The sequence below is a fragment of the Geotrypetes seraphini genome, chromosome 1 (genome assembly GCF_902459505.1).
Source record: "Geotrypetes seraphini chromosome 1, aGeoSer1.1, whole genome shotgun sequence".
Taxonomy (NCBI): domain Eukaryota; kingdom Metazoa; phylum Chordata; class Amphibia; order Gymnophiona; family Dermophiidae; genus Geotrypetes; species Geotrypetes seraphini.
Window position 1 is genome coordinate 224,986,148 of NC_047084.1, and position 288,358 is coordinate 225,274,505.

Genomic DNA, 288,358 nt, shown 5'->3' on the forward strand with positions numbered 1-288,358 from the left:
CAAAGATTCAATGCCCGACAACATGATGCACGACCTACTCCTACTGGAGTGCTGGTGTAGGACCTGGCAACTTAGCTTCAATGCCAAAAAATGCAAAGTCATGCACCTAGGCAACCATAATCCATACAAGACTTATACCCTTAATGGTGATATCCTAACAAGAACGGTAGCAGAACGAGACTTGGGGGTGATCGTCAGTGAGGACATGAAGGCTGCCAGTCAGGTAGAGCAGGCCTCATCCAAGGCAAGACAGATCCTGGGTTGCATACGCAGGGGTTTCGCCAGCCGTAAGCCGGAAGTCATTATGCCATTGTATAGATCCATGGTGAGGCCCCACCTGGAATACTGTGTGCAATTCTGGAGACCACATTATCGCAAAGATGTGTTGAGACTGGAGTCGGTTCAGAGAATGGCCACCCGGATGGTCTCGGGACTCAAAGATCTCCCGTACGAAGAACGGTTAGACAAACTGCAGCTATACTCGCTCGAGGAGCGCAGAGAGAGGGGAGACATGACGTTCAAGTATCTCACGGGCCGCATCGAAGTGGGGGAAGATATCTTCTTTTTCAAGGGACTCATGGCTACAAGAGGGCATCCGTGGAAAATCAGAGGCGGGAAACTACGAGGTGACACCAGGAAATTCTTTTTCACTGAAAGGGTGGTTGATCGTTGGAATAGTCTTCCACTGCAGGTGATTGAGGCCAGCAGCGTGCCTGATTTTAAGGCCAAATGGGATCGACACGTGGGATCTATTCGCTAGGCAAAGGAAGGGGAGGGTCATTAGGGTGGGCAGACTAGATGGGCCGTGGCCCTTATCTGCCGTCTATTTCTATGTTTCTATGCCCCTAATGTCACTCCTCCTTCTCTTCCATAGTAGCTCACCTGGTAGTGTTGCCGAACTATGAGCTTATTGTGGGAGGTGACTTCAATGTCACTAGTGATCCTTCCATAGATTGTAAGTCTCCTTGGGCAGTGCAGAAAGATAATGAACGTCGGGGAGTGAACTTTTTGCTGGGAGAACTGGACCTCCAGGATGTGTGGAGGGTCTACCACCCTGGTTAGGTGGATTTCACCTTCTTTTCTGGAGTGCATCATCGCTATTCCCACCTGGACTATATTTTGGTCCCTTCCTATGCCATTGGTCGGATGGTGCGCACTCACATTCTGGATGTTCCTTTCAGTAACCATGTTGCTGTCTCCCTGACTTTGAAGTGGGGGGGGCGCCGCCGCTGATCGCATTTGGCGGTTTAACACATCCTTGTACTTAGATGAAGCTTTCCACCTACATCTCATAGAGGCATGGACCACGTATAAGCGAAGGCTTACCTCAGGGGTTGTATCATAGCCTATACAATTCGCAAGCATAAACAACGGGATGCTGAACTCACTTCACTCGTGAAACAACTGCGGGAAAGTAAATTTTATCACTTACAGCATCTCTCCGATGAGGCCCGTCAGATATATCTCCCCTTGTGCAAACAGATTGATACTGTTCTCACTGATAGGGCTTTAACTCATATTGATGTCTACAAGTTTAAGCTTTATAAATGGGGAAACTGGGCAGGGAAGCTTTTGGCAAACCTGGTTAGACCCTTTCGAAGAGCCATGCGGGTTTCCCGCATTCAAGAAAACCTTACTACTCTACACACTGAGGATGTGGCTATTCAGACCCAGTTTGTGCGTTTTTATAGTGAACTGTATAGTCCGGGCATGTATGACGTTGTGGCCTGGGATCTCTTTTTTCAAGACTTGGCTCTTCCTCAGCTTACCAAGGCGCATCGGGATTTGTTAAAACGCACCTATTACCCGTCAGGAGATTTCCACGGCCATCAGTACCTTGAAACTCGCTAAGGCTGCGAGTCCTGACGGTATGGGACCTGAGTTTTACAAGATTTTGCGTCCTCATGTTGAGCCTGCTTTGTGTGCTATGTACATGAACATGCAGTCCGCTGACCGGCTTCTTCCGTAACAAAACCATGCCCATGTAGTGGTGCTCCCTAAGCTGGGCAAGGACACCGAGCTCGTCAGCTCTTACAGGCCTATTTCGTTACTCAATCAGGACATGAAACTTCTTACTGCAATCCTAGCGCGCCGAATGGCACAGGTGTTTCCCGCTCTTATCCGTTCCAATCAGGTGGGCTTCGTACCTGGCCGCGTCTCCTCCACTAACATCCTCAAAGCCCTGGTGGCACTACGTGAGGGTCAGAGCCGAGCAGGGGATGACTTGCTGGCCAGTCTAGATGCCGAAAAGGCTTTTGACAAAGTAGAGTGGCCATATCTTTTTTGGGTTCTAGGGTGTTTCGGTATTACAGGCTCGTTTCACGACTGGGTTGTTCGCTTGTACACTGCCCCGACTGCCCAGTTGCTCATTAACAGATGTCGCACGGTATCCTTTCCTCTGCATAGGGGGACACGGCAGGGTTGCCCTCTCTCTCCTCTGTTGTTCATTCTCTCGCTAGAACCTCTGGCAGCTAAGATCCGGGCCTCCCCCGATATTTTAGGAATTTGCGTGGGGTGGGAGGAATGCAAGATTACCATGTTTGCGGACGATATGTTGCTCTTCGTTGGCAACGTGCGGATGTACCTCCCTCTTATCACTCAATTTATTTCCTCCTACGGGTTCTTCTCGGGACTCTCTATTAATTTTGGTAAATCTGAAGCAATGCCGGTGTCTTCGCCATGTGCCTCTAGTCTTTTACCTGCCTTCCCCTTTCGGTGGGCTGCGGGAAAGCTTAAATATCTCGAGATCTTTCTTAGCGCAGATTGGCCCGTGTTTATCAGCGTAATATTGTGCATAAGCTTACCCGGCTTCGTGACGCCTGTCTCCGTTGGGGGGACATCCCCCTATCTCTCTCTGGGAGGATAGCTCTGGTCAAAATGGTCCTATTGCCTAAGATACTGTACCCCTTGCGGATGATCCCGCTCCAGCTCAAGGGAATGGAGGAGCAGGCTTATAAGTCTTTTATCGGTTCCTTTATTTGGCGCCAACGACGGGCGAGTATAAGTTACTGGAGGCTCACTCAGAGCCAGACCTGGGGGGGTCTGGCGCTACCAGATCTCAGGTTATATAACGTGGCTGATCTGATGCACGAGCTCTCCACCTCCAGTTCGAGGTTTGCCCCTGCGGGTCTCTTTGACTTGTGGGTGGCTCCTCATCGTGCCCTGGTGTGCCTGGATATTCCCCGGTGGAGAAGACCTCAGGTGGGTTGTAATTTGTTGTGGCTAGACCCACTGCGGCATGCACTGTTATAGTGGAGACGGCAGATTGGGGGTGGGGGCAGAATAATTGGGCCCTCCAATATAGCTGTGGTAACCCTGAATTCCCTCCGGGGATTGGAGGGGCTCAAGGCGTGGCCATGCGTATTGGCTCTGTTCTCTGTTTGGGCCATATCTCTCTCCCTTCTTCCACCGAGGCCCCGATATTCCTTTCGTATGATGATCTCGGTCGCCAATGGTCTTTACCTGCTATGCCTTTTTTTGCCTATCTACAATTACTCCATTTCTTTGAAGCGCACCGCGTGCGGAACCCATTAGGAGCTAGCTTCTTAAAAGTAGATCAATTTTTTCTATCCCTCCCTGCTTCTTTGAATTCTCTGTCCACTTGGTATGGGTTGGCCAGGGAGGAGTGGGCAGATTCTCAGCTACAAACTTTGGCATCCCAGTGGACCGCAGAGCTAGGGGAGCCCATTAGTGTTGAGGCCCTGACTGTTTGCTTCTCCAGTATAGCTAAAGGGGCCCGGAATGCTCAACTGCAGGAGTTGCAGTTTAAGCTGTTACACCATACCTATTTCACCTGGGACTCTGGGACTCAGACGAGTGTGTTAAGTGCAAGCGCATGAAAGGGACCCTAGTGCATATGATGTTTGAGTGTCCGATGCGGAGTGCTAACTGGAATGGGGTGCTGGACTTTCTGGTTCAGATACTAGGAGTGTCTTTCCAGTGGTCCTATCTGCTCCTTGTACTGGGCTCTGAGGAGGAGGTACTGGATCAAGGCTTGGGGACGGAGCATTGGCGATTTCTATATACTGCCCTGTTGGTTGCCAAGCGAGGAGTGCTCCGGCTGTGGATGGACGACCCCGCCCCTGAGATGCTGGGATGGAAGCGGTCCCTTGCAGAAGTGGCCCGCTGGGAACTTCGTAGTACTAGGGGGGATGTCCTCTTCTCACCACCTGTACCAGTCTCTCTGGGCGGCGACCTTGTTGGAGGTCAGTTCCTTGTGATAACTACATCCTTGTGCCCAATCACTCGGGGGAGGGGGGGAGGATGGGATTGTATGTTGTGACCAGGCAGACACGATGCCTGCCAGGGTCCCTGTTAGTTCAGGAAAAAAAGTAAAAATGAAAACCCGAGGTGGAATCAGGAAGGTGCATGTAAATCCTGAGACTGATAATTTATCCTGTGACCACCAGAGGGAGCCTGATTTATTTAATGAAGAATTGGGTGATTCATCCCCGAGCCACCACCGGGGGAGCCCAAGAGGTCCCAGCAACTCTGCTGACTCAACTAGAGTAGGGCGTTGTCCCAAAGTATTTAAACCTGCAGTTGAGAATAGACAGGGAGGTCAGCTAGGGAGAAGGTTTAAACCTTTTCTCCCTAGGGAGTCCCTTGGGCCAAGCAGGAGCAACCAGCCTATTCCCATGGAGCTGTTAGAGGCTGGACAAGCTGAGGAGCTGCTATTTCCAGAAGAACAGCCCATGGAGTGTGAGGAAAGTCTGTCAGAGTACGCTCCTGATTTTTCTGAAGCCATGCAGGTAGACTGGGTCTCTACCAGCAAGTAGTGAGTTGTGATTTTTTTTGCTCTGGACTGTTTGGGACTATTTTTGTTTTGGTAAGCTGGGAGTGTGTATTGTTTGGGAGAGGTTTTGCTATCATCCTTGGCGGGAATTTTGAAAGCCTGTATTGAGGCCTTTCTTTTGCAAAACCTGACACTCTCCTATCCTGGCAGTGAGCTGAACTGGCCAGAGGCTTTAATGGAACTTTGGACACTAGAGCTATTGAACAAATGCCTTGAACTGTGTTTGTGTTTTCTTTGAAACTGCCTGCTTGGGCACAGGCAGTATTACCTCTAGGGAGAGCTAAATCCTCACCTGCAGCGAGGATTGAGTTAAGGCTGGGAACAAGCCAAGAACTTTATTTTGTACTGTTTTCACTTGTTTCTTTTGATATTTTGGTTTCTTGCTGCTGTGGGAGAATTCTGACAAGTTTACAAGTTGTAATGATGAACTACTTACTTTCAAGAGAGGAATGAGTAAAGTTGAATCATTTTTCCATGAACTTTGATTGTGGTGCTTTGTGATTTTTTGTTCCTGTTTAAAGTCCAGTCCTGCAGGGTGACTCCATTTTGGGTCACACGTCAGTGTGCTATTTTGTGGTAACCACTGGGAGTGCTATTGAGCCCTGTCCTGGGCTACACAGTGGGCTACAATGTGTGGGTGTGGATGTGTGTGGATGGGGTGAATGACTTCTGTTTTGGAGGGGTTTCTCTTTTGGTTTCTTTTTCCCCCTTAAAAAATGGAAGGTACTGAACACTTCGTTTTCAGTCTGTTCTTTGCCACCTGTTTTCTATTTTGGCAGTTGTGTGGGACTGGTCCTGGACGGGGTATGCAGGGGCCTCGGCCTCTGCCTCCCTCTCTCAGTTGGTACGCTGTGTACTCTGTACTTGGTTTTTTCATGTCTCCATATACTGCCTGCACATTGTAGCTTATTTTATATGTTCACTACTTTCTGCTTAATAAAAATTATTTCAAACAACAACAAAAAAAATTATTTCAAACAACAACAAAAACAACAAAAAAAAGAATAGGTAGATGTGCAGTTTGAGGATGTAATGGGAGAATTGCCAGAAAGAAAAAACACTTTCCTGGTTCTCAGATTTCAGTAGATGGCCAGAAGGCACCCCCTCTCCCCCCAAACATGCTCCATGGAACACTGTGCATGGACACTCCTCATGTGCCCATTGGGCACAAATTTGACATAATATCATGGTCAGATTATCAGAGGAGTCCATATCTTCTTGCAACAAAACAAGAAGTTTGAGGCCCGATGAATCCAAGATGGCACCACAGCTGTGCATGGACGCCAAAAAATGACTCCAAATGACCAAATCCAAAGACAAAAAATTCAGGGAAGGGGTTTTTAGATGTGGGCAACCTGATTTCTGGCCCCAAAACCTCAAAAATCAACTTTTAGAGACACCCCCCCTCCCCCAACGAGCCCCATAGAGATCAAGTTTCAAGTTTATTAAAAATTTTTATACCCCTTAATCAAATTTCTAGGCAGTGTACAATGTAAAAAATTTCTTAAAAACAAATTAAAATTAGAAGTACTAAACAAGACCAGGGTAGGTTAGTAAAACACATAACAAAACATATAAACTAACTTCACACAGATGGGGAAGAAGAGCTAGAACTACAATCTTTGAGGAAAAGAGCACAGTAAAAGGGGAAAAACAATAGGTAAGGGTAAAAAGCTATAAAGCTTGTTTTGGTCCTTAAAAGGACATTTATTGTCCAAAAGCATCCTGGAACAAGAATATTTTTAATTTTGATTTAATACGGATTCGATGCGTAAATGATTAGGCAGCGAATTCCAAAGAGAAGGTGCAGTGACAGCAAAATTATTGGATCTCAATGTGTTGATTAATTTTAGTGATGATACGACAAGGAGATTCTGTGACATTGAACGAAGCGATTTAGAAGGACTGTAAGGAATTAAGAGTCTATCAATGAACTCTGGTTGATTGTTTGAACATGTAAAAGGTAAAACTAAAATTTTGTATCTAATTCTATGTTCAACGGGTAGTCAGTATGTGTTGAACAGGTGAAACGTGATCATATTTCTTAGCACCATAGATAATCTTGATAGCTGTATTCTGCACTATCTGAAGGCGTCTTATTTCCTTTTTAGTAATGCCCTTATAAAGAGCATTACAATAATCCTCTATAATAAAAGCTTAAGCGTGCATGTGCACTTACAATTTTGTGATCCCTGCCACCGTGGTTTCTGACTCCATTGCTGTGTTCGATGTGCGGTGTGCATTGGCGTGCGTGTGCACACGTTTGCAGCATGTGCGCACGTTCAGAGCTAACACTGGGGAGAGAAGGAGGCGATGGCGACCGAGCTACAGAGCTAGGGGAGGGAAGGCCACAACCACTGCTGCTCCCTGGTCGCCTGGCCTTCTCCTCTGCCTCCACTCTCCCCTCTGGGTCAGAGCACCGTTGCAGCTCACAGGAGCCGTGCTTTCTGCCTGCCCGGCAGCGAACCAACACCCCTTACCTCATAATTTGAGTTCGTTGGGCGGGTCGAGGATGAGGATTTGTTTATTTGCTGCCACGGCGCCGGAGGCTGGTGGCGCTACCGCAGAAGAGGGATGGGGAAGGGGAGCGGAGCGCAGGCGGGGAACGGGAGGGAGGGAAAGAGACAGAAAGACAGCGGCCAAGGAGAGAGAGAGAGAGCGAAAGAGATAGAAAGAAAGACACACAGACAGCGGCCAAGGAGAAAGAGAGAGACAGAAAGACACACAGACTGAAGAAAGCATTTTCTGAAATCTAGTCACCAACGGAGGAGTGAAAGATGCCAACTTCTGAAGAATAGAGATGAGGACTACCAGGGTGTTAAAAGGGTGGTGGGGAAACTTGTGGGAAGTAAGAGGAGAGAACCTCTGAAAATCTTCCAGTTTTGCAGGTGAATAGACATTCAAGTTCATGAAAGAGCTGACATTATCTAAAATGTGCTTACAACTATATGAGTGTTTAGCCTGAGTTATGTTCGTTTTATAGTGGTATTTTATTTATCTATTCAGTTAATCTATACCATTCTCCCAGGGGAGTTTAAAATGGTTTATATTAATTTATTCAGGTACTCGAGCATTGTTCCCTGTCTGTCTTGGTGGGCTCACAATCTATATTTGCAAATTTAGGAGCTGCTCACAATCTAAGAGGGAGTCCAACTTCCTCCATTTGCGTTTGGCTTTACACAAAACTTATTTGCAAGATCTCAGCTCCGCTGTAAACCAAGATTGATGTACATGGGTGGGCTGAAAAAGAGGGTGCAGGGGAGTCATAGCATCTAAATTTGGGTAAGAGACTGTGAAAAGATGGCAGCTTTATCAGCTAAAGAAAAAGAAGTGGTAGGAGCCAAAGCACCTAAACACTTCTGTGAAAAAATATTCTTAAGGTTTTAAAATTATGAACATGGAATACAGAAGCATCAAAAGAAGACATAATAGTAGAATTATTTTAAATTACATTAAATTGAAAACAACAATGATCAGACTAAAATACTGGGAGTTATAGGAAAATCCATAACAACATGTGAAAATCTTAACAATGACCAGCAGAATGGATTGGAAGGAACAAGAGGAATGTAAAAGCAGCATCAGAAAACAGGCATAAATTCCTGTTCTAATTGTGAAAAGACTATCATTCTGAATATTGATATCTCCCATCATTAAAAGGATTTGGACACTATATAAAATCAGCAATCATGCAACTAAGATCATTAAAAGAGGATAGGAATAGGTTTTGACAAAATCGAAGTAAGCCAAAGAAGCTTTTAAGTGGAGCAAGAGGCAAGTGGAAAAAAAAATGCCACTCTGTTATACAATTTGGGATGTTAGGTACTTGGGACCTGGGTTGGCCACTTTTGGAAACAGGATGCTTGGCTTGATAGACCTTTGTTCTGTCCCAGTATATTCTTATCTCCCCCTCATTTACAGAGGGCATAACTGCAAGGTCTCAGTAACAGCAAAGATAATAGGATGAGTCTGCTCAAACAAGTCAGCTAACAATGTTATCTTAATTTTAAGAGAATGTGCATTATATGTAATCTGAACAAAATACTAACTTTTCTGTGAGGGTATTGCCACCCAACTGTATAATAAAGTTTATCTGTATAGTATCATTTTAGAATCAGCAACCAACACATGTGAAACCTTTTCACAATTTCTACAATTCAGTTTTCCCAAAACATACTATGAAGTACAAAATCACCCTAGTACAAATTAGTTTAATTCAGAGGACTGTGTAACCTTTTCTTGCATCTTTCATTTCCTGTGAAAGAGCTCGCTTCATCCTAGTAGGTCTATAAGATCATCTCAGAATTGGCCTTATGCACTGGTGGGAATGTTTTTGGCATTCACCTTACTCTAATCAGAAGCTCTATTGCCACTCCTGCTAGAGAGGTTGGTATAGGCACATAGAGCACCTATCTACAGTAAATCACCAGCGCCCCATGTGTTACCTACCAGCATTTCTATAACTTCCTGTCCCCAGCCTAATAGACCCCCCCACACACACTTTCTAGCTCAGAATCTCCTGCAAAGAGAAGATGGAGGTGGGCTACTGCTAAGAGCAATCTTCTCCCTTGAAAAGAGGAGACTGAGAGAGGACATGATTGAAACATTCAAGATAATGAAGGGAATAGACTTAGTAGATAAAGACAGGTTGTTCACCCTCTCCAAGGTAGAGAGAATGAGAGGGCACTCTCTCTAAAGTTAAAAGAGGATAGATTCTGTACAAACTTAAGGAAGTTCTTCACTCAGAAAGTGGTAGAAAACTGGAACACTCTTCCGGAGACTGTTATAGGGGAAAACACCTTCCATGGATTCAAGACAAAGTTAGACAAGTTACTGCTGAACCAGAACATACACAGGTGAGGCTAGTCTCAGTTAGGTCACTGGTCTTTGACCTAGGGGCTGCCGCATGAGCGGACTGCTGGGCACGATGGACCACTGGTCTGACCCAGCAGCGGCAATTCTTATGTTATTTTACCCCAAATTCTGTCCCTTGCACCCAAGCCTCAGTCTAGTAGGGAGGATCAGCAAGTAACATAACTTCCTGCCTCCTCTCCTGATTTACTTCTGAAATCAAAACTGCACAGTCAGCAAGTCCATGCATGAAAATAGATCTTATGCATATCCTTAGATCTTAGATCACCAAGCCATGGAAACCATTATATATCCCTTTGTCATCTCCCATCTAGACTATTATAATATGGTCTATGCAGTACTTTCTTAGTTAGAATTAAAGTGCCTACATACTTTACAAAATACAGCTGCAAAGTTTCTTTACAATGCTAATCATTTCAACCACTTCACACCATTTAAGGATTATAATCTGAAATAAGTGGGGTACAGTGGTCGAAAAGATTTAGGCTCTCCAGTTTAGAAAATGGACTTTTGAGGAGGAATATGATTGAGGTCTACAAAATCCTGGGTGTGTAGAACAGGTATGAGTAAATTTATTTTTCATCCTTTCAAAAAGTACAAAAACTAAGGGATACTCAATGAAATTACATGAGAATACTTTTTAAACCAATAAAAGGAAATCGTTTTTTTTTTTACTCAAAGAATAGTTAAGTTCTGGAACTCATTGCCAGAGGATGTGGTTTCTCAGTTAACATATCTGGGTTTAAGAAAATTTTGGATAAGTTCCTAGAGGAGCATGCTATTGAGACAGATCTGGATAAAGCCATTGCTTGCCCTGGATCGGTAGCATGGAATGTTGCTACTCTCTGGGTTTCTGCCAGGTACAGTGACCTGGATTGACCACTGCTGGAAACAGGAAATTGGGCTAGATGGACCATTGGTCTGACCCGGTATGGCTGTTCATACTCATATGTTCTTAATGTGGGTGCGGTACCAAAGCAAAAAAATGACTCAATGCACCACAGTCTCTTTAGCCAGCCCTGGAGAGAACTTCATCTATTATCTTACTTTGCCTATGAACAAAACATATGACGGTTGATTGAAAAGTAATGAGACTGGGGTTGTGTTTTGTGGGGTTTTTTTCAGAATCAGATGACTCCACTGGATCTGATTATTTTTCTTTTTCAAAGTACTTGGGATCTAGGGTTGGCCATTGTTGGAAACTAGGCTTGATGGACCTTCGGTCTGTCCTAGTATAGCAGTTCTTATGTTCTTACAGGGTAGCATCCTTCACATTCAATAAATTTTTTGTAGCGTTTCAAAAACAATTCAAAGACGTGCAGTAGACTTTTTTTTGTAACATCACTTTTAGAGCTGCAGCTGTGACATTTTTCACTTCATCATCTGTAGAGAACTTCTTTCCACACAGTTGTTTTTTTCAGGATTGGGGACATTTCAAGAGTTTCATTACTGTTCTTTCCAAGTTTAACACAAAATTAATTTACAAACTCTGGTGTACTCTCACAGACACGTCTTTCTCATCTGCCTTGACAAAATGTACAATATTCTTCCTCTTACTGTGACCCAAAAATAAAGATTACGGTAGTCCAACTACACATTCAGAAACATTGATGTATGAGCTTCACAAGAACCAACACATTACCATGTCTACTTCTTAGAATGAAAAACAGTCTGTCTCATTATCCCATGCAGTTTAAAGTCACACTTTCATAAATTCATTTTTCTTTTTTGAATAGATAACTCTCATCACAATGCTTATAAATCCAAACACAAATCCACATAATATCTCATCTTCATATAGTTGCCAAACAGCTGGGAGGAGGATTTTAACAGCTTTACATAAAGTATCAGCATACAATCCCCCCAAAGCCCTAAAGTGATCTGGTTTTCAGGCTATCCCTAATGAATATGCATTCAACAGTTGCACATTTTCTGCCTCATATGCAGACCTCACTCTTGCATATTTATTATGGATATCCTAAAAATCTGACTAGTTTTCAGCCCTGAGAAATAGAGTTTTCCCATGTCTGTATTACAGGAACATTTAATTACATCAGTATCAAAATAACAGGCAGTCCTGTCCTTCCAGAAGTGACCTCATATCCAAACCCAGGAAACCATAATTTTGGTGTTTTCTAATTACGTTATGCTGTCCCAGGGGATTTCTACTCATGATTGATACATTTTTTTCAGGGGTGTGTTTAATTTATTCATAATACTAGAATGGTGTTAAGGTTTGGACTTCTGCTCAAAGAAATTAGAGATAACTGCTAACAGATGTTCTGAAGTTAATATGCTAACTCTCAGTTAATCAGTATAAAAAAGCATGTGTTGTTTTTTCCTCTTAGTTTAATTCCTTTTATAGAACAGCGTATGTCTAGAAAATGTTAACTACAATTTCCTATCTATGCTATTTTTTTTAAGTTTGTTAACCAGGGAAAGGGAAATAACATCATAAAATTACCAAATGATATGGTTTCTAAGAAACAGTAGGGCAGCTGGGTCTTTTCTTGGCATATAGCAGGATCTTAACAAATACATAAGACAGGGAAAATTAGGTTTTTACCTCAATAATCTTCTTTCTTGTATAAGGGTACAGGAGTCCTGACAAACGGGTCTATTCCCCCAAACTGCAAGTTTCTTGCAGAAGAATGTCATCTACATCTTTCAGCTTCGCCTCCTTCCTCAGTGGGCTGTACTGTGCCTCCTCAGTATATACAAAAGCAGTCAATAACCACTATAATAGGAGAAATAAAGAGGGGTAAGGGGAACCTCCCCAACAACACTTCTGCTCTGTAACAAGTTAATAAGAAAAAAAAAAAACAACAGAAAAACAAGGAGGAACGAACACACCACCTACTTGAGCGCAACCAGCAATAACACATATGGAGTTCTTATACATTTAATTTCCCCTCCTTTCTTTTTTTTTTTTTTTTACAGTCCTAACGGTATTTTGCTCTTCATATCTGACTGGCATTAGAAGATCCCAGACTCTGGATATTTATAGCTGTCTGAGGCAGTAAACAGGGAAACTCAAAATGATAGGGCGTGTCATTAGAACTCCTGTACCTTTATACCAGAAAGAAGATTATTGAGGTAAGAACCTAAATCTTCCCTTCTGATAGAGAGGGTACAGGAGTCTTAACAAATGGAATGAACTAAGCAGTCCCTTGAGTTTAGGATGGGACTCATGATCCTGCCCTCAACACTGAGGACCCCCAAAACAGCATTCTTTTGCACTACCACATCCACTCTAAAACCTTGTAAAGGTATGGAGTGTGGACCAAGTAGCTGCACTGCAAATTTCCCTGGGCAGAATTGCCTGAGTCTCTACCCATGAGGAAGCCACATGTCTAGTAGAATGTGCTCTCCAAAGATATTGGCAGCTGTATACCACAGCCAAAGTAGGCAGACAAAATTGCCATTTGAATCCATAAAGAAACAGATGCCTTGGAAGCTGGCCTGCCACACCTATCCTAACCAATCAAGCTGAGAGCCAAAAATCATTGGTCACCTCAAGGTAAGGGAGAAGAACTCTCCGCACATCCAGCATCTTCAACACTTTGTCCTTGTTCTTCAAACCCTAAGGTTGGAATGCAGGTAAGCAGACCTCCTGGTTTATATGAAAGACTGAAACCACCTTCGGTATAAAGGAAGGAACCGTGTACAGCAAAATTCCTGCTTCTGTGATTTTTAGGAATGGTTCCCTACACAAGAGTGCCTGAAACTCCAAAACTTCTCGTAGAGGAGACAGCCACCAGGAAAACTGTCTTAACAGTAAGATCCGAAAAAGATGCTTCTTACAAATGCTCATACGAAGCCTGAGACCCTATAAAACCAGGTTAAGGTCTAACTGGAGGATGCAACCTGAGCGCCCCTTTAAAAAAATCTAGTCCCATCCAGATGAAAAGCTAGGGAACATCTTTCCACACAAGCTCTGAAGTGCAAGAGACCTGCCATCTGCATCTTCAGGAATCCAATTGCCAAACCCTTCTCAAGTCCAGCCTGTAGAAATGTCAAGGCCACCAAAACCGGGGCTCTGCAGGGCTCTACATTGTCTTTAGTATACCAGTGCTGAAACATCTTCCAGGCCTTAGCAGAGGCCGCAACCATTGTTAGCTTCTTAGCTCTAAGAAGGGTAAAGATGACTACCTCTGAGTACCTTTTCTGCATTATGTCAGTTCTCAAGAGCCATGCTATATGCCCAAAGCAATCCAGATTCTCCATAGGAACTGGAACCTGACATAGAAGCTCCAGATGAACTAGTAACTTAAGACCCTTTTCTCTTTTGAGGCATACCAGATCTGCGTACCATGACCGACGTGGCCAATCCATATCCACCAGGATTACCAACCCTGGGTGGCTTGCAATTCTGTGAATGACTCATCCTATCATGGGCTATGGAGGAAACATGTACAGCAGTCCTTTCACTGACCAAGATTGGACTAGAGCATCGAATCTGGTGCTTCTGGGTTTGAATCTTCGGCTGAAAAAGTGATCTACTTTCTTATTTACTGCCAAAGCTATCGGGTCAAATATTGGATTCTCCTAGCAATGCACAATGCAGTCGAAGGCTTCCTGGGACAACGTCTACTCCTCTGGGTCCAGTGTCTGCTCGCTGTGATAGTTGGTTTGCACATTCTCCACTCCCACTACATGTGCTGCTAAAATTGCCTGCAGATGGGCCTCTTCCACTGGAACAACAACTGGGCCTTTAGGTACAATGAAGCACTCCTGGTGCTACCCTGTCTGTTGACATAAGCCACCATTGTAGCATTGTCCAAGAAAACCTTGACTGCCTTGTCATGCAGGGATTTTTCCAGCACCCTTAACACTAAACAAATAGCTTGCAGTTTCATTTGGTTTATAGACCATTTCCTCTGAGAAGCTGTCCATTGTCCCTGCACTGGATGACCCTGGCAATGAGCCTACCAGCCATAAAGGCTGTCATCTGTCATCTGGATCTCCCAAGAGGATATGTGGAGTGGCATCTTCTTTAACAGGGACTCTGGGTGGAGCCACCACCTCAAGTTCTGCCATACTATCTCCATCCAGGACAGCGGCATCTGGAGAGAATACAACAGTGGGGACCAGTGAGATAACAATGTGTCCTGGAGGGGACGCATGTGAGCCTTCACTTAAGGGACAATCACTCAAGGGACAATCTCTATGGTTGCTGTCATCAATCCCAGCACTTGGAGATAGTGCCAAGCCCTAAGGACTGGCATCATCGACAGGTCTGCAGTTTGTCTTATTAGCTTCTGTCTGTGTGGCTCAGGAAGAAAGACATGGCCCTCTGCTGTGCTGAAACAGATTCCCAGGTACTCCAGGGATTGGGATAGCTCTAAGTGGATTTTCTGGAAATTGACAATCCAAACCAGGTCCTGCAATAGCCAAACCACTTGTGTCACTGTTTGCTCTCCCTCCACCTTGGATGGGACTCTGATTAGCCAATCGTCCAAGTATGGGTGCACCTGTATCCCTGCCTCGTGGAGATGCGCAGCCACCATAACCATCACCTTGGTGAAGGTGCACGGCGCTAATGCCAGACTGAAGGGAAGTGCGGAGAACTGAAAATATCTCCCCAGTACATGGAATCTTAAATACTTCCTATGCATGTAAGCCTCTGTTAGATCCAAAAAGACTAGAAATTCCCTGGGCATTGCCACCGCAATGACTGACCAAACAGTCTCCATGCAGAAATTAGATACTTTCAGGACTGCATTGACGGACTTCAGATACAGTATTAGCCTGAGTTTTTCTTGGGCACTATGAATTATATAGAGTAGCTGTCCAAGCACAATTGGGATACACGCTTTATGGTCTGAATGCTTAAGAGTCTTTGGACCATCGTTTGGACCCTGACAGCTTTCTCTGGCCATCCGGACATAGAATCAACAAACAGCTCTGTCAGAGGGTGGTAAAATTTGAGCTTGAATTCCTCTTGAATGATATCCAGTATCCAGCAGTCCCAGCAGATCTTAGTCCACACCTCTTAATAGTCTGACAGCCATCCTCCTATCTGCAGAGGTGTGGCTACCAACCTGGCATTATTGTGATTTCTTGGAGGCTGTTGAGGCGTGAGAACCAGAGCATTAAGGTCACCTGTTGCTGCCAAATCTCTGTCTATATCCCTGATACTGTCTGTGGATACCTGAATACAGTACTGATAAAATAATTGAGAGCCTTGAAAATTACCTTGACCAAAGTCTCTAGGGTCTTGTGGTTTGGTAATGCTTTTGGGCGACAATCTGCCACACTGGCGATAAGATTGTATAGAGAGATCCTTACCAAAAAGTGTTTGTCCTTTAAATGGTAGCCTTCTTAAAGTGGCTTTAGAAGTGGAATTCCCGCCTATTGCCTGATCCAGAGTATTCTGCGGGCGGAGATGGAATAAGCAGAAACTTTGCTCATGACTCTGATAATGTCATAAAGAGCATCTGTTATATAATCAATCCCCACCTTTACTAACTGGGGGGTAGATGTCATCATCCATGGCTGGAATGTGATGTACACTAGTATGGCAAGTGCATACCAAGAACGAGGACACTGCGCATCCTTCAAAATGACTTGCCCTTCACTAGGCAGGGAAGTACCCTTGGTAACCTGAGCTACCAATGAATCCACTTTAGGATGAACAAACAGTTGATAAAATACCAGAGCCATGGGGTACAGCTTTGACATTGTCTTAGCAACCCGTAAGGAGCCCTCCAGGGCCTCCCAGTGCTCCATGATTAATGCAGTAATATCCAGATGGGATGGAGAAAAGGTGGTCTGAATCTGAGAAGTGCTCATAACAAAGCACAGGGTATCCAAAGTCTGCAGAGATTCAAGATTCAACTCGCAGTGAATCTATAAGTTCTATCAGCGCTGTCAATTTAAACAGACAGCTTACTGTCGGGTCTTCCCCCTGATCAAATGCTACCATTGCCTCTTGACTACCGGCTTCTCCTCGAGACCCCAAATCTCCTAGAAGCAAAGCTTCACTCTGGGATAGCAAAGGCATAGATTCTGATCTCCAGTCCCCCCGTCTTTGTCCGACTGGTCCTCTGGTTCCAGATTGGAGGCTTCTTCAGGAGGGTGAGCGCTTTCAGCGGGAAAATCCCCTTGCACAGTTATCAGCGCTACCTCTGATAGAGCTGGAGAACCTCAACAAGTTATGTTTAAATGATTTTTATTATTCCAGCAGTAAGAAGAAAATACAAACAGTAGTACCATTTAGGAAATAACATTTTCAACAATATAATCAGTTCCCCTCCCCTCCCCCCTCCCCTCCCCTCCCCAAGAATCCATGGCCAGTCCAACAGCTGAGAGTGGGAATAAAATCTTAAAGATTCAAAAGTCTACTGCGAGCACGCGGTGTGAGGTCCTGCCAGAAGTGCTCCCACACCTGACAAAATTTGCGACCCGGGCCAAGAGTCAAGTCTCCCACCATGTGTCTCTCCAGTGTTGGGTGCACTATCATTAGGGATCTCCATTGTGCATATGACGGGGGATCACGGGAGAGCCAGTTGGTGAGGATGGAAACCTCAACAAGTTAAATAGACTTTACACATCAGACTCACAAAATCTGGGGTAAAGGCCTGACCAGAGGATCCCAAGGGCCCCTTCAGGGACTCACATTGTCTCCTCTTGGACTCCTTGGCATCCATGCATCTGCGCTTCAGCAGTTTGCTATCCAATGGCTCTGAAGGGGGTTTCTTCCCTGAAAAATAAGCATTTGTGACCCCTCCCAGCCTTAGAGGTACTAGGAGAAGCTAAGTCCAAAGCTTCTGCCCCTTTCATGTGCCCTGCAGCACATGGATACTCTTCAGCCTGCCATCTAATGCAAATCTGGCATGATATAGGGGTATCACAGTCTAAGGAGTCCATCCTAATCAACTTTGAGGAAAATTGAGGGGTGCTGAGGCAGATAGAGGCTTTTTTATTCAAATCAGGAAATCCAAGATGGCCACGGTGGCAGCAATTTTGTGCCACAATAAACACTAAAAAAGTTGAAATTTTTGGAGGTGGGGACCCTGTATCTAGCCCCAGAAATGCTCAAAACAAGCAAACTCTGACCCTTCTCCCAATTCTCTCATAGGCTTTAATAGCCTGTACTCACTGTTTGTAATGGTGTTGTGCCTGCCTCATCTCTTCCCAGTAGCTGGAATCTGGAGAAGACCACTGCTTCAGCTAGCCAACACATATCTACTTGCTGCAATCTTCTGGCTGCCAGCCAGACCAAAGTCAGACTGAGATCTCAACCCCCACAGATCCACACAACAACAAGGGGAGGAAAACACAGTCCGACTGAACTGCAACAGGGAGCCAGCACAGCCTGCACTCAGGCACCTAATAAATCAATGGCAAGCTAGCTTCCAAGGGAACTGACCCCCAAGCTGCACAAGAATTAATGAGGCTGGTTAAACAGGTTCCTCAAAGGGATTGCCCTATTAGCTGCCGACTTCACTTACAGAGTCTGCATCCTCTCCTAGGCAAAGCTGCCCCAGGGCTACTGGGGACCACTTGAACACTGAAAAAGCCTTAGGATTTGGATAAAAGCCCCAAAATAAGAAAGAATATTCAGAGCAGATCAGAAAGAGACCTCAACTCACTTTCTGCAAGTAAAAAATAAGGAAGCACAATACAGCCCACTGAGGAAACATAGAAACATAGAAGATGACGGCAGAAAAGGGCTACAGCCCATCAAGTCTGCCCACTCTGCTTACCCACCCCCTTTCTATGCCCTAATGACCCAATTTCCTTATCTTGACCCTCGTAGGGATCCCACATGGGTATCCCATTTATTCTTAAAGTCTGGCACGCTGTCTGCCTCGATCACCTGCACTGGAAGCTTGTTCCAATGATCAACCACTCTCTCTGTGAAGAAATACTTTCTGGTGTCGCCATGAAATTTTCCGCCCCTGAGTTTGAGCGGGTGCCCTCTTGTGGCCGAGGGTCCCTTGAGAAAGAAAATATCATCTTCCACTTCGACACGTCCCGTGAGGTACTTAAATGTTTCGATCATGTCTCCCCTCTCCCTACGTTCCTCAAGAGTGTAGGAAGGAGGTAGAGCTTAAAGATGAAGATGATATCCTTCTGCAAAAAAAAAAAAAATTAAAATCATGGTTTGGGGGAATAGCCCCATTTGCCAGGACTCCTGTATCCTTATACCAGAAAGAAGATTATCAAGATAAGAACCTATCTTCCCTTTGTATATGTTTGTTAAGATCCTGCTATATGCCAAGATTTAGAACTAGTTGCCCTACTATTGCTTAAAAAAATAAATTTGGTAATTTTATGATGATGGTATTTCCCTGTACCCTTTGCAACATCATCTATAGTTTCTTGTAGTTTTTATTATAATTTGAACATTTAGTACATATTACATACCTTTATGTATAAATTAGGTTATACTGTATATTTAAAAACAACAACTTTAGTATGTGTTCTATGCTATGTGGTTCACCAGTTTGTTTGAAAGATGTTGGTTTACCAAAATATGAAATGGTTGAATGTGCTATATTTTAGTTATAAATAGAGAATAACATGGGGACAAATTTGTCCCTGTTGGATCTTAATATCTTTGTCCTGCCCCGCTAGTTCTATCCCTGTCCCTGTCCTTATCCCATTCCCATTCCCGCAAGCTCTGCCTTAACTGCACAAATCCCAAACACTTATGATTTTAGTGTTTGAGGCTTGTGCAGATGAGGACAGAGCTTGCAGGAATGGAGAAGGGACTGTGATACAGCTCGTGGGGACAGGACAGGGATAGAGAAATCCACTGGGGATGGGGAAAACGTGTCCCCTTGTCATTCTCTAGAAGCAAGTGGCGGTACATGGAGTGTCACACCACACTGATATGATGCCTATCTTTCACTTTATGTAATGTCTGCTATGGTGACATGAGAATTCATTTTTATCTCATATACAGTAAATAGCAATTGTACACCACTGTTTGATTTCAAAAGACAGAAAAAAATCTAGAGCTGTGGAATTTTAAAAAACACACTTATTTAAAGGTATACAAAGGCTATATGACATTGAATAGATCTCTACAATTGTTGGGTAAATACTGTGACATTTCCATCCCTAGTGATGAATCTGTCAGGGTTAAGTCTGTGCTAAACCAGTCCCCAGAAGCAGGAAGCCAGTGGAATGTAGAGCCTGAGAGGCTGCAGAAGTCAGGGCTGCCTATACTGAAGGGAATGAGCTTGACTCTAATCCAGAACCTATCCTTGAGCTGCTAGAGCCTGTCAGGAGAGCAAGCTCCCAGAGAAAGTTCAGTTTCCAAACTGCTATACACCTACTGAACTGAGAGGGAGCAAGAGAGCAGACAAACCTGTGCCCCAGCCACATAAGCTAGGGAGTGGCTTTAACAGTTTAAAACAGCTCTCAAAGAGTGTGATGCAGGCAGCTCAGGAAGACCTGGTAGATAGGACTCTTCTGGCCAGGCAAGGGCAAAGCACCAAGCAGGAGCCCATGGAATGGGAAGGCCCTGTACACCACGATACTCCAGAGCTGGAAGCCCCAGAAGAAATATGGAGATAATAGCCTTTGAAATGCCTGGGGACAAAGCAGAGCAAATGGATGCGAGTTTGGCAGTTTCTTGCCAGTAATTTATTTTTGCCTGTGGTTTTTTGTTTGTTTTTCTGAGATATTTTGCTGGGACAATGTGCTGAATGAAATGGTTACCAAAAAACTGCAAAGGAGAAGTTTGTATTTCACAGCAGTGGGGGCTGGGCTTGGATAGTACACAGCTCTAATTGAGTTGCTGGACACCAGCTGGGACTGAGCACTAAGGAAGCTGGTGTGTTTTTTGTTTGCTGCATTGCAACAGGGTGTCCTCCAGAATTATGGGGAGGGTTCACAGAATACCTGGGTTGGGAATTTTGTGGGTACTTGTTGAAAGCAATTGTTGAAGTGAACCCAGCAATTCTGTCCCAGTTCCTTGGGACTGGAGAGTTGCTATGGCCTAGAGAGGCAATAGTTGTGAACTGTGATTCTATAAGGTTTTTTTTTTTCCATTTTGAAACTGCAAGAGCCTGGTGAAGAGCAGGACTGAGTTAGTTGAAGCCCAGGTCTCTAGAGGAGTAAAAGTGTGTTGTTTTTTTTTCTTTTTCCTTGTTTGGAGCTATTTTATCATTCCCTCTGTAATTCCCCCACCTGAACACTGTGTATTGATATATCTTTTTGTCCAGTTTGTCTTGACTAGATTGTAAGCTATTTTGAGCAGGGACTGTCTCTTCTATGTTTTGATGTACAGTGCTGCCTATGTTTAATAGCGCTATAGAAATGATTAGTAGTAGTAAAAATAAAATTACAAACTATTATATATTTTGCTGAATATTGATACTATCACCTAATTTTTTAAGTATTAATATATTTTGTAATTTGATCACAGAACCAGGGGAATGAGCCGCCAGCTCCACCCGTGGACTAGATCCCATTACACTAGACGTGTTCAACTGCAAAGATGCTGAGGATCAGAGGCACCATTGACTGGACTACTTTTCAACATGTTGGAACTGTTTGCATTTACATTTGTAGTATGGTTTAGTTAGATTTATTTTGCTTTCTAGTATTTGTAATTCAGTGCTGATAGTTAATAATGCAAATAAATAATCACATTCAAGCTAGAATTATTTAATTGTTACTGTGACTTACATTCCACTAATGTTTATGTCATTCATTCCCTTATGATGGTTTCTCACAGCTGTAGTTTTTGCTCATTTCCCACTTTCTTGCTTTCTGTTTATCAACTTTTAAATTGTATTATACTTTGGAAGTTATTTATAACGACCCTTAAAAATAATCAGATGAAATTTCATAGCATATGCCTTTTTAACTTTATTCCAAGAGCATCTGTGTCTGCTCTTCTGGCTTATTTGCAGCAAGCATCATACATTTCAGTTCAGTGTGCAGAATCTTGTACATCAATGTCTCGCTTTAATTTTTAAAAAAGTAATCAATATTTCCACTTTTGTTTTATTAGTGATGTTTTCGAATCTTAGTGCCCTTAAAAAAATGAGACCAAGGAGCCCTAGTGTCAAATGCCTCAAATAGGCACATAACATTTTTTCAATAAAATAGACTTCTGTACTAACATAGAAACAATACACTGGTTCACTTGAAAGGTGGTTACCAGTAATCAAATGCAATAAACAAAAGTAGAATTAACTTGGCTAATACAAACAGAATTTAAGATTTATATAAACATGCAAATTAGAAATCCAACAGTTCAGTTTTCCTTCCTTTCTCATTGCACTTAATTCCTAAAGTTAGGAAATAGAATGAAAGATCATGAAGTGTGATTTATAGGTTTGATGTAGAATTGAAGTAACACATCATTTCATGTGATCAAGTTCATTAGACTTAGAGAGATAATTAAAAATAAATTAGATATTTATTATACTTTGGAAAATTCATCCAGTCTGCCCATCCACAGCATCTTCTCCCTAAAAGATCCTGTGTGCTTTTCCCACGCTATCTTGAACTCAAGTTTCAAGTTTAATACAGATTTGATTAATCGCTTTATCTAAATTCAAAGCGATGTACATAAAGATAAAATTACAATATAAAAACAGTATCATAGTAGATAAAACAAACAAGGTTAATGACAGTCTTTGTCTCTACCACACATTTACCACCCTTTCTGTAAAAAAATATTTCCTTAGATTACCCCTGAGCTTATCACCTCTTAACTTCATCTTATGCCCTCTCATTCCAGAGCTTGAAAGAGATATGCCTCATGCATATTTATGTCATGTTGGGTATTTAAATGGACGGAATAAGAGGGAATTCCCTGAAGTATCCATTCATTGGTGAAACAAGTGCCTTGTTGGATCTGGACATCAGTTCCTTGTCTTCATTTCAATGCCGGAAATGTTACTGCAGTAAGATCGTTGCGTCTTTGGATCGTGATCCTGGCTTATATCAACAGCTGTGAAGATAAGTGTTACCTTCCTGACGGTTCTTTTTCCTGTTCCCTGTGCACAGTGGTGAAATATTTTCCTATTTTGAAAGATTTCATTTAGAGAAGTAGTGGAGTTTTTTTGCCTATGATACAGAGTAAGAACGGCTAAAAAACTCATTGGGTTGCCGTCTGCATATAAAATTAGTTGAGGCTTTTTTCTCCACTTTACTTAAATAGTTTTTCAAAGGATAGTTCCACCACTTGGCTTATAACATTTTTGCAACAATTTTTTTGCTGCAGTAATTTATTTAAATGTCTATTGTATCTCCCTTCTCCCACCTTTCTTCCAGAGTATACATATTGAGATCTTTGTCTGTCTCCATGTCTTATGATGAAGACCACTGACCATTTTAGTAGCCTTCCTCTACACCAGTGGTCGCAAACTCAAACCCTTTGCAGGGCCACATTTTGGATTTGTAGGTACTTGGAGGGCCTCAGAATAAAAAGAGTTAATTTCTTATTAAAGAAATGACAATTTTGCATGAGGTAAAACTCTTTTTATAGTTTCTAAATCTTTCCTTTTGGCTAAGTCATAATAATAATATTGTCATTTATAGCTAAAGAGACATCTGATCAAGAAACTGTTTCATTTTAATTTTGTGATTATGATAAACATATTGATGGCCTCAAAATCATACCTGGCGGGCCGCATGTGGCCCCCGGGCCGCGAGTTTGAGACCAATGCTCTACACCAACTCCATCCTGATTATATATTTTTGAAGGTGCAATCTCCAGAATTGTACACAGTATGCTAAATGAGGTCTCACCAGAATCTTATACAGGGGCATCAAAGCACCCTTTTTCTACTGGCCATACCTCTCCCTATCTACTCTAGCATCCTTCTAACTTACGCCTTCACATTTTCAACCTATTTGACCACCTTATGATCATCAACCAAACTAGACTATTGTAATGTAGTATATGCAGGAATTTCTTATGCAAGCTTCAGACTCTTCAAATTGTGCAATTAGAATCCTATATCATGTCAATAGATATACAAATATCACTCCCCTACTTAAAGCACACCATTGGTTTCTGATTGAATATACAGTAGAATTAAATATAAAATATTTTTTATTACCTTTAAAGCACTCAGTACAGGATTTCTTACCTATCTCAATTCTTTGACCATACTGCACATGCCATCTCAGTCGCTTCATTCTTTGAATGACCATCAACTAGTTCTCCCCCATCCCCACCCCGACAGCCATCTATAATCTACAAGACAACACTTTTTTTTTTTTTTTATAGCACCCTGTACTATGGAACTCATTACCTCAAACCACATGTTGTGAACCTCAACTTAAAAAACTTTAAAATAGCAATTAAAACATGCCTTTTTTTTTTTTTTTTACTAGATATTTCAAAATTGAGACAGAGGATTCTCAGGAAGAATGGTCAGTCTGTACCTTATCCTTTCCCCTCCCCACCTGTTTCATTGTTTTTGTGAATAAAGAATGAATGTTTTTTTTCTATATAAAAATGTAGTTCTTTTCCTTTTAATTTCGGTTATTTTTAGATTGTAAACTTCTTTGCTGTGTTCTTCTACAGGTAATGGTGGTATAGTAAGTATAAAAATTAAATTAAATAAATTGTATGTCTTCCTTGGAGGATTATTCTTGCAAGATTAAAAGAGATGCAGAATGAAAAAGGATCATTCAATTAAACTGATTTAATTTCACCTTAAAATGCTTTTATTTTCTTCTTTGTACAGTAATATTGTGGGCTCCTTTTATGAAGCCGCGTTAGCAGCTTAATCGCACACAACTTTTTAGCGTGTGCTGACTCCTGCGCTAGCCGAAAAACTACCGCCTGCTCAAGAGGAGGTGGTAGCGGCTAGCGCAGCAAGCAAATTAGTGCACGCTATTACACGCGTTAAACCACTAACGTGGCTTCGTAAAAGGAGCCCTGTATCTTCTCCTTGCTTAATGACATAAGTATTAAGCATGAAGCGTTAGGCCAAACCAACCTGTTCTTGAGTACATAGATATAAATGTAAACTATTGAACAGTTCAATGCCAAGAGCCTTTATTTACATATATATTAAAATCTGGACATTTCTCTGATGTACTTCTAAAATGCAAAGTAAAATATTTCTTAAGAAGATACCCTATAATGGCAAATATTCAATTATAGTCCCCTGAGCATTAATTCTGGAAAGGGCTCACAGAGTAGGGGGAGTCAAACTTGGAAGACCTGAGAATAGCTGCAGGTGGTCCCATTGTTCTTTGGAGTGTTCTGCACTGCAGAAGCCATTTGGGCAGAATTTATACCACCACTACTCCATTTTATCACTACACTAAAAATCTAAAATAATTTTTGAGGCATTATCACCAGACAATACCATATTGTATCTTAACATACTGTCAAATAATATATTGTGGCAATATATCTTCTAATATTACCAATTTATCTTGCCAAGAAGAGGCATTGGTATCAAATTCTCAAACTGCCATATGTAGCTAGACCACCATTTCTTTTCTGTCTTTTTCTACTCCTTTAATCTTCTAATAAACCTGTTTATGCAAAGTAATTTAGATTTATTACTTCAAGCTTGTTAAAAATGTTGTGTGTCTTTGGTTCTGTATAGGATAATGGGGAGTTTAAATATTTTATTCTTTTTAAAACATTTACCAGCATAATTATTCATGAACAATAGTGACATGAAGGATGTTTACAAAAGTACAGATTTCTGGAAATCTGTAACACTATGGTTGCATTCTTACAAAAAAAAGTGGAACACATCTGTGTAGTGGCTGGAAAGCACTTACCTCTTCCAGTTCATTATGTAAATACATAGTGATAATGTTACTCACAATATGCCAAGTAAGTATGACTGTGCCATCCAAAGTTTTCTGATTAATGTTTTGCTGAAATTTGGATTGTGGTAAACGTCTTGTACTATGCACTTTCATATTGATATAAATAAATAAATAGCAAATGTCAGTGCTGAATTAATGATTGCTGTGCACTTGGTGAAGAACACTTTAGCCCTCTCACTTTAGCCCTCTGTTAATAAGTAATAATTTTCTCTTGACCATTTACAAACACACTTTGTAAAATATTAGAACTAACAAAAAAGCCATTTTGAAGAAGGCCCACGAACATAGCAAAAATGATGGCGGCCCTGTAAGTGCGTGGCAATAGTTTGCTTCAGTTCCGCGGGTTCAGGAATGTCTCCGATTTCAGATACATCTTCGATCTTACTTACACAGTTGTCTAGCAGGGGAAAGTTTGCGAAGTTATCGTTTTCTGTTCGTTGTTTCCATAATGGTAGCTTTTTTTGAAAAGCTTTCAGGTTTTCTTCCGCTTCGATGATGTTGACTCCACCACCCTGCATCTGCTTATTGAGATGATTGAGAGCTGCAAAGATATCAGCATGGCAGCTGGGCTTCAACGCAAAGAAGTGTAAGGTGATGCATCTCGGCAGCAGAAATCCATGCAGAACATACACCTTGAATGGAGAAGCACTAGCTATGACCTCAGAAGAACGGGACTTGGGAGTAATCATCAGTGCAGACATGAAGGCTGCGAAACAAGTAGAGAAGGCCTCATCCAAGGCAAGGCGGATGATGGGATGTATCAATAGAAGCCTCGTCAGCCGTAAACCTGAAGTCATAATGCCACTGTACAGAACCATGGTGAGACCTCATCTGGAGTACTGTGTGCAATTCTGGAGGCCACATTACCGTAAAGATGTACTTCGAGCTGAGTCAGTCCAGCGAATGGCCACTAGGATGGTCTCCGGACTCAAGGGTCTCTCATACGAGGAAAGACTGGGCAAGTTGCAGCTTTACTCTCTAGAGGAGCGCAGGGAGAGGGGTGACATGATTGAGACATTTAAGTACGTCACAGGTCGTGTCGAGGTGGAAAACGACATTCTTTCCTAAGGGACCTTCAGTCACAAGGGGGCACCCGCTCAACCTCAGAGGAGGGAGATTTGGTGGTGACACCAGGAAGTATTTCTTTACAGAAAGGGTGGTGGATCACTGGAACAAACTACCGATGCAGGTGATCAAGGCCACTAGCATGCTCGACTGTAAGAATAAACGGGACATCCAGTGGGATCTCTACGTGGGTCGAGCAGCACTCTGACTTAATGGGGTGGGACAGTAGAGTGGGCAGACTTGATGGGCTATAGCCCTTTTCTGCCGTCATCTTTCTATGTTTCTATGATTGATTTCCAATTTGATTCTTTTCTTTATGAAACTTAAAATTTATTTTGAAATCTTACATACTGCTAGTCCTTTAAGATGGTTTATACATACTGTACAATTTGAAATGCTTCCCAAAATAAGAATTAAATACATTATTTTTATTGACATAACAACAAATCCTTCTAAGTCCAACAATTTCATCCTGCTCTCCAGGGCTTCCAGCTCAGACTTACTCAGCCTCTGTTGAGTTGTGACATCAAGAGCCTTTATTTACAACTGCCAAGGAAATTTTCCCCCAATTTTGACCGTCTCTGGGAAAACATGACTAAAGGTACCAGAAACAAAACATGAGGTTTTAATGAATTCTAATAAAACAACCAATTTGTAACACAAAAGTCTAAACCAGTGGTTCTTAACTTGGGTTTGACCGAACCCCAGGGGTTCGGTGAGTCAGTCTCACGGGTTCGGCGGAGGTCAAAACACACCTCCGACTCACGTTCAATCATCTATCAGTTATTCAGTGATTTTGATCAAGGCTGATCATGTACTCGGTTTCTTGATCTATCAATCTGTAACTAACGCCTTATATACATCAATCAATTCCTGATCAAAATTTGTGATTTAACTGATAGATGATTGAACGTGACCGAAGCGCTTATGATTCGTGATGATATGCCCCGCTTGTCCATAATTGGCTGCAGGTGATCACGCTTGGCCTATCTGTGCTGCAGGAGATTTGATGCGCACAGTAGTCGAATTGTAACTGTTGTGATGGTACGTCGTGTGATACCTATCTTAATATTTTAATCCCTTACTAACTATGTCGAGCAAAATACGAAAGTGGTCGGACGAATATGTACAATATGAATTCACATGTATAACGGAACGTGATGGGAGTCAGCATCCTAATTGCATGATTTGCAATGCCTAGTTGAGTAATTCTAGTCTAGCTCCGGCAAAACTAAGGGAACACTTCCTTAAGCTGCATGGAGATGGAAAATACAAGAACACAACGCTCGCTGAATTCAAGGTGAAGAGAGCAAGATTCGATGAAAAGGCTACTCTGCCTGTTCTCGGCTTTGTACCCATCAACAAACCGATCCTCAAAGCATCGTACGAAGTTGCTTCCTGATCGCAAAGCAGGGCAAACCACACACCATTGGTGAAACACTCATAAAACCAGCTGTGTTGAAGATGGCGAATATCATGCTGGGAAAAGCGGCTGAAGTTCAGTTATCTGAAATTCCTCTTTCAAATGACATCATCAGCAACAGAATAGAGGACATGAGCAAAGACATCTTAGCTCAAGTAGTTGCAGATCTGATTTCAAGCCCGGCAAAATTCAGCCTTCAACTCGACAAGACCACAGACGTTTCCAATCTAAGCCAGCTTGCAGTATTCGTGCGCTATGTGAAAGACGACGTGATAAAGGAAGATTTTTTATTTTGTAACCCTCTTACAACAACAACTAAGGCAACTGATGTGAAGAAACTTGTGGATGACTTCTTCAAAGACAACAATCTTTCGTGGGATATGGTTTCTGCAATTTGTTCGGACGGAGCTCCAGCCATGCTCGGAAGAAAGTCCGGTTTTGGTGCGCTAGTGAATGCCGATGCACCACACATCATTGTTACACATTGCATTCTGCACAGGCATGCGTTGGCAACAAAAACCTTGCCTCCAAAACTGGCAGAAGTTTTAAAAATTGTTGTGGAATGCGTGAACTATGTGCGAAATAATGCTCTGAAGCACCGCATCTTCAAGGAGCTGTGTAAAGAAATGGGATCTGAATTCGAGGTACTTCTGTACCATTCTAACGTTCGGTGGTTATCCCGGGAACAGGTGCTGAATCGTGTTTTTGCCATGCGTGTGGAATTAGCTCTGTTTTTGCAAGATCAGCAACATTGTCATGCAGATTGCTTCAAAAATTCTGAGTTCATTCTCATTTTAGCGTACATGGCTGATATCTTTGCAGCTCTCAATCATCTCAATAAACAGATGCAGGGTGGTGGAGTCAACATCATCGAAGCGGAAGAAAACCTGAAAGCTTTTCAAAAAAAGCTACCATTATGGAAACGACGAACAGAAAACGATAACTTCGCAAACTTTCCCCTGCTAGACAACTGTGTAAGTAAGATCGAAGATGTATCTGGAATTGGAGACATTTCTGAACCCGTGGAACTGAAGCAAACTATTGCCACGCACTTATAGGGCCGTCATCAGGGCAGTATTACCAGTCCTGCATTCAGGGGCCCGGAGCTGACAGGGGGCCCGGGCTCACCCAGGGTCACAAGCATAGTCTCCTCTCCTTCTCTGCCCTGCCGCAGCACACAGCCGACCGGAAGTCTTCCCGATGTCAGCGCTGACTTCGGAGGGAGGGCTTAAGCAAAGCCCTCCCTTCCTCCGACGTCAGCGCTGACATCGGGAAGACATCCGGTCGGCTGCTTGCAGCAAGGCAGGTAGGGAAAAGGCAGTCGTGTACCGAAGGGGGGGGGGCGGTCCACCCCGGGTGCAGCCAAGGGGCCCGGGGGGGAGTATGCACAGCCGGTCAGGTCCCCTTAGCCTTGTGGCGCTTCCCCCAACCGACCGACAACAGGCCTCCCTGCCCTGTAGCCGCAAATCTAAATTACCTTCTTACAGCAGCTTCAATACTCCAGCTGCTGTAAGAAGGTAATTTAGATTCGTGGCTACAGGGCAGGGAAGTTTGTCCGACCGGGCCTGTTCTGTTGTCGGTCGGGTGGGGAAGCGCCACAAAGGTAAGGGGCAGGGAGGGAGAAAGGGAGGAAAGGTGGAGTAGACAAGAAAAGACGCTTAAGGGAAATGGGTAAAACTGAGGGGGGAGAAGGCCGCTGAAAGCACTGGGGAAGACAGAGGGGGGAGAAGGACCCTGAAAGGGCATGGGGAAGACAGGGGGGGGAGAAGGACGCTGAAAGGGCATGGGGAAGACAGGGGGGGAGAAGGACGCTGAAAGCACATGGGGAAGACAGAGGGGGGAGAAGGATCCTGAAAGGATATGGGGAAGACAAAGGGGTGGAGAAGGACGCTGAAAGCACATGGAGAAGACAGAGGGGGGAGAAGGACGCTGAAAGGACATGGGGAAGACAGAGGGGGAGAAGGACGCCGAAAGGACATGGGGAAGACAGGGGGGAGAAGGACGCTGACAGGACATGGGGAAGAGAAAGTGGGGAGAAGACACTGGCAGGGAAGAAGACAGAGATGCCAGACTATGGGGGGGAGTGGAGGGAAGAAGATGGGTGCCAGACCAATTTGGGAGGGGGGAGAAAGGGAGAGGCACAGTAACAGAGCAAATGGAAGACGCAGAAAGAAGAGAGACAGTGGATGGAAGGAATTAAATGAGAACATGAGGAAAGCAGAAACCAGGCAACAAAGGTAGGAAAAAAATTCTATTTCTTTTTTTTTTTTTTTTTTTTTCTTCAGGATAAATTTATATGCACTATCATTGATCACCTAAAAATATTTTATAAGTCTCAAAATATGTTCAATTCATGAATATGACTTATACAAAGTGAACATTCAGACCCACAACTTTATCCCAGTGAACAAAGATCACGGAGTAGCTGTGCAGAGAGACCATCATAATGTTCACAGTCTCACCCACCAGAACCAGTACAGAGCATACAATAAACCAAATCTGTGTAGAAAAAAACTGTAATGACTTATCTTGGTTTATGGTGGGAAACAATCAACAGCTGCTCCGGGCACCTCTTTAAAGTTACAACAACATGCAAACAGATTCACCAACCCCCGGCGCCCGGAGCAGCTGTTGATTGTTTCCCACCATAAACCAAGATAAGTCATTACAGTTTTTTTTCTCTCATTTTACCCTCATTTTTTTTTTAGATAAAAATTTAAAAACATTAGAGGCTCTGGTAGAAACCCGTTTACAAAGTATGTATTCTTCCCAATTAATATTTCCAAATTAATAAAGTCTTTTTGCTTATTTTTAAATGGGTTTCTAACAGAACCTTTAATTCAGTAGCATAATTAAATGAAATAACTATTTCTGTAGTTTATAGGGACGGGCGGGGACGGAGGGATTCCTCGCGGGGATGGGTGGGGGCGGGTGGGAGTCCTCACAGGGACGGGTGGGGACAGGTGGGACTTTGGCGGGGACGGGTGGAATTTCTGTCCCCACGACGACATTCAATTACTCCATCCTCTAGATCCCGAAAATAATACAGACATCGCTTCCATAAACCTCAAATTAAAACAAATACATAACTGGTTGAATTCAAATAAATTATCATTAAATATCAATAAGACCAAATCCATTCTATTCAACTGGAAAAAAGATATACGTCTCGCACAACCATTTCTTCTTAATAATCTCCCTATCAGTTCCGAAACATCAATTAAAATTCTCGGGGTTACACTTGATGATAATCTATCTTACCACGATCACATTTCCTCTGTTGTTAAAAACTGTTTCTTCAAATTACGTCAGATAAGAGCCATTTCCAAATTTTTAAACCCCTCTTCCATAAATATCTTAATACATTCATTTATCATTGCAAGAATCGATTACTGTAACGCACTATTCTTAAATATCACACAGAAGGAACGAAGGCGACTCCAAATAATTCAGAACACGGCAATTAAACTTATCTACAACGCAAAAAAATTTGATCATGTATCCCCACTGATGATTGACGCACATTGGCTACCAATTAACCACAGGATATTGTATAAAATTCTATTTCTAATCTTTAAGACCCTATCATCTAGCGAGCCACAATTTATTTCAAAATCTTTAATCCCTTACAAACCACAACGCTCTTTACGCTCATCAGAATCAAATTTACTAACTATCCCCTCCTTAAAAATCATCGGCACAAGAAGAGCTGATATTTTCACTGTAGCAGGCCCTCAGTATCTTAGAATTGAACATGATACTTTAGCTTTTAAAAAACTTTTAAAATCTTATTTGTTTAGGGACGCTTACGATCTCTAATATTTTAACGTATCTATTTGATCTATATTAATAATCATAAAGAGTGCCTTGTAACAATTTACCCAACCTTTTGTTTTTTCCCTTTTTTTCCTATGCCCTTATTGTAACTTTGTTCCCTCTTTCCCCGCTTTATTGTTAGTCATTTTTGAATTTTGTTGTTTTTAAAGTATATTAATGTTTCTATGTTTTATTATACTATGTACATCGCCTAGAATGTTTATATAGGCGATATATCAAGAATGAAATAAACTTGAACTTGAATTTAAGCATGCATCTTTCTTCCTCCATCCCATGCACCTTTCTTCCTCCATCCCATAACACATACAGCCTGGTGGTGGTGATTATCAGATTGATTCATGAATATATAATGATGTTATGAGTGTGCACCTCTTCCTTCCCATCCTTCTTAGCATGTCACATACAGCATGTTACATTACACAAAGTCTGTGTAATGTAACATGCTGTATGTGACATGCTGAGGAGGATGGGAAGGAAGAGGTGCACACTCATAACATCATTATATATTCATCCATAGCTGCATGTTAATGATGTGCTCATATGCACTTATTTATCATTATAACATATACATCATCATTAACATGCAGCTGTGGATGTGTAAGGACAGGCTGAGGAGGATGGATGGGAAGGAAGGAAGGTGCACATATCAACATATCATACATTTTTAACATGCATGATGCAGCTATAGGCAAGCTGAGGAGGATGGGATCATATAGATGTGTATGTTCAGATATGCGCTCAGATGTGTATGTTTAGATATGCGCTCACATATACAGTCAGATGTGTATGTTCAGATATGCGCTCAGATGTGTATGTTTAGATATGCGCTCACATATACAGTCAGATGTGTATGTTCAGATATGCGCTCAGATGTGTATGTTTAGATATGCGCTCACATATACAGTCAGATGTGTATGTTCAGATATGCGCTCAGATGTGTATGTTTAGATATGCGCTCAGATGTGTAGTTTTTTCTGATATATTTATTAAGCTTACAGTATTTATAAAAACACATTTAATACTTGTTACAAAAAATAGTGTGCAATTGTGATCTACTTCTGGCCTACAAAGGTCAAAAAAAATCCTTAACTGAGATTTTACATTCAAAAGTGAATTATAGCTACTAGCACTATTATTTATTAGTTATTTATTATGCAGATGTTTGTTAGTTTGTTATTAGTTCAGTATTAGACATATGTTAGTTTAGAATAGATAGGTATAGATTAGTTTAGGTTAGGTTAGGGCTCTGCTGAAAGAGTCTACCTTGACGTGATTGCAGGCTTACAAATCTTTTGGTCAAAGAGTGCGGCGACAGAGAAAAGTATGTGTGTATTCGGCCCATGGAAGAAGGGGGGGTCGGGGGTGGGAAGGGGTGCCTGGGGGGCCCAATAGGATTGCTCAGTAAGGGGCCCAGAAATTTCTGATGGCGGCCCTGTGCCCTCCAACCCAGCCATCTGATTAACCGTTCCCCTTAACTGTATCCATGACATACTGTTTGTCTGTCTTGACTGTTTAGATTGTAAGCTCTTTTGAGCAGGAACTGTTTTTTCCTTTGTGACTCCGTGCAGCGCTGCATGCGTCTGGTAGCACTATAGAAATAATTAATAGTAGTAGTCATAATCAGGGAGTTTGTATGTCTGGTTTTCAGTCTACTGGTTCAAAGACACAGGATCGTGTTTTGAGGAACCCTGATATGCACAGAGTGCTTCTTTGCTATCTGGAGGTCACAAATGAGTTTGTCTTTCTGACCATTTGTTTGTGTTGACTTATTCTGTCAAACAGGGCATTCCTGCTTCTAAGGCCTCAATTTCCAGGTGGATCCATGAGGCCCTTTCGTCAGCCTACATGCTTTATGGGAAACAGTCTCATGTTTCTGTCAGGTGCATTCTTCTAGATATGTGGCTTCTTCGTGGGCCAAAGTTAGTGCTTTCTCCCCTGAGATTTGCACGGCACCAGCATTGTCCTCTGTACACAGTGCATGTGGTAGTGAGACAGGACTCTGCCTTTGGGTTCTCAGTTTTGAGGGTCAGCGCAGTGAGCCCACCCTAGCTTTTTGGGGACTGCTTTTGTACATCCTACTTGTCTAGAATGTCTCACTTATTGCACTGGAAAAAGATTACCGTATGTACTTACCCTGGTAAGCTCTTTTACAGTAGATAGGTGAGACATTCTAGACTCCTGCCCTGTTCTTTCTGTGCCTGACTACTTCTCAGTTTATTTCATGCATCTCCAAGTTGTAACTTGGATGCCAGTCAGCCTTGGGGGCTGTATTTATGTTTCTCTTTTCAGCTGGAGTAGTTTCTAAGCTCCTTTGAGGTTTTTGCCAGCTGTTTGCAGCCAATATTCTCATGAGCAGAACAATTATTTATAACCTTGATTGTTATAGGTGCCTTTACTTCATACTTGCTTGGGTACTAACTAAGGAGCTCAGTGAAGTACAGAGGAGGCACAGATAAATATCCATACTAGATTCCTTCTGCAGATGGCACGCAGATATAGGGACACTGCCCACTTGTCTAGAATGTCTGACCTATCTACTGGAAAATAGCTTACCAGGGAAAGTACATAATCTCTTTTTAATTAAATATGAATTTCAAACAAAGCAAAAGGTAGACAGGATGTGCTGGAAGTACTGGATAAAGTGAAGTACCGGCCAGATGTTTTAGTCTCTAGATAACATTTTTGGCTTAATCCTGTTAGTATTCATATCTGATTGCATCACCAGCATTCCTCTTAAAAGTAATTGAAATTCAGTCTAAGAACAATCTTGTTAGCATTGGACGCATTAGTTTTTCTTAGTCAAGTCGATGTAGTATAAGTTCTGTATAATCAGGATCTTGAAATCTACCCAAAAGTATCTCTGACAGAGTCCAGATCTGAATGTCTAATGGTTTACTGTATGTATGACTCCTCCCTATGTAATTGAGAAACAATGTACCCAAGACTGCATTTCTATCTGATGTGTCTAGTAGTTTCTACTAACGCTGGTTCATCAGAGCCTCTCCCCATTCCCACCCGTCTCTAGGGTTGGATTTGCCAGAAGGCAGAGTAGTAACCTGCCAGAGGCAGAGAGAAGGTGTGGTATAAGAATAATGCTCAGATTATATAGCAATGCAGTAGGGAAATCTTACTGAAGCCGTAGAGCACTGTTCATTATGAATACTAAACATACATGGATCAGTACAAATAATTGCCACAAAATATAAATTGTAAAGAGAAATCTGTGTGTCACAGAATGAGCTATATGGGTTAAATGGCTGAAAGGTCCTTTTCCTAAACTATGTGAAAAAGTAGCCTTAGCACACTCTTAGATGGGTCTTTCCCACGTGTTAAGGCCATTTTTCTATTTTTCCCATTGATGGCCATTTGTTAATGTTGCAAAGTCAGCTTGCAACACCGATGGAATAAAGATAAGTGATTTGGATAAATTACTGATCAAGAGTGGACTGGTAGATGTTTGTCTGCCAAGGAAAACAAAAAAAAACTTGTCAAAATGTGAAAATATATGATAACAGAAAGATATGCTAATAGAACAATCAAGTTTAATCAAGTTTTTTTTTTTCTTTTTGAAGTATCTATTAATTTTAAAACAATACAGGAGTCACCCCTTTCCACCCCCTCTCACCACCTCCCACACAAAAGTAAAATACAGCTTTATCTGACAAGTTAGGAGTCCAGAACAAATATTATACAACAACCAATGAACAAGAGTCACCCAAAGGAGCCCAAACCCTGTTAAACTGCTGAACCAAACAACGCTTAACAGCAGCCACCTCCTCATATTTCTGGATAATACATATACCAGCCCACCATGCATTAAACGACAGAGCAGCATTATCTTTCTACTCTGACAAAAGGATGTCAAATAACTTAGCTTTTCTCTCTAGCATCAAATGAGGCAAGGCTGTCAAATGTAAAATAACTTTTCTATAGGTTAGTTCAACATGAAATATGCCAAACATCATGAATATGCCAAACTAAACCCCAAACTCCTTTACATTAACACACCCAAACAATATCTGGAAAAAGGTCCCCACTTCTGTCTTACAGGTCCAACACAAACTAGACCCATGAACAGACAATTTAGAAATCTTATGAGGAGTCCATAATGCCTTATGTGCAATATAAAAAAAAGTGACTGAGTCACAGAAACTGATAGAGTAGGTCTATATACTTCATCCCAAAACACTTTCCACAACTCCCCGTCAATACCCTCCCAAAATCATGCACCCACACTTTTTGCAGAGTAACACGCACATTCTCACTCTTAAATTTAATCTTACATTTAAGAGAACTTGATCTTAATATTCTAAACTTTAACAGATAGGAAGGTTTCTACATTGATAATTAAAAGTGTGAAGTTGGCCTGAGATTTAATTGGCCATTGTTCTGAGGCTTTTCCTACCCCAAGGAAAGTAGACCATCAAATCAGTCCAATATAAATGTGTGTAGAGGGGAGGTTTTAAGGTATACAGTTATCAGTGTATAAGTTAGCTTAGCAGGGTTTAAAAAAGATTTTGACAATTTCCTAAAAGAGAAGTCCATAGTTGATTATTGAGATAGTGTGAGGGGGGTCAGGGATCCTCCCTCACCAGTGCTGCACACAGGGCCACCATCAGAAATTTCTGGGCCCCTTACTGAGCAATCCTATTGGGCCCCCCACGCACCCCTTTCCCCCCCCCCCGACCCCCCCCCCCTTCTTCCATGGGCCGAATACACACATACTTTTCTGCTAATGCTCCACCTAAGCCAGTCCCTTAAAATCTTCTCACGTCCATTGGGTGATTTGGCATAGAGGAGATATTCATAAAAAGAACTTCCGTCAAGATCTTTACTCATAGACTGTGCCATTTGCTTTAAATCATCTTCCATCATTAATCCAAATTGCACAATTCTTTCTCTGTCTTTGTCCTGAATGGCATCTGGCCACATTGCTGGATCCTTCCAGTCAACAAATTTATGAGCAGGCGCGGAGAACGCATTTTTAAACAAATATAGTTTATCCTTGTACTCATGTAATTTTAATCATCTATGGATATGTTTGTATGTTTATTGTTCAAATGGTTTTATTTATTCCCCAAATTTATTTTTGTTATACGCATTGAAAATATTTGATATTGCGTTTAAATCAAAATCTCAATAAACTTGAAACGAGTGCCCATGAGATTGTGGGAAGGTTAAATACTCAAAACTTAGAAGAATAACAATTTACTTAAAGTTTTTGCTACGACAGCTTTCTGGTATCTTTACATACAGTGGCGTACGTAGCATATGTAACACCCGGGGCCCATCAATTTTTGGGCACCCCCCCCCCCCATCTGTAAGAAAAACATGATTTTTAGTAACAAGCCACACGTCACACATGAGTACCTAGGAAAAGGCAGCATCTTACATATTGCAGTGAGCAGTACATCAATACACCCATTGTAAAACTAAACCAGCCAGACCAGCACAGATCAATCCTACGCCATCAATCCTAACAGAAAACCATGTCTTTCGAACACAAAGAACACAGAAAACACCTTCGCCTAGTATGGAATATGTCATCACAAACTAACCTCTCACTCTTTTACAAAACTGTAGTGTGGATTTTAGCCACAGTGGTAACAGCCCTGACGCTCATAGAATTCTGAGCATCAGAGCTGCTACCACCACGGCTGGTGCTAAAAAATGCTCCATAGTTTTGTAAAAGGGGGGATAAAATAGAAATACACAGTTTCAACGCTCTAGCTCAGAGGTGCCCAAACTTTTTGAGCTTGTGAACTACTTTAAAATGACCAAGTCAAAATGATCTACCAACAATAAAATTAAAAAACACAAAGCACGCTATACGCTGAGAAAATGTTAATTATCATTCCTATTCTGGGCTTTTTTCAAAGAGGTCAAGGCAGATGACTCTATGCATTGTCACCTCAGTAACAACCATACAAAAATAGACAAATATACCCTCCATCCTTTTTATTAAACCACAATAGCAGTTTTTAGCGCAGGGAGCTGCGCTGAATGCCCAGCGCTGCTCTTGACGCTCATAGGCTCCCTGCGCTAAAAACCACTATTGCGGTTTAGTAAAAGGGGACCATATTGTAAAATATAAACAGCAGATATAAATTCAGAACTGTGCATAGTAAGTGAAGGGAAGTTTTCATCTCTGGGAATTTACCCAGTTAACTATTAAGTTATTTGGGCAAATTCCTTTGAAAACTGTGGTAATACTGCCTCCACTTTGCTAAATTTAAAATAAAATCATTTTATCCCAGGACAAGCAGGCAGCATATTCTCATATGTGGGTGACGTCATCTACGGAGCCCCGACGCGGACAGCTTTTCAAGCAAACTTGATTGAAGATTTCAAGTTTGCTGGTGCTGCACCACGCATGTGTGTGCCTTCCTGATCCACTAGAGGGCGCATCCCATCCTCATGGTCTTCAGTTCTTAGTTTTCCGCGGAGCCAGAAAGCCCTGTCTCTCTTCTCTGCGTTCTTCTAAGTGCCTTTCTAGCACCGCGGCTTCTTTATTTTGTTAGGGAGTCGCTGTGCGTTTGTTGATTGATCGTGTATTTCTTTGTTTAAAAAAAAAAAAAAGACTTTTTATTGTGTTTCTTCTGGTTCCACCGGCATGGCCCTTCTTGGGCCTCAGCCATGCGGCTAGGCCTCATTTGGCTGCAGCTGTATTTTCTTCTTCCCTGGCCTCTCTCTGGGCTCACCTCATGTGAGCATAATGGCCGGGACCCTTTTTCCTTTGTTGGAATCGGATCGATCCCCGGTAAGTCTTCTTTCTTTCTTTCTGTTCTTCTAGGTGCGTTACCTCGGTGACGCCACTGGCTGAGTCTCAGGCATTCCAGGCATCGTGTGCAGTTGTGCCCGCCTCTACTAGACCTTCGAAGCGTGCCTCCTTTCATGGGAATACTCATCTCGAGGTTGCTCTTTATGGAGCGCACTGCTGCACCTTTATTACCAGTTTCATTGGTACAGTGCCGACTTTTGAACCTCGACGGACTTCGGTGCGTCGACTGGGGCTTTGTGCCTCGACGTTGACTGGGGCTTCGTGCCTCGACGTCGACTGAGGCGTCCTGCCTCGACGTCGACTGAGGCGTCCTGCCTCGACGTCGACTGAGGCGTCCTGCCTCGACGTCGACTGAGGCTTCGTGCCTCGACGTCGACTGGGGCTTCGTGCCTCGACGTCGACTGAGGTGTCCTGCCTCGACGTCGACTGAGGTGTCCTGCCTCGACGTCGACTGAGGCTTTGTGCCTCGACGTCGTTTGATGCTTTGTGCCTCGACTGGGGCTTGGTGCCCCGACGTCGACTGGGGCTTGGTGCCCCGAAGTCGCCTGGGGCTTGGTGCCTCGACGTCGACTCCGGCTTTGTGTCTCGATGTCATTTGATGCTTTGTGCCTCGACTGAGGCTTTGTGCCTCGACGTCGACTGCGCTTTGTGCCTCATCGTCGACTGTGGCTTGGTGCCTCGACGTCGACTGTGGCTGGGTTCCTCACCCCCTCCTGAGGCCTTGTGCCTCGACGTTGAATGCGGCTTTGTGCCTCGACGTCGTCTAAGGCTTTGTGCTTTGACTTTCTGCCTCGACGTCGACTGGGGCTTGGTGTCTCAACGTCGACGGATGCTTTGTACCTTCGACGTCGGCTGCGGCCGTGTGCTCCGCGTCACTTGATGCTTGTTCTTTGACGTCGCCTGAAGCTTGTGCCTTGACGTCGACTGAGGCTGGGGGCCTCATTGTCGGCTGGAGCTCTGTGCCTCGTCGTTGACCGAGGCTTCGTGCCTCACCGTCGACTGGAGCTTTGTTACTTGACGTCGCTTGGGGCTTTGTGCCCTTTGGTTGGCTGTGGCCTTGTGTCTCGAAGTCGACGGGGGCTGGGTGCCGCAACGTCGCTGGGGGCTTTATACCTCGGCGTCGGCTGAGGCTTTGGGCCTCGGCGTCGACTGCGGGTTTGCACCCCGTTATCGACGGGGACTTAGTGCCTCGACGTCGTCTGGGGCTCTGTGCCTCGGCGTCTCGGGCTCCTGTTCGAGAAGGTTCCCCGCTTTCTCTTCGGTTCATTCCGGGCAGCCGTGACTGAATCTTGTAGTTTGGTTTCCTGGAGGAGACTCTCTCCCTGCTCTGGATCTGTTGCTCCCGCCGTGCGTCATCTCGCTTGGTGCAGAGTGTGGCTGAGGATCCGAACCTCCAGGATCGTCTCGCCACTTTTACTTGCGTGAGTGCTGCGCTTCTTGGGGCCTCTCTTGCGGAGGCCACTAACCACCTCTCAGAACACGACCGGTCTTTCGCCTATCGGGACGCCTTATGCTGAATCCCTTCTGCCTTGGTGGTTTGGACTCCTTCTCCGGAGGGGCCCTCCGGATACCTTTCTTGTGTTATCTCGGCCTCCTTCGCAGCAGCCGCGATAGCTTCGGCGACTCCTGGCCGTCTTTTTGACTATTCTCGCATAGCCTCCAGGCTGCTCTCCTTATGGGGATTCCTCCCCTCCCTTCGGGAGGGGTGTCTCCATGTCTGCGCACCGGGAGTATAGCCTCGCTTCTGTTGGTGGGGCATTCCCATCCTCCCATCTGCGTCTGGTCCTGGCCCTTCGTAACCTGCACTGGTTTCTAGTCCGGGAGTGGTTCAGACTCTGTCCGCCCCTGTCTCGGGAGTCCGTCGGGGCGGACCTGGACCCAGTTTGTCTGCGCTCCTTCTTGTCTTGGCCTCAGGGGGAGGCCCTTGTTTGTTTATGCCGGAGGGTGGCCCCTCTGTCCTCGGTCCGCCTCCGGTCTTTTCTGCCTCTGCCTCGGCAGGCCGCCTGTCTGCGCCTGAGTCAGCTGGTGTCTCAGCGGTCTTCGGCCTCGGCCGAGCTGATGCTGATCCTTTTGAGATCATGGGTCTCCACGGTTCATGTCCCGATGTTCGCCTGGTTTCATCTTCGTGTTCCCCGCTGGACCTGAGCATCTCAGTGATGACAGGATCGGGATCCTGCTTCCCAGCACATTGTGGTGCCTCCCTCCTTGACACGCTTGTTTCGTTGGTGAGCCACCTCTTCGTATCCCCGCATCAGAAGGTTCTGCCGATGGACTCCTTGGCATAGGCTTAGGGGTGCACCTTGACGGCCCTCGGACTCAGGGTCTTTGGTCAGGTGCGGACCGTCGCAGCCGCATCAATCTGCTGGAGCTCCGGGCCATTTACAATGCCGGGGTGGATTTTCGTTATTGGTTGCAAGATTGCGGTGTCCTGGTGCGTCCCGACATCCCGGTGGCGATGTATTCTGTGACCAAGCCAGGGTGTACAGGTTCCCTGTTACTTTGCAGGGAAGCCCTTAGTCATTGGCAGGGGGCGTTACACCACTACTTCTTTCTTCGGGCGGTGTATTTTCGGGGCGAGCTGCATTGTCTGGTGGACACGTTGAGTCGCCTTTTCGGCTGCATGAATGGTCGTTCCATTCTCAGACTCTGTGGCATGTGGTTGTTCGGTGGGGAACCCCACAGGTGTTCTGTTCGCTTCGCCCCTCACTTCCTGGTTGCCTCGATATTGCTCGAGGATGTTCTCCTGAGTTCGCATCGAGGTGGATGCTTTCCTTCTCGATTGGATGGGCAGGTTCCTCTATGCGTTCCCTCCCTTTACTCTGATTCTCAGGTCTTTGATACACCTCCTGTCGGTCTGAGCCACCATGATCTTGATGGCTCCTCTGTGGCCCTGGCAGCCGTGGTTCTCCCTGCTCCTTCAGTGTGTCAGGGAGCCTCTGCTTCTACCTATGTTCCCTTCTTTGCTGTCAGTGTTGAGGTTTCTGTTGCATTCCAATCTGCAGTCTCTTCACTTATCAGCTTGGTCCTCGCAACGTGTCTCCCTCCTTCTGTTTCTCTCAGTCGGTGGGGGTGTTCTCGAGGCCTCTCGGAAGATCTCCACATCGGCAATGCTATTCCCAGAAATGGTCCTGATTTGCTGCGTGGTGTGCTCAGCACCGCGTGGATCCGCTCTCTGCCTCCTTGCCTTCAGTGCTGGATTATCTGTTTCACTTGTCTCGGTCTGGTCTCAAATCGACATCTATTCGAGTCCACCTCTGTGCATTTGCTGCCTTTCATCGGCCGCTTGATGGGACGCTGCTCCTCCGTCCATCCGACGGTTTCCCGCTTTATGAGGGATCTCTTCAATGTACATCATCCGCTCAAAGCCCCTCCGGTGGTTTGGGATCTTTGTGTGGTCCTGGCTCAATTGGTGATACCACCGTTTGATTCCATTGATCTTAAAGCTCTTTTGAATTACTTCACCTGGCAGGTGGTATTCCTGGTTGCTCTCACGTTTGCTCCCAGAGTCGGTGAGCTGCAAGCTCTGGTTGCGGACCCGTTTTTTCCTGTATTTCATCATGATACGGTGGTCCTGCGTACTCAACCCCAGTTTTTGTCCAAGGTGGTTTCGGACTTTCCTCTCAATCATTCCATTGTTCTTCCGGTCTTTTTTCCGAAGCCCCACTCGCCTCCTGGCGAGGTGGCGCTTCACACGCATGACTGTAAGAGGGCGTTGGCTTTTTATCTTCAACGCTTTCAGTCTCCTTGGATGGTTCCTCGATTCTTTTTATCCGACCCTAATCGGTTGGGACGCCCAGTTTCCATGCGCACCTTGTCCAACTGGTTGGCTGCTTGTATTTCCTTTTGCTACGCTCAGGTTGGTCTCGCACTGCATGGTCGAGCCACGGGACATAAAGTCCGAGCGATGGCGGCTTCTGTAGCTTTCCTCAGGTCGATGCCTATCGAGGAGATTTGCCAGGCTGCCACTTGGTCTTCGGTTCATACTTTCACCTCCCACTACTGCCTGGATACTCTGTCCAGGAGCGACGGCCGGTTTGGGCAGTCGGTTTTGCGTAATCTGTTTTCTTGAATTGCCAACTTCCCCCCGTCCCTTTTTGTTTAGCTTGGCAGTCACCCACATGTGAGAATATGCTGCCTGCTTGTCCTGGGATAAAGCACAGTTACTTACCGTAACAGGTGTTATCCAGGGACAGCAGGCAGATATTCTCACAACCCGCCCGCCTCCCCGAGGTTGGCTTCTTTGCTAGCTATCTGAACTGAAGATCATGAGGAGGGGATGCGCCCTCTAGTGGATCAGGAAGGCACACACATGCGTGGTGCAGCACCAGCAAACTTGAAATCTTCAATCAAGTTTGCTTGAAAAGCTGTCCGCGTCGTGGCTCCGTAGATGACGTCACCCACATGTGAGAATATCTGCCTGCTGTCCCTGGATAACACCTGTTACAGTAAGTAACTGTGCTTTTCCTATCTTTGGTGATTTCATGAGTCTCTGGTTGCACTTTCTTCTTCTGACTGTGCATCCAATCTTTCTTCCCTTCTTTCAGCCTGTATGCTTCCTCTCCTCCACACCTCATTCCCTCCCCCAACTTTTTCTTCCTCTCTTCATGCCCCCTTTCTTTTTTTCTGTTTCTCTTCTTTCCTTCTGTCTCCCTGCTGCCCCCTTTCTTTCTTTCTCCCTGCCGTTCCTCAAGCCACTGCCACTGCCGCTGCCATCGGGGAACAGGACCCACCAATGGATAAGAGGCCCCAAAGCCGACGCCGACGCATGCTCTCCCCGACGCCAATTCTGCCGTCGGAGAGGAAGTTCCGCCCAGCCAGGCAGCGATTGGCTGGCCCGAACTTCCTCTCCGACTGCAGAATTGACGTCAGGGAGAGGAAGACTGATCGGCCTGATAGATTAGATCGCCAAGACAAAGTGAGTCCTGGGTGATCGACTCACTTTGCCTTGGTGAGCTACTGGCGCCCCTGCCTTAGAACACTGCCTAGGACCCTGGGGGAGCCTAGCCCCCTGTCAGCTCCGGGCCCCTGAATGCAGGACTGGTAGTACTGCCCTGATGGCGGCCCTGGGAGGGCAGAGGAGTAGGGTTAAGGATTGAAGGCTATATAAAAAAGGTGGGTTTTCAGTCTGCTTTTAAACAAGGGAAGGGGGAAGGGGCTTGACGGACAAACTCGGGTAATTTATTCCAAGCATAGGGGGCAACTAGATGAAAGGAACAAAGTCTGGAATTGGCAGTGGAGGAGAAGGGTACAGCTAAGAGCAGTTTATCTGTGGAGCAGAGTTCTTTGGGAGGTGTATAAGATTAACATGGAAAGCCAAAATCACCTTCGTCAGGAAGAAAGGACCCATGTGCAAGGAAATCCCGAGTTTTAGAGGATCATTTCACTGTAAGAAAGAGCCTGAAGTCCAGACACACCTTGCTGAGAAACTGGGCCTCTTCTCCCTTGAAAAGAGGAGACAGAGGGGACATGATCAAAACATTCAAGATATTGAAGGGAATTGACTTAGTAGAGAAAGAGAGATTGTTCACCCTCTCCGAAGTGAAGAGAATGAGAGGGCACTCTCTAAAGTTAAAAGGGGATAGATTCCATACAAATGTAAGGAAGGTCTTCACCCAGAGAGTGGTAGAAATCTGGAACACTCTTCCAGAGGCTGTTATAGGAGAAAGCACCCTCCAGGGATTCAAGAAAGGGTTAGATAAGTTCCTGCTGAACCAGAACGTATGCAGGTAGGGCTATACTCAAATAGGGCACTGGTCTTTGACCTAAGGGCCGCCGTGTGAGTGGACTGCTGGGCATGATGGACCACTTGTCTGACCCAGCAGCAGCAATTCTTATGTTCTTATCTTGAGCATCAAGGCCAAGAGGGAAGCATCCCAAAAGGGTTCAAAGGAAGTATTGGAACGACTAGAGAGCACCAGGGTGAGCTCCCAGAAAGGGAACAGTAGATAAATTGGTGGTCTAAGGTGAAGAGCTTCTTTCAGAAATCTGGCAACATCAGGGCGAGACTCCAAAGACTGACAACCCCAGGCTTGAAGACAAGAGAGCCCAGCCACTTGAACCTGAAGGGAAGTTGCAGAGAGGCCTTGAGCAAGACCAGCCTGGAAAAAAAGCCAGCACCACCTAAAGTGGATCAGAATTTGGCTCCGCTTGGTCCCAAGTGCATCAATGCTGTAAAGTCTTCCACGCCACAGTGTAAGTAGATACAGCAGACAACTACTTAGACATGAGAAGAGTGCCAAGGACCACAGCAGAAGAGCCCTTGCAGTTTAGGCTGCATGTTCAAGAGCCATGCTGGAAGAGCAAAGTGACCCATTTCCTCCTCGCAGACTGGACCCTGATGAAGTAGGCCAGGATGGAAGCTCAACCGAAGGTTGCTACTCTAGTGAAAATGCAACAGAGCTGCATACCATGGCCTGCGAGGCAATTCTGGAGCCACCAGAATGACATGGGCTGGATGGTCCATGATCCACTGAATGACTCGGTCTAGGAGGGGCTAGGGAGGAAAGACAAACAGGAGGATTTCCTGAGGCCACGGCTGCACCAGTGCATCAAAACTCACAAATCTGAACTCAGACCTTTGAAGAATTGAGCTGCTTGCATGTTCTTTGCCATGGCCATGAGGTCGAAGCAGAGCCAACCCCAGCCCCGCACAATAGCTAGGAACACCACTGAGGCCAGTGCCCACTCACCCTGATCCAAGGGCTGTCTGCTGAGGAAGTCGGCCTGAACAATGTTGACTCCTGCCACATGCACTGCTGAGAGCACCTGAAGGTGGCATTCCACCCACAGAAAGAGAAGGCTGGCCTCCTGATCCAGAGAATCCTGGCACCTTCCTGGCAGTTGACATAGGCCACTGCCTTTGCATTGTCGGAGAAGACTCTGACCAATTGGCCCACCAGAGTCTTCTGCAAGTGCAGTACAGCCAGCCAAAGGGCTCTGAGCTCCAACCAGTTGATCATCCATTTCCACTGAGAAGGTGTCCAATACCCCTGAATGGGATGCTGAGTGCAGCGGGCTCCCCAGCCCTGAAGGCTGGCATCTGTCAGCACTGCAACCCAGCAGGCAATCCGCAGTGGTATGCCCTTGCATAGTGATTGCGGGAGAAGCCACCAAGGCTAGCCCAAGCCTCCAGAGTTCAGAGAAGACTGGTCTGTAATGCATCCCCGTGCAGAGCCCAGTGAGAGAGTAAGATATGCTAGAAAGGATGCATGTGCACTCTCGTCCAAGGAGTCATATCCAACATGGCAGTCACGGATCCCAGGACATGAAGATAGTCCCATGCCAAAGGAGCTGGAGAAGGGAAGAAATGTAGAATCAATCTGCATGTCCCTGGAAGACGGACATAATCTGCAGCCATGTCGAAGAAGAACACCTAGGTATTCCAAGACTGCTTGGATGGAGTTTGCCCCATCTGTAATGCACAATCCAACAAAGGTCCTTTAGCATCTGGATCACCTGATCCACCATGTGTCGACCCTTGGCCAGCAAGGGAGCTCTGACTAGCCAGTTGCAAGACAGGGTGTACTTGCAGACCCATGTTACTTAAGTAAGCCACTATGACTGCCATCACCTTGGCGAAGGTACGAGGAGTTGTTGCTAGTCCAAAAGGCAGAGCCAAAAACTGTCAGTTTGTGTATGATGTGAAACTACAAGTATATGTGGTGGGCTGGAAAGATCAGAATGTGTATGTATGCCCCCATGAATCCAGAGAGGCAAAGGACTCTCCCAGGACCACCACTGCTATGACAGATCACACTGTTTCCATGTGAGAGCGTGGAATCTTGAGCACCTCATGTAAGAGGGCTGTTAAAAAAGTATCAGACTGGAGAAAAAGCAAGATGGTGATCGAGCAACGCGCTTGTTGAGACCTCCTGCTGTGTTGGGGAATTTTTTCCTGCTTAAGTAATTTTGAATTACCTTTGCTGATGCCTAAACGATGGGGTAGGCCGAGGGGCAATCCTCCAACTGCTCCGGAAACCTCAACGCCATGGCAGACTGTGATAATACCCTTCACAGTCCATCATTCCTCAGCGGATGTTTCTGTTGCTATGTTAAGGGAAGGACATAGCTTGGACAGCGACTTGTCGCTGAGCCTGCATGAATGACATACTCCTCCAATGCCCGGAGAAGCTGAGATGGGACAGATGAGTTTGGAGGTCTCCCAGAGCGGACCTGGAGAGGAGCGTCCTGAACGCGCAGCTAACTCAGATGTCAACATGTGATGCTGACTCCTGTGGTGGAGCCGGTGCAAGTTGGGAGTCTTTCCCCTATGGAAACGAGCTGTGAGAATGTGGGAACCCCGGGGCAGATCCCTGTGGAAGAAGCCCAAGTAAATCCAGCAGTGATATCTCCCCTCAAGCCGCTCTTGAGTCCACAAGCGGTGACGCTGGATTTGATCTGGACCGCAATAAAAAAAGCATCCATGCGATATGTTCTAACTTTGTTTCTATTACATTAAATACTTCAACCAAAATATCTCATTTGGAAACCAAAATATCTCATTTGGAAACAACAAAAATCAGAGCTTGCTAATTTAGAAAAATCAATGACAGACACTAAGAACTTGGTTTTTATTGCAAAACTGTTTATTGGTCAAAAGCACAAACGAAAACCAGAAATAAGAATACAGCATAGACCAAATTTTCAAAACCATAAAAACCTCCCCCTCCCCCAACCCAAAAGAAATAAAAATAAATAAATAAATATAAAGAAAGAAAGAAGAAAAAATAAAAATAATAAGGCATGGAGAAGCAGAAGAGCAAATATCACAGCCAATACCAGAAAATAACTACCCAGTCAAATATTCAATACATGGCTACGAACATACCTGGTCAAAGAGGCCCAAAAAGGCTCCCAAGTAAGTTGTAATTGATGGCCCTTAACGGAGTCCATCTCAGGAATGTCACAAAGTTCCATCTTCAATTGATAAATCATCAAGGATCGCCATTGTGACAAGGTAGGAGGATGCGTATCTAGCCAATGTACCAAAATAGATTTCTTTCCAAACAATAAGGCATGCTTCAAAAAAGTATGTAAGAACTTGGTTTCTAAACAAGTAGCAGACAAAATGTTATAAATGAGAAAAATTGAAAACTTAGAAACCCAACAAAAAAGTTTGAATTTAAGAATCTTAAATTTTCCAATTGTAAAATGTATGACTCCTCATGAACTTTTTAAGAATTTTCTAACAGTCTTGGAAAGTTCCTGACTATAACCTACCCCCACAATTCAAAGAATATATTACCTAAAAAAGATTTTCAAAGAAACAGTTGGAGGGGAGAAGGCAGAGTTGGATGTATCAGCACTGTTAGAATCTTCTGAAATAGAAGTATCAGGTCATGCTACTTTGTTAGTTACTCTTGTTTTCTTACAAGACAAAGAAATGCTGTTGAAATTATACTTTAAAAAGAAACATGTTTCCTATTTAGGAGAGAAGATATATACTGTATATATTTCCAGACTTTTCCAGATGGACACAATCTTGGAGAAAAGAGTTTTTGACATACCGTTCAAAACTGATTTCTTTGGGGGCAGTTTTTCAATTGAGGTAAGTGTTTTGTTTCCTATCTAGGAAACAAGTATATATTTTTTTTTAACCTGCCCAGTTGGGGTTTTTCTTGGAAAGACAAGGGGTATCTATGGCAGATCAGAATGAACCAGTATAATGTGGATTGCATATATAGGAATGATTGTTGCTCATTTTGGTTTTGATATTACGTTGTAATTTCCCCTGTATTTCCCAAAGGGGATTTTCCTTATACAGTGGAACCTTGGTTTACGAGCATAATTTGTTCCAGAAGTATGCTCGTAAACCAAAATACTCGTATATCAAAGCGAGTTTCCCCATAGGAAATAATGAAAACTCGCTTTGACACATTTCCCCCCCCCCACTCGCAAAGGGCCCCCCCCTCAAACTGGCACCCACCCAAACAACTTGAACTTACCCCCCCCCCCCGTCTGGCACCGGCACGCAACCCACAGGACGTGCCGGTGCCGCTAGAAGATCTTCCTGCCTCTGCTGGGCCTTGAGCATACACAAGGCCTTCTAATTCTCTCTCTCGCCGAGAATTAGAAAGCCTTGAGCATGCGCAGATGCATGCTCAAGGCCCGGCAGAGGTAGGAAGATCTTCTAGCGGCACGGGCACGTCCTGTGGGCTGCGTGCTGGTGCCAGATGGGGGGGGGGGTAAGTTCAAGTTGTTCGCGCAGGGGGAGTGATGCCGGTTATTGGGGCGGTGCTCGCAAATTGAGTCAACACTCTGTTTGCAAGACAAATTTTGCGAGAATGTTTTGCTCGTCTTGCAAAACACTCGAAAACCGGGTTATTCGCAAACCGAGGTTTGACTGTACTTTTTCTCCTCCACAGGTGGACTATGTTAGAATAATTTTTTCTTTCTTAAATTGTTCAATTTGTATTGAATTGATTAATGTATGATTTCAGTTTTTCTTGCACAGTGTTGTATGTTTAAATGAAAATTATAAATAAAATGTTAAAGTATCAGTATTAATTTTTTTCTTGCGTAAACAAATAAAGCTAGGGAGACGTGGTTTGATGCACATATGTAGGCGACTCTAATGCACATGCTTGAAATTTTTCCTGCCTATAGAAGCTGTCAGTCGCTGGAAGACTACCAATGAGTGAGGAAGTATAGGTGAGTGCTGTCCGATTTTCATTTTTGACAAAATGACAGAAAAAGTTGAACAACGCTACTGCATTAAATTGTGTAAAGCTTGGCGATTCCCAAGTGGAAATGATCTGCAAGATTCAACAGGCCTTCGATAATGAAGCAATGGGCACCACACAGATAAAGGAGTGATACAACCACTTCAGAGATGGCCACAAATCAGTGGAGAGTGAAGCACATTTTAGTTAAATAAAATCCAGACCAATAGCCCAGCCCCCAGCCCCGCCCCCTCAACCTGTTCTCATTGGTTGGGAGGGCATCTGCACATGAGCGGATGCCCTCCCGATGTGATCCCAGAGAAGAAGCTTTTCAAACCCTGGACAAAATGCTGGGACGTCTGGTAACCCTATCATAGAGTCCACCTCCAAAGCTCCCATAGGAAATAATGGAGGTGTACCTATTCTGTGCAGTACCTGCTTGTCAGCTCTGTTTAAACTGTAGCTGAATGGAGGAAATGATTTTCTGCCTCAGAAACTGTTCCAAATGACCAAACTTGAAGATCTTTGGACTGCCAGTAGAACTGACTCTAACTCTAACCTCTGCCCCCACGAAACCACTCCACATGACTGGGGGCAGGAAACACAGTCTGCATCCTGAAACCCGAATGGTCTATTACTCAGGACACATACGGCCTGCGCTTAAACCCCTGACAAGGTCATAGGGCAAGCGAACTCCCAGGGGAATGGACCCTGAGTCTAAGATAGGTGGAACACAGCAGGCTGGCTCCACAAATCCACCAAAGTTTCTCTGTGAAGCAGCAGTCCAGCTCCGCAGGACTGCGCCCTTTCCTCTGACAGAGGATCACCGGAAAGAGGTCTCAAAGAACTCAAGCTTCTAAAAGATGAACTTGAGCAAAAAAAGAAAAAGAAACATAAGCAAAGCAGAGCAGAAGACTTCTACATTGACTGCTTGCAGAAATTGAAATTGCAGAGGGTTCTAACTCTCTCTCTAAAGTGGGAGGAGCATGTGCTCAGAAAAGTGTTAGGATTTCTGCAATTCCCGGATTGTGGGAAGGGATTGAACACCTAGCGTACTGAATCCAGAAGGGATGTAACAGAAAAGCAGTTTCATGAAGAAATTTAAAAGGTAGTGGTCTGAACAGATAACACTGCACAACAATTTTTTGGTTAAGTCTTGATTCCTGAAAAGTTTTTGGTGATTATGACAGGTACCAACTTGGTATGCTCAAATATGGTTTTGGTTTTACTGCATCACGTAAGAACTATGAGAAATAGACATTTTTATGTTTACTGACAATAAAATATATAGTCAAGTTTACGTTTCGCACAAGCGACTAAATGAAACAGAATTAAAAGTGTTTTGCTCCCGAGTTTCTTTTATATTCAGTGTCTGGTTCATCACGTTGTAGCATCCAACAATAGTCGGCAAGCATTGACGGATTCCAATTGCCCTGGTATCGTTTCTCTATCGTAGCTATGTCTTGATGAAACCTTTCACCGTGCTCGTCACTCACAGCACCGAGATTTGCGGGGAAGAAGTCCAAGTGTGAATGGAGGAAATGAATCTTGAGTGACATATTGCACTTCATTCTCTTGTATGCTTTGAGAAGTTTGTCTACCAGCTGAATGTAGTTTGGGGCTCTGTAATTGCCCAGAAAATTGTCAACAACGTCTTTCAAGGCTTTCCAGCCAATTTTTTCCGGCCCAACTAACAGATCTTCAAATCGCTTGTCACTCATAACATGTCTGATCTGGGGGCCAACAAAAATACCCTCTTTGATCTTGGCATCAGTTATTCTTGGGAACATCTGTCTTAAATAACGAAAACCTTCCCCTTCCTTGTTCATTGCTTTCACAAAATTCTTCATGAGTCCCAGTTTAATGTGAAGAGGAGGCAAAAATATCTTTGTCGGGTCAACAAGCGATTCATGTGCTACATTTTTCTGTCCTGGAACTAACTTTTTACGGAGTGGCCAGTTCTTTCTAGAATAGTGCGACTCTCTGTCTCGGCTGTCCCATTCGCAGATGAAACAGCAGTACTTTGTATAGCCAAGCTGCAGTCCTAGTAACAGAGCAACGACTTTGAGGTCTCCACAGATATTCCAGTTATACCTGGTATACTGGACATACTTTAGTAACATTTCCATATTCTCATATGTTTCTTTCATATGTGCTGCATAGCCAACAGGTACTGAAGGATAAACGTTGCCATTGTGCAACAGAACAGCTTTCAGGCTTAACATTGACGAATCAATGAAAAGACGCCACTCTTCCGGGTTGTGATCACAACCAAAGACCGAGAACAATCCTTCAATGTCACAACAGAAACAGAGACTGTCGACTTGTGCAAAAAATTTGGTTATATCATGATGCCGGTCTCGAAACACAGAAATTTTCGTACCTGGTGATAGCAAACACCATTCCTGCAGTCTCGAACCTAGCAGCTCAGCTTTTGCTTTTGACAGACCCAAATCTCTGACCAAATCGTTCAATTCGGACTGTGTTATCAGATGTGGATCGCCTGATGAGGATGGTTCAAAATCCGGGTCAATGTCACTGTTAGAACCCTGCACTGCAGTTTCTTCATCTGGTTCGTCTAAGGTCCAATCCTCTGGTGGTTTCGGAACTGGAAGACTGTCATCATGTGGCATGGGTCTCATTGCTGAAGGCAGATTAGGATATTCAATTGACTTCTTGTTTTTGGCAGAGAAACCAGACACATTAGTCAAACAGAAATAACAGTCCGTCACATGGTCTTTCTGTTCTCGCCATATCATCGGAACAGCAAATGGCATCGTCTTTCGAGTACCTCTGAGCCAGGCTCTCAGACTAACAGCACATGTCGCACAGCAAATGTGAGGCGCCCATTGCTTGTCTTGATCACCTATTTTGCAGCCAAAATACAGATGATAGGCTTTCTTTACAAGGGCAGTCATCGAACGTCTCTGAGGCGTAAGTGTATATTCCCCACAGATATAGCAGAATGTGTCGCGGCTGTTACGACACCGACGAGACATATTGCCCGACACCAAAACGTCTATAGCATCAAGCTTACTTACTGTTATATTGCTACAGCTACTATACTACTATACTTTACTATACTGATACTATATACACACACGGACTATCTATATTAACCAAATGAGCAGGATCGGTGTATGGAAGCCACCATTATAGCATGGTGAGACAGCGCAAGCTCGTTCAGACCTGCCCAGACATGCCCAGGATGTCATCTTCCATAAAACAGCTTCCAACCTGGCTAGATTTTATGCATGGACATACCCAGGCGGCACAAACCGTTGTTGATAAGACACTTATGGGAGAAAAAATTGTTTGCATCCAAATATAAGAAAAAATCACGACAAAATTGAAGATTTCTCTGAAATGGTATGTGATGGGTAATTTTTGATGTAATATTCATGATCAGCACCCAAAATTCTATAAGAAACACCCAGCAGTGTTCAGGAAGCAAAAACTTTGTTGTGCAGTGTAATTTGTTCCTGTGTAACATGGTCTATCAAGGGGAAATTAAAAATTTTTAGTTATACCAGATATGAAACCATTATGAGTAGGATCTTATAGAAAAGAAGTAAAGTTGAGTTGCTCCAGTAGGTTTTTAAAAGTACAGGTTTTGGAGTCATCATGTATTTTTAAATGTAAGTTTAAGTTTCCTAAAACTTATCAAATGACTAAAAGTTGTGGCATATTGAGAGATCAGATTGAACAGCCTATCTTCTACCTTGTTCCAAAGTAAGTCTGTACATTAATAGTATTCCTAAATCTTTTTCCCCTTCTGGACTCTTTATACTGCAGATCATATATTCTAAACCCTGTTCATTATTGCTTTCTAATAATGGTAAGGAAAGAAATTATTTATAGGAGTAGACCCCCCATCTTTCTGGGATAATGAATCACTTTGTATCCTGGCAGGCAGAGGTTAACTAAGACTGGAGAGTTATCATCAGGAATTCATGTTTCTGTTAGGCATGCTATACCAACTAGTTATCAGGTCATTCAAAATCAAGGTCTTATTACAGACTGATCGTGCATTCATATATATGTATTCTTCCTCTGAGGGTAATTTTGCATTATATGTGACCTGTTTAAATTTTTATAAGTCCTTATTTTTCATTGGTAGGGAAGGGGGTTTAGTATTTCTATTACCCATAATCACTTTTGGAACTTATGTTATAATGGTATCTTGTTCTAAGTGATGTTCATTGCTAGAACTAAAGCCTTCTTGAAACTTGAGTCTACATGCTCTACTGGAAAACATCAGGTTATTGACAAAGGCCAAATTACTTTGAATAAAGTTATTATTGTATACCCCATCAATTAAATTTGCTTTAAATAAGAGTAGTCCTATTAAGGTTTGGCAGTGGATCTGCAGCCAATTCATTCTTCTGGCTTATCAAGTGGTCTACTTCTGATGAACAGTGTAGTTAGCTTTTATAGCAACTGTCTAACATGAGCGATCCCCCTCACAATGATATTACCCCAAGGGGTAAAATTTGACTGGGAGCAGTTGAAATTGGACCGATGATCAATTCTAGGTTGATTGCTAAAGACTGTTTAGGACAATTCTCATTCAGATGTTGCATATGAATGGTGGGGAATTCACCCTGTATTACTTATTTGATCTTGCAGTTTTCCTATGGATTCTGATGGTGCAAATTACTGGTAATGGAAGGGATAGTAACCCTTTTGGGAGGATTAGGCAGAGTTCTAGACTCAGGTCCTCCTTGGTTTGCATGAATGGCCACACAAAGGGCCCTTTGGCACAGCCCACTGGCAGGAGAAGCTCGCTTGGTCATCGGCCCTTTTATAAGGGCTGAGGAGGGAGTGGTGCGATGTTTGGCAGGGCTTCCATTGGCGATAGGGCAAGAAGGGACAAAATGGTGGACTTCTTTCTCCTTACCCTGCTAGTAGCTGAAAGTTGGAGGGTCTTTTGTTGAGGTCCTTTTACAAGGGCTGAAGAGGGTCCAATGCAATGTATGAGCAGGGCTTCTTTTGGCGATGTGGCAAGGATCCAGTGGGGTGCCAACAGCTTCAGGGCAGCTCCACTGCTATAGGAGCTTTTCCAAGAAGCGACTGTCTATAAATGTCAAAATGTACAACACTGCATACGCCTTTTAGTGCTATATAAATGATTAGTAGTAGTAGGGATTGGCATGACAGTTGCAGACCTTAGTCTGCTTCTCCTTCATGCAGGCAGAGCCGAATCCTTGATGAGGGGAGCTCTGAGCACTGAAAGTCAAACATTAAGAAGGACATGGCGTTACTCGAGAGGGTTTAGAGGAGAGCGACACGTCTGATAAAAGGGATGAAAAACCTTTCATATGCTGAGAGACTGGAGAAACTGGGTCTCTTTTCCCTGGAGCAGAGGAGACTTAGAGGGGATATGATAGAGACTTACAAGATCATGAAGGGCATGAAGAGAGTAGAGAGGGACAGATTCTTCAAACTTTCAAATAATAAAAGAAAAAGAGGGCATTCGGAAAAGTTGAAAGAGGACAGATTCAAACAAATGCTAGGAAGTTCTTCTTTACCCAATGTGTGATAGACACCTGGAATGCGCTTCCAGAGGGCGTAATAGGGCAGAGTACGGTACTGGGGTTCAAGAAAGGATTGGACAATTTCCTGCTGGAAAAGGGGATAGAGGGGTATAGATAGAGGATTACTGGACCTGTTGGGCCACCGCGTGAGCGGACTGCTGGGTACGATGGACCTCAGGTCTGACCCAGTGGAGGCATTGCTTATGTTCTTATTTGCAAAAAGAACAGAAAAAGGCCGAAATAAGAAATAAACAGAACAGATCAGAAAGACTCCTTCCAGTTTGCATGCAGAAGGAAAAACTGAAGGGGGCAGCAGATCCCTCTAGTGAAGGAGGAGGGTTTTAAAAGCTGGAGTGGATTCCTTTTGTAGGGCACGTGAGCATGTGGCTATTACCCGTTTGTCCAGAATGACACACCTATTGCACTAGAAAGGACGCCTCATCGTGGATGATAGAAAACTCTGTAATAGAGTAGACACCCCTGATAGTGTAAATAGCATGAGGAGGGTTTTAGCTAAGCTAGGAGAATGGTCCAGAAATTGGCAACTAAGATTTAATGCTATAAAATTCAGGGTTATGTAACAGGGCTACAGAAATCAGAAGGAATAGTACAGTTTAGAAGGAGAAGTACTTCTGTGCTTGAAAAAAGAATGAGACTTGGGGGTGATCATTACTGAAGATTTTAAAGTGGCTAAACAGGTAGAAAGAGCGACGGCCAAAGCAGGAAGGATTCTTGGGTGTATAGGGAGAGTAATGGCCAGTAGGAAAAGGAGGTGATGCTGCTTCTATATAAGTCTCTGGTGATACCACATTTAGAGTACTGTGTGCAGTTCTTGAGACCGTACCTTCACAAAGACATAACCAGGACAGAGTTGGTCCAGAGGGCGTCTACTAAAACAATCTGTGTTCTTCATTGTAAAGCATATAGAGACAGACTTATAGACCTCAATAAATATACTTTGGAAGAAAGGCAAGAGAGGGGATATGATTGAAACATTTAAATATCTCCATGGCACAGAAAGCAGGTCTCTTGCAACTGAAAGGAAGCTCTGGTACGAGAAGGTATAATATAGAAACATAGAACGTGATGGTTGATAAAGGCCAAATGATCCATCCAATCTGCCCATTGACAGCATCCACTATCTCCTCCTCTCTCTAAGAGATCCCACGTGCCTGTCCCACACTTTCTTGAATATAGAAACAGAAACATGTAAAAGGGGATAGAGTCAAAAGTAATCTAAGAAAATACTTCTTTACAGAAAGGAAGTTAGAAGAGTGCAACAAACTCCCAGAGGCGGTGGTAGAGAAAAGAACTGTGTCTGAATTCAAGAAAGCATGGGACAAGCATGCTAGATCTCTTAGGGTGAGGAGGAAATAGCAGATGATATTTGTCAGCCTAGCATTGCTAGCAGTCAGCATTTTCGGTTGGCTTAACCAATGTCAGCAGAGGCCTATGGGACATTATATCAATCTGACTCTGTAATGTTGAAGCAGACAGATCCTAAATGCTCCTGCACAGAATTCACATATATTAAGCATTCAGCCAGACTGGATTGTTTATCAAGAAGATAGGCTACTTGAATGGGACAAAAAAGCCAGAGACTAATCCCATCTAACCATTGTTTCAAACAGTTTACAAATTATAAACAGAAATACAATAGTTTCTATTTTTAGAATAAGATTCCAACCTATAAAAGCCTCCTCTCTGCAACACCCCCTTTCTCTCACTGTGTCTCAAGTTTCACCAGTATTTTAGAACAGAATATAGAACCTGTTCTGAAATACAAGATAAATGAACATTTATGGGTTGGTTGCATGGAGCATAAACACCTATTTTAGAAAAATAAAAGTGTATAATATCAATACGTTTAAAGCCAGCATATAACTGGTTATATTGTACAATGACAGCTTAACCATTACTGGTTATCTTTGTGACCTTAGAAACATAACTGGGTATTAATGTGATAGGTCTAAAAACAATAAAATGACTTAAAAAAAAAAGCAAAATTGAACCAAAGCTTCCAGAAAAATAATCCCCCCTCAAAAAAAATTTGACTGCATTTATGTAGGTGCAAACTAACTCCCTCAGACTTTAACAGTATGGGATAAAACTTGGCATGTAGAAAAAACTAGTAAATATTATGAGTTAAAAAATGGCAAACTTGAACCAAAGTTCCATTTAAATAAGCCACTCCAAAATCTGCCCAGGTTTTGTAGCATAAAAACTTAAATTCAATGATACATAGCAGTTAGGTAATCCCTCCTTTAAAATGCCTCTTTTCTTCTCTCCTAACCTCCAAAACATTTCCATGCAAAACTGCCCTCACAATTGCCCCACAAACCACTGCCACAATAAAAACTACCACCCTAGCTACCCCTCCATACCCTTCTGCAACTAGCCAACCCCCCTCCCCTCAACTAACCCAACTATCCACTGCTAAATGTCCCCAAGTCTCCAAAATACTCCCACACAACTGCCCCTCCCCTAGCTACCCTAACCTCTAAAAATACCCAATGCAAACTGCACCCCCCAGCCACAACTCGTGTAGAGAATAAGCAATTTACATGCACACAGAGAAGTGGTGGAAAGGATATCATGAACCACTTTCTGACGGTATTTAGGCATGAAAAAAACAAAACAGTCTTTCAGCTAGAGCAGTACTAAATTGCATATTTTACTATTCGTCCAAATAAGAACAAGTACACATATTATTCAGCCAAACCAACTATGAACAATGGGCATTGAGCTTTAACATAAATAATAAAAGGAGCAACGTGAAATCAGATATGTGTTTATTTCAGTAGGATTTAGTAAAGTAGAGCCGTAGATTATTCAACATTGGAATTTAAATCACTATTTGGCCAAAACAAGAATAATGCACTTGGGGCTGAATCGAATGGTAACGCCCTACTTTCAGCCTTTCTTTTGCCCAAAGCTAGTATTTCAGAGTTAGGCATCATAGGACCTAATTTGTCTTTGCTCACAATCAGGAATAATGGTACTTTCAGGTGCGGCTGAGAAAAGAATTCTCTCGTCTCTTTCTTTTACACCGCGCTACTGGGCTACTATGAGCCGGCCGCTGAAGCAAGCGCCTGGCTGGCACTGTACAGCCCCCCCCCCCCCCCCAAACCCGGCGCTTTTCCGCCTGACTGGAAATGATTTCCGCCTGGGTTCAGCCACCACTCGGGCTTTCGACCAAAATCCTAGACAGGAAACGCTGATCGCCACGAGAGGGGCTCATTGTGATGTTATTTCAGTCCCGCTTGTAGAAAAGGCCTTATTTTATCCACCGCTCCGACGCTATGGAGAGGCCTCAGCCAGCAGCTTGTCCCCGGGCGGTTCGGGATGCGGCCGGCGTACATGCGGACAGACCCCTTGACTCCGTGTCAGCAAGCCAAGCTCTCCCTCTCCCCCCCTCCCCCCGCACCTTCCTTCTCGGGGTGGAGTCGACATTCCCCGTGCTGTACCGAGGAGTGAAACCCGCCCCAGACGGCGAAGGAGGAGAGGGAAGGGGGCGGGGAGGGTGTCGGCGCCGGCCTTTAAATGAGAGGCCCTGGAACCGTTGTACGGAAGGAGCGGGAGTCGCCGGTAGAGCGCAGGTGAGGTGGGGGAGGGTTGCTGCGCCGGTGTAGGTTACATAGGGGAGTTTCGGTGCGCTGAGGGTCGGGCCAGGCCACCGCATTCGGATGCTCTGAGCCTGCCTTGTTCTAGGCTGAAACGAGGCGAGAATCCTTTCCCCCCCCCCTCCTCCTCCTCTAAGGAGCTCTAGGGTTACCACATAGCTGGGTTTCCTCGGACGTGTCCTGTTTTTTTTTTTTTAGGGCTCTGTATGTCGGGCGGCTGGGCAGCTATTTTATTTTACTACGTTTATCTGGGTAACCCTCCTTCTGGCCTGCCCCTCACCAGATTCCTGCATAGGGTTACCACATAGCTCCAGAAAAAGTAGGACAGGTTGAGACATCTGGGTTTTCCTTCCGTTACTTTCAATGGAAGTAAAACCCGGATCTCTTAATCCGTCCCTTTTTTTTTCTGGAGCCATATGCTGTACTCCTGCTCTTCTTGGCTGTAGCAGGAGGGAGCGGGCATTCCTCCTGATGATTTTTTTTAAGTGCATTGAGAGTGGGGCGAGGCAATGTTGGCTGGGGGAGGATTGGAGGCATGGAGAAGGGAGGAAAGGGATTGGGACATGTATGGGGAGGCCAGGGTCTTTTTTTTTTTTTTACTTTGTGGGGTTCTGAACTGTCATGTCTTACTTTCAGGCACTGACGAGAAAGTAAGGCTATGATGGCCCAGACCCTGCCAGAAAACTTTGCCTGTTAAAATGGGCAAAAAGTTTAGAGCATTACAAGGCGTTCTCATTATAATACTACTGAGTGTAATATATTTGTATAGGATTCTCAGTGGATGCTACTGACAATCATTTGTAGTCATGGAGAACCCTTTAGAGCATTGGCAGGAGAGTTTCCTTACAAGTATGACTAATTAAAACCAGTTTACTTGCACCTTTTATGTATATCTGCTATTCCTAGCCTCCTCATAATCTTCATCGTGCACGTCTCCCTTTCCCTGGTGGCTAGATTCTCTAAGACTCCAACATGGGTAAAAAATGTAGTGGGAGTGATTTTTCTTTTACTAGCAATTCTCAGCACAATAGCATGCAAATTATATGCACACTATTTGTGCAAAGAATTACTTCTAAAGTGGGGGGGGAGGGGGGAACTTGCCTTGTGCTTGCTCAGAAGAGTAATTGCTAGGTACATCTCCTCCCTTGTCAGGAGGACTACTCTCCCTGCCCTGGTCAACTGAGCTGCAGGCCTCCTTGAGTCCTGTTGACTCAGCTAATTGAGCAGCAGAAGGAAAAGTTCTCCCTCCAGCAAATACCCCCCTTGCCTGCCTGCAGACACCTTGTATAAAACTGGCAAGAGGGATGTCTATTCCCTCATGCGTTAATTGCTGCTGCCCAGACACACCTGAAACCCCCACACACCCCTGTGCCTTGGCAGGAAGAAAGCCCACTCCCTCCTGCTGCTAGGATCCCTCCCCCCTGTACCTTTAAGTTGAAGGATGGCAGGAGGGATTCCCATTCCCTCCTGCCACCAGGATTGTCTCTTCAAAATGGTGGGCCTTCCCAGTGTATCCTGAGATGCATAGGAGGGGCCTAAGGCCCTGATTGGTTCCCAGAGGAGGGTCCTTAGGCCCCCTTCCAGTGCATCCCAGGATGCAAGGGGAAGGCCCACCATTTTGAAGAGGCAGCTCTTCTGGCAGGAGGGAATGGACGTGGGCATTCCTCTTGCAGCCCTTCAATTTAAAGGGCTTCCTTCACATTAAAAATTTTTTTTAAAGTACGCGGGACAGGGGGTTTGGTGGGAGAAATTGGGGGGGGGGAAGTTGTTTGTTTGGTTTTTTTTTTTTTAATTTGTGGGCAGGAGGGGATTTTTTTGTGTGGGGGTCTTAGCTGTCAAGTCTTTCCTGCCTGGTGCTGCATTGTAAACTTAATTGTAACTACTATTGTAATACTAGTAGTAGTATGTTTGCAAGCTGTAGATGCCTGGATGACTCCAGGCATCTACAGTCAATTCTGGCCCGGAACTTCCTCTCTGACGTCAGAATTGACGTCAGGGGTGGGGGGGAAGGGTTGTGGGCCCGGCACTTTGCAGTGGCTGCAAACGCCTGGCATGTTGCTGCCACGAGTATTGAGGAGCCTGGTATGGGCTCCACAATCGACTCAGATTGCCTTTGTGATCTATTGGCAGATCAGTCGACCTTTTGGGCACCTCTGCCCCAAGATATAAAAGTTAATAACATGAGACTTGCAATTCACAGGCAGTTAAAGATTTTGGGTGTCTTGTTAGTTACAAATTTAAGTATGAAAGATCAGGTATTGGCAGTGGTAAAGTTTTCGGTTTGTTTTTTTTTAAATGCGATTGAGTAAAGTAAAGCCTATGGGCTCATAATAAAATTTATTTTAAAGTCCAAAAACTGGCCTAAGTCAGTACTTGGACGATAAAGAAGAAAGGTCGTCCAAATACTGATAATCAAAACTGGTTTTAGACGTATCTAAAACCATCTTAGACCTTTTTAGTACTGTTGTACACCCAGAGTGAAAAGGGGCATTTTTGGAGGAGTGGATAGGGCGGGAGGTGGGTGGGATGTGGGCCGACTTAGACTTAGTTGTCTGGCAGCCATAACCAAAAAAGTTTGACAAGTTGTCAGATGGAACTTATACGTTTTAACTTAGATGAAGTCAAAACAGGCATAAGTTCTGGATCAGCTCAGCAGCCCAGGCAACCCGCCCGCCCCCCTGCACCCATAACAATTGCGGCACGAGAGATGCCTAATCTCTCCTGCTGGAGCCCCCCCCACCCCCGAATTGGCGTGCTCTTCACTGGCAGGAGGGATGCCCAGTTCCTCCTGCCGGACACACCTCACCCCCACTAGGACTCATCCTAACCTCCCCCTCCAAACATTTCCGGGCCCCCCTCTAACCTTTTTGTTGATGCACTGGGAAGGGGCAGGCCTGCCATTCAGATGAAGACAGGCTGGACGGGAGGACCCATCTGTCCATCAAAAAAAGGTTAGAGGGGGTCCGAAGGGGGGTTCAGGTGGGGTATGGGGGGTCCTGGTGGGGGGGTCTGGCAAGAGGGACTGGGCTTCCCTCCTGCCAGTGAAGAGTGTGCCGGTTTGGGGGGAGGGGAGATTGTGTGTGTGGAGGGGGTCACGTTGGGTGGTGGAAGGAGGGGTATCTATCCTAACGCAATTGGGGGTGGGGGGGACGGTTCTACAAGAATTGTGCTTTTAGGCAAAGGACTTGTTTTGGGCGTTTGGGACTTGGGCAATTTTTTTTTTTTTTGGTCGGGAATGTGTTGTAAGCATACATGTAGTGGCGGTCTGGGCAATTTAGACTGCTGAACATACAGGTAGGACCTTCTTGAAAAAAATCCCACGCATTTTGGATGTTTTTTGAGAATGCACTTTTCCCTGCTGCTTACTTTGTGCGCCCAGGGCAGGGGTAGACAATTCTGGTCCTCGAGAGCCAGGTCAGGTTTTCAGGATATCTACAATAAATATGCATGAGATAGATTTGCATCTCAAGGAGGCAGTGTATGCAAATCCATCTTGTACATATTCATTGTGGATATCCTGGAAACCTGACCTGGCTCCGGCTCTTGAGGACTGGAATTGCCTACCCCTGGCCGAGGGCCTTAGGCCAAAAGGGGACTTAGACATTGTTTTTGATTATGCCCCTCCATGCTTTCAGGTTATGATTTCTGTATAGTGGTTCAAACTATAGTAATTCAAAAATTGGATTATTGTAATGCTCTTTAATTAGGCATTTTGTCATCAGGGAGCAGGGCCTTGCAAATAGTTCAAAATGTGGCTGCATGTTTGATATGTAGTGGAAGTAGATTTGAACATGTTACACCAAGTTTGAGAACTCCACTGGTTACATGTCAAATTTTATATTGTTTTTAAGGTTCTGGTATTAACTTTTAAAATCATTCATGATAAGATCTCTTATCTAACACAATTGATGAGGGTTTTTCAGCTGTCTAGATCGGTGGTTCTCAACCCTGTCCTGGAGGACCACCAGGCCAATCAAGTTTTCAGGATAGCCCTAATGAATATGCATGAGAGAGATTTTCATATAATGGAACTGCCAGGCATGCAAATCTGCTCCATGCATATTCATTAGGGCTATCCTGAAAACCCGATTGGCCTGGTGGTCCTCCAGGACAGGGTTGGGAACCACTGATCTAGATCATTAAGATCAGAGGGAAAGCTACGACCATCAACAGATAGATTGGTGAATGTACATTATGCTAATTTGAGAACATCTATAATATCAATTGAAGGTGCTTTATATGGAATAATCTAATAGGACAGCTGAGGTAAATGTAAGAAACTATTGAAAACAACTTTGTTTGTGGAGGTATTCTTGTGATGACCTAGGATCTTGATTGAAGATGTTTTAGATATGCATGTTTCTTTATTTGTATGTTGGTTATATGATTGTTTGTAGTTTTGTAAACTGCTTAGATTTAGGTGGGTTAGAAATTTTTTTAAATAAAATAGTAAACCTACAAAAAAAGGGGACTATTGATAACAAATGATATACCGGGGTCCTTTAATACATTGCATGGTATCAAATTTCCCCTTCCTTCCCAAGTCCCATCCCATTAAAACCTCCCTAAACACCCCTCCATTCACTTCTGTAATTTTTGTTTTTGATTGGCATATTCTTCTTTGCAGATCATAGAAAAGCCACATAAATTCTTCTGGCAGGAAGCTCATTAACTTGTGAGTATTTTTCTGTCCTGATTGGCACTTATCTTGTACATTATGCTATGCTGTGCTAAAGATGCAAAATATCTATCTAATCTTAACTAATAGTACTTTCTCCATATGGCCTATTACTATGTCATTCTATTTTTTAATGAACTGTAAACTGAATTGAGCTCCTTCAGGAAATGATCCGGTATATAAAATGAAGATTAGATTAGATGTTTTATATTCTGCTTTATTTCCTTGTGGATTACAGTGAGAATTAAGCACATAGTTGCTAGTTCATTTTTCAAAGTTAGGGTTTAGCTACTAGTTCAGTTTTTCAAAGTTAGGGATTGGGGTGCTTGAAAGAACATTGGAAAAAGTGGCTGTGTAAATGGAATTCTCTCTTCCAGAAATGGACAGATCATTGACTACTCTTATGAAAATTGCTATACATTTGGAAAAATTTAAGCAAAATCAAAGCCTATAATGTTTGCATCAAAGTCAAATAGACAAGAAATTGCTTCTCATCTACCTTCCCATTCAAAAAGATTATCAAAGTGTGAGCTGTCCACACCAGAAAAAATGGTGTCAGGTAAACAGTTCCAGAACTTCAATGACAGCTTTAATGGATGAGATTTAAACATTATGGGAGCTTATTTTGAAGCCATGCTATCAAAACAGATCTTGCAGTCCTCAGTTCCTGAATTTCAAGCAAGGTTAGAAATTGTAGAGACAAAATCAGAACAAGTTGCAAAAGATCTCATACAATTTCAGTGGATAAAATATAATTCCTGGAGACCCAGATTGAAGATCTAACTAATAGAAGCTGTTGAAATAATATAAGAACCTTTAGTCTCAAAGTTCAGAAGGCTCAGATTTGTGCAGATTCCTCAGTTTCTGGCTTCCGTCTAGATTAAAAGCATATCATTAGAACAGCTGTTGGAATTTGAACTGGTTCATCACTCACCAAATAAGAAAAAAATCTGGCTCTACATTCCCTCGCCCAATAGTAGTGAAACTTTTGCATTTCCCTCAAGCACTTAAGACTAACTATGGCTTGAATTATTCCATCCATCATTCATTAAGGTTGTAAGATCTTTATTGTACTTGATTTGTCTAAATTGGCGGTGCTCAGGAGGAGTGCATGCTGAGCATCAATGGAGATGGCAGCTTCACTGCACAGCTCCCAATATAATTGTATTTGAGTCTTTCAGTCTGCATAAAACTTCATCTGTCATAGTTTTTATGAGCCCCTGTTACTACTAAGGATGTCGGCTAAACAGTCGGTACAAAAAGCTGAGTCAAATGGTCTTCAACCAGCTAGCAAGCGCTGGTCATCCTCCATGCACAGATAGGAAAAACTCAGGAGGAAATATCAGTGTTACAGTAACGGTGGGTCATCAATAATGAAACCTTGTTTCGGCTGCAAAAGTAAGTAAAGCAGGTTGAAGTGTTGCAAAATGAGATGGGGCTTCAGTCTAATCATAGAAACATGATGGTAGATAAAAGCCAAATGGCTCATCTAGTCTGTCCATCCGCAGTAACCATTATCTCTTTCTCTGAGATCCCATTTGCCCATCCCACACTTTCTTGAATTCAGACAGTCGTCTCCACCACTTCTTCCGGGAGACTGTTCCATGCATCTATCACTTACCACCCTGTCTGTTAAAAAAAAAAAAAAAAAAAAAAAAGCATTTCCTTAGATTACTCCTGAGCCTATCACCTCTTAACTTCATCCTATGCCCTCTCATTCCAGAGCTTCCTTTCAAATGAAAGAGACTCGACTCATGCCCATTTACATCACGTAGGTAATTATTTATCATCTCCCCTCTTCTGTCTTTCCTCTAAGTATACATATTGAGATCTTTGAGTCTGTCCCTGTTTGCCTATCTACCTATTTTAGTAGCCTTTCTCTGGTCTGACTCCAATATATATTTCTTTTTTCTTTTTGAAGGTCTCCAAATTGTACACAATATTCTAAATGAGACCATAAGAATTGCCGCTGCTGGGTCAGACCAGTGGTCCATCGTGCCCAGCAGTCCGCTCCCACGGCGGCTCCTAGGTCAAAGACCAGTGCCCTAACTGAGACCAGCCCTACCTGCATATGTTCCAGTTCAGCTGGAACTTGTCTAACTTTGTCTCACTAGTCTTATAGAGGGGAATCAATACCTCCTTTTTCTACTGGTCATACCTCTCCCTATGTACATTAGCATCCTTCTAGCTTTGTCACCTTTTTTATTAATCTTTATTCATTTTTAAAGCTCACAATAAGTGTAATATATAATACAATCATTTATACTTTAACATCACTTAACATATCATCAAATTCTAACTCGCATCAAATATATCCACTCCCTTATACCCAACAGTTGTTCATAAGCAAAAGGAATCACCTTTTCAACCTGTTTGACCATCTTAAGATCATCACATACTAGCATACCCAAGTCTCGCTCTTTTGTGGACAGAAATTCACCTCTTATACTCCCCAAATGCATGACGTCTTGAGTTGCCAAATTTCAGACCATTCTTCATGCTTAGATCCTCATGCTATTCACACCATCAGGGGTGTCTATTGCAGATTTTGGTATCATCCACAAAGAGGCCCTTCAGCAATATTACTTACAAAAATGTTGAACAGGCCCAAGAACAAACCTTGAGGCGCACATCACAGATTAACATTAGAGAACGACATGGGAACAGGAACTCAATTTCCCTGTCCCGCCCCTGTGAGTTTTGTCCCTGTCCCATTCTGCCTTAACTGCACAAACCTCTGACATTTTCTTTGTTTAAAACAAATTTGAGACATAGGATCTTTGTTCTCCAGACATAACTAGTTATACATATTGTACATTTAAAACTGTACATCTCTGCTATATAGCTTTCTAAGTTGTACAGTGTCTCAGATGTATATTTTTTAGCAAGTAGAAAAGTGGACGGCATTGTACAGCAGCTATGAAGTCTTTTTTTTTTTTTTTTTTTGCAGTAACATCGCTTATTAATAAATGACTTGTGTAAAAGCATTTTAAAGCTTTCGATCCAGAAACTACTTTCAAAAGCTACTTTGTTTGGGTTCCCCCCCCTAAAAGGGTGGAAAGCAGTGAGTCTTATATTCATGAATGATGAAAGCTGCAACTTGATGTGAGTTTCAAAAATGTGGGACGTCCATTTTGTGGGGATGGGGGAGGAGGTAGAGAGCAGGACTGGAATATGACTTACCGGGTATTTGTTGTAAACTGCCTTTATGTGAGGAAGTAGTATATCGACATTAAAAAAAAAAAAAGTGTAGCAAGATGCTGTTTCTTCTGTGTTCTTTAGCGCCATTACTTTTTGTGAACACCAACCTGTGCTTGTATACTTTAGTTTCTAGGCTCTTTCTGTTTAGAAAGCTGAAAAAGTATTTTCTTACCTCCCCTTAGTTGATATCCCTCAAGCTTCTTATTACTTGTTTATGCAATACAAGCTATGTCTAGATTAGGGGTGTCAAACTCAAATCACATAAGGGGCCGAAATCTAAAACACAGGCAAAGTCACGGGCTGAATTTTTTTATTAAGATACTTAGGGCTAGATTCACTAAGCAAACTGATCAGTTTGTGACCCGATTTTTCCTCCAACCCGATTCACTAATTTCTGTGCCAATCCGATTCTGATCTGTGCATGCAAATGAGGTGCATGCAAAGTAGGCAGGGACAGGATTCACTAAGAAAATCTGGGACACCAACTGGGCTGGCCGATCAACAGAAGAAGTAACTGCTGGGGACCAGTTGCACAAGTCCCTGCCGACTCTCCTGCTCCATTGCCACCCTGCTTTCCTGCCCTGATTGCCAGCCCCTGCTCTCCTGCCCCAGTCTTCCAGCCCTGGCTCAAGCCTGTGGTTTTAACCCACTTTAAACCCACGGGTTAAAACCACAGGCTCGCGAGTAAAAAGTGAAAAAATAAAAGCATGGACATCAAATGCATGCGCATACCATCTACAGGCGAAATAGATGGTCTTCGCATGCGTCTGGATCGCGGAGAGTGATCTGTGAGGTTGGTGGGGGGAGTTCCTCCGATCGTCCCCATTTTAATACAGGCCCGTTGGGAATCAGTCAGCCTGTGTTGGATTGGACACAGAGAGGACTGACTCAGCCAGGTTAGTGAATCAAGGCCATAGTCTTAGTAGAAGTATAGATCCTTCCTCACCCTGAGTGTAATTTGTGCAGGCTGCTGGAGCCTGCCTGAAGTCCCGTGCATATGCGGACAGAAGCTTCTCCTCTGACGCAACTGGAAGTTGCGTCAAAGGAGAAGCTGCTTCTTGCAGACGCACACAACTTCAGGCAGGCTCCAGCAGCCTGCACAAATTACACTAACGCACCACGAAGGTAAGTGAGAGGGAAGGAGATGCTTGACAGCGCGAGGGATGCTGAAGGGCAGTGGAAAGGAACAGACGCTGAAAGAAAATGGGGAACAGAGTTGGGGAGAAGATGCTGGAGGGAAATGGGGAGCAGAGAGTGGGCAGAAGACACTGGAAGGGAAGAAGACGGATGCCAGACCAATTGTGGAGGGAGGGGGGGGGGGTGAAGGGAGAGGCACAGTAACGGAGCAAATGGAAGGAATTGAATGAGAAGATGAGGAAAGCAGAAACCAGACAACAAAGGTAGAAGAAAAATTTTTATTTTATTTTATTTTTTTTTGCTTAAGATAAAATAATATATTAGTTGTGGTGTTAAAGATTATAAACAAACCCCTACCAGCTGAACATCTCTTTCTCTAGTTCAGCAGACAGAACTTTGATTTATAAGGAAGGAATAAGCTAAATATTGCAATACTGAGGCTTGTATGGATGCTGTGGGGACAGTTTTTTTTTTCCTTCCCCATGTCATTTTCTATTGCCCACAATGTGCTTCAGGCAGTCTCTGCTAGCTCTTCTTATCAGCACCTTCCCCACACTCAGTCAGTGAAATGGGAGTGCTCAAGGCTTTTAGCCACAGTTCTTAATTGGCAGACAAAAGCACGTAGTATATTTCTTAGGAGTGTTATGATATCCTTAAGCATCTTTATACAGAGAATGGTGGGAAAACGTTAGCAGCAAACGGGACAGCATTCAGCTCCCAGCCTGCAGACCTTAATCTGCTACTGGTCTCCATAGCAACCATTCTGAGCGACACAGCTGAATGGAGCACAATAATCAGCACAGACGGAAAAGTACCCTGCTACCAGCATGAAACAAATTAAAATACTTTTGCTTCTGTACGTGCTTTTCCAAAACAGTGTGCTTTCTTATGTCACAAAACACAAATCCTTTCTTAGCAAGCAAGTTAGTAGATTGAGAGAAGAACATACCTTACAGGCTCAATCAATCTACAAAACCTCTACAGTTTTCAGGCATTGAGTTAAATTCAATAGCTGGATTAGGAGGAATTTCACCCACCTCCTACTTACCCCAGTCTGCTGGTTCAGCTTTAGTAGGCAGCTCCTGCTGTTGCTTAGCTAGGCTCTTGGTCTGCCTGGTCTCAGACACTCTCCTTCTGAAGCCCTGTGTTCTCGATGGCTCTCCTCTGCAACCTGAGCCTGACTTTAAGCAGCTCTAGGCCATGCACCTAAGCCAGGGTGGGAAAATAGTATCAGGCACTTCATACTGAGAAGCAAGCAAAACATCCCTGCCTCTAGAATCTGAGTGCCTTAAAGGGACAGAACCTCAAACATAACCTTGTGCAAATCCTGGCTATTCAAGGAAGGAAACCCTGGATTTGCCACAAGAGATATTACCATACTTAATCCCAACTTTATTTAAATAGTCATTCTAGGCGTAGGCAGCAGAGCACTTTGTTGTTTTGGGGGGAAGCAAAGGTCCGCTCCAGACTCCGCCCCCATAATAGTACTAATTGTAATACCATTTTTTCCATTCATTTTTCATATATACACCCAATATAATCTTAACAACACATAATGGTTAACCACAAAATTTAAACTACACAAAGCACAGTTTATTTTCTCAACATTCATTCCTACCAGAACATAGATGATCTCCATGCAAATACGGGACCACAAACTAAAAGTAGTAATATATATACAAACAAAACCCTAAGATGCAAGACTCTGCAGCAGTACAACCCCAGAGAAATAGAAACAAATGCATTGCTTCTTTAACAGTGCAAAATATAGACAGCAGAAATTCTCAAAATTGACACAATGCCATCACTAAAGGTAGGGGGAAATTTTATTTTATTTTTCTAACCATCTTTTCCCAGTCTCTGGCTGCACTTACTTCTGTCTGTGCTCTTAACTGTGTAATCCAGGGGTGTCAAAGTCCCTCCTCGAGGGCCGTAATCCAGTCGGGTTTTCAGGATTTCCCCAATGAATATGCATTGAAAGCAGTGCATGCACATAGATCTCATGCATATTCATTGGGGAAATCCTGAAAACCCGACTGGATTCCGGCCCTCGAGGACCGACTTTGACACCTGTGGTGTAATCAGAGCCTTCTTATCCATTTGCTGGTTTTCTCTCCTTCACTTTCTGCCCTACATCCATCTTTGAACAAAACACAAAAAAAACCCCTCATCAGTACTGGGCAGGTTCTCAAATAGTACCTTCATATAACATTTAAAGGCTTCTAAATATTTAAATGTGCTCCTAAGCTCTTCAGCAAGGCGCCACAGCAGCGGTACAATGTAGCTGGAAAGGTGCTTGAATTTTAATCATAACACATTGGACGGAGCAAGGATACTTGCTTCTACTGGAGTGGCAAATGTTATGGCTCTACAAAAATTGTTTTAACAGTAGACCACTTATCTGAAAAGGTCAGTTCATGGCTCCAACACAGTCTGTGTTTCGCTATGCTACATCAGGAAGCCAGAAGAATGAGCTTTTTATATTGATTTTATTTGCAGTGTTCAGTGCCCGAGTCCTTTGGTCTAAACACTTGATGTTGAAAAAAGACGCCTTCAACAGTATTTAAAACAAATGGCTTAATTTACACGAGACGAGTAAAACTTAACTAACATGAAACAAAAGGTAAGTGGGAAGGAAATACAATTGGTATAGTAAAGGAGAACATTTAAGGAAAGCACAAAAGGTACGGGGTTGCTGAAAGTTGTTTCTTATGGAAATTAAAGGTTCATGAAAGGTCTATTTCATTTCAAACCTCCAATGGCTTGGGACCTTAATGTTGTACTGTCCACTTTGAAGCCTCCATTTGAACCACTTTCGACTTAATCTCTCAAGCACTTTACTTGGAAAGTAGTTTTCTTAATTGGTATCACTTCTGCACGCCAAGTCGGTGAACTTCAAGCATTTCTCTCAGGTCCACCTTATACAGCGTTCTGTCATGATAGAGATGTCCTTCCCACACATCCCAAATTCCTACCTAAAGTAGTTTTGAACTTGCATCTCAATCAGTCTGTAGTTCTGTCTGTCTTCTTCCCAAGACCACATTCACATCTGATGAAGCTGCATTCCACACAATACTGAACTGATGGTTCTGCGAGGTGACATGATACGGGCAGTCTCAGGACTTTTGAATTTTAACTGACAGTACAGTTTTGCACGGTCCATGATATCACCCATCTGTAAGAACATCTGCCTGCTGTCCCTGGCTAACACCTATTACAAGTAATTAATTGTGCTTTAGAGGCTCAGCATTTAAGATTTTCCATTTTGAAGGTGGATCTTTAGCAGCAGCAACTACCGTATTTTCACGCATATAACGCGCGCGTTATACACGATTTTACAAACCGAGCATAACCATGCGCGTTATATGCATGAGCGTGTTTTACAATTTGTTTTTTACATTGCTGGTTCCCCCCCCCCCCGACGTCTGATTCATCCCCCAGCCCTGAAAGCCTGTTGCCCCCCCCCAAGGACCACTCGCACCCCCACCCTGAAGGACCGCTTGCACCCCCCCCCCCCAACGTCCGATTCATCCCCCAGCCCCCCCTGCTCCGTTTGCGGTGGAGAAGCAGCCTACCGTGGGTTTGCGATTCCAGTGAGCCCAGCTGCTTCCTCTGCCGGCGGTCCCGCCCCTTCTCTGAGCCCTGCGCTACTTCCTCTGCCGTGGTCCCGCCCCTTCTCTGACATCAGAGAAAGGGCGGGACCGCGGCAGAGGAAGCAGCGCAGGGCTTGGAGAAGGGGGCGGGACCGCCAGCAGAGGAAGCAGCAGGGTTCACTGGCATCGCGAACCCACGGTTGGCTGCTCCTCCACCGCAAACGGTGCGGGGGGGCTGGGGGATGAATCAGACGTCGGGGGGGGGGGGGGGCAGCAGTCCTTCAGGGTGGAGCATCAGGCTTTCAGGGTGGGGATAGGACTTCAAGGAGGGACAGGCAGGAGTAGGGCGGTGATTCGGGACAGAGCGGCAAGAGGAGAGTCGGGACGGCAAGGCAGGAGGAGGTTTTAATTCAATGAGCAGCATGTGCGGTATACGCGTGTGCGCGCTCTCTGTTAATTTATTTACATACATTTCGGTTTCCCGCATGCTATACCTGTGTGCGCGTTTTACTGGGTGCGCGTTATATGCGTGAAAATACGGTATTGCAGATTGATAGGTCACAAGTTGAGCCTCCATCTTCACCATATCCTTAACTATACCACATATCTTTGAGTCATTTTTTAAATTTAGTGATAATACCAAGGAGGCTTATGTTGAGAGGTGGGTGTATGAAGAAAGTGTGTGAATAGTGAATGAATTTTATAAACAAAAAAAGGTAACATACCTAGCAGATAACATTCTTGTAACATCAAAAACACAGCTATATAGACAATAATAAGGTTTTGCAATATGCTCAAGAAAGGGGAAAAAAATAAAAAATCAGACAACAAGAAATGGAAGGGAGGGGGGTAGCGTCACATCACCTATTGCACTGTCGCCCCCTCCCTTCCATTTCTTTTTGACTGGTTTTTATTTTTTTCCCATTTCTTGAGCATATTGCAAAACCTTATTATTGTCTATATAGCTGTGTTTTTGATGTTACAAGAATGTCATCTGCTAGGTATGTTACCTTTTTTTTGTTTATAAAATTCATTCACTATTCACACACTTTCTTCATACACCCACCTCTCAACATAAACCTCCTTGGTATTATCACATTTAAACTTCTCCTTGAGCCCTATACATTTTTGGTAGCACTTTTTGGTTTTTCATCCTGTTGACATTTCGCATGAACATTAAACATTGCCACATTTCTGGTGCCATTTTCATTTCATAAGGTATTTACCTAGTTCATTATTCTTAAATTTTTAATTGATTTATTCTTTAGATGTTGATTATACCCCTGAAGTAGGTTTTTTGAGCCGAAACAGACCATGTCGGGTCCACGATATGCAGTGAATACATACAAGAGACTTATTTAAATATTTTAATAAAGACTTGTTTGTTATATTCCTGGTTGATACGTATACAACAGATTGATACGTATACAGTTTTCATTTATTTTGTTGCTGATTAAAAATATTGTTTAACAATAGATACAGATATACTTTATGCATAAAGAATAGGCATAGGGTGTTTTCTGTGCATGTTAAGGAGTTACCGTTTTCCATATTATCTGACTTTTCACTTTGAAAATGAATCTCTCATTTACGTTGGATAATTGAGACTGTACTGTACTAAGTTCTTTCCTTGTCTCAGCTCTGTTCTGAAGCATAGCTAACCAGTTTGATTTTCAGGACAGCCACTGTATCAGTGCAAGCAAATTTCTCATGCTTTATTTGTAATGGAAATCCTGAAAACAAGACTACTTAGGGGTGCCCCCAGTAACATAACTGAGCATCAAACAAATGTCTCCTGTCTTTTTGAAATAAAACAATAGTTTCCTCTTCATACTATGTATTGTGACTTATGAGCCTTTTCTTCTCCAGAAAATCATGTTTGAAATTAAGAAGATCTGTTGTATTGGAGCTGGATATGTTGGTGGGCCAACCTGTAGTGTTATTGCACAGATGTGCCCTCATATTAGAGTGACGGTGGTCGATGTGAATGAAGCTAGAATTAAAGCATGGAATTCTGATGCACTTCCTATTTATGAGGTAAGATTTTGTGTGTGTATGTGTGTTTGTAAGGTGCTTCCCCCCCCTTAGAATAAAAAGGTGCCAATACTCGAGCAGTATCATCTTTTTAAGGGGGTGGGATGATCATCTAAATACTTAACCCTACAAACTAACCCTCCCTGCCTCTCAACTAGTTGGAGCCTAAGAAAAGGCAACGTTGCAAAATTGCACTAGTCCTTAGAATGCTGGCCTTGATTTAAAAAAAAAAAGGAACAGGATAAAAATTCTACACACAAACCTTTGGAAGAAGTAACTATCTGCATTTATTGCAGCAGTACTTGCGGCACACTCCTTTTTATTACTCCACATGTAATTTTTCATTTATTGGTCACCCTTATCTTCTATCTTATCAGTCTGTATGTTCCACCATTTACCTCCTGTGTTTATATTAGTGTGTACTATTTAAATGAATTTGTACTTGTCTATTATTCAGATTATTCTTTGTATATCACCTTGGGTGAATTTATTAAACAGGCAGTAAATTGAAATGTTTGCAAAATACTTCACCTTGGTCTTACATGCAGAATGTAGATAGAGCTTTATCAAATATAGACTACATAATCACAAGTTAGAGAAATATGTAAACAAAAACGGAACTGGAAACTCTAAGCCAGCCTCTGCCTGCTGAGTATCAATAGAACAAAAACAGAAATGCATTTTCTCCTGATTATGTGCAAATTACACATTTATCAGGGATGCTACATATTCACTCTCAAAGCTGGCATATTCAGATAACCTAAACAATTCGTGTTAGGTTTCATTAGATCTTTTTGTTGTCTGGACAGCTGAACTGTAGCCTGTGACTCCCACATTTTGCAGGTGCTGGTTTATTATATGTTGGCAGAACATGCTTATGTGAGCAGGTATAGATCCTGAGACTGCTTCTTCCATAGGAGACATGATTTGATTGTTTGGGGTGTACAGGACTTGGGCTCTTCATTAATACTTGAGGATCTTGGTTCAGTTGTAGTAGGCAGTTAAGAAAGGTGTCAAAATGGTTAAAAACTTGACTGCTACAATTCACTCACTTTACCATATTTGTCTAGAATACATAGGATCCAGATTTACTTAATAATCCAAGTTCTTGATATCCTCTTGGACAGTAATCCTCTTTCTGTTTATATCTCAATGCTAGTCAAAAAGTCTCTTCACACTGTACTGCTTAAATCCTGACAATGTTCCTCCTTGCTTACTGATCCATGCCCTTGAGATATCATATCTAGTGTTCTCCCCAGAAATTTTTTCCAGCTGGGTGGCATGAAAAAGTAGCCGGGTGGGACGGAGAAATTTGGTGGTGGGGAAAATTTTAAAATGTGCACTATACTTATTAGTTAGTTATTATTTATTTTCCAATGCTCAATATGACTTTCTTTTTTATGTTTAAATCATTTTTATTAAACACCACAAGCAACAATAAACAGCATTTCCAGAGACAAATTTACAGGCATAAACCACAGCCAATCCCCCCTTCCCCGACCACCCACCCCGGGCAGCAGCAGCGGCAACCAATAGAAAAAAAATAAAATTTCAATAAACAAAAACAAATAATGAACAAATTAAGAATCCCAAATTTTCTTCTGAACATAAGGAGTGAAGGTAAGACTAAACAACTGCCAACATTGACAAAACTTGACTTTCTTTTTTAAGGTTTGACACTTAGTCAGTGTTCAAGTAGCATTTAAGCCACCCTTGAAAAAACGTAATTCATATCTTCTTATTCCGAATAACTACTGGCCAGTATCAAACCTTCCATTTCTTTCAAAACTACCATACTTGAGAGGGTGGTATTTTACCAACTTCAAACTTATATTGAATCGGTTAATGCTTTGCATCCCCGGCAATCTGTTTTTTGTTTAAGACATAGTACAGAGACAATAGTTCCTGACTTAGGGCTCCTTATACAAAGCTGTGATAGCAATTCTGCCACAGCAAATTCAATGAAGCCCATAGGAATTGAATGGACTTTGGTGCATTTGCCATGGGAGAATCGCTTTGTAAAAGGGGCCCTTACTGAGTGAACTCCATAGTCACTTAGACCCAACTTCTTAAAGCCAAGTACCCCCTAAGTCTTAACAAATACTAACCGAGTACCCCACCCCCATTATAATAGTACTAATTGTAATGAAGTTTCTTCCATTCATTTTTTCTGTACACACAATATAATCTTATTAATTCATAATGGTAACCACAAAATAAAAAAAAATAAAGCACACTGTATTCAGAGAAAATGTTATTTTATATTCAAGGCAGATGACTTTAAAATATGCAATGTCACCTCAGTAACAACTACAGAAAAATAGACAAATAATGCAAAATATAGACAGTAGATTATAAATGCTCAAAACTGACACATTTGATCACTAAATTGAAAATAAAATCATTTTTCCTATCTTTGTTGTCTGGTGATTTAATTAGTTTCTGGTTGGACTTCCTTCTGACTGTGCATCCAACATTTTTTTCTTTCTGCCTCATGCATGCTTCCTATCTTCCGGACCTCATTTCCTTCCCCAACCAACATCTCTCTCCATCCCTCCATGAATCCAACTTTTCTTCCTCTCTCCTCCACTTCTATTAGCAACATGTCTCCCTCTCTCCCTCCTATTATGATCTTGCATCTCTGTTCTTTCTCAGGGTCTCCCACCCTCTCTTCTGTCTGTGAAACAGTTTTCATTTTGCCAAGAAACCACAAGGTCTTTTCTTTTTGTGTTCTGAGCTCTGTGTCCCCATTTTGTTCTGTAGTTGACTTGTTTTGATAAGAAACATTTGTTAAAAAAGAAACATTGCTAGATCTTAGACAAGACAGTATTATATACTATCATGGAAACTTCCCACTATTCCCCCCCTTATGTTTGCTACCTCTTTCTAGTTGCTTTTATGTATCCTGTTACCAAATATGGTCTTTCCTACAGTCATTTGCTGAAAAAACTGAAATATATGAAATATATGAAATGCTATAAATATGTATGTAGTACTCTGAATAAAGGGGGGACATTTCTTTGGCCATGCAACTGCATGTGTGTTCTTTTCTTTCTATTGAGATGCCCCCCGATGCATCGGTATCAGAGATTTGAACCTTTTCAGTCTGCACTTCCCATAGTCCAGCATGTGCCTCCTGACTTTCCCCTTTGGTCCAGGTCTCTGTGTGTCTCAGAGTCCAACTTTTCACTCTGCCCTCTCACCCTTCCCCTGAGTGACATTTCTCCTTCCCATCTCCCTAGTCATCTCTTCCCTAACCCCGCTCTTTTCGCATGCACCATTTCTGCATCCCCTGTAGTCCATGTCCATTTCTCCCTCTTGTCACTCATCCCTCCTGCAACAAAATCCTTCCTTCCCTCCAATCCTGCTCTCGCCCCATTCACCATCTCACCTTCCCCCTACATACAGCACCTCTCCCTTCCCTCCCCTTCTTCTTCAAGTCCAGCAGCACCTTTTCTCTTCCCTTTCCCTCCTCCCTGTTCCAACAGCACCTCTTTACCCTTCCCTTTATTTTTCCAATTTTATCCCATCTTCCTCTTTTTGCAATCTTTTGTAGTTTATGAAAGCTAATTTCCTTAACTCTTCTCAGCTACTACTTTTGAGAACAAAAGCGGCCTTCTTTTCCTCTTACTTTTACTTACTGTATTTTTTGTGCCATAAGACACACCTGACCATAAGACGCACCCTAGATTTAGAGGAGGAAAACAAGAAAAAAAACATTCTGAACCAAATTGTGCACCCTGTCCTCCCCTTCCCTGCCAGGCTCTGTACCCTGTCCCACTACCCTGAAATGTAACCTGCCCCCCCCCCTCACCTCTGATCTAGTGGTAGGCTGGGACAGGAGGGATCTGTCCCAGCTGCCTAACAACTTTTTTCCTCCTCTCCCCCCTCCGGTACTTTTTTTTTTAAACCCACGCCCGCTTACCCTTCCTTTTAAAACACACCCTGCCCCGCAGTACTTTTTTATTTTTTGAAATGCAAGATATCAGAGATGTTTATTTCCAAAAGCTAACATTTTAAATTAATAAATGCAAAATAAATGTTTTTCTATCTTTTGAACATGTTTTGTTTTTTTGGGGGGTAATTTACTTTGACTCCATGTGTCTCTTTTCTGATTTTATCTGTTTCTTCTGTTTCTGCAGGGTCTCCTGTCCCTCTGACATTTTTTCTATTTCCAGGTCCACCATCCTTGTTCCTTCTGCACCCCTATTTTCCCTATCGAGCATCTTCCTTCTCTGTCCCTATCCTACCTCCATGACCCAATCTGCCCTTTTTCCGGCATTGTCCCTCAGTGTCCCAATCTCCATTTTCCAGCATTGCCTCTATGTTCCACTGTTCCTACCCTCTCCCTGTATACCATTGACAGTCTGCATCCCTGACCCTGCGATCCCTTCTCACCTAGAATCTTTCTTCTATGTTCTTATCTCTCCCCATGTTCAACTTCTCCCCTGTCTCTTCCCGTCTTCTAAAGATCCCCTCCCCCACCACATCTCACCTCACCTTAAGGCCATATATCTTCCCAGCCTCCCCCCCCCTGATGCTGGCATCTTTTCCCCTCCTTCCCTCCTCCAATGCATTCCCTTTCTTTCCTCTCCACCTGCTCTTCCCCATTCCCGTGTTCCTCCTTACTATTCAGGTAGCAGCGATTGCATGCAATCTTCCCCACAGTACCTTTTTAAATGCCCCTTAAGCCTCCAGTGGTGTATGGGCCGTCCCCCGCCCCACAGTAACTTTTTAAACAACCCTTAAGCCTGGTGGTCCAGCGGTATATGGGCCAGCAGGAGCATGCTTTCTGCGCTGCTGCCTGGGCCCGCCCTGCTTTCTGAATGGCTGCAGTCAGTTCTTGCGAGTCAAAAAGCGGGGTGGGCCCAGGAAGCAGCACAGAAAGCATGCTCCTGCTGGCCCCTATACCACTGGACCACCAGGCTTAAGGGTTGGTCAAAAAGTTACTGTGGGGCGGGGGTGTTTTTAAAAGGAAGGGCCAGCGGGTAGGCTGTGTTTGTTTTGTTTTTGTTTTTTTTGTTTTTAAAGGGTGGGTGGGCGGCATGTTAAAAAGGTACCGGGAGGAGGGGGGTTGTTGTCTTCACTCCATAAGACGCACCCACTTTTCCACCCCCTTTTTGGTGGTGGAAAAAGTGTGTCTTATGGAGCGAAAAATAAGGTACTTTCCTTACAAAATAATTTTTTTTCCCTTACAATAGTTCATTTCAGTTTTGCTCACTGCTTTCCTACTTCATCCAGATGTTCCCATCCAGACAAGCAGTTCCTTGATGTAATCATCCATCTGAACAAACTTTTTTTTTTTTAAAGTCTAGAACCTTTTGCAGTGAATGAGCCCTCTCTTTACCTATCTTAATATTAAACCACACCATATGGTGATCATTGTATGCCAGATCACCCTCTGTAACATCAAACACTTTCCCTATTTGTAAGTACTAAGTCCAGTAGGACCCCATCCTGTATGGGTTCTTATTACCAACTGCTGGAACAGCTTTCCTTGTAGAGAACCAGGATCTCTCTACTTCTAGAAGACCCTGCACTAGGGATACCCCAATCAACATCTGGCATTTTAAAATCATCTATTAGTAATACTTCCCTTTTTACAGGATCAAGAGTCAGTCCAGATGAAAGGAAGTCAAGAAAGCGATGGAGGACAGCACACTCGAGTAGCTTGGATAAGAACAGAAGAGACAGGGTGATAGTTGGAGGGATGAGTGGAGTCTAGCGAGGGTTTTTTTTTTTTTTGAGAAGCAGCTTAACCAACACATGTTCGAAGGCCCTGGGAATAGTTGCAGAGTGGAGACCGAACAATTAACAGAGCGCACTTGAAGACTTTGTTGCAGATCCCTAAGTAAAGCCTACTTTCTGCTTTCTTCTGCCCACCTCCCTAATCATCATCACATTCCCCCTCCCCAAGTTCCCAGACCCCAACCCAGTGCAACTTCTTTTTCCCCTTTCCTACCCAAAGACAGATGCGTTGCCAAGCAAGGTGGTGGGCTGGCTACTGTTGGGTCCAGGAGGGAGTGAGGTGAATACTTGAGCACTCAGGGTTGGGTCCAGGGGAAGCTGAAGACTTTGAGCACCCGCGATTTGGGGTGGTGGAGCAGAAGAAAGCAGCCACAGGTCTGGGTAAAAGCTGGATCCCATGCTCAATCTCTAGTCTCTAAACTGAGCATGGGATCCAGCTTTTACCCAGACCTGTAGCTGCTTTCTCTCTCAACCCAACTGCAGTTGCTAGAGTCTTCAGCCCCCCTCCTCCCCCCCCGACCCAACTGCCACTAGGAAGAATGTTGCAAGATCAAGAGCAAAAATAAGGCAACATAGGATTAGGGAGGCAATCCACTAAAGCTGTTACAGGATAGTCACAATGATGAATTCTTGTACTTATCTAATGTACACACATAATTTCGTGCATAGTCAGTTTGAATATCCTAAAAATCCAATTGGCTAAGGGATTGCAATGACAAATTCAGGAAGCCTTGCCTGGGACTATTTCTCACAATTGTGTGTGTGGGGTACACGTGATGGGTCCTTAATTTTTCTCTTTCTCAGTTCAGCTTTCAGGTGTATGTGCTGTATTCCTGCTTTATATGTAATACTATGCCTTCTTTAGGCTCTAAAAAGCTGCTTTTCAGCTTTCTGTGCTGTATTCCTGCCTACATTGACCTGGTGATTAGCAGTCAGTGTTGTATTCCTGCTTCATATATATCAGTAAGATGCATGGATTGGGCTGTGCTTTATACAGTATACTGAAAATTACTATGCAACATGACTGTTTTGACCACTGGGTAATTCTCCTACCCAACCTGTGAGGATCTGCAAGAACCCAAATTTGCATCTCTGCTCCTCACCCTTACTCTCTGGGCTATGCCTGAACGTCAGTCTATTTTCCTACAGTGAGGATGTAGGAGCCCTTTCTCGTCTGCTCAAGTTTTGTTTTCCATTCCCCCCCCCCCCACCTTGGATGGGGCTTGCAGAAGATCTTGGTCTGTCCGAGGCATCTTGGGCTGCAAGAATACACAGACTTCAGGCAGAAGTCTGTAGCCTGCAGGTACAAGCTTTGCTTGTTTCCTGTATGGCCAACCTGCTTTGTCAGCAAGTAAGCTCGGGGAATATCCCTTGGGAGCTCTTTTGCCCCAGGTTCATTTGCAGTGGGTTTGAGCGGCTAACCCCAGGTTTTGTCTGCAGTGGGTGAGTGCAGGCTGCGCAACTCTATGGCAGTTTTTCCAGGATCAGGTCTGATTGCGCTTCTCCTCTCACGCCGTGTGTGGGCTTTGGTGAGGGTCAAGGGTCCAATCCGGAGGGGACTGGACAGCAGTCAGAAGATAAAAACTGTATGTGTTGCCTCTGTGGCCGATGATAGGTAGAGTCCTTAGCAGGATTGCTGCTCACACAGGGCAGGTGATTCTAGTTGCCCTGGATTGGCTGCAAAGGCAGTGGTATGCAGATCTAGTGCATCTGCAAGTGGACAGGGCTTACTGACTGCCCTTTTATCTTGGGGGCTGGTGCTTATGGAGAATCTGGACCAGTTTGGTCTTATGGCATAGATATTGAGCGATTGGCTCTAGAACGCAAAGAATATTCTGTTCTTGTAATCACTATCCTTATGAGTTCCATGCAGCCAATGACAAGCTGAGACTTCAGAGGTGCCCATTCCCATTGTGCTTGCATTTCTGCAAGAGGGCCTGGATAAGGGCCTGGTGGTGGCCTTGCTCAAGGTCCAGATTGCTGGCTTGTGCTTTCAACAACAGTCGGTCGGATCACTGGCCTCTAGCCTCTCATCCAGATGTGTCCAGATTCTGGAAGGGAGTTTTGCAACTCCATTCACCTGTACATCAGCCTTTCCCGTCTAGGAGTCTTAATGCTGTCCTCGGAGCACTTGCTCGAGCCCTCTATGAGCCTTTGGAAGAGGCCACACTCTCAAATCATATGGTTAAGACTATGTTTTTGGTGGCTATTGCCTCGGCTGGAAGAGTATCAGAGTTGCATGCCTGGGAACCTTTCTTCTAACTATCAGACTGGCATATCCTTGAGCATTGTTCCTTACTTCCTGATTGATATGGAATGTAGAAACCACCTTTGACAGAAAGGATGCCTCATAGATTTTTCTCAAATGGGAGTCAAGGATGACAGACTTCTGAAGTGTCTGGATATTCATAGAGTCCTCATTTGGTACTTGGAAGTGATGAGTTATGCCTGTCTTGATCATTTGTTTGTCCTCGTAGGGGCAGCATGCTGAGGGAAACTAGTCTCAAAGGCTTCTATCGCCAGCCGGATCTGGTCTGCAGTTTCTTCTGCCTGTATCATCTGTTGTAAGCTCCCTCTGGCAGTTCTTAAGGCTTATTCCACCAGAAGTGTGGTGGCTTCCTGGACGCAAGCTAAGGCAGTCTCACCTGAAGAGTTATGTAGAGTGGTGACGTGGTTCTGCCTGCAGACTTTTACCAATTTCTATCGGGTGGACATAGTGGCCAGAGCTGATGCCACTGCTGGCTGCAGGCTCACAGTTCCACCCTTTTCAGGGACTTCTTTTGACTGTGTTTTGACCAGTGAGACATACATGTTGCACAGAAATGAAAGATTAGGTCTTACCTTTTGCTAATCTTCCTTCCTGTAGACATGACTGTCAGTCTTGACACCTGCCCCAGTCAGTTGGTAAGTCCTTCTGCCTTAGTCCGGCCTGGGTGCTTGGACAACCTGTATTTTCCTCTGTCCTTGGGGGTTCAGCAGTTGAAGATTTCTAGAAGTGCTTTGTTTCAAGTGGGGTTTTTTTATATGCTAAATTTTCAGTGCTATTGGTTCACTGGTTCATGCAAAGTTTGTGCATTCTGTGTTGCTTGCTCATTGTTTGGTGGCTAACTTTCTTCTTTTTCTTATCAAGCAGGACAGAAATGTATTGCAGGGGCTACTCCCCGTGTTACATGTTTCCAGGTCGACACTCCTGGGCTGTTCACCTGCTTTGGAATGGACTGAGAGTTCAGGCACAGCTCTGAGTGTAAAAGGGAGAATCTGAGAGATGCAAATTTGGGTTCCTACAGATCCTCATGGGTTGGAGAATTACCCACTGGTCAAGACTGACTGTGGGAGAATTACCTACTGGTGAAGACTGACTGACAGTCATGTCTACAGAAAAAAAAGATTAGCAAAGGTGTAAGAACCTAATCTTTCAAATGATCTGTGATAACTGTTTAAACCTCTTAAAATTCCTGGACATATTGCTGTATGCAATTCAGCTCTTATTTGGTAAAGGTGAGTAAAGACATTTAAAATAATGGTTAATATATCAGCCTCTGATGCTGCTGTTCTTACTTGAATGTTTTCAATGCACATCTCTAGAAATTAGGAAATGGATCATATAGGCTGGATCTGGAATCTGGACCAGAGTGAGGACAACTTTTATACTGATATCATTGAAAGCGATATTGTATATTTTAATAGGATTGGATCTAATACAAATTCGATCTAATATTTGCTGCAATGTGTATGTCAAAATTCTGAGATTGTTGAGATTGCAAGGCAGAGGTGGTAGGGAGTTATTTCAGTCATTGGAATTGGATCATTTTGGGCTTCTGTGATTGTACTAGGAACTGGGAAGGGTTATAACAGGTCAAGCCCCCTTTCTGGTGTCTTTATAAATAGGGTAGGTAGGGAGTATAGGGGATGGTGGCGTAGTAAGGGAGGGTGTGGGGGGTTGTGGTCTGCCCCAAGCGCGGTCTTTGTAAAGGGTGTAGGCACTAGTTATCCTCTCCACGCCCTTTCCCTTCCCTCATACCTCTGTAATTTTCCTTGTGCAAACAACATTACGAACTTGCTGCTTGCTTCGGTGTTGCCTCTTTGATATCACTTTGGGCCACAGGCCTAGGAAGTGACGTCAGAGGGATAGCCAACACAACACGGGCAGCAAGTTTGTGCTGTTGCTTGGGCCTGGAAAATTAAGAGGTATGGGGGAAGGGGGGGCCCACGCATGGTAGGGAGACAGAGAAGAGGGTGGGGGAGGAGCATCACCACCACAGACGCCACTCACCCTTGCTACGCCACTGATAGGGGAGTGGATATTTGTAAAGGGGGAGGAGGGAGGCGGTTGATCTTTGATTTTTGTATTGTTATATTTGCGATTTCTAAAAGATAGTTGTACAATTACTGTTTTTTTTATACTTTAAAAAGACTTCAATATAAAATAACTGTTCAAGGCTTGTGGGGATGGGACAAATTTTTCCCCATTTCATTTTTTCCACAAATTGAGCCCTCATCCTTCTCTTCCATCCAGGTCAGACACACACAGACAGCACAGATTCAAAATAATTGCATGAGTATTTTCCTCACTGATTTTTCTCATTTTTTTCCTTTCCTTTCCTTTCATTTGGTTTTTGTTCTTCCTTTTCCTTTCCTTCTGCTTCCACAGTAACAGCTTTGACCCTGCCATGATAATGAAGATGTTTTTGTGTGTTTGCAGCCTGGGTTAAAAGAAGTTGTAGAGTCCTGTCGAGAGAAGAACCTTTTCTACTCTTCTAACATTGATGAGGCCATCCGAGAGGCAGATCTGGTCTTTATCTCTGTAAGTATTATTTTTCATAGTGGGGTAGTTCATTCATTTGTAGGAAGATCTCAAAGGGTAGTGCTAAATATATCTAAGAATAAAATTCAAATTGAGACCATAAGTCCCATTCAAATCTATATTTTGGTTAAATATTGGATTTTTACTCCTAGTGCTTTCAGAAATAGAGGAATGCTATAAAAAAATCTGAGTGTCAAGGAAATACACATTAAGTAGGTCTGTAGCCTGTATCCCATTCATTTCAGCCATGCTTTTCTTCCCACATCATGGAGTTTTGAGTTCTGGTGTAGCTAAACTGTGATGAGAGAAACCTAAAGAGAAATGGGATTGAACAGATTTGATTTGCTTAGATGAAGAAAACATGTCAAAACAAGAATGCTCTCTAGGAGTGAGGGAAAAATAACACATGCAGAAAGGTACTGCACTGCTGCTTTCGAGTCTGTGATATGAACTTCTGATGAGTATTGTGATGAGGAGGTCCCAATCTTGGTTAAAAGGGAGGAGGGTTAGCTCCTGTAATACCTGAAAGGTTCTCCAAAAAGTCCCTTTTCCCCACAACAATCCTCCTGGGGTCCCAAGAGGAGATAAAAACCCCTTCTGAGATTTCTTACTTCTTACTCCTCTATTATGCACCCAAGATAGAAGAGATGCCTGATGGGGGTGAACCCTGCAAATTGCCTAAGGATTAGGAAGAAAGGTTATGGGAAGCCTAGGAGGGAGGGGGAAGAGATTCCCATGGAGTTATCTAAGGGAAAGGGCTAGAAGAGGATATGGAGGTGGAGGGTTAAGGAGGGAAGAGGAAAGTCCTGGAAGAGAACTATACTAGCATTTCAAATAGATGGTGGTTTCCTCTTTTTCCCTAGTGACAAAGCTCATAACCCCTACCCAGTGAGGGAGGCGTGTTGCTCAAACATCAGCAGGCTCGCAAACTGGACATGTTTGAGGACTCAACTAGCTGTTAAGGCTGCTGCGGCGGCTTCCTTTGTCACTTGAGCTTACCACTTTAAATTGCATAGCCCAGGAGGGGTGACTTCAGAACCACCATTCCAACTGTTGCTGGTGGGAGTGGACTGTGTGGCTAATGCTCTGTAAGACCTCAGGGTAGTAGGGAAGGTCTCTGCTTAATCTTTGTCTGCCCGCCGGATTTTGTGGATCGGACATTGGGCATTGGACATCCAAAACCACTCTCAGCAGGCTTCCTTTCAGGCTAGGGGTTGGATGATCTCATGACTAGTGTATAAGACTGATCACTCTAGTTTGTGATAACACAACTGCGCGTAGGCTCCAGTTCTGAGGCCTGTGTAGTGAAATGTACTTTTCTGGTTGAAGTAGTGTGTGTTATATTATTTCTAGTGTATAAGATTGCCATCCAGAATCACTTCCGGACAGTAGGCCTCAGGCCAGAAAAGACAAATGGGTCTTTTAATGGCTCATGCCATTTGCGCCTGTTCTCTTCTGGCTCCTCATCTCAGAGATCCTTTTAGAGCCTGCGACAGAGGTTCTTCAAGAATAGAAAGTTCCAGGATTCCACCTGTCACCCAGGTGGACAGCTCAAAAAATTACAATGGTTCCCAGCTTACAGCTGCTCTGCTCTGTTTCAGAGGCTGGCTGCGGGACTTTTGGAAGCATAGGAAGCCATCTCAACCGACCAATGGGTGCTAGAAAGTTGGAGTTTGCCTGTCCTCTCTCAGCCTAAAGCTCAGATTGGCTTAGGTGCTTATAACCCTGCCCAGGATGCACCAAAAAGGGAAGGCCAGCCATTTTGAAGAGGCAGGCCTGCTGGCTCCTGGGAATGGACATCCCTCCTGCTATACCTACTCAACTGAGCCGGCAGAAGAAGCCCCAGACAGTTGAGCAGCAGGGAAGCCCTGAAGCCATGGCAGCTTTGGGGAGTTCTGTCAGCACTGATCGGCGGGCAGGGAGAGCAGCAAAAAATGTTGACAGTTTCCCCCCTCCTTTTTTTACAAGCACTGCTCTACAAAAATAGCATGCATGCTATTTGTTCTGAACATCAGTCGTTCAGGGGAAAAATCACTCCTGCCATGGTAATTTTTACTATGATGTTGGAGCGTTGTGCATCTGGGCCATAGATCCTCTTTCTGGGTAGCGACTATCTTGGAACACTGCATCACATAGCTATAATTTGGGTTCCTCTTTCCCATATGCATTACTTTATAATTGCTCACATTAAATGTCATCTGCTATTTGGATGCCTGGTCTCTGTTTCATTAGGTCCTCTTGCGATTTAACTTCTTTGAAACAACTTTGTCATGAGCCAATTTAATTCTCACTAGTTATTCCCATCTCTAGATCATTTATAAATATATTAAAAAAGCAGTGTCCCAGCATAGATCCATGGGACCCCCCCCCAATTACCCTTTGTTTTCTGTCTTTTAACCATAATAGGACATTACCTTCTACCCTATGACTTTCTAATTTTCTTCAGAAGTGTTTCATGAGGTACTTTGTTCTTTATAATAGGTCTCTACCATTTTGCCCGGCACCAATGTTAGACTTGCCGATCTTTAATTTCCCGGATTGTCTCATGAATCCTTTTCAAAAATTGGCATTACATTGGCCACCAGTACCATGTTGGATTTTAAAGATAAACTACAAATTGCTAACAACTCTGCAAATTCAATTTTCATTCTGTTACGTCCCTTCCGGATTCCATACTCTAGGTGTTCAATCCCAACCCGCAGTCTGGGAGTTATAGAAATACACAACTTTTCTGAGCACATACTCCACCCCCTTTATCTGAGAGCTAGTAAACATATCCAGTTAGTTTTTACAGTGGCTCTGCTTCTATTTCTTTTTTTTTCACTTAAAGTTAATTTCTCAGTGGCTTCAGTGCTTTGAGACCCCTTCCCGGTGGTCCCCTGTTGAAGGAAAGGATATAGTCCAGTGCCGGACAGAGAAGCTCTGGTAGATTTGTGGAGCCAGCCTGCTGTGTGCCACCATTTATAGACTTGCGGCCCCTTCCCCTGGGAGTCTGCTTGCCGGTGATCTTGTCACTGGTTTCAAGCCCAGGCTATATGCGTCTGGAGCAAAATTCACCCAAGTTTCAAGGCACGGGCTCCCTTTCTTGCCCCTGACCACATGGACGATGATCCATGGGAGCGGAGGTTGTAGTCGGTGTCTGGCCGGCTGGCAGTTTGAAGATTTTAAGTCTGGAACCATTTGAAGCTGAGGTAGAATATCCTTTTCCTCCACTCTAATGCTGTTTAAAATATAAAGTATGTATAAAGATTTTATATCCACATACATTTTTTTATATCATTTTTAATATTTTACATGATATCTTCATCATGTTTTATTTATTTATATATCTGCTATAATAATTCTCTTAGCGTGCATGCGCACTTCAAACCTGGTGGCTTCGTGCGTCCGTAGCTCTGTGGCCGGCAGAATGTTAAGAGTGCGGTGCGTGGACGTTCGGAGCTGACATTGGGGAGAGAAGGAGGCGGCGGCGACTGAGCTACGGAGCTAGGAGAGGGAAGGCCACAACCACTGCTGTTCCCTGGTCGCACGGCCTTCTCCTCTGCCTCCACTCTCCCCTCTGGGTCGCAGGAGCTGCACTCTCTGCCCGCCTGGCTGCAAACCAACACTCCTTACCTCAAAATTTGAGTTCGTTGGGCGGATCGAGGATGAGGATTTGTTTATTCGCTGCCATGGTGCTGCTGCAGAGAGGGGGGTGGGGTGGGGGCAGTCAAAGGAAGGGGAGCGGGGAACGGGAGGGAGGGAAAAAGATAGACGATGGCCAAGGAGAGAGAAAGAGACAAAAAGACACAAAGTAGCCAAGGAGAGAGAGAGGCAGAAAGACAGACAGACACACAGATTGATTTCTAAGGCGAGCGTCAAAGGCACTCGCCTTAGCGAGAGCGCCTTTGTGAAGGGCCTTAAGAAGGGCAGCTGCACCAGCAGCCAGAGCAGAGGGAGACGCCAGCAGCCAGAGCAGAGGGAGAAGCCAGCAGTCGCACCAGCTAGCAGGGAGAAGCCAGCAATGGAAGCAGCAGATGGAAGCAGGATGTTGAGCTACCCAGTTTTCTGCACCGTTTGCCATATGTATGACTACCTCCCCCTCTAGGAGGTGGTCTTATATATGCAATCAATGCGGGGAACTGGAGCGCCTGAAGAAACAAGTTAGACTCCTGGAAGGCAGAATACTTGAACTAGAGGCACTTCATTCAGCAGAGGACGAGGACAAAGAGGCAGACAACTTCATGACAAGGGAAACCATTGAAGAAGAAGTCCGGGAGTTAGAGAAGTTCATCGAGGAGGCATACAGAGAGGCCGTGGAAACTCACCAGCAACAGTGGAACTACCGAGACACACCCACAGTGAGTGAGGACCACCTAGAGGACAACCACAAGGAAGAAATGGGTGACACAGCAGTGACATTTGTAAACAGTGAAGGGAACCCACAGGAAGACGAGACCAGAGCAAGCCAGCACCAGGATGAGGGAAGATGGAAGTACACGGAGGACACAGACCTACAGCTGGAGAGATGGACATTTTCAGGGACACGGACCTGAGGCTGGAGAGGCAAGAGAAGACAGAGAGGACAGCGATCATCGTGGGGGACTCCATCATCAGGCAAGTTGACAGCCACATATCAGGAGGAAGACAAGATCGCTTGGTGACCTGCCTACCAGGAGCCAAGATAGAAGACATAGTGAGCCGCATCGACAGGATCATCGACAGTGTGAAAGAGGAAGAAATGGCAGTGGTGATCCATTTGGGGACTAACAACGTGAGCAACAGGAATTACAGCAGAGAAGTACTGAAGGATCAGTTCTGGATGCTAGGAAGGAAGCTGAAGACCAGAACACCAAGGGTAGCATTCTCGGAAATCCTGCCTGTACCCAGGGCTGATGAGAAAAGGCAGATGGAGCTGCAAGCAGTCAACGCGTGGATGAGGCACTGGTGTGAGGAAGAAGGATTCCACTTCGTGCGCAACTGGACGACGTTCTGGGGGAAGACCAAGCAATACAGGAAGGACGGACTCCACCTCAGCAGAGATGGAATGAGGCTACTTGCAAGCAACATCAAGAGAGAAATTGATAAGTTTTTAAACTAGGAAGAAGATGAAAGCCGACAGTCGACCAAGAGAAAGTGTCGATGATTCGGGAACCGATATACCCAGAGGATACCGTGCAGGAAGATAGTGGGGAAGACTCACCGGATCTGAGGCAAGACAGATCTAAAGAGACACAAGGGGAAAGGAAATGCAATAAAGGAACAGGCCACAAACTCAAGTGTATGTACACGAACGCAAGAAACAAGTTGGGTGAATTAGAAGCTGTGGCACAAAATGATAACATTGACATCGGCATCACGGAAACATGGTGGACCGAAGAAAACGTCTGGGACACTGTGCTACCGGGATACAAACTATACCGCAGTGGGTCAAAAAGGTGGGGGTGTTGCCCTATAAGTCAAAGAAGGAATCAAATCTACCGGAGAGAACACGCCTGAAATGACGAGTAAGTTAGAGTCTCTATGGGTCAAAATTCCGGGAGCCAATGGATTGGAAATGAAGATTGGCATCTACTATTGACCCCCAGGGCAGTCTGAAGAAATTGATGGAGAAATGATAGATGAGATCAAACGCAACTGCAGGGGAGGCAACGCAGTTATCATGGGTGATTTCAACTATCCGGGAATAGACTGGAACCTAGGTACCTCCGGCTGTGGTAGGGAGACCAAGTTCTGGATGCTGTAGGCGATTGTTTCCTGGAACAACTTGTCAAGGAAAATACAAGAGGCAATGCAATTCTGGACTTGATTTATATTCCGCTTGTGCCTTGCGGTTCTAAGCGGATTCCAGACCTCTAATCTGTAATCCGCTTAGAACCGCAAGGCACAAGCGGAATATAAATCACTAATGTAATGTAATGTAATTCTAAATGGACTACGAGGACAGGCGCAAGATGTAGAAGTAGAGGGGATGCTGGGAACCAGTGATCACAATATGATCCGCTTCAACATGGATGCAGGGACAAAACATCGATCCAGAACAACGGCCACGGCACTTAACTTCCGAAAAGGGAATTACGAAGGGATGAGATTCATGGTAGGGAAGAAGATCAAGAAGAGGATAAGCGCTGTTAAAACGCTAGAGCAGGCATGGTCCCTTTTTAAAGGCACAATCACCGAGGCACAAAATCAATATATACCGCGTATCAATAAGGGATCCAAGAGGAAAAGGAACAAAGAACCGGTGTGGCTCACTGTTGTGGTGAAGGAAGCGATCAGAGAAAATAAGACTTCATTTAATGAATGGGAAAGGTCAAAAACGGACGAAAACTGGAAAAAGCACAAACAGCATCAACGCAGGTGCCATAAAGCGGTAAAAGGGGCCAAAAAAGACTACGAGGCAAAACTTCAAGCCATTCTTTCGATATATTAAGGGGAAACGACCCGTAAAGGAAGCGGTGGGACCATTGGATGATGATGGAATAAACGGAGTGCTAAAGGAGGACAAAGCCATCGCCGATAAACTGAACACATTTTTTGCATCTATGTTTACCAAAGAGGATATACACAACATACCGGAACCCAACAGACTATATTCTGGAGCTGAATACGGGAAACTGACAAAGTTGACGGTCAGTCTAGAAGAAGTATGCAGGCAGATTGATAGGCTTAAGAGTGACAAATCCCCGGGACCGGATGGCATCAATCCGAGGGTCATTAAGGAACTGAAAGGGACAATAGCTGAACTACTTCAATTAATAGCCAATCTGTCGATCAAATCGGGAAAGATTCCATAAGACTGGAAGGTGGCGAATGTTACGCCAATCTTCAAAAAAGGTTCAAGGGGAGATCCGGGAAACTACAGACTGGTGAGTCTGACCTTGGTACCAGGAAAGATGGTAGAGGTGCTGATAAAAGACCGCATCATTGATCACCTAGATGGACACAATCTGATGAGGACCAGTCAGCACGGCTTCAGCAAAGGACGATCTTGCTTGACGAACCTGCTGCACTTCTTTGAGGGAGTCAACAGGCAGATAGACAAGAGTGACCCAGTCGACATTATATATCTGGATTTTCAGAAGGCGTTCGACAAGGTTCTGCATGAACGACTTCTTCGGAAAATTGAAAGCCATGCAATAGAGGGTGAACTACTCACATGGATTAGAAACTGGCTAACAGATAGGAAACAGAGAGTGGGGGTAAATGGACAATACTCGGACTGGAAGAACGTCACCAGTGGGGTGCCTCAGGGCTCGGTGTTTGGACCCATGCTCTTCAACATATTCATAAATGATCTGGAAATAGGTACGATGAGTGAGGTGGTTAAATTTGCGGACAATACGAAGTTATTCAGAGTAGTGAAGACGCAGGGGGACTGTGAAGATCTGCAACACGACATACATGCTCAAGAAATAGGCAACAACATGGCAAATGAGGTTCAAAGTGGATAAGTGTAAAGTAATGCATGTTGGTATCAAAAATCCCATGCATGAATACAGAATGTCCGGGGCGGTACTTGGGGAGACCCCCCAGGAAAGGGAGTTGGGAGTACTGGTTGACAAGTCGATGAAGCCATCTGCACAATGTGCGGTGGCGGCAAAAAGGGCGAACAGAATGCTAGGAATGATTAAGAAGGGAATCACAAACAGATCAGAGAAGGTTATCATACCGCTGTACCAGGCCATGGTACGCCCTCACCTGGAATACTTCGTCCAGCACTGGTCACCGTACATGAAGGACATGGCACTACTCGAAAGGGTCCAGAGAAGAGCAACTAAAATGGTTAAGGGGTTGGAGGAGCTGCCTTACAGTAAGAAATTAGAGAAGCTGGGCCTATTCTCCCTTGAAAAGAGGAGATTGAGAGGGGACATGATCGAAACATTCAAGATAATGAAGGGATTAGATTCAGTAGATAAAGATAGGTTGTTCACCCTCTCCAAGGTAGAGAGGAAGAGAGGGCACTTTCTAAAGTTAAAAGGGGATAGATTCCGTACAAACGTAAGGAAGTTCTTCTTCACCCAAAGAGTGGTGGAGAGCTGGAATGCTCTTCCGGAGTCTGTTATAGGGGAAAACACCCTCCAGGGATTCAAGACAAGGTTGGACAAGTTCTTGCTGAACCAGAACGAACGCAGGTAGGGCTGGTCTCGGTTAGGGCACAGGTCTTTGACCTGGGGGCCGCTGCGTGAGCGGACTGCTGGGCACGATGGACCGCTGGTCTGACCCAGCAGCGGCAATTCTTATGTTCTTATGTTTAGACAGCGGCCAAGGAGAGAGAGAAAGAGAGGCAGAAAGACAGACAGTGGCCAACGAGAGACGGAAAGACAGACAGACAGCGGCCAGAGAGAGACAGAAAGACAGACAGCAGCCAAAGAGAGAGACAGACACAGACACATCTGTTCTAGCACCCGTTAATGTAACGGGCTTAAAGACTTGTGTGTGTGGCTTTTCAAGTTGAAACGTGGACCTTGTTGGGGTCCAGTACAAAAAGGATTAAAAACTATCTGTAAAGCTTGCCTTATGTTTTAGCTATTTGTTTTTACAATTTATATGTTCTTAATAAATTGATTGTCCTTGAGTCTGATGGTTGGTGTCCCTTCCTCAACGGAGCCCTGCCATGATTGTGGAGTGGACCTTGATGCTGGATTTTATTCGGCTCCTCTGAAAGGAGTATTCCTCAGATGCCGCTCATTTGACACAGCCAGTGGGCGCATCGGGGCTTTTCCAGTCTGTTGTACCTGTGGTGAAGCTTCCTGTTTGGGAGCCCTCTCATCCGGCTATGCCAGACCTCAATTGCAGTAGTTGCCATGAGGATATTATGATTCCTCTGTCTCCTGCCACTATTTTTATTTTGGATACAGCTGATGCCTTGCTGAGACTGGTCTCTTCAACTGCCCTGAGCATCTGGATTTGGGTACTGACCCTTTTTCACAGATTTTTAAGCAGGCCTCTGTCTGCCTCTTGATGTTCTGAAAGAGCTCCATTTGGATTCTCCACCTTACATTTCTCAGGCTTCAGTCCCTGATCATTGTCCTATGCCCTTTTTTTGTCCATTTAGTCCACAGCTCCTTGGTCTGGTTTCAGAACAATGTAATACCTGGAAAGCTCTTTCCAACCTTCTAAAGCTATGTCTACGCTTTATCACCTGGATCCTGATTTTTTGGCAGGTTTGAACAGCCTGAGGTAGATCCCGCTGTAGCACTGGTTATCTAGCGCACAGCCCTCCCTAGTGATGGGGGAGTGTGGTTTAAGGATTCTCAGGATCGCAGGGTGGATTTTGTTACAAAACATTCTTTTCTAGTGGCATCTTCAGGTAGCCAAGTGATGGTGGCTGCTTCCTTTATGGCTCATGCCTGTCATTCTGGCCTGCACAATGCATCCTCTATGGAGGTGCATGCCTGTCCTCTGCTGGTGATGGTTGATGTGGATTAAGGGCCAGGCACCCTTTATGTTTTCATTCGAGTTCTTGGTGTACATTTTCTACTGGTACATTGTCTGTGCACCAGACTCTTTGGATCCATCTTTGGACTGGGGACGCTGCCTCAAGGATCATCTTAAGCGGACATCTTTTTTCAAGGGCCAGCTTCTTGTTGGTATAGGTCTGGATGACCTCTACACAGATGTTGCCAAGCGCCACCTTCAGTCGCTCCCTGTGAACATGTTTCACTGGATGTCGAGATGGGATCATGGTACTCTTCATTCCTCCCACAGGTATTGTCAGGGATATACAGGTTTTTTCTCCTAGAGACATTCCCAGGGCTACGCCCACTTTCCATGCTTTGGTGTAGCCTTGGCTAGTTCATGAGCTCCTGTATGTGTTCCCTCCGTGGCCTCTAGTTGGTCGGGTGTTCTGGCCTGGTGTTCTAGTTGGTCGGGTGTTCTGGCATTCTGGCCTGGTGATTCAAGTGGCTCCGGATTGGCCTCGTTGCTCGTGGAATGCTGATCTCATACATCTTCAGTGGAAGAAGAAGATCGAAGATCCCGGCTCCCTCTTCATCGATATCATCTCAATCAGGGATCAGTGCCCATGGAGAACCCTCTGTGCTTTGGTGTTAACGGCATGGATATTGAGTGCTCAACCTTGCTGAATGTGGTTATTTGGAAATAATTATCTCAACTCATTTGTGCTTGAAGAAACCTTCTACTATGTCTTCTTATGCCAAAGCCTGGTAGGCTTTCCAACAATGGTGTGCTAGGGATCAGGTGGAGCATGAGAAGGCTCCCATTTTGGTAGTCCTGGCTTTCCTTCTTGAGAGTTTAGATAAAGGTCTGGCAGTGGCCTCCCTGAAAGTTCAAGTTGAAAGCCTTTCGTGTTTTCGAGTGCGCAAAAGTGCTAGTTTGCTTACTGCTTATCCTGAGGTGACTAGGCTTATGAGAAGGGGTGCTTAGTTTGTGTGCTCACTTGCATCTTCCTTTCCCTTTGTAGAATCCTTGGAGAGGCCCCTTTTGAACCACTGAAGGATGCTTCTCTTCTGTTCCTAACAATAAAAGACTTTTTTCTGATCACCGTTGTCTCAGCATGGTGTAGTTCGGAGCTTAAGGCTCTTTTGTGCAGGGAACCCTTTCTCCATATTATGGATGCGGGTGTTTTCTTCCATACTGTACCTTCCTTCTTGCCAACAGTGGTCTTGGCTTTTCATGTCAACCCGAAGAAACATAGAAACATGATGGCAGATAAAGGCCAAATGGCCCATCTAGTCTGCCCATCCGCATTAACCATTCTCTTTCTCTGAGAGATCCCACGTGCCTATCCCAAGCCCTCTTGAATTCAGACACAGTCTCTTGTCTCCACCACCTCTTCCGGGAGACTGTTCCACGCATCTACCACCCTTTCTGCAAAAAAGTATTTCCTTAGATTACTCTGGAGGTTAGGTTGCCTGCATTTCATTCAACAGGTTCGGAGAACAAAGGTTATATCTTATGCAAATTGGATGTCCAGAAGGTCTTGCTTCATTATTTGGAGAGGAATAATGCGTTCAGGCTGTCTGATCACATTTTTGTTCTAACTGCTGTGTCTCGCTGTGGTAGGCCGGTATCTAATTCCAAAACGCTCCTGGACCATGGGATGATTTTCCAAGAGCTGCTGAGCAGGGATATGGTGTGCATCTATCAAAGAAGGGAAGAAGTGTCTTTGCTGGCAGGCTGGCTAATCTATTGAAGAGGGTTTTAAACTAGAAGTGATGGGGCAGGGTGATCAAATCTCCTGGGTGAGTATAAGCCCTCGGTAAGTAAATCACTGAATACACAGATGGGAAAAGAGGGCAATGCTTGAAGTATGGGAAACAAGATTCTGGATCTAGAAGCTGTGATGGAAGAAGAGTAGTTGGATATAGTATTGGGAGAGGGGGAAGAGTATGTTTAAAAACCACAAAACTAGCTCATTATCTTTTTTTTTTTTTTTTTCTTCACCAGGTGAATACCCCAACGAAAACATATGGAATGGGGAAAGGCCGTGCTGCAGATCTCAAATACATCGAAGCCTGCGCCAGAAGGATTGTACAAAACTCAAATGGGTACAAGATTGTCACAGAAAAGAGCACTGTGCCAGTCCGGGCAGCAGAAAGCATTCGCCGTATATTTGATGCCAACACTAAACCCAACTTAAACCTCCAGGTAACCTGATGGACACTAGGGAGTGAGGGTAGGGGATGTAGCAACATTCTGTGGTACAGATTAGAGAATGACACGGTGGCGGTTTACCCGCGGCCACCGCATTTTAGCCGCGGGTCACCGCCGAAAACGGGGAAGAAAACTAGCAGTCGCTGCGGCGACGGGGACAAGGCCATTCACCGCGGTGAATGGGTCTTGTCCCCACAGTGAGGCATGAAGGATCGCACGGTCCCCGCAGCTCACACCCGCCTGCCCAATCGATTCTAGTGTTTAGCCAGCTCTCTCCCTTCTCCTCACCTTAGTTTGTAGATTTTCTTTTTCGGCGACCCGCACGCTATCAGAGAGCCGCGCACCCGCTGCTGCTCAGTTTCGATCTTCTGCTCTGACGCAACCGGAAACAGGAAGTTGCAGCAGAGCAGAAGATTGAACACTGAGCAGCCGCGCGTGTGCGGCTCTTTGGGAAAGCGTGCAGGTCGCTGAAAAAGAAAGCCTGCAAATTAAGGTGAGGAGAAGGGAGAGAGCTGGCTAAACACTAGGATCGATTGGGCAGGCGGGTGGGGGCTGCGAGGACTGTGTGATCGCTAGTGTTCCCGGCTCAGACTGTAAGGAGGGAGTGAAAGGGAAAAGGATTCTGGGCCAAGGTGATGAAAACGGAAAGAAAAACCCACAGCAGGAAAGAAAGGGAAGGACAGGCAGGTGAGCCAGATGCTAGAAGCAGGGGGGGGGGAAGAAAGAGGGAAAAAAGCTAGATGGGGTTGAAAAGAAGAGACACACTGGTATGGAAGAGGAAGATAGGGGAAATCTGGACACAGGAAGGTAACAGAAAGAGGGGAAATTATGTGCATTGGGGCATAGGGACAGAGACAAAAAGGGGACATGCCATGTGGATGGAATATGGACACAGGGGGGGGCAATGGCAGATACATAGGGGAGATATTAGAAAAGTATATAAAATCGTACCCGTTTGAGGCTTTTATGTATGCAGCAGTGACGGTGACGGGGCGGTGAATGGGATGGCAGTGGCGGTGACGGGGCGGTGAAGAGGATGGTGAGACGGGGACGGGGCGGTAACGGGGATGGTGAGACGGGGACGGGGCGGTGACGGGGATGGTGAGACGGGGACGGGGCGGTGACGGGGATGGTGAGACGGGGACGGGGCGGTGACGGGGACCAATTTTTTCACCGTGTCATTCTCTAGTACAGATCCCAGAGCAAGCGTTGGCTTCCACCATATCTTTCTCTATAGCAGATTATGGACTTTCCTCCCAGGAACTTGTCCAAACCTTTTTAAAACCTAGCTATGTTAACTGCTGTTGCCACATCCTCTGGCAATGTGTTCCAGAGCTTAACTATTTTCTGAGTGAAAACATTTTTTCTTATTGGCTTTAAAAGTATTTTCCTGTAACTTTATCAAGTGTCCCTTAATCTTTGTAATTTTAGATGGAGTAAAAAATTGATTATCCCAGGACAAGCAGGCAGCATATTCTTAACACATGGGTGACGTCACCGACGGAGCCCTCGGTACGGACCTTTTTAACTAGAAGTTTCTAGTTGGCCGCACCGCGCGTGCGCGAGTGCCTTCCCGCCCGACGGAGGAGTGCGTGGTCCCCAGTTTCTTCGTTTCCGCGGAGCGAAGAAGACGCGTGTATTTTTTCAACGGCCGTTGAAATCACTTTTTCGCCTTCCCGCTCGCGTTTTTTTCCTAATTTTTTCTCTCTTTACCTTCGGGTTTATTTTTCTTTGATTTGCAAAAAAAAAAAAAAAAAACTTTCATTTTTTCCTTTTCCTTTCGTTTTTGCCCCGGCGGGGCCTGTTGCCATTATACAGGCCTCGGACTTCGATTTTGCGGAGGCTATCTTCCCCTTCATGCCCCCGCAGGTCGGTTTTAAGAAGTGCCAGCGGTGTGCACGCCCGATCTCCGTATCTGACCCACACAATTGGTGTTTGCAGTGTCTGGGTCCGGAGCATCGGGCGGACTCCTGCACCCGCTGTGCCACTCTGCAAAAACGAACACTTAAAAACCGAAGAATCCAACAAACTCTTCTCTTCGGCACCGAGTCGGCGATGGACTCCTCACCTTCAACGGCGGTACCTCAAAAATCGGCACCGTCGACCTCGACACCGACCGACCCCGCATCGGCGCCGCTGGCGCCAGGTAAGCCGGCTAAGAAGCCTTCCTCTTCCCTCGAGCGCCCTCCAGCTACGGTGGCGACACCGTCCCTACCGGCATCGCACCGGTCCCGCAAACGCTCCGCCCCGATATCGGTGAGTGCCTCGTCATCGGCCTCCTCATCGCCGGGGCGTGGAGCGGCATCCAAGGAACCGAAGAAAAAGAAAGCGGTTCCGATGCCACCCCTAGATGACCGTATCTCGGTCATTCTACAAGCTCAGCTTCAGGAACAGTTGAAGAAACAACTTGAACAACTGTTACCCTCTATCCTGGCACCGCTCCTTCCGGTACCAGACCGGCCCGAGCCCCGCACCGAGCCCCCGGTGTCCACTCCTTCGGTACCGGTAAACACCTCTATGCCGATCCTTTCGGCCCAACAACTTCACGCCGATCCGGTGGTTCATTCTCAGACCACTGTGGATCCTCCTCAGCACCAGGCGGTACGGCATTCTTCTCGGGACCGAGAACGATGCCGATCGTCCTCCCCTGGTACCGTTTCAGTGCGCTCTGGTAAGTCTTTGTCCAAGACTCGCCACACCGCGCCCTCCACCCCGGTGTCTCGACATGCACCAGAGGTCAGAGACCCTGATTTGTGGGAGGAGACTCCCCTCGGTACCGAGGAGGATCCCTCCTCATCTGATGAGGAACCATCGGCACCCGATGCCACCTCTAAACCAGAGCAGTCCTCATTCACTAAATTTCTGAGAGAAATGTCTGCTGCCCTGTCCCTTCCACTAGAATCTGACTCGAAAAAGTCTCAAGCCTTTCTAGAGGCTTTAGACTTTGAGCAACCTCCTAAGGAGTTCCTCAAGCTTCCCGTACATGACATCCTACGGGAAACGTTCTACAAGAACTTGGAAACTCCCCTCACGGTACCGGGAGCCCCCCGTAAGCTGGACAACCTTTACCGGGTCATCCCTATACCTGGATTTGACAAATCTCAATTGCCCCATGAGTCCCTTTTAGTGGAATCCACTTTGAAAAAGACTCAGGGCTCCAGTGTCTATGCCTCTACCCCTCCTGGCAGAGAAGGTAAGACCATGGACAAATTTGGCAAGAGGCTTTACCAAAATGCCATGCTGGCCAACAGGGCAAACAACTATTCCTTCCATTTTTCTTTCTACCTAAAACACTTGGTCCAACAACTGTCTACCCTTCAGAAGTACCTTCCTGAGCGCAAGGTCCCGCTATTCCAACAACACATCTCTGGTCTTCTCCAGATGCGAAAATACATGGTCCGCTCAATATACGACTCCTTCGAGCTCACCTCTCGGGCCTCTGCCATGGCCGTAGCCATGCGTCGACTAGCCTGGCTCAGAGTCTCCGACCTGGACATCAACCACCAGGATCGTTTGGCCAACGCCCCCTGTCTCGGGGATGAACTCTTTGGAGAGTCCCTGGATTCCACCACCCAGAAACTCTCGGCCCATGAGACCAGGTGGGACACCTTGATCAAGCCAAAAAAGAAGGCTCCGCCTGCTCGACCCTATCGGCCTCAATCATCTTACCAGCGGAGGTTCTCAGCCAGGCCACTCAATCCGCCCCCCCAACAATCTCGGCGACCTCGTCAACAGCAGCACCATGCCCAGGCTCGATCTCAGGCCACTCAACCCTCTAAGCCGCCTCAGCCTGCTAAACAGTCTCAGCCCTTTTGACTCTTCTCTCCAGGGCATAGCCAGTCATCCTCCCTCACTGCCTCTTCCACAGCCTATCGGGGGTCGTCTCACCATTTTCTCCAGCCGTTGGGAAGTCATCACGTCGGACCAGTGGGTCCTCAACATCATCCGCCACGGCTACTCTCTCAACTTCCAGACTCTTCCACCAGACAACCTTCCCGTTGAGTCTGCTTCACACTCATCTCAAACCCCCCTCCTCCTGAGGGAGGTTCAATCCCTCCTCCTCCTCAATGCCATCGAAGAAGTACCTCCAGATCAAAGGGGTCAGGGATTCTACTCCCGCTACTTCCTGGTTCCCAAAAAGACGGGAGACCTCCGTCCCATTCTCGATCTCAGGGACCTCAACAAGTGTCTGGTCAAGGAGAAGTTCAGAATGCTCTCCCTTGCCACGCTTTACCCTCTTCTCTCTCAACACGACTGGCTATGTTCCCTGGACCTCAAAGAGGCCTACACTCACATCTCCATCAATCAGAGTTCTCGCCGCTACCTGCGGTTCCAGGTACTGCACCACCACTATCAGTACAAGGTGCTACCGTTCGGCCTCGCCTCCTCACCCAGGGTCTTCACCAAGTGCCTTATAGTGGTAGCGGCCTTCCTCAGGTCTCACAACCTCCAGGTGTTCCCCTACTTGGACGATTGGTTGGTGAAAGCACCTTCTTCTCAACTCGCGCTACAAGCTACTCATCACACCATCTCTCTCCTCCACCTCCTGGGGTTCGAGATCAACTACCCCAAGTCGCATCTGCTTCCCACCCAGCGACTTCAATTCATTGGAGCAGTTCTGGACACCACGCTCATGAGGGCTTTTCTCCCCTCCGATCGCCAGCGGACCCTCCTCCATCTCTGCCGTCAGGTGCTCATGCATCCCTCCATTCCTGCCCGACAGATGATGGTCCTCCTGGGTCACATGGCCTCGACGGTGCATGTCCTTCCTCTGGCACGTCTCCACCTTCGTACGCCTCAGTGGACTCTCGCCACCCAATGGTCACAGACTACGGATCTTCTTTCTCATCCCATCTCTGTGACATCATCTCTTCAGCAATCTCTCAAATGGTGGTTGAACTCCTCAAATCTTTCCAGGGGTCTACTTTTTCATCTGCCCCCCCACTCTATGATCATCACCACAGATGCGTCCCCCTACGCGTGGGGAGCTCACCTGGGAGATCTACGCACCCAGGGACTTTGGACCCCACAGGAGCGTCGTCATCACATCAATTTCCTGGAACTCAGAGCCATGTTCTACGCCCTCAAGGCTTTCCAACATCTTCTCTGCCCTCAAGTCCTCCTCCTGTGCACAGACAATCAAGTCGCCATGTACTACATAAACAAGCAAGGCGGCACCGGATCTCGCCCCCTTTGTTTGGAGGCTCTGCGCATCTGGACCTGGGCCACGGACCGCAATCTCTTTCTCAGGGCGGTCTATATCCAGGGCGAACGGAACTCTCTGGCCGACAATCTCAGCCGCATCCTTCAACCTCACGAGTGGACGTTGGACCCTCCGACTCTGCTATCCATCTTTGCTCGATGGGGCACTCCGCAGGTGGACCTCTTTGCAGCACCTCACAATCATCAGCTGCCCCAATTCTGTTCCAGACTCTTCTCTCCTCACCGTCTGGCTCCGGATGCATTCCTGCTCGATTGGAGGGATCGGTTCCTGTATGCCTTCCCTCCACTTCCTCTGATGTTGCGGACCTTGTCCAAACTCCGCAAGGATCACGCCACCATGATTCTTATCGCACCTCGGTGGCCTCGCCAACACTGGTTCTCACTCCTGCTCCAACTCAGCTCCAGGGAACCCATTCTACTTCCTGTGTTTCCTACTCTACTTACGCAGCAGCATCAGTCTCTACTGCATCCCAATCTGTCTTCGCTCCACCTGACAGCTTGGTTTCTCTCGGGCTGACCTCTCCGGAGAATCTATCTCAACCGGTCCGCCTCATTTTGGACGCCTCCAGGAAACCGGCCACTCTCCAATGTTACCATCAGAAGTGGACCAGATTCTCCTCGTGGTGTCTCCGGCATCATCAGGAACCCACCTCCTTAGCGGTGGAAACTGTCTTGGAATATTTGCTCTCACTGTCCAATGCTGGCCTCAAAACTACCTCCATCAGAGTCCACCTCAGTGCCATCACTGCGTTTCATGAGCCTATTCTCGGAAAACCCCTCACGGCTCATCCTCTGGTTTCCAGATTTATGAGAGGGCTCTTCAATATCAAACCGCCTCTCAAGCCTCCTCCTGTCGTCTGGGACCTGAATGTGGTTCTCTCAGCCCTCATGAAACCTCCGTTTGAGCCTCTTGCCACAACTTCGCTCAGGCTTCTTACCTGGAAGGTGCTTTTCCTAATTGCCATCACCTCTGCCAGGAGGGTTAGCGAACTGCATGCACTGGTTGCCGACCCACCTTTCACTGTTTTTCACCATGACAAGGTTGTTCTGCGTACCCACCCTAAATTCCTTCCCAAGGTGGTCTCGGCTTTTCACCTTAACCAGTCCATTGTGCTGCCCGTCTTCTTCCCTAAGCCTCACTCGCATCCTGGGGAACAGGCGTTGCACACGCTGGATTGTAAGCGTGCCCTTGCTTACTATCTTGATCGTACCAGAGCTCACCGGACATCCCCTCAGCTATTTTTGTCTTTCGATCCCAACCGTTTGGGTCGTCCTGTCTCCAAACGGACACTTTCCAATTGGCTTGCTGCCTGTATTGCTTTCTGCTACGCTCGGGCCGGTCTCTCACTGGAAGGAACTGTCACGGCCCACAGGGTCCGAGCTATGGCTGCTTCTGTAGCTTTCCTCCGCTCCACGCCCATCGAGGAAATCTGCAAGGCGGCCACTTGGTCCTCAGTTCACACATTCACTACTCACTACTGTCTGGATGCATTCTCCAGACGGGATGGACACTTCGGCCAATCTGTGTTACAAAATTTATTTTCCTAATGGCCAACCATCCCACCTCCCTCTTTGTTAGCTTGGAGGTCACCCATGTGTTAAGAATATGCTGCCTGCTTGTCCTGGGATAAAGCACAGTTACTTACCGTAACAGGTGTTATCCAGGGACAGCAGGCAGATATTCTTACGTCCCACCCACCTCCCCGGGTTGGCTTCTTAGCTGGCTTATACTAACTGGGGACCACGCACTCCTCCGTCGGGCGGGAAGGCACTCGCGCACGCGCGGTGCGGCCAACTAGAAACTTCTAGTTAAAAAGGTCCGTACCGAGGGCTCCGTCGGTGACGTCACCCATGTGTTAAGAATATCTGCCTGCTGTCCCTGGATAACACCTGTTACGGTAAGTAACTGTGCTTTCCCTTGTACCAGTTCTACATCACTCAGGATTTTGTAGACTTGAATCATTTCTCCCCTCAGTGGTCTCTCTTCCAAGCTGAAGAGTCCTGACCTCTTTAGCCTTTCCTCATATGAGAGGAGTTGATCCCCTTTATCATCCTGGTCACTCTTCTTTGAACCTTTTTTAATAACTTACACTAAAAGGCTTTGCACCTAAGATGTGAAAACAACCAAAGTTTTTTTTAAGGCACTTTAAATGTGAAACCTCTGCATTAACTCTTTGAAGGGAGCATTCCCTGCACTTTAAAATGGCAGCTGTGTCTTAACATAAGGTAGCAAATACTGCTATGTTAATACAACCAATAACATAAAGTAAGCCAGGGGTGCCCACACTTTTTTTTGGGCTTGCGAGCTATTTTTAAAATGACCAAGTCAAAATGATCTAGCAACAATAAAATTTTTTTAAAAACCCCACAAAGCACACTGTTCGCAGAGAAAATGTTAATTATCATTTATATTTCGGGGTTTTTTCAAAGAGATCAAAGCAGATGACTCTATGCACTGTCACCTCAGTAACAACCATACAAAAATAGACAAATATACCCCCCCTTCTTTTTACTAAACCACAATAGCAGTTTTTAGCGCTGGGAGCTGCGCTAAATGCCCCGCACTACTCGCAATGCTCATAGGCTCCCTACGCTAAAAACCGCTATTGTGGTTTAGTAAAAGGGGGCCATAGTGCAACATATAGACAGCAGATATAAATTCTCAAAACGGACACATTTTGATCACTAAATTGAAAATAAAATCATTTTTCCTACCTTTGTTGTTTGGTGATTTCATGAGTCTCTGGTTGCACTTTCTTCTTCTGACTGTGCATCCAATATTTCTTCCCTTCTTTCAGCCTGTATATTTCCTCTCCTCCAGACCTCATTCCCTCCCCCAACTTTTTCTCCCTGCCTCCCTTTCTTTTTTTCTCTCTTCATGCCTCCTTTCCTTCCTACTCAATCCCATGGCCTGGCATCTCTCTCCTTTCCTTCTCTTCTATCTCTTCCTCCCCCACCCTGCTCTGGCATCTCCTCTCCTTCCTTTCTCTCTGGTCTGGCATCTGTCTCCTTAATTTTCCTTCCCTCCCCTCATGCCCTGGCATCTTTCTGCTCTCCTTCTCTTCTATCTTTCCCTCTCTCCCCCTCCATTATCTGACATTTTCTCTCCTTCCTTACCCCTGTTCTGACATCTGTCTCCTTCCCTTCTCTCTCCCTTCCATGGTTTGGTTTCTCTTTTCCTTCCCTTCTCTCAGAAGCCCATGATATTTCTGCTGCTGCCTCCGTGTTTGGTAGCCAGGCTGGAGGTAAAGGGCGACATCACCCCACACATTACAAAGTCCGGTTTGGACCTCTCAGACTTGCCTGCTAGTGGCCAAGTTGACACTTGCCCTGTCTTCTGGAGAAGCCCCAGTGAAGAAACGGGACGCAGCCACTTGCCTTCTCTGGCTCTGGGGATGCTGGAGTGGGAGAGGGTGACAGAAAAGTTGGTGGGGAGAGTGGCACTCGCCCATTTATGTTCGGCAGTGCACTCCTCGGGTGCGGGCACGAACGGAAACTTTCCATAGGGAGAGAAGGCAACGCTCAGAGCAGGGCTGCCGCATCCTGCCCCTGCTCCTTTGGCAGTCCAGATACATGCCGCTGTGGCCGCACAGTACGCGTCTGCAGCCAGCTACCAAGAGTCGTGCTCCGAAACCGGAGCTTGCAAAGTGCATCATTACTGTTTCCTAGTACGCAGTGTTAGAGGAACTGAACCCAGGCCGAGGTGCTCTAAAACTGCGCACACTGGCTTCCCTTCTCTTCTGAAACAGGAATGACATAACTTCCTGTTTCGGAGAAGGGAAGCCAGCGCACGCAGTGCTAGAGCCCCACAGCCTGAGTTCAGTTCACTTGTGGGCAAGAAGGCAGTGAGGGAGGGAAGCTGTCTTCACCAGGCAGTTGGGGAGAGGAAGGCTGATCGGCTGGTAGATTATGAAGGTAACGCGAGTCTATCATGGAACCCGGGATGGGCTCTGCAATCGACTCACTTTGCCTTAGCGATCTACCGGTTGATCGCGATCGACCTATTGGGCACCCCTGAAGTAAGCTATGCATCCAGAGGTGTAGCTAATTGTATTCCATGTTAACAGGGAGGTGCTACTATACGTTAACCACAAAGGGCAGTCTCGGCTTATATCACAACTCCTAAATTTCTGAGCTTTTAATGTAGGAAGTAGCTGTGCTCACTAAAAGCCACATTTTTAATCTACTAATACAGCTTAGTAAAACAGCCCTTGGTTTTCTAATACAAAAATTTACATTCATTTTTTAAAGAATATAATTTCACCTGTGTGAAGAACATCCATGATCCAAGGACAAGTAGGCAGCATATTCTCACATGTGGGTGATGTCATCCTGGTACAGACAGTGCAAATGTGTACTGTCGCTATTTTTAAAAAACTTAAGTCTCACAGCTGTCTGTATCGTGCATGCACGGGTGTCTTCCTGTCTGCCTTTGGCTCGTAGGGCTATTAGTTCTTTGTTTTCCGTGGAGCAGAGAAGGTACTCTTGGAGTTTTAAGTGTGTCTTTGTTTTTTTCTATGTATATATATGTATATCTTATGTGTTTTTTTGTGCCTTCCCAAATTTTAGTCATGTTTCTTTTTTTTCTCTATTTCCCTTTCATCTGATATAAACATTTTCAATTTTTGATTTGATTTTTAACTTTGGGCCTATGGGCCTTTTTCAGCCAGCCTCAAGTGGGGGGGTTATCAACTCTTTAGTAAATTTTTCAATTGATCCCTCTGGACCATTGAGTCCTTTGACCTCTTATTGGCAGTTTTCCTTTCTGTCCAAGGTTTTAAGTAGGTTTAAGTGCTGTGTTCAATGTCAGAGAACCATTTCTGGCACAGACCCACACAGCTGGTGTATCCAGTGCCTAGGTCCTAAACACTGGGACATTTTTTGCATGCTCTGTGCTAAATTGCAGAAGAGGTTGCTTAAAGCCTGAAAGTTATAGTACAAAATAAAGGGTGAGAACAGTGACCCAACGCCACCTCCACGACCAGCTGGGTGAGGGGTAAGGGAGAACAGGTAGCATCTGACTCAGGGCAGCAGCCAAAGTAGAATCATCCAGGCAGATTCAGATCTCAGTCAGTGTGAGCATATGGCAAGATCAAAAGATGAAAGTAATGGATGTAGGCAAGCTTATTGAAGACAGTGGGCATTCCACAGGGCACATGAGGAGGGCAGGGAAGAGGGGGACAAATAAGATTGGTGACATTGCGGTATGTTCTGCATGAATAGGGTGGGAGTTGGTTGGGAAGACCAGGGTTGAGGTTGATATCCCAGCAGAGAGCACAGGAAGGAGCAAGAAGATATGGGTAAGGGAGGGCCTGCTACATCACAGGCAAAATACTCCCAGGGAGAATGGAGATGGCTGAATTAGAGGGAGCAAGTGTTGAAGTTTTAGGGCAGAGAAGAGGGTGGTAGACAAAAGAGAGGGTGGGGTAATGGTTTTAAAAAGTAAATGATGTTGTGTTGAGGAGCCCATTGGTTTGGGGTGAAGGGAGAGTTTGGGGAAAGTCAGTATCAAGAGGAAGAAGAGTGCAAAAGCCATTGTGGTAGAAAGGGAAAGAGTAACAATGGGAAGAAACAGACTAAACTAATCTCAGACAGACAATAAAGTTGAGAAGACATATAGGGCTAGATTCACTAAGCAAACAGATTGTGTACTGATTAGTTTGCGAGCCCTTTGCGAACCGATTTCCCTCTGACCCGATTCACTAACCCTTGTAGCGATCCAATCCCGATCCACCCATGCAAATTAGTAAAACCCCATGCAAAAATAGCCAAGCAATTGATTCACTAACAATTGCTTGGCTATTTTGAATCAGGTTTTACTATTGTCAAACAAGTCTGCAGGTTTTTTTTGACAGGCCTACCTGTCTTTTTCTTTTTTTTTTCCCTGGCACAGATTTTGTGTGTTACACATAAAAAAAAAAGAAAAGACAGGCAGACCTGTCAAAACGGCCGAGGGCCCCCCCCCCCCCCGACAAATGCGATCCCCCCGGTGACCCACAAATAGCAGGAGGGATGCCCACTCCCTCCTGCCACCACCCGACACTGCCCTCCCTGCCCGCACCAACCAACTCACCCACTGAGCGGCCCGGCCCGACACCACCCATACCTCCAAGTTGGCTCAGGTGCCTCATGCCCCTCCCAAGGGGGGGAGGATCCCGAGGCGCCTGAGCCAATTAGGGTCTTGGGCTCCTCCCTGTGCATCACATGATGCACCGGGGTGGAGCCTAAGGCCCAGGCAGACACACAGCTGGAGTCGGGAGGAGCAGGAGGGGCTGAACACCCCTCCTACTCTCAACTTGGAGGTACGGGCCGGGGGTGGGCCAGGCTGGGCTGGTCAGGGGGGGAATGCCTATGGAGCAAGAAGGACTGAGTACCCCTCCTGCTCCCAACTTGGAGGTACGAATGGAGTCTGGCCAGTCAGGGGATGGGCTGTGCCGGTCGCAGGAGGGAGGCCTATGGAGCAGGAGGGACTGAGTACGCCTCCTGCTCCTAACTTTTAAGTACGGGGGTGTTGGGTCGGGGGGTGGGCTGTGCCGGTCAGGAGGCTTTTTTTTTTTTTTTTTTTTTTAATAGGCCTGATATTTTGCAGCCTATTAAAAAAAATGAAGAAAAAAGAAAAGCCAGCAAAAGCCCTGACAGCAGACAGGAGGCTGCTTCTCCTGTCACTACTGTCAGGGTCTGCACATGCTTGAGGATCGCTCTCTAGCGATCTGTGCTGTGGGTGGAGGGCGTGTCAATGATCGTCCCCATTTGCATACAGGTCTTTTGTGAATTTGTCGGCCTGCATGCAATCGGGAACGGATCGGACACGGAATTCGGGATTAGTGAATCTAGCCCATGTGGAGGTAACTTACCAGGAGGGTCACACGTGAAAGACATGATTATGTCCATGTCATAGGGAAAGCTGCAGGGTTTAGATATAGGTCAAAATAAATCTGCACATGCCCAGGAATGCATTAGGGTAGTGATATATTTCTTTTTATTGTTAAAACATTTTTATTGAACTTTCCAACAAATTATTGGATCATATTACACAACCACAATCACAATAATGAAACATTAAGAAATCCTCATTTCAAATAACAATTATAAACCCCATCTCCCTTCCCCCCAACCCCAGCATGCCAACAACAGTAATGAATTAAGCTCAAAAGACTGACTCCTGTTATAGTTTTCCAAGATAGATGCATTCCAACTACGGAAAGAGGGTACAGAACTGGAAACCTAGAGGGTACAGAGAAGAAAAAAATACCCCCCACACTGCTTCCTGCACACCCACCATCCCAGCTTGTCCTCACCTGCATTATGCTATGTTTAGAGACTGAATTTAAAACATCACTCTGGGGGATAATGATTGGATACAAGCATCCCAAATTTGAAGAAATTGTCTCATATTTACAGCTTGTATATGTTGCTCTCTGCTCCAAAAGCATAAAAGTATGGAGTCAGTTCCTTCATGCCCAAAAAGAGGGGGCAGCATTGGTAGTCCATACCGAAAAAATCACTTTTTTTCCCCAACATGCCGACCTTCCTCAAAAATGATATTGGCCCTGCAAGGGGAGCCGGAAGGCCTCATACTTATCAAGCAGGATAAGTATGAGGTCTTCCGGCTCACTTTGCAGCATTGTCCAATTCAGGTTGAAACTATAATCCCAACACCATCAGATCCACTCAAAAATTCAAACTATCCTTCCCCTCTTTAAAAGGCATATCCCATGCAGGAAAATTAGGGACTTTCCTCTTCTTCAGGATCACCGAACTCTGGAACAGCTTTACTACCCCGCTTCGGAGCCTGACCTCCCTCCAACTCTTCCGAAAACATTTGAAAACTTAGCTTTTCTCTAAAATGCAATGACCCCTCCCTCATCGATATACTAAGTCCCTCTAAACTTCTCTTTCTAAGTCCTTCTACTTTTCATTGTAGTTCCTTTCTATACCAATTCCTGTAAACCATGCCGAGCTCTACTTCTGTGGAGATGATGCGGTATACAAACTTAAGGTTTAGTTTAGTTTAGTTTAGATATCTAGTAATCTGGAGATTTCCACGCATGCACCCAGAAGAAAAGACCAAATCGCCCGTAGTGAACAGAGAAGCAAACTGCACTTTAGATAGATAGGAAGTTGAACCTGTGGTACCTGGATCAGAGATAAGATATTCCAAGGAGTAAACAGGTGCCCCTTCCAATTTCTTAGGGGTATAATCCTGTCTATCAGAGAACTAGTCCCCCAGAAATCTCATTAAGCATGAAAATTATAAACTTGAATCAGATTATCGGCCTATTGCAAATCTCCCATTTCTTGCAAAGATAACAAAGTATTTTTTAACCAAATCACAGACTTGAAAAAACTCAAGTATTACATCCTAACCAAACAGGCTTCAGAACCGACCATTCAACAGAACACTCAATGATAGGCCTAACATTGAACATACTGTACTTTCTGGAACATCATAAATCTGTCATGCTTATCTTTAGATCATTGATATGATAGATTATTCACTATTACTTGATAGGCTTGCCTCAATCGGAATTTCAGATCAGGTTTTGAGTTGGATTCAATCTTACTTTACAGATCATCAGTCCAAAGTGATCTTCAATAGTTCAAACTATCTCCCACATACTTTCGGCATTCCACAAGGATCAATACTTTCACCACTCCTTTTTCAATATTTTTCTTTCACCCCTGATAACATTTGGTCAATCAATTGGTCTGTCACTGTACGCATATACTGACAACATACAAATCCTCTACTCCAGTGGTTCCCACCCTGTCCTGGAGGACTACTAGGCCAATCGGGTTTTCAGGCTAGCCCTAATGAATATGCATGAGAGAGATTTGCATATAATGGAAGTGAGAGGCATGTAAATCTGCTCCATGCATATTCATTAGGGCTATACTGAAAACCTGATTGGCCTGGTGGTCCTCCAGGACAGGATTGGAAACCACTGCTCTACTCAATAGACACTGAGAACCCCAATGATATTTCAAATTTAAACTCAAAACTAGAACAAATTAGCCGCTGGTTAGGTGACAATATGTTAGCACTTAACATCAACAAAACAAAAACGATGCTGATCCCATGGAAGGAAGGTCTTGGAAAATCACCAATTCAGATAAATAACAAACATTCTACAATCAGTCACCTCAGTTAAAATCCTAGGCGTGGTACTTGATCAGAAACTAACTTACCACGACCAGATCAGTTCAGTCATAAGCTTTTTCAAACTTAGAATGATTAACTCCCTAACAAAGGTACTAGACCAGGGGTGGGCAACTCTGGTCCTCGAGTACCGGAATCCAGGTTTTCCCCAATGAATATGCATTGAAAGCAGTGCATGCAAATAGATCTCCTGCATATTCTTTGGGGAAATCCTGAAAACCCGACTGGATTCTGGCCCTCGAGGACTGGAGTTGCCTACCCCTGTACTAGACCCAACGGCTTTAAATATACTAATTCATTCCCTGATTATCACAAAATTGGATTACTGCAATTCGCTTTATAAAAATCTACCTCAAAAGAAATAAGGCGTTTGCAAATAATACAAAATACAGCAATAAAAATTATAACGAACTCAAAAAAATTAGATTGTGTTTCCCCCTTTCTGAAAAGTGCACACAGGTTACCAATCCCGCATAGAATTACTTTCAAACTGGCACTTTTAACATTCAAAATCTGTCAGTCAAAACAACCAATTTTTCTTGATAAACTACTCATCCCTTATGCTCCCTTAAGGATGCTAAGATCTGCTGATCAAAATCTCTTAGAAAATCATTAATACAAGAAGAGCTGAAATTTTCTTCGTAACCGCAATGCAAACATGGAAATACGATTAGATAAATTCAAAAGTTCTCTCAAAAGTTTCCTTTTTAATGACAGTTGAGAGCTGAAGTTAGAGACTAACATTAGATTTGTAAAATAATATTTCCACAGTTATAACCAGCCTTTTTAGGCTACCATTCAACCCTCCCTTACGTGTTTACCTATTTAATGTTACTTTCCTTTTTGTTCCTGTCTTGTTTTGGTTTGATATGATTTAAGTGTTTTTTTACCCTGGTTCTTTTAATTGTAAATCACTTAGAAATATTTATAAGCATTTTATCAAATTTTAAATAAAACTTGGTCCCAAGCCTCCCCAGTTTCAGGATCCTACCATATATTTAAGTGCCACCTTCAGTTTCTTCTCTTTCCAACAAAAATGGGATATCTTAGCTGATTGATTTTTTTTTTTTTTTTCAACAGTCATATTGGTAAAAGCTGTAAAACGTAAAGCCATTTAGCAAAGGATGTACACTGGTGGGGCTAGTTTCGGTTAGGGCGGTGGTCTTTGACCAAGGGGATTGCCGCGTGGGCGAACTGCTGGGCATGATGGACCGCTGGTCTGACCCAGCAGCGGCAACTCTTATGTTCTGCTGAACAGCTGTACTCTACTATATAATGATATGGGTAATGGGGACCAGCAGGCCAATTGGTCTTCCATATAACGAAGCAGAAGATCTATATTGCTGCGGTATAAAGTGGACATTGTTCTGGTAAGAACAATGCCAAGGTAATGGAATGAACTGGAGGTCCATTGTAGTGGGAAGGGATCAGGCCAGGAGTCCCTCATCTGCGGGGAAGTGGGAAGAGCCAAGGACTTGTTTTAAGTTTAACTCAAAATAACTGAATAATCCCTGTACTCCTGAAAGGTGGTCATCGGGCCAGATAAAGATTGAACCGGATCTGAAAGGTGTACTAAGAGGTTGTCTGCGACTGCCAAGATTTTAAATTCAGCTACTCCAATCCAGATTCCTCGGATGGATTCATTATTTTGGATATCCTGGATCAAGGAGTCCAAGGATAAGGTGAACAACAGGGGAAAGGTGGTTAAAATTTATCTAACACGAATGTAAGGTCCTCCAAATGTCTATGACTTCCAAAGCAGAACAGAGTAATGAGATGCCTCTAAGCTGAACCTGATCGTTGAATTGAGGGTGGTATTTGTCTATAGAAGGATCGTGTACATAATTAAAATAGGAGTATCAGGATGTTGACTTAACATTGAAATCAGAGAGGTGTAAAATTTTCTTTTCATATGTGTTAGGCGCAAATACATTACACAGCTCCTGATTCAGAACCACGTGCGTTATAATGTAGCATCCTCCCGGGTCAACCCATTGGCGCTGCACTGTGAAGGAAATCCCCTTGTGAATCAAAATCGGGACATCTGCCTTATGTTGTGTCGTGGAGGCTCCCAAAAGGTGTCCCACCCACCACCTTTGAAATTTGGCTTGCTCAGATGTTGACAGGTGTGTCCCCTGCAATAAAGCGATGTCTGCTTTCTGTCGATTCAGGGCTTGTATTTTTTGCCATTTGACCGTCGAGGTTACCCCATCAACATTCCAATAAATATATCTGAAAGGCATTAGGTAATGGGTAATGGATAAATTTGAAAAAACATAGATGTGGGGCCCTCCCAACCTATGATCCTCCTTCCCTCCCAGAGCAAGGATACCCCTGGCTGCTCAAAAGTGTACCCGAAGGTGCAGGCAGGCCAGACGAGTGCGTGAGAGAAAAACTAAATCCCCAGAAAGAAAAAAGGAACCACCTAAACCATTCCCTCAATACCCCTCCTAACACTGTCAAGATTTTTGTCCCAACCAACCCCTTCCCCTTCCAATCCCACCCCCTTCCCTCCAGCTTCCAGAACCCATCTAACAAGACCTCCTTTTGGTCTGGAGGAGCTCCTCTCGCTTCCCCCCTCAAATTTTAACATAATAGCAGAACCCCTGTAAATTAGAACATAATATAGTCAGTGTCATTTCAGAGTTTCACCTTAGCCAGTCTATAGTTCTGCCTGTCTTCTTTTCAAGACCATATTCCCATCCGGGTGAAGCTGCACTTCATATTTTAGATTGTAAACGTGCTTTGGCTTATTACCTAGTTTGAACAAAGCCTCGTAGAACCTCTACTCGGCTATTCCTCTCGTTTGATACTGACAGGCTTGGAACTCTGGTTACCAAGAGAACTATTTCTACATGATTATCAGATTGCATCTCCTGCTATGCTCGGGCTGGGCTACCGTTGGAAGGTCGTGTCACAGCTCACAAATGTAGAGCAATGGCAACCTCAGTTGCTTTTCTCTGTTCTCCTCCTATTGAGGACATCTGTAAGGCTGCAACCTAGTCCTCAATGCATACTTTCATGTCCCATTACTGTCTGGAGACTTGTTCCAAATGGGACAATCGGTTTGGCCAAGCAGTTCTCCAAAATGTATTTTATACGTAAGTGCCAACTTCCTCCATCCCTTTAGAAGTATCTAGGGAATCCTATCTGTGAGAATATGCTTCCTGCTTGTCCTGAGATAAAACAGTAACAGATGCTATCCAGGGACAGCAGGCAGATATTCTCTTAACCCTCCCACCTCCCCTAGTTGGCTTCTGAGCTTTTTTACTGAACTAATGGTCCCTTGAGCCAACATCGGGCAGGTAGGCACTCGCATATGTGCGGTTCGGGTAGTCTTGAGACTTCTGAAGGAAGTTGATGATGGTATACTTTTGCACTGTCCATTCTAGGCTCTGTGGATGACATCACCCATCTGTGAGAATATCTGTCTACTGTCCCTGGATAACACCTGTTACAGGTAAGTAACTGCTTTTCCTGTAACTGATGCCCTGGCTAGGTAGAAATCTAATGAAATGAGATTGAGCTGATAATATCAATAAATAGCGCTGCTGGAATGCTGCTGCTATTTTGGTTTTTGCCAGGTGCTTGTGACATTATGATGACTGGATATTGGGCTAGATCAGTGGTCTCAAAACTTGCGGCCCTTTTGAGGCCCTCAGTATTATAAAGAATGATTCTTTATGGAAAACATGTGCCTTATGTGTCCGGCGGTTGCGTTCTGGAATGTTGTCTGCCTCACTGCTGTAAACTCACACAAACTTTTTCCTGCATCTGTATGTGATTGTTCTTTCCACTCCACCTCACAATCTTGTCCTCTCCACTCCAACTCACAATCACGTACAGAGACGCAAGAAAGCGTTTGCGTGAGGTTACAGCAGTGAGGCGGGCAACGTTCCAGAACGTAAGGTAACTATTGGAGCCAGTGCAGCTTGTGCGTGTTTCTGGTGCTGGAGGAGGTGAGAGCTGAAGGCGGTTGCGGACATGACTACCGGACTCTTTAAGGCACAAGTTTTCCATAAAGAATCATTCTTTATAATACTGAGGGCTTCAAAATAGTTGGTCCTAAATCTTATCTCTTGCAGTTGATACTTTGATAATTTTTCACTTTCTGCATGTTGCACTGCTTTCAGCTGTGTATAGCTGAAATTATCAGAAGCAATTAAGGAAAGACATATAAACTATAGTTTATAAATATTTCCTTAATTGCTTCTGATAATTTCAGATAATCCACATTTTGGATTTTTAGGTACTTGGAGGGCCGCAGAAAAAATAGTTAATGTCTTATTAATGACAACTTTGCATGAGGTAAGTACCTACAAATCCAAAATGTGGCCCTGCAAAGGGTTTGAGTTTGAGACCACTGGGCTAGATGGACAATTGGTCTGACTGAGTAAGCGCTATTATTATATTCTTATGTTAATACCTAATTTAGCCTTCTCTTTGACTAATAGGTGCTGTCTAATCCAGAATTCCTAGCAGAAGGAACGGCTGTCAAAGACCTGAAGAACCCAGATAGGGTGTTGATTGGTGGGGATGAGACCCCTGAGGGGCAGAAGGCAGTCAGAGCTCTCTCTGCAGTGTACGAACACTGGGTTCCAAAAGAGAGAATCATCACAACCAACACCTGGTCTTCTGAGCTTTCTAAACTGGTCAGTATATTTAAGATACTGTACTTGCTTTTTAAGAATAAGCATCAGTAATATAACATGCAAATCTATTTTATTATATATACATTTTTCTCTTACAGTACTTTTTTTTTTTTTTTTTTTTTTAAATATGTATATTTTGAAGGTGTTAGAATACCACACCATTTTTTTACTCAAATGTATTGACTGATGTACCAACTCACTTGCATCTAGAATTCAAATGTAGATAAAGTACAGTTACTGAGGTGTTGCAAAGATCATGGTATTATAAGACTTTTTTTTTTGAGGGGGAAAAATGGCACTAAATGTGCCCACAAAATAAGCCTTTTGAAAATCTCCTCTCGCCCTAAAAAAGGTGATGATTTAATAAAAAGTGTTTATAAAATAGTGTTAGATTCAGAATGGAGTTCAGTATTTGAAATTTTATAAAGTGGTAAAAATCTGTTTGTTTTAATAAGTACAGTAAAACCTTGGATTGCAAGTAACTTGATTTGCAAGACAAGCAAAACATTTTATTAAATTTTAACTTGATATATAAGCAATCTCTTGCAATATGAGTGCATACAGTATTCTGTATTAGTTTTTTGGTTGTGGAACGAATCGTCTTGAGTTTCCATTATTTCTTATGAGGAAATTTGCTTTGATATACGATTTGTTTTAGATTACAAACATGGTTTTGGAATGAATTATGCTCGCAAACCAAGGTTTTACTGTATCTGCTTACCAAATTTCAATAAATCATAACATTTAATAAGTTTTGTGATTTTATTGTAATCCACTTTGGCATGTTCATTTTGGAATATACAATTTTAATAAATTAAGTTGTTCTATTGCATAATATTTTTTTAACACAAAATGACTGAAAGAGGAACAAACAATAATGCTTCAAATACCTTTTAAATTCGAGTGGTGCTCAGAATCCAAGATGGATGAAAAAACTCGATGTGGGGACAAGCCCCTAAAGAGCTTCTTACAGAATCTATCATTGCACCATAGTAAAGTAAAAGGTGATTCAAAGTACTTATTGAAGATACTTATATCTGTCTGTATTCCATATAGTGAAAAAGATTGTTATTGTCCAAGTTTTAAATAGCTTCAAAAGTGAACATTCAAAAAAGACTTAGCTTAAAAGTTCAGACAGCGTTTGTCCAGCTAGGTTCTGACGTGTTTCGCCGCCCTGGCTTCCTCAGAGAACCCGCTCAGCTGCTTATGAACTCCAATTCAATACGTGTCCTGATCCGAAGGAATATATATATTTTTTTTAATTTCCTGGTCACAGGAAATGAAAAAAATATTCTGTACACGTATTGAATTGGAGTTCATAAGCAGCTGAGCGGGTTCTCTGAGGAAGCCAGGGTGGCGAAACGCATCAGAACCTAGCTGGACAAACGCTGTCTGAACTTTTAAGCTAAGTCTTTTTTGAATGTTCACTTTTGAAGCTATTTAAAACTTGGACAATAACAATCTTTTTCACTATATGGAATACAGACAGATATAAGTATCTTCAATAAGTACTTTGAATCACCTTTTACTTTACTATGGTGCAATGATAGATCTGTAAAAAGCTCTTTAGGGGCTTGTCCCCACATCGAGTTTTTTCATCCATCTTGGATTCTGAGCACCACTCGAATTTAAAAGGTATTTGAAGCATTATTGTTTGTTCCTCTATCAGTCATTTTGTGTATCACGGACCTTCAGGAACAATTTCTTTTGCTTTGACTATTACCCAGTCGTTAATATTTTTTAAGTCATTGTTTGAAGATTTTATAATGTAAATACAAGTAAATTGTTATTACGAGTACAATGTTTAGAAAATAGTGATTAAGCAAACAAGACAATACAACATAGTAAGTTAATTACCAAGAGTCAAAAGACATACAGCAGGATAGTAAGTTAATTACCAAGAGTCAAAAGACATACAGCAGGAATCTCAATTTAAGGAAAATCTGAGATGATGCAAAATCAAAAGGACTATGACTTCAAATAAAATTTTAGTGATTTCCTTTTCAGTTGAAATTGGTGAAATCTTGTTACTGGTTACGCTAAATAAGCCTGAAACCGGTAAGTCAAACATACTAAGTTCCACCATTTTAAATGAAAAATTTGGGATAGATTTTTCCATGAGCCTAGAAGTATTTTCCAAGCTAGTGATAATAGAACATTAAATAAGTAACACTCATCTAGACACAAAGAGGGGCATAATCGAGAGGAATGTCTAAGTCTGTTTTCATCCAAGTCATAAGTCGTCCAAAGTGAAAAACAGCATAAGACACATTTTCGAAAAATACGTCCAAATTTTTTCCCGTTTCGAAAATCGTCTAAGTATACGTCCTACCAATCTGATCGGCCAAGCCGCTAAATCATCCATGTTTATACCACATTTTCGTCCAACTTTTTGTCCAAGTCAAAAACACCTAGAACAAGTCCTGTTGGACGTGGGAGGGGTCTGCAAAGTGATGGCCTGAACACCCAGACATGGCACCTAAATAGTGGGGTACCTTACAGGGCACTGCTGTGAACTTCACAAAAAGGGTGCCATATCATCTCACTACAGCTCCCCTTCTAGGTCATGGTGAGCCCCAAACCACCTCCATAATCCCCTAGACCCACTTTCTACCACCTCAATAGCCCTTATAGCTGCAGGAGCCACTTGTATGTCAGTACAAAAGGGTTTTGGGGGATGTATAGAAGAGTGCACATGTTTCAATATCAATGCAGTGATTACAGGGGCTTATGGGCATGGGTTCTCCTCTCCATGGGTCCCTAACCCTCCCCCAAGACAGCTTAAGGCGCCTCTGTGCAACACAACTAGGCTTTCCTATGCCAGGCTGCCAGGTGATGTTCTGGAGGCACAATTTTCAAGTTGAGATTAATATTTTTATTGGGGTAGGGGGGGGTCGGTGATCACTGGGGTAGTGTGTGGGGGTTTGTATTATGTGTTTGCAGTGCTTATCTGGTCACTTTAGGTGTTTTTTTTTGTGACTTAGACCAAGTTTTAAATGGTCTAAGTAACAACGTCCAAATTCCGTCGATCCTGGTGCAGTATAACTTTCGGTTATACATGCAGTAAAACTAAGTCTAAGCCGGCCCACGTCCTGCCCAACTTCCACCCTCGACACTCCTCCTGAAACACCCCATTTAGCTATGGTCATTCAGCAGCACTATGAAGGCCTAGGTCGTTAAGAAATACGTCCAAAACCCATTTTTATTATTGGCACTTGGACGTATTTCAACAATGTTCGTCCAAGTGCCGACTTAGGCCGGTTTTTGGACATTTTTCTCTTTAGATTATGAGCCCCAAAATGTATGAAAGTGCCGATTTTAATAATAACATCTGATAAGTCAAAATCACATCAAAATGAAATAAGTAACAAATAGTATCCCACACTGACTTACTGTAAAGTTGTATAGAAGGGTAGTAAAATAAGATGTTTTAAAGACCCAATATCAGTGTTACAGGTCCAACACAATTCAGAGAAAGATGGGTTCATTCTATGAGATTTAATAGAAGTCTACTGTGCTCTGTTCAAGATGAAAAACATACTTTGTGTGTTAGAGGCTGACCTGGAGTATGAAATAGAATGCTAAACGAAGTTCCAACTATTTTCAGAAACAGAGCAACCTATTGCATTATATTTGACATCTGAGCTCCCACCCAGACAGCATGCATGATTGCTAAAAGCAGCACAAACAGCAACTTTGGTGAAGCCAGCTAATATTTGTGTTCTCCAACTATATAGGGACTATATGTTCTCTCAGGGCTTCTGCAGCTGGCATCATGCATGTTGTAGGTTTCCGGGTCTCACTGCATCTTGTCAAGTAGAAACTGTGAGGTCTGCAGTTTGTTTTTGTAAATAGTGACCTGATTTGGAACAGGGCAATCTGTGGGTATTTGCCAGGTACAGTACTTATGATTTGGACTGGTCTCTGAAGACAGGATACTGGGCTAGATGGACCATTAGTCTGATCCAGTATGGCTATTCTTATGTTCTTATAGCCAAGACCTCTCCTGCTTGACTTTTGGGTCTTGAATTTCATTGGCCTTGGAGAATTTGAGTGCTGCCATTGCAAGGACTGTTTTGTCTTGGTATCATAGTGCTGTAACCATGTTTCATCAACAGTAACTAACTAATTCTAAAAAGTTGGCACTAGCTTGCTGAAAATGCTGCAAAATCAACTTGGAAGTGTCCACTCAATGTTTTTATCAGCATTCAAACATTTATTTATAATTGTTCATTTATTACATAAACATAATAAAATTACAGAAATAAAAGGTAAATTAAATACAGGAAATATAGTCTAAATAATATTGCATTAAGAACATATAAGAACTTAAGAATAGCCAATGGTCCATCAAGCCCAGTAGCCCGTTCTCACATTGGCCGATCCAGTTCACTAGTACCTGGCCAAAACACAAGGAGTAGCAATGTTCCATGCTACCGATACAGGGAAAGCAGTGGCTTCCCCCATGTCTTTCTCAATAACAGACTTGTCCAGGAACTTGTCCAAACTTTTCTTAAAACCAGCTACGCTATCGGCTCTTACCACATCCTCTGGCAACACGTTCCAGAGCTTAACAATTCTCTGAGTGAAAAAAAATTTCCTCCAATTGATTTTGAAAGTATTTCCCCTTTAACTTTGAGTGTCCCCTAGTCTTTGTAATTTTTGATGGAGTGAAAAATCGAACCACTTGTACCCGTTCTACTCCACTCAGGATTTGGTAGACTTTAATCATGTCTCCCCTCAGCCGTCTCTTTTCTAAGCTGAAGAGCCCTAGTCTTTCATCATGAGAGGAGTTCCATCCCCTTTACCATCATGGTCACTCTTCTTTGAACCTTTTCTAGTGCCACTATATCTTTCTTGAGATAAGGAGACCAGAATTGAACGCAATATTCCAGATGAGGTCGCACCATGGAGAGATACAGGGGCATTATAACATTCTTAGTCTTGTTAACCATCCCTTTTTTAATAATTCCTAGCATCCTATTTGCTTTTTTGGCCACCGCCGCACATTGGGCGGAAGATTTCATTGTATTGTCTACGATGACACCCAGATCCTTTTCTTGGGTGCTAATCCCAAGGTGGACCCTAGCATCCAGTAACTGTGATTCAGGTTATTCTTCCCAATGTGCATTACTTTGCATTTGTCCACATTAAATTTCATCTGCCAGTCTTCCAATTTCCTAAGGTCCGCCTGCAATTTTTCACAATCCACAAGCGATTTAAGACCTTTGAATAGTTTAGTGTCATCTGCAAATTTAATCACCTTGCTCGTCATTTCAAGTTTATTTTTGACTTGTTGGATCGCTTAATTTAATTTGCTAAGCGATTTACAGATAAAAAATAGATACAACAGATTAATTATAAAAGGATACATAAATTTAACACATTATCATACAGAATAATAAATAAAGTCATATAAACTAACAGACACATGAGGAAAGAAAGGGTAGAACTACAATCGTATATATTAAAGAAAACATAAATGGTAAAAATACAACATTTTTAAGGGAAATAACGGAGAAATAAAAAGGTAAAAAAGAAAAAATTTAATAATAATCCTTAATTAAGCTCACACATTAAACGCATCTTTAAAAAGGAAACTCTTTAAGCTGCTTTTAAACTGTTTCAGATCATTTTCTACTCTGAGATACTGGGGCAAACTGTTCCATAATTGTGGGGCTATCGCAGATAAGATGTCAGTGCGACGAGTTCCAATGACTTTTAGCGATGGAACTGTCAGAAGTTTTTGATCAGTGGATCTTAAAGAGCGTGATGTACTATATAGAATGAGCAATCTATTGATGAATTGGGGTTAATTCGTAGTCAATGTTTTAAAAACTAAAAGTAAGATTTTAAAAGTAATGCGATGGGTAATAGGGAGCCAATGTGATTCGATCAAGAGCGGTGTAACATGGTCAAATTTTTTGCGGTTGTGTATTAATTTGATTGCCGTATTTTGAACTATCTGAAGACGTTTTTTCTCTTTTTGGGTGACATTTATTAATAAAGTTACAGTAATCAAGTTTTGAAATAATAAATGAGTGAATCAGTATGCTTAGTGATTTTGGCTCTAAAAATTTGGCAATTGATCGGATCATACGCAATTTGAAGAAACATGTTCTGACAGTATTAGTAATGTGTTCATGGAAGGATAACCTATCATCTATTGTAACTCCTAGTATTTTTAGGGATCTTACTGAATTTAATTGAACGTTCCAATTTCCAGATCATTTATAAATAAGTTAAATAGCACCGGGCCCAGTACAGACCCCTGTGGCACTCCCACTGTTTTCTCTCCTTGCACAACACTCAAAAATCAAATGCCACTATTTGTTATGATAAGCATCAGAAAAAAGAAATGTTTTCAACTCTAACTTATCAACTGTACTCGGTTGGAGAGCGTCATGCATGGAACAATTTTCGCACTCGCTTGCCTCATGTGCAAATCCATTAATGTTTTGATCATAAGCATAAGAGATGTTCAGATCCTCAGAAATTTCCCTTAGTAGGCAATCGCCTGTTTGAATCATTTTGCTTACTTTTTCAACATTCTCTTGGGTTTTCAATGTTGAAGGGCATCCCAATCTCTCCTAGTTTTTAACCAATTCACAACCATTACAAAATCACTTGAACCACTTATAAACCGTCCTCATGGTCACTGCAGTATCACCATAAATTAATTTTAACTTTTTGTGGGTTTCTTTAGCATTTTGCAGTTTGAAACAAAGCCCCTCCCTCCCTCCGACGTCAGCGCTGACATCGGGGAAAACTTTTAGTCGGCTATGTGTGCTGGAGCAGTGCAGGCAGGAAATAGAAGACGAGCCATCAGCTGAGTATTTATATTTTATATTTACATTAGAGGCTGTGGTAGAAACCCGTTTACAAAGTATGCATTCTTCCCAATTAATATTTCTAAATTAATAAAGTCTCTTTGCTTATTTGTAAATGGGTCTCTACCAGAGCCTTTAATTCAGTAGCATAATTAAATGAAATAACTATTTCTGAAGTTTATAGGGATGGGTGGGGACAGAGGGGATTCCTTGTGGGGACGGGTGGGATTTCTCGTGGGGATGGGTGGGATTTCTGTCCCCACGCAACTCTCTACTTCAGACTAGATGTGGGTTGACATCCCAAGATGCGTTTCCCTACCTACATTTTATTACAGAAAAACAAAATTAGAATTGTGGAAACAATGTTCTTGATATAAAAGTTTTAATAGCAGCAATTCTTCACAAATTAAAAGCCATGCAGTCAAAATAAAATCAATCCATGTAAGACACAGTTTGGCAATTTCACTCACACAATTTTGGATGCCTCTTAGCATTATTAAATTTTGTGATATTCTTCAATTATACCCCAGAAGAACATTATTACAACCGAAACACGAACCGTGTCAGGTCTGTACCACAACTCTTTTGCTGTGTGTTATATGGATTGACTTTATTTTGACTGCATTGCTTTTAATTTGAGAAGAATTACCGTATTTTCACATAGATAACGCGCACCCGTGTAAAACACGCACACGGGTATAGCGCGCAAAAAACACATATTTATGTACATAAATTTTTATATACCGCGCACACCCGTATACCGCGCATGCTGCCCGACTCTCCTTTCGCCCGCCCCGACTCTCCTCTGGAGACCCTGACTCTGTTTTCGCCCGCCCCGACTCTCCTTTCCTCCTTGAAGTCTTGCCCCTACCCTGAAAGCCTGATGCCCCCCCCGACGTCCGATTCACCCCCCTGCAGGACCGCTCGCACCCCCACCCCTAAGGACCGCTCGCACGCACCCGCACCCCCACCCCGAAGGAGCGCTCGCACTCCCATCCCGAAGGACCGCTCGCACCCCCACCCAAAGAACCGCTCGCACCCCCATAGCCTCCCCCCCCTCCCCCATGGAGAAGCTGTCTACCTTGTTTCCGGATGCCAGCGAGCCCAGCTGTTTCCTCTGCCGGCGGTCCCACCCCTTCTCTGAGCCCTGCTGTGCTGCTTTTTCTTCCGGCGGTCCCGCCCTTTCTCTGACATCAGATAAAGGGCGGGACCGCCTGAAGAGGAAGCAGCGCAGCACAGGGCTCTGAGAAGAGGCAGGACCGCCGGCAGAGGAAGCAGCTGGGCTGGCATCCGGAAACAAGGTAGACAGCTTCTCCATGGGGGAGGGGGGAGGCTGTGGGGGTGCGAGCGGTCCTTCGGGTGGGGGTGCGAGCGGTCCTTCGGGGTGGGAGTGCAAGCGCTCCTTCCAGGTGATGAATCGGGCGTCGGGGGGGGGGGGGAACTATGTAAAAAAAATTTTGTACAACGCGCTCACGCGTATAACGCGCAAGGGTATGCGCGGTTTGTAAAAACCACGTATAACGCGCGCGTTATATGCGAGAAAATATGGTACTTCTATTAAAACTTTTATATTAACATAGTCTCCACAGCTCTATTTTTTGTTTTTAACATTATTTAAAGACATCAAAGTTATTGCAGGAGCTCCTTCAGGGGAAAACTCCATTTGAGAAGCTATTGGGTCCCTCCTTGCAGAAGGTGACTATTTAAGCTATATACAAATGCCTGAATTCTATACTATATATGAGGGTAAGGGAGCTCCATTCAGAGTGGGGGCTACCCATTGAGGAGCGGGAAAAATATGGAGGGAGGTCTGTCTCTTCTTTGGGATTAGCAGTTTGATACTTTGTAAACTACTTAGGTCAGTGAAATACAGGAGCGGTATATTAAATCTTAAATAAACAAAAACATTTATGATGGAGAATGGGTATAAAGCATTTGAGGTAGTATTTCACCCTGGCACTTTTAGCCCGAATTGGGAAAGGGGGAGATGGATGGTATGTGTTGGAGAGTATGGGGAGGAAGGGACATATTTGCATTTGTGGAAGGATTGTGTACCTGAGTGTGAGGATTTTGGAGGTTGGTGTTTCAGGAGCATTCGGAGTTACTGGGCAAAAGTGCCTGCTTCTTGGGAGCTTGCTCTGCTACATCTGCATGAGATTGATCTGGAGGATGGAGACTCTAAATTTTGTAAACTAACCCTTACTGCTACCAGGCTGGCAATATCTACTAGTTAGAACCAGCCTGTTTCACCAGAGTGGAACATGGTGGTGCAAAAGTTAAAGCTCTGGCAGAGTATGTACAAACTGACAACTTTAAAGCATGGTAAGTGCAATGGTTATGATCCTGTCTGGAGGAGATTTGAGATGCAAGTAAAAGCATTGTAAAGGTTGGGGGGGCTAGGAGGTGTGAAGACTTTGGAGTTACTGGATTGTCATAAGGGGAGGTTATCCCAAGACAAGCAGGCAGCCTATTCACACATGTGGGTGATGTCATCCACGGAGCCCGGATATGAACAGCCTTGTAAGCACACTTGCTTGTAGAAAACTTCAAAGTTTCAAGTCTGCCGCACCGTGCTTGCGCAAGTACCTTCCCGCCCAGCACAGGGTGTGTCTCCTCAGTTCTCAGTTTTCTGCGGAGCCGAGAAGTCTGTCTTTGACATTCTGCACTGAACTTAGTTCACTTTGTGCCTTCTCTTCACTGCGGTTTATGTTTTATTTTCTTTATTATCGGATCGCTATGTAATTCTTTTTGTTCCTTAAAAAAAAAGTTTTATTTTTTCATCGACTGACTGGCAGGGCCTGCTGCACGCCCACAGCCCGCGGGCTTCGATTTTGCAGCGGCTATCTTCCCTTCTATGTTCCAGCCTGTCATGGGCTTCAAGAAGTGTAGCCAGTGCCAGCGGGCGATCTCCCTGACTGACCCACACCGCTGGTGTCTTCAGTGCCTGGGGCCTGACCATTGCCTGGAGTTGTGCGTTAACTGTGCTACTCTTCAGCCTCGAGCCTTCAAATGTCGTTGGGTTCAAGTGGAGAAGATTTTCAGGATGGACTCTTCTGCTACACCCTCGACCTTGACCTCCGACTCAGTCAACCCTTTAGCGGGGTGACCTCCTGCCTCCACAACTCCGACCTCGAGCCTCATTAGACCTTTCTCATTTGGATCGTCCTTGACCTTGAGTAAATCTGCCAAGTCTTCTCCTGAGCTCCCCTCAGGTCAGATACCTAAGCAGACGGTTCCGGCGGTGGTCCTCAAGCTATCCAAGCACTCCAAGCCAAAACATGCTTCCTCTGCCACTTGCTGAGCCTTTAGCCTCAGCAAGTGGTCCAGTTTCAGATTTGGATCCACAATTGCAGGTTACTATCCAGACCATTTTAGAGCGGGAATTTGTTCAGTTACTGAGCAAATACAATCCTGCCTCGACTCTGCTTCCTGCAGTCCAGCTTGGGCACTCAGCAGTCTCGCAAGAGTTAGAGTCCTTGCCTGTGTCTTGACCGGAATCCACGCTCTCTATGCCAGGAGCCGAGTCTTTGCGAGTGTCTCAACTGGAATCCACACACACTATGCAAGGAGCCGAGTCTTTGCGAGTACTTCAAGATTCCTCGATCCAAACCACTGAGTCCATGGGGTTTTGATTTACAGCTTCCAGCCCTATACCATCTCCAAAGTCATTGCCCGTTTCGCATAGGGCGAAGTCTCCTCGACCTGCTTCCAGGCACCACTCATCGCCGGTCGAGGCCCTCATCAAGGCATTCATCGAAGCGCAGATAATCTTCCAGAGAGAAGCCTACCTCATCCAGGCCTTCCAGCTCTTCAAGGCCTCCAACTCCTTGATCAAGAACACTGATTGCAGAACCTGAGGAATCGGCTGATTCCAATGCCTTGTGCCTCGTCTCAGTCTGTCTATTCGCTGGGATATCAATACTCCAGAGGCCTCGCCTTCGTTCTCCACTTGAAGTCATCGAATCTCTCTCGAGACCATGCTCTGGCGGATCAATTGTCAATTTTCCTCCTTCCGTCAGATGGCTGAGGACCTAGACATTAAATTGGATGCTGGATCGAAACACTCTAAGGAGTATTTAGAGGAAATGAGTATGCCTTGGCCTCCTGCAGAGTCTCTCAAGCTTCCTCTTAACAAACTTCTGTCTCAAACTTTCAAACGAAACCTCAAGACTCCTTATGTTATTCCTGCTGTTCCAGGCAAATTGGAATCGAGGTATAGAACTCTACATTGCAAGGGCTTTGAGAATTCACAGCTATCTCACCAATCCCTTCTTGTGTAATCTTCAATGAAGAGGACCCATCCTTCCAGGGTCTATGCCATCATACCGCCTGGAAGAGAGGGTAGGACCATGAATAAGTTTGGCCATCATCTTTATCAAAATTCAATGATGGCCTCCAAGGTCCTCCAATTATAATTTTATTTTCACTACTTATTTCAAGTACTTGATTGATATACTGCCTGGTTTTTCTAAAGACTTCATACCATCGATATGGATCCCAATCTTCAGGATCGTCTGGCTAATATTCCTTGTGACGGCAATCCATAGAGGCTGCCACTAAGAAGTTGTCTGAACATGAGAAGTCATTTGCTTCCATCAACCGTCCTAAACCTAAGCCTTCCACCTCTAAGGGCTTCAGGCCGCTTCCATTTTACCAGCAGCATTTCCCACAGAGGGCAGCTCCTTATATACCAGAGCGCCTCCTAAGAAACAACCACAGCAACAGAGGCAGCAGAAACCTCAGAGTCCTGCTGCTCCTAAGGCCTGTCAACCTTTTTGATCATCTAGTACAGAGCATAACCTCCATCGTTCTGCCTCTATCCTCTCCCCTTCCCATTGGAGGTCGTCTCCATCATTTTTACCATTGCTGGGAGATGATTACATGAGACCTCAAGGAAGGATACTCTTTGTTTCTTCCAGATTCCACCAGATCTTCCTCCAAGAGTATCCTTCCAATCCATCCTAGACTGCCCTTCTTCAGGCAGCTCAAGCTCTGCTTCTTCTCCGTGCCATCGAGGAAGTTCCTATGGAACAGCAGAGCAAGGGGTTTTACTCCCGTTACTTCCTAGTTTCATAGATTTGGATCTGGATCTCAGGGCTCTCAACAAATTTTTGGTCAAAGAAAAATTTTGCATGTTGTCCCTGGCATCCCTTTATCCCCTTCTAGATCAGAATGATTGGTTATGCTTTCTAAATCTCAAGGAGGCTTACATTCATATTCCCATTCATCCAGCCTCCCATCAGTACCTCAGATTTCGGGTGGGGAATCTGCATTTTCAATACAGAGTGTTACCCTTCAGCCTGGCATCATCTCCCAGAGTGTTCACCAAGTGCCTAGTGGTGGTAGCAGCAGCCCTAAGGAACCATAGTCTTCAGGTATTCCCCTACCTGGACAACTGGCTAATCAAAGATTCTACATCTCAGGGGGTTATTGTAGTGACCCAACGGACTATGTGGTTTCTACAAAGCTTGGGATTTGAAATCAACTTTCCCAAATCCCACCTTCAGCCCTCTCAGAATCTACAGTTCATTGGAGTTATCCTGGATACTATCCAGCTCAGAGCATTCCTTCCTCAGCAGCGTCTGGATGCTCTTCTTCAGCTGAGTCACAAAGTGTCTTCCCTTTCTTCACTCTCAGCGAGACACATGATGGTACTACTCGGTCACGTGGCCTCGACCGTTCACGTGACTCCTTTTGCCAGACTTCACCTCAGAATTCCTCAGTGGACCCTGGCATCTCAGTGGACGCAGGCTTGCAAACCATTCTCTCAACACATTACAGTCACTCCTTAGTTGAGACAGTCTCTCCGCTGGTGGATGCTCTCTTCCAATCTCTCCAGAGGTTTACTGTTTCAGACACTCCCTTATCAGAAGGTCCTCACGACAGATTCCTCGACCTACGCTTGGGGGGGGGGGGGGGCCTCACCTCGATGGTATCCATACTGAAGGCCATTGGTCCAGCATGCACCATCAGTGTCATATCAATCTATTGGAACTCAGAGCGATCATCAATGCTCTCAAAGTTTTTCAACATCTTCTTCACGACCAAGTAGTCCTTATACGGACGGACAACCAAGTCGCCATGTATTGTGTCAACAAGCAGGGAGGAACAGGATCTCTTCCTCTTTGCCAGGAAGCTCTGAAGGTTTGGGATTGGGAAATCCTTCACAACACCTTCCTGAAAGCTGTCTACATTCAAGGAGAGAAAAACTGTCTGGCGGACAAGTTGAGTCATCTTCTGCAACCTCATGAATGGACACTTAATTCCTCACCTCTTCATCACATTTTTTTCTCAGTGGGCCACTCCTCAGATAGATCTCTTTGCATCTCCCCACAACCACAAACTGCCTCAGTTCTGCTCCAGGATATACTCTCCTCATCGCCTCTAGGCAGATGCTTTTCTGCTGGAATGGACGAAGCTCTTACCTCTCATTCTCAAGACCCTTGTCAAGCTCAAGAATGATCATGCCACCATGATTCTGATAGCTCCACGGTGGCCCAGGCAACCTTGGTACTCCCTTCTACTTCAGCTCAGTAGCAGGGAGCCATACCTTCTACCAGTTTTTCCATCTCTGCTTACATAGAGTCAAGGATCTCTACTTCATCCCAACCTGAAGTCTCTGCACTTGACAGCTTGGTACCTCTCAACATGACTCCTCTTCAGTTTTCTCAACCTGTACGAGACATTCTAGAGCAGGGGTGTCCAACCTTTTGGCTTCCCTGGGCCGCATTGGCCGAAAAAAAAATGTTTCTGGGGCTGCAACCGTGCAAACACTGCAGCAAGACAGAGGGAGGTGGCAAGATGGTAAACACCCAGGGGCAGCAGAGGAAAACACTGCATCACCTTCAACTGGGACCACACAAAATACTTCATGGGGCCGCATGCGGCCCTTGAGCCACAGGTTGGACACCCCTGTTCTAGAGGCTTCCAGAAAGCCTGCCACTAGGCAATGCTACCACCAAAAATGGACCAGATTTTCTATGTGGTGCATCTTTCATAACAAGGAGCCTCGAGATACCTCCTTGGTTTCTGTCTTGGATTATCTTTTGCACTTGTACACTGGAGGCCAGAGGTAGACATCTATCCAAGTCCATCTCAGTGCAATTGCTGCTTTCCATCAGCCTCTTGAAGGGAAACACATCTCCACTCATCTGGTGGTTTCCAAATTTATGAAAGGACTTTTCAATGTCAAACCTCCTCTCAAACTGCCTCCAGTGGTTTGGGATCTCAATGTGGTCCTTGCTCAATTGATGAAGCCTCCTTTTGAACCAATGGCTTTGACTCGTCTCAAATATCTCACTTGGAAAGTGGTGTTTCTCATTGCCCTCACATCTGATCAAAGAGTCAGTGACCTGCAAGCTTTAGTTGCTGATCCACTTTCACAGTTTTCCATCATGACAAGGTGGTCCTCCGTACTCATCCTAAATTCTTGCCTAAAGTGATTTCAGAATTTCATCTCAATCGATCCATTGTACTTCCAGTATTTTTTTCCAAAGCCTCATTCTCATCCTGGAGAATCAGCTCTTCATACCATGGACTATAAACATGCTTTGGCCTTCTACTCAGAACGCACCAAACCACACTGATCGGCTCCTCAACTTTTTGTCTCCTTCGATCCAAACAACTTGGGACATCCAATTTCTAAGCGTACCATCTCCAACTGGATGGCTGCTTGTATCTTTTTCTTCTATGCCCAGGCTGGACTGCATCTACAGAGTTGAGTCAGTCATGGTGGCTTCAGTAGCTTTCCTCAGATCCACTCATATTGATGAATATGCAAAGCTGTCACCTGGTCCTCGGCTCACCTCTCATTATTGTCTAGATGTTTTCTCCAGACGGGATGGCCATTTTTGCCAGAGAATATTATAAAATTTATTCTCTTAAGTTGCCAACACTCCCACCATTCCATTCTAGTTAGTTTGGAGGTCACCCACATGTGAGAATAGGCTGCCTGCTTGTCCTGGGATAAAGCACAGTTACTTACCGTAACAGTTGTTTTTCCAGGGACAGCAGACAGATATTCTCACAACCCACCCACCTTCCCTGGTTGGCTTCTCTGCTAGCTATCTGAATTGAGGAGACGCGCCCTGTGCACACAGCCACGGTGCGGCAGACTCGAAACTTTGAAGTTTTCTACAAGCAAGTCTGCTTGCGAGGCTGTCCGCATCCGGACTCCTTGGATGACGTCACCCACATGTGAGAATAGCTGCCTGCTGTCCCTGGATAACAACTGTTATGGTAAGTAACTGTGTTTTTTGGGGGGTATAGGAGGGTGGGGAGGGGGGACTATCTGAGTTATGGAATTTTGGCTATATCTGGGAATGGGTGCATTGAAGAAACTACGTGTACCTATTTCAGTGTTTATTATGGAATTATACCTGAAGTTTTTGATAATTCAAAAGTTTTCATGAAAAATACATTAAAATTGCAAATTAAAAAAAAAAAAGAGAGAGAATTTCATGAAAGATCACGATTGCAATACCTGGCTCTTATATACCCTTTCTGAACACTTCTTTTTTTTTTTTTTCAGAATAACTTCTATTTATCTACTAATTTTTATTTTTTAGTTTAATTTAAAATCTCTTGCATCAAGAACCAGTGGCGTCTTAAGATATAAATATTTTGGGTTGGCTGCAGGGGGGCAAACTAGGTATTATTGGGGGCAAGTCAATGACACTTCATTATATCATATTAACCCCATTTCCACCATCATTCAACCACTTCAGGAGACCTATTTCCTTCCTTTCTCTTATGCTTCCACAGCACCCCATTCTGGCCTCAGTCAAACATACAGAACACAGAGAGCCCCTGTTCAAATACACTAGTATTAAAAATTAAACTGAAACTCAGGATACCTGATTCTGCATGCAGTACAACACCAGAGAAATAGAAAGAAATGCATTTCTTTCTGTATAGTGCAAAATAATATTGGCAGATGTAAATTCTCATGACTGACAAACCATAATTCAGTCATTAAACTGAAAATAAAATTAATTTTTCTTATAAGCAACCTATGCTTTCCCTGCAGGTCCCACTCTTGATATTTTCTGTTCCTTCAATGATAGGGACATGGAACAGGGAAGCCTGCAGGGCTGATGTGGGCATAGGATCCAGTTCTATGGGTGCTTGATCACCCCCAATATTGAGAACATTGCTCAACAGTGTCCAACGAGGGGTACTTTCCATTGGGTTTAGCACCCCCAATCATTTTGAAAAGTTGGCTCCTATGGACATGGGTTGCCTATAAGGCTCACCACCAGTGATGGCTCTGAAGGAGTCCAGGGGGAGGGGGGGAGGTGTTTCAGAGAAAAATGAGCAGATACTGGGCCATTGCCCCTCCCCCCAGAGGAAGGGATTCCACCTTGGGGCATAGGAGAAGAGACTTATGAAGTGAGTAGGGACAGAGGTGTTGGAAAGGAAGAGAGAGGGAGACATGGATGTGGGGGTGGAGGGGAAGGTTAAGAAAAACTGTATACGAGGGTGGTTTGAAAAGCTTTTGTAAAAAGTTAAGTTAAAAAAATATTTTTAAACATTTACCAAAACCTATTTTTTCAACGGGATGTTAAAACCGGAAACTCGCCGGACTAAGTCTTCATCAAAGGCTACACATTATGTTGAGAAATACAACTTTTTAAAAAAGAAATATTTGTTTTAACTTGATTTTTTTTAACAAAGTTTTCAAATCACTCTTATATAGGTGTGGGCAGAGTAGGGCCCACCGAAGTTAAATCTAGGCCTACCAAACAGAAAGTTCTGCCTACGTCCCTTCTCTAGGATTAGCATATGGCTCCAGAAAAAGGAGGATAGATCGAGACATCCGGGTTTTACTTCCATTGTTTTCAATGGAAGTAAAACCCAGATCTCTCTATCTGACCGCGTTACTTCCATTGCTTTTAGTGGAAGTAAAACCTGAATGTCTTCATCTGTCCTTCTTTTTTATGGAGTTATATGTTAACCCTACCCTTCTCTATTCTCTTCCCTTCTATGTGCATTTCCACGTTCTTCCTTCCCATCCTGTGTAGCATTTACCCTCCCATCTATATGCAGTGTTTCCCCTTCTCTCATCCATATGAATTTCCCTCTCCCCTTCCATCTCTACTATTCACATACAGCATTTTCATCTCTCTTCCCTTCATTCTATATGCATTTCCCCTTCTCCCTTCCATCTATTTGTACTCCTCTCCCTTCCCTTCCATCCACGTACAAGCATTTTTCTTCTGTCTTCCCTTCACCAAGTGCAGCTTCTCCTCTCCCCACTTCCCTCCTGTGGGTCCAGCCCACTCTCCTTACCTTTCTCTATTCCCTCTTCCTTCCTCTGGGTCCAGCACTGGCCTCCTGCGCCTTTCTATAAGCACCACCTCCCCCCCCCACCCACAGTGATTAGAGCTACAAACTTGGCACCCTGAGGTTGTGGGTTTGAATACTGCACTGCTCCTTGTGACCCTGGGCAAGTTACTTAATCCCCATTGCCTCAGGTACATTAAATAGTGGGAGCCCACCGGGACAGTTAGGGAAAATTGCTTGAATACTGGAATAATTTGTAATCCTCATAGAATTGTAGAATATGTGGAATATAGATTATTACAAATAGAATATAATAAATAGGACCCTTCTAACTTGTGGCGTTCACCTAAACTGCAGAGTGCAATTACAACAGCCTCGAAGCTTTCCCTCTGCCGTATTCTTTCCACAAGCTAATAGGAAGTTGAGACAGAGGGAAGGACCCCATTGCTGGCCAGAGGGTACCGGTTGTAATTGCAGCCTGCAGTGCCAGTAAACACCACAAATTAGTAGAGACCTGTGAAGGGAGGGACTAGGACAGAGAGAAGTAGGAAGAGGGTAGGGTGATAAATAGAGGTAAGGACTGGTGGGGCAAGTTTTCTGATTTTGGGGTGGCACTGTTTCTGAAAGTCTTAATGTGGGTATCTCTAGTAATGTTCCCACTAACACATCCTAATTGTATTACCTCAAGCAGTTTTTCTAGCTTCCCCCCTAAAAATTTCCCAGAAAATAAATATTTTGAAATTGGAATCAATGATAACTAGCCTTTTTCTCCATAGGAATTTTTCTCATCGATTTTATTTTGGCTTCAGTAGAGGATAAGGCAACTTAAATTGAATAGCAGGTCGCATAATTTTAATCATAGGATTAAAAGAATAGATCAGTCTAGATCAGGGGCTCTTGAAACACCCAGCCAGTCTGGTTTTCAGGATATCCACAATGAATCTGCATGAAAGATTTTCATACAATCGAGGCAGTGCATGCAAATGTATTTCATGCAGATTCATTGTGGATATCGTGAAAACCAGACTGTGCCCTGAAGATTGGACCAAGAACCCTTGGTCTAGATGCATGGGTTTTGTCATACAATGTGCAAGTGACAGTTCTCTTCTACTGGAAGGACAGCATATATAATTCAGCATTTTTTTTTTTTTTAAAATTCCAGGCAGCCAATGCTTTCCTTGCCCAGAGGATTAGTAGCATTAACTCCATCAGTGCTCTGTGCGAAGCGACGGGAGCGGATGTCGAGGAGGTAGCTAGAGCTATCGGCATGGACCAAAGAATTGGAAATAAATTTCTCAAAGCTAGTGTTGGTAAGCAATAGCCTTATGAGTCTCTCCATTGTGCAGGACTATCTCCGCTTAGTAGCTCCAAATACATGACATAATGGGATCGAACAGTGAATAAGTGAAACTAACAAAGTTCATTGCAGCCAAGGCTCATATTTGTATTTGTCATTTGATGCACCACACTTCAAAAAAACAGAGCAGTTTACAGATGTGATCCAGATTCAAATGTATCAATTCCATAAAGCATAATAACATAAAACAGAGAAACAAAATTGACATTTTCTGTATGTGGTTCCATCTATAAATTCTCAGAATGCAGTAAGCATCTAGACCAGGGGTGTCAAACTCAATCAACTTAAGGGGCCGAAATCTGAAAAAAATGCTAAGCCGCGGGCCAAATTTTTATTAAGATAATTAGGGGTCCTTAAATTAAGGTGTGCTAAATGCATACCTTAATAAAAGGACCTCTAAGTGACTAAGGCTTAGTCTTGGTAGAAGTATAGGGCTACAACGTCTCCAACCCCATACCAGCTCTGTGGTGTAAACAAAATAAATATTGTAATCGCAAAACAGAAAATAAAAATTATTTTTTCTACCTTTTGTTGGTCCCAAGCTCTGGTTGTTTAATGATAACTCGCTTGCCAGGATCTCCTGCCCATTTGTCGTTTTCTTCTTTCTCCGTGCTAACTATCCATCTTCCATCTCTGTCTTCCCCTTCCATTTCCCTTCCCTCCCCCGGAGGTCTGGCATCTTTCCTTTTTTTCGTGTCCATATCCGCAGCTGCAGCAATGGACCCCACCATCCCCAGATCCACCATCTCTCCTTTTCTCAAATACCCTGTCATCCAGCATCTCTCCCTCCTTCCCCATTACTATCACCATCTCTCCCTTTCTCTTCCCAACTACCCTCTTATCCAGTATCTCTATCCCCCCTCCAAACCATCCCTTGTGTCCAACTTCTCTCTCTTTCTGTTCCTTCCCTCTCTTCCTCTCCTCTGTTTTATTTCTTCCCACCCCACCCACCACTCAGTCTGGCATATGCACATTTGGACCTCTTCTTCTCTCCCACTGACTAAAACTTCTTATGGGATAGTATGAAGACCTTATTTAATATAACATGAGCAAAGTGAGCAATGTACCTTTTTAACAGTGGAGTTACATGGTCAAATTTGTCAGGCTGCTTTAAGTTTAATAGCTTTACTCTGAATAGATTGTACTCATAGATGATTATTGGTATAATTTGGTAGCCAGTAAACCAGGGCTTCTTAGCCTAGTTCTCAAGGCATACCAATTCCCATTGGGTTTTCTGGATATCCAGAAAACCCAATGGGATTTGGTGTGTCCTGAGGACTGGATTGAGAAGGCTTGTATTAATAGACCTGATTAGACATTCAGGGCTGGATTCTGTAAATGGCTCCTACATCAGCGGGCACCTACAAAAACGGTGATTACCAGGCAAATTAAAGCAATTAAGGCCCTCCCTTTATCAAGCCTCATTAGGGTTTTTTAATCACCTACCACTGCGGTAAAACCTCCGATGCTCATAGAATTCTTATGAGCGTCGGAGCTTTTACCGCAATAGCCAGTAATAACCCCCCCCCAAAAAAAAAAAATCAAAACCCTAACGTGGCTTAATAAGAGGGGGTAAGTTAGGTGGTGATAGGGTGCCTACCACCACCTAACTTACAGTAGTACTGTTTATAGAATCTGGGTCTTATTGTTTATGAAGTGATGGTTGGTCAACAGACCTAATAGAATGCAAAGAGCTGGGGGTCATGTGATGCACTCAACCTAAACAGACGTGTCTGGATACCTCTCCTGACCCCGATTATGTATTATTGGCTTTTTTCTGTTGAATCTCTAATCTGAGTGCCTGAAATCAATATCATCAGCTGGGGCAAGTTGTAGGCTACCCGCTGATACCTTTCTTGCCAGGGTTTTGCGGTATGCTGGCTCGAGCCTCGAAGCTTCCTAAACTTCTGAGAGGCCCTTCTACCCCTGCCAAGATGGCGGCTCAAACACCTCCTGCACGAGTACAGCTCAGCCCGACAATCATGCTGCAGGCCGACGCGATCAAGGAGTTTTAGAAACATCTTACTGCCTTTTTGGATGATAAACTTACCCGGCTTCAATCTACAGTCGATGGCATCAAAGATACCTTAGAGCAGTAGGCCACCTGATTACAACAAGTGGAAGATCGGGTGTCAGTGCAGGAGGACCGCACCGTGGCTTTGGAGGTGGGTGCCCAGACCCTGGTGGAGAAATACCACCAGCAGGAGGACAGGGCTGAGGACCTCGAAAACCAAAGCCGCCGCAGTAATATTAGGCTTATTGGTTTGCCTGAGTCCCTTAATGCCGTGGATCTGAAAACCCTGGTCTCGACTTGGCTGCCTAAAGAGTTGGGTATGGATACGGGAGGTGCTCCCCTGCTAGTTGAGCGGGTGCACTGGGATGGAGACCATAGGCCATGACCAGTGATTGCCCGTATTCTCAACTTCGCCAACAAGCACCAACTTATGACCAGTTACAAATCGAAGGGCAGTGTATCCTATGAGGGTCAGCACCTCCTGCTGTTCCAGGACTATTATACCCAGATTTTGGAGCAACACCGAGCGATAGCCCCCTAATGCACACAGCTTCTTCAGTGACAGCTGCAATTTGCTCTGCAGTACCTGGCCAAACTCCGGGTGCATCATGAGAACCGGGCGCTATTCTTTTCTACTCTGGCGGAGAGCCACGCCTTCCTGGAGGGCTTGCTGGGCTGACTGCCTCGACTCTGTGGCCCTTGGGGACCCTGTTATCACCTCGTGGTTCCACTGGAGGGCTTGAAACTTGCTCCCTGCTACCCGATGACTGGTGTTTGCCTTGCTCGGCAGGGCTCAGCCTATAGGTTCATTTCTTTTCTGTCTGTCTGTCTTCTCTATTCTTTTTGCTGTTCTATTCTTTTCTTCCTGCTCTTGGTCGCTTGTGGGTCTGGCTGGCCCCTGTCTTTTTCTTCTTCTATACCCTCTCTTTCTTTCGCCCAGCCATATGGGAGGCCTCTGATAACAGGGCGCTCTACTTTTCTACCTTGGCAGAAATTTGCACCTTCCTGCTGGGCTGAATGCCTAGCTGCTGTAGCTACTGTGGACACTGACTTTGGCTGGGGGACCAGCTGCTGCCTAATGGATGTCATCTGCCCTGCTCCACCAGGCTTCTTCTAGATGCTCTTTCTCTTTTTCTTTTTCCTTTTTGCTTTCCTACTTTCCTTCTCTTCCCACTCCGGACCTGACTAGGAGTTTTGCTAGCCCCTACTTTTCTGTGCTCTCTTCCTTATTCTTTTTATCTTTTTCTTTTGCCACACCATGAAGGAGGCCTCTGCATGTCTGCCCATGGCCCGCGCGGCCAGACACTGACTCGGCATGTGGCTGTAGAGGGGGCCCGTTTCCTGGAGCAGGACTACTCTCCCATTTTCTACGCTTCTTTTTATCTTTTCTATTTTTATAAGTTTCCATTTCTTTGGATAGACTGCTGGGTTTATGGGTAGCCTGGGACTGCTGGATGGTGATTGCTCTTGCTGATTCTGTTGCCCATGGGCCTTTGTGGACATGCCGGTGGGCCCATTGCTGTATCTGTGCTTTTGGTGACATTGTGCTCCATCATTGTCAGCATGCCCTGTTGCCCTGCTGTTAAGGGCATCTCACTTGTTTGTTCTGGTTTTTGTATCTTGTATACTGTTGTTTCTTTGCACTATTCATTGCTGGGGGGAGAGGGAGGTCTGCTTCCTAGTCCTGGGGGTCTCCTTTCGGTTCTTAAGTTGGGACAGCGGATCCATTTTCTGGGCCCTGGAGAGGGGGGGGGGGGATATCGGGATGGTAGGGTAGTGGGCCAGGGGCGTAGGGGAGAGCTGGGTGGACATTATGGGATAGGCCTGTGGAGGATGTTCGGGAGCTGGTGCGGTCATGCATTTTTTTTCTTCTCATAGGGGGAGGGGGATCTCCTCTGCTGCAGTTTAGCTGATATTGGGATGGTAAGGGGATGGGTCTGGGGTATGGCCTGAAATAGGAGGGATTTTTTTTTTTTTTTTCTTTTTTTGGCTTCTATTCATCACAGGTTTGGGAGAGGTGCTGGGTGGGTGAGTCCATGCAGTTTCTTTTGGGATAGGGGATATGGAAGGTTAGGGGTGGACTTTCTGGGGGGAGGGAGTCAGAGGGTGGGGATGTGTGTGTGTGCATGGTATGGCTGTGTTTGACTGTTGGGTGGTGCGTTGGGGGGAGGTGTGGGTTTTCTGGCAGAAGGGGGATTGGGGGGCTGTGGGAGCACTGCTGTTTTTTTTGGTCACTTTTTCCTGGAGAAGGACTTAGCTGGGGGGGTGTCAGTACCGCTTGAAGAACTTCCTGCCTCTGCCAGGCCTTGAGCATGCATCTGCGCATGCTCAAGGCCTTCTAATTCTCCCTCTCGCCGAGATTCCATTATTTCCTATGGGGAAACTCACTTTGATATACGAGTATTTTGGTTTACGAACATGCTTCTGGAACAAATTATGCTCGTAAACCAAGGTTCCACTGTATAAATTTTGGTCTCAGTCTCCATCTGCTGGTCACAGTGAGGTATAAACTCATTCGTAAGGACTATACCGGTCTACAGGCTAACAAAGAAAATTAGCAGGTAAGAACCTAATTTTTCCTTTTAAACATGAAATGTACCTTGATATGAAATAACCCACCACAGTAATCACAGTAGAGGTTTCTACCACGACCTAGAGCACTAAATGTTCCGATGCTCATAGAATTCCTTTGAGCGTTGGAGCAGCGTCGGAGCACTTAGTGCTCCTGGCTGTGATAGAAAATCTACCGTAGTTTAGTAAAAGAGGGTGAAAGATAGGATTGTTTTATGCATTTCCATTTATGGTGTTACTCTGGCTGGTTTTAATTCTGAATATCAACACTTCACCAGTCAACTGCTGACTCTGCCACCAGAACTCAACCAAAAAGCTGGGTTTCACTTAGGTGCTAGCCGCTAATTTTTATTCACAATAACTAGTTAAGTTTTGCTGAAAATTAGCAGATACTTCTGAACAAGTGATTCGACTGGTAAATGGCCATTTCTGGCTAGTCGATCGTTTTGAATATTGATCAGAATGTAACGGAAAAATTTCTGTAACCCTTAAATCAGAGCCTTGCAATGAATATTGAAATAAAATAGTAGAAAAGTGTTCAAATTTTTGTTTTCAAAATTACTGTATTAATGCTCTTATATTTAAGTTCAACATTATCAGTACAAAATTTAATCGGTAAAAGATAAACTCATGAGAATTGAATCTAACCATCAAACATAGAAACTTGATGGCAGATAAAGGACAAATGGCCCATGTAGTCTGCCCATCCACAGTAACCATTATCTCTTTCTCTCTCCAAGAGATTCATAAGAACATAAGAACATAAGAAGTTGCCTCCGCTGAGGCAGACCATAGGTCCATCCTTCTCAGCGGTCCGCTCCCGCGGCGGCCCATCAGGCCCATTGTCTGAGCAATGGTCTATACCTATCTATACCCCCCAATCCCTTTTTCTTCTAGGAATCTATCCAAACCTTCTTTGAAACCATTTAATGTTTTCTTGTCTACAACAGCCTCTGGAAGCGCGTTCCATGTGTCCACTACCCTCTGAGTGAAAAAGAACTTCCTAGCGTTTGTTCTAAACCTGTCCCCTTTCAATTTCTCCAAGTGCCCCCTTGTACTTGTGGTTCCCCTTAATTTAAAAAATCTGTCCCTGTCTACTTTTTCTATGCCCTTCAGGATCTTGAAGGTTTCTATCATGTCTCCTCTAAGTCTTCGCTTTTCCAGGGAGAAAAGTCCCAACTGCTTCAATCTGTCAGAATATGGGAGATTTTCCATTCCCTTTATCAGTTTGGTTGCTCTTCTTTGTACTCCCTCAAGTACCGCCATGTCTTTCTTGAGGTACGGCGACCAGTACTGGACACAGTACTCCAGATGCGGCCGTACCATTGCACGATACAGCGGCATGATGACTTCCTTCGTCCTGGTCGTAATACCCTTCTTAATGATACCCAGCATTCTGTTTGCTTTCCTAGAGGCTGTGGCGCATTGCGCCGATGCCTTCAGTGTTGCGTCTACCATCACTCCCAGGTCTCTCTCCAGGTTACTAACCCCTCGTGGTGTTCCCCCCATTTTGTATGTGAACATCGGGTTCTTTTTCCCCACGTGCATGACCTTGCATTTCCCCACGTTGAAGCTCATCTGCCACTTTTCGGCCCACTTTTCCAGCCGCGTTAGATCCTTTTGGAGATCCTCGCAGTCTTCCTTGGTTTGAGCCCTGCTGTATAGTTTGGTGTCATCTGCAAATTTAATGACTTCACACTTAGTTCCCGCCTCTAGGTCATTTATGTAAATATTGAACAAGAGTGGTCCCAGCACCGACCCCTGCGGAACTCCGCTCGTGACCCCTTTCCAGTCTGAGTAGTGGCCCTTTACGCCAACCCTCTGCTTCCTGTTTGCCAGCCAGTTTTTGATCCATCGGTGGACCTCCCCTTGTACCCCGTGGTTCCATATCTTTTTAAGCAGTCTCTCATGTGGCACCTTGTCGAAGGCTTTTTGGAAGTCAAGGTAAATGATGTCTATAGATTCCCCTTTATCCACCTGGCTGTTCACTCCCTCAAAGAAGTACAATAAGTTTGTGAGGCATGACCTACCCTTACAGAAGCCATGTTGACTCGGTTTTAGCTGCCCATTTTTTTCGATGTGCTCATAGATGCTGTCTTTAATCAGTGCCTCCATCATCTTTCCCGGGACTGAGGTCAGGCTCACCGGCCTGTAGTTTCCCGGGTCCCCCCTTGCGCCCTTCTTGAAGATGGGCGTGACATTTGCTATTTTCCAATCCTCCGGGATCTCTCCGGTTTTTAAGGATAGGTTGCATATCTGTCGAAGTGGCTCCGCTATTACGTCTTTTAGTTCCTTGAGTACCCTTGGGTGAATGCCATCTGGACCCGGCGATTTGTCGCTCTTTAGTCTGTCGATCTGCTTGAGTACATCCTCTTGGCTTACCTCTAAATCGACCAGCTTATCGTCTTGGTCTCCTATTACGATCTCCTCGGGTTCCGGAATGGTGGTTATATTCTCCATCGTGAAGACTGACGTGAAGAACTCATTTAACCTGTCAGCTATCTCTTTCTCTTCTTTTACAACTCCCTTTCTGTCTCCATCGTCCAATGGTCCCACTTCTTCTCTCGCCGGTTGCTTCCCCTTGACGTATCTGAAGAACGACTTGAAGTTTGTTGCTTCCTTTGCCAGTCTCTCTTCGTATTCTCTTTTTGCTTTTCTAACCACTCGGTGACACTCTTTCTGGTGTTCTTTGTGCCCTTTTTGGTTCTCCTCTGTTTGGTCTTTTTTCCATTTTCTGAACGATGCTTTCTTGTCGCTTATCGCCTTCTTTACTGCACTTGTTATCCACACTGGGTTTTTTGTTCTATTTTTTTTGCACCCTTTTCTGAACTTGGGGATGCATATGCTTTGTGCTTCGTGCACAGTCTCCTTGAATAAGGTCCAGGCCTTTTCTACGGATTCCGTCTTCCCTATGTTGCTTTTGAGCTTCTTTCCCACCATTTTTCTCATGGCATCATAATTTCCTTTTTTTGAAGTTGAGTGCCGTCGTTGTGGTTCTTTTCCCCTTTGATGATCCAATTTCAAGCCTGCACTGGATCATGTTGTGATCGCTGTTACCTAGTGGGGGTAATACCGCCACCTCCTTTGCTGTCCCCCCTAGTCCGTTGAAGATTAGGTCAAGAGTGGCATCGCCCCTTGTTGGTTCCTTGACCAGCTGTTCCATGAAACAGTCCCTCGTGACTTCTATGAATTTTGTCTCTCTTGCGCAGTTTGAGTGCCCAATACTCCAGTCTATCCCAGGATGGTTGAAGTCCCCCATCACCACCACATTTCCGCTTCTGCATACCTGCTTCAGTTCAGCCTCCATCTCCTGGTCGATTTCTTCCGGTTGTCCAGGTGGGCGGTAGTACAGACCCAGTTTAATGTCTGCTCCTGCTCCTCCCTGTAGCTTAACCCATAGTGATTCCAGGCCATCCGCCCGTACTGTTGTTTCCGTTCTGGCTGATGGTATGGAGTCTTTTATGTACAGCGCTATTCCTCCACCCTTTTTATGTGTCCTGTCTTTCCTGTATAGTTTGTACCCTGGTATGGCCACATCCCATTGATTGTCCTCAGTCCACCACGTTTCTGTGACTCCAATTATGTCTAGGTCCTTATTGTTGGCTGTGATTTCCAGTTCTCCCATTTTGGCCCTCAGGCTCCTAGCATTTGTGTATAGGCAGTTTAAGACCCAGTTTTTTGTCCTCTCTCTTTGTTTCCCTTGTGCTTTGGTATTCCTGCAGTTTCCCTCATGGTTTGCCAGCCCCTGAGCTTCGTCCTCCTCCTGTTGTGTGTTTGACGTCCTCTGCCTGTTTCCCCTGCACCTCCTGCTCTCCTAATTCCCACTCAGTCCTGGGCTCTTTTTCACAATGACTTTGCCCCTCTGTTTCCTGTTGTTCTGTGTTGGTGCCGCTTACCTGGTCCATTTGTGCCCTCGATCCCTGCAATGCGTCTTTAGGTCCTTTTTCAACCCATACACCCTCAGACCCGAGTCCTATTTTGCAATGTCCCAGTTCAGTACCTTTGTCAAGTACTGATGTCCGATGTGTCGAGGTCAGGTCGACTATCGGCTTTCCCCTTCTTCTCAGTTAAAGCCAAGTCTATGACGTTCTGGACGTTGCGTGCCAGCATCCTCGTCCCAGCTGTGCTAAGGTGCAGTCCATCTCTTCTGTATAGCTTGTTCTTCCCCAAGAAGGTAGTCCAGTTCCTAACAAAGTGGAAGCCCTCCTCCTCGCACCATCTCCTCAGCCAAAAGTTAATTGATTGTAGTTCGCTCCATTGTGGGGGTGGGATGGAGAGGAGAGAGAAACAAATAGGTTGATAATGGCTTGCATACTGCTTACCTGCCACAAATCCTTTCATACTTGAATATATAGTTTTTTTAATTGGCCAGTTAATTCCCTGTGAACACCAGCTGTCATGCAAGATTTTGACTGGGTTTGATAACTGGGGAGTTCCTCTGCTTTTTGGGATCTTACCAGATACTGTTAGCCTGGATCAGACACTGTAAAAACAAGATACACCTATTGGGCTAGCTCAGGGGTCTCCAATCTTTTTCATTTTAAAAGGCCATAAAGGGATTAGCTGTAAGGGTCACAAATACCACTAGCACCACCCCCTCCCATAGACATCCTCCCACTCACCTCCATCTACCTGTACACCTTAGCCCTCCAAACTTAGGAGCCAGAAGGGACAGGATCTGTCCCTGAGGTACTAGCCACTTCTACTCTGCCTTTGGGTTGGATAGGCGTGCTGTGAAGTACATGTAATGAATCGACAGGTTTTAAAATTCTTAATTTCATACTGAAAAGAGACCTGCTTTTACAGGCATGCAGTGGAATTGGGGAAACCTGACTCGGACATAGTTAGTAAGATTCATTTTTTTAGTTATTAACTATCCACTTCTGTTATAGAAAGTTTCCTTTTATTAAATAACTTCTGAGAACATTTCATTTCACCCCACCTGTTTAAAGTCTGCTGGTAATATTCAGAAAAGCTTAATTTTTGCTTGTAAAAATGTTATTCTCTGTGTTCTTTCAGTATATATAAACAAAGATGTGTGGAATTAATGGCAGAATTTATAAGTAAGGTAAGGAAGCAGAAGAAAGCTGCCTGATAAAAGGGAGGGGGGTGTCTTCAGTTTAACCCCCAGCCGGCTGTCCAGGAGTGAACTGATGCCCTTTCATTATCCCATTCTAGATTTCAACATTCTCTGGATCTACCCAACTTCTCCTTCGATTCTCTGCCCACCTCAACCCTCCTCTTCTACAAGTACTGAGGTGCTGCGGCCGAAGGCATGCCACCTCTCCTACTGCCTGAAGCCCCTCTCCTTAGTGTCCCATCTGGAAACAGGAAGTTCTTTCAGGAGATGTGACACTATGGAGAGGGGCTACAAGTATTGGGAGAGGCGGCATGCATTCGGTGGTGCAGCAGCACTTGAAGGTTTGGAAGGCTGATGTGGACAGGAAGTCAAAGAACTGGAAGGTTTGGAGGGCTGTAATACAGAACATCTGGGGCCACCTGTTGGAGACCACTGGGCTAGATGGATTTTTGGTCTGACCCAATATGGCAGTTCTTATGTGTAAGCACCAAATCCATGTGCTTTAAGTTCAGTTACTGATGTCTTAAGAAGTTGTTTTCCTTCTTTTTCAGGATTCGGTGGCAGCTGTTTTCAAAAAGATGTTCTGAACTTGGTATATCTGTGTGAAGCTCTTAACTTGCCAGAAGTAGCACGCTACTGGCAGCAGGTGTGTACAGATCTGGATCTGTCAGTCTTGGTTTTGCTGATGTTTATGGGAAGATTTAACATTCCCTTCTGGTAAATGTTCATGTGCCTTTTTTAATGGAAATCAGTAGCACAGTTACTGGTTAGCTTGGAGGTCTCCTACATGTTGAGAATAGGCTGCCTGCTTGTCCTGAGATAAAGCACAGTTACTTACCGTAACAGGTGTTATCCAGGGACAGCAGGCAACTATTCTCAACATGTGGGTGATGTCATCCATGGAGCCCAAATGCGGACAGCTTTGCAAGCAGACTTGCTTGAAGAACTTTTAGAAAGTTTGTGACTGCCACACCGTGCATGCACGAGTGCCTTCCCACCTGACGCAGGGCGCGCATCTCCTCAGTTCGGATAGCTAGCAGAGAAGCCAACCAGGGGAGGGGAGGTGGGTGGGTTATGAGAATAGCTGCCTGCTGTCCCTGGATAACACCTGTTATGGTAAGTAACTGTGCTTTATCCCAGGACAAGCAGGCAGCCTATTCTCAACATGTAGGAGACCTCCAAGCTAACTAGAATGGGATGGTAGGAGTATTGGCAATTCAGGAGAATAAATTTTTTAACACTGCCTGGCCGAAATGGCCATCCCGTCTGGAAAAAGCATCCAGACAATAACGAGAAGTGAAAGTATGAACCGAGGATCAAAGGCAGCTTTACAGATTTCCTCAATAGGAGTAAATCTAAGGAAAGTTACTGATGCCGCCATGGCTCTGACTTTATGGACTGTGACTCGACTCTGTAGATGCAGTCCAGCCTGAGCATAGCAGAAAGAGATGTAAGCAGCTAACCAGTTGGAGATGGTGCGCTTGGAAATCAGATGTCCCAACTTGTTTGGATCAAAGGAGATCTGTGTAACTTAGTTCTTTGCAAGTAGAAAGCCAAAGCACGCTTACAGTCCAGAGTATGAAGAGCTGTTTCTCCAGGATGAGAATAAGGCTTTGGAAAAAACACTGGAAGTACAATGGATTGATTGAGATGAAATTCTGAAACCACTTTAGGTAGGAATTTAGGATGAGTACAGAGGACCACCTTGTCATGATGGAATACTGTGAAAGGTGGGTCTGCAACTATAGCTTGTAGCTTGCTGACCCTGCTAGCAGATGTGAGAGCAATGAGAAAAAACCACTTTCCAAGTGAAATATTTAAGATGAGCCATATCCTTTGGTTCGAAAGGAGGCTTCATCAAATGAGCAAGAACAACATTGAGATCCCAAACCTCTGGAGGAGGTTTGAGAGGTGGTTTGATATTGAAAAGACCTTTCATAAATCTAGAAACCACAGGATGAGCAGAAAGGGGTTTCCCTTCAATAGGCTGATGAAAAGCAGCAATTGCACTGAGATGGACTCGAATGGATGTGGATTTGAGGCCTGATTGAGACATATGGAACAAGTAATCTAAAACTGAAGACAAGGAGATAGATTGCGGCTCCTTGTGATGAATGGTACACCAAGCAGAAAACGTAGTCCAGTTCTGATGGTAATATTGCCTAGTGGCAGGCTTTCTGGAAGCCTCTAAAATGTCCTTTACAGATTGAGACAACTGTAGACAGGCAGTCAAGTGGAGAGGTACCAAGCTGTCAGATGTAGAGACTGCAGGTTGGGATGAAGTAGAGACCTTTGACTTTGTGTAAGCAGATAGGGAACTACTGGTAGAAGCAGAGGCTCCCTGATGCTGAGTTGAAGTAGAAGGGAGTACCAAGGTTGCCTGGGCCACCGAGGAGCTATCAGAATCATGGTGGCATGCTCCTGTTTGAGTTTGACAAGAATCTTGGGAATCAGAGAGAATGGAGGGAACGCATAGAGAAACAGTCATCCGCTCCAGAAGGAAAGCATCTGCCATGAGGCGGTGAGGAGAGTATATCCTGGAACAAAACTGAGGCAGTTTGTTGTTGTGGGGAGTTGCAAAGAGATCTATCTGAGGAGTTCCCCACTGAGCAAAAATATGATGGAGAGGCAAGGATTTGACTGTCCATTTGTGAGGCTGCAGAAGACTATTCAATTTGTCTGCCAGACAGTTTTTCTCTCCTTGAATGTAGACAGCATTCAGGAAGATGTTGTGAAGGATTGCCCAATTCCAAACCTTCAGAGCTTCCTAGCAAAGAGGGAGAGATCCAGTTTCTCCCTGTTTGTTGACGTAATACATGGCAACTTGGTTGTCTGTTCGAATGAGAACTACCTGGTCATGAAGAAGATGCTGAAAAGCTTTGAGAGCATTGAAGATTGCTCTGAGTTCAGCAGATTGATGTGACATTGAAGATTCATGCTGGACCAAGAGCCTTGAGTATGGAGACCATCGAGATGAGCCCCCCCCCCCCAAGCGTAGGTCGAGGCATCTGTCGTGAGGACCTTCTGATGAGGGGGTGTTTGAAACAGTAAACCTCCTGGAGAGATTGGAAGAGAGTATCCACCAGCGGAGAGACTGTCTCAATGAAGGAATCACTTTGTGTTGAGAGAGTGGGTCGTAAGCCTGCGTCCATTGGGATGCCAGGGTCCACTGAGGAATAATGAGGTGAAGTCTGGCAAAAGGAGTCACGTGAACGGTAGATGCCATATGACCTAGTAGACCATCATGTGTCTTACTGAAATTGTCAGCAGTGAAGATGCTTTGTGACAGAGACAAAGGAGAGCATCCTGACATTGCTGAGGAAGGAATGCTCTGAGTTGGATAGTGTCCAGGACAGTTCCGATGAACTGCAATGTTTGAGAGGGCTGAAGTTGGGACTTGGGGAAGTTGACCTCGAACCCCAAATAGGACCCAAATAGTTCGTTGGGTTGCTACAATAACCCCCCTGAGATGATGAAGCTTTGAGCCAGTCCAGATACGGAAACACCTGTAGGCCATGGCTCTGCAGAGCTGCTGCTACCACCACCAGGCACTTGGTGAACACTCTTGGGGGAGGAAGTCAGGCCGAAGGGTAGCACTCTGTACTAGAAATGCAGATTTCCCACCCGAAACCTGAGGAACTGTCGAGAGGCTAGATGAATGGGAATGTGAGTGTAAGCCTCTTTGAGATCTAGAGAACATAACCAATTTTTCTGATCTAGAAGGGGATATAAGGATGCCAGAGACAATATGTGGAATTTTTCTTTGACTAAAAATTTGTTGAGTGCTCTGAGATCCAAGATGGGGTGCAGAGTGCCCATCTTCTTCGGAACCAGGAAGTAATGGGCTTAAAACCCCCTGCTCTGCTGTTCCAAGGGAATTTCCTCGATGGCACAGAGACACACCAGAGCTTGAGCTTCCTGAAGAAGAAGGGCGGTCTGGGATGGATTGGAAGGATACTCTTTTGGAGGAAGATCTGGTGCAATCTGGAGGAAACGAAGAGAGTATCCTTCCTTGAGGATAGACAGCACCCAGAGGTCTGATGTAATCATCTTCCAGCGATGGTAAAAATAATGGAGATGACCTCCAAAGGGAAGGGGAGAGGACAGAGGCAGAACGATGAAGGTTATGCTTTTTACTAGATGGTCAAAAAGGTTGAGAGGCCTTAGGAGCAGCAGGAGTCTGAGGTTTCTGCTGCCTCTGTTGTTGTTGCTGTGGTTGTTTCTTAGGAGGTGCTCTGGTATAAGGATCTGCCCTCTGTGGGAAACAGCATTGGTAAGATGATAGAGGCCTTAAGCCCTTAGAGGTGGAAGGCTTAGGTGTAGGAAGGATGATGGAAGCAAATGACTTCTCACGTTCAGACAACTTCTTAGTGGCCTCCTCGATGGAGTCGTCAAACAAGTCATTGCCTTGACAAGGAATGTTGGTGAGGTGATCCTGAAGATTAGGGTCCATGTCAACAATGCAAAACCAGGCAAGCCGGCGCATGGCCACTGAGAAGGAATGATCCTTGAGGAAAGCTCAAATGCATCATAGGAAGATTGAAGGAGATGCATGTGGAGTTGATTCAGAGTGGTAATGGTATTCTGAAAACCTGCAAGATGATGTTGAGGAACATACTTGAAATATGCAGGCAGTGTGTCAACTAAATGCTTGAAATAAGAAATGAAGATAAAATTGTAATTCAGAACCCTAGTTGCCATCAGAGAATTCTGATACAAACATTGACCAAACTTTTCATGGTCCTGCCCTCTCTTCCAGGGGGGACAGTGGCATAAACCTTGGAAGGGTTGTTCGTTTTCAGAGAGGACTCCATGAGAAGGGATTGATGGGATAATTGAGATTTCTCAAAGCCCATGTAAAAGACCATTCTGTAACGGGATTCCAGCTTGCTTGCTTCAAGGTTCCTCTTGAAAGTTTGAGAAAGAAATCTATTAATGGATATTTTAAGAGACTCCGCAGGAGGTCGAGACATAGGAAAGAAGAAAAGGATATCTGTTCCAAGGTAGGCCCACCTCGAGGGGAAGATGACCTTGAAGAGCAGAGAACGAGGGCAAAGCTTCCCTGGAGTACTCACACCTGAGACCTGAACATGCAGGTAAGGATGACTCACTGGGAGAAGAATCCCTCGCAGGAGAAGTAGATGGAGATGGCGTCCTCGACTTCAGAGTAGAAAGCCTCGAATAGCCTCAAGGTGTAGAGAGACGAGGCATGTCCGAGAAAAGGATCTTTGCCTCGATGGATGCCTTGACTGATGTGGAGAACTGTGCCTTGAACCAGGCAGATCTCGCTGAGAAGAAAATCGAGGAGTCTTTACCCTATGCAACCTTTAAGTTCCAAGCGAACAGACAGCAAGTCTGGCTGAGAAACTGCATAAATGAACCCAATCTGACTTACAGTGCATTCCGAAAATCAATTAAAACCGCCATATTCGACAAATTCATTGACTAAAACAGTCCTCTCCCTCTCACTAGGATATCCCCCTCTGTAAACGCCTTTTCTTTCTCTCAAGAAGCTCCTTTCATGTATTCTTTACCCATGGAACTCCAATTAGTATGTAAGCTTTCTATTTAGACTTATTGTTATTCGCTGACTGTCCAGCCTTCTTTCAATGTGAACTGCCTAGAAGTCGCTTGATTATGGCAGTATAGAAAAATAAAGTTATTATTATTATGCCTCAGGAATGGCGATGCCTTATGCGAGGAATGAGGGCTGGAGGCTGGAGATTGAGATCGAGATACCACAAGAGATTGAGCTCCTGAAGTCGAGGGATCTTGAGTCACTGACAAGGACTCGGCTCCTTGAATAGTGTGCTTATGCTCCAGATGAGACACTCTCAAAGAATCGACTCCTTGCATACAGAGTGTGGAATCCTCTCGAGGCACTTCCAAAGACTCAACTCCTTGTACAGAGTGAGGAGATTCAGAGCGAGGCCCAGCCAAGGACTCAACTCCAGGTGTTACTATTGAGTGCTCAGGCTGGACTGCAGGAAGTGGAGTCGAGGCAAGAGTATGTTTGGCAAGGATATTGCCCAACTGACGATCCAAAATGGTCTGGATCAGAGCCTCCAAACGTGACTCGGAGATTGGAGGATCTGGCACTTTTGGCGCAGCAACAGTCTCCGAGGAAGAAGAAGAACGACTTTTCGACTTGGAGACATGCTTCTTAGGCAGTTTGATAACCACTGCTGGCACCTGACCTGAGGGAGGCAGCGAGGCAAGCATCACGTCAGGAGAAGACTTAGCAGATTTGCTCGAGAATGAGGACCTGCCGAACGAGGAGAGTTTGATTAAGGTCGAGGCAGGAAGTGGAACCCCTGTGAGAAGCTTGACTGGATTTGAGGTCGAGGTCAAGACCGGGGCAAGGGGATCCATACCGCCAAAGAGTTTCTCCACCATAGCAAGAAACAAGAAAATGGATTGCTGCTAGTCGAAGATCCAAACCCGGAAGCGAGGGGCTCGATGCTCTAGTGCAGCCATAGCCTCAGAAGATTCTCCTGTATGTCTTTCCTCCTTGGCCAATTATAGGCTGGGTCATTCGGCGAATCACAGTCCATCAGGGCCATGTCATTCTGGTGGCTCCAGATTGGCCTCACAGACCATGATATGCAGATCTGATATCTTCACAGGGGTTGCAACTAGAGAATGGGACAAATTTTGTCCCTGTCCCGTCTCTGCAAGTTTTGTCACTGTCCCTGTTCAGGTGCCTCTACATCATGTTTATTTGGTGACTCTCAGTGCTTGAGTTCTAACTGCTGGTGGAGCTAAGGAGCCCAGTGACAAAAGGAAAAATCTGGAGTGGATTCCTTTTGCAGATGGCACACGGCCCTGGGGACACTACCCAACTGTCAAGAATGCCTCTACTGGAAAAGAGCTTACCAGGGTAAGTACATAATCTTTTTCCCATTATTTCTGATCTTTTTTGGGGAAGGGGGGTGTTTCTGTGTCCACTTGACATTAAGCTTTGGAAAGAGTAAGAAGTTTGGACCCCCCCAATTCAGTACATGTACTAGGTATAAAATGGCATCAGAAGTAGAGATTTTGCAGGACACGGGGGTAAAAAGGGATAAAAGCTAAGAGTTTTTACTTTAATTCTTTTCAATTTTTTTTTCTTGTTGTACTGGAACTGAGATAATTAATCTGTGAATGAAGAGAGAGACTAATGAAACTATAATGCAAGGGAAATTCAAGCTATTTGTGAGATTGGAACATTACATAATATAATGTACATCTCTATTACTATGATTCTTTCACAACCTCTTGACCAACAATTCTATAATTTTTGTGTTGGTGGAAGAGTACAGACTTTTTTCTTTTGAAATAGTATGAGTGATGTCTTTGGAGTTCTTAACTGGTCTGCAAGAGTTGACTGCTGCTTTTATATTCGGCCAAGAGCATTTTCCTGTATCAGCTTTATAACATGCTTGCCCCCTAGTTATTTTAATGCAGTAAAACCAGTTTATTCAGAGAAACAAAAACTTCTGAAAACTGTAAATTGGAAAGTCCTGAACTGTATTGTTGCATGTGATAAATGGAGAAGTTGGACAAGGAAGGCTTGTCCAGAATTAGCTTAAATGCATCTTGCAAGTCAGCTTAATAGTGGCAATGCAGAGGAACAGGGGTTTGATTCCTTCTTGGGTCCTTTTTCCTAAGTCAGCTTTAGCTAGAGATGGGGGAGAGGAAGAAGAGGAATGGGTTCCATTCATGTAATGGCAATATGTCATATATTTAGGGCCCATAATTATAGAGTTTCAGAGGGTGTCTTGATCCCTGGCCTGCAGCAAGTATTGATGCTTTAATGGTTGGGCTGAGTTGTGAGATGATACAAATGGGTATAGGGAAGGAATCTTGCTAGGACATTGTACATAATTGTCAAATGTTTTATACATGGATGTTGGATGTATGAGAGTATGACGTTACAAATCTCTACATACCACTTTATAGTATGTCACTTCAGAGATAATGTTTCAGGGTAAGTATATAAGCACTGTGTGCTATTTCACAGCTGACTTTTCTTTTCATTAAGAAATAGTTGCTTGCATTTTTGGTGTGTTTCTTGCTGCACTGCACAACTGTTTGGCATCTTTTAAGCTTTAATTTGTATTGGCGAAGGTTTTGCAGAACATCGCAGGCTTTAGTTCATATGGTTACTATGTTAATTTACCTTTATTTGTAAAGCTATACAAACCAGATGGAGAAGGAGCGGGCTACTGTTCCATGGAATGAAATGTGAGAAATGATTCCCTGGAGCAGATTCTGACTAGCCCGGCCTATTCATTAGGCAGCACATTGTGATGAGACAACACCTTCAGCAGAGTAGTTTCAAGTTTATTAGGATTTTATATACCGCCTATCAAGGTTATCTAAGCGGTTTTTACAATCAGGTACTCAAGCATTTTTCCCTCTCTGTCCCGGTGGGCTCACAATCTATCTAACGTACCTGGGGCTATGGAGGATTAAGTGACTTGCCCAGGGTCACAAGGAGCAGCGTGAGGTTTGAACCCACAACCCCAGTGTGCTGAGGCTGTAGATCCAACCACTGCACCACACACTCCTCCTAGTAATTCCTTCACTCATTTTAGAATGCTTGGTGTACACCCTGCATTTCTTTGAAGTAAGGAGTTATTCTTTAAAATTCACACAGTCCTTTTGTATTTAAATTGTAGGTAATAGATATGAATGATTACCAGAGAAGAAGGTTTGCTTCCAGAATTATTGACTGTCTATTTAACACTGTTACGGACAAGAAGATTGCTCTCTTGGGTTTTGCATTCAAAAAAGACACTGGAGATACCAGGTAATAGATTTACATAGCAAAGATCCTCACAGGTAGAGATACTGAGGCAGGCAGGTATGTTGAAAAAAAATATTTTAAGAGTCTTATATGTTCAAGTTCAATTTATTTGATATATCACAAATATAAAACCAAGGTTAAAATCTAAGTGGTTTATAATAAACATTATTTAAAAAAAATAAGAAAAGGGGACAGGAACAGAAACAAATTACCATGTTTCCCCGAAAATAAGACAGGGTCTTATATTAATTTGTGCTCTAAAAAATGCTCTAGGGCTTATTTTCGGGGAAACACGGTATCTACCCTTGACACGTGCCATGTTATACCTATCCCTCCCTCCCATCCCTTTGTGCACTGGAACACTACCAACATCACTGACATCATCAGTGACGCAGCAGGGGAAAGGCTGTGAAGCAGCCCATTCAAGCGCTGCCACTAGTTTTGAGGCTTCAGAGGTATGTAAAGTGGTCGGTAGTGTTCCAGTGCACAAAGGGATGGTAGGGAGGATTAGGTATAACACAGTGGAAGGTTCGGTGGTGTTCCGGTGCAGAAAGAAATGGGAGGGAGGGATCTTAACTAGGGATTATTTTTGGAGAAACAGGGTAACAGCATTCCAACTGAACAAACAAATTGGGAAACATGAGGAAAGGAAGGAGTGGGTAGGTTACAATAAAAAATTAGAGGAGTGGGGAAAGGGAAAGATTGAAGCAAATAGGGTTGGGGTTTAAAACAAAACCCATATTTAATTTGAGATAATCAAGAATATCTGGGAAAGAAAATATCTCCAGTTATGACTGAATAACGAAGAGTAAGAGTTAAGAACAAAATGCCAAAGAGAAATAGTATGCTTTTAGTTACATCTTAAATGTCAGAAAATCAAGAAATAATCATCGAAATAAGGGAATGACTAGTAACTGTTGTGGTGATCGTAGTGTTTGTGGAAAATTTGGAGCCAGGAGACTAAATAAAAAAGATCACTTGATAGTATTTGATGAGAGAAAATATTGTATACTAGTGTTTAAGCCTGTTACATTAACGGGTGCTAGAATGTATGTCTGTTTGTCTGTCTTTCTTTCTGTCTCTCTCCCTCACGCTGTCTGTCTGTCTGTCTTTCTGTCTCTCTCCGTGGCCCCCTGCCTGCCTGCCTTTCTTTGTATTTCTCCATGGCTCTCTTCTGTCTCCCCCCCCAAAGCAAACCAAGATTGCTCCCTGCTCCCCCAGCACCCCTCTCCCCAAAGCAAAGCAAGTTCGCTCCCTGGCCCCTTTTCCCTCTCCCCCCCCCCACTTCCCTGTGCAGCAGCAGCATTTCCCTCCCACCCTTCCCTGTGCAGCAGCAGCATTTCCATCCCCCCCACACACACACTTCCCTGTGCAGCAGCAGCAGCATTCCCTCCCCCTTCACTTCCCTGTGACATCAGAGAGGCTTCTGACGCAGGTGCGGCTTATGAGAAGAGCCGTGGTGGCGGCTTTGAACTTAAAAATAACTTTGGCAAGGGACACTAAGGGAGCCAGCCAGACCACGGGCCGCGCTGTGTTAGACGGAGTGAGGGTGGGAGGGGGGAGTCGCCTTCGTGCGTCCCTGCTTAAGGTGCCTGCGCATACGAAGCTATAGAGCACGGATCACACAGGTAGGAGTGCGCATGCGTGCTTAGGGTTTTATTATTAGTGATAAAAGGGATGCAGTGATAGATTTCTATTTTATTAAGCGATTCTTGCTTCTATTCAATAGAAGTATCTATTGAACAATGAATATTGAAAAAATGTTTGTTTAAACCTTTGTTCTTGTACAATCCACACTTTATTCTGGGACCAGTAGGTTATTTCTGTCTACCCACCAGTACTGGCCCTTTAGGAATTGGTTTTCCTTCCTACAAGCCAGGTTATAGGAGCTTGTCTTTTCTGCTTGTGTTTTATTTTGTGTGATTTCAGTCTGTGTGTTTGTAGTTTTTGCCCTCATACTGCGGAGGTTCCCTGCGGGGACAGCTCTGTCTGCAGGAGATCGCAGACCTCTGGGAAAAGTCTACTTCTGGGGGGGTCACTGAATGTCGGTACGCCCTCTGGACAGCCTGCACATCAGATCGGGGCTCAGGGACCGTTCCCTTGGGAGCTTACTCACCCAGGTTCGTCCGCTAGTGGGTCTAGCGCAGGCTGTGTGGTTCCATTGAGACATGCCTAGGCTCAACGCCAGACTTCGTTCCTCAACCAGGTGTTTGTACAGCCTAAGGCGTTCGTGCCAGCCACAGGGACCTCTACTCATTTGGACTAGGAACTTTTCTCTTGTCTTCCCTCTGAGGTGCTGGCAGGTAAGCTAGTAGTACCCACGGTTGAGCTACTCTTTCCATACCTCTGCTTACATAGGGGGACACCACAGCTGCCTCAGACTTTATTTTATTTATTTATATTCCACATATCCTACAATTCTATGCAGATTACAAATTATTCAGGTACTCAAGCATTTTTCCCTATCTGTCCTGGCAGCTAATGTTTCAGATCTGATAGATCTTCAGGATCTGGATCAGAGTGAAGCCCTGGATCATGGGAGGACCTCACCATGTGCAGATTATTCAAGCACGCGCATCTGGTGATTTGATCTCTGAATCTCTCCAGGAATTAAAGCTGAAGTCTGAGCAGCCTGTTACTGTAGAATGTTCCCTCATGAGTGACCAGAGGCTGCAATCATCTGCCTCATTTCATGATCACCCTGACCTAGTTTGGATTCTTATGGATATTTGTGAGGCACCCAAGGGTCCCTTGAAATGTGCTTGCACCATGTCATGGCTTTATCCCATGACAGATGCTTTTAATAAGCGCTTTACTTTCCCAAAGGTGGCTTCATGAGTGGCACAGGTCACCAGGCATACTTCTCTTCCTAGCGATAGGGGGGTGGTCCTGAAGGATGTTCAGGTTAGGCATGTGGATTTCATCCTTAAGCATCTATTTGATTCAGTGGCCACTGGTATTAAGGCAGCGTTGGCTTCTTCTTTCTTGGCCTGGGCATGCCATTCCAAGCTTTGCCATGATCCTGACACTGTGGTGCTTCATGATTTTGATTTTATGATCTCGGGAGTGGACTATATGGCTGATATCTAGTCTAATCTAATCTAATATTTGAATCGCTCTATACCTGTCTAGGTTCAAGGTGACATGAAGAACATGGGGATGGAGATGGAGTTGGTGGGCAGTAAGAAGGGAGGAGGGAGAAGAAAGAAGGGAAGGGCAGAGGGCTAGAGAACATCTTTGGGGGAATAAGAATGCAGAGAGATGGGTAATTTCCAAGAATTAGAGTTTTTCCTAGTCGTTATCAATTGAGTGGATTGATGTGGCCAAGCAGGATGCTGCTTTTGGTGCTTCCGTTTTGGCACCAGGCTCATCAAGTCCACCCTGAATTTTCAGGACTGCTCTGTTACGTCCCACTGGTCCTGGAATAAATTGGGATTGTTCAAGAATAAAAGATTAGGTTTTTACCTTTGCTAATCTAATCTAATCTAATCCTTAGGTTTGTATACCGCATCATCTCCACGTTCGTAGAGCTCGACGCGGTTTACAGTAGGAGAAATAGGAAGGAACTACAACAGAGGGTTAGAGGTAGAAGTGGGAAGAAAATTTACAGGACTTGAGATGGCAAGATATAAGAGTTTCCTTGATTCCTAAGTTGGAGGGAGACTTACATTTTTTGAGAAAAGCCAGGTTTTCAGATGTTTGCGGAAAACTTGGAGAGAGCTCAAGTTCCGAAGAGGGGAGGTAAGGTTGTTCCAGAGCTCAGTGATTTTGAAGTGGAGGGAGGTCCCTAGCTTTCCTGTGTGGGAAATGCCTTTTAGCGAGGGGAAGGATAGTTTTAATTTCTGGGAGGATCTGGTGGTATTAGGATTTGAGGAATTCCAAGAAAGAGGGATAAAGGGAGGGAGGATACCATATAGGATTTTGAAAGTTAAACAGGCGCATTTATAGTGGACCCTGGCGATTATCGGAAGCCAGTGGAGCTTGGCCACGAGCGGGGAGACATGGTCAAATTTACTTTTAGCGAAGATGAGCTTGGCTGCGGCATTCTGAATCATTGAAGTCTGTGGAGGTTTTTCTTAGTTAGGCTTAAGTAGATAAAGTTGCAATAGTCCAATCTGGAGAGGATGATGGATTGGACAAAGAGGGTAAAATGTTTTTGATGTAAGCAGGATCTAACTTTCCTCAGCATGTGAAGGCTGAAAAAGCATTTTTTTACCAAGGATTGGAGGTGGTCATTGAAGGACAATGTGGAATCAATGATGATGCCCAAGACCTTGTTCGAGAACTCAAGCTGCAGAGAGGAGCCAGAGGGTAGTGGGATGGAGGTGGGTAGGTGATCTAGTTTTGGACCGAGCCAAAGAAGTCTTGTTTTGGACTCATTCAATTTCATTTGCACAGTGTGGGCCCAGGATTGTAGGTTCATTATACAAAATGATATGTTCTTAGACAGGTCGGTGAGGTTCGAATCGGTCTCGAGGAGGACGAGGATGTCGTCTGCATAAGTGTAAATTGTTTCAAGGGGGGATAGGGGAATAGGGGATAGGGGAAAGCCATATTGATAGGGTAAAAGAATAGAGAATCTCTCTAAGTATGATGAGAGTTGGGAAGAAATGATGGACTCTAGCATCTTGGTTAGGAGAGGGATATTTGCAATTGGGCGATAGCTGGATGGTATGGAAGGGTCAAGGTCAGATTTTTTTCAGTAGTGGGGTCAAGGCGATATGACCCATTTCTTTGCTAATCTTCTTTCTTGTAAATCCACACTTTATTCCGGGAACTCACCCTATACTTTGTTGATTCGCCGATCATCTGCCTTTACAAGTACTGGTAAGCTGGATTTCTGTTTTCTGACCAGCCTTTATAAGAGTGCTATCACAATGGGTTTAGCACTTAGTTTGGGGGGGTCCCTAGTTCAGGTGCCCCCCTTCTGACAGTACAGGCTGTGTCTCCTTATAGCACTGTTTTGTCATACAGGTTTCTAATGTTTTATAACCTATCTTGTTTTTCATTGTTGTGTTGTTTTTCAGTTTGCATTTCTTATGAGCAGGATTGATTATTTGCCAGGGAGTTTCCCCATTCCCCTCTCTTGTTGTTATCCTCTACATATGTTCCTGGCTGCTTTAAGACTGAGGATCAGGCACAGTGATGAGGTATGATTGGGAGGGGTTTAAGTCCTGTCGGGTAGATGGAAATAACCCACTGGTCCCTGGAATAAAGTGGATTTATAAGAAAGAAGATTAGCAAAGATAAGAACCTAATCTTTTGCTAATATTCATAACTTAAGAGGCAAAACTCAGGTGTCAATGTGTGAATGCTGTAATGCAGAGGGGAGGAATTGGGGCAGGTGCTATTCCAAAAGGACGGACTCCATCTTAATCAGGGTGGAACTAGATTGCTAGCATCAACACTTTATAAGCTATTCTCTCCTTTTTCAACTAGAATCTGGGGAAAAAAATGACAGTTTCTGATGAGTTAATGTTTCAGAATAAGGTATTTTTGAAGGACATTATTCAACAAGGGAAGTTGGGGCATCCCTGAGAGAGAGATGTAATACATAAAGGCAAAAATAGACCAGGTACCTTTAAAGAACCTTAGTCCCTCTCCTATATCCTTTTATTGTAGTTCCTTTCCTCTTAACTCTGTAAACTGTGCTGAGCTCTGCGCTTGCGGAGATGGCGTGGTATACAAACCTAAGGTTTAGTTTAAGATAGCAAATTATCATTTTTCAAATTCTGAGCAAGTTAATAGAAACACACAATATTGTTAGAAGCCTATAAAATGGAATATATAGCACTAAATGAAAATGAAGTTATAGTAAGCATCTCTGAATCCTGATAGAAGGAAGATAACAAATGGAACACTGTCTTATCAGGGTACAAACTATTGGCCTCTTTTACAAAGCTGCGCAGCAACAGCCCCAAAGCTCTTAAAATCTCTGAGCTTCCAGGCTGTTAGCATGGCTTTGTAAAAGGTAGATCAGATTGGTGGAGGGATAGTGCTATAAATTAAAATGACTGGAATAAAATAAAATAGAAATTCTACAGGAACCAAAATACAATGTGGAATCAAGGATAAAAAATCCATGTGTAAAGGGGGAAAGAACAGTGATAGGAGTAAGATATCATTTGCCTGGCCAGAATAGACAGATGCTGAAATCTTAGCACAAATTAGGGAAGCCAAAAAATTTAGATAACACAGTAATGAGTGATTTTTAAATTACCAAAATATTACAAAAAAATAAAAGTGGCACTCTGAAGAGAAGGCCATATTGGAGAGATGAAATGATTGATTTTTTTTGTTTGTTTGTTTTTTTTGCCTGTCTTGACTGAAGATGTAGGGGAGGTACTCATGTCAAATGTCACTGGGTTTTGGGTTGTTTTTTTTATTTTTATTTTTTTAACGGTGATGAGTTGGAGGAGTTAACACATTTCTATAAACCTGGAAGGAGTAGGACAAATTGACAAACTAGAGAGTAGTAAATCACCTGGACTGGATAGCATACACCATAGAATACTAATAAAACTAAAAAAGAGTTACAAATTACTAATCTGCGATTCATCTTTAAAATTTAGTATGGCATCTGAAGATTGGAGGGTGCTCTGGGGAAATTGTAGACTTGGGAATATGACATCAATGTTGGGCAAAATGGTAGTGGCTATTATAAAGAACAAAATTAATGAACATATATATTAGCCATGGATTAATGAGGCAATGCCAAAATGGAATTAACCAAGGGAGATATTGCATTAATCTACTTCTTTCTTTTTGAAAGCGTGAACAATGTGTGGCTAAAGATAAGCTGGTTGCTATTGTTTGTATGGATTTTCAGCACTTGACAAAGTTCATCATAAACTCTTGAGGAAATTAAGTTGTGGGATGGGAGACTGTGTCCTAATATGGATTAGGAACTGGTGCAAAGATAATTGTCAATGTTCTCCATGGAGAAGGGTGAAATAGTAGTGTTCCCTAAGGAGCCTGCTAGGACTGCTTCTTAATATACTTATAAATGACTTGGAAACAGAAATAACAGTGAGGTGATCAAATATGTTGATGAGACAAAGTTGTTCAAGATGATTGTGGGAAATTGAAAAAAGGACATTATGGGACTAGGAGACTGAGCATACAAATGGCAGATGAAATTTCATGTGAACAAGTGCAAAATGATGCATGTTGGGAAGAGCAATCCAAAATTATGGTTACATATGCTGGGTTTCCACAATAGGTATTACCACCCAGGAAAAGGATCCAATTGTCATCGTTGACATATTAAAATCCTTTGCTCAGTGTGCAGTGGTGACCAAGAAAGCAAATAGAATTCTATGAATCATTAGGAAAAGAATGAAGAATAAAACAGAACATAATGTTTTATGTATTGCTCCATGCTGCAACTAGACCTCAAATATCTCAAAAAGATATGACTGAATTAAAAAAAGGTACAGAGAATGGTGACTAAAATGATTGGGTGAAATGCTCCTCTATGAGTAAAGTCTAAAGAGGTCTCTTCAGCTTGGAGAAGAGATGCCTGAAGGGAGCTATGATACAGGTCTACAAAATAAGTGGAATGGCACAGGTAAACGTGAATTACTTGTTTTCCTCTTTCTAAAAAGTACAAGGGATAACCATGCAATGAAGTCTCTGCATTTATAACAAATTTGAGTGAAGAAAGTTTCTCCATATGTAAGCTCTAATTTGTTGTCAGAGAATTTAGTAGAATCAGTAACAGTTTTTTATAAACATGGTAACATAGTAAATGACAGCAGATTAAGACCCGAATGGTCCGTCCATCCAATCTACCCAACCGAACATGCTCTATAAAGTAATTGTTTACTTTAAATGGTCCTTTTTCTTAGATATTTTTGGGCCAGAAAACCAGAGTTCTGCCCAGTAGTGTGTTTAGGTTTTATCTACTGGAGTCTCCGTCAAAGCTCACTCCATCCCAGCCATTGCATACCTATTTTCTAATTTGAGATCCTCTGTGTTCATCCGATGCTTATTTTAACTCTGTCGCTGTTTTCATCTCAACCACCTCCTTCAGGAGCACATTCCAGGCATCAACCACCCTCTCCATAAAGAAGACTTTCCTAACATTACACCCCTCAACCTCAAATTATGCCCTCTGGTTTTTACCATTTTCCTTTTGCTGGAAAAGATTTTGCTGTGTGTTAATACCTTTCAAGTATTTGAACGCCTGAATCATATCTCCCCTGTCCCTCCTTTCTCTAGGGAATACATACGTCTTTTTTTGGTGCAAATCTCCTACCATTTTCGTCGTCTTCCTCTGGACTGCTTCAAATCATCTTGTATCCTTTGCCAGATACGGTCTCCTCCTCCAAAATTTAAATCAATACTCCAAGTGGGGCCTCACCAACAACCTGTACAGGAGCATCAACACGTTCTTTCTTCTACTGGTTATGCCTCTCTCTACAGCCTAGCATCCTTCTGGCAACAGCTATTGCCTTGTCACACTGTTTCTTTGCCTTTAGATCTTCAGACACTTATCACCCCAAGGTCCCTTTCCCCATCTGTGCACATCAGCTTCTCACCTCCCAGCTGCTTCCAATTTCTAATCCCCAAATGCATTACTCTGCACTTCTTTGCATTGAATTTTAGTTGCCAGATATTAGACCATTCCTCTAACTTTTGCAGATCCTTTTTCATGTTTTCTACTTCCTCCTTGGTGTCTACTCTGTTACAAATCTTTGTATCATCCGAGAAAAGGCAAACCTTTCCTTCTAACCCTTTGGCAATGTCGCTCATAAACATATTGAACAGGATCGCCCCAAGCATTGATCCCTGAGGGACTCCACTACTCACCCTTCCTTCCTTTGAGCGAACTCCATTAACCACCACCCTCTTGGCATCTGACCATCAACAGTTTCTAATCCAATTCACCACTTTGGGTCCTAACTTCAGCCTGTTGAGTTTGTTCAAGAGCCTCTTATGAGGAACCGTGTCAAAGGCTTTGTTGAAATCTAAGTAAATTGCATCTAGCATATGTCCTTGATTCAGTTCTCTGGTTACCCAATCAAAAAATTCAATCAGATTAGTTTGGCACGATTTACCTTTAGTAAAACCATGTTGCTGCAGATCCAGTAACCCATTAGATTCTAGGAAGTTAACTATCCTTTTTTTCAACAATGCTTCCATTATTTTCTAATAACTGAAGTGAGGCTTACTGGTCTGTAGTTTCCTGCTTCATCTCTGCCACCACTTATGTGAATAGGGTCCACATCCGCTCTTCTCCAATCCCCAGGAACCACTCCCATCTCCAGATTTGTTGAACAAATCTTTAATAGGACCTGCAAGAACATCTCTGAGCTCCCTCAATATCCTGGGATGGATCCCATCTGGTCCCATTGCTTTGTCCACTTCAATTTTTCAAGTTCATAAACACTTTCTTCCGTGAATGGCACAGTATCTACTCCATTCTTGTGTGTAACTTTACCAGACAATCTTGGTCCTTATCCAGGACAGGATCTTCTGTGAACATAGAACAGAAGTATTTGTTTAGCATGTTTACTTTTTCCTCATCACTCTCCACATATCATCTTTTAGTCTCGCAATTCATTTTTCTTCATCTTCCTTTCACTAATATATCTGAAAAAATTTTTGTCTCCCTTTTTAACATTTCTAGCCATTTGCTCTTCTGCTTGTGCTTTTGTCAGATGTATCTCTCTTGGCTTCTTTCAGTTTCACCTTGTTGTCCTTTCTGTACTCTTTCGAGTTTTTTTTTTATATCTCATGAACGCCAACTCATTGCCTTAATTTTCTCTGCCATATCGATTTTCTTTTTCTCTTTTTATTTATTTTCCTCACATAAAGGTCAGTAGCCATTTTTATTGCTTCTTTCAGCTTAGATCACTGTTTTTCCACTTCCCTTATGTCCTCCCATCCTAATAACTCTTTCTTCAGGTATGCTCCTATTTTATTAAAGTCTGTATGTTTGAAATGTAGGACTTTGGTTTGATATAACAGCTAAAGTGGAGGGCAGCCACACAAAACTCAAACTGTTTGCTCGCTTTTTCCCAGGTGGGCACATTAGAGATACTCTCCTCATTTGTGAGGACCAGAGCTAGTATTGCTTTTTCCTTCGTGGGTTCTGTCTTGGATCAGTTCCTGGAAGACAAATCCTTAAACCGTTATTAAAGTGGACTTGGGGAAAATCCATTTTTTATTTTTGAGATCAGCCACATAAAATCGATTATCCCAGGACAAGTAGGCAGCGTATTATCAGCATATGGGTGACGTCCTCCATGGAGCCCCAATGTGGACAGCCTCGCAAGCAGACTTGCTTGAAGAACTTTAGAAAGTTTGTAACTGCCGCACCGCGCATGCGCGAGTGCCTTCCCGCCCAATGTAGGGCGCGCTTTTCCTCAGCGTTTCCTCAGTTCTAAGTTTTCTGTGGAGCCGAGAAGCCCTCATTTTAATGCTCTGCGCAAGAGTTAGTTCTACACGTGCCTTCTCACCGTGGCTTGTATATTTTTCTTTACAGGGTCGCTGTGTTTATTTGCGCATTTCATTTCAATTTTTTTTTTAAATAGAAGTTTTGTTTTTTATCGTGTCACGGCGGGGCCTACTCCGTGGCCTCAGCCTGCTGGCTTCAATTTCAACATGGCTGTGTTTCATTTCTTTTCCCTGCTGGTCAAAGGGTTCAAGAAGTGTAGCCGGTATCAATGCGCAATCTCCATCACTGCCCCACACAACTGGTGTGTACAGTGTTTAGGACCTGACCATCATCCAGAGTCGTGCATCCGCTGTGCTACATTTCAAAATCGAGCCCTTAAACATCATCGAGTACAGATTGAAAAAATATTCGGGGGAATGGATTGGCCTTTACCTAAGGCCTTGAGATTCCTGCCCTGACCTCAACTCCAGCAAAGTGTTCTATGGGGTCAAACCCTTCAACCTCTACCTCGATCAAACCTTCCTCAATGGGGAAGTCTTGATCTTGGTGGAAATCTGCTAAATCTTCCCCTGAGGCGCTGTTATCCTTGGTATCTCCATCAGGTAAGATAACTAAGCCAACCCCTATGGTCATGCCACCTTTAGAATGGGTTTGTCCGAGGATCTCCAGGAAAAGTGTCTTGAAATCGAGGCAACACTCTTCCTCAAGGTCATCTTTCTCGGAGTTCATAGCCACACCAATTGTACCAGCTCCAGTGGTCTCAGTGCCAGCTTTGCAGAGTATGTTGGAAGTTATTCTGCATCAGGAGTTTGGTAACATGCTTGCCAAATTAACTCCTGCCTCAACCCTGCTTCCTGCAGGCCAGCCTGAGCACTCAGCAGTAATACAAGAAGTCTAGTCTTTAAGAGTACCTCGAGATCAATCTACACACTCTATGCAAGGAGTTGAGTCTTTGTGAGTGCCTCGAGATACATCTGCAAAAGGAGCTGAGTCCTTCTCGGTGTTTCGACTTTGATCTCCAACTTCCAGCCCTATCTCTATGCCTAAAGCATTGCCTTTTTCGAGGCATAGGGTGAGAACTCCTCGACATTCCTCATTGAGGCTGGATTCGAGATAACTACCTCATTCTCCAAGGCACAGTTCATCTCCAAACCATCTGTCGAGGCATTCATCAAGGCCCAGGTCCTCTTCTCGAGACAGACCTTGTTTCTCGAGGCATAGACAATCCTCGAGGCAACCAGCTTCCTTGTCGAGGAAATCTGCTGCAGAACCACACCATTCTCGTCAGTCGAGTCCTTCTCCTGCGAGATTTTCTTCACCAGCTGGTTCTTCCAAATGGAAACATTCTGCTTCTCCAGCTCACTCCAGAAGTGGTCTTTCATTGGCTTCTTTGCTCATGGATTCAGATCTCGGGTATCAATATTCCAGAGAGGCTTCACCATATTTCTCTGCCATCATTTTTATCAAAGATGGGAGCTCATTACATCTGACCTCTGGGTCCTCACTAGAGAGCTGCACGGAACGGGGATGATGGGAATCCCACGGGGATCCTGTGGGTTCCCCCTTCGGGTTGCAGGGATCCTATGGGGATGCCCCCTAGGGTCGCGGGGATCCCTTGGGGACGCCTCCGAGGGTCGCGGGGTTCCTGCAGGGTTGGATGCGAGGCTCGTCTTCTCCCTACTTGCCCTGCCGCAGCACACAGCCGATCGGAACGGAAGTCTTCTACGATGTCAGCGCTGACATTGGAGGGAGGGCTTAAGCAAAGCCCTCCCTCCCTCTGAGGTCAGCGCTGACATCGGGAAGACTTCCATTCCGATCGGCTGTGTGCTGCGATCGGCAGTGGCATACCAAAGGGGGGCGGGGAGGGCAGTCCTCCCCGGGTGCAGCCATAGGAGGGGGGTGGATGCACAGCCGGCCAGGTCCCCTTACCTTTGTGGCACTTCCTCCGACTAACCGACAACAGGCCCAGTCCGACAAACCTCCCTGCCTTGTAGCCGCGAATCTAAATTACTTTCTTACAGCAGCTTCAATACTCCAGCTGCTGTAAGAAGGTAATTTAGATTCGCGGCTACAGGGCAGGGAGGTTTGTCGGACCGGGCCTGTTCTGTTGTCAGTTGGGCGGGGAAGCGCCACAAAGGTAAGGGGCAGGGAGGGAGAAAGGGAGGAAAGGTGGAGTGGAGAGGAAAAGACGCTTAAGGTAAAACTGAGGGAGGAGAAGGACGCTGAAAGCACTGGGGAAGACAAAGGGGTGGAGAAGGACGCTGAAAGGACATGGGGAAGATGGGGGGGTGGAGAAGGACGCTGAAAGAACATGGGGAAGACGGGGGGGGGAGAAGGACGCTGAAAGGACATGGGTAAGAGAGAGTGGGGAGAAGACACTGGCAGGGAAGAATACAGAGATGCCAGACTATGGGGGGAGCGGAGGGAAGAAGATGGGTGCCAGACCAATTTGGAAGGGGGGAGAAAGGGAGAGGCACAGTAACAGAGCAAATGGAAGACGCAGAGAGAAGAGAGATAGTGGATGGTAGGAATTGAATGAGAACAAGAGGAAAGCAGAAACCAGGCAACAAAGGTAGGAAAAAATTATATTTCTTTTTTTTTTGCTTTAGGATAAAGTAGTATATTAGTTGTGTTGATAAAAATTTATAAACATTAGAGGCTCTGGTAGAAATCCGTTTACAAAGTATGTATTCTTCCCAATTAATATTTCCAAATTAATAAAGTCTTTTTGCTTATTTGTAAATGGGCTTCTACCAGAGCCTTTAATTCAGTAGCATAATTAAATGAAATAACTTTCTGTAGTTTTATAGGGATGGGTGGAGATGGAGGGGATTCCTCGCGGGGAGGGTGGGGACAGAGGGGATTCCTCGCGGGGACAGGTGGGGACGGAGGGATTCCTCACGGGGACGGGTGGGATTCCTCACAGGGACGGGTGGGACTTTGGCGGGGTGGTTGGGGACGGGTGGGTTTTCTGTCCCCGTGCAACTCTCTAGTCCTCACCATCATCAGAGAAAGTTACTCTCTTCACTTCCTTCAGATTCCACCAGATCTTCCTCCAAGAGAGTATCCTTCCAATCCATCCCAGACCACCCTTCTTCTCAGGAAGCTCAAGCTCTGCTCCATCTTCGTGCCATCGAGGAAGTTCCTCTGGAACAGCTGAGCATGGGGTTTTACTCCCGTTACTTCCTTGTCCTGAAGAAGGCGGGGGATCTGCGACTGATTCTGGATCTCAGAGCTTTCAACAAATTTCTTGTCGGAGGAAAATTTTGGATGCTGTGTCTAGCATCATTGTATCTCCTTCTGGATCACGATTGGTTATGCTCTCTCCAGCTTATTCAGAACACGGGTGGAGATGGAGGGGATTCCTCGCGGGGAGGGTGGGGACAGAGGGGATTCCTCGTGGGGACAGGTGGGGACGGAGGGATTCCTCACGGGGACGGGTGTGATTCCTCACAGGGACAGGTGGGGACGGGTGGGACTTTGGCGGGGTGGGTGGGGACGGGTGGGTTTTCTGTCCCCGCGCAACTCTCTAATCCTCACCATCATCAGGGAAGGTTACTCTCTTCACTTCCTTCAGATTCCACCAGATCTTCCTCCAAGAGAGTATCCTTCCAATCCATCCCAGACCACCCTTCTTCTCAGGAAGCTCAAGCTCTGCTCCATCTTCGTGCCATCGAGGAAGTTCCTCTGGAACAGCAGAGCATGGGGTTTTACTCCCGTTACTTCCTTGTCCTGAAGAAGGCGGGGGATCTGCGACCGATTCTGGATCTCAGAGCTTTCAACAAATTTCTTGTCGGAGGAAAATTTTGGATGCTGTGTCTAGCACAGTGGTTCCCAACCCTGTCCTGGAGGAACACCAGGCCAATTGGGTTTTCAGGCTAGCCCTAATGAATATGCATGAAGCAAATTTGCATGCCTATCACTTCCATCATATGCAAATCGCTCTCATGCATATTCATTAGGGCTAGCCTGAAAACCCGATTGGCCTGGTGTTCCTCCAGGACAGGGTTGGGAATCACTGGTCTAGCATCATTGTATCTCCTTCTGGATCACGATTGGTTATGCTCTCTCCAGCTTTTTCAGAACACGGCAGCCAAGCTGATTTTTGCAAAACATAAATCTGACCACGTCTCCTCACTCCTGGCCAATCTTCATTGGCTCCCAGTGATTTCCAGAGTCCAATTCAAATGCTCTTGCCTGGCTTTTAAGATTATTCACGGCATCCTTCCTTCCCTAATCCCACTTTCTTTCAACTCCTCGTGCCCTGACTCCACCAGGACCGCCCATAAATTAAAACTATCCTTCCCCTCTCTACATGGTATTCTCCACGCAGGTAAACTGGGAAAATCACTTCTTTTCAAAATCACAGGTCTCTGGAATGACCTTACTATCCCGCTGCGGAACCTGAGCTCCCTCCAGTTATTCCACAAGCAACTAAAAACCTGGCTCTTCTCTAACATGTAAAATCTTTTCCCTTACTTTTCCACTCGATTTATAAACTTATGTAAACCTTTTCCTACCCTTTCTCATTTTTAAGTTCTTGTAAACCGTGCCGAGCTCTACTTCCGTGGAAATGATGTGGTATATAAACTTAAGGTTTAGTTTAGTTTATGCTCTCTGGATCTCAAAGAGGCTTACCCTCACATCCCCATTTATCCAGCCTCTCGCAAGTTCCTCAGATTTCGGCGGGAAATCATCATTTTCAGTACAGAGTGCTGCCTTTTGGCCTGGCATCATCTCCCAGAGTTTTCACCAGAGTTTTCACCAAGTGCCTGGTAGTGGTGGCAGCAGCTCTGCACAGCCATGGTGTCCAGGTCTTCCCATACTTAGACAAATGGCTCATCAAAGAATCAACATCCCAGGAGTTATTGTAGCGACCCAACGGACTATTTGGTTCCTCCAACATTTGGGGTTCGAAATAAACTTTCCAAAATCCCAGCTACAACCCTCTCAAACATTGCAGTTCATCAGAGCTATACTGGACACTGTGCAACTCAGAGCATTCCTCCCTCAACAATGTCAGGATGCTCTTATTCAACTTTGCCTCAAAGTGTCATCCCTTCCTTCACTCTCAGCGAGACACATGATGGTTCTCCTAGGTCACACATGGCCTCTATGGTTCATGTGACTCCTTTTGCCAAACTTCACCTCGGAATTCCTCAGTGAACCCTGGCATCTCAGTTGGTGCAAGCTTTTGACCCAATCTCTCAGCACATTACAGTGACTCCTTCATTGAGTCCACTGGTGGATGCTCTCTTCCAATCTCTCCAGAGGTTTACTGTTTCAAACGCCCCCTAATCAGAAGGTCCTCACCGCAGATTCCTCGATCTACGCTTGGGAGGGCTCATCTCGATGGTCTCCATACTCAAGGGCATTGGTCCAGCACAGATGTTGGAGCCACATTAATCTGTTGGAACTCAGAGCAATTTTCAACACTCCCAAAGCTTTTCAACATCTTCTTCACGATCAAGTAGTCCTCATTCATAGTAACATAGTAGATGACGGCAGATAAAGATCTGAATGGTCCATCCAGTCTGCCTAACCTGATTCAATTTCATTTTTTTTAAATTTTTTCTTCTTAGCTATTTCTGGGCAAGAATCCAAAGTTTTGACTATAGAAGCAAATGATTTTTCATGGTCAGATAATTTCTTGGTGGCTGCCTCGATGGATTCATCAAAGAGGTTGTTGCCCTCACAAGGAATGTTAACCAAGCGGTCTTGAAGGTTAGAGTCCATGGCCTTCTTGCGAGGCTCCGTCGATGACATCACCCATATGTGAGAATAGCTGCTTGCTGTCCCTGGATAACACCTGTTATGGTAAGTAACTGTGCTTTCTCAATCTGTTCAGGACATTTTAGAGGTTTTAGGAAGCCTACCACTAGACAATGTTACAACCAGAAATGGACTAGGTTTTCTGCTTGGTGCACTCTTCACCACAAGGAGCCTCAATCTATCTCCTTGTATTCAGTTCTCAAATCAACATCCATTAGAGTCCATCTCAGTGCAATTGCTGCTCTCCATCAGCCACTAGAAGGGAAACCCCTCTCTGCTCATCCTGTGGTTTCCAGATTTATGAAAGAACATCAATGTCAAACCACCTCCAGTGGTTTGGGATCTCAATGTTGTTCTTGCTAAGTTGATGAATCCTCCACTTTAACCAATGTCTTTGGCTCATCTCAAATATCTAACTTGGAAAGTGGTCTTTCCCATTGCTCTCATATCTGCTCGCAGAGTCAGTGAGCTACAAGCTTTAGTAGCGGACCCACCTTTCACAGTATTCCATCATGACAAGGTGGTCCTAAATTCTTACCAAAAATTGTTTCAGAATTTCATCTCAATCAATCCATTGTACTTCCAGTGTTTTTTCCAAAGCTTCATTCTTACCCTGGAGAAACAGCTCTTTATACTCTGGACTGCAAGTGTGCTTTGGCTTTCTACTTGCAAAGGTCTAAGCCACAAAGATCTTCTCCTAAACTTTTTGTCTCCTTCAATACAAACAAGTTGGGACATCCAGTTTCCAAGAGAATAATCTCCAACTGGTTGGCTGCTTGCATATCTTTCTGCTATGCTCAGGCTGGACTGCATCTAGAGCAGGGGTGCCCAATAGGTCGATCGCGATCGACCGGTAGATCGCCAAAGCAAAGTGAGTCGATCGCGGAGCCCATCCCGGGCTCCATGATAGACTCGCATTGCCTTCACAATCTACCGGGCCGATCAGCCATCCTCTCCCCGACGTCAATTCTGCTGTTGGAGAGGAAGTTCCGGGCCAGCCAATCACTGCTTGGCTGGCCCGGAACTTCCTTTCCGACAACAGAATTGATATCGGGGAGAGGAATTATGGTTGGTCGGAAGCAGGGAGAACTTGGAGCAGTGGTGGCTTTGGGGCCTGTTCCACCATGGCGGCGGCTTGGGGGCCCCTTCTCCGATGGCGGCGGCAGTGGCTTGGGGGAGAGCAGGGAGAAAGAAAGGGGGCAGGCAGGGAGACAGAAGGAAAGAAGGGAGACAGAAGGAAAGAAAAGGGGCATGAAGAGAGAAAAAAGAAAGGGAGGCAGGGAGAAAGAAAGGGCAGGGAGAGAGGAAGAAAAAGTTGGGGGAGGGAATGAGGTCTGGAGGAGAGGAAGCATACAGGCTGAAAGAAGGGAAGAAAGACTGGATGCACAGTCAGAAGAAAGTGCAACCAGAGACTAATGAAATCACCAGACAACAAAGGTAGGAAAAATGATTTTATTTTCAATTTAGTGATCAAAATGTGTCCGTTTTTGAGAATTTATATCTGCTGTCTATATTATGCACTATGGCCCCCCTTTTACTAAACCGCAATAGCTGTTTTTAGCGCAGGGAGCCTATGAGCGTCGAGAGCAGCGCTGGGCATTCAGCGCAGCTCCCTGCGCTAAAAACTGCTATCGTGGTTTAGTAAAAAGGGAGGGGGGTATATTTGTCTATATTTGTATGGTTGTTACTGAGGTGACAGTGCATAGAGTAATCTGCCTTGACCTCTGAAAAAATCCCGGAATATAAATGATGATTAACATTTTCTCTGCGTAGTGTACTTTGTGTTTTTTAAAAAATTTTTTTGTTGATAGATCATTTTGACTTGGTCATTTTAAAAGTAGCTTGCAAGCCCAAAAAGTGGGGGCACCCCTGATCTAGAGGGTTGAGTCACAGCCCAAAAAGTTAGAGCCATGGCGGCATCTGTAGTTTTCTTTAGATCTGCTCCTATTGAGGAAATCTGTAAAGCTGCCACTTGGTCCTCAGTTCATACTGTCAAATCTCATTATTGTCTGGATTCTTTTTCCAGACGGGATGGCCACTTTGGCAAGGCAGTATTACAAAATTTATTCTCCTGAATTGCCAACACTCCCACCATCCCATTCTGGTTAGCTTGGAGGTCACCCCTATGTTGAGAATATGCTGCCCGCTTGTCCTGGGATAAAGCACAGTTACTTACCGTAACAGGTATTATCCAGGGACAGCAGGCAGATATTCTCACAACCCACCCACCTCCCCTGGTTGGCTTCTTAGCTAACTATCTGAACTGAGGAGACGCGTGCTTTTCGTCGGGCGGGAAGGCACTCGCACATGCGCGGCAGTCGCGAACTTTCTAAATTTCTTCAAGCAAGTCTGCTTGCGAGGCTGTCCACATCGGGGCTCTGTGGATGACGTCACTCATATGTTGAATATCTGCCTGCTGTCCCTGGATAACACCCGTTATGGTAAGTAACTGTGCTTTTTACTCCTTTTGGATCTTTAAATACTCCTGACCTGACTTGGCCACTGTTGGAAACAGGATAATGGACCTTTGTTTTGTGCTAGTATGGCATTACTTAGGTATTAATGTAATACTCAAAGTAGCTGATTTGGAGCAAATGATTTACATTTATTTAATGTTCTACTGGTAGCTGCTGCCCAGAGCAAGTTGCTTATTAACAGAACACAATATAAAATTGCATTTAAATCAGACAAATTCACTAACTGTGCCCAGAGCGATACTCAATTCATAAAAAACATAAAATCCTAATTAAAAGAAACCTATGGTAACAAATTCAATAGCAGCATAGCAGACCAAGTTTAGATATTATATTCAACAGCACTCTAAATGTTCCTGAATATCACATAAGAACTGCAGAGGACCTGCTTTTGATCATATCTCATCCTTTGTTCTTATCCATCCTAACAATTAAACTATAATGCTGAGCTATGCCAATCCTAAACCAATCAATTGAAAGCAGATGCAATAAAAGGTCCTTAACTTAATTTCTAAAGGATTTACAATTCTTTTCCTATTGTAAATTTTTCAGTAACTAATTCTATAATATTACAAGAGAGAATGCCCTCCTTTACTTCCTCCTTAAATCTCCTGCAGAGTTTAACATCCAAATAAAACCTCTTCCAGAGAGTGCAAGAAACTTATATGGTATGTGATTGTACAGATTCCATTTAAATTTAACAACTTAAACATCTCAATAAATGAAGAATTTTAATTTAAAATATTGGGGTTGACATTCAAAGTGATTTAACAGGCCAGAAATAAGTCCTGGCTGGTTAAATTCTTATTTGGGGCTAACTGGTCATTTTCAGCAGCACTTAAATAGTTAGTGCCACTGAAAATAAACCAGCTAGTGCCTAACTCAGAACTATTTTGGGACATTCTAGGAGCAGAGTTGGCACTTGACTGCAAGTTTACTATATAACAGAACTGCATAAATCAGTCCTGTCTTTAAGCCACAGCCAGTTAAGAGCTGACTATCCACTATTGCGTGGATGTCAAGTACATTAGGATGCAGGTTTCAGGTGTGCATGTTGTAGACAGGGCTTTGGGGGTCCTGATCCTTAATGGTCAGTGCTTTGGTACTTCCCATACAACTGCACCAGTCTGGACAATATAGCAGGAAAATTTATATATCTTACCTGCTAATTTTCTTTCTTTTAATGCTTCCAGACTGGTATGGTGCCCACCCTTCAAGTATCAGCCTATAGTTGGGCAATGCTGTTAAGTGTAGATGTTTAGTCTTATTTTTTTTTTTCCACCTGAACTAAACAGTGACATTCAAGAAGATAAGTGTTGCTATACTGGGACAGACCAAAGGTCCATCAAGCCCAGTATCCTGTTTCTTAACCATAACTAGTCCAGGTCACGAGTACCTGGCAAGAATGTATAAGGACATAAGAATTGGCACTGATGGGTCAGACAAGTGGTCCATCGCGCCCAGCAGTCCGCTCCCGCGACGGCCCCCAGGTCAAAGACCAGAGCCCTAACTGAGATCAACCCTACCTCCGTACGTTCCGGTTCTGCTGGAACTTGTCCAACCTTGTCTTGAATCTCTGGAGGGTGTTTTCCCCTATAGCAACCTCAGGAAGAGCGTTCCAGTTTTCCACCACTCTCTAGGTGAAGAAGAACTTTACATTTGTATGGAATCTACCCCCTTTTAACTTTAAAGAGTGTCCTCTCATTCTTCCTACCTTGGAGAGGGTGAACAACCTGTCTTTATCTACTAAGTCTATTCCCTTCAGTATCTTGAATGTTTCTATCATGTCCCTTCTCAGTCTTATTTTTTCCGAGGGAGAAGAGGCCCAGTTTCTCTAATCTCTCACTGTACGGCAACTCCTCCAGCCCCTTAACCATTTTAGTCGCTCTTCTCTGGACCCTTTCAAGTAGTACTGTGTCCTTCTTCATGTACAGTGACCAGTGCTGGACGCAGTTTTCCAGTGAGGGTGTACCATGGCCTGGTACAGAGGCATGATAACCTTCTCTGATCTGTTTGTGATCCCCTTCTTAATCATTCTTAGCATTCTCTTTGCCCTCTTTGCCGCCGCCGTGCATTGCACGGATGGCTTCATCGACTTGTTGACCAGTACTCCCAAGTCTCTTTCCTGGGGGGGGTCTCTCCAAGCACCGCCCCGGACATCCTGTATTCGTGTATAAGATTTTTGTTACCACCATGCATCATCTTACACTTATCCACATTAAACCTCATTTGCTATGTCGCAGCCCATTTCTCGAGCGTGTTCATATCCTGTTGTAGGTCTTCGCAATCCTTCTGTGTCTTCACTACTCTGAATATATTCGTATCGTCTGCAAATTTAATCACCTTGCTTGTCGTACCAATTTCCAGGTCATTTATAAATATGTTGAAGAGCACGGGTCCAAGCACCGAACCCTGTGGCACTCCGCTCGTGACACTTTTCCAGTCCGAGTATTGTCCATTTACCCCCACTCTCTGTTTCCTATCCGCCAACCAGTTTTTTATCCACATGAATATGTCACCCTCGATTCCATGGCTCGCAATTTTTTGTAGTAGTCGTTTATGCAGGACTGTCAAATGCCTTCTGAAAATCCAGATATACAATGTCGACCAGCTCGCCCTTGTCTATCTGCCTGTTTATTCCCTTGAAGTGCAACAAGTTTGCCAAGCAAGATCTCCCCTTGCTGAAGCCATGCTGGCTGGTCTTCATCAGATTGTGTCCATCAAGGTGATCATTGATGCGGTCCTTTATCAGCGCCTCTACCATCTTTCCCGGTACCGAGGTCAGATCTCCTCTCGAAACTTTATTGAAGATCTGCATAACATTAGTCACATTCCAGTCTTCTGGAATCCTTCCCAATTTGATCGACAGATTGGCTATCAGTTGAAGCAGTTCAGCTATAGTCCCTTTCAGTTCCTTGATTACCCTCGGATGGATGCCATCCGGTCCCGGGGATTTATCACTTTTAAGCCTATCAATCTGCCTGCATACCTCTTCTAGACTGATCGTCAACCCTGTCAGTTTCCCGTCTTTGTTTCCTGCTTATAGCCTGTCAGCTTCCGGTATGTTGTGTATATCCTCTTCGGTAAATACAGATGCAAAAAATGTGTTCAGTTTGTCAGTGATTTCTTTGTCCTCCTTTAACACTCCCTTTATTCCATGGTCATCCAACAGCCCCACCACTTCCTTCTCGGGTCGTTTCCCCTTAATATATCCAAAGAACAGCTTGAAGTTTTTCGCCTCTTTGGCTATTTTTTCTTCATAGTCTCTTTTGGCCCCTCTTACCGCCTTATGGCACCTTCTTTGATGCTGTTTGTGCTATTTTCAGTTTTCATCTATTTTTGACCTTTTCCATTCCTTAAATGAAGTCTTCTTGTCTCTGATCGCTTCCTTCACCGCTACAGTGAGCCACGCCGGTTTCTTGTTCTTTTTCCTCTTGGATCCCTTGTTGATATGTGTTATATATAGATTTTGCAATCCGGTGACCATGTCCTTAAAAAGGGACCATGCTTGCTCTAGTGTTTTTACAGTGCTTATCTTCTTCTTAATCTTCTTCCCCACCATGAGTCTCATCCCTTCGTAATCCCCTTTTCGGAAGTTCAGTGCCGTGGCCGTCGTTCTGGATCGATGTTTTGCCCCTGTGTCCAGGTCGAAGCGGATCATATATTGTGATCACTGGTTCCCAGTGTCCCCTCTACTTCTACATCTTGTGCCGGTCCTCATAGTCCATTTAGAATTAAGTCCAGAATTGCATTTCCTCTCGTATTTTTCTTGACAAGTTGTACCAGGCTTCCTTGATAAGTTGTTCCAAATTTTATGCTGCTTATTGCAGAAATAAGCAGTGGATATTCCCAAGTCCATCTTAAAAATGGCTTTGAATTTTAGAAAATTATTAAAAACTTTTTAAACCCTGTTAAGCTAACTGTTTACCACATTCTCTGGAAACGAATTTCAGAGTTTAATTACACTTTGAGTGAAGAATATTTTCTTCAGTTTGTTTATAAGTTTACTACTTGGTCACTATGTTGTGTGCCCCCTAGTCCTTGTATCATGATTACCTGTTCCACTCCTCTGTATTTTATAGACCTCTGTCATATCTCATTCAGCCATCTCTTCTCCAAGCTTTAGCTTTTCTTCACAGGGAAGTCATCCCATCCGCTTTTATCATTTTTGTCACCCTTCTCTTTACCTCTTCTAATTCTAAATTTTAGATGCTGTGACCAGAATTGTACACAGTATTTGAGATACATATGGACATACTATGGAGCAATACAAAGGCATTATAATATTGTCATTTTTGTTTGCCTTTCCTAACTATTCCTGGCATTTGCTTTCTTAGCTGCTGCTGCACACTTAACAGAGGATTTTAATGCATCCTTTTGCTGGGTGGTGACTCCTAATATGGAACTGTGCATTATGTAGCTATAGCTTGGGTTCTTCTTTTCCTACATACATTACTCTATACTTGCTTACATTAAATGGCTTCTGACATTTGGATGCCCAATCTCTCAGTCTTGTAAGGTTCTACAAAAAATTTTCACAGTCCTCATGTGACTTTACAACTTTAAATTTGTGGATGACTCAAAATTATTTAGTTATCTGACTATTCCCATCTCTAGATCATTATATAAATGTGTTTAAAAAAACAACAACCCAGTAGTCCCAGCACAGACCGTTGGGGAACTATCTACCCTTTTCCATTGAGGTTCAGATTCATAACAAGGGTAGCAGCAGCACATAGCCCACTCGATTAGACAGGGGACTGTCAGCAAGCAGTGGGAATGTATATGATCTCAGTTGGACATCTGCTTGGCTAGTCAAAGACTCTAGAGCAGTGGTCTCGAACTGAAACCCTTTGCAGAGCCACATTTTGGATTTGTGGGTACTTGGAGGGCCTCAGAAAAAATAGTTAATGTCTTATTAAAGAAATGATAATTTTGCATGAGGTAAAACTCTTTATAGTTTATAAATCTTTCCTTTTGGCTAAGTCTTAATAATATACTTCTCCCTCCATATTCGCTATGATAGGGGATTAACAGAACTGCAAATACTGAAAAACCGCGAATAACTTTTTAATGTTATTTGCTGTTTTCTATTAAAAACCATCGTGAATATGGTGAAACTGCGAATAACATGATGGGAGACCTGGCCTGTTTCTGAAGGAGAGGCAAAACACGGTGAACAAAGTGCTGGGAATCAGCGATTTTCTCTGTAAACGCTTGGAATCAGCGATTTCTCTATGCAAGCTGATGTAATTTGTGGGGAGGAGCCAGCAAGCTAAAAACCGTAAATAATTGAAACCGTGAATGTTGAAACCATGAATACAGAGGGAGAAGTGTATTGTAATTTATAGCTAAAGAGACATATGATCAAGAAACTGTTTTATTTTACTTTTGTGATTATGATAAACATACCGAGGGCCTCAAAATAGTACCTGGCAGGCTGAGAGTTTGAGACCACTACTCTAAAGGGACTGCACAGCTCACTTATAGGTCTTTTTAAAAGTCAGTGGCTCTTGATCTCCATCTGCTGGTGGGAGTACATAAGCTACATATGTTTTTGCTGGTCTAGAGGAACTAAAAGAAAATTAAGATCTTTCCAACCCTTTCCTGGAGGTATACATGACCCATGTTTGTTCAGGATTGTCACAATGAATATACATGAGATTATTTTAAATGTACCTCCAGGAGAGGTTTGGGGAATTGTTATAAACATGGGTTACAGTAGAAATCTGGCAGTTTGCAATAAAATATCATTTGGCATCTATGACTCTCAGAGACTTTGAGCTGTTAAGATAAATCCTCACATTTCTCACTCGCTTAGTAGCTAGGAAAAGTCTTATCTGTGGTTAATATTGCTGGCTTAATTTCTAGTTATACATGTGGGTTTTCTCAACATCTTGGTTTTATTTAGAGAATCCTCAAGTATTTACATCAGCAAGTACCTGATAGATGAAGGTGCGAACCTCCATATTTATGATCCAAAAGTTCTAAAGGAGCAAATATTGCTGGACCTCGCTCATCCAGGTGTCTCAGGGGATGACAGAGGTTTGTACATTTTGTAGTTTTCCTGTCACATGATCTTGAATGTTGACTTTTAAAATATAATATATGGCATTTATTCTGCTTCTATTAGTTGCCTGCAATTTTAAAATGCCTTACAAATTAAAGCATTAAACCTTCCTTCTTTGCCAACATTATCACGTCTTCTGTGTGACATGGTTTCGCAGCATACTGCCAGAAGTTAAGTCTGTCTGGGAGAGACTTTGCCTTTTTCTATCTATTGAAAATTCTCCCAGAGGACAAAGGCGTTGTAAAATGACATTTTTCTTAAAATGCTATATTCTTTTTGCCACAGTCTCTCGATTGGTCCATATTGCAAAAGACCCATATGAAGCCTGTGATGGTGCCCACGCTCTTGTTATCTGCACAGAGTGGGACATGTTTAAGGTAAGGCAGCAGAAATGAGAGGTTGCTGAATGACAGCACTGCATTAAAGGGTACAAGTTCTTATGCAAAAATTTTTGTGCGTATGATAGGAACTGGATTTTGAACGTATTCATAAAAAGATGCTGAAGCCAGCTTTCATCTTTGACGGCAGACGTGTCCTGGACAGCCTTCATGCTGAGCTTCAGAACATTGGTTTCCAGGTGATTTGATTTTTTGTTTTCCCTTCTTTCTATAATTTGTTTTTAAATGTATTCCAATAATGCCCTCCTCTACTCAATGCTATCGAACTAGAGGTAGACAGCTCAGTGTACGGGAACCCATCACACTTCAAATTTTTCCAACGTTGCTAACAATCTGATCAGGATTCACTAGTGGCAGGTCTTGTCAGACATATTTGATCTTTTTTTTTTTTTAACTGGTTGACCAGAGAATTTGATAGAGGGAGTGTGCTAGATGTGAACATAAGAATATAAGAATTGCCGATGCTGGGTCAGACTAGTGGTCCATCGTGCCCAGCAGTCTGCTCCCGCGGCGACCCTTAGGTCAAAGACCAGTACCCTAACTAAGTCTAGCCTTACCTGCGTACGTTCTGGTTCAGCAGGAACTTGTCTAACTTTGTCTTGAATCCCTGGAGGGTGTTTTCCCCTATAAGAGCGTTCCAGTTTTCCACCACTCTCTGGGTGAATAACTTCCTTACGTTGTCAATTGAGAGCCATTATTTCAGACAGAAGCCAATTGTCACAGAAAGATGCTGGAAACTACCAGAAACTCAAGTCTATGAGGGACAGGCTTCACCTCATTTTTCTCTCTTTCTCCTTCAGCCTTTCACACCTCACACATCTCTACCCATTCAGACACACACATTCAGATAAAACCTCTTTGCCTGTTCTTTCCACTTCCCTTCTTTCTATCTTCAGCTTCTGCACACACGGACACAAACACACACACACCTTTACTCCTCAGCATTTTCAGGACGTCTTTTCTTCCTATATTTGGGTTTTCGTTCTCCTGCAGTCTTTCACCCCTATATACATAGAAGCAGATGTACAACAAAATATCTTTCTGTACCTTAGAACAAGCATATGTATTGTGTATATTTCTTCTAAGCATTGCACCTCTATAATATTAAGCCTATTTCTACAAAATATACTTATTATGCAACCACTCTTGGTTATTATTGTCATTAATTTACTTCCCACTGCAAAATTAACCCAGGACCTCTCAGCACACCCACAAGAGATCATCCAAAAGAACGTACATTTTAAACACAGCATCTCTGAGACAAACTTGGATTTTCTTGTTGCTGAGGATTTTTTGGACCCCGGTTCGTCTACAGAAGTTAGATAATTCTAAGTCTAACAGATGCTGGCACTGTCATCTTGATATTGGACCATCTATTTTACTGTCCTTTAATACTTAGTTTTTGGAAGTCGATATGGAGACAGATTAACACTGTAGTGGAGTCATCGATCCATTGACATATGATGTAGTCATATGTGGGATGTTATTACATCTTAAACCCCCTTTGGACCGATATAAAAGCCGGCTACTCCTTATTATGACTGGGGTAGTCATACAGAGGGTTACTCGTAATTGGAAAAATTGCGATCGCCTTAATTTTCCTTTTTGGTGGGCAAATTTATGCCTCTGCTCCAGGTATGAGAAAATGAATGCTGATATGTTGGGGCATAACACATTTAATTTGATTTGGGGCCCATTGACTTCTTTTATTACTTCATTATAATTGTCTTTTATCTTTAGTTTTTTTGTGGAATTACACACACATCCAAGGTAGGGTGGGAGATTGGGAGTGTGGAGTTATATCTTTGCTTTGTTATGTTCTATGTTTACAGGTTATAGAAGGGAAGGGAGGGGGGTTATTCTTTATGTATTACTAGTCTTTAAGCCCGTTACATTAACGGGTGCTAGACTATATGTCTGTCTGTCTTTCTTTCTTTCTGTCTCTCTCTCTCTCCCGCTGTCTCTCTCTCTCTCTCCTTGGCTCCCTTTTTCTGTCTGTCTTTCTGTCCCTCTCCCTGCCCCTGTGTCTTTCTTCCTTTCTGTCTGTCTCCCTCCCTCCTGCTGTCTGTCAGTCATTCTTTGCCTCCATTTCCCTGTGCAGCAGCATTTCCATCCCACTTCCCTGTGGAACAGCAACAGCATTTCCCTCCCCCCCCCGACTTCCCTGTGCAGCAGCAGTGGTATTTGGCTTCCCCTCCAGGTCCCTGTGCAGCAGTTGCAGCATTTCCCCCACCCCTTCTCTTACCGCGATCTGGCCTGCTCCGTTCGGCCCCTCCCCCGCGTTGTGGCCTGCTGCGATCTGGCTGCTCCGTTCGGCTCCTCTCCCTTCCCGTGGTCTAGCCTGTTCCATGGCCCCCCCTTCCCTTATAGCGTTCCCCACAGGCAGGCAGGCCCAGCTTCTTCCTTGCGGCTCGAGTCCTCTTCTTTGTCGGCCCCCCCTTCCCTTCATGTCTGTCTGTCTGGGTATTTTTTTATTTGTCTCTCTCTCCTTGCATGCTGCCTGTCTGTCATTTTTCTGTCTGTGAATGTCCCTGTGCCTCCTTCTAGGTCCTTAGTGCCCCTTCCTATGTCCATAGTGCCCCTTTCTATGTCCATAGTGCCCCTTTCTATGTCCTTAGTGCCCCAGTGCCTCCCTCCGATGCCAGCCTGCCTTCCATTGAAAAACCCCTACCCCCTCCGTTGCCTCCCATCCCCCTTCCATTGAAACCCCATGCCAGCCTGCCTGCCTCCCATCCCCCTGAGCAGCATATTTCCATGGAACCCCCCCCCTGATGCCATCCTGGCTGTCTGCCTTCCATTGAACCCCCCACCCCCCTTCCGATGCCAGCCTGCCTGCCTCCCATTCCCCTTCCACTGAACCCCCCCCACCCCCATGCCTGCCTGCTTGCTTGCCTCCCATCCCCCTGAGCAGCATGTTTTCATGGCAACCCCTATGCCATCCCGCCTGTCTGCCTTCCATTGAACCCCCCCACCCCTCCTCCGATGCCAGCCTGCCTGCCTCCCATTCCCCTTTCACTGAACCTCCCCCCACCCTATGCCTGCCTGACTCCTCCCCCGCCCCCCCCCGCCGACCCTACCCGGCACAACTGAAACCCCCGTTGACCCTCCCACCGCTACAGGGCTGACAAACCCGGCAGGAGCAGCAGAGTCCCAGGCACACTAAACGCTGCTTCGGGTCTTCTACTGGCCTAATTTCCTCTGCCGTGTCCCTTCTTTCTTCTTTCTCCATTCTAACCATCCATCTGCCATTTCTGTCCTCCCCTTCCATTTCCCTTCCCTCCTCCAGAGGTCTGGCATCTTTCTTTTTTATCTCGTCTCCATCCAAAGATCCACCTTTTCTTAACTACCCTTTCATCCAGCATCCCTCCCTCCTTCCCCATCACCCCAGGGTCCACCGTCTCTCCCTTTCTTTTCCCAACTACCCTCCTATCCAGTATCTCTATCTCCCTTCCACACCATCCCTTATGTCCAACTTCTCTCCCTTTCTGTTCCTTCCCTCCCTAAATCCCATTGTCCATCATCTCTCTCCCTCTCCTATTTTTAGATCCATTATTTCTTCTCCCCCGAAGTCTGGCATATGCACATCTCCTTGAACCCCCCTCCCCTCCCTCTGTGTACTTCTATACCAGGGCCCCCCCTCCCCTGAAGGTCTGTCCCCCCTGAAGGCCTGTTCCCCCCCTTGAAGGCCTATGCCACCACCAATGGCCTGTCCCCTCTTTGAAGGCCTGTCCCCCCTTAAAGGTCTGCACCATGCACCCCCCTTAAAGGCCTGTTCCCCACTTAAAGGCCTGCACCCCCCGAAGGCCTGCCTGTCCCCCCTGAAGGCCTATGCCACCATCCTTGGCTTGTCCCCCCTTTGAAGGCCTGTCCCCCCCTGTTAAAGGCCTGTTCCCCGTTAAAGGCCTGCGCACCCCCTCTCCCCAAGGCCTTCAGGAGCGGCAGTGCTGCTTTTGCAGACTGGCCGTTGCTGCACCTGTTTTAGAGGTCGAGGAGGGAGGGTCAGTCGGGAAGTGCTGCGTCTGGCTTCCCTCCTGGCCTCACTGAAAACTTCCCCCTCCCCCCCAAAGACTGCGCACTTTCCCCCCCGGGAAGGCCTCCGTGTTCTCCCTGGCCTCCCCGAATCCTTTACCTTACAGCTTGAGCCTGCAGCTGAAGATCACGTCTTTGCACTGCAGTGCTTTAAGCTGTTTCCTCCTCTGACGTTGGAGGCAACAGCTCAAAGCACTGCAGTGCAAAGACGCTGTAACCACGATCTTTGGCTGCAGGCTCAAGCTGTAAGGTAAACAGTTTGGGGAGGCCAGGGGGAACACGGAGGCCTTCCGGGGGGGGGGTGGGCAGTCTTTCGGGGGGGGGGGGCAGTCCTTCGGGGAGGCCAGGAGGGAAGCCAGACGCAGTACTTCCCGACTGACCCTCCCTCCTCGACCTCTAAAACAGGTGCAGCAGCGGCCAGCCAGCAAAAGCAGCACTGCCGCTCCGGCTTTAGGTAGGGAGGGGAGAGGGTCTGAATTGGGAAGCCAATTTTTTTAAAAAAATTTAAAATAGATTTGAATCGATTCACCCGAAGTGAATCGGTGAACCGATTCAAATTGTGAATCGGGCAGCACTACTGGCCACAGTATCTTGAATTAACTGAAGATAATGTACATTGGCTTTACTTAAGCCAAGAAAAAGGGGGGCTTGGGAGTCCACTGGACCATTTTTAAGATGGAAGTGGAGTGGCTGGGGTTTGGGGGTAAGAGATGGCTGCTGCCTGTGCTGATTTTCCTGTCAGTGCCTGAGCCAATCAGTGTTCAGACACTTGACAGGAAAGTTAGCATGGGACTATCGACAGCTCAAAGCTGTCAGTAGTTTTCAGCCATTAGGGCAGGGGTCTTCCTTGTGTTGTTTCTCTGAGCATAAGAAAGAATTGCTAGTGAGTTTATTAAAATACCAGTGAGCTCATTAGCATAGGATGTTCAGTCACTGCTCGGTAAAGCAGTGGCTGAAAGTCTCTGTGCATTACCCTCAATGCATCTGCCCCTATGTTCTGTAGTTTGAACGTTCATTAATAGAAAAATTAAGCAAAGCCATAACTGAAGTGCAGTGCAAGTGCACAGGGCAGCCTGGTACAGTGACTAAAACTTTCTTAACCATTGCAACCATATGTGACCATATTTGCATAAAGGTGACCAAGTAGCTGACCCAAAATGCAAAAGTTACATGTTATGAAACTTTTTTCACATAAAGATAGGGTTTGCACAGTTATCACAATATTATTCTAACAGAATTCATTTAAAGTTTTAGTTTTTGACTATTTTATTCCCTTTTCCCAGAGATGATCACATGTGCTATCAACCGGGTCTGGCTAAACTGCTATATGGTCCTTTGTCTTTCAAATTGCTTGTATTGGTACACAAGCAACATCTAGCCTAAGGTTAAAAAAATCCACCCCCTTGCAGCTGCCACTTAGACTGTACATTTGGTGTGTTTTTCTTCCTTGCTAGCTGTGCAGTGTTCTACCTGGACCATACTACAGTATTAAGGCTATTGCTGTAACAAATCACTTCAATCTAATCTAAACTTATTTTTTGCCCCTTAGATTGAGACAATCGGGAAGAAAGTGGCGACAAGAATCCCTTTCACCCCATCAGCTGAAATTCCAAAGTTCAGTCTTCAGGATCCACCTATGAAAAAACCACGAATTTAAAGCTATGCTATGGATTTGTAACTAGTGTGCGCCAACAAAGGGCAAATGTTAATGCCCATTTTCTAAGTATTTTTCTTTTTTGTGGGAATCAAACTGCATCAAGTATACTGAATACAGTATCCTATGACAATATTTTTCTTACAGATAATTGATATCTGGTACTTTTTAAATCCAGAAGCTATCATTCTATTTTTGTAATATGGAATATGAATGTAATTTTCTTCGCTACTGAAGATAAAAAAAATTGCAATGTTTAGTTTAGTCTGCTTCATTTTTATGTCCAGAATAACTTTTTTTAAAGAAATATTTGTAAAATGATCCATGCTTTTAACTACCAACAACTTTTTGTACCTGAATATGTACCATCTTTGTATAATGCTCTGTATCTTCAGTACTGCTATAAAAATAAGTATTGTGTGCAACTGCACTTTATTTTTAAAATATCAACCTCAAATTGTTTATGGTCATATAGCTCAGTTTTGATGCAGCTTTCCTTGATGCCAAATGTGTTTTAAATTATAATAGGACTGGGGCCATTCTACTGACTTGTATTATCTGCATCCTTTGGCTTAATCTGCTCCAATCTGTGTGTACTGCCTCAGCACAATAGAGGGACTATAATATTGATGTATGGATTCTATATTCAGAATCTTGGGTCCAAGTACAGCTTACAGATACTCATGCTGACTAAATTTAAGACAGTTTCTTACTCGGTGAACAGTAGTCAGCCTGATGCTTATTTAAGCAGGCTGGAGGGCAGGGATTAGTAAATGATACTGCTCTTATTAGCATAATATATGTAACATAGTAGATGACGGCAGATAAAGATCCAAATGGTCCATTCAGTCTGCCCAACCTGATTCAATTTTAAATTTTTTTAATTTTTTCTTCTTAGCTATTTCTGGGCAAGAATCCAAAGCTCTACCGGATACTGTGCTTGGGTTCCAACTGCCGAAATCTCCGATAAAACCTACTCCAGCCCATCTCCACCCTCCCAGCCATTGAAGCCTTCTCCATCCCACCCTCTCCCAAATGGCCATATACAGACACAGACCGTGCAAGTCTGCCCAGTACTGGCCTTAGTTCAATATTTAATATTATTTTCTGATTCTAGATCCTCTGTGTTCATCCCATGCTTCTTTGAACTCAGTCACAGTTTTACTCTCCACCACCTCTCTCGGGAGAGCATTCCAGGCATCCACCACCCTCTCCGTAAAGTAGAATTTCCTAACATTGCCTTTGAATCTACCACCCCTCAACCTCAAATTATGTCCTTTGGTTTTACCATTTTCCTTTCTCTGGAAAAGATTTTGTTCTACGTTAATACCCTTCAAGTATTTGAACGTCTGAATCATATCTCCCCTGGCTCTCCTTTCCTCTAGGGTATACATATTCAGGGCTTCCAGTCTCTCCTATCATTTTTATCACCCTCCTCTGGACCATTTCAAGTCTTCTTAAGTCCTTCGCCAGATACAGTCTCCAAAACTGAACACAATACTCCAAGTGGGGCCTTACCAATGACCTGTACAGGGGCATCAACACCTTCTTCCTTCTACTGGCTACGCCTCTCTTTATACAGCTAGCATCCTTCTGGCAGCAGCCACTGCCTTGTCACACTGGTTTTTTTGCCTTTAGATCTTCGGACACTATCACCCCAAGTCCGTGCATATCAGCTTCTCTCCTCACAGCATAAATGGTTCCTTCTGATTATTAATCCCCAAATGCATTACTCTGCATTGAAGTTTAGTTGCCAAGCATTAGACCATTCCTCTAACGTTTGCAGATCCTTTTTCATATTTTCCACTCCCTCTCTGGTGTCTACTCTGTTACAAATCTTGGTATCATCTGCAAAAAGACACACTTTTCCTTCTGTGCAGCTCCGTCAAAGGGGATTAGTAGGTCTGTTCATATCTGAATTTTCAAGGCAAACACGGTTTCTTGTGTAAACAAAAAAAAAACAGTTCTGGAAAGCTTCCTTTATGGATATCGCCATACTGCTAGTCAGAGGAAAAAACAAAGGAATAGCTTTCTGCTTAGAGCAGCAACCCGAGAAATAAGGTTCAAATCCTACTTTTGACCCTGCCACTTTGTCCCTGGACAAGTTACATCACTTTCCACTGCCTCAGCTACAACTTAATTGGGCAGGGAATTATATTCAGGCCTTTGTGATAAATTGCTTTAAACATGCATTTGGAAAAGACAAAAATTCTAAATGGAAAATTCCAAGCTTAGTGCTTTAAATAAAAAGTAACTAGTGTAAGTCATGAATCTGTGATTTTTCCTTTCTTGATGCAACCTCACAGCTGCTTACTTAGGCTAGTATTATCACATATGGAGCAGGGGTTTTCAACTCAGTCTCAGGATACACATACCCAGTCTGGTTTTCAGGATATCCACAGTAAATTTGCACAAGACAGATTTTCATGCACTACTTTCAAGTAAATCTAGCTATTCTTTAGCATCTCTCCATAACGGTACAGAACAGAAGGGTCTATGTTCCTCTGCCATCAGGTGGAGACTAGGACCTAATGACTTTTGGCTACTGCACAAGTAGGTTGTACACTCCCATCTACAATCAGTCTGTTCTCAGTCTCCAGCAGGTGGCGTGGTAAGCTTGGGCTGTCCGGAAAGCGCTTGGGGAGACCCTCTTGGGGGTCCTGATGACCTTAGTGGTGCCACATGCGGAAAGGTCAAGTCCCCCCATTTCCCCCACCTCCCGTTATTTCTTTGCTTTAGAGGAGCCTCAACTATACGCCTGGCCACCCTTTAGGCACAGACTACAGTTTAGAGAGCCAGTGGGGTCTACTCTCTTGATACAGCTGTAGGCTGTGAAAAGAAAAAAAAAAAAAATAGTATAAATAGGGCCTGAGGCTGCTGTTTGTTTTTTTTTTTTTAAATACGGCATCGTTGTGTGTGGGTTTTCTGCACGTCCGTTATGAGCACTTCAAAAAGCAGTGTTTTGTGGATGCCGAGCGGTGCATGCGGCCAGTGTGTGTTCCAGCCACCTTGAGGGGGAACCAACATGTGCTTCGGGTGTCGGCGTGCAGGGCTCCCTTTTCCACGTGCACTGCTAGTCGGCAGGGGGTGGTGGAGAAGCCCGAGTTTCCTCAACTACCTGCAGTCAGGGAGATTCAGCATTGCTGACTGCCAGGAGTGCTGGGGATTCTTTTGCTGCTTTAGTGGTTGCTGCAGGCAGTTAGGCTTTAGTGGCAGGGTCATCGGGCCTCATTGCTGCTTCTTTCAGGAGAGTTTATCGGTGGGAAGCGCTGCCATTTTGCCCACGGCCTCAGGTGACCTTCCTCCTGTCTTAGAATGACAGGAACAGGTCTTAAATGTTTCTTCTGCTCTTGTTGCAAGTTCTGTGTTGCCACCAGAGGTTATTTACAGGTGGCTGTGGGGCTGGCTTCTCTCTCAGGGTATTTACCATCCACTGCCATCCCTGTTCAGTCTCCTGCTCCAGCTGCCTCTGTCCAGTTCTCTTTGCCATTGTCTAAGCGGCCGTGGGTATCTTGGGACGAGGATCTTTTTATGGCTGATCTGGTTTCTCCAGTTGAGGACTTGGATCCTGGGGGATCTGATTTTGGATGGAGGATTTTTGGAGGCGCTGGTTGGCGAGGATGCATCTGTTGTGCACATTTTTCACCGGGAAGAGCAGCAGGAACTTGGCTTCTTCCTCACAGCGTAAAACCGAAGATACCTGAAGAATAAGGACCCCCCCCCCCCCTTTGTGTTGTGAACTCTGCTGCAGGAGATCTGGTCAGCATTCCATTCTTTCCCTATGTATCAGGATATTCGGGATGTGGTGCGCACTCGGTGGAAAGTGCTGGATGCACCTTTTCACTTGGCACGATCCTTGGCCAAGCTCTACCCCATTCCTGATGGGGATAGAGATACTTTTAAGTCTCATGTACTTGATGTGGTGGTTTTGGCTATCGCTCGCAGACATAGTGCTAGTTGAGGGCATTTTGGCCCTGAGAGACCCTCGGGACCGTAAGATAGAGGCTCTCCTTAAACAGAGTTTTGATGTGGCTGCCTTGGCTGTCCAGGTGGCGGTCTAGTGACCTGGGCTTGTTTCCAGTGGTCGGAGCAGATCCTGGACAGAGAGTCGGCTGACTGCCGAGGCCCTCAAAAGATCATAGCAACAGACAGATAAGTGCTGAGCTCAATTTTAGCCACCTCCTGATCCACCAAGGACCAAAGTCAATGGCCCTCAGTATAGTGACTCGCTGTACCCTGTGGTTTTGGGTTGGTTGGTTGATTGAGGTAGCGTCTAAGCTCAGTAAATTTCCCTTTCAAGGCTCCTTTCTCTTTGGGGAAGGAGTTGAATAAGCTGGTTCAGGCCTTGAGTGACTCCTAATATGCCTCAGCTGCCAGAGAACTTACCTTGCCAGGCTTCACTGGGTGGTACCACTCGTGGGCATTTGCATGATTTTCATAGGTATCACCCTGACCAGTGGTTAGCCCCTTTTCCTTCCAGAGGTTGCTTTTTTCAGTGCATGCAGTCCTTACAGAGAGCCCGCCGGGGGGAGGGGGGGGATAAAACTACTCAAGGGGCTCCTCTTTGGCCCACCCAGCTCAATGATTTGCTGCTGGTACCTTTCCCTGGTGCCAATCAGAGCCCAGTTGCAGGAGTTTTAACACAACATAACAATTTCTTATATACCGCAGCTACCTCGTGGTTCTCTCGGGCTTATGTGTATATTTGGCATCTTTTTGAGGAGCGGTGGTTCCCCTTTATGCTTCTTTGCCTCACATCTTGGAGTTTCTGCAGGATGGCCTGGACCAGGGCCTTGCATAGTCCTCCTTCAGTACAGATTGCAGTTTTGTCTTCCTTTCACGGTCTGTTGCATGGTCAGCATTTGGCTTCTTCTCTGGATGGGATTTGTTTCTTGCGAATGGTGAAATTGCTCCACCCTCTGGTTCATCTGTCAAAACATTTCTTTTCAGATGCTTTTGAGATCTATACTTAGCTTTCCTTATTCAAAAAACTCAGACATCAGGCCTTACATTAAAGATCCCCTTTACTCCTTTTGTATTTTGCCTCCCCTTTCTTTTATTTTAAGCAATGTATCCTCCTCCCCATCTGCCCATATGTATCATGTTATGTCTGTACTGTAACTGTGAATTTGTTCCCTCCATTTAAAAAAACAAAACAAAACAACTTTTAATAATGTTTATAAAAGCGGTATATCAAGACCTAAATAAACTTGAAACTTAAACTAACTGCCTGGGATTTCATTCTGGTTCTTTCCATGCTTGTTCATCTACCTTTTGAGTCTCTCGGTTCCAGCATATTTAAGGACCTTACTCTTAAACGGTCTTCCTGGTGGTCATCACTTCTGGCCTCTTCTCTAGATGCGATTTGTTCCTTGCGAGTGGCAAAATTGCTCCACCCTCTGGTTCATCTGTCAGTATCTGCCTGGGATTTCATTCTGGTTCTTTCCATACTTGTTCAGCAACCTTTTGAGCCTCTTGGTTCCTGCATGTTAAAGAACCTTACTCTTAAGCAGTCTTCCAGGTGGCCATTACTTCCACGAGATGTGTTTCCGAACTGCAGGCCTTCTCTTGTAGGCTGCCATTCCTGGGGTTCTCTAGGGAGCAGGTTGTGCTGCAGCCAGTTCCCTCCTCTCTTCCAAATGTGGTTTTGCCTTTTCATGTTAACTATGCCATGGTCCTCCTTGTATTGGGTAGTCAGAAGGGCTCTTTAGAACAGAGACAGTTGCACAAATTGGATGTTCATAAGGTCCTTCGTGTTTATGTTCAGTGGACCCAGGAGTTCTGATGTTTGGATCGTCTTTTTTTTTTTTTTTTAGCAGGCCCTCATAAGGGGGATGGTGCCTCCAAGGCTACAATTGTGCATTGGATCAAGGAGGCTATCACTTTGGCATAAGTTCTTAGAAAGAAGCCTGTACTAGAATTTCTCATTCCACTCGGGGTCAAGCAGCTTCTTGGGCCGTGTCTTCTCTTGTGCCTCCAGTGGATATTGATAAAGCTGCAATTTGGTCTTCTCGCCATTCTCTTGTTTACTACTACGGTATGGAGGTTTAGATGCGTTGGGACGTGGTGGCTCAGTGAGCGTGTTCTTGTGGTGGCCCTTCAGGGGTCCCACCTATGATGGGTACTGATTTGGTTGGTACTTCCCATCCGTTTCTATACCGGTCTGGAGGGACACTAAAGGAGAAATTAAGATATTGCCTACTAATTTTCTTTTTAGTCCTTCCAGACTGACACAGATCCCCTTGCTCTATAGTGTTTGGTGTTTGTCGCAAAGAGTATGGTTTTTGTTTTGTCTTGGTTGTTGGGAAGAATATAATAAGGGCAGTGGTACTTGGTTCGGCTAGTGAACGGTGGGGCATTTTTGAAAGGTTTTTGTTCTAATCAGTTTCCAACAGTGTGTTCAGGTCGGAGTCCGACAGTTCCTTTGGCATCTTCATGTAGGAGTGGAGTTGGTATGTTATTATTGAGCTTACTTAGTTTCTGCTTGGCTATTTGGCAGATTAATTGTAGATTGGGACTACACAGCCCACTTGTACTGTTGCCAAAAGTCATTAGGTCTCAGTCTCCAGCTGCTGGCAGAGGAATGTAAACCCATCTGTTTCTGTGCCGATCTGGAGGGACTAAAAAAGAAAATTAGCAAGTAGGAACCCCCTCCCCCGGGATATCAAATTTTTAAGGCAGAGATGATATTCAGCCCAAAGTAGTTGGTATCTTATACCAAGATAACCAGTGCCAGGCTATATGTAGATACTAGCACTGCCTATCCAAACATATTGTGACCATCATTGTTGAGCCAGGTACCCAGCTAACTAACAAGATAAATAGAACAGTGTCTTAACACAGGCCAACCCCCCCCAAAAAAAATTATTGATGCCTTGGGTTTTTTAACCTGTGCTTGGGTTTGTTTGGGGTACTAATTCAGAAAATTGCATTGGCTAGACCTGCATTAGCTCTAGTTTCTTAGATATGGATGGATGAATTTATTAATTGGTCACATCCCCCAGGACGAAAGAATACAAGGCCACCTCTTTCGTCTTGGAAAAAATTAATCACCAAGAACAGCAATGGGTGATTTATGTAGATGTGAAGATGGTTAATTTTCTTCTTGGTCAATAACTGGCTACACAAAGTATCCTTGTTTTTTTATGCTGTGGGATAGCAGAGCCAAACATGAACATTGGGCAAAAACAGATTGACCTCTCAGAGACTATAGGGGTGGTTGGAGGACAAAATTCAATCACTGAACCTTTAGTAGCATGAGAGAGAATTGGAATCATATTGCCACCACTACATCGGAAGCTAGGTCTGATGAAACAATTTGTAAAGGCTTTGAATAAAGGCGGTTCATGCATTGATTACATAGCCCATATGTTATCTGGACTTACCATGGAAAAACTGAAGGCAGAAATTTTCAATGGTCCACAGAGCTGACAACTTATAAATAAGAACATAAGAAGTTGCCTCCGCTGAGTCAGACCAGAGGTCCATCCTGCCCAGCGGTCAACTCTCGTGGCGGCCCATCAGGCCTAATTGCCTGAACAGTGTCCCTGACTAATTTTGTAACTGCCTCTAATCCTATCCCTATTACCTACCTCTACTTCTATCTGTACCCCTCAATCCCTTTGTCCTCCAGGTACCTGGTTGGGCTGAGAACTTTTCAGCACAGGATGGGCTAGGGAGGGCTTCAATGGCTGGGAGGGTATAGATGGGCTGGAGTAGGTTTTAACAGAGATTTCGGCAGTAGGAACCCAAGCACAGTACCGGGTAAAGCTTTGGATTCTTGCCCAGAAATAGCTAAGAAGAAAAAATTTAAAAATTTAAATTGAATCAGGTTGGGCAGACTGGATGGACCATTCGGGTCTTTATCTGCCGTCATCTACTATGTTACTCATTAGCTGGAGGGGAGGTCAGCATAAATCTCCAAGAAATGAGGGAAAACCCTTCCCTCCCTTACTACGCCACTGAGTACAGGACTACAGAGGGAATGACAAACAGATTTTGGGTAAATTTTCCTATTACTTGGAAATTAAGTTCTATCTGAAGAAGAATAGAAGCTGATTGATTAAGAAACAAGATCCAGCTAAACTGTACAGGGACCAATTTGAAAGCAGAGCTGGACCAATGAAATGTTGGGAGAAGTATCTAGAATCACTGTGTGAGACGGACAAGAAAGAACAGAGAGTTGCTCGTGTACAAATGTTGCCCAGTGAACTTACAATGCGGAAGTCTCATCCCAGTTGGAATAGGAAGCAGGATGAGACATCTACCAGTACAACTAGCAATAAGCAATATGACCCACATATTTCATAGTAACAATACATGAAATTGAATCAAGTGCCTAGTCTTCATTTGTTCTTGTTGTGAAAAACTTTCTTGGCAACAAGAAGGCAAACAACCACACACACTTAGTAGAGGATATGCTCTTTCATGTCAACAGGCTTGGCTATAACATGAGTGTTAAGTCCCTTATCTGCACAGGCATTTAGATTCCTTTTCAGAGAATCTTGGTGACTTAAGCGAAGAGCAAGGTGAAAGATTTCACCAAAACATAAAAACAATGAAAGCCAGATACCAAGGAAGATGGGATACCCACAGGATGACAGACTATTGTTGGAATCTTATGTGGGAGTGTCCTGGCAGATCCCACTCTCTGAAGTCTTACAAAAGGAGCTTCCTGTGTGTCAAATGATTGGAAAGTTTGTATGATAAACTTGTGCTTTTGCTATGAAATAAGTAGATTTTCATGATTTTCTTTTAATTTTTAATATTTCTTTCATGCTTAAAAGATATTAATTTAAACACAACATTAAAACCATTTTAATGGGTGTGAATAATGGTATATATGACATGTTCTGTATCTCAAAACCTGATGCCATTTTTGGAATCAGCATATCACATATACCCAAAACTAGTCTGACATTTGAGGCACAAAAATGAGTATTGACCAGTGTTATCTTTGGTGATCTGAATTTACATTTAGAAGAGTTAGATGAGGTGAATTCTGTACATTTTATTCAAATTTTAGAATTTTATAACATGATATCCCTAGAGAAACCTGCCCTTCATTGCATCTTTTTATGGAACAATCATTTTTATTGGAGAAAAATACAATAATTGGGCAGCTTGAAATATGCAGTGATAACTCCCCCTCCCCAGTACAATATACTGAACAACCTGGGAAATGAAGGAACCACAAACAGTAAAGCTACAGGTTCAGAAGACAACTGCGCACCCTTGGGGGCAAAGTGTCCCAGAACGCATCCTAAGTCCTCTTAAACTGATGTCCATTTAAGGAGTCCAAGTCCCAGATTATTGCTTCTTTTTTAACCTTTATATATGTGAAAACAAGAGAGGCAAAATAAATGTACAATGTGGAATGAATTCAGTTTGGGGAGGGGGGGATCTGACAATATCCTATAATATTTATACCAAGAATAATCAAGTATACTCCTTACATCATGCACCCTATCCACTTTAAAATGTGTGTGTCCCAATTAAATGTAAAAAAGAGTTGAGTTTTAAATGAAAAAGTCACTGAAAATAATTCTTCCAAATCAAGTTTCAAGTTTATTGTGTATTTGATTAATCGCTTACTCAAATTTCTAAGCGATGAACAAATCTTTCAAATTACAGATTAAAACTGGGGTTAATATAAACAAGTAGACACTAGGGTTATTAAAAACAAGTATAATACATCTGCAAAAAAAAAAAAAAATATATATATATATAACAATTTATATTTAGAAGACTTAGCTCAAGGGTGAGCGAAACTGGTTACCCGACAGAGAATCCCAGTTCATTTCTTTCATCAGGGGTAATTGCAGGCTCACCTATTAATCATACTAAGTGGCATACTGTATATGAGGTGAATCCTTTAGTCGATCAGATATGTTGGGAACAAGTTGTATGATCAAATCATTGTTAGATTTTTTAAGAGCTCCTAAATTTGTGAAGAACAGAAATCATCCAAAAAGGACATTTAATGGGTAAAATAGACAGAGATCACTTTTGGCAAAATGTGGTGGAAAATTTGAAGGAAGATAATGATATGATTAATAGTAATGTAATGACTGACTGGACTAGATCAATTGAAAACATGTTATTTTTGTTCAATCTTTATTAAGTTTTAATATCTTACAGAATAATGCAATTCACAAATAGATCATAATATATGTATTGCAGCCGGCTTCTCATCGCTTACTGCTCTGAAACCATTCTGGCAATATCCAATACATTCCTTGTCTCAATATAGAAGCACGATGGAATAATCTGAAATTGGAAAAGTTGATGCCCTCTAACTCTTTAACTTTTTGTAATGTTGCAAGTGCAATTCTAGGTGTTTGTCCTAATTGTATAAATTTAGCAAGCATTCTGTTAACCTGTTTATAAAATCCTTCAGAAAAAAAGATGGGTAACATACTCATATGTATTGTATCACTGGAGCTATCATCATTTTCACAGTGTGAATCCTACCCCACCAGGAGAGATACGAAGAGCACCATTTCTCACACAGTCCACAGTTTGCAAAAGCATTACTCTTAAATATTTAATGCCTTTAGGTTTCCAGATGAATGGATATGGATCTAAAAGAGATTTCACACAATGAACATTTCAAGGTAAAATTTCAGATTTACTCCAATTGATTTTATACCCGGAAAAGGTTCCAAAAGCATCAATCAACTGTAATAAAGCTGGTACAGATATTTCTGGTTCCATAAGATATAATAAAAGATCATCAGCATAAGCCAAGATCTTTTCCATAAGATATTCCTTTAATGCTACTTGATTGCTAGGTCAAATAGTAGTAGGAAGAGCGGACAACCTTGTCTGACACCCCGATAGAGATAAAATTTTTCAGTAAGAACATTAATACATATTTTAGTATTGGGATGGCTATATAACGTATTAATCATATGTATAAAACCTGAGCCCATTCCAAACCATTGCATCACTTTGTACATAAAGAACCATTCTACCCTGTCAAATGCTTTCTCTGCGTCCAAGGACACAGAGAAGGCTGGTTTTCCATTGTCTTAGCTAAAGACATAAGTTGTAGTGCCAGACGGGTAGTGTGAGAAGAATGCCTACCAGACACAAAGCCCATTTGATGCATACCTATTATATTAGATAATACGTTAGCCAGACAGAGGGCCAGAACTTTGGCCAAGAGTTTTCCATCTAAGTTTAATAAAGAAATAGATTTGTAGTTGGCCACTAACATTGGGTCCTTTCCTGGTTTAGGGAGAACCACCATAAGTGCCTCAGCCATTGTCCCTGAAATATACCCCACTGATAAAACAGTCTGATAAAGATAAAATAATTCTGGCAGCAAACTATCTTGGAAAGATTTTAAAAATTCAACCGTATACCCATCATTCCCTGGTGACTTCCCATTTTGCAAATACCCCAATGCTGTCCTGAGTTCCATTAACATAACGGGAGCTTCTAGAAGTTGTGCATGTTGCTCAGTTAACTTTGGTCCCTTTAACATAGCCAAAAATCCTTCCTCTTCAGATAGTGTAGGGCCATATTCTGAAGAATATAACTTGTGATAAGACTGCGAAAATTGGCCCATATCTTTCTGATCAATAAGTATTGTACCTTTATTAGCCTTAATAGATTATATCCTTCCCCTGTTTCTTTTTGTTTTAAGGTGATTTGCCAGTATTCTCCCAGCTTTATTGGCGCCTGCTTAGACCAGTTTCTAATTTTTGCTTTATAGCAAAATTGACAGCGGAAAGTGTTAGAGCAATTGGTATCTTATATAGAATCAACAAATGTGCTTAATCCAAGACAGGCAGGATTTCGGACAATGCACAGTACTGAGACAGTATTAGCAGGCTTTCTTAGAGTGAAGTTCACTCAATCTTAGATGGTGGGAATTTTGCTATGGTTGTATCAATAGACCTGAGTTCAGCATTTGATCTGGTAGATCACGGGCTTTTGTTAAATTTTTTTAGTGAGACTGGCCTAAAAGGAGTAGTTTAGGATTGGTTTTCAGCATTTCTTCAAGGACATACTTTTAGAGTAACTACTGATGGATCAACATCTCAAGCTAGACTAAGATTGAGGGGTTCCTCAGGGCTCGGCCCTATCCCCAATTCTATTTAATATATTTCTGAGCTCTTTGGCAAGGGGATTGGGGATTAGTACGTATATTTACGCAGATGACATCTTACTGGTCTATAGATTATCTCCCACGTTAGATCTAGGTCCTCTTTTAGATGGCTTAAAAAGAATAGAGGAATGGCTGAGCAAACATAAATTGGTTTTAAATATGTCAAAACAGTAGCATGTTGTATTTCAAGTGATAAGGCAACCCCGCGATTAGATCTTTTTCTACATAATCTATATATATATATATATATAAAATCGGAGGTATGTATGTGTGTGTGTATGTGCCGCGATCACGCAAAAACGGCTTGACCGATTTGAACGAAACTTGGTATGCAGATCCCTCACTACCTGGGATGATATGTTCTGGGGGTCTCGCGGCCCACCTGCACATGTGGGCGGAGCTACAAACATAAAATCAGATTTCACCCATTCATGTCAATGGAAAAAATGTAAAAAGCTGCCATTCTCACAGTAATTCAAAAACGGCTTGATCGCTTTGAACGAAACTTGGTATGCAGATCCCTCACTACCTGGGGTGATATGTTCTGGGGGTCTCGCGGCCCACATGCACACATGGGCGGAGCTACAAACAGAAAATCAGATTTCACCCATTCATGTCAATGGAAAAAATGTAAAAAGCTGCCATTCTCACAGTAATTCAAAACCGGCTTAACCGATTTTAACGAAACTTGGTATGCAGATCCCTCACTACCTGGGGTGATATGTTCTGGGGGTCTCTCGGCCCACAACTCTATGTTGCTTGCTCAAGGTTGGGTTCACCCAACAATTTATATGTTCTTGCTCCTGGAGGTGAAACTAAAAATGTTGTTTATAATCACGTTTTGCGTTAGTTGTATTGTATTCATTTTGTCAAATATTTCACATTATAATTTGAATATTGTACTTTTTATTAAGCTGTAAAACAATAATTTCATTCACCACTATAAAGTATCTTTATTTGAATCCATTTACAGTGTTATTGCTATAATTAAATACCCGTGCAACGCCGGGGCATCAGCTAGTGATAGTATAAAGTTAGTAAATAGTTTTAGATATCTGGGGGTCATAATCAATTATCATTTTAACTTTGAGGAATAAGTGTCATCTGTGGTTGCCAAGGGTTTTGGGGCATTAAGACAGCTTAGAGCCATTCGATATTTCTTGGATGAGAAAGCATACACACGTTAATTCATGCTTTTGTATTATCTAAGTTGGATTATGGTAATTTAGTTTATGCAGGTATAGGAACAGCACAATTAAAGCGCCTACAAACAATACAAAATGCTGTGATTAGGCTGCTAGGCCATGCTTATATTTGGGATCATGTAACACCTTTGTATCTGAAATTCCATTGGTTGCCAATGGAATTTAGGATCAAATTTAAGCTCTTGTATTGGCACATAGAGCATTATTTGAGTTGCAACCATTATATCTTTCCAACTTGATATTATTTTATGCACTGATGCTATTCCCCATATTTCAAAGGCCCATCTTGCCTCAACTAAAGATTGGCCATTTTTTTATTTAGTTTCAAGATTGTGGAACAGTTTATCTAAAGAATTAAGAAAGGAAGAATCGTATATAAATTTTAAAAGACATTTGAAAGCACATTTCTTTCAACTGGCCCTTTTAAATTGAAAGAATGAGTTTGGGACTGCTTATTTTTAATAAAATTTTTAGTTTATGTTTAATTGTTAAATTGATTGTTTTAGAAGATTATGTATTTAGAAAAAATTATGTATTTAGAAAAAAAAGCCTTTTCTTTCCTTTTTCTATTTTGAATGGAGTTCTTTTCAAAATTGTTTTGAATTATATACAATATATATTGTAAACCACTTGGATCCTTTTTTGGCTATATTTAGCAGTGTATAAAGTTTTTAATAAACATAAACAAAGAAACAGCAGCACTACTCTTCTTTCCCCCATCCTACCTCTTACTCCCACAGTGGCCACCTCTGTCTTACTTCAGCTGTATGGCTCTATTACAGTCCTATATCCAAACAATTGTCAACCCGGGCCTCTTAGGCTAAAGACAGCACTTTCGCTCTCTGTGGACTCTTGCCTCTCTTACAAGTAGGTCACATTCCAATCACATCATTAGGAAGGAGGCTTTTGGGGGTGTTTTCCTTACAAAAAGAAATAATTTGTGGTCAGTAGACTCCTACCACTAGGCAGTTGTACAGTCATTGCAGCAGACTTACCCTAGTTCAGAAATACAATCTATCTATTTCATATTTTAAAATGAGGAAAGAAAAATTAAACAACAAAACACCATTCTCAATGATGTTTGCTGAAAACAGAAACTTAAGATGAATTAATGTGTGTTACAGATGAAACATGCCAAAATCATTCCTTTGGACTAAAGGTGGTTCATTCATCCACTGGAGCAAGAGTCTGGTGACTTTCCACTCTCAGATAGTTTAGTCTTTCTTTTTGCTATTAAATTCTTCAAGAAAAATTCACCTAAATTAAAAAAAAAAAAAAAAGTTTAAATTATGGAAAGAAAAATATAAAATTGCTGCTTTACTTGAACACACTGATTGAAGATTTCAATAATAAACTTCTATATGTAATACAAAGTAGCTATATGTTTATTGGTACCAGCAGCCTATAGTATGGCACTGGTAGTCTTTGTTTACTTTCCAGAAGCCACAGCAAGATGCATTCACATTGTGGCCCTTATAAGATTTCCATGAATCAGTGAACTCTGCTGAATAATTCATCATTGACTTATAAGAAGGAAATAGAGAGTGATTGTCAAAGAAAAGGCATTTTCAGGTACAATAATAATGCAATTACAGTACAGTAGACTCCGTTTAAGTGCACGGCCCTTGGACCGGATCGCCACATGCGTTCAAACGGAGTGTGCGCTTAATAGGAGTACAACTTGTCAATCATGAAATTACAGTACACTGTAGTCAAATGCAATAAAACTTTTATTCAACCAAAAACACACCAAATACAATGTAATACAGTACAGTTGTAGAAACAGTACTGTTCCGTCTAATGAAATAAAACTTCTTTTAAACCAAAAAACACACTACAGTACAGTAGTTGTCAACCGTGCCAACATTCAGCACAGCTACTTACCATAACAGGTGTTATCCAGGGACAACAGGCAGATATTCTCACGAATAGGTGATGTCACCGACGGAGCCCCGGTACGGACCACTTTAAAAGTGCATCACACTAAGAGTTTAGAAAGTTTGCGATAGCCCGAACCGCACATGCGCAAGTGCCTTCCCGCCCAATGCAGGGCGAACGGTCCCTCAATTAAGATAAGCCAGCTAAGAAGTCAACCCGGGGAGGTGGGTAGGTTTAAGTTTAAGTTTAAGTTTTAAGTTTAAGTTTATTAGGATTTTATATACCGCCTATCAAGGTTATCTAAGCGGTTTTTTACAATCAGGTACTCAAGCATTTTTCCCTCTCTGTCCCGGTGGGCTCACAATCTATCTAACGTACCTGGGGCTATGGAGGATTAAGTGACTTGCCCAGGGTCACAAGGAGCAGCGCGGGGTTTGAACCCACAACCCCAGGGTGCTGAGGCTGTAGATCCAACCACCGCGCCACACACTCCTTTCTGCTGAATATCTTTCTGCTGTCCCTGGATAACACCTGTTACGGTAAGTAACTGTGCTTTATCCCAGGACAAGCAGGCAGCATATTCTCACATATGGGTGACCTCCAAGCTAATAGAGATGGGATGGTGGGAGTGTTGGTCTAAGAAAATAAATTTTGAAATACAGATTAGACAGTAGTGAGAAGTGAAGAGGACCAGGTGGGAGCTGTACAGATTTCCACAATGGTGTAGATCTAAGGAAAGTAACAAAAGCTGCCATAGCTCGAACTTTGTGGGCTGTGACACGACTTTCCAGTGACAGTCCAGTCTGAGTATAGCAGAACGAGATGCAAGCAGCCAGCCATGTGAAAATTGTTCGCTTGAATACAGGGTGCCCTAACTTGTTTGGATTAAAAGAAATGAAAAGTTGGGGAGAAATTCGCTGTGGCTTTGTCCGGTCAATGTGGTAAACCAAAGCCCGCTTACAGTCCAAAGTATACAAAGCAGTGTTTCCAGCATGAGAACGTGAATTAGGAAAAAAACACAGGCAGAACAATTGACTGATTGAGATGAAAAGCGACAACTTTTGGAAGAAACTTTGGATATGTACAGAGAACCACCTTGTCATGATGAAAAACTGTGAAGGGTGAATCTGCTACTAATGCTTGTAACTCACCGACCCTCTTGACAGAGGTGAGAGCAATAAGGAAGACCACTTTCCAGGCAAGAAACTTAAGATGGGATGTGGCCATTGGTTCAAATGGTGGCTTCAACAAACTGGAAAGAACTACAGTAAGGTCCCAGACGACATGTGGAGACTATAGAGGTGGTTTCACAGAGAAAAAAGTCCTTTCATAAACCTGGAAAGGACTACAGTAGGGCCCAAATGACAGAAGGCATGAGGTGTGGTTACACATTTAAAAAACCCTGTCATGAATTTGGAAACCAGAAGATAAGCAGTAAGAGGTTGATCCTTGACTGACAAGAGGAAAAGCCGCAATAACACTTAACAGAAGTCTGAGAGATATAGACTCGAGACTAGAGTCAAACAAAAGAAGAAAATAATCCAAAATCAATTCCACTGTCAAGGAAGGTGGAACATGAAGATAAAGAACACACCAGGAAGAAAACCTAGGCCACTTTTGATGGTAACATTGTTGAGTGGCTGGGTTCCTGGAGACATCCAGAAGTTAATGAACAGGCTGAGAAAGATGTAAGTGAGATGGACGCAGCCCAAGATAAACCAAACTGTCAGGGGAAAGTATTGCAGATTGATATGAATCAGTGATTTCTGAGTCTGAGGGAACAGAGGTATGGACTCCCTGAAGCTGAGTTGAAGGAGAAGGGAGAACCAATGTTGCCTGGGCCACCATGGAGTAAAGAGAATTATGGTGGCTGCTTCTCTCTTGAGAAAAGTATCTGCTGCCAGACGGAGAGGAGAGTAAAGTCTGGAGCAAAACTGGGGCAACTAGTGATTGTGAGGAGTCGCAAACAAGTCCACTTGTGAGGTGCCCAATTGAGCAAAAATGGACTGAAGAGTTGTAGAATCCATTCGTGAGGTTGAAGAATTCCGCTAAGGCTGTATGCTAGGAAATTCTTCTCCCCATGAATGTAAACAGCTTTCAAGAACAGATTGCGAGCTGTTGCCCAAGTCCAGATGTTCTGGGCCTCCTGACACAACAGGACAGAGCCTCCTTGCTTGTTTATGTAGTACATTGCTACTTGATTGTCCTTGCAAAGGAGGACTTGAGGGCAAAGAAGATGATGAAAAGCCTTGAGAGCACAAAACATCGCTCTGAGTGCTAGGAAATTGATGTGAAATTTCCATTCCCTGGCAGATCGTCCATATGAGCCCCCCATGCATAAGAAGATGTGTTTGTTGTGATGACCTTGTGATGAGGGGACAAATGAAAAAAAGAGACCTCTGGATAGATTAGAGGAGGTCATCTACCATTGAAGTAACTGCAGAAGAGATGATGTCACAGATGTATGTTGTGAGAGACAATCCGTCGCTTGAGACCACAGGGGAGCAAGGGTCCACTGAGGGGTACGAAGATGTAGTCTTGCTAGTGGAGTGACATGAACAGTTGAAGCCCTGTGGTCTAGAAGAAACCATCATGGCATCTGGCAGAGATGGTTTAAAGAGGAAGCAACTGCTGACACAGGCGGATGAGAGCCTGAAGGCAATCTGGAGGAAGAAACGCTCCCATGAGAGTGGTGTCTAGGATTGCCCCAATGAAATATAGACGTTGAGTCAGAATGAGATGTGATTATGGGGAATATGACTTCGAATCCTAGAACCCGAAGAAAGGAGATGATCTGAGATGTTGCTTGGACCACTTCCTGAGAAGAAACAGCCATGATCCACCAGTCGCCAGTAAAGGAAAGACCTGAAGGCCGTTGAGCAGAGAGATGCGGCCACTACAATCAGACACTTTCATGAAGACTCTGGGAGAAGATGCCAGACTGAAAGGAAGGACCCTATACTGGTAATGGCAGCGATTGATTTGAAGCCGGATGAATTGGGATATGTGTGCAGGCTTCTTTGAGATCTAGGGAGTATAGCCGGTAGTTCTGAATGAGGAGAGACGAGTCCTGAAGTACCTCTCGACTAGAAAAATGACGAGAACTCTGAGATCCAGGAAAAACCTCAGTCCTCCGATGTTCTTGGGAATCAAGTAGAAACGGGATTAGAATCCCTGATTCCGCTAATCGATGGCAATCAGCAGAAGAAGAAGGGAGGACTGTGCAGGGTCCAAAACAGACTCTCTTGGAAAAAAGGTCTGAGAGCAGGGTGAAAACATTGAGTGTAGAACCCTGCCCTATGAAGATGTGAAACCAGAAAGCTGAGGTGATAAGCTCTCAGCGATGTTTGAGGAACTGAAGACAGCCTCCGAATGGACAAGGTCTAGACTGTAGAACATTGACATTGACTATGCCCTGAATGGAGGAAAAGATTGAGGAGCAAATCTTCGGTGAGAAGAAGAGTGCAGTGAAGGCAGCTTTTTGGGCATGACCAGAGTGTCCCACCTGGTCTAGTGGACAGACAACTACTGAGTAGGCATGTCCATGGAAGCACCAAAGAGGTTGCCCCTCAAACAAGGCGTAATTGGCTAGACTGTCCTGGTGGGTGATGATAAGGTCAGACACTCGAAGTCAGACCAGGTCTGGTTGGAACAGAAAAGAGATGCTGAAAAAAACAGACACCGTATGTGCAAGCAGAGAGCAGTGGAATGTGGCAACGTGGAAACTGGTTTGTGCCAAGTAAAATGGTTACTGGACCAGTTAGTCAGAATAGGATTCTGGTAAGCCGATTGGCCAACCGGTCCATCGCCGTGCCCCACTCTGTCCAGAAATACAGAGGCCTACACACTAGCCTGTATAGTTGACTCTACCAGTAGCGAATCATTGAAATCCTACGTGTTTCTAAAGGGATATAAAAAGTCTCCCGTAAGATATCATGGAAGGGAATCCGAAGAGCCTTGGGTAGCTGACTATAGGTCAAGGTATCTAAAATTCTTTAGACTTTGCAGAGTCAACTGCCAAGGGAATGACTTTTCAAAGTCAACTTCCAAGGGAATGGCACAAGATGCAGATAGTCCCCTAAGGCAGTGTTCTTCAAACTTTTTACACCTATGGACTGGCAGAAATAAAAGAATTATTTTGTGGACCGGCATCGGTCCATGGACCAGCAGTTAAAGAACACTGGGCTAAGTCATGGGCCAGACCCCATCCATCTCTACCCAATTTCCACCCCAGACCCCGCCCCCATAATAGTACTAATTGTAACACTATTTTTTCCATTCATTTTTCACAGATACATAATATAATCTTATTAACAACACATAATGGTTAACCACAAAATTAAACTACACAAAGCACACTGACAGCAAATGTAAATTCTCAAAATTGACATAATTCAATCACTAAATTCAAAAATAAAATCTTTCCCCCCTACCTTTGTTGTTTCCCTCCCTTCAAGCTATGCGTTTGAAAGTCAATGTTCCGTCAGGGATGGCACGCCCGTAGAGGCCAGTCTCATCAGCGTTGAACATGCCACATGGTTCATATCCACCAAAAACTGATGGCAACACTTCCATGACCCATCTTTCAGCACCATATTCTTCTGTGTCTTGTTTTTTTGCCATATTGCTTCTTAAATTTTATGCCATTATGAATTTTCCACCTCTCTATCTGTTGCTTTGAAGTTTTGTACGCCTAATTCTTCAGATAACTGATTGACAGTTAACTTCTAGCTGCCGCAAACAGATGCAGCAACGCCTGTTCAATGTCTACCAGCCTTCTCAAGTCTTTTTTGTTTTCTGGTAGGATTGATTTTGTTCTGCCAGTCTTTCAATATCGCTTCCTTTTTTTTGTAAATCCGAGAAATCTGGCTAGGGTGAACGATGTAATATTTTGCAATATGCTTTTGTTGAGCTCAATAAAATATATTTGAATATATTTTGCAATAGAGACCTGACTATGGTTTTTCTGATTAAGAAAAGTAGTCTTCTTCTCTCTCCTATTAAATTCAAATCTATACCAATACAGACAGTTCACAGTATTAAGCTCTTAGGTATAACTTTTGATGATACTCTCACTTTCCACGAACATATAAGTACAGTTGTAAGAAAATGCTTTTATCGTCTATGAATGATTCACTCATTAGCTAAACTTCTCGACAAATCTGCTCTAAATACTTTAATTTATTCATTGGTTATTTCTTGTCTGGATTACAGTAATGCTTTATACCATGGAATTAGAAAAAAAGAGTTAAGACATCTACAGATAGTCCAGAACACCGCTGTAAAAGTTATCTACAAGGCCAAAAAATTTGACCACATAACTCCTCTCTTGATAAAAGCCCATTGGCTCTCTATCCATCACCAGTCCAGAACACTGCTGTAAAAGTTATCTACAAGGCCAAAAAATTTGACCACATAACTCCTCTCTTGATAAAAGCCCATTGGCTCCCTATCCATCACCGTGTCACTTATAAAACACTATTACTGACTTTTAAAACAAGAAACACTGGCCAGCCGGAATTTATCAATAAACTCTTGATACTGTATACTTCATCACATCTTCTTCGTTCCTCTGATCAAAATCTATTAGCAGTCCCTAAACTATATAAATACTAGAAGAAACACTATTTTTTTCAGTAGTTGCCCCTTCCCTCTGGAATTCAGCACCAAATGCTTTAAGAGAGATAACAAACCTCGAGAAATTCAAGTTATTTCTTAAGACAATTCTTTTTAAAGTGCAGACAAAACCTTGCTATCACTTTGACCCACTGTTGTAAAATTACAACATAGAAATAACCAGCTCTAAATCTCTTAAAATCAGTATATTCAATGATGTCATAAAATCTGCATGATCTACACATATTAATGATCACATAAAAAAATATTTCAAGCTTTTTACTTACTTTAGTCCTGATGTATCCCGTCCAAAACAACAAGATGATATACTCCAAAGCAGGCAACAGGGTTGTATGACTTCATGGCCAGATAAACAGACCTATTTACACATTCAACCATCCAATGGTGTTGCAGAACTGAACAATAGGTTCTATTAGTAATGTACATGAAGTTTTAAAAAGAAAAAAAATGGGGGAGGGTTTATTTTGTAGCCTTAAATGTGATGTTGTAATATTACAACACTGGTTCTCAGGAGGTTAAAGATGCTTTTCAAATTTGAGTGTCCTTTTAAGGATTTTTAAACTTTTTATTTTCATTTGTATTGGACCTACATGTTTTTAACCCTGTCTTTTGTTTTCTTCCTTTGAACCTTTCTTTAACATTATTATAGTTCTTCTCTTTTCTCCATTTGTACCTGTTTGTCCAGTAGTGTACCTTATCTTTTGTTTAGTTATGTTAATTGTATTATCTGTTTTACTCTAATTTTCTATTGTATAACCACCTTGAAATAGATAAGGTGGTATATCAAATCAATAATAAACTTGAAACTCAAGTCTCTTTAATACATTGACACGTTCATGCAACGCCATGGTATAATACTGTAGTTCCGAAAGTACTGTAGTTCGAACACCTGACTAGGCCTCGGCTGTAGTTCCGAAACACGTGGCTCATCCAATATGAATATATGTGTATGTGCAAGTGTGGGTATGATTGGCTTTGTCTGAACATGTGAATGCAGTTAACCGGAGTGAATGTGATGTGAGAGAATGGCAGTTGGACCTATAACATAAGTGCAAGTAAGCAGATTGTGTGCTTATCAGAAGTGCAATTATCCAGAGTTTATGTCCATTTACTTTAATGTAAAAAAAAATGGGACTGTGTAGGTCACATGCGGATAACTGAAGCATGCGCTTAACAAACGTACACTTAGGTGGAGTCAACTGTAATTAGAGAAATAATATAGGCTGTAATCTCATGCAAGTATAATGTTTACAGAGAGCTGAATAGCTTCTGGAATTCATATAAGCCCGATACATGATTATATATTCAATTTTCTATATTACTTTCCCAGGGAATCACAAAAACATTCTACATGTTCTCAAATATGGGTGTTGCCTTATCTATCAATTTTATCTCTAGCTAGTTTATCCAAAAGCAATAAGAAAGTAGGTGACTGTATGTAGAAAAATCTAAATCTAAACTGGGGTTTCTTTATTCTGCTTGCATATATCAAATACCTCTTATACTGTCCAGCTTAGGAAGGTTTGAGTTTCAAGTTTATTATTGACTCTCGAATAGCTCTGCAATTGTCTAAATGTAACCTAATTGTTGTCATGACTACAGTGGAACCTTGGTTTACGAGCATAATTCGTTCCAGAAGCATGCTTGTAAACCAAAATACTCGCATATCAAAGCGAGTTGCCCCATAGAAATAATGGAAACTCGCTTTGATATGTTCCCACCCCCCCTCCCCGAGGCCAGCGGCGCTGCTCCCCCCCACTCGCAAAGCCCCCCCCCCGGTCTGGCACCGGCACGCAGCCCACAGGACATGATGGTGCCGTTTGAAGATCTTCCTGCCTCTGCTGAGCCTTGGCCTTCTAATTCTCCCTCTCGCTGAGATTCTCGGTGAGAGGGAGAAATAGAAGGCCTTGAGCATGCGCAGATGCATGCTCAAGGCCCGGCAGAGGCAGGAAGATCTTCAAGCGGCACCGGCACATCCTGTGGGCTGCGTGCCAGGCAGGGGGGGTAAGTTCAAGTTGTTCGGGCGGGGGCTGCCAGTTCGAGCGGGGGAGGGGGGCTTTGCGAGCGGGGGAGAGCGATGCTGGTTCTCGGGGGGGGGGGGGGAGTGCTCGCAAATCGAGTCAACATTCGGTTTGCAAGACAAGTTTTGCGAGAATGTTTTGCTCATCTTGCAAAACACTCGCAAACCGGGTTACTTGCAAACTGAGATTTGATTGTATTCTGTTCTTAAATTGATTGTGATTGTCAAATTGTAACCTGTTCTGAGCTTCTGGGAAAATGGGATAAAAATCAAAATAAATAAATAAACAAACATCAAACCTCGCTTCAGCCCATCTTAACCATCCCAGCCATCAAAACCCTCCCCAGCCCATCCTCAACTGAATAATCCATATATAGGACACAGGCTATGCAAGCCTGCCCAGTACTGGCCTTAGTTCCTTCAGTGTATACCCATTATTTTCTGATTAGAGATCCTCTGTACTCAACCCACTTTTCTTCTTGGGATCTCTACCCTCTAGCATCACATCAAATGCTGTACAATGACCGTAGCAAAAATTACCCACTCTCCCTTCCTCTTTACATGTCCACACATCCGATTTGCAGAGTAAATTACTCAGATTCCAATTATGGGAAAAAAGCAATCTTGCATGCTGATGACTGAAAACCAGGTTTAACCTTAACATGGGCCACAATTGCTTGATTCTTCTACCTAACATTTGGGAATTTTTAGAAAATTTAAGGGTACATGGGACCAATGAATTATCTGCCTCCTTAATTTTATACTGTAATAACTGTTCACGAGAGCTTTTCATGGTTTTTGTAACCACTGTTTTTGGATATCCACGTTCCTGGTATTTCATTCTCATTTTCTCAGCTTGACATAAAAATTCTTCAGTTGTTTGACATATTCGGTGATACCTAAAAAACTGAGATGTAGGCAGATTGCTCTTCAAGGTCCATGGATGCATGCTGGTATATTCTAATAAAGTGGTTTTGCATGTACAGATGTCCAAAATTGTATCCCATCTCTCACAATGTTAACATCTAAAAATGCTATCTCCGTAGGGTGCATAGTCATTTAAACTTAATCGAAGGATGGCAACCGTTCAACTATATCACAAATTCTTTCAATTTTTCTCTTATATAAAAATATCATCGATAAATCTCTTCCAGAGACATACATGCTCTGACAGAGCAAGGAACAGGGGGAGCAAGGGTGTCCAGAGCAGAGGAGAGAGTTGTATGACGAGACAGCCTCGTGATGAGGCCATTGCCATTGTATGAGGCAATTAGAAAGAGAGCCGCCCAGAGAGGGTTCAGAAGGCTAGTGAGGTCACCTGAGTGCTTGCTTGGGAGGGGCTACAATCAGCCAGTCAGAGGCAGCAGGGGAAGGGCCTAGATATGGACTGCAAGAGATTATGAGGGTGCTGAATATAGTGCTTGAAAATATTGCTGGAAGACAACTGCTATTTCATCATCTTTCTGTGCTACCCCTCACCCATCATCACATAGTTGTAAAATAGAGGAAAATCCTTTTGTCCTCCGAATCAAATTAACTAACAGCTTCTCACTCTTATTACCATGTAAGAAATTTTTTAAAAAGGTCAACGATTTGATTGTGAACTAATTAATAAGTTCATGAATTACTTCCTCAAGGGCAATCAAAAGTGTTCTATTGATAAGGGTCAGGTAAATTCCATACAGTCAGCAATCTGCCCTAACAAGATCTATTGGTCTTTCTTCTTATTTGTGCTAGAGTAAGCCAAACTCTCCCCTCCACTGGCTCCCCTTCAAGGATAGCATTATGGATGGTATATTCCTTCCATTTTTGAATCAAAAACTGGTGGAACTCCATATCAGTATATAAGGAGAGGGAGAGCCTCCACTGTTGTACTTTCTGGACATTCCCGGGGAATTCCATAGTAAACAATAACATTGCATGATCTGAGATGTCATAACTAGAGAATGACACGGGGATACATTTTTCCCCGTCCCCGCAGGAACTCATTTTCCCATCCCCCTGAGTTCTTTTCCTGTCCCTGCCCCATTCCTGCAAGCTCTAGCCTTTAAAAGCGTAAGTGTTTGAGACTTGTGTGGTTAAGGCAGAGATTACAGGAATGCAACAGGAACAGTGACAAAACTCATGAGGATGGGACAAGGAAATTGAGTTCCTGCCAGGACGGGGAAAATTTTGTCGCCATGTCATTCTCTAGTCATAATCTCCTATGTCTCCAGAGTGTACCTGAGAAAAAGCGTGTATTCGAAATCAACCAGCAATCAATATGGGACTGCGTTGCATGAGCAACAAATGAGTAAAATCACAGTCACTGGGTTGTAACACCTGCCAGACCTCTAGAAGAAAACAGCCATAGAAGAAAACAGAGACAAACCCTTATCCGGTGCATACCTGTCATGAGGGTCCATTGTGGGATCAAAAAGGCTGGCTAATGTCCCCCCTATAATTGGGAGACCTTGTTGAAGCATACTCAAGAGTGTTCGCATGAATTCTGCATCCCAAATGTTAGGAGCATAGATATTACATATTAAATCTTGCCTATTCAAAGTTACCCTGGTCACCAAATATGTGCTTTTGGGGTCAGACCAGACCTTATGGGTGGTAACACTCAGCCCTTTCCTATATAAAATCGCCAATCCTGCCTTTCTATGAGACGCCGGAGACTCAAGAACTTCTCTAACCCACCAGCTCCTCAATTTCAGATGTGCCACAGTAGGTAGATGGGTTTCTTGTAAAAAGGCTATATCAGCCCATTGTCTATTCAAGGTTCATAAAATCTTATGCCTCTTGATTGGGGATACTATGCCATTACCATTCCATGATAAAAATTTAAGAACCATGTGAATATGTAAGAGAAAGAGGGAGACGGGTATTATCATATATAATAATAAGAGGGGGCGATCCCAGCCAGCGACCCCCTCTGTTCAGTATGGCAGAGACAAAAAAAAGAAAAAAAAGGAAAAAGGGCAGATATTACAAAACATCCCCAAGGCACATTCTTCCATCCATACGCCCAGCCATACAAACACAAACATCCTCAAAACTCCCCTAACCATCTCTTCCCGAAAAAAAAAATAAAACATCCAAAATAAATGCCCACCTATAAAAAGTTTCTAAAGCCTATCTAAGACACTCCCCAAAAGCTACTATTGGGTACAATTAAGGACCTCAACCAAGAACAGTCAGTGAGCATACTGAAGATTTCCAAAGAAAACAAGACCTGTTTGTATCCAGTACCTGTGAGTTGGGTCTCTGAAGTGATAAGGTCTTATCTTTAACCAGAAAACAAGGTCCCAAGATATGTTGTCACCAACAATCATCCAGTTCAAGACAAAAAATGATACAAGCATATATGCATTGAAAATATCAAAAGAAATTATAGTATATAATAAGGTCAGCATAAAGTCTCGATGTCCAGGTCTGATATATAGCGATCCCAATCCACTTAAATATACCACAATTGGTTTTCTCTGTGCAAGACCGCTCTGGTCCTGGACCATGAGGCCCCCAGAGAAAGGGATCAAGAACGCCACAGGGTAAGGGACATTGGGTGCTATTAGGACATCTGCCAAGAAACAGTCAGCTAGTATACTAAAGACGTCCAAAAATAAACAAGGCCTATTTATATCTATGGCCTGGTATTCACACCACTGAGATAATAAGGTCTTATCAAAAACAGTGCATGGTAAGAGACCATAAAATGTGATCCCAAAAAATATAATCACTGACAAGTTCATCCGGCAGTTGTTTCACAAACATCGAGGCCTTGGAAGCCAATTCAAAATAGCAGGTCTTACCAGAATATTGGATCTTTAGGTGAGCTGGATAGAAAAGAGCAAAAGGGATTTTGTTTCCTAAGTAAGCTTGCATAGAATTCCTCTTGGCTGCTAACTGCGCCATAAAATCCTGGAAGCATAAGACCTTCATAACTCAAGATCCCTTCATTTGAATCGCTCTCAAAATCTCTATCTTATGGATGTAGTTAAGTAATTTAAAAATAACTACCCTCGGGTATGTGACTTCTGGTCACGGAGACCCCAAATGGTGTACTTTCAATTCTAAGAGGATCAACCCTATCCAAAGCCTTTACAGCATATAATTATAGTATTACAACTATCACTCATAATGCTTAGATGACTGTTGTTTAACAACAAAAGAAGAAAAATGATCCTGCACATACCTGCTTTGTATGAAGAACGCACCAGAGGCCCACTGGCTGTGTAAAGAAATCCAAGTTCATTACCTACTTTTTCCCAGTACTTAAACTTTTCTGGTGTGATATACTCCTTCACCTGCATTAAGAAAAGTGATTATGAACGCATCATTCTATTAAAAATGTCATAAAATACTATTTAGAAAATTCAGCCAAAATAGATTCCACTGGGATAAACACATTAGAAAAATAAAATACATAAAAAGTTTACTATAATAAACCCTATAATCCAGTGGAGAGGTCCTGGGAAGGGTCTCTTCTCCTGGGAATGCAACTCCTGGGGATCTCCAACCCTGGAGGACTCAGATGAGGCTAATCCCGAAGCTCCTGACCCTCCCTGCATGCTCTGTCACAGATGGGACAGGGACCCTCCTTGGCCAGCCATCCAGTGCAAATCTGGCATGATATAGGGGTAAAAAGGCCTAAGGAATCCATCAGATTGTTTAAAATCCAAGATGGCCAATGCCAGAAAAATTGTGTCGCCCGTATAGACCTCCAGAAGGTATGTAAGGAATGAGTAGTTTATTTTAAATTGTGGCTCGTTTGATGATAGTGTTTTAAATGATAGTAAAATGATCTTAAATGGGATTCTATGACTGATTGGCAGCCAATGTGCCTTTTGTAAAAGAGGTGTTATTACATGGTTGTACTTTTTTGCATTTTAAATGAGCTTGATAGCTGTATATTGAATGATTTGTAGATGCTTTTTTTTCCTTTTGTGTGATACCCATAAATAAAGAATTACAGTAGTCAAGTTTGGAAATAATTAATGAGTGTATTAGTATATTATTGATTTGGGTTCCAGAAATTTTGATATGGAACAAATCATGCATAAATGGTAGAGACAGGATTTTACTATGCAACTAATATGCATGTCTTCTCCCAGGAAGAGGTCCCACCAAGTGGGAACCTCTGGGAACAGAGCCTCCAAAGAATACTGAGAAAAAATACCCGAAAATAATAAAACTGCAGAGCAGATCAAAAACACTTCTGAGCAACTTGCTTGCAGAAAACATACTGAGGGGGCATGAGCAGCTCCCTGGTGGAGTTGGAAAACATGAGCTAGTTCTCTGCAAGCAACTTGCTAATTCAGTTACTAGACCCTAGAGTTCAAGACTAGAGAGTTGCGCGGGGACAGAAATCCCACCCGTCCCCACCCGTCCCCGCCAAAGTCCCACCCGTCCCCACCCGTCCCCGTGAGGACTCCCACCCGTCCCCACCCGTCCCCGCGAGGAATCCCTCCGTCCCCACTCGTCCCCGTGAGGAATCCCCTCCGTCCCCACCCGTCCCCGCGAGGAATCCCCTACGTCCCCGCCTGTCCCTATAAACTACAGAAATAGTTATTTCATTTAATTATGCTACTGAATTAAAGGCTCTGGTAGAAACCCATTTAAAAATAAGCAAAAAGACTTTATTAATTTGGAAATATTAATTGGGAAGAATACATACTTTGTAAACGGGTTTCTACCAGAGCCTCTAATGTTTATAAATTTTTATCAACACAACTAATATACTACTTTATCCTTAAGCAAAAAAAAAAAATAATAATAATTTTTTTCCTACCTTTATTGCCTGGTTTCTGCTTTCTTCATGTTCTCATTCAATTCCTTCCATCCACTGCCTCTCTTCTCTCTGTGTCTTCCATTTGCTCTGTTACTGTGCCTCTCCCTTTCTCCCCCCTCCCAAATTGGTCTGGCACCCATCTTTTTCCCTCCGCTCCCCCCATAGTCTGGCACCTCTGTCTTCTTCCCTGCCAGCGTCTTCTTCCCATTCCCTCTTCCCCATTTCCTTTCAGTGTCCTTCTCCCCCACCATCTTTCCCATGTCCTGTCAGGCAGCATCCTTCTCCCCTCTCTGCCTTCCCCATGTCCTTTCAGCGGCCTTCTCCCCCCTCTGTCTTCCCCATGTCCTTTCAGTGGCATTCTCCACCCCTTTGTCTTCCCCAGTGCTTTCAGGGTCCTTCCCCCCCTTTCTCCCGTTTACCCCATGTCCTTTCAGCGTTCTTTTCCACCCCTTTGTCTTCCCCAGTACTTTCAGCGGCCTTCTCCCCCCTTATGCGTCTTTTCTTCTCCACTCCACCTTTCCTCCCTCCCTGCCTCCACCTTTGTGGCGCTTTTGCACCCGACCGACAACAGAACAGGCCCGGTCGGACAAATCTCCCTGTCCTGTAGCCGCGAATCTAAATTACCTTCTTACAGCAGCTGGAGTAGTGAAGCTGCTGTAAGAGGTAATTTAAATTCGCGGCTACAGGGCAGGGAGATTTGTCGGCCGGGCCTGTTGTCGGTCGATCGGGGGATCTGACCGGCTGTGCACATTCTCCGGGGCGGTCCGCCCCCTCCCCCTTCTTTCGTACGCCATTGCCTTCTTCCTACCTGCCCTGCCGCACACAGCCGACCGGAAGTCTTCCTGATGTCAGCGCTGACGTCGGAGGAAGGGAGGGCTTTGCTTAAGCCCTCCCTCCGACGTCAGCGCTGACATCGGGAAGATTTCCGTTCGGATGTGTGCTGCGACAGGGCAGGTAAGGAGAAGGAGACTACCCTCGCGGCTCGACCAACCCCGCTGCGATCCAACCCCGCAGGAACCCCGCGACCCTCGGAGGCGTCCCCACGGGATCCCCGCGACCCTAGGGGGCGTCCCCACGGGATCCCCGTGACCCAAAGGGGGAACCCGCGGGATCCCCGCGGGTCCCGCGGGATTCCCGTCATCCCCGTTCCCGTGCAGCTCTCTATTCAAGACCACTAGACACATTGCACTGGAATATTTGTTAGCAGTGTTTTGGATATGTGCATAGAGAAGAGTCCATTTCTCTAACCACTAGTCCATTCATTCTCAATACTGAAAGTCTAACAACTCAATCTCAAAAGGGAGATGTTTTCTCTAAGAGAATGACAGGGAGACAAAGGCAACATAACTATCAGGACAGGCACAGCAGTCTTGAACAGTACATGTATGCTTGCAGGACAGTTATGTGTGACATGATGTGCACCGAGTATCAAAATGGATTACCAGCATTTATTCCCTTTGCACAGTACTGTGTTTTTACCTTTAGATGGCGTTTTGTTGGCTGCATATATTGTCCCAGTGTTAAACAGTCCACACCTGCTTCTCGTAAAGCTGTAAAATGGAAAACAATACTGTTAACAGGTAGCATGAAAAATGGATATTTGCCTGTGCTCTTCCTTTCCCTCAAGCTACATAATTAACTATGTTCAAATAAAATAATTTAGGAAAAAATAATAGTAAGCATTAGTTCAAGCAATTCAAAATAGATGGACCTAGGTCTTTTAGAAGGAGGCAACAGATGCCAAAATACAAAGATCAAGATGTAAAGGAATTGATAAAAGGACCTCTTCATCACGAAAGTTTCTCTAATGAAAAGAAATATTCCAAACATTTTGGAGCTCAAAAAATTGACATTTCAGTCCCCTATTCCTCATTTCATGCAATAAAATTCATCACAACATGAAAATGATTCATTAATTGTATACCTCTAACAATTTTAGGTCTATACTTTTCCAAGAACATAAGACTAGCCTTATTGGGTCAGACCAACGGTCCATCAAGCCCAGTAGCCCGTTCTCACGGTGGCCAATCCAGGCCCCTACTAACTGGCCAAAACCCAAAGAGTAGCAACATTCCATGCTACCGATACTGGGCAAGCAGTGGCTTTCCCCATGTCTTTCTCAATAACAGACTATGGACTTTTCCTCAAGGAAATTGTCCAAACTTTTCTTAAAACCAGCTACGCTATCCGCTTTTACCACAACCTTTGGCAACGCATTTCAGAGCTTAACTATTCTCTGAGTGCAAAAATATTTCCTCCTATTGGTTTTAAAAGTATTTCCCTGTAACTTCATAGAGTGTCCCCTAGTCTTCGTAATTTTTGACAGAGTAAAAAACTGATCCACTTGTACAAGTTCTACTCCATTCAGGATTTTGTAGACTTCAATCATATCTCCCCTCAGCTGTCTCTTTTCCAAGCTAAAGAGCCCTAACATTTTTGGTCTTTCCTTATACGAGAGGAGTCCCCTTTATTATCTTTGTTGCTCTTCTTTGAACATTTTCTAATGCCGCTATATCTTTCTTGAGGAGACCAGAATTGAACGCAATACTCCAGGTGAGGTCGCACCATGGAGCGATACAGGGGCATTATAACATTTTTAATCTTGTTAATCATCCCTTTTTTAATAATTCCTAGAATCTTGTTTGCTTTTTTGACCGCTGCTGAACATTGGGCAGAAGGTTTCATTGTATTGTCTACAATGATACCCAGATCCTTTTCTTGGGCGCTAACCCCCAAGGTGGACCCTAGCATCCGGTAACTATGATTTGGGTTATTCTTCCCAATGTGCATCACTTTGCATTTGTCCACATTAAATTTAATCTGTCACTTGGACGCCCAGTCTTCCAATTTCCTAAGGTCTGCCTACAATTTTTCACAATTCGTATACTTTTTAACAACTTTGTTTAGTGTTATCTGCAAATTTAATCACTTCACGAGTTGTCTCAATTTCCATATCATTTATAAATAAGTTAAATAGCATCAGTCCCAGTACAGATCCCTGTGGCACTCCACTGTTTACTCTCTTCCATTGAGAAAAATGACCATTTACCCTACCCTCTGTTTTCTATCTGATAACCAATTCCTAATCCACAACTGAACTTTGCCACCTATCCCATGACTCTTTAATTTTCTCAAGAGCCTCTCATGAGGAACTTTGTCAAAAATTTCTGAAAATCTAGATACACTACATGTTGGCTTTGTATCAATAATCCATGCTTATGTATATGTTCTGTCATTTTTTTCTTTATAATAATCTCTATCATTTTGCTTGGCACTAACATCAGATTCACTGATCTATAATTTCTCAGATAACCTATGGAGCCCTTTTTAAAAATCAGCGTGACATTGGCCATCCTCCAGTCTTCTGGTACCATGCTATATTTTTAAAGATAAAATTACAGATTGCTGACAATATCTTTGCAAGTTCATTTTTCAATTCTATCTATAATCTGGGATGTATACCATCTTTTTCTGGCAATCTGCTACTGTTCAGTTGTCAAACTGACCCATCACATCTTCAAGTGTTACAGAGATTTGTTTCAGTTTCTGTGGCTCATCGGAATTAAATACCATTTCTAGTACCAGTATCCCCCCCCCAACATCTTCCTCAGTGAAGACTGAAGCAAAGAATTCATTTAATCTCTCTGCTATTGCCTTGTCTTCCCTGAGCACCACAATGAATATGTTTGAAAGAAATTTGCATATAATGAAGGCAGTGCATGCAAATGAAGTTCATGCATATTCATTGTGGAAATCCTGAAAACCTGACTGGCAAGGGGATACTGAGAAACATTGATCTAGTGGTCCAACTGATTATTTTCCCGGCTTCTTCAAGTTTTATTAACATTTGATGAATCGCTTATACAAATTTTCTAAGCGATGAACAATTTAAAAGCCACTAGATAGTGGTCTCACGTACAATTCACATAACAGACTACATGGATCAATTAAAATTTAAATAATCGAAATAGAGACGAACAATATACTTAAAGTTTACACTATGTGTTTTTGCACAATCTTCTTTTCAAGGTCTCTCTTTGCCTTCATTATCAGCACCTTGCATTTGACTTGCATTCCTTGTAATGTTTACAATTTTCATTAAGATCCTTCTTCCACTTTCTGAAGGATTCTCATTTATCTCTAATAGCTCCCTTTACCTCACTTAACCTTACAGGCTGCAATTTGGTCTTCCTTTCTCCTATTTTAATACATGGAATATATCTGCCCTGGGCTTTCAGAATGGTATTTTTGAATAACATCCATGCCTGATGTAAATTTTTGACCAATGCAGTTCTAATTTATTTCTTACCATTCTCTTCATGTTATCATAGTCTCCTTTTTTAAAGTTAAATGTTGTTGTCTTTGATTTCCTGGGATTACTCCAAGGATTATATCAATTCTGACCATATTATGATCACTGTTATCAAGCGGCCCCAGCACCATTACCTCCTGCACCAATTCATGTGCCGCACTAAGAACTAGGTCCATAATTGCATTGCCTCTTGTTGATTCCTGAACCACCTGCTCTATAAAGAAATCCTTGATTTCATTTAGGAATTTTATCTCCCTAGCATGCCCTGATGTTACACTTACCAGTCAATATTGGGGTGATTGAAATCACCTATTATTATTATTATTATGTTATCCAGTTTGTTAGCCTCCCTAATTTCTGATACCATTTCAGCATTTGTTTGTTCATCCTGGTCAGATGGATGGTAGGACGAGAAAGTGGACTTTCCACCAATCAAACAAAGCCAATGGAGCAAAGCCAACAGGATGCTGTAAAGATGCCCACCAATGTCCAAGTTGACTTTTCAACTTGGACATTAATAAACGTCCCCATAGCATCCTGTTGGCTTTGTTTGATTGGTGGAAAGTCCATTGTCCTGTCCCACTATTTTCTCTTTCTTGTTTTGTAGTATAATGATGAAACTATTCAGTGATGATTGTATTCTTTTGCATTTTTTTATTGTTCGGTTTCTACTGTTATATCCTTTTATCAATAAAGAAATAAAAACACGCAAACACACACACACTTCTACTTCTTCCAGATAATCCATCCAGACAACTCCTTGAAGCAATCTCCTATCTGAACAAACTTAGGTTTGTTTGTTTTTTTTAAAGTCTATAACCTTCACTTTCGAACGAGCCCTCTCTATACCTGTCTTAGTATTAAACTACAGCATCCGGTGATCACTGGATTCCAGATGATCACCCACTATAACATCAGAAACACTTTTCCAAATTCATAAGCACTAAATCCAATAAGGCCCCCCATTCCATGTATGTTCCATTACCAGCTGCTGAAACAGTTCTCCCTATAGAGAATCCAGATCTTCCTATCTCTAGGACACCCCACAATAGGAATACCCCCAATCAACATCTGGCATATTAAAGTCACCTATTGGTAGTATTTCCCCTTTTACAGTTATATTTTGAATGACTTCAATTAAATCTGTCCCTTTTGTCTGTGAAGAAGGCTTGTATATCACACCAATGTAAATACATTTTCCATTCCCTCTTTCCAGATTGACCCATGCCTATTCCTTACCCTGGTGCATGATCAGCACAAATTCAGGTTTGAAATCTGCCTCAATAAGGAACCTGTAGAACCAGTACCATGACCACGATGAGAACTAAAACTGGCAGTTTTTCTCCACAGAGCTGCTCCAAGTCTGGCCCTGCCAAAAGAACAGTGTCAACACAGCCTGAAGACCTGCATGGCTGAGTAGTCCTGCCATCTTCATTAGCATTTTTATATCCTCCCCAATGCCACAGGTCAGTGAAATCTGATCCCCTAAAGAAAAAACTAGATCTCCTTGGTGATCCCTCTCATGTTTACGGCACCAACTGGAAGAGCCAAGCGCCTTGCAGATCTTGCTGCACTCAATCTGTCCTGACATGGCTTGAACTCCTTAGTGGCCCAAAGTGACTTGAAACTCAAGAAGACTCATCTCAACAGGCTGGTTAGCAAACCCCTCCCCTAAAACACACAGGCCTCTTTTCTCTTTTTTTTACACGAATATGCAATAGGTGAAACATTCTAGACAACAGGGTTATTGCCCCATACTTGCACGGACTGCAGAAGGAATCCACTTTGGATTTTTCACTCTGCCTCCAGTGTATTTCACAGCTTAGTATAGCGCCTTATAGCAGTCTTTCCTTCTGCAAGCATGGCTGCAGCTGCATGTATTCTACTCTCCTCATTTTTGTTGTTTTAATTCGACATAATTCATCATATTCAAGGCGATTTGGAGGCTCTGCCTGCTTGTGAATTCACAGACATCAGTCTGTAGCTGACAGGCTGATCCCTTTTTGGGTACCTGTTAGCCAGTCTGCATAGGATTCCTTGGAGCTCAGGGATGTCCATTAAGCGGAAGGCGAGTGCAGACTATTTAGCGCGCTTAGGGGGTTCAGCAGTGTCCTGCAGCATGCTAGCTGCGTTTTGCGCCTCCGCCCATCCTGGTGCGCATCCGTTGGTCCACAGGGGCGGAGGCATAGTCAGACAAGGGAGTCTTACCAGCAGCCCAATGATCAGCTTTGAGAAAACATTCCCAACATTGTGACAGTGAATTCTGAACCAGCTACTGAACAAAGCTGGAAGCAGGTGCAGCCCAGTGTCTCTGGTAACAACAGTGAGTACAGCAGAACTGACAGGCTCTCATAGCGATTTTCAAAAGTTAATTTTGAGGGGTTTTCTGTGGTTTCAAAGGTTCCTCTGTCTTCCCCCACCTGAAAAATCCTAAAACTGCCATTTTTTATTTTTGGGAAGTGTGTATTTTAGCATGCTTTTGGCGCTAATTCAGTGTCGGTGGCCATCTTAGATTTTTAGCAATTTTTTTTTTCATCTTCTCCCTGCTTCTTCAAAAGTCAAATTTTTGCCAGGAAACTTGCTGGGATGGAGTCCTCAGGGTCTCCTCTTGTGAACTTGTGAAGTTTGCACAAAGTTAGTGCTTTTGGAGCATCCTCCGCCTCGTGGCACAGCGAAGGGGAGCAGTAGCTACCAGTTCTGCTTCCCCCTCATAGAAGCAGGTGGTTCCACGCTCAGCTAGCCCAGTGGGAAGGCCGCCATTGCTTTTGGGGCTTGATTAAGCTGGTCCTTCAGGTAGCTAGGCTGCGGACCTTCTGCAGCCTAAGAAACACAAGTCTAAGTCATCTAGGGCAACTCTAAGCTCCAGGGGTCTGATATTTTTTCAGACTTTGAGATTTTTGTGGTCCTTATTTCACACCAGAGGTTCTGCAACTGGCTGTTTTCTGCCTCCTCCATCGACATCTGTGGGCGGCGGGGTGTCCTCAGGGTTCTCCCCTCCTCCGCCCTCTCCACCCGTTCATGTTTCGACTTCTGTTTTGGGGTATCCGACGATTGATCCTGACCTCTCTGGCCTTTTGTTTGATAGTACAGCCCTTCCCATATTAGGGGATCCGGACTTGGGTACTGGATCTGCGGAATGATCCATCTGTGCTGCGCTTATTTAAACTTGCAGCTTTGCCTGATCTGATAACTGAATCATTGCAAGAACTGAACTGGGCTGCTCAGCCAGCTCTGTCTACTACTTCATCTTTTCCCTGGCTTGGCAGTGTGCGCTTGCAATCTGCGACTTTTCCTTGGCATCCGGATATGAGTTGTATGGTCTCTGAGCAGTTTGACTCTCCAGAAGGTCCTTTTGAGAAATGCTAGGGCTATGTCCCACTTGTGTCCTAAGGCGCCCTAGTGCCAGCAGCTTCTGGCACAGCCCAAGGTGGATTCCTTAGTGACTAGGCGCACCTCTCTTCCCAGTGAAGGGGGAGTGGTATTAAAGGATATGCAGGACTGCCGTGTGGATGTGGTCCCCAGGAAAATTTTTGAGATGGCGAATTTAGGCATTAGAGCAGCTGTGGTGACGTCCTTTATGGCACAAGCCTCTCTCAGCTGTGTACACTGGAGACTTATGCGGTGGATCCTCCTCCTCAGCTTCTGATGACTGAGATGGATTACATGGCAGATGCTTTATATGACCTTTTGAAAGTGTCAGCATATTCTATTTCAGCACGCCAAATGCTGTGGGTTCAGTAGTGGGCTGGTGATTTCACTCTAAGGCAACTTTAGCACGGTTGCCTTTCAAGGGGCAGTTGCTATTTGGCAAGGGCCTGGATGACCTCATGGATTTGGTGGTCGCCTGTCATCCGAAGACACTGATAGTAGAGCTTGACCTTCAAGGGGTTCTGGGCGTTCTAATTTTCATGACTCCCGCATAAATTTTTGTGACTACAGGCAATATGTTTCTTCCTCGTTGCAGAGATCTTCAGAGTTCAGTATGTAGGCTACAAGCGTTCCCAACCTTCCGCCATCTGTCCTGCATGATCTGCCCGAAAGACACAATGCTGCCAGAGAGCTGCATGCTCCTCTGCAGATAGGGGGTCAGCTTTCGGAGTTTCTGTTTGCCTGGATGCACATTATAGCAGGCTAGTGGGTCTTGGAAATTATTTGGTCAGGCTACAAGCTGGAATCTGCCCAACCTCTGTCAGATTGGCTTGTGGATTCTCCGTCTGGGTGCCCAGACAAGGCACACAAGGTCTAGGCTACTGTTCAGCACTTGCTGGATATTTGAGCTATAGAACTGGTGGCACGTGACCTCTCGGGCTCTGGCAGATACACTGTATATTTCATCGTGCTAAACAAAGGATCAAAAGATTGGAGACCGATTCTGGATCTTCAGTACATGAATGCGGCTCTCAAGATTCCTCGCTTCCACATGGAGACCATGAGGTTGGTCATTGCAGCAGTGGCTCTGGGGGAATTTCTGGCCTCCCTGGATCTGATGGAGGCGTACTTGCATATTCCCATTTTTCTGGCCAACCACAGGTTTCTGTGGTTTCATGTTCTGGGTCAGTATTACCGTTGTTCTTTAACCCATAAGATACGTGAGAGGTCACCACCCCTCGAAAGGTAAGGTGCTTCTACAACAGAGAAATGTAGATCTTAAACAGACTTCTCGCAATATGAAGTTGAGGATCGCTGAACATCTCAGCAAAATTCGTACCAAAAAATTGGAAGCCCCCCTTGTCCAGCACTGGTCAGATAAACAACACTCTGTTGAAGATCTACATTTCTCTGTTGTAGAAGCACCTTTCGAGGGATGGTGACCTCTCACGTATCTTATGGGTTAAAGAACAACGGTTACGGTAATCCTCAAATTACATACCCTTCACCCTGATGGACTTAACAGTGAAATCGAATGGCAAGCCTTTCTATGATACATTTTGGTATCTTTTCCTTTTTATTCATATTTTCTATTTTTTATTTTTTGTATCCTTAGTTTTTTAGTTTTTCAGATTTTCTACTTCAGTTTTTTTGCACTGCTAACCTAGTTTCTCTGTATCTTGCTCCCCCTGGTGGCCTTTTCTTAGTATGACCACTTGTTTAACATTTTTTCAATCGGACAGCTTTTTTCACAAGACGTATCAGTGCAGCTCAGCTGATCTGTACGTAGTTCCGTTTTTCATGGCACTACGTCATTTTTTGCCCTTGACATTTAAACTCGGCGTTTGTTCACCGCCATACCTTTGAAGGATTAGAAGCGACTTTTTCAACTTATGGCAAGTATCCTTTCCTGTGTTGCTTTTTAGAGCTTTCTTTTCAGACTATGTTATGCAAGCATTTTGTACTAATCTTAAAACCTTGTCTTTTATCTTTTATCACTCTAGTATAATTTTTCTCATCTACATCACCCAGCAATTATTTCCTTGGCATTTTAAACTACCAACACCTCTTTTGGGTTCCTTGAAAAAGACCTTCGAAACATGGTCCATGTTGGGACCTACCAACACTCCTTTAAGTAGGAATTGTTTTTCCTTTTATTGCCATTGAAAAATACTTTTATTATTTAAGAAGCACCCTAATATCACCAGCATTATAGTCATACACAGTGATGGGGACGGTCGGTTCGGCTATAAGAGCCACAGCTCTTGGTCGGATTACACATATCTGAGTGTATGTATAAATGCATTTACTTTATTGTATTTGAATTTCATCTAACTTCTATTTTGGACATTTTCTCTGAGAAGTTTTGGTTGTAGTATCATTTTGTTATCGAGTTTGACCTCTCAGCCCTGCATTTGTTCAGAGTGTTTTCCTCACCACCAACTATTTTTGACTTGGCATGCTCAGAATATGCCAAATCCTCAAATTATCCATGAATGCTGTGCCTGGGCCCTGTTGGATCCAGCACACAAAAGAATTTGAATATTAGCACTGCATTCTATCACTTGAGTTAAGGTTGAAATAAAAAATATGCTTTTCCATGTACTACTACTGTCCACTAGGGCAGACCCCTTTCTTCTAGAACAAAGGTCTCCAAACTTTTCACCATGAGGGCCACATTAGGTACTTCAGCACTTTTCAGCGGGCCGTAATAATAATAATATAAATAACTCTAGATTTATGAGTTTTATTGAAAGCAGCAACATTACAGTCAAATGGATTTTGAAACAATCTAATTTCCCTAGCATTGGCATCCAATTCAGCAAATTGCTTCTGAAATTGATGTTTAAGATCTGAAATAACTACATTTGTGAACGAGAAAGGAAATTCTGCTTCAACCTTTTTATGCAATTCTGCACAGTAGAGCATATGAGCTACCTACAATGCCATGAATTGACACTGTCAATTGAGGCCAAACAAGTACGAAGAAATATCGTGAAGTATACAATTACGATTCAGTATTAAATAAAGTTGTGAATAATATTAATATAATATGGAATATCAATATATTTTGAACACAATTTTAATTAATGCATTTGAAATCTATCAACACCCCATATTTTTTTTTCTGGATTCTCACAGGAAAATTACAGTATATACTCAAATATAAGTCAAGACCCCAATTTTTTCCCCCAAGTCGGGTGGTCATTCAGGAAGCGCCAAAGCACACTCCTGCTCAGCAGCTGAAGCCGGAACTCACAGCATTAACCAACCGGGTTAGCAACAGGACAGGAGCATGGAAACCTCGCTCCTGCCCTCTACATCTTTAGACCACCAGGGATTCTAGCGGCAGAGGAGGTATGATGGAAAGGGCATGTTTCCTCAGAGAGTAGATGAGTCTCAGGGCTGTGTTCTGCACTGTTTGCAGTTGTTTAATCATGGTCGCGGGGCAAGGGAGATAGAGAATGTTACAATAGTCTAGGAGACCCAGCATTAGAGCCTGGACTAGGATCCGGAATTGTGTTTTGTCGAAGAATTTTCACACTTGTCTTAGGTTTCTCATGATTGCGAAAGATTTCAGAATTATTTTATTGATTTGAGGTTGCATGGTTGGTTGCATGGTACAGCACCTGTCATTCGTCATTCCCAGTAGTTTTAGAGTGGTTTGCATGGGGAATATGGTTGAGTTGATTATTAGGTTTGTAATGGATGGTGTCTTATCATGTTCTAGGAGAATGAATTTTGTTTTGTCTGAGTTTAGTTTCAGTTTGTGGTCTTTCATTCAAGTTGTTATTGTTTCTAATGTTTTATGTATAGTGTCTGTCATGGAGGGTTTTGGTTTATCAAAAGGGAGAAGAATGGCGATGTCATCTGCATAGCTGTAGGAGATTATGTTTGATTTATCTAGATAGGTGCCGAGGGACGCGATGTAGAGGTTGAAGAATGTGGGGGATAAAGGGGATCCCTGAGGTACGCCACAGGGGTTGGACCAGGGTTCTGACTTTTCGTTGCTTGATTTTACTCTGTAGGATCTGGTCTTTAAGAATCCTTGGAATCAAGTGTACACTTTGTCTGTGATACCAATTGCATCCAGAATTTGTAGAAGAATGGTATGGTCTACCAGGTCAAACGCTGCAATTAGATCTAGTTGTATGAGGAATATTTTTTTTTCCTGTACTGAGATGTTGTCTAGCTGTGTCCAGGAGGGATCCTAGTAGTGTTTCAGTGAAGGTAGTCAGCCAGTCTGCTCTGGTAAAGATTCATAGACCAAATTTACTTCAGAAGGCTGCTCAAGATGACTGTTCTTCCTGTTCTTTATATTCATTGATTTGAAAGGTGCTGCTAAATATCATTTATTCTTCTTAGCCTGAAAGTTAGCTGATAAGTCAGGTCCTGGCTTGCACTCAGCACTCAAATAGAAGCCACGGGAACCAAAAGACTTACTGACTACACTAAGCCCATCCACCAAAATGTTCTCCCAAAATGTTCCCCGAGGATCTCCTCAGGAGCACAAGCTGCATTAAGACATGAGCCTATGGCTGAGTATAAACACCGTTTAAGCTGGCAAAGGAAAGACTACAACCTGCATTCCCCTGGAAGACCTTAACTGCAATGGCACACTGAAAAATACAGATTTGCTCAAGGCTCTAGTCTTGACTTTTGATTTAAATATAGAAACTCTGGCTGAAAAAAAAATAAAAATAGACCAGCAGTGGGTAGATGTAGGGAGTGCAAACTCCTCTAAGTTATCCCCTTTTGCTGAGGCCTACATCCTGACACATGCCTCGAAAATTACCCTAGGCGCATGGGCTGGGAAGGCAGAAAAGACCTGTGTTTCTACCTATTTCTGCTAACTGCTTGTGTGGCCTGGAACAAACACTGAAGAGTTTTTCTGATATCTTGAGGTGGAGAAGCAGCTTTCCATCCAATTATTTAAACCTCTCTCAGGGGAAGATAGAAAACAAAGGTGAACAAGGAATGGGAAGAGATGGAGGAGAAGAACTTGAATCAACACTCCTCCAGATAAATTTACTATATATCTCTTTTTTTTTTTTTTTTTAAACTTCAAGTGAGATATCCCTCTTTACAACTGATGCTTAGCTCTCTCACTGGGTCAGGAACTGCATGGTCCATCCATCACTATCTGCTGGATACAGAGAAATACTAATCATCTAAGCCCACACAGTGGCCTTATTTGGTGAAACATGCAGGACTTCTTTTTTTTCTTGTTTCTATCTGCTGGTTGAAGGGCCCAACCCACAAGTTCAGGACTACAGTAGTCTGGTGAGGACATTAAGGAATGTAGCACTACTGTTTAAAAGAGAACCAAGCCTTGAGTCATAGGCTTCTCCCAACTATAATATTGCAGTACATAGTCTTAAAATGACAATAATACTGAACTGTAAGCACCACCATAGAAGATCTGGTTGCCCGGACTACTAATAGCAAAAAAATTATGAAAAGTTTCATAGTCTGCTTCTGGTTGTTCAAGATACAACTATGAATTCCCTTTCTTTTTTTTAAGCTTCTGGTTCATTCTATCTATCCTGCCAATTTTGATTCTTCAGGAATGTAATCAAAAAACCTTCCTTGCTTTCTTGTAGGGTTTGTTTTGCACATACCATGACAGGAATGAATCATACTTATCAGCCATTCTATGTTGGCTTAAATCTCAATCTCTCATATTCACTACTAAGTACTCTTCTTCAAACTTGCACTGTATGATGTTTTCTCTGAAAAGCTAGAGAAAGCTATGCAGGTATTGAGTACTTGTCAATATAATAAATAATCCAGAGTACTATATAAAAGAGTTATACTAGCATTAGCAAAGTTTTATTATGAACAATGTAGCCCTCAAGGAAACTATACTCTGTTACTAAGAGATATATAGCAAGACAACCTATGTAAAGCAAACAAAACAAAACCCAAAACTACTATAGGATACCTAACCTGTAAATCATGAATAGATTAAACTCCTCCTATAAGGAAATGGATTAAAGATTTCAGGTCTTTTCTCCCTTTCTCTAAAAGGATTTTAATCAATTCATGATTTACAGATTGGGTTTTCCTGTGTAATATCAATAGAGCCTGCCGTCAGCAGAGAGCAAAATGCAAGATGGCTGACATCATGATGATCCCCAATCTTATAAATAAATTTATCTTTTGAAAACAAACTATCCTGTAGGAAAACAAGTAGAAAAGATTCCATCCCAATGTGTCTGTCTAAAGAGGCATGGGTGCAATCAACCCCTCATGCTCCCACCCAAGCTTTTTGCCTTCATGCTGGTACTAGCCCTCCTTTATTCCTGACCTCCTGGACCCTTCTTGATAATTCTCCCTGACCATCCATTAGTCAGTTTTCCTTTTCCTGCTCCCAGCTGTTTGTCTCCTGGCCCACTGGTAGCATAAAAGTTCATCATCTGTTGGCCCTCTTCAGTGAATGCAATATATGTTCTAAACAAATTTCATACATGCACCCACACAAAAGGGGTCACAGACAGGTGCAATGAACAAGGACACGAGATATTCTTTTATTTACAGTACACAGAAAAAATGCCCAAGAAAACCTGCAGTTTACAACTGCTATTAAAGTAAGGAGTGCAATACATGAAGTACATTTCTACAGGTTGCATTTCTTTTTTTAATACCAATCCAAAAAATAGCATGAAAATTTCCATTCTAGAGTTCATGTAAAACTAGATATTCCCACTTATACAAAAATAAATTGAACTCCAAGAAATACGGGAACATTTGCAAAGAAAGTGATTATTTGTAAGTCAATTACTTTTAGCCTCTTTAGGAAGCTATAAACTTCCAAACAGAAATAACCCAAAGTTTTAAATCCAAAATATGGATTTTATTAGAAGCTGACTGACCTGTCATTGTTGAGTATATTTGGTCGTCCGTCTCACCTAAGCCCAGCATTAATGAGGTCTTGGAGATTATATGAGGCTGCACAGTTTTTGCATGCTTCAAAACACACAAGGACTGATCAAAATTGGCTCGAGGATCACGGACCTGCCTGGAAAAGCACAAAATTAAAGTTAACACATACTATAACCTGCACAGCAGAGTCTCAATAGCTGACCTGATCCTAGAGAAAACTATTTCTTAGCAGACTCAAGTTCTTCTAACTGGAACAAAATGATTAACCAAAACTGATAAACATAAGGAATAATTTGTGTGGCTTCAATGTTTTGCTGACCCAATAAATGGTATCACAACATGTAATGAATCCATCTGTGGAATTTTTTTTTTATCTTCCTCATTGTTTGGAACTTAACAAAGAAAGGCAGTCAAACAAATCTCTCTGCGCAGACTTGAGCACCTATAGTGACTTTAATTTAACCATGCCAGTAATGGAAGATTAGGTTCTTACCTTCAATAATCTTCTTTCTGGTAGTCACTGAAGGATTCTATATGTAAGGTGTCCAAGCTATTCCCGCAATCCGGGACTTGCAGAAATCCACACACTTTTCCCACCATGTGCTCCTCCTAGTACTGAGAGAGACACAGAGCCCCCGGCAGTTACGTCAAAATGCCAAGCCACCACATTGAAACAAGGCAACACTAAATTAGGGGGCAAGGGGGAACCTCCCAGGAAACATAATTAAGGTCTGCTCTGCTTTGCAAGAACATAAGAATAGCCTTACTGGGTCAGACCAATGATCCATCACGCCCAGTAGCCCATTCTCATGGTGGCCAATCCAGATCACTAGCACCTGACCAAAATTTAAGGAGTAGCAATATTCCATGCTACCAATCCAGGGCAATTAATAAACAGGCAACACAGAGAACAGTTAGGAACAATGTAGAACTAACCTACTGTATGCAACGAGCACCTACTGGAAACCTGCCCTCGGTAACAATAGTACTCGCATAAGAGTGAATTCCCCCACAGGGAGCATCTACTGTCTGGAAGATACCTCGGCATGTAAGGAAAAAAGACCGAGGCAGAAAAAAAAGGCAGGCAATTCAGAAAAACTGAGGCTATAATGAGAGGGTGGGTCATATAGAATCTTCCAGGGACTACCAGAAAGAAGATTATTGAAGGTAAGAACATAATCTTCCATTCCGGTACATCCCTTCCAAAATCTATATGCAAAATGACGTACCAAAGCAACAGCATCTTCTAGGAGGGACTGAAGAGCCCACCCTCAACAGCAAGGTCCCAAAATGGCATCAAAACAAACCACCACGTCCACTGGGTAAACTCTAGTAAAGGTATGAAGCAAAGACTAAGTACCCACCCTACAAATGTCATCTGGAGGAATTGCTTGAGCTTCCACCCACAAGGCAGCAACACCTTGTCGAGTGGGCCTTGAGAGAAACTGATGGCTGCTCGCTGCAGGCGATGTAAGTCGACAAAAGGGCTATACAGATCTAACGGCAATAGAAGCCTTAAAGTCTGGCCTACCTCAGTGAGACTGGGCCTTCAGGAGAAAGACTAAAATCATTAATTTTCTCCAAAAGTGGAAGAGGACTCTCCACTTGTCCAATCTGTACAAGGTATGATCCTCTCACGCCGACCCCATGGAGCAAAAAGCAGGTAAATGAACCACCTGGTTGACATAAAACTCAAATTATTTGGGGAAGAAAAGAAGGAACAGTATGGAGAACTCCTCCAGAGTCTGTTATCCGCAGAAAGAGCTCTCTCTACAAAAGAGCCTGAAGATCTGAAATATCCCATGCGGAGACAATGATCACTAGGAAAGACAATCTTGACCGTCAGATCCAAAAGCGAAGCATCCTATAGCAGCACAAAAGGGGCTCTATTTTTACTCTTTTCTTAATTTCAAAGTATTTGAATGTTAATGTAAATAGAGAGAACATGTTTAAAACCACACCCTGGACTTCCGGTGACGTCATGCGGTTGAGCAGACGCCGAGAGGCTATGCTCTTGTCCTCTTATCCCCTACTGTCGGCATTTCAGCGGCATTTCGACCGGGTCGCAGTTAGTTTGCTTCGGGAGTGTCTTCGGCGGGTGCCTTGCTCTGCGGGGTGGTGTCCGTTGCTTTTTATGGCGGCCTGGCCGGTTCGTCGGGAGCGGAAACGCAGCAAACTCCCCGACACAAATTATTTGGTGTCGGCTTCTAGCCCCGAGGGGCCCCAACACTCCTCCTACCGCCATGTGGTCCGCGGAAATCTTGGCTGAGATCACGGCGGCGGTTGAGACAGCCATCGATAAAAAACTACAGCTGTTCTTTGACAAAATCGATGCGGCTCATGAGCGCTTGGACAGCATGAGCCTGGAGTTGGACGAGGCCCAGAGTCGCGTGATCACCTTGGAGGACAAAATCTCGCCGCTGGAATCGGGCTCGGCGCGCATGGCTAAACAGCTAGCCCAGCTGACAGAGAAAGTAGATGATATGGAGAATCGAGCCCATAGAAATAATCTACGGTTGGTTGGGTTGTCGGAGTGGATCATGGAGGCTGATTTGGTGGCTTTCCTGGAGCAATGGCTTCCTGAGTCCATGTCCCTGGATCCCCGTCTGGGCAAGCTGTGTGTGGATCGTGCCCACCGCTTGGGGCCTAAAGGGGCTGATGGCTCGAGACCCCGAGCGGTCATATTTAAAATCTTGAATTTTGCCCACAAGTCCGCCATTTTGCAGGCAGTCTGGGCGGGCAGGGGTCTGCATCATAATAAAAAAATCTTGTGCTTTCAGGACTACTCGCCATTGGTGGCTGCACGCCGGAGAAAGTTTACTCCCATCTGCTCTGCCTTGTTTAATCACAAGGTTAAGTTTGCCCTCCTTTACCCAGCACGCCTTCGGATCCAGCGTGAGGGCAGGATGCAGACTTTTGACTCTCCAGCGGAGGCCCTCACTTTTGTCACCTCACTAGGCATTACTGTGGCCCCGCCAGTGGCAGACCGTACGCACCTAGGGCCCAGGGACCTTATTGTTGGGGACACTTGACTTTTGGGTTTGTTTAGTTTGTGTTTCAGTGTGAGTGGCTAGTTTGGCTGGCTGGCGGGTGGGCGACTGCAGTTTGGCTGCGGGGTGAGTGTGGTGGGGCCTGATTCGTTTGTGGATGTTTCTTGGCATGCATCAGTTTGATTCAGTGGGGGTGTGTTGGAGGGTGGTGGGGAGCTTTGCTTGTTGTGCTCTGGGGATTTGTTCGGTTCTGTGTGATTTGGGGGAGAGGATTGGGACGTTCGCTGTGGTTTTTCAGGGGTTTGTAACGGGGGAGATGGGGGGGCACCTCGGGTATTGAGGTTAGGGTTTCGGGGGTGGGGTTTGCACTCCAGTGTCGGGGTAGTCTCTTTCGGGGGGGGGGGGATTAGTGGCCTCCTTTAGTGTTTTGTGGGTTGGGGGGGGTCTGATGAGGGCTGGGCATTGGACCTTCTCGTTCTTATTTTCATGCCTGCTGATTGTTTCTTTGTGTATGATACTGGGTGAGCCCTCTCTTCGGGCCTGCTCATGGAATGTGGCGGGCATAAATTCACCTGTCAAATGCTCCAAAATTTTACAGTCCCTAAAGAAACACGATATGCACATTGCCTATCTTCAGGAAACCCATTTATCTGATAATGAACATGATAAATTGTCCAAGGGTTGGGTTAAGGAGGTTTTCTACTCCTCGGGCACCACTCATAGTGCCGGGGTGGTGGTCCTCCTTAGTAAATTTCTTCCTTACACTGTTCATAACGTGGTTAAGGACCAGGGGGGGAGGTGTTTGTTCCTTCACTTGGAGGTACAGGGGATGGAGATGGTGATTGCGAACATCTATGCCTCATATGTGTTTAACATGGACTTTTTTCAACAGATTATGGGTATGTGTGCCACCTATCAGCAGCTCCCCATTTTGATGTTTGGAGATTTTAATGTGGTTCTTGATCCGGACTTGGATCGCTTTGGAGGGGCGTCTTTCGTCGATGATCATCCTACGCGGGACTTTACCCAGTTTTGCAAGGTCTTGGATCTGGTGGACGTTTGGCGCCTTTACCATCCTGTTGATAAAGACTTTACTCATGTAGCTCAGGCTCACCCTACTATGTCTAGGATAAATTATATACTGGTGTCTTCTTTTCTTTTGCCTTGGGTGTCTCATGCAGAAATTGGCACCTTTACGGTCTCTGATCATGCTTTAGTGTGGGTGGAACTTCAGGGTGTCCCATTGTGATCTGCACCTGGTGGGTGGCGGTTCCCTAGATATCTTTACTGGGATAAGCGTTACAAAGAGTATATATTGGAGAAATGGGATCAGTACTTGTTGGATAACACTGCCTCCACCTCAGATGCGGTACTGTTATGGGAAGTCGCCAAGGCAGTCCTTCGTGGGGAGACTATAGCGTATGTGGCTAGACAGCGGAAGGAGCGTTCCCGGGAATTATTGTACTTGCATCGTGCGGTGGATACCTGTAAACTTAGATGGATTGCTTCTGGGGATCCGGCGGATCGGGAGTCCCTGTAGGCGGCTCGGGTGGCGCTCCAGGTCAAGCTTCATGAACATACTCTACACTCTTTCCAATATCACAAACATAGATTTTATAGATATGGAAATCGGTCTGGTAAATTGTTGGCTCGTATGGTTCATCCTTGGCAAGTACCCAATTTTGTAAGGGGCTTTTGCAGAATTCCTCCTTAGTCACTGACAGGGATCGACTTACTGATATTTTTTCTCGCCATTTTTGGGAGTTCTTTTCTATGAGACCTTCCACTCTGGGTGTTGTGGCTTCTTATGTGGACTCCTTGCGGTTACCCCAGGTTTCGGGGGCAGAGGTTGAGGCCTTGCATGCCCCTATTACGGCCTTGGAGATCGGGCAGGTCATTTGGGACTCTCCGCTCTCTAAGGCCCCGGGACCCGACGGCCTTTCATCCGAATTTTACAAAATTTTACAGGATCGCATAGTTGGATCTTTGGAGGCTTATTTTACTGGATGGGTTCCTTGGGGGCCTTCCCTGACCATGTTATATTGTGTTGCTTCCCAGGCCTGATAGGAACCCGGCTTTGGTGGATTCTTATCGTCCCATTTCCTTGATTAATTTCAAGCTTAAACTTTTGGTGAAAATTCTGGCTAATCGTCTGGCTGGCTTTCTGACGGAGCTTATTCATGTTGATCAGGTGGAGTTTGTCCGGGGTAGACAGACGGTTTGGAACGTCTGGAAGGTCATGGCGGCTTTGGGTCATAGCGCTACCCACTCTCTCCCTGGTCTACTGATCAGTCTTGATGTCAGCAAAGCGTTTGATTGTGTGGATTGGGAGTACTTGTTTGCAGTGCTTGAGGGTTATGGGTTGGGGGTAATTTTCTGACTATGGTTCGTCTTCTGTATCATTTTCCTAGTTCGGCAGTTTTGGTTAATGGTATGGTTTCTGACTATTTTCCGGTGGAGCGAGGCACTCGTCAGGGTTGTCCCCTTTCCCCTTTATTGTTTATTTTATCTTTGGAGCCCTTACTGCGGAGGATTCAAGAGGATGGCTTGGTATTCGGGTTGTCAGTGGGGGAGGAGGAGGTACATTGTTTGGCCTTTGCAGATGATATATTGTTGTTGTTGACCAGGCTGGGTCAGTTTCTCCCCCGGGTGTTGCAATTGGTTGGTGACCACGGCCAGGTGTCTGGTTTGGAGTTGAATTTGGAAAAGTCCGAGGCTCTGGCGGTGGGTGGGTATGCTTAAGGGGATTGGTCGGTTTCTTTCCCTCTGCGACAGGTGGCACACAAACTCAAATATTTGGGGGTATACATCACTGGCAGTTTATCTCGAGCCTACAGGGAAAATTTTACAGTGCTTTTGAACAAGTCCAGGGATCTCTTAAGTCTTTGGGCTCGTTTTCCTCTGTCCTTACGGGGCCGCATAGCTCTTTACAAAATGGTTTTGTTCCCTAAGTGGGTTTACGTGATGCAAACTTTTTCATTGTATATGACTAATAAGGATATTACTGTGTTTTTCCTACTGTACTACGTAAATTTCTTTGGAATAATAGGAAACCTAGAATGACTCTTGCTCAATTATCTTTGCCTGTGGGGTGGGGTGGATTGGCGCTTCCGGACTTGTGGAGAAACAACATTGCCCGTCTCCTTCGACATTTGTTGGACTGGATTCAAGACACTCAGTTTTATACCCCTGTCACTCTTGAACAGCAGTTGATGGCCCCTACTCATTTGTTGTATTATCTTCACGCTAAGCATCCACACCGGATTTTTCCCACCAGGGCTCATCCTTTGCTGCATTCTATGTGACAATGTTGGCAGTGGTTGTGCAAACGCATGCAGCTGCCTTTTACTTCCACGGTTCTGTTGCCCTTGTGGGGTAACTGCGACCTGGACCCTGATGCATCCAAACTGTATTTACAGCGCTGGAGGGGTCGTGGTCTCTGCTATGTGCGTGATGTTGTGTCGGAGGCGGGAGTGCCTCGCTCTTTCCAGGCCCTACAGGCGGAGGGTATCTTGGAGGCTTGGGATTGGCTTTTCTATCACCAGGTGTCTCATTATCTCCACTCACTGGATGCTGCTACCTTGACTGGAGACCAGGCGGACCTGGTATGTGAGACTTTGACTTTGCCCCGTCGGACTCGGATTAGTTTATCCTTCCACCAAGTCAGTTTGGGCTGCTTTGCGACTCCTTGGGACCCTGAGGTGGTGGCGGCTGTGTAGAACCAGGATCTCTCCCCATCTGAACATGTAACGGGCCAGGGGATTCGTCTTCTGATGAAACATCTTACTCGCCTGACTTGTTCTGTGGTCCTGCAGGAGCAGCACTTCAAGTTTCTTTTGCAGCTGTATGCCTCTCCTTTCTGGGCTTATTTTTCTAGATATGCCTCTCATGCTCGGCAGTTCACCCCTGCAGGCTTGCTTCATATGTTCTCGTCGTGCGACCGCATTCAAACCTTCTGGTCTTTTGTACCACTGTATCTGCAGTCTGCCCTGTCTGAGGGCAGACATTCTGCTTTTTTCTCAGGGGGCTCATTTTGGACTGTCTAGAGGGGGTAACCTGTTATTGCAAAAGGTATTATTGCTGGCCCGGAAGTGTATTCTTTTGTTTTGGCGCCAAGTTGATGCGCCTACCTTGACTATGTGGAGAAATGAATTGTTTACATTGTTAAAATTTGAATATCTGGATGTTCGAAGGGGGGGTCCTGGGCCTTGTGGAAATTTCGGAGAATATGGGCTCCCGTTTGGGAGGGATTATCCTCGAGAGCTCGTAGTTCTTTACTGAACTTTTGACACTGGAGTGCGTGGGGTGGGGGTGGGGGGGTTTCTGGTTGGTATAGTGGGGTTGGTTTCTGTGGGTCTTCATGATGAAAGACGCGTAAGACCTGACTGTTTCTGCTTTTTGTCTTGTTCATTTTGGTTGTTCTGTTTGTATACAACGAAAATTAATAAAACAGATTGCAAAAAAAAAAAAAAACCAACCACGCCCTGATGCAGAAGACATGTCGGTAACGGTTGGAATTAAGCATGTGAGAAGTGAAAGCACTAGCTTAAGATAAATGCCAACTTAAGACAACAAAATGATAATATTATAGCTATTTTTCTTATGTACTTTAGTTTTTAATTAGTACTTCCTTCTCCTATGTTTTCTGCTATGTACTCTAGTCTTAATTATATGTGAACCGAGTCGAGCTCCACTGGGACATAACCAGGTATATAAACCAAAGATTAGATTAGATTATAAGACAAGTTAGCATTCAAATACATTGAAATATAAAAGAATTACGTTATTAAGTTATTGAAACCACACAATTGCAGAATCTTCAGGGCAAAGAAGAGGCACTGTGAATCAATTTAGAAATAAGGAATGGTAAATAAATTTACATTGGTGTGATATACAGGCCTCCTTCATATACAGAAGAAGTGACAGAAATTTAATAGTAGACATTCAGAATATATCTAAAAAAGGGGAAATTTTATTAATAGGTGATTTTAACATGCCGGATGTTGATTGGGGTATCCCTTTTACAAGGTCTTCTGGAAGTAGGAAGATCCAGGATTTTCTTCAAGGAGAACAGTTCCAGCATTTGGTAATGGAGCCCACACAGGATGGGGGTCATACTGGACTTAGAGCTTACAAATGAGTTAAGTATTTCTTATGTTACAGTGGGTGATCATCTGGCATCCAGTGATCACTGCATGGTAAGGTTTAATATTAAGACGGGTATAGAGAGAGCTCATTCAAAAGTAAAGGTTCTAGACTTTTTTTTTTTTTTCCATTATTTTTTATTTTCAAATTTTACATAAAGTGTACAAAATATTAAAATACAATTGATAAATACATAGTATCACTTTTATATCTAATACATTATATATCTAAGTTTGATTTTCCCCCTCACCCTCCCCCCACCCTTTTATTACTTTAATATATAATATTTTTAATTTTCAAATTTTATATAAAATGTACAACATGTTAAAATACAATTGATGAATATTCAATAACATTTTTATATCTAATACAATATATTCTAAATAAATTTATCCCCTCTCCCTCCCCCCACCCTTCTATTACTTTTCATTCATATATTTCATATTGTATAATATATTATAACATATTATGTAGAAATTATTTTCTTTACCCCCCCTTTATGTGTGTCATGAAAAAGATCTCTAAAAGAAGAGAAGAAGAAGAAAAATCCTACTATTTATTCATTACATTTACCAATGGCCCCCATATTTTTGTAAATTTAGTAAATGTCCCCCTTTGTATTGCTATTGTTCTTTCCATTTTGAATATATGACATATTGTATTCCACCAAAATGTATAATTTAGGTTGTTGTAATTCTTCCAGTTATTAGTTATATGTTGAATGGCAACCCCTGTCATAATTAATAAAAGCTTGTTATTTTCTGGTGAAATTTGACTTTTTTTCCTCATCATCATTCCAAATAATATTGTGTCATATGATATTGCAATATGATTTTCCATCAATTTATTAATTTGTGGCCAAATTGAATTCCAAAAAGTTTTAATATAGGGACAATGATATAATAAATGATCTAATGTCCCTGGTTCTAGATTACAGTGCCAGCATTTATTGGACTTAGAACTATCTAATTTTTGCAAACGTGTAGGGGTCCAAAAAGCTCTATGTAATAAAAAGAACCAAGTTTGTCTCATAGATGCTGACACTGTACATCCCATTCTCCAAGACCAAATTAATGGCCATTGAGATGCATTAATCTGATGTCCAATCTCAATGCTCCAAATGTCTCTTAGACCATTTTTTGGTTTTTTATTCAAATATCCAGATATTAATTTATACCATAATGCGGCTTGATGTCCTAGGAAGTCTGCTTGAAAACATAAGAACTTTAAACTATATTGATTATTTAATGTTTTCCATTCAGGGAACCCAACCTGAATGGCCTGCTTCAATTGCAACCATTTAAAACTTTGTGTTTTATTAAGACCAAATCTATGTTGCAATTGTGAAAAATCCAGCAGTTTACCTTCTGAAATAACATCGTCTAGAGATCTAATGCCTGCAATAATCCAGTTCTTCCAAAGGATTTGAGCTCCGCCTATTTTGATCTTGGAGTTTATCCATATAGATTGATTAGTTGATTTGTTTATTGGGATAGGTGTTAATTTATCAATAAATCTTAGCGTTTTCCAAGTATCCATTAATATTTTATTTTCTCTGTATCTTCTAGGTATGTTAATACTTGGCAGATGAACTAAATTTAGGGGAAACATAAGGCGCCATTCCAAATATAACCAATCCGGTGCATTATCCATAAGTTCTGGGAGGATCCAATACATACCCTGACGTAGAATATAGGCTTGATGGTACCTATAGAAATTTGGAAAATTTACCCCTCCCTCCTTAATTGATTTTTGCAAAGTTACTAAAGCTATTCTAGTTGTTTTACCAAGCCAAAGAAATTTTGTTAAAATGCTATTAAGCTTTTTATAAAAGGACCCCTGAAAATATATAGGTATCATACTCATTTGGTAGCAAACTACAGGTAATATCATCATTTTAATAGTTTGAACTCTTCCCCACCAAGAAATATGTAATGGGTTCCATTGTTCACATAACTCCGTAACTTTTTTTAATACATATTTTTCATTCTCTTTTACAGTATCTTCAATTGTATTTTTAATTTGAATGCCAAGATATTTAAATCCTTCTTCTTTCCATATGAATGGAAAAGTATCAAATAATCCTTTTACACAATGAACATTCAAGGGTATAATTTCAGATTTATTCCAATTAATTTTATATCCTGAAAATTTACCAAATTTATCAATTAATTCCAATAAAGAAGATAAGGTTGACTCTGGATTTCTCAAATAAAGCAAAATATCATCAGCATAAGCCGAAATTTTATATTCCATATCTGAATATGGAATACCTTGTATCTCCTTCGTTTGTTGTATTGCTAATAATAAGGGTTCTAATACAACATCAAATAACAAAGGAGATAAAGGACAACCTTGTCTAACTCCCCTCTGCAATTGAAAACCATCAGATATCTTATTATTAATATTTAGTCTTGCAATCGGGAAGCTATACAATATTTTTACCATTTGTATAAATCCAGAACCTATACCAAACCATTCTAAAGCCTGATACATAAAATTCCATTCTACCCTATCAAATGCTTTTTCAGCATCTAATGAAACTGCAAAAGCCGGTTCGTTCATTTTTTTTGATAAGTTTAGCATGTGAAATAATAGTCTAGAGTTATTAGAAGAATGTCTTTTAGCAACGAAACCCGTTTGATGCATGTCTATAATATGTGGGAGAGCTTTGGCTAATCTCAAAGCCAAAATTTTCGCCAAAAGTTTATTATCAACATTTATCAAAGATATAGGCCTGTAGTTTGAAACCAAAGTAGGATCTTTATTTGGCTTAGGCAAAACAATTATTATTGATTCAGCCATAGTACCTTTAATATTACCTTTTATAAGTTGTGTCTGATATAAATTTAGTAAATGTGGGGAAAGGATATTTTGAAATGTTTTATAAAATTCTACTGTATAACCATCACCACCTGGAGCGGATCCAACTCTAAGAGATCTCAATGCTGTTTCTAATTCTTTTAATGATATAGGTTCATCTAAACTCCGTTTTATATGATCAGGAACCTTAGGTCCATTAATTAAATCTAAAAAATTTTTTCCATCTTTTTGTCTCTCCAAACAAGGTTCGGAAGAATACAGGTCCTTATAAAATTTTAAAAATTGTTTTAATATTATATTTGTTTTATTTGTTATTATCCCTTTATCATCTTTTATTCCATTAATATTAGTTCTTCTTTTTTTTGCTTTAAGATAATTTGCCAATAATCTCCCCGCCTTATTAGAACTTCCATAATACACTGCTTGTTTGGAAAACAAATCTTTTCTTATCATTTTTGAAGTTAATTCATTATATTTACCTTTTGCTTTTAAAAGAGCTTGTAAAACTTCATATTCCCATTTACTTACCAATTTAGCTTCTAATATTTTTATTTCTTTTTCTAATTCTATATATTGTATTTTAATCTGTTTCCTAATAAAAGCTGAATATGATATAATATTACCCCTCATAGTTGCTTTAAATGCATCCCATACGTTCTCTATAGATGTATCTTCTACTAAATTTATTTGAAAGAAATCATTAATTTGTGTTTTGAAATTTTCCAAAAATTTGTCATCCGCAAGCAATGCATTATCAAATCTCCAAAGAGGTCTATCATTCTCTAATTGATCTAATTGTAATTCTATCCATACTCCCGCATGATCCGAAATAATAATAGGATCTATGGAAGCTCCAATCACCTGTTGCACTTTATTTGTTGAAACAAAAATATAATCTATTCTTGAAAATGATTTATGAACCTGTGAACAAAATGAAAATTCCTGATCATTAAAATGAAGAATACGCCATATATCTTTCAAATCACATGATTGAACCAAATTATCTAACCCTAGAGATTTTATATTTTTACCAGGTTTTTTATCCAATAATGGATCCATTACAGCATTAAAATCTCCAGCCACCACTAGATTAGAAGCAGCCAGTGGTAACAACATATTCTGTAATTTTTTAAAAAATTCTGATTGATTCGAATTAGGGGCATATATATTAAACAACGTCAGGGCATCATTTCCCATACCTATTTCAATATGTATCCATCTTCCATGTGGATCTGAGTTTTTTACCTTAATCTTGGCCATACATTTTTTATTTATAAGGATTGCTACCCCTGCTTTTTTACCCTCTGCTGGAGCAAAAAAACATTCCTTTACCCACCCACCCGATAGTTTTTGTGACAATAAATATCCGCATTTTGCTTTTTTAGAAATGTTAATGATTCAGGCCATTGACATTAATAGAATATATTTTAAAAGACATTATACATTTTAATATTTCTCATTATAATTTTTCTCTCCCTCTCTTTTATTATTTGAATCCAAAAAATGTTTTTCACGACACACATATTTACCCCTAAAATATCTAATCCCTTGTTTATTTTATCCTTAATCATTCTAGTAAATATTATCTTTTTTCCTCCCTTTCCCACCCAATACAATGGCTGCTTAAGGATACACATTGGAACTGCAATCCAAACATTCTCCTCCCATCTAGGCAATTAATATTCAATCAAATTCCCCTTCTATCTATTTATATTAACCATTAATATCTTTAGTCATATTTTCATATCATTTCATTAATGTATCTTTATCCATTTAACAGTTTTTATTTTATATTTCTTGGTATTATTATTTACATCTTAAATTTTCATCTTAAACATATATTTAGTATGTTATTAATGTTTTTCCTATGTCTTGTTCTTTCTTTCTTATAAATTTTTATTGTATTTTCTTTGTATCATTTTTTTCTTTCTTCAGAAATTTCAATATTTCATATTTTTATAATTATTTCATAAAGTCATCAAAACCATCTTAAATTTATATTAAAATATCATAGGTTCTGGTTTAGAAAGAAAAGCTTTCAGTTTTTCTGGATCTTCGAAATATAAGGACTTATCTCCAGATGACACTCTCATTTTCGCCGGATAATATAGACCATATTTAAAACCTTTTTCTTTTAGTTGAGGTCTCATATCTAATAGTCTCTTTCTTTTATTTGCTGTGTTTTTGGCAAAGTCCGGTAGGAACCATATTCTAGATCCTTTATAATTTAGATTTTTGTCTTTCTTTGCAGCATTTAATATTTCCAATGCTTGTTGGTATCTAAGCATTTTGAAAATTATTGGTCTTGGCCTGCCTTTATTTTCTGTATTTTTAATTGGGATCCTATGCGCCCTTTCTATTTCTAGAGGTTGTTTCAAGTCCAGTTGTATTATTTTTGGAATTAGATTTTCTAGAAAAAGTATAGTATTTTTTCCCTCTAAGTTTTCTTGTATTCCAAAAAGTTTAATGTTTTTCCTTCTTCCTCTATTCTCATAGTCTTCCAGTTGATCTTTCAATTTGTTTAATTCCAGACTATCATTTTTGCATCTGTTTGTTTCGATTTCTAAGATCTCCATTTTTGATTCTATTTCAGTTGTTCTTTTGTTATTACTTTCCATTTGTCTGTGAATGTTTAATATTTCTTCTTTCATTTCAGACATATTTGTTACTGTTTCTTTAAGCATTTGCTTAATTTGTCTTAGTTCTTCCATAACTTCTGCTTTACTTAATATGTCGGGTTCTTCAGCAGGAAGTGGGATCTTGCTTGGTGTTATTTGATCTTGTTTTTGTCTTTTCGCTGATGTGCCAGCCTCATTTTTGCTTTGTCTGGTACTTGCCATGATGTTATTTTCTTTTTCTTTGTTTTTTCTTTCTTTATATTTTTAGGAGACTGTATAATCTCTTTTGGTCAGAATTCACAATAATCTGTCTTGTTTCAGTTTTTACACAGTTATAGTTTTTACAGCACTAGTTTTAGAACAGCCTTGAAACTTTCCTTTTTCCTCCTTTGGCCAATTTAATTTTTTTTTTTTTTTCAGCCTGTCTTCACTGCCACTCTGTATCAGTCAGAGTAAAGCCAATAAGAATTATCTTCTCCTCAGCCTTTTTTCAGTGTCAGCAATTTCTTGTCTGTTATCTACCTCAATATCTATCTAACGTTGAGGGAAAATAAACAAGTAGATTGGCTTCAGTCAAAAGTTCAGTTAGTCACTCAGAGCTCCGTTTCTTCATTAAACTGGAAATGGCTGCCTCAAACTGCCACACTTAAGAATTCTACTGACAATATCCACACATTAGGAGTCAATCTTTCTTTTACTTTTTTTTTTTTATCATTAGTTAGTATTTTTCCCTTTAAACAACTCTCCTCATTATTACAGCTTTAACAGTGTTAATTTTAAAACTGCATTGAAACTTTTTTTTTTTTTTTTTTTTTTTTTTCCGTTTGCCAATTCAATTATTTATCAGCCTTCCCTCACAGTCTCTCCACATCAGCACCAAGACAAGCCGGTAGAATCAGCAATTTATCTTTAGTTAGCCACTCTTCTCTTCAATGTCAGCATTTCTTTCTCTAGTGCCTCGCCATTCCAGCTCTGAAGAAAAAATGTCAGTAAACTTTTTCTCTGTTTTTCCTCTCACAAGTCCACTCTCAGCCTCGGTGTAGGAGGACAATATGTAATCAATCAGTTTTTTTTTTTTTTTTCCCCTTAGGTTTCGTTCAATCACGGCAGCACAAATCTCTTTCACATTAATTTTTTTTTTTCAGCTCTGTCAGTCACTCACCCTCGATGCCTTGCCGTTTCAGCGTTGAAAAAATCTGCAATCTTTTTATTTGAGTCTTTTCACAGTTTTGAAAGAGGGTAAAATTTAAACTGCCAGCTCTCTCTTCCCTCTCTAATTCCTTTCGTTGTCAGTCACTTTCAATATTCTGTTGACAGATTTTTTTTCCTCTGTCTTTTATTATCCCCGATGCTGCGCCGATCAGTCACTTATTTTCACGCCGTTTTAGCGCTAAAAAAAAACCGGCAATCCTTTCTTCTGGCTCTCCTCTCACAAGCCCAATCGCAGCTACGATAGAGGAGAGCAACATTCACTCCAGTAATCTTCTATTTCAATTATCTTTAAGCAATTGATTTTTATCTTTTTTTTAGCGACTCACTTTTCAAAAGCCGGCATTCCTCTCTCTCGGCTTTTCACTCACAGGCTTCTCTGTCTCAGCGCTGCAATTCAAGTCTCATAATACCGTTGAAGAAAAAAAACGGCACTTTGCCTTTCCAGCTCCTATTACCTCAGGCTTCGTTTTAACTTCAGCAAAAGAGGTTATTTCATTTATTATATGTTCCGTTTCTTTAGTAGTTATTTCTTTGATGAAATTATCCAGAAGGGAATAATAATTTTTTTATATTCTGTGCCTAGATGATGAGGAGCTTTGCGACTACACGTCCATTCGTGTTCGCGTTAAGCCACGCCCCCAAAGGTTCTAGACTTTAAAAAAAAAAAAACTAACTTTGTTTGGATGGGTGATTATGTCAAGGAATTGTTCTCTAGATGGGAACATCTGGAAGGAATAGAAATGCAGTGAGCAAAACTGAAAGGAGTTACCGTATTTTTCGCTCCATAAGACGCACTTTTTTTCCACGCAAAAGTGGGTGGAAATCTCAGTGCGTCTTATGAAGCGAAGGTGAAAAATTTGAATCCCCCTCACAGCTGCAAACCCCCCCTCCCCCGTGCACCAGCTTTTTAAACACCACCTGCCGCTCCCCCATACAATTCCAACCCCCCTTCGCAGCCGCACAACTTATTTAAACACCGCCTTGCCGCCCCCGTACAATTGCAAACCCCCCTTCGCCGCACCACCTTTCAGCACACACCTTTTTAAAACAAACCTCCCGCCGCTGCTGCCGCCGTCTTCACTGCCGTACCTTTTTCAAGCCTGGTGGTTTAACGTCTCCCTCCACGGCTCTGTATTATTTCCCGGCAGTAGGCGCACGAGTCAAGAGTGCAGCGGTCAGGCCCAAGCTTTATATGCTCCCGCTTGGGCCCATGCCACTTTCTGAATGGCTGGCGGCAGTTCTCACGGGACTCACGAGAACTGCTGGCAGCCATTCAGAAAATGGCACAGGGCCAGGCGGGAATATGGAAAGCTCACGCCTGACCTCCGGGCTCCTGACTCACGCGCCTACTGCACGTGCCTACGAAGCTGTGGATGGAGGGAGGGAAGAATTTAAAAAGGTATCGTGTGTTTTTGTTTTTTTAAAAAAAGGTACAAGGGGGGATATGATTAAAAAGGTACAAAGGGGGTATGATTAAAAAAGTACAAGGGGGGCTATGATTAAAACGGGGGCTATGATAAAAAAGGTTCAAGGGGGTATGATTAAAGGTACGGGGGATGATTAAAAAAAGGTACTGGGGGTATGTGGAGGGATGATTTAAGGTACTTGAGGGTATGTGGGGGGTATGAGGCTTGCCTGCCTGCTTGTCACTAGGCCATTAGGCCTGCCTTCCTGCCACTAGGCCTGCCTGCTCTGTGCCCTGTCCCTGCCCACCCTGTGCCCTGCCCTGGCCTACCACTAGACCACCAGAGGGGGGAGACAGGGTACACAGCCTGGCAGGGAGGGGAACAAGGTGCAGGGCCTGGCAAGGAGTGTGGAGTTGGGTGCAGAGCTGGCAGGGATAATTTGGTTCAGAATGGTTTTTATTCTTGTTTTCCTCCTCTAAATCTAAGGTGCGTCTTATGGTCAGGTGCGTCTTATAGAGCAAAAAATACGGTATTGTAAGAGCGACAAATCTTTTTGTGAGGAAAAGGACACTTTGGTTCTCAAAAGTAGTAGCTGAGAAGGAAAGGAATAAGAGGTTAGCTTTCATAAACTACAAAAGATCGCAGAAAGAGGAAGACAGGCAAAAATATCTAGATACTCATATATCAGTGATAGGAAGAAATACAAAAGTGGCTTTGTGAGACTCAAAAGTGAAGGGGAGGAAAGGCTGAATTGCTTAACAAATATTTCTGTTCTGTATTCATGGCTGAAGGTCCGGGAGTAGGACCACAGAAGACAAATGTGAATAGGGATGATGGAGTTGTAGACCTCGATCGATTTTCAGAGGGTTGTGTTCGTGAGGAGCTAGCTAAATTAAAGGTACATTCAAGGGTGCTGAAGGTCTCCATGCAGAAGCAAGGTACCTTGAGGCCTACAGTGACAGACTTCAGATCCAAGATTGGCATCCTGTCTTCTGAGTTTCTTTTGGGCATAATAAAGTATATTGAGTATCTGCCCAAGCCCACTTCTTCGTCAGAGATTGCTTCGCCTCTTTACTGTCACTTGAATTCTGAATGCTTTCTCTGGTTTTCCCACTGGAAAATTCACAAAGATCCAGCAGGGGGTAAAAGAACTCGAACTTGTACCCTTTCTGAATAATATCCATGGAAATCTACGTCCACGCTTCCCAGTATGACAATAACCTCCCACCTATCCGTGGAGGCATGGTTGCTGGCCTGGTATCATAGCTGCTTTTTGGGGGCTGCTGTGGAGCGGAAAATGGATGACTGAGGGCCCCAAAATCTTTGTCTTTGGCTCTGAAATGTCCCCTTGCCCAAGAATCCTCCCAAGTATTGATTGAAGCATTGTGAGCCACGAAAATTACCTTTACTTAACCCCCTAGGGGTCTTTGGTCTACTGTCTTGTAAAGACTTCAGCGGACAATCCACATCAGATCATCCAGCTCTTTGTCAAAGAGCACCTGACCTTTAAAAGGTAACTTGCTCAGAGTAGCCTTTGAGAATGAATCTCTCACCCAATGTCTGATCTAGAGCATCCTATGGGTGGAAATATGCGGAGACCTTGCTCAGGACCCTAAACAATTCATATAAAGAATCTGCCACATAATCCACTCCTGGCATAAGGAACTGGGAATTCATGGCAGCATCTGTTCCTGAAGCCCACTGTACCCTAGAGTGGCAATCACGTGTGACGTATGAAGCCACTGTTGCCACATTCAACCCCAATGCTGTGGCCGCAAATTGCCTGTTAAGGACAAAATCCAGCCTGCGGTCCTGTGCATCTTTCATCACAACTCCCCCTTCACTGGGGAGAGAGGTATGCTTTGTAACCTGCACCATCATGGAATCATCAGGTAAAGTTAGTCATGAACTTAGAACTTAGCCACCTGAAGGGGCCCCTCTGGGACTTCCCACTGGTCTGTTAACATTTTAGTAATGTCTGGATGGAAGGGAAAGCACGTGGTCTAAGCCTTAGTGCTGGTCTTAAAAACATGATAGGCCAAATGGCCCATACAGTCTGCCCATCCACAGTAACTATTATCTCTTCCTCTATCAAAGAGATCTCATGTGCCTATCCCATGCTTTCTTGAATTCAGACACAGTCTCTGTCTCCACCACTTCTTTTGGGAGACTGTTCCACACATCTACCACACTTTCTGTAAAAAAGTATTTCCTTAGATTACTCCTGAGCCTATCACCTCTTAACTTCATCCTATGCCCTCTCATTCCAGAGCTTCTTTTCAAATGAAAGAGAATCGACTCATGTGCATTTAAGCTACATAGGTATTTAAGCATCTCCCCTCTCCCACCTTTCCTCATAAACGAGCACTGAGTAGAGGTCTGTGGTGTCACGATCTTTAATTCATGGACTGAGCTATCTCCAAAAGCACAGTGGGCTTAAACAGCTTGCGCAGTCAGGTCCTCTCCAAGATCTATGACTGCCATTCGATCATGACTTAGACCTCATAGAAACATAGAAGATGACGGCAGAAATGGGCTACAGCCCATCAAGTCTGCCCACTCTGCTTACCCACCCCCTGTCTATGCCCTAATGAACCAATTTCCTTATCTTGACCCTCGTAGGGATCCCACATGGGTATCCCATTTATTCTTAAAGTCTGGCACGCTGTCTGCCTCGATCACCTGCACTGGAAGCTTGTTCCAATGATCAACCACTCTCTCTGTGAAGAAATACTTTCTGGTGTCGCCATGAAATTTTCCGCCCCTGAGTTTGAGCGGGTGCCCTCTTGTGGCCGAGGGTCCCTTGAGAAAGAAAATATCATCTTCCACTTCGACACGTCCCGTGAGGTAATTAAATGTTTTGATCATGTCTCCCCTCTCCCTATGTTCCTCGAGAGTATAGAGCTGCAATTTGTTCAATCTCTCTTCGTACGAGAGACCCTTGAGCCCCAAGATCATCCTGGTGGCCGTCCGCTGAACCAATTCAATTCTGCGCACATCTTTACTGTAATGTGGCCTCCAGAATTGCACACAGTACTCCAGATGAGGTCTCACCATGGCCCTGTACAACGGCATTATGACTTCAGGCTTTCGGCTGACGAAACTTCTATTGATACAACCCAATATCTGCCTTGCCTTAGATGAAGCCTTCTCCACTTGATTGGCAGTTTTCATGTCTGCACTGATGATTACTCCTAAATCTCGTTCTGCTGAAGTCCTAGTTAAAGTTTCTCCGTTCAAGAAGTACGTCCTCCAGGTGCGATGAAGAATCAACCTCTACTGAGGACTCAGACTGGGAAAGTAAAGGCATAGATTCAAAATCCATTTCATCCTAGTCCTCTTTTGATAGATACCCCCCCCCCCCGTATCCTGTGCATGGCTTTGTTGTGGGAGGACTGTGCCCTTAGAGGGGAGCACCTCTGGCGCTATCACTGCTGCTACTCCCAAGGAGTCCGTGCGGCCACTGCAATTCAAGTACACTTCGTACATCATGCTGATAAATTTTGGAACAAAACCCTGTCCAGAACGCCCAGAGGGTCCTTGCAGGTGCTCCTGTAGTTTCCCAGCAGATGCGCAGCTGTGCTTCGCTGGAGATGCATTTTCACCATTTCCCAGCTCCAACCAGGATCTAAAACCTAGAATTCGAGCCATCAGTAACCCCATACCCTCAGAGGGACTAGAGGAGGCTATGCCAGTGAATCTCGCCTGCCCCTCATGCACCACATGGCACGTGGGACAAGGACGCTCCTCATCCGAACATCCAGTACAAATATGGCATGAATCCAGGGTATCTTGGTCTCATGAGTCCACAGAGACTAATTTTAAGTCAAGTTGAGGTGTTTTGAGGCTGACAGAGGCTTTTATTTCAAATTTGGGAAATCCAAGATGGCCACTGTGGTAGCAATTTTGGTGCCAAAAACGGCACAAGTATTCAAAAAATTCAGAGAATAGGATTTTAGAGGTGGGGAACCCTGTCCCTAGCCCCAGGAACCAAAAAAAAAATATCACTTTTACAGAACCCCCTGATTTTATCTCATAGGCTGCGACAGCCTTTACTCACTGTGCAATGTAGGTGCTGGGAGCTGCCTGAGCTGAAACTGCATCCAGAGAAAAGGAGAAGACTTCTGCCTCAGCCAAGCCTGGAAAACCATACAACTTGCTTCTTCAGACTGCCCTCAACCCTTCTGGTCAAACTGAGACATCAACCCCCCCTAGAACTTGTGTGCGCAATCAGGGGGATAAAATGCAGTCAGCACCTGATCCAAGTGCAATAGCATTACGAGGCCACAAAGCCTGCATTCAAGCTCTCTGAAGAAATCCTAGAACGAGCTTTGCTTCTAAGGGAATGGTCCCTGAGCTCCCATACTGTTAGTGCAGGCCTTGCAAAGCATGCTGCCTCTTGGCTATAGATCTCTGCCTTCAGAATCTGTATCTTCTTGCAGCCAGAGTTGTCCCGGCAACTGGAATCCTCTGCAGTACCAAAATGCCTCATGTTCAGATCAAAACCTGAAAATTAAAGAAAAATAAACACAAGCAGAACAGACAGGCTCCTACCATCTCGCATACATAAAGAAAAACTGAGGAGATACAGGACAGCCCAGAGTAAAAGGAGGTGAAGCAGAAAAATGTAAATGAGGCTCTTTACACAGATCTTACAATCAGAGGTGTATAAACCCACAGGTTCAAGAATGATGTTCCTATTGCATTAGAAATTGTTATTACCTTTGTAATTCCGGGACGGTTTCCACATTATGTGCATAAACATCTAATCCAGACCGTGCAACGATTTCTATAGCTTTCAGGTCACCTCGGAAATCAGGTGTTAGACATTCCACTAAAATTTTGGGATTTCTGAGAAACACAATGAAAATGTATTGCCAAGCAACCTTACTACCATATTTAAGTTTAAACATTTTTATTATTCAAATAAACTATACAATTATACATCATCACACAACACTTACATTTTATACAGAACAACCCCTCCCTACCAACTTCCCTCTCCCATCACAGACAGATGCCCCCAACACACTAGTAAACATGGAGGGTTTGGATTCTTATAGCCTTCTATGACACTACAGACTCGGTACTTGTGATTAGATACAGAATACCTTACTACCACATTCTAAGTTTAAAAACTTTTACTATAAATATCAAAACATAGTGTACAAAGTTGTAAATGTAGCTTTTACATCAACCCCCTCCCCAAAACCCAACCTATGTATACCCCAACACAATGAAAAATAATTATCCGAGATGCCCAAGACCTGCGGATCCTTCCCAGACCCAGGGCATTATATCAACTAGTTCCTTATCCCCAACTTCCCCTTTTTTTTATCCCAACCAGGAACTGGGTTCCATCTAAAGATTTTACTAGACAATTACAGCAAATTAAGTTATAGTGTTTAAAATGAAACTTCTACCACTTGAAGTCATCGGATTTAAATATGCATCCCAAATCAACAGAAAACGTTTCTTACGTTTTGGGAATCCCCAAGCCACTCTAGCTTCTCAAGCCATCAGAGAATGAACCTGACTATCAATAAGAAGGGGGTTCTGGAATCATCCAAAACCATAATAGACTTTTCTTTGCCACCATACAAAGATTCCTGAGCAATACTGTCTTCCCTTAATTTTTCCCTCATAAAGCTCTAGGGATATCCAACACCAATTGCTCCACTGATCCTGCAACCCTGCATCCCACTAGTACAGACATAAATCCATCTACGGAGGCCTAGATGACTAGCGTTTCTGTTCTCCACCACAACCCCCTGACAGGCACTAGTGTCTTTCCCACCCCCCATCCCCCGATAACCTTTGGTGTGCTGCTGTCCCATACCTGATGACTGATGTTGTTGACCTACCCCTCCCTTTTCCCAGATGACCATGGTGTTTATGTCCCTCCCCCCTCCCCAATTACCATTGGTGCCTGCTGTCCTCCTTCCACACCTCCTCCCCCAAGATGACCTACACTGCTGTCATATATGGGAAAACTCCCCAATTGACATTGAACTTACCCGTGCTGAACAAGCTGCCAATGATTTTCCATGTTGGACAGGTGCAAGGACTTGAGTTTCTATGTATGCTCAAAGACTGCTGGCTCCCGCCCTCTCCAAGCCAGTGGAAGCCAGAAGGCCTTGAGCATGCACAGATGCTTAAGGCCCTGCACCAGCCCAACACAGTTCACTAGCAGCTTCTTCTGTCTTTGAGGAGAGAGGGGACAGTAAAGTGCCAGTTAATGGAGAGGGACTTGAATATAAACCAAGACCCCCCATTTATGGGCCATTTTTTGGGGCCCAGATATCTCAGTTTATATTCAAGTATATATGGTACATTTTTCACTGTGGCAAAAAAGGAGAAGGGAAAATACATACAGGGATTTCATTATGAAAGTCTGTGCATAGTTTAGATTTGTTAAAAAGCAAAAAAGCATATACAAAGCTCTGTAATTTCTTTGCAGTTTTAACACTGCCTCCTCAACTAACTGCTGTTAGAGAAGTAATGGTTAGTTAGCAAACTTCAAACTCCTATGTGGATGGTTTCTTACTGATTCATTCCATATAAAGGTTTCCTACATTCAATACTAGTCAGAGAATGGAACATTAAGGTATAATGTTAAATTTTGCAGGGCAGTACTCGCTGCTGTTTTCTACATATTTGCTTCTGGTAGAATTTTAACCTCAGAAAATGATTCCTATTTGAAAGATATGGTTTGCCTATTAGTCTTGGACAGCGATGGCAAGTCTTTATGAGCTCAAGTCTTAATTGTGTCAGACATGCAGCCTTGTCATGTTCATTTCAGGTAGGAGTTCAGTGTTTTATGGCAGCAAAATTGGCCATAAGCACCATTTTGGTTACCCATGCAATAGGTTCATTACCATCTATATTCATATATTGTATATGAATATAAATGCTGCTATGTTATTTAGTTTTAATTTTAAAAAATAAGAAAAAGAAAATTTGGTTAAACATTCATTGCTTATAAGAACCTAAATAAACATTTTAGAGACCTAGAATTAAGTGCGGTTATGGGGAACCATTCCTGTTCCAAACAGTTTATATTCTAATGTCAAGGAAAGATGAAATGAGGAATACCTTTCCTTCAGGAAGGATACAGTCTTAGCAAAGTGCTCTGCTCCACCATCACAGATATCTAAGGGCAGACAAAGAAATAAGAGAAATCAAGTGACCTGATATATTTTCTTCAAACATATATAGCTAGTATACTAGCAATACCAAAATGTTACAGAGACTTAGGCACATTTTTACTAAAGCTTAGTGTGCAGTAACGGAAATGCAACATTTAGCATGTGCTAAGCTTTAGTTTAAAGGGTCCTTTAATTAATACTGGTTAAATTATTTCCATTTGTTACTCTTTAAGTTTTGTGCTTTGTATACAAAGCTCTCAATTAAAAAAAAAATCCTGTCTATCCAGGTGACTGTCTAAAAATGTCAACGTCCTACCTCACTGTTTAAAGGAATATTTCCAAATGACACAGAAAGTGGCCCACGTTGGAATGCTAGGGAGTATGTCTATAATGTTCAGTGTTTTTCATGCTCAAGAAGAAGAAACTTTTTTTGTGATTCAGGGTTTGATATGTGCTAAAGTAGTGGCCCCCAACCCTGTCCTGGAGGACCACCAGGCCAATCGGGTTTTCAGGCTAGCCCTAATGAATATCCATGAGAGAGATTTCCATATAATGGAAGTGACAGGCATGCAAATCTGCTCCATGCATATTCACTAGGACTATCCTGAAAACCTGATTGGCCAGGACAGGGTTGGGGACCACTGTGCTAAAGAACAATCCAATTTCTTTTCCAATGTTGAGTCAATCATACTGTAGAGCTCTGCAATCTAATAAGTAGGAATAATAAGGTAGGAATAAAAGGTTAGAAGAGAAGTGTTGAGACTGCAAGTAGTTGCATGCCCCTGGAAGGAAGCCCCTATCACAAAGGAAATTTAAAAAAATAATAATTAAAGTTTTCTACAAACTATGGTTGCTTCAGCATTTTTTTTTTACTAAGAGAATAAAGGAAAGGGAGTCATTTCCATAAGTCAAAATGACGCAAAGAAACAGCGGAGATGACCAAAGAACTAGTATGTAGCCACCAGAGCATGGCCCATTGTCTTGGGAAAGAGGGAAGTTCACAGGTGGGGCTAAACCTCTTATTCCATGTAGTGCAGCTTTCTGTAGTTGACAGATGGTAATTTTGTCAATGCTTGACAGCTGATTTAAGTAAGTTCTTTGACCTTTTTTTTTTTTTTTATTAGGGCTGTACATTAATCATGATTAATACTGCATATAACGAAACACTGACCCCCTCTTCTATTAAACTGCACTAGCAGTTTTCAGCACAGAGTCACGCTGAATGGCCCATGCTGCTCCCGACGCTCATAGGAACTCTATGGGCGTTGGGAGCAGCGCGGGGCCATTCGGCATGGTTCCACGCGCTAGAAACTGCTAGCGCAGTTTAATAGAAGAGGCCCTGAGTCTATGGGAAAATAGAGGTTAGGTTCCAGCAGTAGACGTTGTGCCTCAAAACCGCTGAAAGTGAACAATGGATCCTATTGAGGAAAATAGGGTTAGGTTCATGCATGGGACAGCACTTGAAGTACCTAATTCACTCTCTAGAATGCGCTCCCGAGAGGTGGTAGAGATGAAAACGGTGAGTTCAAAAAAGCTTGGGATGAACACAGAGGATCTAGAATCAGAAAATAATAGTAAATATTGAAGAACTAAGGCTAGTACTGGGCAGACTTGCACGGTCTGTGTCCTATTGCTGTTTTTGGAAATTAATTAAGACCACTTTGTTCAATAAGTTTATTACTTAGTGAGTTTTATTATTGAAATTCTATTTTATAAATATTTGTATTTTTTACTGTATTATTGTATTTCGCTGATTGTCCAGCTCTTTTTAGTGTAAACTGCCTAGAGCTTTTGGTTATGGCGGTATAAAAGAATAAAGTTATTATTATTATTATTATTATATGGCAGTTTAGTTGAGGATGGGCTGGGGAGGGTTTCAATGGCTGGGATTGTGTAGATGGGCTGGATTGAGCTTTGACGGAGACTTAAATAGTTGGAACCTAAGCACTGAGCTTTGGAATAACCTCCCTCCCCTGCTGCTGAACCTAGGCTCATTCCAATTATTCCGAAAGCATCTGAAAATCTGGCTTTTCTCCAAAATGTAAAGCTATCTATTTAAAATGTAAAGCTAGCTATCCTCTTCATAACCTCTAATTTCTTATTATGTCCTTCCCTCATTTATTGAATTTACCTGTAAACCGTACCGAATCTATCTTTATGGAGATGATGCAGTATACAAACTTAAGGTTTAGTTTAGTTTTTGTTTAGTCTTTATCTGCTGTTATCTACTATGTTACTATGTATTAATAACTCTGTATTGTAACACCACAACAGAAGCCCCTGTAACTCTGTATAGAGCCCATGTATTGTAACACCTTTTTTTTTTTTAATTCTTTATTCATTTTATAATTCACAAGTGTACAGTAAATATCAAACAATTAGAATACAATATCACTTGAAAATCTACCATATCATACAACAAAAAGATATAATCCCCACCCCCTCCCACTTCCATATACAACAAAAAATATACCACATGAATATAATATCTTATCATTCATATATATTATTAATAGAAATCCAACCCCCCGATCCACATGTAAGAATTAAAATTGGGAAAAGTGTAGATTATTCATTATAATAATTTAAAAATGGCCCCCACACATCCTTAAATTTATTATTAGTAACCTTTTTGAACTGCCAACGCTCTTTCCATTTTAAACACATGACATACTGAATTCCACCAGAAACAATAATTCATCCTTGTATAATCTTTCCAGTTATATGTTATTTGTTGAATGGCAACTCCTGTCAGTATCATCAAAAGCTTATTATTATTAGCAGATATTTGAGGCTTAGCTCTCATCAGCATGCCAAATAAAATTGTGTCGTATGATAATGCTACATAATTTTCCATTAAATGATTTATTTGATCCCAAATAGAGATCCAAAATTTTTTAATGAATGGACAATAAAACAACAAGTGATCTAAAGTTCCAGCATCAAGGTTACAATGCCAACATCTATTAGACCTAGAGCAATCCAATTTTTGTAAACGAACAGGGGTCCAGAGTGCTCTATGCAACAGGAAAAACCATGTTTGCCTCATAGAAGCAGACACTGAAAACTTCAACCTCCAGGACCAAATACGTGGCCACTGAGATGCATTAATTTGATGCTTAATCTCAATGCTCCAAATATCTCTAAGTCCAGTTTTTGGTTTCTTATTTATATAGCCAGATAATAATTTATACCACTGCACTGCTTGGTGACCCAAGAAGTCTGCCTGAAAGCATAGGAAATCTAAACTAAATTGATTATTAAGAGATTTCCATTCAGGGAACCCTGCCTGAATAGCCTGCTTCAGTTGCAACCATTTATAACTTTGTTTTTTATCAAGACCAAATTTTATTTGCAACTGTGAAAAATCCAGCAGTTTACCATCAGATATAACATCATTCAAGGTTCGTATACCTGCTTTAATCCAATTCTTCCAGACAATCTTAAAACCGCCAATTTGGATCCTGGAGTTTAGCCAGATATTTTGATATGTAGATTTTTGAATTGGAAGAGGTGTTAAATTATTAACATATTTTAAAGTTTTCCATGTGTCCATTAATATCTTATTGTTTTTCCGCAACCTAGGCATTTTAATACTGAGAAGATGACGAAGCCTAATAGGAAACATGAGCTGCCATTCTAACCATAACCAATCAGGTAGCTTTTCCATGAGTTCTGGGAGGACCTAATACATACTTTGGCGCAAGATATAGGATTGATGGTACCTATAGAAATTTGGAAAATTTACCCCACCCTCCACAATTGGCTTTTGTAAGGTCACTAAAGCAATTCTTACTCTTTTACCCAGCCAAATAAATTTAGACAAAATACTGTTTAACTTTTTTTTTTTTTTTTTTATATATTATTTTTTATTTTCAAATTTTACAGAAAGTGTACAACATATTAAAATATAATTGATGAATATACAATAACACTTTTATATCTAATACATTATGTTCTAAATATATTTTTTATCCCCTCTCCCTCCCCCCACCCTTCTATTACTTCTCATTCATACAATACATATTGTATAATATATTATAACATATTATGTAGAAATTATTTTCATTACCCCCCCTCTATGTGTGTCATAATAAAGATATTTAAAAGAAGAAAAGAAGAAGAAAAATTCTACTATTTATTCATTACAATATTTTGTCAATGGCCCCATATTTTTATAAATTTAATATATGTCCCTCTTTGTATTGCTATTGCTCTTTCCATTTTGAATATATGACATATTGTGTTCCACCAAAATGTATAATTTAGGTTATTATAATTCTTCCAATTGTTGGTTATATGCTGAATGGCAACCCCTGTCATGATTAATAAAAGCTTGTTATTTTCTGGTGAAATTTGACTTTTTTTCCTCATCATCATTCCAAATAACACTGTATCATATGATATTGCTATATGATTTTCCATCATTTTATTAATTTGTGGCCAAATTGAATTCCAAAAACTTTTAATGTAGGGACAATGATACAGTAAGCGATCCAACGTCCCTGGTTCCAGATTACAGTGCCAGCATTTATTTGACTTAGAACTGTCTAATTTTTGCAAATGTGTAGGGGTCCAAAAAGCTCTATGTAATAAAAAGAACCAAGTTTGTCTCATAGATGCTGACACTGTACATCCCATTCTCCAAGACCAAATTAGTGGCCATTGAGATGCATTAATTTGATGCTTAATCTCAATGCTCCAAATATCTCTTAGACCATTTTTTGGTTTTTTATTCAAATATCCAGATATTAATTTATACCACAATGCGGCTTGATGTCCTAGGAAGTCTGCTTGAAAACATAAGAACTTTAAACTATATTGATTATTCAATGTTTTCCATTCAGGGAACCCAACCTGAATGGCCTGCTTCAATTGCAACCATTTAAAACTTTGTGTTTTATTAAGACCAAATCTATGTTGCAATTGTGAAAAATCCAGCAGTTTACCTTCTGAAATAACGTCATCCAAAGATCTAATGCCTGCAATAATCCAGTTCTTCCAAAGGATTTGAGCTCCGCCAATTTTGATCTTGGAGTTTATCCATAAAGACTGATTAGTTGATTTGTTTATTGGGATAGGTGTCAATTTACTAATAAATCTCAACGTTTTCCAAGTATCCATTAATATTTTATTTTCTCTGTATCTTCTAGGCATGTTGATACTTGGAAGTTGAACTAAATTTAGGGGAAACATAAGGCGCTATTCTAAATACAACCAATCCGGTGCATTATCCATAAGTTCTGGGAGGATCCAATACATACCCTGATGTAGAATATAGGCTTGATGGTACCTATAGAAATTTGGAAAATTTACCCCTCCCTCCTTAATTGATTTTTGCAAAGTTACTAAAGCTATTCTAGGTGTTTTACCAAGCCAAAGAAATTTTGTTAAAATTCTATTAAGCTTTTTATAAAAGGACCCCTGAAAATAAATAGGTATCATACTCATTTGGTAGCAAACTACAGGCAAAATCATCATTTTAATAGTTTGAACTCTTCCCCACCAAGAAATATGTAATGGGTTCCATTGCTCACATAACTCCGTAACTTTTTTTAATACATATTTTTCATTCTCTTTTACAGTATCTTCAATTGTATTTTTAACTTGAATGCCAAGATATTTAAATCCTTCTTCTTTCCATATGAATGGAAAAGTGTCAAATAATCCTTTTACACAATGAATATTTAAAGGTATAATTTCAGATTTATTCCAATTAATTTTATAACCTGAAAATTTGCCAAACTTATCAATTAATTCCAATAAAGAAGATAAGGTAGACTCTGGATTTCTCAAATAAAGTAAAATATCATCAGCATAAGCCGAAATTTTATATTCCATATCTGAATATGGAATACCTTGTATCTCCCTCGTTTGCTGTATTGCTAATAATAAGGGTTCTAATACAACATCAAATAACAAAGGAGATAAAGGACAACCCTGTCTAACTCCCCTCTGCAATTGAAATCCATCAGATATCTTATTGTTAATATTTAATCTTGCAATCGGGAAGCTATACAGAGTTTTTACCATTTGTATAAATCCAGAACCTATACCAAACCATTCTAAAGCCTGATACATAAAATTCCATTCTACCCTATCAAACGCTTTTTCTGCATCTAGTGAAACTGTAAAAGTCGGTTCATCCATTTTTTTTGATAAATTTAACATATGAAACAGTAATCTAGAGTTATTAGAGGAATGTCTTTTAGCAACGAAACCCGTTTGATGCATATCTATAATATGTGGGAGAGCTTTGGCTAATCTCAAAGCCAAAATTTTCGCCAAAAGTTTATTATCCACATTTATCAAAGATATAGGCCTGTAGTTTGAAACCAAAGTAGGATCTTTATTTGGCTTAGGTAAAACAATTATTATTGATTCAGCCATAGTACCTTTAATATTACCTTTTATAAGTTGTGTCTGATATAAATTTAGTAAATATGGGGAAAGGACATTTTGAAATGTTTTGTAAAATTCTACTGTATATCCATCACCACCTGGAGCGGATCCAACTCTAAGAGATCTCAATGCTGTTTCTAATTCTTTTAATGATATAGGTTCATCTAAACTCCGTTTTATATGATCAGGAACCTTAGGTCCATTAATTAAATCTAAAAAATTTTTTCCATCTTTTTGTCTCTCCAAATAAGGCTCGGAAGAATACAGGTCCTTATAAAATTTTAGAAATTGTTTTAATATTATATTTGTTTGATTTGTTATTATACCATTATCATCTTTTATTCCATTAATGTTAGTTCTTCTTTTTTTTGCTTTAAGATAATTTGCCAATAATCTCCCCGCCTTATTAGAATTTCCATAATACATTGTTTGCTTGGAAAACAAATCTCTTCTTATCATTTTTGAAGTTAATTCATTATATTTACCTTTTGCTTTCAAAAGAGTTTGCAAAACTTCATATTCCCATTTACTTACCAATTTAGCTTCTAATATTTTTATTTCTTTTTCTAATTCTATATATTGTATTTTAATCTGTTTCCTAATAAAAGCTGAATATGATATAATATTACCCCTCATAGTTGCTTTAAATGCATCCCATACATTCTCTATAGATGTATCCTCCACTAAATTTATTTGAAAGAAATCGTTAATTTGTGTTTTAAAATTTTCCAAAAATTTGTCATCCACAAGCAATGCATTATCAAATCTCCAAAGAGGTCTACCATTCTCTAATTGATCTAATTGTAATTCTATCCATACTCCCGCATGATCCGAAATAATAATAGGATCTATGGAAGCTTTAATCACCTGTTGTACTTTATTTGTTGAAACAAAAATATAATCTATTCTTGAAAATGATTTATGAACCTGTGAGCAAAATGAAAATTCCTGATCATTAAAATGAAGAATACGCCATATATCCTTCAAATCACATGATTGAACCAAATTATCTATACCTAAAGATTTTATACTTTTACCTGGTTTTTTATCCAATAATGGATCCATTACAGCATTAAAATCTCCAGCCACCACTAAATTAGAAGCAGCCAGTGGTAATAACATGTTCTGTAACTTTTTAAAAAATTCTGATTGATTCGAATTAGGGGCATATATATTAAACAACGTCAGGGCATCATTTCCCATACCTATATCAATATGTATCCATCTTCCATGTGGATCTGAATTTATTACCTTAATCTTGGCCATACATTTTTTATTTATAAGAATTGCTACCCCTGCTTTTTTACCCTCTGCTGGAGCAAAAAAACATTCCTTTATCCACCCACCCATTAGTTTCTGTGATTCCTTTATACTAAGATGGGTCTCTTGCAGACAATAAATATCCGCATTTTGCTTTTTTAAAAATGTTAATACTTTTTTCCTTTTGATTACATGATTCAGGCCATTGACATTAATAGAGTATATCTTAAAAGACATTATATATTCTAATATTTCTCATTATAATCTCTTTCCCTTCTTCTTTCATATTTAAAATCCAAAAATTATTCTCTATGGCACACATATTTACCCCTGAAGTATCCAATCCCTTATTAATCTTTTCTTTAATCATTCTAATAAATCCCATCATTTTCCCTCCCTTTCCCACCCATATAGTGACTGCTTAAGGACACACATTGGAACAGCAACCCGAACATTCCCCTCCTCCCTAGGCAACCAACATTCAATCAATATCCCTTTCTATCTAACTATATTAATCTTTACTATCTTTAATCATTTTTTGTTCTTAATATTTCATTAATGTATCTTTATTCTTTCATCAATTTTTAAATTATATTATCCTATCATTATAAGCTGCTTCATAAATTTATATCTTAAACATATATTAAATATGGTATTGATATTTTTCCCTATATCTTATACTTTTCTCTTTATATTTTTATTGTCTTTTCTTTAGTTCATGTTTTCCTTTCTTCAGTATTTCAATTTCTCATATTTTTATAATTTTTCACAATGTCAACAAAACCGATCTTGGAGATTATATGTTAAAATGTCATAGGTTCTGAGTTTGAAAGAAAGGCTTTTAGTTTTTCTGGATCTTCAAAATATAAAGATTTGTCTCCAGATGAAACTCTCATTTTTGCCGGGTAATATAGTCCGTATTTATATCCCTTTTCTTTTAGTTGAGGTCTCATGTCTAATAGTCTCTTTCTTTTATTTGCTGTGTTTTTTGCAAAATCCGGTAAAAACCATATTCTGGATCCTTTGTAGTTAAGATTTTTGTCTTTCTTGGCAGCATTTAATATTTCTAATGCTTGTTGGTATCTAAGCATTTTGAATATTAGTGGTCTTGGCCTGCCTTTATTTTCTACATTTTTTACTGGGATCCTATGAGCCCTTTCTATTTCTAGTGGTTGTTTTAAGTCCAGTTGTAATATTTTAGGAATTAAGTTTTCTAGAAATTGTATAGCATTTTTCCCCTCTAAATTTTCTTGTATTCCAAAAAGTTTAATATTTTTTCTTCTTCCTCGATTTTCATAATCTTCCAGTTGATCTTTCAATTTATTCAGTTCCAGACTATCATTTTTGCATCTGTTTGCTTCACCTTCAATAACCTCCATTTTTTCTTCTAAGACAGTTGTTCTTTTATTATTTACTTCCATTTGTCTATGGATATTTAGAATTTCTTCCTTCATTTCAGCCATGTTGGTCACAGTTTCTTTAATCATTTGTTTAATTTGTCTCAATTCTTCCATAACTTCTGCTTTGCTCAATATATCAGGTTCTTCAATAGGAAGTGGGATCTTGCTTGGTGTAACTTGATCTTGCTTCTGTCTTTTTGCTGACATACCAGCTTCATTTTTATTTTGTCTGGTAGTTGCCATGTTGTTTTTTTCCGTGGAGTTTACTTTCTTCACAGATGTTAGATGACACAAAAACCTCTTTAAGTCACTATTCCAGTAGTTTTGTCTTTAATATTTTGCTATATCAGTTTAGAAGAAAAAATAGTGAGGAAATATCAAAAAAAATTTTAATTTTCCTTTCTTAGGTTTTGTCTCTTAGGTTTAGGTTTGGTTTCTTAGGTTTTTAAGCCTTTCTCTCTCAGGATTTCATTCAATCTTTTGAAATAGAAATTTTCTTAGCTGTTTTTTTTTTTTTTTCCTTTTTTATCTGCCCCAATCTTGCACTGAGAAAGAACACTCCTCTCTCAGGATCTGTTTTCACTTCAATACTGGCAAGAAAGGCTATTTCAAACTGCCATATTTTAGAGATTGACAGTTATCAGCATTCTACTGATATCAGTCCAAAACTCTTCTCCTTTTCTCTCTGTCGTCGGGTAAATCAATGTCAGACCACCACGATCTTTAAACAGGCACAAATCTTTTCTTCACAGTATTCTTGGAGCAACTGTCAGTTATCTGTCTCCAGTGCCTCGCCATTCTAGTGCTGAAAAAATGTCGGTAATCCTTTCCTCTGGCTCCTCTCTCAAGCCCCGTCTCAGCTTCGGTGGAGGAGGATAACACTCAATCCAACAGTTTTCTTTTCCTCTAGGTTCTGTTCAGCCACGGCGGGTCAAATCTTTTTTCAGATTTAATTTTACCAGCTCTGTCAGTCACTCGCCATCCGTTGTCGCGCCGCTTTAGCGCTGAGAAAAAAACCCGGCAATCTTTATTCTTGATTTCCCTCTCACAGTTCTTGTCGTAGTCTCAGAATAGGGCAATATTTAATCTGCCAGCTCTCTTTCCTCTAGTTTCGTTTAGCTCCACTCCGATACCTCGTAGCTTCAGTGTTGAGGGAAAGAAAGTCATCACATGGATGGATAGAATTGTCTCTATAAGGCAGGCTGGTATCATTCACACTGTGAGCTTTTTTTTTTTTTTTTTCTTATTATTTTTTATTTTCAAATTTTACATAAAGTGTACAAAATACTAAATTACAATTTATGAATACAGAATATCACTTTTATATCTAATACATCATATTTCTAAATATATTTTTCCCCCTCTCCCTCCCCCCACCCTTCTATTACTTTTCATATATTATTTTTAATTTTCAAATTTTACATAAAATATACAAATATTAAAAAACAATTGATAAATACACAATATCATTTTATATCTAATATATCGTATTCTAAATATATTTTTATCACCTCTCCCTCCCTCCACCCTTCTATTACTTTTCATTCATACATTACGTATTGTATAACATATTATAACATATTTTGTAGAGATTATTTTCATTACCCCCCCTCTATGTGTGTCATAAAAAAGATATTTAAAAGAAGAAAAGAAGAAGAAAAATCCTACTATTTATTGATTGCAGTATTTTGTCAATGGCCCCCATATTTTTATAAATTTAGTATATGTCCCTCTTTATATTGCTATCGTTCTTTCCATTTTAAATATATGACATATTGTATTCCACCAAAATGTATAATTTAGGTTGTAATAATTTTTCCAATTATTAGTTATATGCTGAATGGCAACCCCTGTCATAATTAATAAAAGCTTGTTATTTTCTGGTGAAATTTGATTTTTTTTCCTCATCATCATTCCAAATAATACTGTATCATATGATATAGCTATATGATTTTCCATTAATTTATTAATTTGTGGCCAAATTGAATTCCAAAAACTTTTAATATAGGGACAATGATATAATAAGTGATCTAAAGTCCCTGGTTCTAGATTACAGTGCCAGCATTTATTGGACTTAGAACTGTCTAATTTTTGCAAATGTGTAGGGGTCCAAAAAGCTCTATGTAATAAAAAGAACCAAGTTTGTCTCATAGATGCTGACACTGTACATCTTATTCTCCAAGACCAAATTAGTGGCCATTGAGATGCATTAATTTGATGCTTAATCTCAATGCTCCAAATATCTCTTAGACCATTTTTTGGTTTTTTATTCAAATATCCAGATATTAATTTATACCACAATGCGGCTTGATGTCCTAGGAAGTCTGCTTGAAAACATAAGAACTTTAAACTATATTGATTATTCAATGTTTTCCATTCAGGGAACCCAACCTGAATGGCCTGCTTCAATTGCAACCATTTAAAACTTTGTGTTTTACTAAGACCAAATCTATGTTGCAATTGTGAAAAATCCAGCAGTTTACCTTCTGAAATAACGTCATCCAAAGATCTAATGCCTGCAATAATCCAGTTCTTCCAAAGGATTTGAGCTCCGCCAATTTTGATCTTGGAGTTTATCCATAGAGATTGATTTGTTGATTTGTTTATTGGGATAGGTGTTAATTTACTAATAAATCTCAACGTTTTCCAAGTATCCATTAATATTTTGTTTTCTCTGTATCTTCTAGGCATGTTAATACTTGGAAGGTGAACTAAATTTAGGGGAAACATAAGGCGCCATTCCAAATATAACCAATCTGGTACATTATCTATAAGTTCTGGGAGGATCCAATACATACCCTGATGTAGAATATAGGCTTGATGGTACCTATAAAAATTTGGAAAATTTACCCCTCCCTCCTTAATTGATTTTTGCAAAGTTACTAAAGCTATTCTAGGTGTTCTACCAAGCCAAAGAAATTTCGTTAAAATGCTATTAATCTTTTTATAAAAGGACCCCTGAAAATAAATAGGTATCATACTCATTTGGTAGCAAACTACAGGCAAGATCATCATTTTAATAGTTTGAACTCTCCCCCACCAAGAAATATGTAAAGGGTTCCATTGCTCACACAACTCCATAACTTTTTTTAATACAAATTTTTCATTTTCTTTTACAGTATCTTCAATTGTATTTTTAACTTGAATGCCAAGATATTTAAATCCTTCTTCCTTCCATATGAACGGAAAATCTTTAAATAGTCCTTTTACACAATGAACATTTAAGGGTATAACTTCAGATTTATTCCAATTAATTTTATAACCTGAAAATTTACCAAACTTATCAATTAATTCCAATAAAGAAGATAAGGTAGATTCTGGATTTTTCAAATAAAGCAAAATATCATCAGCATAAGCCGAAATCTTATATTCCATATCTGAATATGGAATACCCTGTATCTCCCCCGTTTGCTGTATTGCTAACAATAAGGGTTCTAATATAACATCAAATAACAAAGGAGATAAAGGACAACCCTGTCTAACTCCCCTCTGCAATTGAAAACCTTCAGATATCATATTATTAATATTTAATCTTGCAATCGGGAAGCTATACAAAGTTTTTACCATTTGTATAAATCCAGAACCTATACCAAACCATTCTAAAGCTTGATACATAAAATTCCATTCTACCCTATCAAATGCTTTTTCTGCATCCAAGGAAACTGTAAAAGTCGGTTCATCTATTTTTTTTGATAAATTTAACATATGAAACAATAATCTAGAGTTATTAGAGGAATGTCTTTTAGCAACGAAACCCGTCTGATGCATATCTATAATATGTGGGAGAGCTTTGGCTAATCTCAAAGCCAAAATTTTCGCCAAAAGTTTATTATCCACATTTATTAAAGATATAGGCCTGTAGTTCGAAACCAAAGTAGGATCTTTATTTGGCTTAGGCAGAACAATTATTATTGATTCAGCCATAGTACCTTTGATATCACCTTTTATAAGTTGTGTTTGATATAAATTTAGTAAATGTGGGGAAAGGATATTTTGAAATGTTTTATAAAATTCTACTGTATAACCATCACCACCTGGAGCGGATCCAACTCTAAGAGATCTCAATGCTGTTTCTAATTCTTTTAATGATATAGGTTCATCTAAACTCCGTTTTATATGATCAGGAACCTTAGGTCCATTAATTAAATCTAAAAAATTTTTACCATCTTTTTGTCTCTCCAAATAAGGCTCAGAAGAATACAGATCTTTATAAAATTTTAGAAATTGTTTTAAAATTTTATCTGTTTGATTTGTTATTGTACCATTATCATCTTTTATCCCATTTACATTAGTTTTCCTTTTTTTTGCTTTAAGATAATTTGCCAATAATCTCCCCGCCTTATTAGAATTTCCATAATACACTGCTTGTTTGGAAAACAAATCCTTTCTTATCATTTTTGAAGTTAATTCATTATATTTACCTTTTGCTTTCAACAGAGCTTGTAATATATCATTTTCCCATTTGTTTATTAATTTAGCTTCTAATATTTTGATTTCTTTTTCTAATTCTATATATTGTATTTTATTCTGTTTCCTAATAAAAGCTGAATATGATATAATATTACCCCTCATAGTTGCTTTAAATGCATCCCATACATTCTCAATAGATGTATCCTCCACTAAATTCATTTGAAAGAAATCTTTAATTTGTGTTTTGAAATTTTCCAAAAATTTATCGTCCACAAGCAGTGCATTATCAAATCTCCAAAGAGGTCTACCCTTTTCCAATTTATCCAATTGTAATTCTATCCATATTCCTGCATGATCCGAAATAATAATAGGATCTATGGAAGCTTTAATCACCTGTTGTACTTCATTTGTTGAAACAAAAATATAATCTATTCTTGAAAATGATTTATGAACCTGTGAACAAAATGAAAACTCCTGATCATTAAAATGAAGAATACGCCATATATCCTTCAAATCGCATGATTGAGCCAGATTATCTAAACCTAAAGATTTTATACTTTTACTTGGTTTTTTATCCAATAATGGATCCATTACAGCATTAAAATCTCCAGCCACCACTAAATTAGAAGTAGCCAGTGGTAACAACATATTCTGTAATTTTTTAAAAAATTCTGATTGATTCGAATTAGGGGCATATATATTAAACAACGTCAGGGCATTATTTCCCATACCTATATCAACATGTATCCATCTTCCATGTGGGTCTGAATTTATTACCTTAATCTTGGCCATACATTTTTTATTTATAAGAATTGCTACCCCTGCTTTTTTACCCTCTGCTGGAGCAAAAAAACATTCTTTTACCCACCCACCCGTTAATTTCTGTGATTCTTTTGTATTAAGATGGGTCTCCTGCAGACAGTAAATATCCGCGTTTTGCTTTTTTAAAAATGCTAATACCTTTTTTCTTTTGATTACATGATTCAGGCCATTGACATTAATAGAGTATATCTTAAAAGACATTATATATTTTAAATCTTATCAGTATAATCTTCTTCCCCTCTTCTTTCATATTTAGAATCCATAAAATGTTTTCCATGACACACATATTTACCCTTGAAGTATCCAATCCCTTATTTATTTTTCCCTTAATCATTCTAGTAAATACCCTCTTTTTCCCTCCCATTCCCACCCAATATAATGACTGCTTAAGGATACACATTGGAGCTGCAACCCGAACATTCTCCTCCCCTCTAGGCAACCAATACTCAATCAACATCTCCTTCTATCTATCTATATTAACCTTTAATATCTTTAGTCATTTTTTACTTCTAACATTTCATTAATGTATCTTCATCCATTTATCAATTTTTAATTTATATTTCCCTAGTATTATATTATACATCAAAAATTTTTATCATAAACATATATTTAATATGGTATTAATATTTTTTTTTCTATATCTTATTCTTTCTCTCTTTATATTTTTATTGTCTTTTTTTTTAGATCATATTTTTCTTTCTTCAGTATTTCAATATCTCATACTTTTATAATTTTTATAATGTTATCAAAACCAATCTTAATGTTTTATATTAAAATGTCATAGGTTCTGATTTAGAAAGAAAGGCTTTTAGTTTTTCTGGATCCTCGAAGTATAAGGATTTATCTCCTGATGATACTCTCATTTTTGCCGGATAATATAGTCCATATTTATATCCTTTTTCTTTTAATTGTGGTCTCATGTCTAATAGTCTCTTTCTTTTATTTGCTGTGTTTTTAGCAAAGTCCGGCAAAAACCATATTCTGGATCCTTTATAATTTAGATTTTTGTCTTTTTTGGCAGCATTTAATATTTCTAATGCTTGTTGGTATCTAAGCATTTTGAATATTAGTGGTCTTGGCCTGCCTTGATTTTCTACATTTTTAACTGGGATCCTATGAGCCCTTTCTATTTCTAGTGGTTGTTTTAAATCTAGTTGTAATATTTTTGGAATTAAGTTTTCTAGAAAATGTATAGCATTTTTTCCTTCTAAATTTTCTTGTATTCCAAAAAGTTTAATATTTTTCCTTCTTCCTCGATTCTCATAGTCTTCCAGTTGATCTTTCAATTTATTCAATTCCAGACTGTCATTTTTGCATCTGTTTGTTTCACTTTCTATGACCTCCATTTTAGATTCTAGTACAGTTGTTCTTTTATTATTAACTTCCATTTGTCTGTGGATGTTCAATATTTCTTCCTTCATTTCAGACATATTGGTTACAGTTTCCTTTAGCATTTGTTTAATTTGTCTTAGTTCTTCCATAACTTCTGCTTTACTCAATATGTCAGGTTCTTCAACAGGAAGTGGGATTACTTGGTGTAACTTGATCCTGTTTCAGTCTTTTTGCTGACATACTGGCTTCATTTTTATTTTGTCTGGTAGTTGCCATGTTGTTGTTTTCCTTTTCCGTGGATTTTACTTTTTTTTTTTTTTTTTTCCAGTTGTTGGAGACACAAAAATCTCTTACAGTCACAATTCCCAGTATTCTGTTTTTGATATTTTACTACACCAACTTAGAAGAGAAAAACGGTGAGGGAATATCAAGTTTCTCTAGTGCTCCTTTCCAAGGTTTCAAATTTGACAGGAACAAAATTTTTCCCTCAGTGATTTTCCAATCTTGTTTACATTCAACACCATTAGCAACCTGTTTTTTCTGTTGTTTTACTTCAGCACTGAGAAGATTGCAAACCTTTGTCAGTCACCTCATCAATGATAATATTCTATATAAGAGAAATTCCTCTTCCTTCCAAGCCTTTCTCTCTCAGGATTTTGTTCTAACTTTGGCAGCAGAAATTTTCTCAACAGTTTTTCCTGTCAGTTATCTGCTTCAATGCCGCGCTGAGAAAAAAAAAAAACCAATGTTTAAAAGGGGAAACTCTTCTCTCCCTTTCTCTATCGTTGGGTAGCTCAATGCCTTCAAGCTCTTTTTCAATTTCGTCTGTCACCTAGCCCTCAGCACTGTATCACTCCGGCACTAAAAAAAAAAAAAAAAAAAATGGCGCTCCTTCTTATTTAGCTTTTTCTTTCTCAGGCATAGGAGGGCAATATCTGTCACAAATTTAATATTGAAGGAATCAGTTAGAAGGGGACAACTCCACCACCATCAACTGTAGCTTATATTCAATCTCCTGCCGTTTCATTAAAAGAGAAAATGTCACTGACTTTTCGCCCTCAGGGTTCTTGTTCAGCGCCGGCCGGAGAGGGCTGCTTCAAACCGCCACAGTTCTAAAAATCCGTTGACAGCGGTTTCACATCGAGATTTATCCCTCTCCAACTTCCTCCACTTTCAGTCTCCCTCTCTCAATGCCCTACTTTTATTCAATACTAAATTAGTGTCATTCACTCTGTGAGTTATTTATTCACCTTTGTCTCTCCGTTTAGTAAAGGAAGAAAAATTATAGACATTCCGTACCTTGCCGTGAAAAAATCATCAAAAGGGAGACAGACCTCTTTTTCCTGTCTTTCTTCCTTTAGTGCTCTATTTCAATATTTCAGTATCGGCAGTACTTTTTTAAGTGATCTTAAGTTTCTTTTATCTTTTTCTCCGTCTGTTCTTAATATCGTTTCGTTTTAGCACAGAGGAGAAAGGCTCTCTTAGATTTCTTTTGACTCCTTCCCTCAGGCTTTGCTTCTGTTTCGGCGGAGGAGGGAAATATTAATCTGTAACTAATTTAATATCAGCAGATAATTATTATCAATGAAAATCGGTAAGAAAAGGATTTATTTCAATAATCTTTGCCTAGTTGAAGAGGAGCGTCGCGATCACACGTCCATTTGTGTTCGCGTTAAGCCACGCCCTCTGGCTTTTTTTTTTTTTAAATGCCTCGTCGCTACAGCAAGTCATCCTTCTGTCATTAAAAAACCGGCAAAAGAGAAACAGACCTTTTCTCTTAACTTTCCTCACTCAGACTTCACCCGACTCTCAGCAATACCTCTTTTTTCACTCTTCAGTGATCTCCAAGTTTCTTTAAAACTATATAACTCTCACGAATCAGCGATTCAAGCTTCAACACCGCCTCGTTCCAGCACTGAGGAAAAACGGCGCTCTGACTTCTCCGTTCCTGTTCTCTCAGGCTACACATCTACTTCGGCGTAAGAGGGTAATATCTATTTTTCATGAGTTTAGCATTGTTAATAATTATTTTTTTTGATGAAATCATCAAGAAGGGAATTATATTTTTATCTTCCGTTGCCTAGATGAAGAGGAGCTTCGCGATCACACGTCCATTCGTGTTCGCGTTAAGCCACGCCCCCCCTACTGTTTAACTTTTTATAAAAAGACCCCTGAAAAAAAACTGGTATCATACCCATTTGGTAACAAACCACAGGCAATATCATCATCTTTACAGTTTGGACTCTTCCCCACCAAGACAGATGCAACGGATTCCATTGTTCACACAATTCTGTAACTTTTCGTAATAAAGTTTTTTCATTCACTCTCATTGTCTCATTAAATGTGTTTTTTATCCAAATACCTAAATATTTTATTCCTTCCTTCTTCCAAATAAAAGGAAATGAATCAAATAAACCTTTTATACAGTGCACATTTAAAGGAAGAATTTCTGACTTGTTCCAATTTATTTTATATCCTGAGAATGTAATGTAATGTAATGTAATTTATTTCTTATATACCGCTACATCCTGAGGTAGGGGAGATACAGGGTATTCCATATTCTGGAAAAGAATATAAGGTATCTGCTTATGCAGATGATATACTGCTTCATTTGAGGAATCCTGAAACAACCATTCCATGTTTGCTTGATTTGATTGAGAAGTATTGTAATACCTTGCAGAAGCTATTTGTAACTCTGTATTATAACACCTCCACAGAAGCTCAAGTATTGTAACACATTTTACAGCTCATGCAAACCACTCTGAACTGACATCCCAATCATTAGTAGCGGTATAGAAGCTAACAATAAACAATGATTGGCTGCCTATACATATGGTTGGTATAGTGGAGACTTGACATCCAGCGTTTAAGCATGGGTGACTGGGGCCCACACAAAGTAAAAGCACAGCTGGATGGTCTGTGTGGGTCTTTATCATCATTTACTGTGTTACTGTCTTGTCAGGGTGATGGACAGTCTGAACCTATCTTCTTTGGCCTTTTCATTGAGTAGAACTCAACAACCTTCCTCCTGCAGCCCATTTTTATATGGATTTAGGGTTATCTTCAATGCAGTCTTTGTTAAACAAATATAATGGAGATGTCCTTAAGAAAAACATGTTTTTATTCATTGTCTTATTTTTCCTTTTTGATGAAGACCCTTCACTAGATAGTTAGAACATAAGAATTGACATACTTGGACAGATCAAAAGGTCCATCAAGCCCAGTTCCAAATGTGCAATCAAGCCCAGTTCCAACTGTGCAAACTGCTTGTATGCAGAGAAGTAATGTTGCTTTCAAGTACTAAATACTTGCCGGTCATAGATATGCCTATTTCCCATCCAGAGAGACAATATCTTAGGATGCTTGAGAATAGTCATATTTTTCAATGTTCCTGCACCTACAAACATTTCCTGTCATCCATAACCCAACCCAATATGTTTGTTGCCGTTGGCAAGGATAAATCTCATCTAAAGCCCACTCTCTCTCATTCTACATCTAGTCACCATCATCATGCTCACTGTCTCCTGACAGCTCTGTGGTCAACGCTATATCAATTCATCTTCCACAGCTGCTGTACTTTGGTCAGATTTATGAACTAGTACAAGTGGCTTTGGATGGTCTAAGAACGGCAGATTAGGTTCTTACCTTGGTAATCTGGGTTCTGTTAGGATACACAGGAGTCCATATTTGAGTTGTTGATTCCCATTTCCACAAACTGCAGAAGGATATCCCTTTAAGAACTTGAGAACGATTCCCCTTCTGCAGTGGAGCACAGCACCCTACTCAGTTGTTACCAAAGCAAACAAACTTCACTTAAACATAAGAAAAGAGACGGAGAGGCACAGGAAACTTCCCAACAGGAAACAAATTCTGCTCTGCTCTGAAATTCAGAAAATAGAACAATAATAATCAAACATTTAAAAAGTAAACAGAGAGTAATAAACAATCACATGAGTTATTCAGATCCAACTTGCTAAGGGTAACAAGCAAGAGCCAAGGGACCCTCCCAGGAGGACAGAGAAAGGGAAACCCCCAATACCTGAAACACATATTTTCGAGACCGACATTGGCAATGTCTGAGGCAAAAATCAGGTGAATCAAAATAAGACCAGAGTAAGAACTTAATCTGTCATTCTGTTGCAGATACACAGGAGTCAATACTTGAGCTGATGTACCAATGCAGTGCCATACGTTTAGGGAGGGACAAATGACCCTGCCCTCAGCACCAAGGACCCAAAGACAGCATCCTCTTGAGCTGCCACATCCACTCTGTAGAGCTTTGTAAAAAAGTGAGAAGAGTAGCCCAAAAAGCAGCTTTGCAGATTTCATCAGGCAAAAGGGTCCTGGATTCTGCCCAGGTCGCTACACCTCTTGAAGAATGTGCTGCAATGGAAAGAGGTGGCTGCTTCCCTGTGGAAATGTGAGAAGGGGAAATCACCATATGGATCCATCTGGCAACATTTGCCTTTGGAGGCTGGCCTGCCCTCTACAGATAGATGAGCAGAAGTTTATCTTGTTTAGCCGAACCTGTAGACTGAAAGGCAGGCAGATGAAGTTCCTGGAATAGGGAAGGTAGAAATCACTATCGGAAGAAAGGAAGAAACTGTGAGCAGTGAAACACCTGACTGTGAAACAGAGTAAAGGTTCCTTGCAGGAGAGGGCCTGCAATTTTGAGCTCCTTCTTGCCAAGACAATGGCAACCAAAAACAATGTCTTGACTGTAAAGTCTAGCAGGGTAGCCTCTGAAAGAACACAGGCCAGGCTCTTCAAGACCACATTGAGGTCCCAAAACAGGAACAGTCTGTGCAATGGGGGTCTCAGCCTGAGAGCCCTCCTCAAAAACCAAGTGACATCTGGTGAGAAGCCAGAGATTGAAGGCCACTCTGAGCCCAAAAGCACGAGATACCGACTACCTGCACCTTGAGGGACGAAATTGCAAATCCCTTTTCGAGACTAACGTGCAGGAAGGCAAGAATCACCATTATGGGAGCCCTCTCTAGTTCCACCTGCTCCTTGGCACAACATAACTGGAAGATCTTCCAGGTCTTAGCATAGGCCGCTAACATCGCTGAAAATTAGCCCTAAGGAGAGTCTTAACTACAACCTCCGAATAACCTTTCCAAATCAAGGCCACACACTCAAGAGCCATGCCATAAGACCAAAGCATTGCAGCTTCTCCATCGGAACTAGACCTTGACTGAGAAGCCCCAGATGAACAAGCAACTTCAGGGGTCTTCCTCTTTGCAGATGCACCAGGTCCATGTACCAAGGTCTTTGGGGCCAGTCCAGAGCCACCAGGATCACCAGACCCTGATGGGTCTCTATCCTGTGGATTATCCGACCCACCATCGCCCAAAGTGGAAACACAGAGGCGCAAATCTGTGGGCCAAGGCTGGATCAGTATGTCCAGCTCTGTGTTTCTCTGCTCAACTCTGTGACTGTAGAAGTGAGCTACTTTTGTATTCTTGGCCATAGCCATGAGGAGATCACGGTTTGCCTCAAGTCTGAACTATGACGGAAAATGATTTTGCAACAGAGACCTCTCTCCGGGATCCAGGGTCTGCCGGCTGAGAAAGTCGGCCTGCACATTCTCTACTCTTGCCATGTGAGCCGCTACAGGGTCTGCAAGTGAAGGTCTGCCCACTGGAACAGCATCGGAGCCTCCAAGCGAAGGGCTGTGCTTCTGGTGCCCCCCATCTGTTTACGTAAGACAGCATGGTAGCGTTGTCCGATAACACTCTGACTGCTTTTCTTGTCAGGAACTGCTGCAGCTGTAACAAGGGCAACCGCATGCTCTCCGATGGGGACCACTTGCCTTGGAGAGGGTGACTGCAGTAGAGGGCCCCTCAGCCACTGAGGCTGGCGTCGGTCATGAGGGTCACCCATGTGTCAATTCAGAGCGGCATGCCCCTCGCCAAGTTCTCCCCTTGGAGCCACCAATGCAGGCTGTGCTTCACCTCTACTGTCCAGGAGAGCTTCATCTAGAGCACATGTGTCAAACACAAGGCCCACGGGCTGAATCCGGCCACCTAGCTATTTTATGTGGCTCATGGTTCAGGGCCAGCATCAGGGAGAAGTAAACAGGGCTTCAAGATGTCGCCTTGGGTTCTGTTTTGGCCAGCCCCAGCAATGCACTCCATTGCCGGCCAGTAATTTACACTGCCGGTGTGATTGGCAGCGCACCAGACATGAATTTAACTGCCAGCCCCAGCAATGCACCCCAGTGCCAGCCTTGCAGTAATTTAACAGCAATTTACACCGCCGTGTGGTTGTTAAGTTGCACATGCCGGCAATGCACCAGAAATGAATTTAACTGTGCCGGCCCCAGCCAGGATGAGTTGTTGGGCTGGCACAGTTAAATTCATTTCTGGTGCGCTGCCGGCATGCGCAAGTTGACAACCACACGGCAGTGTAAATTACTGCTGAAGAGAGAAGGAAGCCAAACCACAAGAGGAAAATTGAGGCAGCAAGAGGGGGGAGGAGGCGCGGCGCTGATTATAACCGTAGGCTTGCCCTCTTGATTTCCACCTCCAGCTCCACCTTCCCTCCTGACTTTCTCCTCTAGCTCCACCTCCCTACTGGTCTGGCCCAGCGTTTCAATGTGTGCAGGGGTGGGGGAGCATGAGTACCTCTTCTGCCTCCAGTAATATTCTGCACAGCTGCAGTGGTGAGGGAGAAAGACAACAAAGGTAGGGGGAATTATTTTATTTTCAATTTAGTGTTTGAATTGTGTCAGTTTTGAGAATTTTAATCTGCTACCTTTTGCACTGCTCAGGAAGAAATACATTTGTTTATTTTTCTCTGGGGTTGTACTACATGCAGAGTCTTGAATCTTAGGGTTTCTTTTTTATATATTAGTACTTTTAGTTTTTGGCCCTGTATTTGCATGGGGGTTATCTGTGTTCTAGTAGGAATGAATGTTGAGAAGCAAACAGTGTGCTTTGTGTAGATTAATTTTGTGGTTAACCATTATGTGTTAATAAGATTATAGTGTGTGTGTGTATATATGAAAAATGAATGGAAAAAATTGTGATATAATTAGTACTATTATGGGGGCAGGGTCTGGCCCGTGACTTAGCCTGCGTTTTGGATTTCAGCCCCTTAGTGTGATTGAGTTTGACATCCCTGGTCTAGAGAGTGAAGGGAGCAATGTTGCGGGGACCATCTGGACAGAAGGGAGTGCTGGAATGGATGCATATAAAAGTTCTCACCCAGGGCACCACTTCAAAGGAGGTTGCCATCGAACCCAGCACCTGCAGGTACTGCCAGGCTGTGGGGCTCAAAAGGGCTGCTATCGCAAGGATCTGTGTCCTAAACTTCTATCTGTGTGACTCGGGAAGAAAAACACAGCCCTGTGCCATCGAAGAAGACTCCCAGATGCTCCAAACACTGAGTTGGTTGAAGATGACTTTTCCGGATGTTAACCATGCAGCCCAGGTCCTGTAAGAGGTTCACCACCTTCTGGACTGCTGATCAGCCAATTGTCCAGGTATGGATGCACCTGGACCCCAATCCAGTGAAGGCAGGCTGCTACCACCACCATCACCTTGGTAAAGGTGTGGGAAGCTGTGGCCAAACTAAAGAGGAGCACTACAAACTGGAAGAGGTGCTGAAGCACATGAAATCTCAGATATTTTCTATGAGCCGGAAAGATAGGGATGTGAAAGGGTCCAGAGAAGAGCAACTAAGATAGTTAAGGAGCTGGAGGAGTTGCCGTACAGTGAAAGATTAAAGAAACTGGGCCTTTTCTCCCTCGAACAGAGGAGATTGAGAGGTGACATGATCGAAACATTCAAGATACTGAAGGGAATAGACTTAGTAGATAAGGACAGGTTGTTCACCCTCTCCAAGGTAGAGAGAACGAGAGAGCACTCTCTAAAATTGAAAGGGGATAGATTCTGTATGAACGTAAGGAAGATCTTCTTCACCCAGAGAGTGGTAGAAAACTGGAACGCTCTTCCGGAGTCTGTCATAGAGGAAAACACCCTCCAGGGATACAAGACAAAGTTAGACAAGTTCCTGCTGAACCAGAACATACTCAGATAGGGCTAGTCTCAATTAGGGTGCTGGTCTTTGACAAGAGGGCCACCGCGTGAGTGGACTGCTGGGCACAATGGACCATTGGTCTGACCCAGAAGCAGCAATTCTTAAGTTCTTATGAAGATACGCTTCCGTCAAATCCAGAGGCAAGGAATTATTCCAGAGTCACTGCTGCTATGACTGAGCAGATAATTTCCATGCAAAAGTGGGGAACCTTCAGGGTCTCGTTTACAGACTTCAAATCCAAAATGGGCCTCCAATCTTCTGTGCTTTTCTTGGGCACTATGAAATATAGAGTATCTGACTGAGCCAGATTCTTCTTCAGGAACGGGTTCTATGGCACCAATGTCTAAGAGTCGTTGCAGTGTATTCTAACTGAGGAATAAATTAGGATACCCTACACCCTAATAGCTAGTGTTACTCCCTTTTGCTGAAATAACTGCAGCGAGATGTTTCATGTAGCTATCTGACATGGGTCTGAGGAAAGTTTGGCCCACTCCTCAAAGCAGAATTCTTTCAGCTGTGAGATGTTTGAGGGGTTTCTTGCATGTACAGCCAGTTTCAAATCACCCCATCTCATCCCAATGGAATTAAGATCAGGGCTTTGACTCGGCTACTCCAAGACTCTCCATTTCTTAGTTTTCAGCCAATCCTTGGTGGATTTACTGGTATATTTTGGGTCATCCGCCCACATACTCAAACTATCTTTCCCCTCATTAAAAGGTGTCATGTATGCAGGTAACTTAGGAAAATCCCTTTTCTTCAAATTCACTGCACTGAGCTTTGTAATAACCTCCCTGCTCCGCTGCGGAACCTAGGCTCATTCCAATTAATCCGAAAGCATCTGAAAACCTGGCTTTTCTCCAAAACGTAAAGCTATCTATTTAAAATGTAAAGCTAGCTATCCTCTTCATAACCTCTAATTTCTTATTCTGTCCTTCCCTTATTTATTGAATTACCTGTAAATCGTGTGGAATTCTATCTTTATGGAGATGATGCTGTATACAAACTTAAGGTTTAGTTTAGTTATTGCCCTGTTGCAGAGTCCAGTTCTGCTTCAGATTTAATTTTCTTACAGATGGTCTCACATGTTCCTCAAGCACCCTCTGATACACGGTAGAATTCATGGTGGATTCTATGATGGTGAGCTGGCCAGGTTCTGCTACAGCAAAGCATCCCCAAACCATGACACTTCCACTTCTATGCTTCACAGTTGGTATGAGGTTTTCCTGGAATGCTGTATTTGGTGTACGCCAAACATGTCCTCTTTTCTGGTGGCCAAATAATTCAATTTTAGACTCATCTGTCTATTCTAGAAGTCCTGGTGTTTGTCTACATTCTCTCTGGTAATCTTCAGTCTGGCCTTGATGTTTCTCTTAGAGAGCAAAGGTTTCCTCCTTGCACACCTCCCATGCAATTTAAATTTGTGCAGTCTCTTTCTGATTGTAGAGGCATGCACTTTCACATCAATGGTAGCAAAAGCCTGCGGTAGGTCCTATGATGACATTTTAGGGTTTTTGGAGACTTCTTTTAGCATCTTGCGGTCTGCTCTGGGGGCCAACTTGCTTGGACGGCCAGACCTGGGCAAGTTGGCAGTTGTTTGGAAAGTTCTCCACTTGTATACTATTTTCTGGACCGTGGAATGGCTAATGTAAAATTATTTTGCGATCTTTTTAAATTCCTTACCAGACTTATAAGCTGCTACAATCTTCTTTCTGAAGACATCAGACAGCTTTTGATCTCACCATGGTGTTCACTCTCATGGCAGCTGTCATGAGCACACCAAACTAAATGTCTGAGGTTTAAGTCGAGCAAACCTCCTTCAAAATACTGAGTAACAATGTTCTGATCATGTGCACCTCATGTGATACACCTGTGTGTGATTTGAGCCACTTTAATGGGAGGATATGTGGGGGTGTCCTAATACCGTATTTTCACGCAAATAACGCGCACCCGTATAAAACGCGCACACGGGTATAGCGCGCAGAAATCACGATGATATGTACAAAAACTTTGGTATACCGCGCTCACGGGTATACCGCGCATGCTGCCCGATGCTCCTTTCGCCCGCCCTGACTTTCCGTGCGCTGTCCCGACTCTCCCCCTGACTTCCGTGCACTGTCCCCCCTTGAAGGTCTGTCCCCATCCTGAAAGCCTGATGCCCCCCCCCGACGTCCGATACATCCCTCCCCCCCCGAAGGACCGCCGACTCCCCAACAATATCGGGCCAGGAGGGAGCCCAAATCCTCCTGGCCACGGCGACCCCCTAACCCCACCCCGCACTATATTACGGGCAGGAGGGATCTCAGGCCCTCCTGCCCTTGACGCAAACCCCCCTCCCCCCCAACGACCGCCCCCCCCAAGAACCTCCGACCGCCCCCCCAGCCGACCCGCGACCCCCCTGGTGACCCCCACGACCCCCCCACCCCCCTTCCCCGTACCTTTGGTAGTTGGCCGGACAGACGGGAGCCAAACCCGCCTGTCCGGCAGGCAGCCAACGAAGGAATGAGGCCGGATTGGCCCATCCATCCTAAAGCTCCGCCTACTGGTGGGGCCTAAGGCGCGTGGGCCAATCAGAATAGGCCCTGGAGCCTTAGGTCCCACCTGGGGGCGCGGCCTGAGGCACATGGTCGGGTTGGGCCCATGTGCCTCAGGCCGCGCCCCCAGGTGGGACCTAAGGCTCCAGGGCCTATTCTGATTGGCCCACACGCCTTAGGCCCCACCAGTAGGCGGAGCTTTAGGATGGATGGGCCAATCCGGCCTCATTCCTTCGTTGGCTGCCTGCCGGACAGGCGGGTTTGGCTCCCGTCTGTCCGGCCAACTACCAAAGGTACGGGGAAGGGGGTGGGGGGGTCGTGGGGGTCGCCAGGGGGATCGCGGGTCGGCTGGGGGGCGGCCGGAGGGTCTTGGGGGGGGCGGTCGGTGGGGGGGGAGGGGGGTTTGCGTCGAGGGCAGGAGGGCCTGGGATCCCTCCTGCCCGTAATGTAGTGCGGGGTGGGGTTAGGGGGTCGCCGTGGCCAGGAGGGTTTGGGCTCCCTTCTGGCCCGATATTGTCGGGAAGTCGGCGGTCCTTCGGGGTGGGGGTGCGAGTGGTCCTGCCGGGGGGGGGGGGATGTATCGGACGTCGGGGAGTCGGCCGGGCAAGAGGGCTTGGGCTCCCTCTTGCTCCGATCGTGGATGCGGGTGCGGGTGGGAGCGCGTGCGAGCGGTCGTTCGGGGTGGGGGTGCGAGCGGTCCTGCTGGGGGGGTGAATCGGGCATCGGGCGGGGTGGGAACTATGTTTTAAAACTTTTGTATACCGCGCTCACGCATATAACGCGCGAGGGGTATGCGCGGTAGGTAAAAACGCGTATAACGCGCGCGTTATATGCGTGAAAATACGGTATATTCCTCAGTTTAGAATACACATTTTTATGGCTATCTTTTGTTTCATAAGTAAATTTTGTTTACTTTTGTTGTTTACTTACAATTACATCACTTTCTTTTCCAGAGATAAATTTAAAAAAAAAAAATCGGTATGTGAACATTTCTTAAGATTAAGAAGGGGATCACGAACAAATCAGAGAAGGTTATCATGCCACTGTACCAGGCCATGGTACGCCCTCACCTGGAATACTGCGTCCAGCACTGGTTGCCATACATGAAGGACACAGCACTACTCGAAAGGGTCCAGAGAAGAGTGACTAAAATGGTTGCTGAAGGAGTTGCCGTACAGTGAGAGATTAGAGAAACTGGGCCTCTTCTCCCTTGAAAAGAGAAGACTGAGAGGGGACATGATAGAAACATTCAAGATAATGAAGGGAAGACTTAGCAGATAAAGACAGATTGTTCACCCTTTCCAAGGTAGAGAATGAGAGGGCACTCTCTAAAGTTAAATGGGGATAGATTCCATACAAACATAAGGAAGTTCTTCTTCACCCAGAGAGTGGTAGAAAACTGGAACGTTCTTCCGGAGGCTGTTATAACGGAAAACACCCTCCAGGGATTTTAGACAAAGTTATACAAGTTCCTGCTAAACTAGAACGTACGCAAGTAAGGCTAGGGCACTGGTCTTTGACCTAAGGGCCGTTGTGTGAGCGCACTGCTGGGCACGATGGACCACTGGGCTGACCCAGCAGTGGCAATTGTTATGGTCTTATGTTCTTAATGAAGCTGAATGAGTCCAAAACAAAACTTCTCTGGCTTGGCCCAAAATTAGATTAGTTACCCACACTCATTCAACTGCCTTCTGGTCCCACACTGCAGATTGAATTCTCAAGCAAAGTTTTGGGTATCATTATTGACTCTACACTTTCCTTTAATGATCATCTCAACTCTCTGGTAAAAAAATGTTTTTTTAGTCTTCATATGTTGAGGAAAGTGAGATCCTGCTTCCACCAACAACATTTTGCTGTCCTTTTACAATCAATCATTCTTTCCAGACTGGACTATTGTAATTCCATCTATCTAAATCTAACCAAGAAAAATCTTCAAAGACTTCAGTGGATCCAGAACAATGCAGCTAGGTTGATCTTCGCAAAAAGCAAATTCGACCATGTTTCCCTACTTCTGTCAAAACTTCACTGGCTTCCAGTGATTTCTAGGATTCACTTTAAATGTACCTGCCTAATATTCAAGATCCTACATGGCTTTCTTCCTCCCCTAATTCCAGTATCCTGGAATTCTTTGAGACCTGACACTACCAGATCCGCCCACAAACTCAAACTAGCTTTCACCTCGTTAAAAGGCATCATGTACACAGATAAATTAGGGAAATCCCTTTTCTTCAAATTCACTGAGCTTTGGAACAACCTCCCTGCCCCGCTGCTGAACCTAGGCTCATTCCAATTATTCCACAAGCATCTGAAAATCTGGCTTTTCTCCAAAACGTAAAGCTATCTATTTAAAATGTAAAGCTAGCTATCCTCGTCATAACCTCTAATTTCTTATTATGTCCTTCCCTCATTGAATTTACCTGTAAACCGTGCCGAGCTCTATCTTTATGGAGATGATGCAGTATGCAAACTTAAGATTTAGTTTAGTTTAGTACTTAAGAAAGAACTGAATATTTCATGGGGTGTCCTAATTTTTCACATGACTGTATCTATGTATCGTTTCTGGGCCAGAGATTATAATCATGATTATCATTACATTACATTACATTAGTGATTTTTATTCCGCTTGTGCCTTGCGGTTCAAAGCGGATTACATAAGAAGAGAGCTGGACATTTCCAGGAGGGTACATGACATTGGAGAATACAGATTGAGGGTATAGACTTAATGACAGAGTGAGGGTGTAGACATAATAACAATGGAAGATAAATCAGGTTACATTACTATACATATCAAATATTCTGTTTCCATACTTTGGTAGGTAATCGGTTTCGGTAGGGTGAATTAGGTTCCAGGTATTTTTTTATTTATTTATTATTTTTTATATGTATTTTTTGTCGATTGATGGTATGGTGCCAGGGAGTGAGCAGACCTGGTTGGTGGAAGAGGAGAGGGAGATTAGGTAGATTGTAAATACTTTTTGAAGAGCAGCGTTTTGATTTCTTTACGGAATGCTTTGAAGTCAGATGTTGAGGTTAACAATCTAGTGATGGAGGGTTCGAGTTTTGCTGCATGCGTTGCTATGAGGTTATCATAAAGCTTTTTACGATGAGTGCCATTGAGTGGTGGATATGAGAATGGTGTCAGTGTTCTTCTTATTCTGGGTGGAAGGTTACGGTTTAGGCGATCGTTTAGATAGGCAGGTGCAGTACCGTTGAAAACTTTGAAGATTAGACAGTACAGTTTGAATTGAATTCTGGCTTTAATCGGTAGCCAATGTGAGTCTAGGTAGGCGTTGGTGATGTGGTCATATTTTCCGAGGGAGTAGATTAGTCTGAGAGCTGTGTTCTGAACGGTCTGTAGTTTTTTGATCATGTTTGTAGGGCATGGTAGATATAGGATATTGCAGTAGTCCACAAGACCTAGTACCAGGGATTGTACAATGATCCTGTAGTGTTCTTTGTCAAATAATTTCCTTATTTTTCTTAGGTTGCGCATTGTGAAGAATGCTTTTTGGGTAGTTTTGTTGATTTGAGTCTGCATAGTGCAGCATCTGTCTATCAGCACTCCCAGGATTTTGAGGGAGGTTTGGATTGGGTATTTGATTGCTTTAATTTCCAGGTCTGTTATGGATGGGTTTTTGTCTGTTTCGAGCATTAAGAATTTGGTTTTGTCCGAGTTTAGTTTTAATTTGTGGTTTGTCATCCATTTTTCTACTTCGTTCAGTATTGTTTCCAGGTGTCCTGTTGAGGTGTGGTCTTGGGTTTCGAAGGGGAGGAGAATAGTTATGTCGTCTGCGTAGCTGAATGATGTTACTTTTAGGTTGTCAAGAGTGGTACCAAGGGAGGAGATGTAGAGATTGAATAGAATGGGTGAAAGTGGAGATCCCTGCGGGACTCCGCATGGATTCGACCATGGGTTAGATTTCATATCGTTTATCTTAACTCTGTAGGTTCTTGTTTTAAGGAATCCTTGGAACCAGTTGTAAACCACCCCTGAGATCCCTATTGCATCAAGTATCTGGAGTAGTATGGTATGATCAACTAGATCGAAGGCGGCAGAAAGATCTAGTTGGATAATTAGGATCCTGTGTCCTTTACTGAGGTGTTGTCGGGCTATGTCCAGTAGTGTTGCTAGTAGTGTTTCCGTGCTGTGGTGAGATCTAAATCCTGATTGAGATGAGTGAAGTATATTGTGGTCAGCTAGGTAGTTGGTGAGGTATTGAGCCACAAGTCCTTCAATCAGCTTGACATATAATGGGATCGAAGCGATAGGTCTATAGTTGGTAGGTGTGTCTACTGGACCTTTTTGGTCTTTCAGTAAGGGTGTGATTATGATCTCTCCAAGATCTTGTGGAAATTGGCCTTCTATGAGAGTGCTTTGTATCCACTGCGTGAGGCTGGTTTTGAATTTATGGGAGGCATTTGTGAGTAGATACGATGGGCAGTAGTTCAAGTCGCATGAGGTGTGGCTGTATTTTTTATATAGTCGGTTCAAATCAGGCCATTGTAGAGTTGGGAAGGTGGTCCATGTTCTGTCTGCAGTTATGGCTTCTTCCATTGTGGGGGTTGTTATTAACTCGTCGAGTGTGGTAGTTAAGTTGTTGAAGGTTGTTCTGATTTTGATGATCTTGAGTTTGAAATGGTCTGCTAATTGGTGAGCTGTTGGTGTTTTATTGCCTTGAGTGGCAAGGAATGGGTTTGTGTCCGTAAGTTTTTTTACTAAGTTGAAGAGTGTTTTTGTGTCGGAGTTGTTTGTGCCAATTAGTTTAGTGTAGTATGTTTTGCGTTTTTCCTTAAGTTTGATGTTATATAGTTTGATTTGGGTTCTCCATGCGGATTTGGTTTGGTCATTTCTCTTTTTTCTCCAAGATCTTTCAAGTTGCCTGCAATGCCTTTTTAGTAGGTGGAGTTCGGAGTCGAACCACTTGTCTGAGGGTCTGCAGGTTCTGTGTTTGGTTTTTTCTGGGGCTAGCTCGTTCAAGGTTGCTTCACTTAGGGTGCGCCAGTGGTTTATGAAGTCCGTAGGGTCAGTGGGGTCGATTGCAGGGTCCACTTTTTCCCAGAATGTGGCTGGTTCAATTTTCTGTCTAGATTTGAAGGTTGTTTTTTGGGGCATAGGTTTTATGTTATTTTGAGGCCAGTTGATTGTGAAGGTGTATTTGTGGTGGTCTGACCAAAGAGAGGGATGCCAGGTACCATTGGTGATGTGAATATTTGGTGTGTGGAGGTTATGCGGCGTGAATGCTGCTATATCCAGTTGGTGGCCTTTTTCATGCGTGGGTTCCGGATTGAGGATCTGGTAGGATAAGGCGTCGAGGTATGAGAGTATTTCGTTTGCTTGTTTGGATGTGTGGTCTTCGAGGTGGAGATTGATGTCTCCTAGGAGCAAGTTGTATGTGGAGGATAGAGAGTTCTGGAATAAGAATTCTTCGAGATCAAGTCTTGAGGTGTTCCATTTTCCTGGAGTGATGTAGCATAGCAGACAGTTCAAGGTGCCTGTAAGTGTGTTGTCGGAGAGTTGGCATGCAAGAAGGTCTAAGTGAGGGGTTGATTGTTTGTGTAGCACTTTTAGGTTGAGATTGTTTTTTACTAGAATCGCTAGTCCTCCCCCTCGTTTGTTTTCTCGACATACCATCTCTAGTTTGTAATCATTCAATCTAAAACTTTATAGTTATACGGATGATATTGCCATTGTAATTTCCAATATCACTACTGTTTTAGCATTTCTTAATCTGATTCAAGATATTCTTCATGAAGTGGAGAACTGGACGAAAGAATTCAAGTTAAAACTTAACACTAATAAGACTAAGTTTTTCTTCGCTTCCTCTTCTAACCGGGTATTAGAAAAACACTTGATATTAGATGGGGTAACCTACTCTATTGATTCCAAATTAAGATTCCTAGGAGTTTATTTAGACTGGACTATTTCCATGAAGACCTTCACTAATGTGCTGGTTTAAAAAATGCTTTTTTTATATTATGGAAATTGCGCGCAATCAGATCTTATTTCATTCAGAATATTGATTCAATCACTAGTGCTTAACACTTTGAATTATTGCAATTCAGTCCATATTGCAGGTCAGTGTAAAAATTTATATAGACTATGCAAAATGCAGTTGTTCCTCTCATCTTCAAGCTGAAGAAATCTGATCATTTTGCCCACTACAGGCCATCCTTGAGTTACAGATCCCGGACTTAAGTATGACTCGTACTTAAGAACGCAGTTGCAGCTTCATTTGATTTCAATGAGCAGTATTTCCAGTGGCATTGACTCCTACACTTCTCCTGTAACAGATTCAGGAATGATGCATGACCACATTAAGAACAGTGTGTGGCTATGCATGCAGTGTGTGGCTATGCATGCAGTGTGTGGCTATGCATGCTTTATCTTAGAGGGAACACAGGTAGGAACAATTGGTCTTTCTGTCTTCAGGGAGCAGAGGTAAGCAGCAAGAATATTAAAATCTACAAGTTCCGAGTTATATACAAATTTGACTTAAGAACAGCTTTAAAACCATAACTCGTTCTTAACCCGGGGACTGCCTGTACTCCCTTTTGAAGCCAGGGTTTTGTTTAAATTTGGATCTCTCTGCTATAAAGTCCTCCAAGGACAGGTTACTGGGTATTTAGTGGCTCAATTTAGCTTCTTAAATACTGACCACCCGTTACGGGTCACCTCATTATTTGTGTTCTCTTCCATACGAGGTTGTAGTTACAAGAAGCTTTTACAACAATCATTTGCTTTTCAGGCAGCTAGCTAGAATGAACTTTGGAAACTGTTATTGTTATCAACTTTTTTGCATTTTAGAAAATTATTGAATTTTTCTTTGTTTGCTAGATTTCTAGGAAATTGATGGTCTTGATAATTTGTATCTCTTTATAAGTACAGATTGTTCTCAGTGACTCTTTTTTATTATTAAATATATTTATTGATTTTCAAATCATATAATCAAGAATAACTTGTACAGAAAGCAAGATTAATTATTCTACAATAAAGCAAGCAATACTTCAATATCATCAAAATCATTTGTAACTAATATGCTCAAGTCCTCAAATTTTAGTGTTCTCAGTGATTCTTGTAGGTCACTGTTACTGTATAGTTTCTCTTATTTTCTGTACACTGCATTGAACTGAAAGGTATTTGCAGTCTAGAACTGGAAATAGACTAGAAAAGCCTGGGGCATCCATAAGAGGTACTTGTCAGAACAAAGTAGAAAAAAAGTTTAAAATAAGATTGATAAAAATCCAAGATGGTCGCCATCAAAACTTTGTGCTAAAAATGGGCCATTGAAGCTACATGCAAAAATAAAAAATATATATTTTCCTGTTTTAAAGGAGGAGGACCTGAATACTAACCCCAGAAACCACTAAAACTTCAAATTTCAGACCCCACCCTCCATGTTCTCCAAAGGGAATAATGGGAGTACTCACTGTGACTTCAAGTGCTTGTTTCTATGAATCAGTCTGACTGCAGGGAAAGGATTTCTGCCTCAGAAATTGCTCAGACCTCAACCATCGAACAAAATATTCTGGCTGTCGACTGGATGGACCACAGCTACCGACTCTCACCCCTGGGATTCCCTCATACAGTAAAGGGGGAGAAATTACCTGATACCCCTTGGCTTCTTACACAGGGGCCACACAACATGTGCTCAAGCCTCTGACTAAATCAGCAAGTGAGCCATTCCTGGGAGATGGCCCTCAAGCTCCTGAAGGGACCCCAAGCAGGCTGGCTTCAGAGGAACTCAGAGATTGTCTTGGGAACAGCAGTTCTCTCATGCGGGACTGTCCCTGGTGGAATATACCCACGCAGGGAACTTCTGAACACCGAAGTCATTAAGAACTTCAAAATAATCCAGTGGAAAAAACACTGAAAACAATAAAGAAAAAACAGAGCAGAGCAAAACACACCTTCTAAGTTTGCTTGCAGAAGGAATAACTGAGGAGGGTGCTGTGCTCCACTGCATAAGGGGAGCAGTTTTCAAATTCTTAAAGGGATATCCTTCTGCAGTTCGTAGGAAATAGGAATCAACAGTTCAAGTATGGTCTCCTGTGTATTCGCAACAAAATATGCAATTTACGTTTAAGAATTGTTTCTTTCCCCATTGTTAGTAAATTGCTTTGCAGTTCTGTGTAAAATAGTACTAAGCTAAAATAAAGAAGACATCCCAATAGGTGATGATGCTCTTCATCCCAGCCCTGTTCATACCATGCAAGCATGGGAACAATATACTTTAGCTGTAGTTTTAAAGCTACTAATTGTTATTTTGGCACTCAAAGAGCCAGACTTAAATTTTGTACAAAAAGCCTGCAAATCAGACTATTAGCACAAAAATCACATATTTTTTTCACTATTGATTTACTGTATTTTTCAAAACAAGACACATTTGGAAATCATAAAAATGACACTCATATTCATGAACTAGTTACTCTATGTGGCTGAAATAATGGGAATGCTTTTCTTAACACTTTGAGCCCAATACACAGTCTTCTAGATCATGTTACTGCTTGTACATTAAACTGAACCATATACTGCACCTTCCTAAAATTCAGGAGCCCTACTACAGATGGCCTGTAAAGGAAACTGTTTTACAGAGATTTTACATACAGTATACTGAAAGTGTTAACATTTATATTAAATTGTTATTTTAGAAATAAAACACTAACCATCTCTGTCCACTGATGTCAGCACAACATAGTCTAAACCCCAATCAGCTATAGCCTTTGATGTGTTGTATGGCTCCATGGGATCCAACGGAGAAGGATTTTTTGATGTTTTAACTGAGCAGAATCTGCATCCTCTAGTGCATGTGTCCCCCATCAGCTGAAATAGAGCAAGGATGTAATAAAATGCAAGGCAGGATTAAGGTATAGGCAAAAGGCATATACCCAAGGCCTAAATATTTAGGAGATGCCCTCTCAGATGTGCTAATTCAAGGCAGATTTTTGCCCTAGCAGGACGATGAGAAAAAAAACCCCAATTCTTAAATATGTATTATTTAATTTTCTTCATATTAATTAATTTTAACTTAATTTGATGCACTTTACTTGTGTGCAAACTGTGGGTTTTTGTTATTGTTGTTTGTTATTATTTTTGAGCAACTTTTAAAGTGATTTCCTGATTTAAAATAAAAATAAATATTTACACCTCTCATGCAATACTGGCTAGTCTCACTCTCCCATCTCCTTTGATTAAACCTGTTTTCAAACATCTTAAGAATGCCCCCTGAGTTTAACATTCTATCCTCTCACCTTGTTATATTTCCCCATTTGACATGCGCCCCAGGGTGCAAAGAGGGAATGAATAATCACCAGTTGTTCTTGCCCTCCTGGTGCTGTATTTTAAGTGGTGGAAATTTGTTAGATGGAAGAGGGAGGGTCTAAGGGAGGGTTATTCAATTCTGGTCTTCAAGGTCCACAGGCAGGCCAGGTTTTCAGGATATCCACTATAAATATGCACAAGAGAGATTTTTATACCAAGGAAGCAGAGCATAAAAATCTCTCTCAAGCATATTTATTATGGATATCCGTGAAAACTCAGCCTGCGTGTGGCCTTGAGGACCAGAATTGAGAAGTCCTGGTCTAAGGAGTATAATAGAGAAAAGGCAAGCCAGGAGAAGCCATTTTATAAAAGTTTGAAGGCTGGATTTAACTGGTGGAGGGCGAAGTGTGCAGACAAAAATAAAAACACTGTGGAGAAGGTGATGTTCAAGATGCAGGCTTTATTTAAAGTACAGTCAAATAATCCACATGACCTAGGACACAAGTTGTTGGGGACTATGGACTCAACACGGTTCGTGTTTTGACAAAAACTGTCTTCCTCAGGGTTCCCTGAAGGTCCTAATGCAAAAAACACGTGAATCAAATACTAAAACTAGTCCTGGGTGAAAACTCTGCGCAGTTGAGAAATCCTCAATAGCAGGAGAAAAAACATTACAACAAAAGAATTACAAACCAACAACAAAAAAAGAAACAAAACATTTTGGCCTATATACAGTATATAACCCTCAATTCTTTTGTATCTGCCATCCTTACTCTTGCCCAGAAACACAATGACACTACTTTGACTCCTCCTTTCATTTCCTTACATGGAGAAGTGGATGATAAAAGATGCAATAAATAGGTGGCAATAGGTGAGCTACTTGATTGGAATTGTCAGGCTCTGAAGAGTACCGAGCAGTATCACACTCACCATGATTGTAGCTGTGGCAGTAGCATATTCACCTCCTCCCCAGCACTCTCCAATATTGGGGCAGCGTGCTTCCTCACACACCTGTCAAAGAAAAGAAATAATTTTGTAAAACCTCTCCTTAAGATAATGACATCGTGATAAATAAGCACTAACATTTTACAGGTGTTCACTGTAAAGCAGGGGTGCCCACACTTTTTGGGCTTGCGAGCTACTTTTTAAATGACCAAGTCAAAATGATCTACCAACAATAAAATTAAAAAAAAACACAAAGCACACTGTATGCATAGAAAATGTTAATCATCATTCCTATTCCAGGGTTTTTCAAAGAGGTCAAAGCAGATGACTCTAAGCACTATCACCTCAGTAACAACCATACAAAAATAGACAAATATACCCCCTCCCTTTTTACTAAACCACGATAGCAGTTTTTAGCGCAGGGAGCTGCGCTGAATGTCCAGCGCTGCTCTCGACACTCATAGGCTCCTTGCGCTAAAAACCTCTATTGCGGTTTAGTAAAAGGGGACCTTAGTGTAAAATATAGACAGCAGATATAAATTCAGACACATTTTGATCACTAAATTTAAAATAAAATCATTTTCCCTACCTTGTCTGGTGATTTCATGAGTCTCTGGTTGCACTTTCTTCTTCTGACTGTGCATACAATCTTTCTTCCCTTCTTTTAGCCTGTATGCTTCTTCTCCTCCAGACCTCATTCCTTCCCCCCAACTTTTCCTTCCTCTTCCCTGCCTCCTTTTCATTTTTTTCTGTTTCTCTTCTTTCCTTCTGTCTCCCTGCCTGCCCTTTTTCTTTTTTTCTCCCTGCCCTCCCCCAAGCCACTGCCACTGCCATTACCATCGGGGACCAGGACCCAAACGCCACCAATAACAGGCCCCAAGTTCTCCCTGCTTCGGCCAACCAGCATTCCTCTCCCCGACGTCAATTCTGCCGTCGGGAAGAGGAAGGCTGATCAGCCCAAGATCGTGATCAACCTATTGGGGGAAATGCTGCCGGGTCCTGCCTTCGCGGAAACAGAAAGTAGGCAGGACCCGGCAGGAACAAGAACAAATGCTTCACTAACCTGTCTCCCGCATTAGCCTGTAGCGAACGCTTGCTTCAGGGCTCTCAACATGTGCGTGCAGGCTTCCCTTCTCCACCCCCCCCTCCCCGGACATAACTTCCGGTTTCGGAGGGAAGAGAAGAGAAGCCTGCACGCACATGTTAAAGCCTGGAGCATAAGTTCGCTAGGGACTGAAATCTCCAAGCCGGTTTTTTGGGGTTTTTTTTTTAATGTTCAGCAGCGGCAGATGACAGCTGGGCGGACCGCCCAGCTAAAAGGCCCTAGGGAGAACACTGGAGAGGAAGGCTGATCGGCCCGTAGATCAGGACGGCAACATGAGTGCGATCGACTCGAGTTGCCTTCCTGAGCTACTGGTCGATCGCGATCGACGCGTTGGGCACCCCTGCTGTAAAGGCTTGCTGTGTAGTAAGTCAAATTAAATGCATAAAGCATGCACTTGCACAAAGGAAATCTGCTATTCAGCTTTTCTTCCCACATTACATATGTTCTTAAACAGCTGGGCTAATCAGCGCCTTAGGCCCCTCCCCAGTGCATCCCAGGGAAGAGGAAGGCCTGCCATTTTGAAGAGGCGGGCCTCTGTCCGGAGGGATTAGGCATCCCTCTGGCTGGCCTTCATCTTAAAGGTACCCGGGGGGGACGGGGGACAGGGGACCCCGGTAGCAGGGAGTAAGCATTCCTCCTGCCATCCTTCAATTTAAAGGTGTGGGGGCAGGGGTCTGTAGGGAGGCAGAGACATTTCCCTTTGCTGCTCTCCCTGCCGGTCAATCAGCTGAGCTGGCAGGACTTGGGGAGACCTGCGGCTCAGTTGATTGAAGCAGGGAGAGCAGCTTTAACAGACAGGAGGAGCTGTGCTTAGCAATTGCTCTTCTTAGTGTCAGGCACAGTTTCTTCCGCTCTTTACTGGCAATCCTCTGCACAAACAGCATGCATAGAATTTGCATGCTATTATGCAGAGAATCGCCTGTAAAATAAAAATTGCTCCCACTCCGGCCACTATATCAACCCACCAGATTTTACCAGCAAGTTTTATGAATCTGGCCTTAAATCTCCTAAGGATTAAAGAAGAGGACTTGGCTACTTTCTGAGATTTGAGTAAAGAAATAAGTTAGTAAATAAAACCTGCCTGCCAACAAACTAAGAGGCCCTTTTACTAAAACTTAGTGTGCACTAATGGACATTAGTGCACACTAAATGCTGTGCATCCTATTTAATACCTTTGGGATGCAAGGCACTTAACACACACCAATGACAGTTAGCACATGTTAAACTATAGTAAAAGGACTCCTTAAAAGTAAACCATTACCTGAAAGAAGTCCCATAGTGTTCTACTTACGGTGTGCAGATTGAGATCACGTAGCGTATTTTTTAATTTATTGTAATTCTTTCCTATAGGAATCTTTGTTTTTAGCCATGGAGGAAGTCTCAGCCTAGACAAGAACAATAATAATCATTCAGATATACTGAAAGTTATTGTAAAGTTATTTTTTTTTACTAAAAATAAATAAATAAAAAAAATATTTTTGGTGACAAATGTTGCTTTGTGAATAATTAAAAGACAAAACAAAAAAAATGTTGCTGTGCAAAAAGGAAGACCTTGTGACTTTGTGTATGCAAGTTATGTCTGGTAAATTTACCAGATAAAATGTTTCTATATGCCCTAACCACAAAAACTGTACAGTACAAAGCACAAAATTTGCTTAGTTCAGTACAGTGCTGACATCACTCGGTTTATGTTTTAATCTGTTTATTAAATTATGTAGTTAAATATAACATCAACTGTATAACATAACATAACAAATGAAACTCAAAATGACAGTAATATAATGGAACTGAGACCTGTACTCTTATGGCCTCGGCTCCAAAAGTACAAAATACAGCACTACCTGCCCAACAGGTTTATATTTATTTATTTTATTTCTTCCATTTGTGCGTCGCACATACATATACAAGCTCTAGGCCACATTACAGAGGAAGGGGTTAGAAGAGGATAGGGAGGACTGTGGAGGGCAGGAAGGAGTAGAGAGGAGAAAAGCAAGTAGAATATTTCATAGAAATTCCTAACTTTACAGATAGGAGCACCATCTATGTAAATGATACCTAAATAAATTAAAGGAATATGTAAAAAGCAGAGCTGTGGAGTCGGAGTCGAGGAGTCGGAGGAAATTTCGGGTACCTGGAGTCGGAGTTGCCAAACAATGCACTGACTCCGACTAAATTTAGATTGGAATTTAAAAAAAGCAAGTTTAAATGTCCCAATTCACAAAAAGTTATAATTAATGACTTCTCTACTGTAAGAATAAAGACCAATGCATGCAGTGCCTCACATAACCGCAAAACGAACACGTGCTTCACTATATGGCACGCAACGCACAATTCGGAGCACCAATACTTATAAATGTATTCTCCCTTGTTGTTGTT

General features: G+C 42.9%; 2 protein-coding genes and 1 long non-coding RNA gene across 6 annotated transcripts in view; 2 read left to right on the plus strand and 1 right to left on the minus strand.

The window, feature by feature from the left end:
• Positions 1 to 20,488: 20,488 nt before the first annotated feature.
• On the plus strand, positions 20,489 to 21,851 carry LOC117352617. The gene is made up of 2 exons (XR_004537746.1): positions 20,489 to 20,748; positions 21,054 to 21,851. It is a non-coding gene; the product is annotated as an uncharacterized LOC117352617 (long non-coding RNA).
• Positions 21,852 to 49,183: 27,332 nt separating this feature from the next.
• Positions 49,184 to 182,399, plus strand: UGDH (UDP-glucose 6-dehydrogenase). 4 transcript variants are annotated; one of them, XM_033947322.1, is made up of 14 exons: positions 58,204 to 58,350; positions 63,002 to 63,049; positions 69,890 to 70,013; positions 72,853 to 73,020; positions 83,468 to 83,569; positions 94,961 to 95,161; positions 114,005 to 114,202; positions 132,479 to 132,626; positions 142,890 to 142,984; positions 151,002 to 151,132; positions 175,692 to 175,825; positions 176,136 to 176,227; positions 176,317 to 176,427; positions 181,827 to 182,399. In XM_033947322.1, the coding sequence occupies exons 3-14, from the start codon at positions 70,002 to 70,004 to the stop codon at positions 181,932 to 181,934; spliced, it is 1,500 nt and encodes a 499-aa protein (XP_033803213.1). In that variant the 5' UTR covers positions 58,204 to 58,350; positions 63,002 to 63,049; positions 69,890 to 70,001; the 3' UTR covers positions 181,935 to 182,399. The 4 variants fall into 4 exon arrangements, with proteins under 4 accessions (XP_033803243.1, XP_033803213.1, XP_033803232.1 ...); XM_033947352.1 differs by lacking the exons at positions 58,204 to 58,350; positions 69,890 to 70,013 and adding an exon at positions 49,184 to 49,203; XM_033947341.1 differs by lacking the exon at positions 69,890 to 70,013 and having other exon boundaries at positions 58,205 to 58,350.
• Positions 182,400 to 194,950: 12,551 nt separating this feature from the next.
• The window catches only part of LIAS (lipoic acid synthetase), a 124,200-nt gene continuing 30,792 nt past the window's right edge, over positions 194,951 to 288,358 (minus strand). Inside the window, exons 3-11 of the mRNA XM_033947356.1 lie at positions 287,274 to 287,367; positions 284,863 to 284,943; positions 283,338 to 283,494; positions 248,418 to 248,475; positions 246,045 to 246,173; positions 225,119 to 225,264; positions 212,042 to 212,112; positions 208,967 to 209,078; positions 194,951 to 196,511 (exon numbers count right to left, since the gene is read on the minus strand). Coding sequence (XP_033803247.1) covers positions 196,423 to 196,511; positions 208,967 to 209,078; positions 212,042 to 212,112; positions 225,119 to 225,264; positions 246,045 to 246,173; positions 248,418 to 248,475; positions 283,338 to 283,494; positions 284,863 to 284,943; positions 287,274 to 287,367 — 937 coding nt within the window. The 3' untranslated portion in view covers positions 194,951 to 196,422. The remainder of the gene's footprint in view (positions 196,512 to 208,966; positions 209,079 to 212,041; positions 212,113 to 225,118; positions 225,265 to 246,044; positions 246,174 to 248,417; positions 248,476 to 283,337; positions 283,495 to 284,862; positions 284,944 to 287,273; positions 287,368 to 288,358) is intronic.

Coding starts and splice junctions, on each gene's coding strand:
- UGDH (XM_033947322.1), top strand. Junction 132,627..142,889: donor ATTTCTCAAAGCTAGTGTTG/GTAAGCAATAGC, acceptor CTTCTTTTTCAG/GATTCGGTGGCAGCTGTTTT. Junction 175,826..176,135: donor TGTCTCAGGGGATGACAGAG/GTTTGTACATTT, acceptor TTTTTGCCACAG/TCTCTCGATTGGTCCATATT.